At 44.7% G+C, this 249,481-nt stretch overlaps 8 protein-coding genes and 2 long non-coding RNA genes across 20 annotated transcripts in view; 5 read left to right on the forward strand and 5 right to left on the reverse strand.

Annotated features, from left to right (window-relative positions):
* The window catches only part of ACTL6A (actin like 6A), a 19,620-nt gene extending 8,283 nt beyond the window's left edge, over window positions 1-11,337 (reverse strand). The window contains exons 1-8 of one of the 2 annotated variants that reach the window (XM_083442337.1): window positions 11,179-11,337; window positions 9,428-9,504; window positions 7,468-7,642; window positions 6,311-6,411; window positions 5,275-5,372; window positions 3,866-3,960; window positions 2,977-3,083; window positions 1,609-1,698 (exon numbers count right to left, since the gene is read on the reverse strand). In XM_083442337.1, the coding sequence (XP_083298463.1) occupies window positions 1,609-1,698; window positions 2,977-3,083; window positions 3,866-3,960; window positions 5,275-5,372; window positions 6,311-6,411; window positions 7,468-7,642; window positions 9,428-9,504; window positions 11,179-11,203 (768 nt within the window). In that variant the 5' untranslated portion in view covers window positions 11,204-11,337. Of the gene's footprint in view, window positions 1-1,608; window positions 1,699-2,976; window positions 3,084-3,865; window positions 3,961-5,274; window positions 5,373-6,310; window positions 6,412-7,467; window positions 7,643-9,427; window positions 9,505-10,786; window positions 11,010-11,178 lie in introns of those variants that run through there. The other variant, XM_083442338.1, reaches the window with a different exon arrangement.
* Window positions 11,338-13,402: 2,065 nt separating this feature from the next.
* On the forward strand, window positions 13,403-19,161 carry NIFK (nucleolar protein interacting with the FHA domain of MKI67). Its single transcript, XM_083442424.1, has 6 exons — window positions 13,403-13,608; window positions 14,513-14,641; window positions 15,258-15,366; window positions 16,783-16,994; window positions 17,806-17,883; window positions 18,574-19,161. The coding sequence occupies exons 1-6, from the start codon at window positions 13,468-13,470 to the stop codon at window positions 18,754-18,756; spliced, it is 852 nt and encodes a 283-aa protein (XP_083298550.1). The 5' UTR covers window positions 13,403-13,467; the 3' UTR covers window positions 18,757-19,161.
* Window positions 19,162-49,429: 30,268 nt separating this feature from the next.
* On the forward strand, window positions 49,430-90,647 carry GNB4 (G protein subunit beta 4). 4 transcript variants are annotated; one of them, XR_014511759.1, is made up of 11 exons: window positions 49,430-49,771; window positions 73,131-73,238; window positions 73,968-74,006; window positions 75,156-75,262; window positions 76,543-76,606; window positions 79,008-79,170; window positions 80,950-81,016; window positions 81,112-81,313; window positions 83,500-83,716; window positions 84,772-89,040; window positions 89,104-90,647. XR_014511759.1 is itself a non-coding variant. In XM_083442393.1 (10 exons), the coding sequence occupies exons 2-10, from the start codon at window positions 73,182-73,184 to the stop codon at window positions 84,876-84,878; spliced, it is 1,023 nt and encodes a 340-aa protein (XP_083298519.1). In that variant the 5' UTR covers window positions 49,430-49,771; window positions 73,131-73,181; the 3' UTR covers window positions 84,879-90,647. The 4 variants fall into 4 exon arrangements, 2 of the variants coding, with proteins under 2 accessions (XP_083298519.1, XP_083298520.1); XR_014511760.1 differs by lacking the exon at window positions 49,430-49,771 and adding an exon at window positions 56,452-56,573; XM_083442393.1 differs by having other exon boundaries at window positions 84,772-90,647.
* Window positions 75,550-76,536, reverse strand: LOC310678526. The gene is made up of 2 exons (XR_014511815.1): window positions 76,124-76,536; window positions 75,550-75,870 (listed from the first exon to the last, which is right to left on the reverse strand). It is a non-coding gene; the product is annotated as an uncharacterized lncRNA (long non-coding RNA).
* Window positions 90,648-91,986: 1,339 nt separating the features above from the next.
* On the reverse strand, window positions 91,987-127,675 carry MFN1 (mitofusin 1). The gene is made up of 18 exons (XM_083442087.1): window positions 127,492-127,675; window positions 124,164-124,285; window positions 122,191-122,326; window positions 120,998-121,160; window positions 118,834-118,958; window positions 117,137-117,245; window positions 114,967-115,074; window positions 112,820-112,973; window positions 112,505-112,572; window positions 106,536-106,657; window positions 104,025-104,151; window positions 103,090-103,194; window positions 100,621-100,723; window positions 99,829-100,058; window positions 98,471-98,626; window positions 96,166-96,362; window positions 95,352-95,486; window positions 91,987-94,186 (listed from the first exon to the last, which is right to left on the reverse strand). Exons 1-18 carry the CDS (start codon window positions 127,620-127,622, stop codon window positions 94,117-94,119), a joined length of 2,361 nt encoding a protein of 786 aa, XP_083298213.1. The 5' UTR covers window positions 127,623-127,675; the 3' UTR covers window positions 91,987-94,116.
* A 6,711-nt stretch (window positions 127,676-134,386) lies between these two features.
* Window positions 134,387-145,000, reverse strand: ZNF639 (zinc finger protein 639). 5 transcript variants are annotated; one of them, XM_083442326.1, is made up of 5 exons: window positions 144,455-144,878; window positions 143,225-143,291; window positions 137,137-137,205; window positions 136,298-136,405; window positions 134,387-136,093 (listed from the first exon to the last, which is right to left on the reverse strand). In XM_083442326.1, the coding sequence occupies exons 3-5, from the start codon at window positions 137,192-137,194 to the stop codon at window positions 134,943-134,945; spliced, it is 1,317 nt and encodes a 438-aa protein (XP_083298452.1). In that variant the 5' UTR covers window positions 137,195-137,205; window positions 143,225-143,291; window positions 144,455-144,878; the 3' UTR covers window positions 134,387-134,942. The 5 variants fall into 5 exon arrangements, with proteins under 5 accessions (XP_083298452.1, XP_083298448.1, XP_083298450.1 ...); XM_083442322.1 differs by lacking the exon at window positions 143,225-143,291 and having other exon boundaries at window positions 144,869-145,000; XM_083442324.1 differs by lacking the exon at window positions 143,225-143,291 and having other exon boundaries at window positions 144,841-144,940.
* Window positions 145,001-146,916: 1,916 nt separating this feature from the next.
* LOC310678417 (uncharacterized protein) lies at window positions 146,917-151,295 on the forward strand. The gene is made up of 2 exons (XM_083442371.1): window positions 146,917-148,189; window positions 151,227-151,295. Exon 1 carries the CDS (start codon window positions 146,994-146,996, stop codon window positions 148,152-148,154), a length of 1,161 nt encoding a protein of 386 aa, XP_083298497.1. The 5' UTR covers window positions 146,917-146,993; the 3' UTR covers window positions 148,155-148,189; window positions 151,227-151,295.
* Window positions 151,296-153,751: 2,456 nt separating this feature from the next.
* On the reverse strand, window positions 153,752-196,698 carry PIK3CA (phosphatidylinositol-4,5-bisphosphate 3-kinase catalytic subunit alpha). Of its 2 annotated transcripts, none has more exons than XM_083441984.1 (22): window positions 196,297-196,698; window positions 181,519-181,813; window positions 177,097-177,512; window positions 174,610-174,819; window positions 173,835-174,085; window positions 171,546-171,791; window positions 170,361-170,446; window positions 169,442-169,547; window positions 169,040-169,192; window positions 168,135-168,269; window positions 167,705-167,829; window positions 167,334-167,415; window positions 166,686-166,850; window positions 165,285-165,388; window positions 164,291-164,462; window positions 164,004-164,110; window positions 163,035-163,156; window positions 161,798-161,876; window positions 161,022-161,192; window positions 159,202-159,319; window positions 158,578-158,729; window positions 153,752-156,325 (listed from the first exon to the last, which is right to left on the reverse strand). In XM_083441984.1, exons 3-22 carry the CDS (start codon window positions 177,446-177,448, stop codon window positions 156,055-156,057), a joined length of 3,207 nt encoding a protein of 1,068 aa, XP_083298110.1. In that variant the 5' UTR covers window positions 177,449-177,512; window positions 181,519-181,813; window positions 196,297-196,698; the 3' UTR covers window positions 153,752-156,054. The 2 variants fall into 2 exon arrangements, with proteins under 2 accessions (XP_083298110.1, XP_083298109.1); XM_083441983.1 differs by having other exon boundaries at window positions 196,102-196,608.
* A 5,423-nt stretch (window positions 196,699-202,121) lies between these two features.
* On the forward strand, window positions 202,122-221,106 carry ZMAT3 (zinc finger matrin-type 3). Of its 2 annotated transcripts, XM_083442411.1 has the most exons (7): window positions 202,122-203,238; window positions 204,086-204,156; window positions 206,646-206,974; window positions 209,483-209,602; window positions 214,420-214,586; window positions 214,760-214,863; window positions 220,419-221,106. In XM_083442411.1, exons 3-7 carry the CDS (start codon window positions 206,702-206,704, stop codon window positions 220,628-220,630), a joined length of 876 nt encoding a protein of 291 aa, XP_083298537.1. In that variant the 5' UTR covers window positions 202,122-203,238; window positions 204,086-204,156; window positions 206,646-206,701; the 3' UTR covers window positions 220,631-221,106. The 2 variants fall into 2 exon arrangements, with proteins under 2 accessions (XP_083298537.1, XP_083298536.1); XM_083442410.1 differs by lacking the exon at window positions 204,086-204,156 and having other exon boundaries at window positions 202,124-203,238.
* A 299-nt stretch (window positions 221,107-221,405) lies between these two features.
* LOC310678492 lies at window positions 221,406-241,194 on the forward strand. Its single transcript, XR_014511773.1, has 3 exons — window positions 221,406-225,434; window positions 225,608-229,541; window positions 240,383-241,194. It is a non-coding gene; the product is annotated as an uncharacterized lncRNA (long non-coding RNA).
* The last annotated feature ends 8,287 nt before the right edge of the window (window positions 241,195-249,481 follow it).

Genomic DNA, 249,481 nt, shown 5'->3' on the forward strand with positions numbered 1-249,481 from the left:
ACAAAAACATTGACATATATCTGTAATATCTCAGCGACTCAGAGTAGATGACCTATGGAGAGTCCCCAGAAGAATTTGTGAAATGGCAGACCTGGTTCAGAGTTACAGACCTGGTTCAGAGTTACAGACCTGGTTCAGAGTTACAGAAGGACAAATCTTAGAAGGGAAATGTCTGCATTAGCTACAAATAAAATGCCATAGAGGTTTCTCGTCCTGCCCCCACAACAGTACTTCCATCTTCAAAATTAAGGCTATTCTTAGCAGAACCTGTAAAGTATACTAAAGCAGACCTAAGAAATGAAGGCTACCCCCCCCCCCGGGATAAACCTTCACAGTAATCAAGCTGCAATATCCTGCAATTCTCAAGTTTCCACGTTGCTATACATGGGAACTCCAGGATGACATTTTTAATTTAGAACAATGATGACCTAAAACAAGAGATTCAATCACACCATCATACATAGGCTTTCATCTTTTCTCTCCCATTGACCCACATACTACATACAGTTCTAGTTGCCTGACCTCAAAAAATATATTGCTGGGTTGGAAAAGGTTCAGAAAAGGACAACCCAAATGATCAAGAGGGTGGAGCAACTCCTCAAAGAGGAAAGGTTACAACATTTCAGACTTTTTAGTTTAGAGAAAAGAGGAGTATCTACACAATAGAAGTTTATAAAATTATGGCATGGGGAAGTCCCTCTCTCGTAACACTAAAACCTGGGATCATCCAATGAAGACGAATTTTGGAAGATAAAATTCAGAACAGATAAAAGAAAGTACTTCTTCATGCAGAGCATTATTAGACTACGGAACTCACTCCCACAGGAGGCAGTGAAGACCACCAACATGGATTGCTTTAAAAAAGAAGAAGAGTTTGGATTTGATATCTCGCTTTATCACTACCCGAAGGAGTCTCAAAGCGGCTAACATTCTCCTTTCCCTTCCTCCCCCACAACAAACACTCTGTGAGGTGAGTGGGGCTGAGAGACTTCAAAGAAGTGTGACTAGCCCAAGGTCACCCAGCAGCTGCATGTGGAGGAGCGGAGACGCGAACCCAGTTCCCCAGGTTACGAGACTACCGCTCTTAACCACTACACCACACTGGCTCTCGACAAGTAGAAAAGTTTATGGAAAAGCAATCAATGGCTACTAGTCATGCTCTGTCTACATAGTATGCTTCTGAAAACCAACTGCTGGAACCCGCGAGAGAAGTGAGTGCTCTTGTGCTTGGGTTTCCCACAGGCATCTGGTCGGCCACTGCAAGAACAGGGTCTCGAGTTTTTCTGCCATTCCCCATATTTTTTTAAGCACTGTTCCTGATTATGCAAACCTAACACATTCACAAGTGCTAGTTATATCTGAGTTTATTTAGGGCAGTGTAGGGACCCTATGCTCCCCTACCCACCCGACCCCAATATGTTGTTTGACAATTCCCATCATCCCCAACCACTAGCCAGCTGGCTGCAGCTGATGAAAGGTAGAAGTCTTGAGAAGACCTAGAGGGCCACAGATCCCTCATCCCAAGTTACCTCTAGCAGAGGAATCCTATCTAGCGCAAGGCATACTTCCAAAATTATTTTCTTTGTAGACCTGGAAGAACATACTCACATTGCACATGTAATTGTGCCACGTTCTTGTGACTTGCGGCAGTTTCTCTTTTCTCTTCCAGTTTGCTGGAGAACCCTCACGAACGGCTTCCTGCAACAGCAAATCAGGGTCAAAGTGTCTACATTCCAATACATTATTTAACAAAGGCCAAGAATACAGGGCCTGTATTCCAACTTCTTTGTTATCTTTCCACAAATCCACAGGATGAGCCTTGGTTTCATGAGCTTTTTCAACCAGTCAATAAGGGAGCTGTCCCTCCAATTCTCACCTTCCCGTGTTGGCAAGCACTAATCAGCCCTGTCCTTAGGTGCTACATGACATTTACTTCCAACACCCTTCCGCCCTCCTGATTAGAGAAATTTCCCTTCTCCTGTCCATCTTTCCTTCCTTCCCTCTATGTTACTCTAGGGTATTAAAAGGGGGTACAATTTGTTGTGAAAGTTGTTTAAGCACAGTGTCTGGTTGAACCTTTGTTCTGTTGATTCTAAGTTGTCTCATCTTGAGTATCTAGAGAACCCTTGTTGATTTCATTTCCAATGGGACCCACAAGACTTTCTTCAATTTCACCATACAAGTTTCTAAATCGGATTCAGGCTTTTGGCTTCCTACTGATTACGCAAGGGATATTATTCTGTGTGCCAGATTGTTTGGTTTTATGCTACAGGCCTTGATCTGAGAAAGACAAGGGGGAACTGTCTGGAGCTCACTCAGCTGGCAGTACCTCTCCTTGCAACTTTTGGTGACAGTTGTAAAGCAGAAAGGAGTGCGGTTCAGCAGCCTGCCTTGCAGGTTTGTTGGGCGATTCCTTCACAGCTGCCTTACTAAAAGTCAAACCGATTGTTCACCTAGAACCATGAGAACCAAGTGGTGGACATTGTTGGCTATTTGCAGTTTAGAAGCGCTGCAGAGAGCTTGCTGGGGAGACCATGCATTAAAAAGGGACTCAAAAATAACTTAAACAAGGTTTTAATAACAAAAACTCCTTATACACTAAATACATCAATAACAAACCAGACCCAACCACCAACCCATCCCCCAGGGTAATGGGAGAGCTAGGTGCTGCTCTTTATATACAGTACCCAATTGCTCATTCCAGCCCTAAAATCTAAGGGGTGGCTCACATGCACTCGAGCATTCCTCACTGAACATTTCTCAGCCAAATGATCTGAAGGCCCTGTATAAATGAGAGATGAACACGCGTGCAAACTGTTTGTTTTTGGGGGCCCTACAAGGCAGAGGTTCAAGAGGTGCTCCCAAGTTCAAAACACTTGAGAAATACTGCCTGGACTGGAGGAGAGGCTCACAAAAGCAGCCAACATACACACAAAGCAAACAACCCCTTTCATTCTTTCCAGTATAATCTATTACCTTTGATGCGATCATATATGGAGGAATTATCTCCACGTTCATTTCCTGAAACAGTTCTCTGCACTGCATCGTAATGAAATCCCCAGCCAGAGGTGATTTCACAATGCCTGCAAATGCAGAACACAAGTGGGACACCTAGAAAAGGTTTCAATCTTCCAATATCACATTTTGCATGCAGGAAGTCACCCCCCCACCCCAAATAAACAGAGCTATTTCCTTAGTAACAGGCCAACTGGCTTCTGCATTCTCAGGGACCTCTGTTCTCCAGTCCAATGGCAGACTGGAAGAGCATTCTGCTACACAAACCGCCCCCTTCCCCTTCAAGAGCAACTAGGCTGCAGAATAAAGATGGTAAGTGACTTCACAGAGCAGATGCACTCAGACTCAGGCAAGGGGTAACATACAAAACGCAAACGAAAGATGTTACATTAAAGTGTAAGGTATCTGTTTTGTAAAGTTTGAATACATTGGTCTTACGACAATAACAGGGGGGAGGGTTTGGTGGTGGTGGTGTTTTTTTAAAAAAGAGTGGACTGAGGCCTCTAGTCCGGCACTCTTTCTTTAGCAGAGGCTTTTAGACGCCCCTGCACAAGCACACAAAGCATGAAAAAGATGACCCTTTTCTGGCCTTGTTCTTTAGCGTCTGGTACTCAAGAGTATACCTACAAAGGTTGAATTTTGGCTTATATTGATGCCTTAAAAATAAGCTCATGAAGGATCGATTGATCTAAGCCGGCAACCCATCACCACATCTCGGGGGGGGGGGGGGAATTCCTCAAATGATTTAATCCTGTGTTGGGCAAAGGAATCCTCTCATCTGTTTGTCCTGAACCTCACTTATTAACGGGGCAGCCAAGATTTCTACCAACTCCTCTGGAAGAATGCTTACCTTGCTGGAGCACGTATCCATCATGCACTGGGATGGCAGTGGTGTGGGTTGCTCCGCTATCCAGGATCAAGCCTGTGGATCTGCCATTAGCAAAGCTAGTTGGAAGGGTTAAGGAAGACAATGGGGTTTGGGCACAACAAAAACACAAATGGCACTGCAGTTCATTTTGCTCTTGGACCTGATACGCACATCCTTTCTTGTCAAAATTACATGCAGCTTTTGAGGAAGGCAGCTAAGAAAAATATATACTTACACTATGGTTACAATTCTATCCATACTTGCTGGGGTGTGAGATCTACCGAACTCAGTGGGGGGACCTGCTTCTAAATAAATATGCATAGGACTGAGCTGCATTATTGCTTGAAACTCAAACACCAATCTCCAGTTCCTGAAAGGATTATATCATTTAATTCTTACACCATCTGAATGGGCAATTTATTCCTCCTGTTGAGTTTTATTCATTCATACATACATACACACACATAATAATAATAATAATAATAATAATAATAATAATTTTTGTACCCCGCCCATCTGGCTGGGTTTCCCCAGACACTTTGGGCGGCTTCCACAGAGACCAAAAATACACCAAAATGTCACACATTAAAAACTTCCCTGAACAGGGCTGCCTTAAGATGTCTTCTGAATGTCAGGTAGTTGTTTATCGCTTTGTCATCTGATGCGATGATACCATAGTTTACACCCTACCATACCATACCCTGCCATTCAAGAAGGCTTTCTCCAGGCAGGAAAAAAGCTTTAAAAGCATGCTTATTATAGGAACCTTTTCACTGAGAAGCAGGGTAAAAACAATTTCAATAAGCAATACTAAGCAGCTTAGTATATACAAAGTTAATTCAGACCTTAGGGTCTTTTATTTCTGTCTGGAGAATGAATTTGGCAAGGCTGAAATCCAACGGGGTTGCTCAGCTGATTGTATGTCTTTCAACAGCAGAACAGAGAGGGAAGGGTCTTTTAATATCCCCCCTCCTCCCAATATACTCCAGAGGATTGAGGTAATCACTGGAAATCGCTTCCCTTCCAGCTGACAGAAGCCTTAATATCAGCTGAGAGATAACTTTGGCTACAACCCAATAAATATAACCAACCCATCTTTGAGACTAGCACAGTGACAACACCTTGGTTTAAATGTTAAAAACAGTACCATATTTTTCCGTCTATAAGACACCCCCATGTATAAGACGCCCCCTATTTTGGGGGAATCCAATTTAAGAAAATGGGGGAGGATGGCCCCTGTGTATAAGACGCCCCCAAATTTTGGACATTACTTTTTAGGGGGGGGGGACCTAGTCTTATACACAGAAAAATATGTTATGTTTGTTTTTTTCTATAAAAGTGCAAAAAGCTCTGTAATGATGTCCACTTATTCATTAACACGTTTGGGATACGCTGTGAGAACTGCAGTTTTGCACAAGAAGAAAGCAGGGATATTGTAATGTTCAAACATCAGCTCCGTCAATTTCTCACGCTTGGCTCTGGTGTTCCACTACAAGAGTGCAAAGATAAAAAAACAAATTCACCTATAACTTGAGCAGAAATATGTCACACTCAGAACAGGTTGTTTAAATATTCACAGTGCAATAATATGTCAGGTAGGAAAGTGAGATACTTCCCTATTTACAAATCAGTGGGCAGGTTCATGCAGAAGCATCACTTGAGCCTAATGCAGACAAAATATCAGCTTCCTGCAAACTATGGCTTGAAATTGGAACCTGATGCTATCTCTGCATTTTCTCTCAAGTGACTTCCTTCCCAGAGCAGACCACATCTCATATTATATGTGCATCAATATAGCATCTGAGCCATAAATCACAAGCTAAAACTATAGTTTACAGTGGCTTTTCAAACCATAGTTAAAAGGGAAGAAACAAGCTAAGAGTAGGAAGGCAACAGGAAGAAATCACTTGAGAGAGGAAGGGCTTGTCTACACTGAGTTTACTTTGTGCTCGCAGCTGTCAGTGTCCGCATTTAATTTGAATAATCCACATGACATAACCCTTAAATAACCCCTGTCTTGATATTTTCCCCCTGCACATTTAGGTTTACAGGGATAATCCAAAAAGTTGTGAGAAATCAGGCTCCAAACCTCTCCACTTGGGGATGCAGACTACTTGCTTTGGTGTTTGGGGTGGGTAGATAGATCATCCCTTTCTGCTACTCCCCTTTCCATGCCCACAACTTCCTCAGTGCTGACATTTCTTCTCTGGCAGTGCTCATAACCATTTCTACCATGTCCATACAGGCAATCTAGTCACAGATATTACAGTTCATCTTGATAGGTTCTTTTACCAAGTCCTGGTTTTTTAATTAACTGCTCTTCCCCCTTCCACCCCCAAGTTTGCAAGCTTCACAACAGTCAAACTGCCTTCTATGCTTCAAAATTTGATGGGCTATTTCAAGGAAAGAAACTGGGCTTTTACTCACTGGCGCTTCAGACATTAGAACGGGATGCAAAGCAGCTTCAGATTTAATGTGCATCTTGTAGGTGTGATCCAAAATGGCTTGGAAGCTGTCCCAGTCCTCAACTGTAACAACATAAAAATAAATTAAATCTGCTGCTTTTGCTGGAGGTGCTGCTCTAGCTTAGGCATGTATGCAACGTGAAGCACATTATCAGTGCAAGGCTGAGCATGTGGACAGTATAGGAGTCAGGAAGGAGGATGAGGGATCCTAGTCACGCTTCCATCCTTGCATCAGTGAAATCCTGTATCTAAAGAATCAAAGTACACAGCATTCAAGCCAATCTCACAGCCCAAAGAGATTAAAGGATTCTAACTATACTTCACTGTAAGCACTGGTGCAGGAATAACCCTATGAAGGCAACTGTACAATCAGATTATTTAAAAATGTACAAGACAATCTCCTTGCTAATTGACAACAGTTCACTTTCAAAGCAATACTGGTCCTCTGCAGACACAAGACTTAGTGATGGTTTGTATTCCTTACAGGGAACCATGGCTTGGTTTAGTGTTATGTGCAAACCAGACAGCTGGCTGGATGTGAAACTAATATGAAGAGGGTTTGCAAACAATGTTTGCATTATACATGATTAAGCAATACATCTGTATTTTTTAAAAAAATGCCATGAATCAAGGAAGGATCTCCAACTCTCCAGATGTTCTACCTTCAGTGTCCCATTGGTGCCTTTTTGAACATGGTTATTTGGAGAATGTCCTAATCAAGCACACTTGGCGACTGTCTTTCCAAATAAGTAGAATATTTGAAGAAAAGGGAGCATAGATAAACCTTGACAGGACAGGGGCATGTTTTTCAAAACACACTGCCATTTAAGCAGTTATATTCATCCCATAACCAGCTTTACAAACTAAACAAGAAAACCTATTTCAAAAGAGGTCAACATAAGTAAAAGGGAATATCCACAGCTTTTGAGTAGATCTAGAAAACTTTAAACACTTGGCCCAAAAACCACCAGAATAAACTTCTTTTCAACTCCAGATCAAACATTCTCACAAAGCAGGACAATGCCATTTTGTGGGTAAAAAGGTTAATGCTTTGTGATGTGTCTGAAATCAATACTCAAGATTTAAGAAAAAAGGAAAGGAAAATGCAAAGCACCATACTCATTCCATTTTTCAAAGGTAAAATGGCTTCCATGTTCTCCCTTGGAACTCGCAATGCATTAGTGTCTATGTAGTAAGTTGGGCCTCCTTGTTTGCTTTTGTCACCATCAATTTCCATCATGGAGCTCCCATCATCCCGGTCCAGCACCACGCCAATGGCAGTGGGAAAATCAACCTACAATGGGAGATTTGGAAACAAAATGCACCAAGGTACATAAAGATTGTCTGTTTGCATCAAGCCTAACTAATGGGGAAGAGAAAGAAAGTTATCACTACTGCCTCAAATTCCTACAGCATGTTAGGCATGCCATGCCTCTATTCTGTATGGGGCGTGAAAGGATTAGCTTTCACCAAGGCAAAAATGAAAATATAGCTACACTCTCTGATACATCAGGCTTTCCATAATCTGGCTCACTTATATAATGTGCACATTATTTAAACACTTTTCAAGAAAGATTTCACACTACACGTGGAGTGGGGGGAAATCTCTGGAACTGCATTTACAGTGGTGCCTCGCAAGACGAAAAGAATCCGTTCCGGGAGTCTTTTCGTCTTGCGGTTTTTTCGTCTTGCGAAGCAAGCCCATTGACGGAGTAGCGCTATTAGTGCTATTGACATTTTAAGGGCTAAAAACGGCTTTTTAAGGGGTGGGGGATTAGCGGTTTTGCTGCTAAAATGCTTTTAGCAGCTTAGCGCTTCAGGAAAAGGGGTTCTGGAGCAAAAAAAAATTTCAAAATTTTTCGTCATTTTTCGTCTTGCGAAGCAAGCCCATAGGGAAATTCGTCTTGCGAAGCGCCTCTGCAAACGGAAAACCCTTTCGTCTTGCGGGTTTTCCGTCTTGCGAGGCATTTGTCTTGCGGGGCACCACTGTATAGTTGAACTGCTTATAAGGCTCTGTCTTGCACTTGCCCAAATCCCAGAATATTTTACTACAAGAACTAGCAATTCTAGTTGAGAAGGTGACATGGCCAAATCACGTCACTGAGATTCACAGCCAAGCAGAGATTTAAACATGGGACTCCCACATTTATCCATCCCTCTGGCCCGGGCCATCTCACTATAACATTCCCCTCAAACCAGGACAACCTCTTATTTAAAAAAAACTCTGACCTTTGTCAATATATTCCCCTAAACATACAGCCAAAACATGAAGTAATCGGTGGAAGAATTTCTAGGGAGCCACGTCAAATGAAGACTACTTATTCAAAGGAGAGGAAAAGGCAAAAACTACTCAGGAGAAAATTGCAGGGCAGGTAAAAGAAAGATGATAGGTAGTAAGTGTGTTAAGGGAGAGAAATGTTGATATTTTCACCCCCTCCCATTGCAAAAATCTCCTGATATGATGTTTTCAGAAAGGAGGGGGCGGAAACTGCTCTTCGCTTCTTCCGCTCCTGCCTGACTCTGTGGAGAGTCTGTGTGTTATCTATGTAGAGATTAGATGGCTGAGTGAGAGCTGTAACATTCATGCAAGCCAGTAGCTCTTTGGTTTTTTAGTTTGCAGTAGCTATTAGAAATAAAAGAAGTTATACTTCACAGCTTTCTTCTATGTTGTTTATACTCTGCTGAGTCTGGTGCTCACAATGGACAGTTGTGGGTCCAGGGCACTTAGACCTGCTTTCCAGGAGTGGAAGGTCTTTGGAAGTGCTTCAGTTTGCCTAGCCCAGTTGGGGCAGAACCGGTTGTTGAGCCCAGTCGTTGGCATCGGCTCAAAGGCGTACTGACAAGAAATGGCTCAGTGTTTTGCAGAAACATTATACCAAGAAATTGCAAATGCTACTATTTAAAATGCCATATTTCATATACCATATTTTATTGGACTATCATTTATTGCTCAAGGGATTTCAAGTCCCTTGCTATAGCATACAGAGTTATCCCACAATATATACAAGTATTTCAGGAGTTCTTTGCATAGGAAACCCAAATTCTATTGATCAATCTAACGTCTCACTTCTGCTCTCACCTTTGGGCAGTCCTCCCCAGCATAGCCAGCTCTGACTGTATAGGAGCCGATGTCGAACACCAGAGCACCAACTTCATCTGCAAACACAAATTCACAATTTGTGTCGATTTGAAAACAAACCCTTATCAGACATGTGTTTATTGGTAAAAGGCTGTATCTCAAGACATCAAAAGGGAAGAACAACAGTGGGACAACTAGAAAAGGTTTCAATCTTCCAATATCACATTGGGACTGCAGGTTGCTTCCAAAAATCTACACACAGAATTAATCTGTAAAGTGTGCCACAGGCTATTGTAGATTAGGACCACCTTGAAGCTTTTAAAGGCACACAGTGCTCTTTCTACAGATCCCTTTGTGATAAATATATCCTTCTAACATGGCGACACCTATTACCTATGAGATGGCCTGCAACGATATGTGCCACTCGACTACTGTGGTCAGTAGAACTGGCACTTTTATAGGTGCCACATAGTATCCGCACGGCATCTGTAAGAACTTGGGTTGTTTAGTTTGGTGGCACAAACATTTTGCAACTCCCTGCTTATTGATATCAGGCAGACACCATCACTGCATTCTTCTCGGCATCTGCTGAAAACATTCTTATTTAGACGAGCCTACCCAGGTGTCCTCAAAGATTGTATGAGTTTTAATTCATTTCAGTCTATTCTATTGTGGCTTTTTACTTTCTGTTATACTAGATTCAAATAGGTAGCGTGTTGGTCTGCCGTAGTCAAAATAAATTAAAACAATTCTTTCGAAAAATAGTTAAAGACTCTTCTTAAAAACCTAAAAACACCCTTAAAAGAATCAAGTCTTCAAAAAAGTTATATGATCTAAGAAAGACTTTAAAAGAATCCTTCCAAACGAACTTAAAAATTATACGGTAGCACCTTAGAGACCAACTGAGTATTTTTAGGTATAAGCTTTCGTGTGCATGCACACTTCTTCAGATACACTGAAACAGGAGTCATGTTTTAATGGTTCTGGAAGGTTGTGGGTGAGCTGAGTTTGCTTGGACTCTGGCTGAGAGAACCTGGAAGCTGCAAAGGAGGGGTACGCCAGAAGGAAAATGAATTGACATTGATTTATATAGAACTTATATGCAACTCTGTATTTTTGTTTAAGCTGTCTGCTGTTGCCACAACTTACAATATAGTGAGTGGTAGAAAAATTAAATAATCAAGTGGTTTCTTGGTTAAGTGACCATTTTATTGTTTTTCTCTTGTTTGGTAAACCGCTTTGAGGGTGTGGGTTGTTGTTTTTTTTAACCAATTTCATGAACTGAATATTAACACAGGAATCCCTTTTTTAATATGAAGGCAGACCTGCCAAAAGCTTTTCTCCTTCAGGCAAACCTACCCAGATTCATAATGGCTATCTAAGCCCGTTTCTTTTTTAAAAAACCGTTCACATATTTCCTACATTCAGATTTAAAATATAATAATAATAACGTTCGGTTTCTTTAAAAGTTTTTAAACTTGGTAAAGTAAATAAATATAGAGGAAAGCTTTCCCCCTCGGCGCGTCAAGATGCGGGGAGAAGCTGCCCAGGACGAAATTCTCCCTCCCGTCGCCCCGCCTTAAAGGCACAGGCGCCTTTTCAGGCTCCGCCGGACGAGCGGCGGCGGCAGCCTCCCCCTCCCCGCGGGGAAGAGAGCGAGCCGGTGGAACGCGCAGCCCTAACGGTCCGGGGGGGGGAGGGGAAGAGAGAGAAAAAGAGGAGCAGCCCCTCCCACTCTGAGGAGAACTTACCCCCTCCGTACACGCCGCCGCTCATGTCCGCTCCGGACTTCACCGCTCGGCCGGCAGCGACACACAGAAAAATCACCTCAGGCCGCCCCCGACTCTCTCAAACACAAGCTCCGCCCGCTCGACCTACCTTGCTTACTGCCGCCCTTCTGCCATAGCCAGCCAATAGGCAGCGAGGTCCTTTCCTCAGCCGGCCTATCGCGGCGCAGAAGGCGCCGTCGAGCCAATCGCCGGCGTCCGCCTTCCTTGGGCGGGACCGCCGCTGCGTTTCTTCCCTCTCGGCTTTCGTCCAGGCGGTTGTAAGGTCGCGAGGGGAGTCTCGGAGTGTGGCTGCGGGGAAAGAAACCACGCTCGGTTGCAGATTTTCAAAGAGGGGCGGGGCGGAAGGCGGAGCAGGGAGGTGGGTTGGAGCTGGTCACGTGATTGGCGGCAGCCGGCTTCTTTGATTGGCAGCAGCCAGGTTGCTTTAGCCGGGAGCAAGTCCCAATATGTTCAGTGGGGCTTTACTCCCAAGTAACTACGTAGGATTACAGACTTTGCAGTGGAAGCCTGTGCAATTCGGAGGGTCTTTTTCGGGCCATTTGATGATTTTTCTGCCCGTTGCAGCAATTGCAAATGTGCTCCATGACTTGCTGGAAATTCTATCATGTATTATGGATTGTATTTTATTGTTATCTATTGATTTAATATCCATACCACCCTTCATCCGAGAACTACAGAGCTGTTTAGTTATAAAAACACAAAATAAGTAACATAATATCAGACAACACAATCACACTGCCACAAACAGACACACCACCCAATTTAAAAGGCCATGTTGTTGTTGTTGTTGTTGTTTAGTCGTTTAGTCGTGTCCGACTCTTCGTGACCAGAGCACGCCAGGCACTCCTGTCTTCCACTGCCTCCCACAATTTGGTCAAACCCATGCTGGTAGCTTCAAGAACACTGTCCAACCATCTTGTCCTCTGTCGTCCCCTTCTCCTTGTGCCCTCCATCTTTCCCAACATCAGGGTCTTTTCCAGGGAGTCTTCTCATGAGGTGGCCAAAGTATTGGAGCCTCAGCTTCAGGATCTGTCCTCCCAGTGAGCACTCAGGGCTGATTTCCTTCAGAATGGATAGGTTTGATCTTCTTGCAGTCCATGGGACTCTCAAGAGTCTTCCTCCAGCACCATAATTCAAAAGCATCAATTCTTTGGCAATCAGCCTTCTTTATGGTCCAGCTCTCACTTCCATACATCACTACTGGGAAAACCATAGCTTTTACTATACGGACCTTTGTTGGCAAGGTGATTGCTTTTTAAGATGCTGTCTAGGTGTGTCATTGCTTTTCTCCCAAGAAGCAGGCGTATTTTAATTTCATGGCTGCTGTCACCATCTGCAGTGATCATGGAGTCCAATAATTCCTCCTCACTTTCTGCCATCAAGGTGGTGTCATCTGCATATCTGAGGTAGTTGATATTTCTTCCGGCAATCTTAATTCTAGCTAGGGATTCATCCAGCCCAGCCTTTCGCATGATGAATTCTGCATATAAGTTAAATAAGCAGGGTCTTTTTCGGGCCACTTGATGATTTTTCTGCCTGTTGCAGCAATTGCAAATGTGCTCCATGACTTGCTGGAAATTCTATCATGTATTATAGATTGTATTTTATTGTTATCTATTGATTTAATATCCATGCCCTTCATCCGAGGACTACAGACCTGTTTAGTTATAAAATCACAAAATACGTAATAATATCAAACAACACAATCACACTGCCACCAACAGACACACCACCCAGTTTAAAAGGCCATAGATTGCTTAGTTAGCCAAAGGCTTGGAAGAAGAGGAATGTTTCCGTATTTATTTTTACAAGAAGGAATAAAGGAAGCAATTAAAAACCAATGTGAATATTTAATGCAGTGGATGTGCCCACCTTCCCAATTCCACAGCTGGTACTGCTTTTATTATTATTTATCACTGGCTTTATTAACGGCCTTCAAAATAACTGCCTCAAGGCGGCTTACACTAAAAAAAGTAAATGGAAAGCACCTTTAAAAAGCGCCTAAAAAAAGTCAAAGCGGCAGACTCCTGGTTAAAATAAAGCGGGGCGGCAGTTCCACTCTCCATCCAGCAGGGGCCGCTGCCGTTCCCTCCCTCGATCCATCTTCATATTACCTATCAACGTCACTTTCAAGAAAGGAAGAAAGGAACTCCCTCGTCAAGAGGAAATGACGTGAGGCTGCATCCGCTTCCTGGTTTGCACACGTGCGGGGTGGGAAAGTGGCGTTCTCTTCCGCACACAGTGGGCGCGATGGCGGCGGCGTCTTCTTCTTCTGTGGAGGCGACGAAACCAGCGGCCACCTTGGCGGCTCCCCCTCTCCTTTCCCTGGACCCGGAGAGGCAGAAGGAGTTCCAGGCCAAAGTGCACCGCGTACGCAAGGCGGCTGCCCAGGTGAGAGCGAAAAGAGGATGATAATAATAATAATAATAATTAATAATAATAATAATTTTTTTATTTATACCCCGCCCTCCCCAGCCAAGACTGGGTCAGAAGAAGCGGAGTTGGGGGGGGGGGAGATGTGGGATTTGGTGTCCAGGTGTATCAATGTTGGGCTACAACGACTTCCATCTGCCCCAGCCTGTGGCTCCCTTGTGGCCATGCTGAGACCCTAGATTTCTAGATTTCTCCACTTGTTTCCTAGGAGTAGCTGTCAAACGTGCGTGTGGTAGTTGGACAGAAGCTAGAGCAGCGGTTCTCAACCTGTGGGTCCCCAGATGTTGTTGGACTACAACTCCCATCATCCCTGAGCTCTGGCCTTGCTAGCTAGGGGTGATGGGAGTTGTTGTTCCACAACATCTGGGGACCCACAGGTTGAGAAAGTTTCTATGGCGCCCTTCATCCGAGGCACCCTAATGGTTTTGTGTGTGTTTCCTTGAGAGCAGGCAATAGAAACTGAAGTTGAAAGGCTTAAAATATCCATGCTTAACAGTGCCAATGTTCAGGATGCTGTGAGGAGGCAGCAGCATTTACCAACCCAGAGCATTTCAGGTTAAACCCCACTGTGCATCTGTAACTGTCATCATGCAGATTTGATGTTTTTTTCATTTATTACTTCTATATCATGTTTTTCTAGCATTTTGGAGTTCAAAACAGCAGGCTCAGATGGTCTCCTATTTGGGCACTGCTCCTGTCTGCTGCATTTTGTAGTTTCAGGCTGTGCCCCGGGGAATGTTTATGTCTCCCCACCACCATGTCTCTGCAACTGCTCTGCACAGGGAGATCATCAGAGATAATGAACCAATGCGCATGAGGTTGTATTTTGAAATGTTAATTAATTCCTTCATATATATTACAGAATCAGAAGCTGACACCTGGTGTCATTTACTTGGGCCATATCCCAAAGGGTCTTTCTGAACCACAACTTAAAGAATACTTTGATCAGTTTGGGACAGTTACAAGACTTCGACTTTCAAGGAGTAAAAAGGTAACATTGGGAGGGGAATTATATCTTGTTAGAACACTATAAACACCGTAAAACATCAACACCCAGCTCACAGCACCCTGAAGAACTAGGAGGGCACAAAAACTTAAATAGAAAAGTTTGAACTACCCTCCATGCAGTGAAGGATTTCTGGTGGGAGGGCTGCCACAGAAAAGACCCTCTGGTGTGTTGTTACTTTTCCATATATTCTTAAGGGTAACACTTCTTAAAATGCTTCAGTTAAGTTCTTTCCCCTCCAACCAGGCCCTATCACTCCTTACAACGGGCAGTTGTAGTTTCTGGAGTCATTTATGTTGGCCTTCAGAACAATATCAATGTTTGTTTGTTGAATTTATATACCACCCTATACCCAGAGGTCTTAGGGTGGTTCACAGAGTATGTAATTTAACATGTAGGCTCCCTGTGGTCATTAAATTAAACCAATGGGCATGTCTGTATATTTGTCTTACTTTAAGAAATATGTTTGCAGTAAAAGTAGTTCATCGGGCTCAGAAATCCTTTTTCTCCAAGATCCTTCAACCAAGAAAAAATAGTGTTCAGCACAGATTCATTTTAGCATGTAGATGTATTTCAAGGTTTATCTCCTTAACTTTAACAGACTGGGGGCAGCAAAGGTTATGCGTTTGTGGAATTTGAATATGATGAAGTTGCTAAGATTGTTGCAGATACCATGAACAACTATCTTTTCGGTGAACGACTTTTGAAATGTGAGTATGAATGAGTTTCTTGCCCAAAAGGAAAATTGAATGTGGCAGTTCTGAAGCAGTAACATCAATTGGTTTCCAAACCTTGCCACAGTCTGGTTTACAGAATATCATTTCTCTGAAAACTGTCCCCCAAACCTGCCTGTTACTTTGTCTTTTCTCCCAAAGTCCTTGAATCTCTTCCCCCACCCCATCTGTCTTCCCCCCCTTGGTACTTGGAGATACCCTTTCTCCCAATGAGAGCAATTGACACACAAGGCCCTGTGACCTCCTGGAATACCCTGTATTAAGATAAGGTGCAACCTGCAGTCACCTTTCTCAGGAAACTTCCTGTTAAACCACATTTGCAATGGCATGAAAAAGGCATTCCATACTGCTTAGTAGGAATTTCCTCCCTTCCCAGCGCTTGCCACAGTTGTGTGGTGTGTTTTTGAAGTGGCTCCCAAATGCATAGCTCTCTGTAGTACATTGGAATTGCTATTGTTCATGGTGACTCTTGGCTTGAAAACAGAAAAGGATTAGTGAGTTCTGTTCTCTCAAGCAAGTTTAACTGAGCTGGACCGATGGGAGAGTTGAACACCTGAGAAAACCTTGTTCATAATTCTCTTATTAAAGATTCAGACATAGCTTCAGGATGAATTTCTGTGAGGCAGCCTCCCCAGTACTATTAATGAAGCAGCCAAACAACGCTTTCCACTTAATTATAATTCAATTCCAACAGATGATAGAATTGTTCTGAGAGCTAGGTGGACACAAGTGACCAGTGGCATAGCGTGGGGGGTGCAGGGGGGGCCCGACCGCACCGGGCGCAACATCTGGGGAGGGCGCACTCGCAGCTCTGCCCCTACTTGGCTCACTCACTCTCTCACACTGCAGTGCTGGCTGTGCGAATCCGATCCGAGCCGCCGGGTCGCCGCCCACTGTGGAGGGGAGGGTGCCAGGCGTGCGGTGCGGTGCGGAGAGAGAGCGAGGGACTATCTGGGGGAGGGACAGTGCAGCGGGGTGGGGCGCAAATTACTTGCCTTGCCCCGGGTGCTGACAACCCACGCTATGCCACTGCAAGTGACAGTCTTTGAAGAAGCCAGCCCAAGTGCATATGTAAGAGAAGGTGGAAAGCTATTGGATATCAGCCGGATGCTGACAACTCTGTGCCAGAAATAGAGGACAGGGCAGGTGGATCAACGTGACTAGGTGCTTCTCCTTGTGTACTGAGAAGCCTAAAACACAGCAATATTTTATTCCTGCCTGGTGTAAAGGACGGTTTAGATATGGGAGCTGAGAGTAGTGCTTTTGTAGTGATCCAGAGCATATAATTGGGGAACACGCAACTTAACATTCAGATTTCCATGCTTTGGTAAATACTGCTCCATTTTTCAAGGCTTCCATGTTGATTTTTGGTGTAACGTGTTTGTGATGCAGGCCAGTTTATGCCTCCTGAAAGGGTGCGTGAAAACCTGTTCAAAGGTAGTGAGAAAATATTCAGCAAGCCGTCCTATCCAGCAGTGAAACGCTACAACCGGAGGCGAACAACCCAAGAGAAAGCAAAGATGGTGCAGCGGTTGCTGAAGAAGGAACGGCAGTTGCGGAAAAGGCTGGCTAAGAAGGGAATCGATTATGATTTTCCTGGCTTTGTAAGTGAATGCCCTGGCCGCTCCCCCAAAGGGATGGAGGTTGACATGCAAACCTGTTAAGTCAAGTGCTAATTGCAAAGTATGTGCCTTAAACAGGGATTATGAATGGAAATATTGCCATTGAGCAAGCGAAAGATCTGTGAATGTTTTACTCAGTAAAAGAATGGAGTCTCTGGGCCTTTTCACAAAGGACACAGAGGCAAACCCTGGCTTGTCACCCAGTATGCATCCAGCACAGATCTACAGCTTCCTGAAAGATGGTCACCTACCTATGTGATACATGTGTCTAGCCTTCACTCTTAACACATTTTGGTCTCCCAGTAAAAGAACTAAGGTCAGACATGTAAACAGCCACTTATCTAGTCTCTGATGGTCAGTAACCATTACTTCCAGGTGAGCAGGAAAGCTTTTGTAGAATAGATGAGTTTTTCCTATCAGGTTTCTGATGTGTCACAAGTAACTACAACTGGTATGTGTTTTGTTAAGCCCACAAGGTACTAGTCTGCCTATTAAAAACACCTGAAAATAAGCAATGTGTGAAGTGGCCCTAAGCAATCATAACAGATTTCAACTAAGCTAGAGTTGAAATTGGGTTTTGTAGCCCTTTATTGTTTATTAAGAAAAAGGCACAATTCTAGGACAATATTTTAATCTTGTTTTGATGGTAGGATACCATTTTGTGTGTTTGTGTGTGTTGTATAAATGGATGGTATTTTAACCATACTAAATGCAGTGGGGTCCACAAAGGACATTTTGGCTGTAAATGCAGGTTGCACAGGGATCATGTTGATGCTGAGCCTCTTTTCCATAGGCCGCTGAAATGCCTCGGATTAAGAAAAAGAAGCTTTCAAAACCAGACTCGAGCATGAATGTGTCTGTGAGCAGTGAGGTAAGTTAAAATGTTGATCTTCCCAAAGAGTACAGTCATACCTCAGGTTACAGACGCTTCAGGTTGCATTTTTACGGACCCACTGAAACCCAGAAATACTGGAACGGGTTACTTCCGGGTTTCGGCAGCCGTTCATGCACAGAAGCGCTAAATCGTGCTATGCACAGAAGTGCAGAATCGCAACCCGCACAAACTCACCACTGCGGGTTGCGAATGTATTCCCGCATGGATCGCGTTCGCAACCCGAGCGTCCACGGTACTAGTAAGAAAGGGTTTGGGTTTTTTAGTCAATTGAATTCCTGTCATGATCCTATCTCTGGGAGATATTTTGAGGTGTGTGGGTGGCCAAATAGGAACAAAATTATTGGACCTCTGCAGAGTGGAAGGTTGGTCTTCAGACAACCCCTCTAGAGAGACTGACACCTTTGTGTTCATTTTGTGCCTTCCCTTTGCTTCCACAAGTCAGGCCTCAATTTTGTCTCATTGCATCCCATCACCAGCTCTTTCCCCTTATGCAATCTCCTGGTAGGATGGGACCCTGGGGAGCAAATTGGTAGCCGCCAGGAGAGGGAAGCTAAGTTCTGTTTCATGAGCAGAGGTCTGCTCATGCAGTGCTGAGATAATGCCCTTCACCTTTATCATGGTGATGGTCCAACAGAATTTAGCAACATCCTTATCTCTCATATCCAGGATCCTACCCCAGTGTGTACCCCATCGTTTCTTGAACGGCGAAAATCTGAGCCAGAAGATAGTGATGACAAAGAAATAACTTTCAAACTACCACCTGCAAGTATAAAGACTGCTGCACAAAAAGCCAAAACAGCAAAGCTACAGAGAAAAACAGCTGGCACGAAAAGGAAATGCAAAACTTAAAATTATTTCTTCAGCCAAAGGACACATTCATTTCACAAGGAGTTTCCAAGCAGTCCTGATTTTAGAAAGTCTTGCGTAGTTACAATAGTTGATCCTCACATCAATCTCCAATCAAAACTCTATTTCCTAAGTATAACAAGCCAGTGTTCCAGGATCACAAGGAGAAATAGTTTTAGATTCTGCCGACTTGGACCCATTTCTGACCTACTGGGTGAGGGGGAGAGCTGAAATGTACTGTCTTAAGCATTTTAACTAAAATGTGTGGCTGGTATAAAAAATGTCACAGATGACCGAAGAGTAAACATGTATAAATTGTCAGCAGAAAGAGGTTATTGAGGAATATTTTGTTTTTCCCAACTATGATTCATTTGAAATTAAGTTCAAATAAAAAAATGTTGAAATTCACTGGAGTAGTGTGTTAAATTATTGAAAACAGTGGTTATCAGCCATGTAAATGGTTTCCAGTACAGTGGTACCTTGGTTCTCGAATGGCTTAGTTGCCTAACAAATCGGCTCCCGGATGCCGCAAACCCAGAAGTAAGTGTTCTGGTTTGCAAACATTTTTCAGAAGCCAAACATCCGGTGTGGCTTCCGCTTGAGTGCAGGAAGCTCCTACAGCCATTTGGAAGCCGCGCCTTGGTTTTCGAACGGTTTCGGGGACTCCCGGAACAGATTAAGTTCAAGAACCAAGGTACCACTGTATACAGAATTGAAGAAAGGTAGTGGCTCAGTGAGGGTGACGCTGTGGGTTAAACCACAGAGCCTAGGGCTTGCCAATCAGAAGGTCGGCGGTTCGAATCACCGCGACGGGGTGAGCTCCCATTGCTCGGTCCCTGCTCCTGCCAACCTAGCACGTCAAAGTGCAAGTAGATAAATAGGTACCGCCGGCTCCCTCGGCCAATAAAGCGAGATGAGCGCCGCAACCCCAGAGTTGGCCACGACTGGACCTAATGGTCAGGGGTCCCTTTACCTTTACCTTTAGTGGTTCAGTGACGGGGCACATACTTCAGATGCATAAAGTCCCAGGCTCAATCCTTGTCCTCTCCAGGTAAAGCTGAGAATGGCCCCTGCCTGCAACCCCTGGAGAGCTGCTTCCAGTCCATGTAGACTAGGTGTGGGGCCCTCCAGAACTTGCTGCAGTCTACAACTCCAGTCAGGCCCAGCAAGCATGGCCAGTGGCCACTATTCTGCCAGGCACCACTACTCTGCCAGGCACCATTTCTGCCATTTGTCTGGTAAGTTGTGGGGCAGACAGCAAAGTGGCGTCTCTTACACCTGTCACAGTGTGCCCAAAGGTGCACTGTCTACTACTTAGCACACCTCGCGCCACTGCTTAGTAACATATGGCTTGGCAATTGGGACAGTTTTAATGTTCATTATTCATCAAGGTGGGCAAGATGGTATGGGTGGTGGTTAGGGCGTTGGACGAGGGCCTGGGAGATCAGGGTTCAAATCACAACTCGGATGCAAAGCTCATTGAGTGACCTTGGGCCAGTCACTGCCTCTCAGCCTAACCCACAGGGTTGTTTGTGGGGAATTAAAGGAGGAGGAGGACCACATCTGTCACCTTGAGTTCGGAAAGAGAAAGTTGGGATACAAAGCCTGTAATTCTAAAGGAACATGCATTTGTTGTCACTTGCCTGCTGCCAAGCAGCTGCTGATAATTGTTGCATTCTGCTATAATGCTGCTTTTTATTCCATCACCGTGGGAATAACCTTCCTGGTAATATATTGGGATGGTGAAAGGTAAAGATACCCCTGACCATTAGCTCCAGTCGTGACCGACTCTGGGGTTGTGCGCTCATCTCACTCTATAGGCCGAGGGAGCCAGCGTTTGTACGCAGACAGCTTCCGGGTCGTGGTCAGCAGGACTAAGCCACTTCTGGCGAACCAGAGCAGCGCAGGGAAACGCTGTTTACCTTCCCATCAGAGTGGTATCTATTTATCTACTTGCACTTTGACGTTCTTTCAAACTGCTGGGTTGGCAGGAGCAGGGACTGAGCAACGGGAGCTCACCCCGTCGCAGGGATTCAAACCGCAGACCTTCTGATCAGCAAGTCCTAGGCTCTGTGGTTTAACCCACAGCACCACCCGCGTCCCTATTGGGATGGTAAATATATATAATTGCTGTGCCTTGATGTGCAAGAAAGTCATCTAAGGTATTTATTGTATCTGTTGCCTCTCAGGCAGCTGTTGTTTATACACAGGCTGAGGTTGCAAGGAACTAGCACCCAACATTGTGAAAAGGTGTTTGTGGGTGTACTTAATGCATAAATGTGCCATGCCTTGAAAGTTTTTACTCAAGGATTCAGCCTTCTGTCGCCATTGTCCCTACTCCAATTATGTGCTGAATTGGTAAATAATAATAATAAATGAAGTATTCCACCCTTTTTTCAAACACATTGCATTTAATCGTGATATGATAGCATTTTGAAATGAAGAGGCCACAAAATACACACATTTCCACAACAAAGTGAGGGTGTGAATAAGATTTATGGTAATCTAGTTGAAGGTTAACAAACTGCCTTTAGTTTTCCTTCTACAAAAAAGAAAAATACTGCTCATCACAAGGGGGCAGGATTTCTTGCGAGCTTAGAAAGCCAGGTTTCCCTCCTGCATTCATGAATGGTGCTTCTGGTCTTTGTAGCTCAGGGAGGTTTAAGCAATTCCTGATTCAAGAGCAGAAACTGGAAAAGGGGAATTGGCGTTCTGGGTGAGAGAGAGAGAAAGAGAAAATGAAAGCCCTTTCTGAAAGCAGAAGATGATTGTTTCAGTAGCAGGCGAAGCATAAAATCAAGGAGACCTACCTGAGAAAGCAAAGGTTGGTTGTTATATGCCTTGACCTACAAAGGTTCTTACATCTGTTATCTTCAACTTGTCTTACTACATAATGTTATTAGGCCAGACATTCTAAAGCAAAGTTGCTACCATGCAGAAAGATCAACCTCTAACAAATGCAAACATTTCTAGGGCACTGTTTAGAAATGCAGCTTGCAAAGATCAAAGCAGTCGAATAGGCATTGCATAGGAGCAACTCAAGCTGTGTCCATTATTGTATATATGATGCAGAGAAAAGATCAAATTTCTAGTATTTATCACTAATTTGATTAAAAGTACTGTGTCCACATTGCTACAGGTAGTACGGGCTCAAGTCTGCATAGTACTTAATGTAAGTCATACTAATTAAACCATACTTGTGTATACTTGAGCACGTTCCACGTGGATCAAAAACTAGGATCCATTTCTTGAGTAAATAAGTAGTGGCATATGTGTCACTGCAATAATCCAGTTTGCAGGATCAGGCTGTCACTGGCACCGTCAGGAAATCTGTCCCACAGAAAAATTGCATTTTCCACCCCCACCCCCCCAGCCCCTGTATTTTACAGTAAGCCCACAACTTATACACATTCAAACTTGTGCACATTCAGATTTACGTGCTTGGCACACACACAAAATATTAATAACAAAAGTGGTGAACATCCAGGGAAAAAGACTTCGGCAATCCCACCTGCCATTGCAGCCAATGTCTTTTGCCTATCTGCGATTTTGGCTTTAGGCGTGATGCCAGGACCTCCTGAGTGCTTGCTGTATTTAAAATGTTACCTCTAGGATTAAGGCTACCATAACTTTAATTGAAGAGAATTTTAGGAGACGACTTTGGCAGCTTAAGTAGCTCATGGGGTGGGGGTGTTGCACAGGAATTATTATTGAACACTGATGTCCACGGCTAACGTAAAGCACTTAATTTCTCAGTAAAGATTTAGTAGCAGAGGAAGTGATGTCACGAGACCTCGTTTCATGAAACTCAATTTATGTCTGAAAAATAGACTACCGGGCATCACTTAGTGCAATGTGGTTATCAATAATTAAAACAGGACATCCCTTCCTAAGTAGCACAGTTGGCCCACGTACAACTCAATGGCACATTTCCTCGCAGCAGCTTCCTTCCATGCATTTGTTGCTTTGCCAAAGCCAATAAAGTGCAATTCACAATAGGTTCCCACCCTCCACTGCCCATTTGAACTTAGAGACACATTATCATCATCATCATTTTTAATTTGTATACTGCCTTTCTATCTTACAATACTCAAGGCGGTTTACAAGCTGAAGAAACAAAAAATGCACATCTTATAACAATCTAACGCAATACAAAAATGTGATAAAACATAACTTTAAAATAGGCAACCTTCATCAAAAAAAGTAACATTCAACAATCAATTAGAATAGTATAAAATAATAATATCAACATATAAAAGTTAAACAGAAATCCACTCAACAGTTACAATAATATCTAAACTATAATCAATAAAACGACAAGCCACAGTACATAAAACAATACAATACACATTGAGAAGCAGAGGGGGTAGAGCAAGGCAGGTGGAAGGTGGCCTTGCCTGATGGAGTCTCACCCCTCACAGTTCTTCCTCCAGGAACAGCTCCCTTATGAGAGGCCTTTGGCCACCTCATGAGAAGAGAAGACTCCCTGGAAAAGACCCTGATGTTGGGAAAGATGGAGGGCACAAGGAGAAGGGGACGACAGAGGACGACATGGTTGGACAGTGTTTTCGAAGATACAAACATGAGTTTGACCAAACTGCAGGAGGCAGTGGAAGACAGGAGTTCCTGGCGTGCTCTGGTCCATGGGGTCACAAAGAGTCGGACACGACTAAACGACTAAACAACAACAAAGCCGGAGGGTGGGGCAAGGCAGGTGGAAGGAGGCCTAGCCTGATGGAGTCTCTCCCCTCACAGTCATTATTCTAGTCACCAACTGCAAGTTGAGACTGTGTAAAGGTGGAAATCCCACTGCCCACCATTAAAGAATGCTTCCTTCCATGCGTCTGAAAAGTAGGGATGTGGACATCTTTATTTTAAAAGTCATGGAAGTGACTGCCCACATGCAACTATGCTTTAAAGTAACCTTTCCCAACTTGGTGCCCTCTAGAAGGACAGTTGAACTACAGTTCCTGTCAGCAGCAGACAGTATAGCCCAACTGAGATGGAAAGTCTGATACTATCTGGCAATCACCAGACTGGGGAAGACTGCTTTAAAGTCAGCATTAAGGATAAATTCATTCTCTCTCATGCTATATTTATTTTGGTGTATGGCTATTATTGGGACACGGGTGGCGCTGTGGGTTAAACCACAGAGCCTAGGACTTGACGACCACAGAGCCTAGGACTTGCAGATCAGAAGGTCGGCAGTTCGAATCCCTGCGACGGGGTGAGCTGCCGTTGCTCAGTCCCTGCTCCTGCCAACCTAGCAGTTCGAAAGCACCTCAAAGTGCAAGTAGATAAATAGATACTGCTCCAGTGGGAAGGTAAATGGCGTTTCCATGCGCTGCTCCGGTTCGCCAGAAGCGGCTTAGTCATGCTGGCCACATGACCCAGAAGCTGTACATCGGCTCCCTCGGCCAATAAAGCGAGATCAGCGCCGCAACCCCAGAGTTGGCCACGACTGGACCTAATGGTCAGGGGTCCCTTTACCTTTACCTATGGCTATTATAGGTAGCATGAAGAGAAGCCTTCTAAGAGCTGGAGATAGCGGCAATGCTTGTATTTGAGCCACACTCATTGGACCCCTTGGAACAGGCTACTGTAACTTGCCCATTAGTTTTAACAGGTCTACTCTGAGTATGGCTCAGTTGGGTACAACTGTGGGTTGTATCCAAGAACTTCCACTTGCACAATGTCACGTCCCTCCCCGCCTCCCATGCACCCCTCTTTTCTGGGGGTTCTCCGAACCCTGTGGAGCAGATTCAGAGGGAGGGGGCGCAGGTATAGATAGGAAGCGGAGGAGAAATTACATTGCGTAAGTAGAATTCCTTGAATTAATGGAACGACTTGGTCTGATACAACCCCCTGTGTTTAACTATGATAATCTATGAACCCGTTGACCCTGATTAATCACTAAATATTCTTTAGGTGGCCGAGAGGTCAATTGTCCATTCCAAGGGTGGACGTACACATCTGAAAGAAGCGAGTGAATAAATCTCTCAACTTTATGTCCTCCTTTATGCCAGTTTGTGCTTGTTGTAGGTTTGCCTTGGGCTTGTGCAACTTACAATCCACCAAAGCAAGCACAGTTCGCTAACCCCATACTGTGGTTGGACAGGTATCCGTACAGGTGCCTTGTTTCAGTTTATTTTCCTCCCTACTTGCCCAAGTAGATTAGCACTGCTGTAAAGTGTGCATGCGCTTTATGGATAATATCCATAGCATAATAAAAAGGTTTAAAAGGGACAGAGGGAATGAACAAACAAACAAAAAAGCCAGCTCTCTCTCTCATAGACCTGAACAGGACTAAGCTACAGTAACAGTTTTACAGGAAGAGTTAAGCACTAAGAGATGGTGCCCACGTTAATAACTGAAATCAGGAGCGTCCATTCTGCTGCAATTAAACGCTTGATTATCTCTTCCCACCTTGCTTTTGGTACAATAACAAAACCATTAGGCTTTTATTAGGAGAGTTTATTATTTGCCTTTGCATATCTGCAGAAACCGAAGGCCTAATGGTACTAATACGAAGCCGTGTAAGAGTGCAGGTTCCTAGAATTATGTATAATACATGGTGCTTTTTCCTCCTTGAAAGTTTCCTGCTTTCTTGATGTCAATTGCTGCTTTGGCTGAGGATCATCTCAAGCAAGCAGCCATATTGCATGAAAGTGGCAGGGAGGTTATCCTGCCCCACAGCATGCAGGTAAGAGATGGGCAGCATTTAGCTGCAAGGCAACCATTTATCTGGGCTCTTCTTAGAATCCCAAATGTCTCCGAATTTTGCTAGTCCTTATGAGTAAACGCTTGCTCAAGGAAACCCTTCCCACCACAGCATATTCACACGTTCTTGCTTATATGTTGACTGTGAAGAAGCTGGGCTTTGTTATTGTGGGCTACTGGTATGGACTGTGATCTCTACATATTTCCTTGTTCCCATTAAGCCATGACTTGGCTTACACTTATGTACAAACCAGGTCACTGAGGTTCTTCCTAGCTCAGTGGCATAGCTATAGGAACACACCGGGGCGGGGCACACGCAGCCCCCAGAATGAGGCAGACCTCTCTGGGCGTCTTCCTGTGTGGTGCAGTGGTTAAGAGCGGTAGACTCATAATATGGTGAACTGGGTTCGCGTCTCCGCTCCTCCACATGCAGTTGCTGGGTGACCTTGGGCTAGTCACACTTCTCTGAAGTCTCTCAGCCTCACTCACCTCACAGAGTGTTTGTTGTCGGGGAGGAAGGGAAAGGAGAATGTTACCCGCTTTGAGACTCCTTTGGGTAGTGATAAAGCGGGATATCAAATCCAAACTCTGATGATGATGAAGCACAGCCTGGGACGTTCACAAATCAGTCCCAGTGCGCACCAGTGACACATATCTAAAGACATGTGCACACTCTATCAGCAGAGTATAGCAGAAACGATCACGGAGTGTGAGTGTAGCATTCTAAGTGATTTATTAAGCAATATATACAGGACAAGGGATGCGGGTGGCACTGTGGGTTAAACCACAGAGCCTAGGACTTGCCGATCAGAAGGTCGGCGGTTCAAATCCCCACGACGGGGTGAGCTCCCGTTGCTCGGTCCCTACTCCTGCCAACCTAGCAGTTTGAAAGCACGTCCAAGTGCAAGTAGATAAATAGGTACTGCTCCGGCAGGAAGGTAAACGGCGTTTCCGTGCACTGCTCTGGTTCGCCAGAAGCGACTTAGTCATGCTGGCCACATGACCCAGACGCTGTACGCCGGCTCCCTTGGCCAGTAAAGCAAGATGAGCACCGCAACCCCAGAGTCGGTCAGGACTGGACCTAATGGTCAGGGGTCCCTTTAACTTTACCTTATATACAGGACAAAGCAATCATGGCGTCCTCTCACATCTTCTCCAAGACAGAGAGAGAGAGAAAGAAAGGACAAAAGTACAGTACAGTGGAAGAGAGATAAGACTGACTTCCGTTCTCACACTTTTCAAGCCTAGAAAGTCAACACTGAAAGTAACAATCGCACATCAGCAACGGAGGAGTTAAGTGCTAACAATAGCATGAGGGGCCACAAGGGCGGTTGGTAGAGGGTGCAAATTGGTAGAGGGTGCAAAATTTCAACACCCAATGCTGCCTCAATACAACTGTGTACTTCCGTCACTGCGCTCTGTTGAAAATGGCTTCTCCATGCGAACCAGAAAGTGGCTTCTCCAGACAATGGAACAACTTTTCTTAACTGTAAACTCCTGGGTGATAGGATGCTGTTAGGCAGTTGAATGTGCATGTGTACTCTGCCTGTTTCCTTCCCACCCATCCCCTTCTGCATGGCCCTGGGTGCTGGCAAGCCACGCTACGCCACTGTCCTAGCTAACGTCTCAGCTCTTGTTGTTCATTTTTCATGTGGATTTCCATATTTGCATTGGGACATCTAGGTACAATGGTGCAAAGGCAGCTTTTGAAGGATATGTCAGCCCTTATTGGAAAATGCCCCATTTTAAAAAACGTGTTTCCTTCACAACAGAGCATCTCTCGTTTGTAATTTTGTGAATTCCCCATTTGTGCCCCAGGGCAGCATTTCATACTCTCCAACATTTCTCCAATGAAAATAGGGACGTCCCATTCCATAACAATAATTTTACTATTTATACCCCACACATCTTACTGGGTTGCCCGGCTTTCAACATATATAAAAACATTAAACATTAAAAAAAACAACTTCCCTATACAGGGTTGCCTTCAAACAGCTTGAGGGTCAGATAACGCCATACCCTCCAACATTTCTCCAATGAAAATAGTGATATCCTAAGGAAAAGTGGGGCATTCCGGGATCAAATCAGAAACCAGGAAGGCTTCTCTAAATCAGGGTTGGAAAATAGGGACACTTGGAGGGTCTGGCATTTTTCTGTTACACGTGCACACACTTGTTTTTGTGACTTTTGGATAATGTTGAAATGTTGATTATTGTAAAAGACCTCATAGGGCTGCAATACAAACCACCCTTTCTAGGCAGTAAGCCTCACTGAACATGGTGAGACTTACATCCGAGTAAACATCTGAAGGATTGTGCTCTAAATACATTTTCTGGATCATAATATCTCTGCTTGACAGAATTGACCTGGATATTACCAGCATTTCAACAGGTCTGTATAATTGTCCCTTTAAGAACAGTACCTGCTGTTTGATTAGCCAGTGATCGTGTGTAGTACCAGGCCATAAATTGCTTCTCCTGCTGGTTTCTGCATATCAAACTCGTGCTCAGAGGAAAGGAGCAGGCCAAGAACTATTTATGGGGTCTTTCTTCCTGTCCACTCGACAATCTTATCAATTATCCAAGAAGCAGTTAAGCTTTCCTTACGTGAAGCCAGTGTGATTTTTCTTGTGTATGGAATGGACTTGGTAACACCGAAGCCACATGGGTTATTTTGTGTTGTAATGAGGTTGCTGTGTGCTTCCCAGCAGCCATCCCACTTGCTTCCCCAGAAGCAGAAGTGGCAACAGAGCACTTAGCAATTCAAGCTACTTCCTGTTTCTGTGCTGCCATCTGGTCTAAGCTACATTTCTGCACAAGGATGACCCCAGGGGATTTCAGTGGCTCCAGGAGAAACCTCTTAGTGTGATGTGATTAGATAGATAGATAGATGATAGACAGATGGACACACAGGAGATGATAGATGATAGATACATAGATAGATAGATAGATGATAGATAGATAGATAGATAGATAGATAGATAGATAGATAGATAGATAGATGATAGATAGATAGATGATAGATAGATAGATAGATAGATAGATAGATGATAGATAGATAGATGATAGATAGATAGATAGATAGATAGATAGATAGATAGATAGATGATAGATAGATAGATGATAGAAAGATACATGATAGATAGATAGATAGATAGAGAGAGAGAGAGAGAGAGAGATGATAGATATAGATAGATAGATTAGATAGAGATATAGATAGATAGATTATAGATGATAGATAGATAGATAGATAGATAGATAGATAGATAGATAGATATAGATTAGATAGATAGATAGATGATAGATAGATGATAGATAGATAGATAGATAGATAGATAGATAGATAGATGATAGATAGATAGATTAGATAGATAGATAGATAGATAGATGATAGATAGATGATAGAAAGATACATGATAGATAGATAGAGAGAGAGAGAGATGATAGATATAGATAGATAGATTAGATAGAGATATAGATAGATAGATTATAGATGATAGATAGATAGATAGATAGAGATAGATTAGATAGATAGATAGATAGATAGATAGATAGATAGATAGATAGACAGACAGAGATAGATTAGATAGATGATAGATGATAGATAGATAGATCCTTCAATTCCAAGGCAATTTGGGCTCAGAGACAGTACACCATAAAGTGCCCTATTTTCTGAGTCTGATTTTTCCTTCCCACCCTCCACAGGGATACTACAAGCGGATGGTTCAGGAGCATAGCAGCATTAAGAGAGGGCTATTAGCTCAATGGCAGAGCAACTGCAATGCACACAGTCCCAGATTCAGCCCACAGCATCTCCAGGCGAGGCCAGGAATGCCAGCTGCCTGAAACCCTGGAAAGTCATTGCCACCAATCAGTGGATGATACCGAGCTTGGCAGACCAATGGTCTGACTTCCTGTGTTCCAGTGAAGCTTCCATTTCACCAGATCAGGCTGTCAGCCTATCTAGCTCCATACTGCATGCCATGGCAGCGGCTGAGGGTCTTTCCCCTCCATCACCTACTGCCTGTTTCACTTAGAGAAGCAAGGATTGAACTTGAGACCTTCTGTATGTAAATCGACACCTGCTTCTTGGGAGAAAAGCAATGACAAATCTTGAAAAGCAGAGACATCACCTTGCCAACAAAGGTCCGTATAGTTAAAGCTATGGTTTTCCCAGTAGTGATGTATGGAAGTGAGAGCTGGACCATAAAGAAGGCTGATCACCGAAGAATTGATGCTTTTGAATAATGGTGCTGGAGGAGACTCTTGAGAGTCCCCTGGACTGCAAGAAGATCAAACCTCTCCATTCTGAAGGAAATCAGCCCTGGGTGCTCACTGGAAGGACAGATCCTGAAGCCGAGGCTCCAATATTTTGGCCACCTCATGAGAAGATAAGATTCCCTGGAAAAGACCCTGATGTTGGGAAAGATTGAGGGCACAAGGAGAAGGGCACGACAGAGGAGGAGATGGTTGGACAGTGTTCTGGAAGCTACCAACATGAGTTTGACCAAACTGCGGGAGGCAGTGGAAGACAGGAGTGCTTGGCATGCTCTGGTCCATGGGGTCATGAAGAATCGGACACGACTAAACGACTATACAACAACATATGTAAATCACCAGCTCTATCACCAAGCTGTGGAACTTCTCCAAAAGCCAAGATCAACCTCCCTTAACCTTTGCAGCAGTTGTGGAAGATTTGTGGCTATTTTTGCTGCCAGTTAGCAGAACTCGGTGTGCTGAGTAGCAGGAGCCGTTTTGAGTGTCTCCCTCAAGTGTCTCCCTCCCAGAAGATCAGTCTAGATCCAGCCATTTGGGCAGGGAGCTGTTACACAGGGAAACCCAATTTAGACAGAATTCCCTTTGGTAAACCTCACAGAGAAATCCACCTTGCTTTTATCAAGCTATTTTAAAATGCCATCTGTATGGGCATCCACATCTGCAGCAGCAGCAGCAAAGCGCACAGAGATTGTTATCTGCTAGGAGGAGTAGAAATGGGCCATTGATATGCAAGTAGCGTTACATCTACAAGCCGAGAAGCTATTTTTAGCTTCAAATGTAGCTTAATATAGCAACAGCAGCTCAGTCCGTTTCTCATCTCACCCCCTGAAGCCTACAGATTTTCTTTTTCCTTTAAACCCTGTAATGATCGCAGATGGTGCCCAAAAGAAGGATAAAGCTAGATAAAGGTCACGACTGCCGAGTGTGAAAGTCTATTTCTTTGAAATTGTTGCAGTTTGCTCCTCACTGAATGTGGTGTGTGTGTGTGTTGTGCTGTGTTGGGAAGAATGCACAATTACATTTTCTTCAGAAGAATAGAAATGTTGAATTTCTGAATGCTGGTTGTTAAATAATGGCTCAAGCAGCTTCCTAACCCAACATTGCTACTTTGCGGGCAGAATTCAAACACATACCAGAAAATTCAGGCTGTGCAATTAAGGTGGTTTTAGAACACCTGAGCAGCAGAGTCATTTCCACCCCCAGGTTGGTCCTTTTTGCGGTAAGGAAACCGCATCAGTAAGTGTGGGACAACAACTTATTGGTGTGACATTGTATAACCTCCACACAAACAAACCAGGATGAATGCGCAATAAACAAGCCATCCAGAAGTGACCCAAAATGAATTGATGATGTGAAATATCTCTATTTCTGCATATATGAATCTACTATGCAGAGGGAAGGGTTAAAAACACCTCACCTTTCCTGCGGTTCCTCCACATCTGCCATATATATATATGATCATTCAAAAGCAAGCAGGTAAAGATAAAAAGGTAAAGGACCCCTGAACAGTAAAGTCCAGTCAAAGGTGACTCTGGGGTATTGCGCTCATCTTGCTTTCAGGCCAAGGGAGCTGGCGTTTGTCCACAGACAGCATTCTGGGTCATGTGGCCAGCATGACTAAACCGCTTCTGGTGCAATGGGACACCGTGACGGAAATCAGAGCGCACGGAAACACCGTTTGCCTTCCCGCCACAGCAGTCCCTATTTATCTACTTGCGCTGGTGTGCTTTCGAACTGCTAGGTTTGCAGGAGCTGGGACAGAGCAATGGGAGCTCACCCCGTTGCGGGGATTTGAACTGCCAACCTTCTGATCAGCAAGCCCAAGAGGCTCAGTGGTTTGGACCACAGCGCCACCTGCTCCCTACAAGCAGGACCTGACTGTTGACCATGGTGGTTTGAGCTAATGGGCTTTGAAGGCCAACAACATAGGGGAGCCAAAGGATCCCCATCCCTGCTATAGACACTAGTGAGCTTGATGGACCAATGGGCTGACTTGGGTTAAGGCTGCTTCCTACTATTGCACCACACTGCTCAGCTGCAATCCTTATATGGCAGATGTTCTTATGGAACATTATGGGACTGCTCTTCCAGGCTAAGTGTGTATCAACTTGCTTTGTAAATGGCAAGCATCTCCTCAAAAGGTCCATCCACAATCAGCTGCCAGCCTTCAACTCTCCTGGTCGAACAAAAGTGCCGGGCCCCCCCTCAGGCGTTCTGTTCATATTTTCCTTTTGCCCTTTCTGCCTGGTTTTGAAGTCCTTGTTGTCTTTGATGGCGAAGCAGCGCCATGACAGTTTCAAAACATGTTCTTCTTTCAAGCGGCCCCCCTCAGTGAGCAGCAGGTCTCCACCCTCAGAGCCGGCAGCCCTTTGCCATTCATTTTCACTGCCCCCCGATGTGGGTGCTCCCCACCCCAAATCAGGGCTTGCGGCTAGCCTTTTGGGCCTTCCAAACCACCCCTTTCAAACCATCCGTTTGACGTCAATGCACCTTTGGGGGAGCAGTTGCTATTTTCTCCATGACTGATAAAAGCAAGGCTTCCTGATATAGCTTATCAAAGGACAAGGGGGTTGGCGGCTCAGTGGGCTTCTCAAGAGGATGCCACCTTTGATGCTTGAAAGGGACCTTTTTGTCCACACGTTAATAGTTTCAAGAGGAGCCACAGCTGTGTCTTACATGCCTTGGCCTTCAGGAAGAGTAATTAGGGAAAGCCTGAGGCAGGAACAGGAGGGGTGAAGACAAACATGTCCTATTTGGTGAAGGGGCCTGGTTCAAGGCTATTGTGTTAATTTACAAGGTCCTTCAAAATTTGGACCTGCCATACCTCAAGGACTGTTTGAACCCCTATTTCCCTGTCTTATCACTGAGGTATTTCGCAGAGTGGCTTTTCTTGGTCTCCCATGGCTTGGGTTCATGGCTAGCTCAGTTGGTTAGAGCGTGGCGCTGATAATGCCAAGGTTGCAAGTTTGAGCCTCATATTATTCCTGTATATTCCTGCAATGCAGGGGGTTGGACCAGAAGATCCTCAGGGTCACTTCCAATTTTATGATTCCACTAGGAGCCATGTGTTCAATATGGTGGACCAGATTTTATGGAGCTCCCTTCTAGGTAAGGTAAAGGTTAAGGACCCTTGGACGATTAAGTCCAGTCAAAGGCAACTATGGGGTTGCGGTGCTCATCTTGTTTTCAGGCCGAGGGAGCTGGCGTTTGTCCACAGACAGATTTCTGGGTATGTGGCCAGCATGACTAAACTGCTTCTGGTGGAACAGAACACCATGATTAGTGCCAGAGCGCATGGAAATGCTGTTTACCTTCCCGCTGCAGCGGTACCTATTTACCTACTTGCACTGGCATGCTTTCAAACTGCTAGGTTGGCAGGAGCTGGGACAGAGCAAAGGGAGTTCACCCTGTCACACGGACTCAAACTGCCAACCTTGCAATTGGCAAGCCCAAGAGGTCCAGTGGTTTAGACCACAGTGTCACCTGCCTCACTTCTAAAGGTAAAGGTAAAGGGACCCCTGACCATTAGGTCCAGTCATGGACGACTCTGGGGTTGCGATGCTCATCTCGCTTTATTGGCCGAGGGAACCGGCGTACAGCTTCCGGGTCATGTGGCCAGCATGACCAAGCTGCTTCTGGAGAACCAGAGCAGCGCACAGAAACGCCGTTTACCTTACGATACAATACGATACGATATCTTTATTATCACTGTCCCTTGCGGAACAATGAAATTGAAAACTACATAAAATTACATTAAAACTACATAAAACTACCACAAAACTACATAAAAACTACATAAAACTACATAAAACATTCAAAAACCCCTAAAAACTCTAAAACCCCATTTTAAAATACACTATACTACCTTCCCACCGGAGTGGTACCTATTTATCTACTTGCACTTTGACGTGCTTTCAAACTGCTAGGTTGGCAGGAGCAGGGACCGAGCAACGGGAGCTCACCCCATTGCGGGGATTTGAACCGCCGACCTTCCGATCGGCAACTCCTAGGCTCTGTGGTTTAACCCACAGCACCACCCGCGACCCTTACATCTCTTCTAGTCAAGGTCAAATAGGCCCACACCCTACTGAACTTCCAGCCAGAGGCACAACTAGTCTCCCATGAGCAGGAATATTTGCATGATGCCACATGCATTTTATTTGGCGCCAGACGAGCACAGAGGGAGTAGCAAGCCAAGGGGCGATTGCAAAATGTGTGGGAGGGCAAGGGTGCACACCGGAGAGAGAGGAAATTGAACACATCTTGCCCAAGGGCCACCCAGCTTGTTCCAGGAGAGGAGAGGGTACATTCTGACTTATAGCATTTCTATCCCAGTTTTTTTCTCCAAGCTGTTCAAGGTGGCAGACATGGTTCTTCCCCCGCTCCTCATTTAACCGCCCCCCCCCAAAAAAAATAACCCTGCGAGGTATGTTAGGCTGAGAGGCAGTGACTGGCTCAAGGTCACCCACTGAGCTACTTTGCCAAGTAGGGATTTGATCCCTGGTGTAGTGGTTAAGAGCAGTAGTCTCGTAATCTGGGGAACCGGGTTCACGTCTCCGCTCCTCCACATGCAGCTGCTGGGTGACCTTGGGCTAGTCACACTTCTCTGAAGTCTCTCAGGCCCACTCACCTCACAGAGTGTTTGTTGTGGGGGAGGAAGAGAAAGGAGAATGTTAGCCGCTTTGAGACTCCTTAAAGGGAGTGAAAGGCGGGATATCAAATCCAAACTACTCCTCCTCCTCTTCTTCTTCTTCTTCTTCTTCTTCTTCTTCTTCTTCTTCTTCTTCTTCTTCTTCCCTAGTCTCACAGGCCCTAGTTGGCCACTCTGACCACCACAGCACAACACAATCTGCCTTTCTCTGCAGAGGTTGCTTTTTGTTCTTGTTTAGTCGTTTAGTCGTGTCCAACTCTTCGTGACCCCATGGACCAGAGCACGCCAGCACTTCTGTCTTCCACTGCCTCCCGCAGTTTGGCCAGACTCATGTTGGTAGCTTCCAGAACACTGTCCCACCATCTCGTCCTCTGTCGTCCCCTTCTCCTTGTGCCCTCCATCTTTCCCAACATCAGGGTCTTTTCCAGGGAGTCTTCTCTTCTCATGAGGTGGCCAAAGTATTGGAGCCTCAGCTTCAGGATCTGTCCTTCCAGTGAGCACTCAGGGCTGATTTCCTTCAGAATTGAGAGGTTTGATCTTCTTGCAGTCCAGGGGACTCTCAAGAGTCTCCTCCAGCACCATAATTCAAAAGCATCAATTATTCGGCGAGAGATTGCTTATGCCTTCCCCCAAAGACGATGGTGGATTCCAGCCCGGCTCCCCCGAAAGCAATATGGCTAGCCAACTCACGGGCATGGTTTTGCCATCTGGAGAGATACAGAAGTGTAAATAAACAGATAAATGAAATAACAAGTGTTTAAGTCCACGGGGAGGGGAGGCAAGGCTGCTCATAGATGACACCCCTAGCGGGAAACACAAGACACCATCGTCATTAACTGCATGGATATTTCACGTACAATCCTATACTTAAGTCTTAAAGCCAGCCACTCACTATGGCAACCACTGTAGTCTGCCTGAACGCCCCCCCGGCACACCCCCACACTTTGTACAGACACCCACCCACACCCACACTTTCCTGTTGCAGGAAAAGGGCTGCATTGCGAAATGTAAACTTCCAACGGCGAGAATAATTTGGGCATTTCCTAACCACTTCAGAGGTTGCGTCCAAGAGGTTAGTGGAGGGGCGAGAGAGGCCCCTCCGTGGAGGTGAGTGTGCAAAAGAAGAATAGGAATTCTGAAAAGCCATTAAATTTTATTCTGAAACAGCCTTTCATGGCCAATTTAATCTCCCCACCCCAAACACACACACACACACACACACACACACACACACACACACACACAACTTGGCCACATAAAATAAAAGGGGAGGGAAAGATAATAACATACTGAGTTACAAGAAGGTTGCCCCATGTTATCTCTCTCTGTGTGTCCATGTGTTCTCAGGTTTGCGACTGCTATTCCTTCCCACTTCTTTCCCCCATCTAATGCTACTGTTGTTGGACAGCAGCTCAGTGGTAGAGCATCTGGTTGGCATGCAGAAGATCTCAATGACCAGCATCTCCTGAGAATGACCCCTGCCTGAAACCCTGGAGAGCTGCTGCCATTCAATACCAAGCAAGATGGACCAGTGAGAGGACTCTGAGTCATGCGCCTTCCTGTGTTCCTTGATTCTTTCATCCTCTCCCTCCTCTCTTACCTGCTGTTCAGAGCAACCGAACCCTTTCCTAGCTTCAACTCATGAGTGGACTAAAGGGGAAGACAAGCAGAAGAAGTTCTTGCTTTTTCACTTCCAGATGCTAAGGTGCATTTAAAGGAAATGTTTGGGAAGTCATTCACAGCGCAGAAGAAAATAGCAGCTTTAGGGATGACTGCGACAGATCCCGCTGTAATGATATTGCTTTCACCTATTTCATAGAGTCATAGAGTTGGAAGGAATCCCGAGGCTCATCCAGTCCAACCCCTTGCAATGCAGGGTCTCAACTAAAGCCATCCAACCTCTGCTTAAAAACCTCCAATGAAGGAGAGAGCCCACCACCTTCTGAGGGAGTCCATTCCAGTGGCGTAGCGTGGGGGGTGCAGGGGGGTCCGGCCGCACCGGGCGCAACATCTGGGGGGGGGGCGCTCGCACTCGCAGCTCTCTCCCCCTACCTGGCTCACTCTCTCTCTCTCACTGCAGTGCTGGCTGTGCGAATCCGATCCGAGCCGCCGGGTTGCCACCCACTGTGGAGGGGAGGGTGCCAGGCGTGCGGTGCGGAGAGATAGCGAGGGACTATCTGGGGGAGGGACAGTGCAGTGGGGGGGGGCGCAAATTACTTGCCTTGCCCCGGGTGCTGACAACCCACGCTACGCCACTGGTCCATTCCAATGTTGAACAGCTCTTGCCATCAGAAAGGTTTTCCTGATGTTTAGTCGGAATCTCCTTTCTTGAATCCTACCTTCCAGAGCAGGAGAAATCAAGCTTGCTCCATCTTCCATGTGACAGCCCTTTCTTCAGCTATCCATTTTTCTTCTCTGTCTCCTCTTTTCCATACCCAGCTCCTTCAGACGTTCCTCATAAGGCTTGGTTTCCAGACCCTTGACCATTTTGGTTGCCTTCCTCAGTGCATATTCCAGCTTGTCAATCACCTTCTTAAATTGTATTCCCTGCAACTGGACATAGTATTCCAGATTAATTCTGCTGGAAGTGGCTAGAGAGCATGACACCTACAGTGCTTGCTAAAAAACCCAAGTGCTTCCACAGCCCTAAGAAGTTTGGCAACCCCTGTCCTTTTGGAATTGCAACTAACTTCACCACACTATTGGGAGAATTGTGCTTTTGCAGTACATATATCCTTCTATGTCCCATCCACACAAATGCTGTGGGCTCAGGATGGGAAGGTACAATTAACCTGAGCAGCCATTTTGTAATCATAATAACAACAATAAGCATTATAGCAGTTTTTAAATTAATACATCATTCCCATGGCCTATATGTGTGTGTGTGTGTGTGTGTGTGTGTGTGTGTGTGTGTATCTATATAGATCTAGATCTAGATGGGGGTTCTTGGTGTCTGTGACCAGAAAGGCAGTGGTGTGTTTTCTTTAAAAAAAAGTTCGTGTATTTAATTAGCAGTATAACACGATTTCATCTGAGTGCTATTGCACTAACCTTTTATATATCGTCAAGAAAGTGTTAAGTGCTAATTAAAAGATCGATTCAGATAAAACACACGGGTTGATAAAATAGCATCAGCTGGAAAGGCATGTGTTCCAAATGGTGAAACTGCGTCACTGCATGTCAGGGAACTGCAGGCAGCAAGGGAGGAGAGAATCAGGGGGTACAGAGAGAGGTCTCCATTAATCAGCAGCGAGTCCTCAGAGGACAGAGAAGAGAGCAGTGAGTCTGGGGAGGAAGGGGTGCTTCAGAGAGAGGGGGATCCACGTCACAGGGAAAGACGGAAGGGGCTGGGCCGTTGGCTCTGTTGGTCTCGCTGGAGAGGGAAAAGAGAAAGTAGTTAGAGCAACGCCTCGTGAGAGACGGGTCGCTTTGTTTATGCTGGATGTAATCTTGTCGGAAAGCAATAAAGAAAGGAATTTATGGCGACTGGCCTCGAGTGAGTCCCTGCTAATTGCAGCCACAGAGGGAGGAGGCACGCGTCACACTGCACATGGGTGAAGCTGTAAATATTGGTCAAGGTAGAGGATTATCTCAAAGTAATCCGCTGCAAGGGACGCGGGTGGCGCTGTGGGTTAAAGCCTCAGCGCCTAGGGCATGCTGATCGAAAGGTCAGCGGTTCGAATCCCCGCGGCGGGGTGCGCTCCCGTTGTTCAGTCCCAGCGCCTGCCAACCTAGCAGTTCGAAAGCACCCCCGGGTGCAAGTAGATAAATAGGGACCGCTTACTAGCGGGAAGGTAAACGGCGTTTCTGTGTGCGGCTCTGGCTCGCCAAAGCAGCGATGTCACACTGGCCACATGACCCGGAAGTGTCTGCGGACAGCGCTGGCTCCCGGCCTATAGAGTGAGATGAGCGCACAACCCTAGAGTCTGGCAAGACTGGCCCGTACGGGCAGGGGTACCTTTACCTTTACCTAATCTGCTGCAGAGTCAGGTTTCACCTGGTTTGAAAAAAGATGGGGAAAGGATGGAAGCATCCAATGGAAAGGAGAGAAAAGAAGAACAAATCTCAAGAAGGTGAAGAGTAATTCACTTTCTATTAATGCCTCTGTAACAGGAGGACTAAGAAGATGGCTACCTCTGTACCTCTCTACCTTGGGTTACAAACACCTTGGGTTACAAACACCTTGGGTTACAAACACTTTGGGTTACAGCCTCAGCTAACCTGGAAGTAGTACCTCGGGTTAAGAACTTTACCTCAGGATGAGAACAGAAATCACATGGCGGCGGCACAGCGGCAGCAGAAGGCCCCATTAGCTAAAGTGGTACCTCAGGTTAAGAACGGTTTCAGGTTAAGAACGGACCTCCGGAACAAATTAAGTTCATAACCAGAGGTACCACTGTACTTTAAATCAGAGGTTTTCAGCCTTTTTTAAGTCCATGGCTCGCTTGACCAACTACACTATTTCTGCGGCTCCCCAGTGGGAAAATAATAATAATAATAATAATAATAATAATAATAATAATAATAATAATTTATTTATTCATCCATACCCCACCCATCTGCCTGAGTTTCCCCAGCCACTCTGGGCGGCTCCCAATCGAGTCTCCTTCCTCTCACCTCACCTCTCCTTGGGAGTCCTCTGGGGAGCAGCAGCCACTGCCCTGGTCTCTGTGCTGCCCACCCCAAAGAGAGGTGCCTCCTTACACCGCCCCGCAGGGGCCTGGGAAGAGGGTGCCCCCAGCCTTAGCGGTCTGATAGAGACTGGTCGAAGGTGAACCAGACTCCAGCACCTTATTCCGAGGCCACTACAGCTCCTGGCAACCAGCACCCCCAGGCCAGCCCCAGAGGCACCATTCACCTGGGGAGCTTTTAGCTAGGGCTGCTGCAACAAACAGCCTCGCAAGCCTTTGGGAGGCAGAGACACGAGAGCAGAGGAGAGGAGAGAGGGAAGAAAAGAGGGACAGAGGCCAGTGTTGCCCATGGCACCCCTGACTATGGCACACTGGTTGAAAAACACCGCATTAAATCTATGGCATGTACACCAGTGGCGTAGCGTGGGTTGTCAGCACCCGGGGCAAGGCAAGTAATTTGCGCCCCCTAACCTGGGGCAAGGCAAGTAATTTGCACCCCCCCCCCTGCACTGTCCCTCCCCCAGATAGTCCCTCGCTCTCTCTCCGCACCGCACGCCTGGCACCCTCCCCACCACAGTGGGCGGCAACCTGGCGGCTCAGATCGGATTTGCACAGCCAGCACTGCAGTGAGAGAGAGTGAGTGAGCCAGGTAGGGGGCAGAGAGCTGCGAGTGCGAGCACGCGCCCCCCCCCAGATGTTGCGCCCGGTGCGGCTGGCCCCCCCTGCACCCCCCCACGCTACGCCACTGATGTACACACAGCCTTATCCCTATTGTTCCAAGAAGGCTACCATCCCCGTCTGCTGAGATGGTGAGAGCTCCTTTAGACCTGCCACTGAGTTAAGACTAATGCAAAAATAGAAAGAAATAAAAAAAATGTATTCCTTTTAAAATCACACCAAATGTCCTGAAATATGACGAAATTATGGGTAGCATTTTCTTCATGGGAAGTGTTTGCAAAGGCAACTATTTGGCCTCCCTTGCTAGTCACATGTCACTAAGTAACATCCTTCCATTGATTTAGAGTATTTGACCATGAAAGAAGATGAACAACACACACATTGTATCCTGCCTGGGGGACGTACACAAGCTAACACAAATTAGCTTGCATGGAGCTATAGAGAGCTGTGAGCAACCCATGCAGCCTTGCTGGGTTGTTTAGCAGGCATTTAGAATCCAATCAGTGCTACAAAGCACTGGCACTATACAACAAACTTCATTAAGACTAGTTATTTAAAAAAATAAAAATGCAAATCCTCTCCACTCTTGTCAGTGTGCTTTGGGGTACGTGAGCTGACCTCAGAACACCAGGGCAAACGTGGAGGCCTCTTAATGCATTGCCAAAAAAAGGAGAAAGCACATCTATTAAAAAACAAGAGGGTAAAAGAGGACACATATCTGCATGGAAGTTACATATTCTACATCTCTCCATAGTGGGGAAGACTGTGACTGTGAGCAGTTTGCTGTCCAGGAAACTCCCTCCTTATGGGCAACTTCAAGGTCAGCAATGAAACACCCGGTACCAATGAAGTTAACTCTTTATCCAAAGAAACCAAAATGGTGCGGGCCTAGTGATTGCAGCAATTCTTCCCAGTAGGTCTTGCCCCAATGAGGCAGTTGGCGACGACTGAAGGTCCCTGCCTTCCCACCGGTCTCTAAGGTGCCTCCCCTGGTTCCTAACCCAGCAGCCTGTAGTCTTGTCTCTCTTTGCTCTGCCCTCTTCATTCCTCTATGTCAGGCATCCCCAAACTCGGCCCTCCAGCTGTTTTGGGACTACAACTCCCATCATCCCTAGCTAACAGGACCAGTGGTCAGGGATGATGGGAATTGTAGTCCCAAAACATCTGGAGGGCCGAGTTTGGGGGTGCCTGCTCTAGGTGTTCTGGGAGACCAGGTGGGTGGGGAGCTGGTCGCAGCAGGAGGGGGAGATTCCCTGGCTTCTTCAGCAGCCTGCCTCCACTCTGCCTCTTGACTCTGCTGCTGCCTCCGATTCTGGACTGCTCTCTGTCACAGCCTCTTCCTGCTCACTAAACCCTGCTACCTCTTCAGCTTCCAATACCTTAACCTCCCAATGTGTTCCTCCTTCTCCCTCTGACCACTCATGTTTGTCCCACCACCTCTCCCCTGGCTCTGAGCCCTTTCCCCTTGGGGGTTCCCCAGCTGGTACCTCCCACCACTCCTCTACCTCCAACCAGTCCATGACACCTCTTGATTTATTCGCACCCTTCCCAGCCTCCACGGAGGCTGTCCCCTTTGCAAGAAGTTCCAAGAAGTTCCAGCATCCCCACTCCTGCTTCCAAGGTAAAGGTAAAGGTACCCCTGCCCGTACGGGCCAGTCTTGACAGACTCTAGGGTTGTGCGCCCATCTCACTCAAGAGGCCAGGGGCCAACGCTGTCCGGAGACACTTCCAGGTCACGTGGCCAGCGTGACATCGCTGCTCTGGCGAGCCAGAGCCGCACACGGAAACGCCGTTTACCTTCCCGCTAGTAAGCGGTCCCTATTTATCTACTTGCACCCGGGAGTGCTTTCGAACTGCTAGGTTGGCAGGCGCTGGGACTGAACAACGGGAGTGCACCCCGCCACGGGGATTCGAACCGCCGACCTTTCGACCGGCAAGCCCTAGGCGCTGAGGCTTTTACCCACAGCGCCACCCGCGCCCCATTCCTGCTTCCAAAGCACCCCTGAAATAGGGGTGGAAAGTGGAGAGCCCCCCTCCATGTTCTGGCAATTCAGCCCCCCGCGTTTCTTCTTCGTCTTCTTCCTCTTCCACCTCCTCCTGCATCAGTGCCTGTCAGTCTAAGCCCAATATTGGCAGCACTGTGGAGCTCATGAGGATACCTTCTAAGGTGGGCTATCTATGGCCGATCCACTGAGCTCTTCTCTTTTAACACGGTGGTGTTCAATCCGAGTTGACATTTTTTCCTGTGGATTTCAGAGGAATTAATGTATGTGCAGGCTTTGAGAATATCATTAAATGTGGCTAAAACTTAATATTCAGAATTCAGCTTCTACAGCTCAACTCAAAAGATTAGCAGTTATATCCTCCGGTGTTTCATATGATAATCAAGTTGTCAGGGAACAGGGTTTTTTGTTAATGTAACTGTCAAGATGACAGGATGGAGTGCGGGGAGGGAAAGAGTTACTCAGTATTTAAGAAGTTGGGTTTTTAGCAGCAGAAGAAAAAAAGCAAGCTATTCCCTTGCTTGCATCAAACCATTTAATCCTTCAGTTTTCACCTGCTGAAGTTGAACTAACGGGATCCATCAGTTGTGTCTTTATTTAGATCTACCTGTCAACCCCAACCATCATCGGACCTGAAAGTCACTCACTCCCATTTTGGGTCGGTTTTGTGCATAACCTCATGTGCATTACCACAACAGTTTTTGCTCCATAACGCTACCCATGTGTGAAACTGCTGTCCTCAGTAATTACATAACCAGTTCATTGGCTTTCATCACTTTCCCTCACCTTCTCTCTGCAAGTTGCTTCCAGATGGGGACTGAGGCTGCAATCACACAAATAAAATGTTTTAAGTGTGTTGCAAAGTGCATTATACAAATGTGACACTAGATGGAGATGGTGAGCTATGGCAAAATTGCTGTATTTTTCAAAACTTTTTTTTTTTTAAAAAAGCATTTTCACAACGCTTTTTATGTGTCTAGATTCCACCTATACCTTTAAAGCACACTTGAAGCACATTCCTGACCCCAAAAAATTATGGGTACTGTAGATTGTTAAGGATTGCTGTGAATTGTAAGTCTGTGAGGGGTGAACTACAGTGCCCAGAATTATTTGAGAGGAAGAATGTGATTCAAATGTGCTTTAAAGGAATAGTGCATACGCAGCAAAACTACACATTCACATATCTCAAACTGCTGATTGGTGACTTTTTTGTTTACTTCCTTAAGCACACCAGAGAGGGTAAATTCAAATTAAATGAGTTGTGTGAGGGGTTAGATTGGCATTTTGATGCTGATGGCGTTGTGGGGATGCTGTGAAAAAATTGCATGCTATGAAAAACTTTAGGCATGAGTAGCACTGATCCCACAATAAAAATAACCCTTCTTGAAGTGTCCCTTTAAAGACAGCAGTCCCAATCCAAAGAAAGCTTCAAGTTGACTTTATGAGTGCTTACCCAGATAATAGTCCCGTTGTGATCAGTTACAGTTCCCATGATTCTTCTGCTATAATTGTGATGTTTCTCTTATTTTTTAGTTACTGCTTTGCTAATAGTGTTTTACAGATTATAATTGTTTTACCGAGCAATCCGGTTCCGAGCAGCCACAGACATCAAGGGAGTGGAAATAAAAGGCAGAACCTACAAATTAGGGCTCTTTGCAGACAACCTAATGGTCACAACACCAGACTCCATAAACACAGCAACCTCCCTAATCAGAGAAGACATTTGCAATAGTGTCAAGCCTACAGGTAATTTTTGCAAAGTTAGAAGCTATGTGCTTCAACACTCCCCCTCACACCCGAAAAAATTCGCCAACATCACCAAGATAAAACTTTGGCGCACTGTTATGTACTGAGTTGAATAGGATCCAAAAGGCAGCTGTCTGATTGGTCATAGAATAATAGGATTCAGAATGCAGCAGTCTGAATGGTCCTAGAACAATAGGATTCAGAATGCAGCAGTCTGATTGGTCCACAGGAGCCACCCAATCCAGCTCCAGGTGGAAGTGAATACTCAACCTGATTGGCCTACAGGTGAATCCCGGAATTATCCAATCATGTGGGGCCCATTGTGTAAAGAATGTATATAAAGCAGACATTCTGGGGGAACTTTGCAATTAGCTTTGCAATTAGCTCTAGCTAGCTAGCTGTCATGGCACTCGGAGTCTATACAGGCGGTGGCCATTTTGCACGTGTCCAGTTGATGTGTGAACACCGATGTGTGGGTCCTTCTGGACCTGGAAGAGGGCAGAACAGGGATGGAAGAGGACACAACAGGACATAACCATGGATCCACAATAATTTGTGAAAAGCATTGAAAGTACTTAATTAATTTAGTTTCTGGCCCCCCACCCCAGAAGAAACCTGTAATGTCCTCTTCTGGAGGGCTTCTGCGCACTCTGTTGGCGCATGGAGGGGGGGAGGGGGAGGAATGGAATCCTTGCACAAAACGGGCCACAAGAGTACTTTGACATGGAACCTGTGGGCCTCACACTGCCTTGCCGTGTGCAGTGGGGGGGACACCCAAAATTTAATGCCCCCCTCACACTACCTTCCCAAAGCTGGTAAGCAAGGCGCTGGGCTTTGGGAAGGAGATGTGAGGCTCTGGCAGGGTCCTAGAGCCCTCTCAGCTTTCCCCCCAAAGCTGGAAAAGCGCTAAGTAGTCTTTGGGAATAATAATAATAATAATAATTTATTATTTGTACCCCGCCCATCTGGCTGGGTTTCCCCAGCCACTCTGGGAAGGAGGGAGGAAGACTACAGGACCCAGTCAGAGCTCTCACACATCCTTCCCAAAGCCCAGCTCCTCACTTTCTTGGCTTTGGGAAAGCTGTGGCAGGAGGGACATCAAATATTGCTGAGAGACACCAAAAAAGGTATTGGGGGCCGCCTGTGGCCTTCAGGCTGTGTGTTGGACTGCCCTGGTCTATATTCTGTGAACATGTATGTGTTATCTCCTGGGAGCATATGAAGGAACAGTGTGCATCTACCCTGAATCCTAACAAATAATAAGCTATAACTGAAATAGACCATAAAATGTATACTCCCCTTTAGATGCCTGTGAATCAGGACTGTAATTAGAGGGGTCCTAATACAGAGAGCTGTAAAAAGTTCAGGCAAGGGAAGGGAGAAGTTTTATTTGGCAATAGTCTGAGGGATATTCCAAAGGCAATTGCGAGTAGGAAATGAGAATACTTTTCCTGTGACAATCCTACCGGAAGCAGAGGGTTTCTGGGAATTGAAAATGGTTTGAGAGAGGCTTACGTAGCCAACCTGTGTATTCGCTGACTGAAACCTTCTACCATGTGTGTGAATTCTTTTTGCTGGCCTCAGTTCAGACCCCCATGAAAACAACGTGCATCCCTCATATTAAAGCAAAGACTGCTGCAATTTGCCCCTTCTTACCTATCCCACATCAAAATGGGGTTGAATTAGCTACAGAGAGCAATAGTAATAAGGGTATGCCTTCAGGGATAGAGGGTTTCATTACTGACTGGGATCTGTAGTGGAGACAATCTTTATTCCTACTGGGTCCCTGCAGAGTTGGTTTATACTGAGAAGTTACATTACAGTGGTACCTCAGGTTACATACGCTTCAGGTTACATACGCTTCAGGTTACAGACTCCGCTAACACAGAAATGGTGCTTCAGGTTAAGAACTTTGCTTCAGGTTGAGAACAGAAATCGCACGGTGGTGGCACGGCAGCAGTGGGAGGCCCCATTAGCTAAAGTGGTGCTTCAGGTTAAGAACAGTTTCAGGTTAAGAACGGACCTCTGGAACAAATTAAGTACTTAACAAGAGGTACCACTGTATTTTTATTCTGCACTCCCACCATGGAACTCACGGCAACATGCAGAAGTAACTCTTGAAGGGAAATTAAACTGGACAATTCCTTTCAACAAATCGAAAGCCATCGGCCATGCTAGCTGTGGCTTTTGGAAACAGATTTGCGGAAGGAGTATGCATTAATTGTGCTGGAATAACACTGATCTCAGCCTCGATCTCAGTTCTATCCCTCTCCAGGCTGCTATAACTTGGTGATAAGATCACATTGCTTATCTATTTTCTTCCACTCTAATAATAACCAGAGTCTGTCAAGTTCTGCTTTTTTTCTTTTTTAAAAAATAAAAAATTATAATTAGGGAAAATAAATGGAGCGTCATTTGTTTAACGTATCTGTTCTCGTCACGGAATGCTGTGAAGAAAACTGTTGCTGTTTTTTTTTAAAAGACGTTGCTCCTTATTCCTTAAAACAGGTATTAATTGCTAATGGGCCAGACAGCAGATGAAACAGAATAAACAGCAGCTGCAACAAATAACAAATGACCTCTTTGAATCAGAGACGTTCTGGTGACAATCACGCTTCTTGTTTTGGGTGTCAGTGCCTGTGTTCATTCAGCCTGGGGAAGCAAGAGGGCTAGGCGGACAAGAGAGGAATAAGGAGCCAGAAATAGTTGCCTGCTGACGAGATAAGGAAAGATAAAGACATTGATCTTCTGCGGTGCCTTTGGTACAGCACCCTTGATTCCACCATCGTCCTAACTAAGCCTAAGGAAATGTAATAATCAATTATTCACCTGTTCTACCTGCAGCCTCCATCCCTGCTTTCCTCTGTCATTTCTCTTATGTCTATTTTCTAGGTCAGCAGTGGGGGATCGTTGGCCCCTGGGTCTAATTAGACCCGGCAGGGGTCCTAATTTGGCCCATGAAATGGTTTCTTCAAAGCTACACCCACCTGCCTCACACCTGATGTTGGGTGAGTAAATTATGCGGCTGCCAAGGAACAATTGGGAAGCTTAAAGTGCACTTCTGATTGTTCCTTGTTCAAGTGGGGTTTGTATTCAGTGGCATTTCGATTGCGGTGCCAAATCCCAACTTGGGAACGCCCCAGCAGAGCAGCTGATCCTTGCCCAAAGTGAGATTTGCGGGCGCCGCCAGTCACCAGCGTTTCCAAAATCCTACATCTGTGCCTAGGGGGTTTGATTTCGAACCCCACAGGCAAAGGAAAACACTTCACCTGATTCTTTTCTTCTTATTTGGTGAATACTCGTGGCCAACTAAGATTGTCTTCCATGAAAACGGTCTTAACTGTGTGTCCGTAGGTGACTGTGGAGGCCAATTCTGGATCCGCATGTCCTTCCACAGTGGGGACACAGGTTTCCAGGCAGGAGTTGATTGCCAAAAAGCCTTCCTCTTAGGACATTTCTCCCTTTCGTTCTGAGTTCAAGAGTCTTCAGAGACCATCACACCTTGGGTAAAGACTGTTCTCCAATAGAAATGCTTGCAGGCCAGTGTTTCCCAATTGTCGGTGTTTATACTACATTTTTTAAGATTTGCCATTAAGATTTGCCTTGAGAAACCTCTTTTGTTGACCACTAGCATTAAGCTTTCCATTTTGAAGTTCGGAATAGAGTAGTTGCTTTGGAGGACGATAATCAGGCATCCGTACAACATGACCGGTCCAACGAAGTTGATGTTCAAGAATCATTGCTTTGACACTGGTGATCTTTGGTGATGTGTAAAAAATTTCTGAGACACCGTTGATGGAATCTTTTGAGGAGTTGGAGATGGCGTTTATAAGTGGTCCATGTTTCACAAGCGTACGGTAAGGTTGGTGGTACTGTTGCTCTATGTGCATCGGTACAATAGCTTTGTAAAAAAGAATGTTGGTTTCCCTGCAAATGTCCCAGTCCTCAAACGCACTGCACTTCAATCAGGAGAAATCTGCATTTGCAGAGTTATGGCGATGCTGGATTTCGGCATCAGTGTTGGCCCTTGTGGAAAGATAACTGTCCTGGTAGGAAGGTGATATCAGGAATTGGGCAAATGGGTGGCTGCACCTAGCTGTCAAAATACAGCGGTGCCTCGCAAGACGAAATTAATTCGTTCCGCGAGTTTTTTCATTGTACGAGTTTTTTTGTCTTGCGAAGCACCACTGCATTTAAACACTGACAACGGCAGGGAGGGGCGGGGAGAAGCAAGACAGCTGCTGCAGCCGGTACCTCAGACTCACCCGCGCGTTGTGGCCACCGTGCGACGCGGCTGCTGGAGGGCGGCGGGGCTCAGGAGCAAGACTCCAGGGAGAGAGAGGCGCTGGTGGCAACGGCTCTCTGAGGGGAGCGCGCGAGGGGGGTGGGCAGCGGCGTGAGGCACCAACCGTCAGCAGGAAGGTGGGAGGGAGCCGGAGGAGCGGGGAAGCGAGCGTGCGTGCGTGCAGTGCGCGTCGCCATGACACGAGAGGCAGGGCCGTTTCGTCTAGCGAAGCAAGCCCTTAGGAAAATCCGTCTTGCGAAGCACCTCAGAAAACAAAAAACCCTTTCGTCTAGCGAGTTTTTCGTCTTCCGAGGCATTCGTCTTGCGGGGTATCACTGTAGCATGTCAGGTTTAAGGGAGGTCAGGATCCAGACAGCTGGCTGGATTCTGTTCCTCACCCCCCCTCCCCATTTTTACCGTGTTAGCCCTCTGGGTCAGAGGCCTGTCCTATGGGTCAACATTTTGCATCAACTTGGATTTCTGTTTGCCAAGTATTTTATAATTGTTCTTATTTCTATACTGCACTGTGATCTTCGGGCAATTTGATATACAGTGTTTAGTTTCCATATCCTGAAAACTGAATTCACTCAGTTAGTGATAAAGCTACTTAAAAAACAACAACAACTATTCAGACATCAATCAACCGACAGTAAATTACATGGGGATCAATTAATTCACTTTGTTTGTTTGTTTGTTTTGCTGCTATGGCAATGAAAAAGGCCAGGGCAATAAAAAAAACCATACCGCTGGCAATGTCACTCAGTATGTAATTATATACAGAAAATTAAATAATAAGATAACACTAAGATAGAATGCAGGTGGCGCTCTGGTCTAAACCACAGAGCCTAGGGCTTGCCTGCCGATCAGAAGGTCGGCAGTTCGAATCCCCACGACGGGATGAGCTCCCGTTGCTTGGTCCCTGCTCCTGCCAACCTAGCAGTTCAAAAGCACACCAAAGTGCAAGTAGATAAATAGGTACCGCTCTGGTGGGGAGGTAAACGGCGTTTCCGTGTGCTGCTCTGATTCGCCAGAAGTGACTTAGTCATGCTGGCCACATGACCCGGAAGCTGTACGCCGGCTCCCTCGGCCAGTAAAGCAAGATGAGCGCCGCAACCCCAGAGTTGTCCGCGACTGGACCTAACGGTCAGGGGTCCCTTTACCTTTAAGATAGAACCACTTCTGAACACAATACTATGTATATTGAAAAACAAACTTTATTGCATTAAGTACATGTTAATATTTGTGCGTCCAAGGCATTTTCCTTGTCTGAGACAAAGGAGATGATTATTATTTTCCCCCTCTCTCCCTGCCTCCAACAACCTTTCCACACTCAGAAGCTGACCAGACTGGCTGTTGACTCTTAAGTTCACTATGGGGGTGGAGACGCTGCCCCCCCCGACCCCCCCCCCGAGGGTGGTGGGCTGCCTTATGGGACACAGGGCTGGCTGACATCACCCACCACTTTGCTGCCTGCCCCCCAGCACCTTGCCGCCTGAACCGGCTGCCTCAGTCTGCCTAATAGTAGTGCCAGCCCAGTATGCAAGCATCCCTGGCAAGGCTTAATAATTCTAATATCTCTGCAGTAATTACTGAGTGATAGCTGCCTCAGTGGGAAGAAATGGGAGGTGCCTGGACTACGCCCTGCCAGGCTCGACTGCACAAGAAATCTTCTTTCTGTCTGTCTCTTTTTTTTTGTGCTCCTTGGTGGGAGTTATCCCAGGCAGCAAAGGAAAGCTCTTTCTCTTTAATGTCGTTGACGTCAGAGATGCGAAACCATAGCAACTGTCCATCACGTTGGATGAGCACACGAGGAAAGGGGGAAGTGGGAGAGGAACCGCTCCAGTTCAAGCGAGGCTTCGGGGTGGTTGCAATGCACAATGGACGCATTTATTTTGTGACATTCAGAGTGGAGCCTTAAACGGAAAGAAAAGGGAAAGCGGGAAAACAAAAGAAGCAGAAAAGGAGAAGGAAAAAACGCAGCAGAGGCGCAGACGGCGACGCACAGGGAGGGAAATTCGCCAAGTCTTGTGAGTAGATCCCCTTGTCGATAATTGGATTGATTGATTGATTGGTGCTGGAACCGCGCTCGATCGCAGAAGCTGTCTGGCTGCAAAAAGCAGCTGCTCAGGGTCGCCCGAAAGAATCGCGTGCATTGCATCGGGAGTCGGGGGCTGGGGAACCGAAGTCCGGGTTCACTCCGGATTAAGGGGGCAAGCGGCTATTCGCATCCGTTTCCTAGCTAACAAAAGGCTCAGGCTGCTGCAAAAAAAGTGTGGCGACGCCCATTTGTAAAGAAAGACAATTCCGTGTGTGTCGTGTTTCCCCCCTCCCCACGGGGAACCCCCTGCATTAATAATGCGAATATCGATCCAGCCCGCGTTTTGCTTTTTGTTAGCGTGCGTGCATGAGATGCGCGGCTTCTTTGACTGCAAATGCGCAAAAAAAGGCGCCTTCCTTACTCAAGGAGGTGGTGGCGGCGGCGGCTTTTTAAAGGCACACCCAGATAGCCATGATTTCCCTCCCACCCCGGGACTTTCTCTGCAACCTCCCGGGTTTCGCGGAAATCCCAGGGGCGGATCAGAAGACAAATGTGGGCGTGACAGTGGCACACTGCCGCAATGAATGGTTGTGGCCAGACTGTATGTTGTTGGTGTCTTCTCACTCCCCCCCCCCCCATATTATTTCCTGGTTAAAAATGGGGAGGGGGCTTTAGATTCACAGCCAAATTTGCATGTCTCATTGTAACAACAACAACAACAACAATAATACCGTAGGCTGCTCATTCATTCACACGAGCTTATTGCCTCCCTTTTGCCACTGTGTGTGCTGGTGCGTCCTGCTACAACAAGTGGTTAGAATCCATGCCCTGATTCTCCAGGAAATTGTTAGGTTTAGCTTTTTAGCTGGCAAAAGGCATTCAAGTAATAATAATGACCATTAATGCCACTGTTCTTATTGACCCTTTGACGTATTCTCTGCTGTGTCTTGCTAATGTTGCGCTGATAAGCACGCTACTTTTTCCAGTCCGTTTTATGCCTCTGGTGAACTAGGCTGTTGTGCGGCAATGCCCATATCTCAAACCCCGTTACGCTTGTATCTTTAAACGTTGAAGAACTCAAACCCCTGCAAAAGGCAATCTTTGCAGGTTTCTTCAAGGCAACTGGCTGCCTTTGCTGGATGTGGTCTTTATGCGCCAACGGGTGCCGCACGTAAGAGCTGTTGCAAACGAGTATCTTGGCTGGGTCAGGTCTGTGAGTGGGTGGCCACCCTGTTATGTGGATCCTCTTTCCTCCTCCTCTCTCTGATAGGCACCACCAGAGCCAGCAGTCCGTTTGATAGGTGCAGTGGATGTGGCTGTGCTAGAATGCAGTGCAAGGCTGTGGATTGTGACCACTGTGTGGGAAGCGAGTAGTTACGTGGGAAAGGGGCTTAGTTCAAAGTGATGCTTTAGAATTGGGGCATTTGTCTCAGGTAAGCTGATGTTGCATCTCTTCAATTTATTGGCAAGGATGGGGTTGAGAACCCTGTTCTAGTTTGTAGTGAAAATTATACCTGGAAATCCTCTTTTGCTGTAGATTTCCCCCATTCCCTGCTGCAAGAGTTTAAAAAACCCAGCACAGGTACGAAAATGTTCTTGGTGTGTTTTAATTTAAATGTCAGTGCGTAGCCTTCAAAGATGAGGGATGAAGTTTGCACACTGCGTCTGGTAAGAAGAACGGGACTTGTTGCCTGTAGATGCTGGAGACCTAAATAAATAAATAAATAAATAAATAAATTCAGAGATATGCGTAGACAATATGGTGCCGTTCTCCAAACTACAACCAAACTAGGTACATTGCAGCAGAGGTGCCCTGCTGTATGAGTACCTCATGTGTCTCCTAGCATGATAAAGACAGTTTCCACCATATTGGTTCCTGTGAGTACAGACTGCAAGCGAGGTGGAATTATTAAATTCTCTATTGGAAAATTTCCTGTAAAAAAAAAAAATGTTGCGCGGTCTTTTGCACTGTACAGGCATAGGAAAGGCGAGGGGACATCTTCTGCCGGATTTGTTGCTGTGCCATATGTAGCGTATGTGCATAGCGTTGAACATGCGTGGGCTTCTTTGAACACGGGATCAAGGCCTTAGGAGGCAATTCTTGTGGTGTTAGGCAGTTGTTGTGGGACATCAAAACACATTTCGCATAGGGGGTTAACCTGCTTGTCTCAGGAGATAATAATGCCTCCTTTTTTTTTTTTCTAGCAAGGAAAAATTTATTCGCTCTGTTATTTCGTTAGAAGCTGAGTAATTCCCTGCTGCAAATCTGAATGGTGGGAGCACTCCTGAAGCCCTTTAAAAACATTTTGTAAATCTTCATCCTCGTCTTTTCTTTCTCTTACAAAGTTCCCATAGAAAAGGCAACCCTGTGCTTTGGATGAACATTCTCCATGTTCACATATTGCATGCATTGGGACTAAACTGCATGTGATGTTAAAATGCGGCACTTGCAGCTGCTTTCATCTTTACAAATGTGTAAATAGTGGCTTTTTGCGGGGGGGGGGGGGAATCAGGAGTGGGATTGCAGTTTGCAGTTTATGTGCTATAGTCCTGATAAAAATCCTCCTCCTAGCTGTGATTTACCCGAAACATTTTTTTTAACACTACTTTGAAGTTCTGGTGATTTAACCTTCTCTTAGCTATTCTATTATTTCCATTACATAATAATTATATATTACATTCATTCTGCTCTTCCTTTAAGGAGCTTAGGGCAAGGCATTTGATCCACGAACCCTCTCTTTATGCTCACAACAACCCTTTGGAGGAGGATAAATAAAGCTTTGGTGTGGATTTGAAGCTGGGTTTCTCAAGTCTTTTCCGACACAAGCCATTATTTGGAAAACACACACACACACAACTTAGCTATATGTGTGCTTTCTGGGACTGCATTCCCTTGAATAGAGTGGAACTTTTCCCCATGCAAACATGTGCTGGGTTACACTGTAAATGATTTTTGATTAAAGAATTGTTTTCTCTGTAGTTGATTGGAACTGACTTTCTGCCTGGCCAGTGAGGGCTCTGCATAACTCAACATCAGCATGCTCTTACAACCCTGTTAATGTGTAGCTCCAGGCTTAGGGCATATGCTTACTGCTGCTGTTACTGGCTCCATCCTCCATGTTGGACATTGCGTCATCCCTAGTCTCTGCCTCTACGCACTGAGTGCAGATCTCTGCAAAGTAGGGTACCCATTGGTACACCTCTGTGCATATTGTGCGGAAACTAGAATCATAGAGATGGAAGAGACCACAAGGGCCATCGAGTCCAACCCCCTGCCAAGCAGGAAACACCATCAGAGCACTCCTGACATATGGTTGTCAAGCCTCTGCTTAAAGACCTCCAAAGAAGGGGACTCCACCACACTCCTTGGCAGCAAATTCCACTGTCAAACAGCTCTTACTGTCAGGAAGTTCTTCCTAATGTTTAGGTGGAATCTTCTTTCTTGTAGTTTGGATCCATTGCTCCGTGTCCGCTTCTCTGGAGCAGCAGAAAACAATCTTTCTCCCTCCTCTATATGACATCCTTTTATATATTTGAACAAGGCTATCATATCACCCCTTAACCTCCTCTTCTCCAGGCTAAACATACCCAGCTCCCTTAGCCGTTCCTCATAAGGCATCGTTTCCAGGCCTTTGACCATTTTGGTTGCCCTCCTCTGGACATGTTCCAGTTTGTCAGTGTCCTCCTTGAACTGTGGTGCCCAGAACTGGACACAATGTGCACAGTGTTGTACATGTGTAGGCTTCTTTGAACACGTCTGCACTCAGAGATCCACAATGCAAAGACCACATTTTACATGCGGCTCAAATGCCGTACAGAACCCAATCCTAGTTTTGCTTACTTAGAAGTAAGACCCATTTCATTTCAGGAAGGCTTATTTCAAGTATATGGGAGTCTAGTGCTATGTATGTTTGCTTACAAGAAAAAATATTTTTAGATGTTTCGTATATGGTGGTTTTATGGTTTGTAACTTGCATTTTGAATAATTGAATAATTTTGAATAATTTTTTTATATGTTGCGTACTAGGGAGGGTTAATCTCTGTAAAGCAGCTTCATAGGTACTGAAATAAATATCAGTACTTGTACCTACTCATAAGTAGTAAAACCTATTAAATTTAATGTGGCTTATTCCCAAATAAGAGTTTACAACCTTACTCCTGGGTACGGGCGAACATAGAGAAATAAATCTCAGTTAATTATGTAAGTTTTAGTTGACAAAATGTATGAAACAAAGTATCTTTGCATATTTAAAAGGTTCTAAAGGAAAAGAAGCACACTGAGTGACCAATACAGACGGGGCCTTTTCTGTAGTGGCACCTGGACAATGGAATAGTCTCCCCAGAGAGGCTTGCCTGGTGCTTTCTTTACAGTCTTTTTGGTGCCAGATGAAGATATTTTTATTCACTCGGGCTTTTTTAATTGCCCTTTAAGTCTGGGCTGTATATTGTTTTATGCTGACTCTGTTGTAATGAAGTTTTTTTTTGCTCTTTCTTATTGTTGGTTTTAATTAGTATGCTGTCTTTTAAATATTTTTTTCTGTAAGGTATCCAGGAAATATTTATTGAGAGATAAATGGACCTTGGCAGACATCATCTTAACAGATGCTTTCCTATTTCTCTCCCACATGGGGAGGGAATGCCTTTTCTCTTATAGCAATTATTTTAATACCTATATTTAAAACTATATATGCATTTGCTGCCAGATAAATGGGGGGCGGGAGGCATGGGTGTAGTCAGGGGGGGCAGGGAGGGGCAGCTGCCCCTCCAGATCAAGTCAAACAATAGGAATACTTAACTGAGCAATCATGTTGGTTCTGCCCCCCTAACAAAAGTCTTGGCTACGCCCATGGGGGGAGGTCAAGAGCACATCAATCGAAGTGTTTTATCTACCAAGGCTGCAAACCTGTGCATTGGGAGGAATCCCCATTGAACATATAGGGTTGTGTTGCAAATGATGTAGCTGTTCTCAGAAGTAAGACCCAGTGACTTAAGTGACACTTACTCTCCCGTAAGGAAGGAGGCATAGAATCAAATTCTGAAGCTGCGTAGCTCTGTATACCAATTGTGGGAAGGAGGGAAGCAGTCACAGGAGAGGGCTATTTCCATCCTGTGGGGCTAGCCCAAGATATTTTAGCCTCTGAGGCGAACCACAAAATGTCGCTCATCCCCTGCAAAGGAAGAAGGGATGAATGAAGATTTACATTGGGAACCAGGGGAGAAATTATTATTATTATTATTATTATTATTATTATTATTATTATTTTATACTCCGCCACTCTGGGCGGCTTCCAACAAAATATTAAAATACAATAGTCTATTAAACATTAAAAGCTTCCCTAAACAGGGCTGCCTTCAGATGTCTTCTAAAAGTCTGGTAGTTGTTTTTCTCTTTGACATCTGGTGGGAGGGCGGGTGCCACTACCAAGAAGGCCCTCTGCCTGGTTCCCTGTAACTTGGCTTCTTGCAGTGGGGGGACCGCCAGAAGGCCCTCGGAGCTGGACCTCAGTGTCCGGGCAGAACGATGGGGGTGGAGATGCTCCTTCAGGTATACTGGGCAGAGGCTGTTTAGGGCTTTAAAGGTCAGCACCAACACTTTGAATTGTGCTCGGAAATGTAAAGATCTACACTGGGATCTGCTGCCCCTGTAGATCCTGCTGCCCGAGGCGGTAACCTCAATATGCCTAATGGCTGGGCTGGCCCTGCCATCCTGCCCAGCTTGTGGCCATCTAGTCAGCCCATAGCTGTCAACTTTCAGATTTGAAAATAAGGGATCAGCAGCCTCGAAAATAAGGGATCAGCAGCCTTACCTGTCCCGGGGACAGTCTATGGGTTATCTAACAAGCCAGGATAGCAGCGGGAAACAGCGCTAGAATAAGGGAATTTCCTGCAAAAAAAGGGAAGGTTGAGTCAGCCACAATGGGGGAACAAAGACCTTTGCCTCGGTCTGATCCAGCCAGGCTTTTCTTATTCACCCTTCTTGCAAACCGTTCATATGTTGTGCTTTTAGGTTGGGCTGGAAAACAGATGGTGTACTGGTTAGTGTTGGGACTAGGATTTGGGGAGACCGGAGTTCATATCCCCACTTGGCCATTAAAATGCTGGGCGGGGGGGGGGAGACTTTGGGGGGGCAGTCATTGCCCCTCACCTAACCTTTGTCGTTGTTGTTACTGTAGCACGCCTTTCCCATTGCTGGGGGCTCGAGGCGGCTTACAGCTAAACGTGACCCTACCTCACAGAGTTGTTGGAGGAAATACATTAAAAAAAACACACGCTTCAACTGTTGCGTGTTTACTCAGAAGCAAGCCCCGGGAAGGTGAATGAGGCTGACTACTCTCTAGTTAACAAAACACCTCCACAGTCGAGTGTGAGGGTGTGAGTTTGCTGGGCTCGTAGCAGGGAGAGAGGGCCCCGCTCAAGCCAGCGTGTGGGCTGGTCCATTTAGAACTGTGGCGGGGGTGGTGTTGGTGGAAGGGAAGCCCTCCCGATAACGGAACAAGGAAACTTGGGCGGTTACCACAGGGGCATCGCCGTGACGAGACACTGGGGAAGGAAAAAAGCGGGCGAGGGGAGGGAGGAAACGGGGCGTGGCCTCCTGGAAAACTTATAGCCGCGGGCGGCGCCCTGATTGGCTGCTCCGCCGTCCGAAGGGGCCGGGGAAGAGCGAGCGGCTGACGGGAGCGCGTTGGCCACGCCCCTTCTCTCGCCCTCGGTCCCGCTCAAGCTTTCGGCGTTCGGCCCGGCTCTCTTGTCCCTTCGCCGTCTCCTTCCGCCCGCTCGGGGGAAAGTAAAAGGTGGGTGTGCGGCGGCCGTCTGCCTCCGCGGCTTCGGGGTTTTCTCTGTGAGGGCGAGACGCCCCCCCTCCCGCGCGCGCCTCTTTCCCGCCCTTTTCAGTGATTGGCGTCTGGGGCTGGAGGTGGGTAGGGGGAGAAGGAAGGAGGACCCCCCCCCACCGCTGTGGGAGAAGCTGTGGGGAGAGGGAGCCCCCTGGATACTTGAGGGCTGGTGGGGGGTGGGCATTGGGAAACCTGTGTTACCTGCCCTCCAGGTACTGCTGGACTACAACTCCTATCAGCCCCTGGGGCCGCCCAGCAATGCCTGGAGGGCCACATGGGCTCATAGACTTGTGAGGGTCATCTAGTCCAGGCTTCCTCAACCTCGGCCCTCCAGATGTTTTGAGACTACAACTCCCATCATCCCTGACCACTCGTCCTGCTCGCTAAGGATCATGGGAGTTGTAGGCCAAAAACATCTGGAGGGCTGAGGTTGAGGAAGTCTGACCTAGTCCAACCCCCTGCGAGGCAGGAATCTTCTGCCCATCTTAGGGCTCGAACCCACAACCCTGAGATCTCATGCTCTACCAGCTGAGCTGTTCCATTTTTATTTTTTTTTTACAGCTTCCCAGTCCTTTCCCTCTAGCTTGCACACATGACATGCCTTACAGCCCCGCCCTGTGCATGTTTGCTCAGAAGTCGAATCCATTCAGTCCTCTGGAACCTGGGCTCTGCAGCACTGAAGTGCCCGTGTGGAAATATTAGTGGCTAGTTTGCCTTGGAGCGGTTCAGGTTGTTATTCAGTGGCGAAACTGGCTTGTCACTCTTGCTTTAACCTTACCTTACGGAGTGGTTGTGAGGTGTAAAGGGTGGGTTGTAAATGCTTCATAAGCCTCATTGAATGCAGTTGGGTTTACATCTGAGTAAAACATACGTTAAGGTTAGGATGTTGGTGCCAAGCAAGAGCCTATTCTGCGTTCCAAATGGTCTGGATTCACTCTTATGGTTATCTTTGTATGATGTAGTTGGTCTGAGAGCAACTCTCTTGTCCCGATGGTCCTGGAAGAGTTGTTGGTCAGCCTTACGGCGTTGGTTTCTATAAGATAACTTCTACTAAAATACCACGTCATTGATACAGAACAGGTTAATAGTCTCTCCCCCCCCCCCCCCAGCTTTGAGACATTGTGTTCTTTGAGAGCATTTTGTTTTTATTCCTTTGTTGGATGCCTTATCAACTTTTGTGAGCAGAGTGAGCAATTTATTATTTATTTAAAGAATGGGTTAGAACCTTCATTTTATTCATAATCATGTGTGGGTGTATATGGAAAGGATGAGTTAAAAAATAAAATAAAACAACCTGCTTTGCTATTCTTTAACCACTTTCATGCCTCATCTATGGGATTGTGCTCAGATTCTATCTGGGGTAACTGCTGTCTTTTGATTCCCATGTTCTCTTCCAGTGTTTATAGACTTGTTACCTGTGGATAGAGTGGGTTTCAGAAGATAGCTAAAGGATTTTAAGCATGCATCCTTGGATGATAGATGGGGAAGAAGAGAGTGGAAGAGTCGATGTTAAAAAGGCTAATGGGATTATCTTGGTCAAAACTTCTGGTTTTCTCATATCACTGCAAAAAGCAGGGAAGCCCATTCCATGACACTTGTGTATTAAAAGTACATCATATGTTAGTGGGAGGCAGAAAAGCAATTTTCACCTTTTTTTTTTTAATAGAGTAAAAGTATCATAGAATTGTAGAGTTGGAGGGGACCACAAGGGAAATCTAGTTCAACCCCCTGCAATACAGGAATCTTTTGCCTGACGTGGGGCTCAAACCCACGGCCCTGAGATTAGCAGGTGTAGCCAAAAGAGAGAGGGATAATACACATCTCTCACAAGACTTGCTTTATATGTTGATGGTGGTGTGTAAAGTTTTGCAAAAAGGACATCTGATTACTAGGCAGAAAAGATGTTGAAAGTCAGGTCATGTGAACCAACCCGGACCCTGTGCTCTTCATCAGAGGCCCTTCTCCCTGTGTCCTCTCTGACTGAGGTAGAAGGGTGGCAACACAAGAACAGGCCTTCACAGTGGTGGCTCCCCATTTATAGAATGTTGTCCCCAGGGGGGCGTGTCTGGCACCCTCACTATCTGTGATGCAAAGGTTAAATTGGATCATTTTTTATATACAGTGGTACCTTGGTACTCTTAATGGCTTGGCTCCTGAACAAACTGTCTTCTGAACGCCGCAAACCCAGAAGTGAGTGTTCCAGTTTACGAACGTTTTTCCGAAGCCGAACGTCCGACGTGGCTCTCAGTTGAGTGCAGGAAGCTCCTGCAGCTAATTGGAAGCCACGTCTTAATTTTCAAACGGTTTTGGGAATCGAATGGACTCTCGGAACAGATTAAGTTCTAGAACAAAGGTACCACTGTATATGTTACATCTGTATTTTAGCTTGTTTAAAACTTGTTTTTACTATTAATTTTTATATGCTACTTTGGGATTCATTTTTGGGGTGTGTGTGTGTGTGGAAAAGAGACTAATAAATACAAAAATAATAAAAAGGTGTAATTGCTGGTAATTGCAAGCTGCCTTTTACTTGTGGTAAAACTGGCTGATGGCATAGAGGATGTTACTCAGCATGAGGAATAGATAGGCATGGGGTGTTGACATATCAAATCCTGGATATGGTATCTCACAAAATCCTGTGATCTCTGGTGGGTTAAGAGGAAAATTAGTATACACATTTAGTAATGGCTTGGTATTGCGCTAAATAGATTTAAGAGTATATACAGGGTAGCAAGTGATGAGTTACGACTAACACATGGTTTTATAAATCATCCAGAGCCATCATATGGGGCAATAGTACAAATTGTACAACGTTTCTAGTGTTTACATCGGTTTTGAAATTTCAGTGTTGTAGTAGCTAATTTCTTTGGGAAGCCAGTACTTTCCTTAAGTGTGCCTGGTTCATAATATTAGATAGTCCATGCATGAATGAAACTACATATGATTCCTTTCCTTACTCCCACCTCCATTACTCCAGTACTGAATGGGTGTGTTTTCCCTTTGCTTAGGGTAGTTTATTTCCTTTAGTCTAGTGAGCAGGCAGTTCAGGAGAAGCAAGCAGGAATCCATTATAGTGCAGTACAGCCCGCAGTCTCTTGATGCTTTCCTGGACTGCCACAAAACCTTACTGCTTAGATCACTTTTGGCATCAGTTTAGCCATCCATGCTGCATCATTAGTGTCACAGTTTGAAAAGGGTTAACTGTTGGGAAATGGTTAACCATTCCTGCCATAGGAAAAGTCGCTCACATTTGAGTGCATGAACTTGGTGTAAATTAAATCGTCTCTTTACATGCATGCATGCTGATAGCAATGGATCCAAACTACAAGAAAGAAGATTCCACCTAAACATTAGGAAGAACTTCCTGACAGTAAGAGCTGTTCGACAGTGGAATTTGCTGCCAAGGAGTGTGGTGGAGTCTCCTTCTTTGGAGGTCTTTAAGCAGAGGCTTGACAACCATATGTCAGGAGTGCTCTGATGGTGTTTCCTGCTTGGCAGGGGTTGGACTCGATGGCCCTTGTGGTCTCTTCCAACTCTATGATTCTATGATTCTAACCTGATGAAGGGCGGTATAGAAATTTAATAAAGAAATAATAATAATAATAATCTGATAATACTAGTTGTGAGTGATATATATTGCACTGATCAGCTGGGCAGAACATAAAGGACCAGTTTTGCCCAGATTTGGTGACTCTTATGTAAAACCTGATAGTGAAGAACATGAGGATAAAACTTTAAGTACAGAACCATCCTACTTGTAGTTCAGAATATACTGAGGAGGAGAAAAGGCCAACTAACAGCCTGGATCCACTTCCCTTTTTCTAAACAAATTTATCTGACCTCTGATGGCCGTAGCATTTTTTTTTATTATGTTGTAAAAATCTCTTCGTTAGTTTTGCCTGTAAGAGTAGTCTACAGTGGCTACCTGTCAACCATTCGAAGAGAGGAAGCTGTTCTGCACCAGGTTCTGAGAGCAACGATAGTCAGGGCTTGAAAATGTTGGCCTTGCATACGTATATCTGGATTTCTTCACATGTTCCGTTGGACTTAAGAAATGGGAAACTGCAGCTTGCTGGTAATTATGCAAAGCACTGGATTTAGTGTAGCCACCAGATTGGCAGTAAGAATCCTTCTCTAACACTGACCTAGCCAAGGGGAGCAGAACTAGAATAAATCTAGCGCTACACCTGTTGGGTATTTGTTAGAGGTTTATCTTTATTCCCCATTGTGGAATCAAAGCCCCATTAATTTCACTTTGCTGTAAGAGATGCTTATCCTAGGGTGTGTTTGTGTGTCTGCGTGCATTCCTGTATGTGATATACAGTGGTACCTCGGGTTACATATGCCTCAGGTTACAGACGCTTCAGGTTACAGACCCTGGTAAGCCAGAAATAGTGCCTCGGGTTAAGTACTTTGCTTCAGGATGAGAACAGAATGTGGCTGACAAAATGTTGAACCTATTGAATAGAAACCCCTGACATCACTGATGATGAGCAATGCTGTCCGCATATCGCATTGGAACCTTAATGTGAATCTTGGCTTGAAATGATGTGCGCATGTGTGAGATCAGTAGGTGCTCAGAAACTGAAAGTCTTGAAACTGCAAGTAGCCACTTGTCAATTTTACACCCAGCAGTGCGTCTTCATATGGATCCCAAACACACATATTTTCCCTGTTCATGGGAATTATCTCAGTGCAGCATGTGTGAAGTTGACCTTAGTGACCTGGAGCACTTTGAGAATTGAGATTATGTGGGGAGTTGCCAATAGTATAGATTTTAGTCTAAAGGAAGCATTTAGCAAAATTATAATTGTTAGTAGCTATACCTGTTGAGCCATGCAAAGTAGATTACCCACCGTGCCTGTCCCTTTTCTGAAATTTTGATCATGTGGCTAAAGCCTTTGAAGAAGTTTCCATTTATTTCCATCTATTTGTATGTAAAAAGTAAAGGTAATAAGATATCTTGATTTGGAGCAAAGTTCTACTTCGTATATTTAGTTGTTTTCTAAGCTAATATTTTAAGATATGTGGGATTTGTGACATGAGTAACATTTTAAAGACATTGCACTTTTACCTTGTGGTAAGGCAAGGGCAATCGGTTCCATGATTTCCCAGTGATTTACTCATGGTTTTAGCATCCTTTATGTTTGATGCTTAGTGCTGTCATGACTTAATGAAAATTTTTTGTTTGGGGGTTAGAAATGACAAAGTGGTTAAATATGCAGACACAGGTTTGCGTTTTAAAGCTTGGACTGAATATATATTTGTAATGCTGCACTGATGGTACATGCAGAGAACAACAATCCCAGACGTGCTAACATGTGTCGCGTCCATGGTGAGTCACAGCAGAGCAATGTTTCCGTGAAGGCTTTCTGAAGCTACAGATTGTTGTTTATCAGTAAATGTTTGGTACAAAATATTTACTAATATTGCCCTTCCTTAAGGAAACTTGGCTCAGCTTATTTGCCCCAGGGTCGGTCTCTCTCTCCCTCTCTCCCTCTGTCTTATGTAGGTATTAATCAGGACACATGTCTGCTTGACTTCAACTTTTTTTAAGTTAAAATGTGGATCTATTAGTTCTATGAAGGTAGCTAACAGAACATTTTAAATTCATCCTGCAAATTAAAGCAGGAATAAAAAAGGACAGCTGAGTGTTACAAACAAGAAAAGACACACAAAAAAGGCAGAAACCTCAACATTATAGACATGCAGCCATGCACTGCAGCAGCCACCATCACCTGGTGTTCCAGGTAACCAACTGTTATATTCAGAATTTTGCGAGAACCCACCAGCAGGCCTTAAATACAAGTAATTTAATCTAAGGCACTGTTCTTCAACTGGTGGGTTGGAACCCGCTAATGGGTCATGGTCTGATCGCAAGTGGCTCCAACAGAAGCACAACCACTATGCAAATATGTTGTAAAAGATTAAGAAATGGGTCCCCAAATTCATTTTTTAGTTAAAAGTGTGTCCTGGATCTGAAAAGGCTTAAGATACTTTTATCTAAGTGAAAGGAGTCCTTCTTGATACAGTGAGTGATCTGGGAGTACCATATACTGTACAAATAAGGACTCATTTCTCTTAGATGAAACTACCGTATTTTTCGCCCTATAAGACGCACTTTTTCCCCTCCAAAAATGAAGGGGAAATCTGGGTGCGTCCTATGGGGCGAATGCAGGCATCGCGGACCTCTCCGCCAGCAGCGGGAGCGCTCCCGCTGCTGGCGGAGGGGTGCCTGCATGCTGAAGCCTGCGCGCGCTGAGCTCAGCGCGTCCAGGCTTCGCGGACCTCTCCGCCAGCAGCGGGAGCGCTCCCGCTGCTGGCGGAGGGGTGCCTGCATGCTGGAGCCTGCGCGCGCTGAGCTCAGCGCGTCCAGGCTTCGCGGACCTCTCCGCCAGCAGCGGGAGCGCTCCCGCTGCTGGCGGAGGGGTGCCTGCATGCTGAAGCCTGCGCGCGCTGAGCTCAGCGCGTCCAGGCTTTGCGGACCTCTCCGCTAGCAGCGGGAGCCAGCACTGGGCTCCCACGGCTTGCAGAGAGCTGCCTGTTTGGGGGCTGGGGTCGGGGGAAGCTCGGGCTTCCCCAACCCCGCGCCTGGGGGGGAAATAATTTTTTTCCTTTATTTCCCCCCAAAAGAACTAGGTGCGCCTTATGGGACGGTGCGTCCTATAGGGCGAAAAATACGGTACCTATATTTTATCTTTTCTGCTTATGTCTTAGTGGGAATCCCCCCTGTTTAGGGATAAACCTCTTTCTCTTTATAGGACCAGGACCTTAGTGGAAAACATGCTTTGCAACTGAGGGGTGTATTGATGAGTCCTGGGACGACAGCCAGAAGAAAAGGACAAGGACATAGTCATGGAAAACTAGGAGGAGGAAAGAGTAAAACAGTCATAGTGGGTTGAGACGACTCAAGGGAGATCTAAAGATAGGGTTGAGTGAAGCTGAGGATATAGCTGCCTATCCAAGGAATACAGGAGCAGGAACTGGGAAGTGAAGAACGGTCCAGAACGGGGGATAGGTAGGGGAATGGGAACTATATTGACTCAGAACAGAATAGCACATGTTTTAAGGAGAGTGGTGGATGCGAGTTATCTGATTTTAAGCTAACACGTCTTGTCAGTGAGAACAGGTTGGATGAGCCTTGCTTACGCAGAGGATTTGTAGTTATCTAGACACTCAGTGGGATGATGGTGGTGCATGGTATCTGGTGCTTTCTTCCTAATCCCAAATTCATGGATTTGGGACTCTTTGTCCATGATATGCTATTGTTGATAGCTTTAAGGAAGTGTGCAGTTTGTGGACTGAGACTTCTTTCCCCCATCAGATTATTGAGGAGGGGTTAAAGGTAAAGGACCCCTGGACGATTAAGTCCAGCCAAAGGTGACTATGGGGTATGGCGCTCATCTTGCTTTCCAGGCCAAGGGAGCCGGTGTTGGTCCACAGACAGCTTACAGACAGCTTTCTGGGTCATGTGGCCAGCATGACTAAATTGCTACTGGTGCATGGAGAGCCGTGATGAGTTCCAGAGTTCAGCGATACCTATTTATCTACTTGCACTGTTATGCTTTCGAACTGCTAGGTTGGCAGAAGATGAAACGGAGCAACAGGAGCTCACCCCGTCGCACAGATTTGAACTGCTGGCCTTCTGATTGGCAAGCCGAAGAGGCTCAGTGGTTTAGACCACAGCGCCACCCGCGTCCCCTTATGGAGGAGAAAGGTGCCACTGTCTAAATTCTAAAACATAGTAACTTACCAGCTGCAGGTTGTGAGATTTCCTTTTTTTATTGTTATTGAAATATGGAGATGTAGTCCTTGGAAACATTATTTTGCATTGTTTGTGAGAATGATAGGGTTTCCTTCTTTTCCTATGACCTCTGTATACTACTGATTGGCTTGTTTTAGTTTGACTTTTTTGTTGCATGATTAGTAACTATTTTTTAAAATCTTTTTGTGGGCATACCTTAACATTTCTAGACTACACAACAAGTTGAATAGTTGTTGCTCGTTTATTGTACAAGATCCAGACATCTTTCAGATAAGCACTTTAGTTTCAGGGTTATCCCACTGTTTTTCCAGAACTATAATATTGTTGCTAGCAAAATGCACTTTTAGTGCTATAACAAGGCTGCACAATTGTCAGAGGCGTCTACTGAATAGTTACTGCCTGTAATAAGCAACACAGCTCTGTCCTCTTTCCTCTCCCTGCCCTCCACGCTTACGGTGTCCTGACTTAGTGCTCAACTTTCAAAGAGGACAATTAGCGAAGAGGTAGACTAATCTCAATGCAAAGTCTGGAGGAGTCTGTTGTTGGTTTCTTTAGCAGGGCTTGCTGCTGAAATCAACAAGGGGCTCCTCTGCCCTTTGCCTTGAAATTAGACAATTTCAGCTCCTGTGCCAGTCCCCTCCTTGTAGGCTCTTCTTATGCCATTGCTTGCTATAAGGTTCTACATAAAAAATAATAACCATGCCTTAAGAAGCCATATGTTCTGGTGTTTTCTGTTGGAACGTTGTAGGAATCACATGATCACTGAGAGTTGCCTTAATATGGTTGCTTTGAAATGGGGTTTAATGAATGAAACGGGAATTGGCCGTAGTCCTAATTATGCTTGTCTAAACTTCCACTCTTTTAAACTGATTCAGCTTAAATCAGTTGAGTTGGGAAAGATTTTCTGCGGTGAAGGTACATATTTTTTCATTACGGGTTGTTTTTAATTGCATGTGATTTCCCCCTTCCTCTTCCCAGATCTATCTCACGCTTCATAAGCCCATGTTACATATTTGGCTTCAGCTGGTTGAGTCTTTTGCTGCCTGGTGTTGCCACACTCAACCTCTTGCCAGACCTGCTGTGTCCAGACAAGCTCCTGCAGGGTCCCTCTAGTTTCAAAAGAGGCATAACAAAAGGAACATCTGCTCGTCACAGCGCTCCATTAGATATTGTGGAATGGTGCAAAAATCTCTTAGTGTTTGCTGCAATCATGGTTCATTGGGAAGATTTATGTACAGTAGCTCTGCCGTGGCTACCTGCCAATCAGTTTATGGTACAGCAGGGCTCAATTTATCAGTGGGAATGGACTGAAAATGAGAGAAGAAAAGAGATAAACGAATATTCAAATACTGGAACCGGTCTCCAGTAAGGGATGTTATGAAACAATGTATGGGTTACTTAAATTAGTATGGTACTGTATAATGTAATTGGCAGAGCTGGGGGAAAAGCTTACGTGTTGTTGCCAATTCATTTTAAAGGAGTTGAAATTGTTTCTGAATGGCATCTAAAGTGACATATGGTCTCGTGTTTTTATTACGAAGGTGCCAAGTATTAAGTATGTTTGTAAAAATGTATGCTTGTGAAAATGCATGGTTATCATATGCCAATATGATTTTCAGTGTAACTTTGTGGCTCAAGAGACAGCTGTGTATTAGAAAACGTCTGGTTCACAGCATGTCCTTGTTATGAACTTGGCTAAAAAAAAAGAAGCAATCCATATATCTTTCCTCCTCAACAACAGTAATATGAGGGTTAATTATAATGGCCTGTTTACGGGGTTAGAAAATAAGAATATAAGAAAAGCGCTAGTCTACTTAGATTAATTTTAGTTGGAATTGTGCCAGTTAAATTGAAAGGAAGTTTGATGGTGGCAGTGCTTGTTGATGTACTCGTGCGAGTATACACATTTGAACATCTTGATCTTAGGTGCTTTTCCATGGAATAGAATCTTGCTTTGTTTGGAGTTTCTGCTGTTGGAGTGTTCTGAGGGCAGGACAGCAGTGTAGTTTTACCTCTCTGGAGCTTTTTATTTTTTCAGTTGTTTGGACTTCATACACTTTAAGACTAATCTGAGCCTTGAAAAATGAGCATTGCTGTTTGAAGAAGCCATAATAGAAGAAGTGTTGTTAGTCAAAATGTACTGCATGTTTGCGCTTTACAGTGGCGCCTCTAGTTACGAACGCTTCATGTTATGAACTCCGCTAACCTGGAAGCAGCTGCTCCTGGTTGCAAACTTTGCTCCAGGATGCGAACGGAAATCGTGCAGCCCCCTTAGCAAAAGCACTCCTCAGGATAAGAACGGTTTCAGCTTAAGAGTGGACCTCTGGAACAAATTAAGTTCGTAACCAGAGGTACCGCTGTATTGCAAATTAACATTGTACTGTATTTATCTACGTATTGTATATTTCACCTACAGCACCTGCAAGACATCCAATCAGATGATTGCTTGAGTATCTGGGGGATGATCGGTTTGGCAGTCCGTGGAAGCGAAGTGCCTTTTTCATTCTCCCATGTCTAAAATTCACTTCAAGACTCTTTATTCGTATACTACTTTGAACGATCATGTGGTCTTGCTTAGAGGTGGCCCTTGTAGAACCAGAACAAAAAGCAACCTGCAGAGTATTGTCGAAAGGAAGCAGATTGCTTTCCCCTCCTAAAGAATGAAGCCTTTGAAGTAGACAAATAAGTTTTGATGCAGTTCTGTCCCATTTAAAGGAATGGAAGTTTTGCTGTGTGACTTCAGTGGCAAGTGTGCTGTGCGAAATAAATAATCATGTTGAATTACTCCGTGGTAGTCTTGGTAGTTCTGTTGGTAGTTCTGTTTTTGCTAGGAGTCATGTCTAGGGTTTGCAGCCATAATCCACAATGTACATGTGACTGTTGGGCATGGAGGCCAAATCCATGGTTCACTTTTAACAGTCATGAGACTTAAATTGGCTAAGGCAGGCTTCCTCAACCTCGGCCCTCCAGATGTTTTTGGCCTACAACTCACATGCTCCCTAGCTAGCAGGATCAGTGGTCAGGGATGATGGGAATTGTAGTCTCAAAACATCTGGAGGGCCGAGGTTGAGGAAGCCTGGGCCAAGGTGTCAGCCTTAGGCGTGCTGCTATCTCAGCCTCCAGCTGTAATATGGCGACAATGCTGACCTATCATAAGACTGTTTTAGGGTTTACTAATATAAAGTCTGGGATTCTGCTTTAGGTGTGTGTAAAGGCTTCAGCATGTCAAGTAGACATATTTTTTTTTACTTTGTTCCTTTCAATATTGGACTTCCATGCCATAACACAAACAACTTTTGAATCTCCTCTTGATTTCTGGACAGGTTTGCTATATGAAATGCCGTTAAAAGGAACAAACTTCTGAAGCTCTGCAGCCACTTTATGCAAAGTGCTGCGTCTGAACATTTATACATCCTCAGTGTCGTGGTACCATTTGATATCATGCGCCTTTCCCATCCCATAACATTGTGGTTAAGATTCAGCACTGTGAAGGTTTATCAGACTGGGTGTCTGCCCTCAGCCCATAGATAGAATATGTGTTTGTGACAAAATCTGTTGGGTTCAAACTCTTGACTGGATAGTTTATTGTTATCTTCAGCTGCCTTGGGAGAACTTTGAGTCATGTTGCTGTTTATACCAGTAAGATTTTTTCCTTGTCATGTTTTAACTGTGATTCATTTGAAGATGACTTACAGACCTGGAAATAGAAAGATACATAGCATCCACTTGTCTTCGATGATGATGATGATGAAGATTTGTATACTGCCCTTCACCCAAAGATCACAGGGTGGTTCACAACATAAAAGCACAAAAAGAGAACACAAAATACATAATACAGGCAACTCCTCACTTAGGCAGGGGTTACATTTTGCCCCCCCTAATGAAATGCACCTAAGTTTTTTTTGTGGGGCTATTTCCTGGCGCCTCAAGTATACGCAGTCGCCCATATGTCAATCTCAGATAAGGGGGACGGGATGCTTGTAATTTCATTGAATTCTACAATATGCTTTGGGTTGTTGGTGGAAGGGTAGAACCTCTGGTTGGGGGCATTTCATGTTCCTTCTGGGCTAGTTTGTCCACCTTTGGTCCCCACTCTGCACTCAGCTCTCACCTGTGGCTCCTGGATGCTGTCAGCATGTGACAGCGACCACACCCCAGGAAACGCCTTTGACTGGGCAGCTAACTCAGGTGAGGGTAGATGATGGGTCTCTGAAACCCTCAATGAGTTAGGGTCTTCCCCTACATGCGAAGGCACGCTCCGGTGCATTGAGCAGATGAGACCAATAGTGAGTCCAGTGGTCAAGAAGGTGGTTGCTTCATGTGCTGTAGAGGGAAATGAGGGGCAGATGGGGCTCAACTTCAGGAGTAAATCCCGAGGAAAAATCAGTATCAGTAAATTGTTTTAACTCCTTTTAATATTCTATATTCAAATTGTTGTAATCTGCCATGGGAGCATATGTTGGAAGGGTGGGTACGGAATCTAATGATAAAGATAATGATGTACAGTCATTATAAAGTTGTATCTTCTAACTGAAAGGGTTTTTTAATAAAAAACAATCAGTCCAGTTTGAAGTCAACCATGGTTGCGTTTTGGGAAGATGTATCAAATTAAGTGTTAGCACCGAGAGCAATGACTGTTAATTATTTTTGGGTGATCAGTGGTGTATAAAAAGGCAATGGTTCTATATCCCTCTTTGTGCTCTCTGAGATGTTACAGCTGTGCACTAAATGTCACAGCTGCGTGATGATGCAAGCTGTCTTAATGTGTTCTTTAGGTGCCAGAGCTGTGCTGGCCGAGGAAAGCTTTGAGGGGCATCAGCAATGAAGCTGATACTTTTTACAAAATGCCTATAGCACCCATAGTGCACACTTGTCCCTTTCAGCTGTGAGCCTCATACTGTTGAATAAATTCCTGCCAATCAAGTTGCCCCAGAATGTTGCTTTGAATCATAGAATCATAGAGTTGGAAGAGACCACAAGGGCCATCGAGTCCAACCCCCTGCCAAGCAGGAAACACCATCAGAGCACTCCTGACATATGGTTGTCAAGCCTCTGCTTAAAGACCTCCAAAGAAGGAGACTCCACCACACTCCTTGGCAGCAAATTCCACTGTCGAACAGCTCTTACTGTCAGGAAGTTCTTCCTAATGTTTAGGTGGAATCTTCTTTCTTGTAGTTTGGATCCATTGCTCCGTGTCCGCTTCTCTGGAGCAGCAGAAAACAACCTTTCTCCCTCCTCTATGTGACATCCTTTTATATATTTGAACATGGCTATCACCCCTTAACCTCCTCTTCTCCAGGCTAAACATTTGCCCAAGTCACACGGAAGATAAGCATGATAGGCTCTCTTATCAAACACTTAAGAGATTGGGGAACACCGAGTCCAGATTTCAAGTCAAAATGGCAGAGTGTTTGTGTGGGTACCCAACAGCAGGAATCTACAACTGATGATCTTGTAGTTACTGCAAGGCATGTTTTAGGTCCTTGAGCATTCTGATTTCTACTTTCTCAACCTCTTGGATCATGGCTGTATCGTATGTGAGCAGAAAGCAAGCTTCTGCTGTGGCTCTTTCCCCTGGCATCCTCTTCAGAGGGTTGTGTGGGCCTTTCAAGCATCATGGGCTGTGTTGTCCCAGGATGCAGTGGGTGGGATGTGGAATAGGGTGAAAGAATCTAGTCCTCCACTGATGCTTGGATGTTACAATATGAGTTAAAGCCTTCTGTGCTTTTGTAGTAGATCTGGTACACGTTGCCGCAGAACCCTTTTGAAAATGTGCACAGTGTTTTCAACCTTAGAAGATCAAGGACACACCTAGGCCTGTTTCCTGTGCTTATTTTTTGAAGAAACAAAAGGACTTGTGAAACAATAAAAGATTTCTTTTAACACTTCGGCTGTGTAGGAATGCTTGTTTAGAGTTCTGATACTGATAGGAAACCGCAGCAGCAATCACAACTTGTCGTAAACAACCTCTGTAAGTGAAGTATCTGTACCTTGTATTAATTGCAAATTAGTCTATTTAACATTAGGATCATACTGAAAATGAGGTGTGTGGTACTTCAGCAGCTATATACGTTTCTTTTTACTTGTTCATGCTGCTGGTGCTGGTTTGCATCATGTGTGACTGTTGAGGGAATGGCTTAGTTGTCGAACAAATCTGTTCCCTAACTCCGCAAACCCAGAAGTGAGTGTTCCAGTTTGCAAACGTTTTTCGGAAGCTGAACGCCCGACGCGGCTTCCATGGCTTCTAATTGAGTGCAGGAAGCTCCTGCAGCCAATTGGAAGCTGTGCCTTGGTTTTTGAACGGTTTTGGGAGTCGAAAGGACTCCCAGAATGGATTAAGTTCGAGAACCAAGGTAACACTGTAATTTGCTTTGAATACCCCATGCCATTTTAGGGTAAGTATTGTGTGTTTGTGTGTGTGTAAATGAAAGCTGATTTAAGCCTGATTCTTGCCTGTACTTTAATATGCCTACCTTTTGGTGAAACATTCAAGCACTTTCTTTGGACAGTTTCGTCATTTTGAGTTGGGGGAGGATAAAAACACATCTTTAAGAATATTTTTTAAATGTGACCTAAGTTGCTTCCCCCTGCCCCATTTTAATTTGTAATTAGAGTAATAGTGTCTTTGCTGAAACTAAGCAGATTTTTAAAAAAGCAGGGTTATGTGTAAAAGATAGGGCAATTAAGAGAGGACTTGTTAGGGTTCCTAAAATGGTACACTGGTATGGAGAAACTGGATACAGACAAATGTTTTCTTCCATTCTCATATACACTAAGGGCAGGCAAACTATAATAATATGCAATACATAATTGCATATGTAGCTTGGTTGTTGCAAGGTGTGGTGATGCCTTTTAAAAAGGGATTGACACATTCATGAAGGATGGGTCTGTCATTGTCAATAAGGATGACCTAAAGGAACCCCCATGTTCTCATGCCCCTTAACTAATATTCATAAGCGCCCTATGACTGCAGGAAAAAGCTCTTGCCTTCATCCCTGCTCATGGTCTTCTCAGAAGCACCTGACTAGCCACCACTGTAGTGAGATAATGGTATGAAAATTTGAATTTTTATTACCGATAGAGTTAAAGTTTTGTAAACGGATGTTTCTCATTCATATTTGTATTTTATGTGCTATACAGTGGTACCTCGGGTTACATACGCTTCAGGTTACAGACTCCGCTAACGCAGAAATAGTGCTTCAGGTTAAGAACTTTGCTTCAGGATGAGAACAGAAATCGTGCTCCGGCAGTACGGCAGCAGCAGGAGGTCCCATTAGCTAAAGTGGTGCTTCAGGTTAAGAACAGTTTCAGGTTAAGTACGGACCTCCGGAACAAATTAAGTACTTAACCCGAGGTACCGCTGTACATGTAAACCACCATTGACAGGGCGATCGCTATTAAACACAGGATGTATATATTCTACATCTCCACATGATGGCAGAAAATACAGGATGATCTTGGTTTCCTCCATTTCACACTATGCACATTAAAATTTTGCTTCCTCTCTTTCCTGGGCACACGTCTGAAACTCAAGGAAGTCATTAGAAGAGCAAAGAGCTACTTTCAATAGGTTGGGGTAGATAATAGTATGAATTGAGTTCTACCACACTCATCATTGCTGAGGATGACATAGACTGAAAGCTTGGAGTTGTGTTCACTTTGTTCAAACCTTTTAATGGGAACTTTTTCCATTATGCTGCAAAGTGTGGCCTTGCATCCCTTAAACAAGAATTGGGTGTGGAAGTATTTTATATTTTGTGCTTTTCAGGAAGCACAAGATATGTTATTTTTCAGTGTGTGTCATGTGGATATGTTTGCGAATCTGACTTCATCCCTTTGCTCCCTCCCTTCCTGGGAAAGATCTCTCCACGTTCAAGGAGCTAATGCATTCACTGCAATATGGCATTGTTAAGTGAATAAAGAGCTGCTTTTAAGGTAATTAAATTTTCACCTCAGTGCCTAATGAGGCTGAAGCATCTTTTGAAAGCTTTGAGCCGCATCAATTTACTGTTTCCAGAGATATCCGTGATACATATAAATAATATAAAGAGAATGAAATAAAAGTTATGTTGTGCTGCTTGTTAAGAACACAAAATGTGAAATGCCAGCAAAAGCCCTCTTTGGGGGCAACGAGTTACTTGTATTTTAAGCCTGCTAAGAAAGGACTCATTGGGCAAAAATACTGTTCCTGTGGCCAAAATGCTATCCTTGGGCTTCCAGTATCTTTGCTTGTTTCCTGTTCAGAATGCATGGCTGCCTTATTTGACTGTGTTGCAGCTGCCCTGTGTCTTGTGCATTAGAACCGAGGAAGGAGAAATGCTGGTATCTTTCCCATCATCTTTCCCTTTCCCTTACTGAGGTTTATGAGCAAGGGATTCCCTAGCTGAAATGGCATCTTGGCCCTGAACTTGCAGGGTGGCCTTGGGCAGACCAATATTCTCTTCTTCCACTTCCCCAGCCCACCCAACCTTCCCTTCTCCAACAGGAGGGCAATCCAGATTTCCTTGTTCGGGGCTGCTGTAAGGATTACCGAGACAATGTGTGCAAAACACGACGCACCTGAAATGTATTTGATGAATGCCAAATGTTGTGGTGGTATTGTAACGTATTCCGAGTAGAGGTGATCAAAGGGATGGAGGGCACTAATAAAAAACTTCAGTCAATTCAGTAAGTTGTATTTTTGTCTCTTGTGATGTGTCGGGAGGTGAAGAAGGTATTATTTTCTTTATTTCCTCCCTCTTTGTTGGCAGACATCTTCTTCAAAAGTACAGTGAAGGTGGGAAAGAGAGTCATTCGGGAGAATGAGTGAACTGGAGCAGTTGCGGCAGGAGGCGGAACAACTCCGGAATCAAATCAGAGTAAGGAGTGTCTTTTTTGTTGCTGTTGGTGCTAAATAAGTTGGGATCCGTGAACATCTTGAGGAGGAAAAAATGGAGTTTGCCTCCTTTCCCTTCCCAACACCTTTCCCTCCGTGAGTTCTTCACTTGGTGGGCAAAGCGCCATTGGGGTCTGGTGCTGTATTTTAAAAGCTCTTGGGATACAGTGCTGGGCCTCCTTAGGGTCTCCTCACTGCATGTGTGAATGAAATCAGCATTCATTCCTGAGAGGTTTCCAGAGCTGTCTTGCTCAGCTCCTGTGACGGATTCAGAGTCAACGGGTGCATGTGTGAGCTTTCCCCCCTGTGGCTGTGATGCTCTAGCACAGGCTAAGAACAAACAGCCAGTGTTTATACCCTGATTCCGAGTTCCATTATCGCCCATGATGGGTTCAGGATTGAAGGCTGAGATTAAGGGGTCAGGCTGAGCAAGCCAATGTGTGGTAGTATAATCTCTTTTCACACTTGTCATCAACTGAGAAAGAAAGCGTGCTGTCGTGCAGGATTTTGACTGCACTACAGGACTGAGCTACTTTAAGCTTCAGGTAGTGTTTGACATGTTTGAACACACATTTCAAGGCTAAAACTCACTGCGTATAGAAAGCTAACTGTGCCAAGAAGGAGGAAGCTAGAATCAAGCTCCATGATAACACTGTTCTTCAAATTCCAATTTCTTCTGCGTAGATTGATATTTGTTTGTTTTATTTTAAAGGATGCTAGAAAAGCGTGTAGTGACACAACTCTTGCTCAGGTATGTATGCGTGTTTTAAACAAATATTCTACCTTGCCGACTGAAGCCCCCTAGTCAGCTAACTGCGATAAAATAAACAGTTAGGGTGAAATAAAATCAGAATCAGAAACATAAAACAACCAGATAAACTAAAAGACAAAGACGTTCATTCTTGCCCACGGGGAAATTTCTGTGGGGCATTTCAAGGGAGGGGATATTGCTGTAGCTAAAAGGTTTAGGACACAAAGTCAAGTAGTAGTTCATTTTTATTCACATGGACGAATAATAACTATGCACCTTGTATAGTTCATGCAATCCATGGGGAACTTGAAATATCACCTTACCCAGTACATACTCATTAAACTCCAAGGGCATCGTGCAGCTACCATCGTTTCAGAAGATCCAATTGTACGATGTCAAAATTGGGCCTTTCCTGTGGAAGCACCTGCCCTTTGAAGCTCCCCACAATATATATCAGACTGGCAGCTTATCTGTTGCATTTTCAGTGTCTGCTAAAGATATTCCACTTTCAACAAATGGAGATATTTATCCCAGCTGATATCTGTAGTGGATTGGAATTGGTTTTATGTATCTGCTGCTGCTGTTTTTAAACTGGTGTGTGTGTGTGTAATTTTTATATATGAAACTGTTCTATATAAGTTTTAAATTGCTTTGAGATGCCTCAATTCATAAACGAAATGGATGAAGCTTCGGCTGCTAATAAAGTAATAACTTCCGTGTAAAACCCATTCACTTGATTTCAACCAGGCTTGATTAAAGTGAGTTACTGTGGAATGTGCCTATTACTTAATTGCATAATGCTCGTTAAATGGTTACTTCATTATCAGAAGCCCTGGTACCTCCTGGTAATAGACTTGGGCTCCTTCACACATGAGATATTTACTCTGGGATCTATCTGCTGCAGTGCCTCCTAAAACATGCACCAGAAATCTTCTACAACATGCTGAGTTTCCATGTAGAGATTCAGTCTGGAAGCTGGAGCCTGATAACGTTGATGCCAGATCTCAGTTGGTCTGTCCCTTTCCGAATAAGGAAATGCTGCTGTAAGATTCACCTGTGAAAGTGTCCTGGGTATTTAGATGTTCTGTGGTCTTACTCTGCCCAGGAGAAGGCTTGGAGTAATGCATGTTCTTCTCCTTTCCTGCCTAGATCACCACAAGCCTTGACTCGGTGGGCCGAATCCAGATGCGCACAAGACGTACCTTGAGAGGCCATCTAGCTAAAATATATGCCATGCATTGGGGATCCGATTCAAGGTTTGTACAGAGAGCTGATGTGCGTGTCGGAGGATTCTTGCCATTGTTGGGGGAAAGCCGTGTGCACTCTACAGCCCCACATGAGCACCTGCATGCTATAAATATATTCATAAATTAAGCACAGCAAACATTTACATGCTTAAGGAGCCCTTGATCCCCCTTAAAGGCCCAGTCATTTGGTAGGGAGGCTTAGCTATGCTATGGACAAGCTTCATAAAATACTAGATTTGAATATATAGAAGTACCAGAAGAAAATACTACTGAAAAAAAAAGTTTTTTTAAAAAAAATACTTAAAAACAGATGCAAGCATTTAACCTGTTCGTCCTCAGTAAGCCATACAATCTTGGAAACTCCTTTAGCGGTTAAACAACATATATTTTGGTTCCAGAGTTCTTTCTGTCTCTTGCATCGAGAAAAGGGATGGAAGAGTTACACAGGTAGAAGTGGTTTTAATTGTTTCTATGGAAGCCCACATGCCAAAATTAATAAGGCTGCAGCAATCAGCAAGACTGTTCGGGGTATGCAAAACCTTCACCTTTAATTCCTCCATGACCAAGAAACTGCCATCATCATAGGGAGGGTAGGCTAAGTTTTCCCTACCTGAAAGCTGTCTGGAGAAGAAGAAGAAGAGTTTAGATTTGATATCCCGCCTTTCACTCCCTTTAAGGAGTCTCAAAGCGGCTAACATTCTCCTTTCCCTTCCTCCTCCACAACAAACACTCTGTGAAGTGAGTGGGGCTGAGAGACTTCAGAGAAGTGTGACTGGCCCAAGGTCACCCAGCAGCTGCATGTGGAGGAGCGGGGAATCGAACCCGGTTCCCCAGATTACGAGGCTACCGCTCTTAGCCACTACACCACACTGGCTCACAGAACACATATTTCCTTTCCCTCTACGTAAATGAACAGCTGGCATTACTCCTATGAGAGCATTGCACTTGGGGAACCTGCCATACCTGACCCTGGGTCCTCAGGCCTGCTCTTAAGGGGAAGATAACAGTATACAGGAACCCTTTCTGCCCATCTCTCCACCCCTGCTAGAATGTCGGGCATTTGTTTAGAGTTCAGTAAAAGTAAAGCACGATTGACTTTGCAACATGTTGCCTAGACGTCCTCTGCTGATGCGTCAAAGCCATGCGTCTTGCAAGAGGAAAAGGCAAAATCAGGGTCTTGGTGAACGGCTGGGTGCATGTACCAAATTTGAAACCTAGCAAAGGAGGCACAAAGTTAACTTGATAATGTCTTTTTTGTGTGTGTATGTGTGTTTTGTGGTTATCTTTAGGCTACTAGTGAGCGCTTCCCAAGATGGAAAATTAATTATTTGGGATAGTTACACAACAAACAAGGTAGAGTTTTTGTTTTTTAAAAAAGTAATCCGTTTTGGCATTTTTTTTAATGTGCCTATTGCTGGTGGGCTTGCTTTTTTGTTTCCACTGCTATTTTTATTTTCTTTTTTGTTCTCTACCTGAAGTACTACTTTTTCTGTTTCCCCCCCTCTATTGACTCTTGCTTTTTATTTTCTCCACCCTCCAAGAATTCTAACTCTGCTTTCGTTTATTGTTATTTTTTAAACTTACTTACTCAAGCCTCTCATTGACTCTTCCATCTCATTGCTCTTAACAACAGCGGCTCACTTGCTTGGGGAAAACACTGTTGGGTCTCTTGTCTATTTCTGAGGGGGGGGGCGTCATCTATTGATGTGGGGTTACAGGTGTCTTTTCGGAATGGCAGGTTTCTTTGATATAAAGCAGCTGCATTGCAATCTGAAAAGGTGGTGCTTTTTGAAATATGCCCAGTTCTTAAATTTACCCTATGAGAAAGCAGAAGCTTTATCTTGTCTAGTCTGGTTGAATATCTGTGCATCTGTTTAGTGGCCGGCAAAATCATCTGCCTCTGATTCCCAGTGAGGTCTCTGTTTGCTTCTGGACTTGCTTGGGACCATCAAAAATCCCAGGTTTGAAAAACTTGGACTCGTTCAGTGTGCTATGGCCAGAGTGAAGCCAGAAAGCCGTGCTCTGGTGAGCAATATGAGCCTGGAGTTACAGACAGAGGCACCTCTTCCTCCCCAGTGCTGAGCTGGAAATGTGGCAGAAGTGTTTGGACTTGCCACTCTGCTTGAGGGTTATTTGTAGCCCCCATGGAGTGCAGAAGCAGACCTCTCTTCCCCATGGCATACATTGAGTTATTGGGGGGCAGGCCCATTTTCTGCCCACCCCCAATCTTCAGCTCCAAGCTTAGAGCTGGAAAGAGGGCAGGCACTTCTCTCCCCCACCCCAAACCTCACGCTGCACTTCGGAGGTGTAGCACAAGGTCAAGGGCACCATCCTGCTCTTTGCGAAAGGGGAAGCCTGGGAACCACACTCTTCTAGGTTGGGCAGTAGGGGTAGCTGCAATTTGGCAAGCAGAACTTGGCAGATCTATCCACTTTTCTCCATGCTTGCTTGGAGGACTAGGGAAAGTGCTTAGTTAATGATAATAATAATAATAATAATAATAATAATAATAATAATAATAATAATACAATATGTTATGCCACAGGGACGCGGGTGGCGCTGTGGGTTAAACCACAGAGCCTAGGACTTGCCAATTAGAAGGTCGGCGGTTCGAATCCCTGTGACGGGGTGAGCTCCCGTTGCTCGGTCCCTGCTCCTGCCAACCTAGCAGTTCGAAAGCACGTCAAAGTGCAAGTAGATAAATAGGTACCGCTCCAGCAGGAAGGTAAACGGCGTTTCCTTGTACTGCTCTGATTCGCCAGAAGCGGCTTAGTCATGCTGGCCACATGACCTGGAAGCTGTACGCCGGCTCCCTTGGCCAATAAGGCGAGATAAGCGCCGCAACCCAGAGTCGTCCGCAGTTGGACCTAATGGCCAGGGGTCCCTTTACCTTTACCTTTATGTTATGCCACAGGGCAGGTTACTGAAGGCTATCAGTAAATTGAGGAAAACATAGGAGACATTGGAAAATAATCTAAAGCAGAGTCAAATGCTTTCAGTGTTTGGGCAAAGTGTATTGACTCCTGTTTTAAAACTCGCTTACAATGTCTGAAAGCACTCCTCCGCTTGTATTTTAAATTTTATCAATTTCGTAAAATTTATATGCCGCCTGACTGTAAAAACCAAACAAACACCCCAGCAACAATCCAGCCTCAAAAGAGGTTTACACAAAGCAGTTTGTCTTTTAGACTGTTCTGTGCCATGTGTTTTAATTGTGATGCTATACTCTGTCAATGTGTCACAGGAATATGTAACTCCAGTTAGTAAATAAAATATTAATAATGACTCAGAGAAATAAAAATACTGACTGACTTCTTTTTGATGACCCAGTGATTGAGCAGCCTGCTGAGATGCTTGCTTCTTGTTGAGGGGAACATCAGAACACCTGTTTAAAATGTTCTGACCTTACGAAAATCCAAGTAAAATTGGGGAAGTTGCAATTTGAGAACATAAATATATATATTCCCTCACTTCGTAATGTTGTTCTCTCAGTATTCGCCATGAAAACTTGGTTCTTCATCTGGAGAACAGGCTCTGTGAATGAACAGCCTCTCTCAGTGTGGCAGTGGTAGAATCATAGAGTTGGAAGAGACCACAAGGGCCATCCCTACCAAGCAGGAAACACCATCAGAGCACTGATGGGTTCAGGCAACCCTTGCGAAGCCTGTGTATGTTTCTGGAAGACGTTTATTCATGCTCAGGGGGCAACTTTCCCCTTCTAACTGTGTTTTTTCCCCTCCCTTCCGCCCTGAAGATGCATGCCATTCCTTTAAGATCTTCCTGGGTCATGACCTGTGCATACGCCCCATCTGGCAATTACGTCGCCTGTGGTGGATTGGACAACATCTGCTCCATATACAACCTGAAGACACGAGAGGGCAATGTACGAGTGAGCAGAGAACTACCCGGACATACTGGTCAGCAGGCTTCTGTTTCTATTTGTTTCGATGAAATGGTGACTTTATTTGAACTTCTGCAATTCCCTAAATGGTGACTTTATTTGAACTTCTGTAATTCCCTAAAAGCAGAGGAGTCGAAAGTGAAACATGTAACTAGATATATTTGTTGTGGCAGAAACTGTTCTGCTACAACCGGTCATCTTCCATCCTGTCTACTTTCAATGCCAACCCCCCCTCCCCCCAGAAAAAAAAATACATTTCCCAGTTGCTGAGCTAATGGGTCTTATCAGCCAGTGTCATGACTTCATTCACACACAACCCTTTTGCTGCAGCTTCGCTTCTCCCTTTGCACCAGTGACACAACCAACCAGGAAGCCACAGTTCATTGCAGCTTCCCATTAAATGCAAACTGGGGAGCTATGACGAATAGCTTCCCAACAAGCCAGGCTTTAAACCAGAATTTGATTGCGCAAGTTGTGGCCTAAGGTTCTTCTGTCCAAACCCAATGCTGTATTCCGTGGGCATATGGAAGGGTGATCAACTGGTGAGTTTCTCAGTAAGGTCTGTGTACTACTTTGTTGTGGTACTGAAAATAAAGGCACCCTATTTTTCAAAGGCACCCTATTTTTCAAGTCCAAGTTTATGTCCATCCTGGCTCCAAGTTTCTGAATCTGAGGGTTGTTGGTTTTTTAAAAAAAGTAGCTCCTGCAAGCCTGCGGGTTGGTCCAACCTGGTCTGTCCTCGGTGCTCTACTATAGTGGCCATAAAAGAGTTTGGAGGGTGGGAGGAGAGAGACTTGAAATTTCTGCTAATGGCTTGCAAATGAGCAGCCATTGTTCTTAGTCCAAATTCTGTGTGAAGGTGTCAAAAGGTAAGAGTCAAGAAGGGGTGAATCTGCAGCCTGAGTGCATTTAAGCAAACATGTCAACATGTGCACATAGTTTGAGATGTATGATTTTACTATTCCAAGTGAAGTGTGTTGAGAGTTACACAGTCTGGCCTTGGGAATTCCTGCTCAGCTGAGATGTGATTGCACTGGGCAGTGGACAGCTGAAAGTGGAAGGCCCTATGGCTTTGTTGGGCACCCTGACAGTTAAACATCTGTTGGTTGAGCATTATATATATAAAACAACAACAACAGCATGCTTCCCAAATATTTTCTGTGAGACATTTGACTGGCTGTTTTAAGTTGGGTGGGGAACCTCTTTTATATTTAGGGCTGTATTCCTTTGGGGATAACCCCTTTGGGGAGCCACACTATTTAAATTTTTTTATTTCTATCTTGCAATATTTCCATGCTCTGTCCCTGCTCCAGCGGCCTGCCTACAGCTGGACTGAGGAGAGGCTGCAGCCAAATCTGGAGTGGCAGAGAGCAGTGTTCTCTCCCACTGTGCTGACTCCTTGTGAATTAAGGCATGGTTGCTGACAGAGAGACGTTTTATGCCTGAAGCTGAATAGGAGATTTAAGGTTGGCACCTGGAAGCGTATTCCAGTGTATGACTCAATATGGCCTAGGTGCTGCTGCGCTGTTGTTATTAGAATTAGAATTTATACACCACCCTTCATTTGGAGAAGAATTACTCATCTACTTATCTGTGCAGCTTCTTCCCAGCTCCTGAGATGCCCACCTAACACCAAACCTTTGCAGCCTTGAGGGTTGAAAATAATTTAAATGAATAAAAGCTGAAACTTTCAGGGCACTGGATTTCAGTTACATAATGCACACAATCTGCATTTTGGATCTCTTCTTAAGTGATAGATTTTGCCTCTGACATGTTTCCTGTTTTGCATTTCTAGGGTATTTGTCTTGTTGTCGCTTTCTAGATGACAACCAAATAGTCACAAGCTCAGGAGATACCACCTGGTGAGTTTCTTGGGTTTTCTTTCGTGACATGCCTTGAACTGTTGGGACTGCGTGTTTTAACCTTCTGTGTTCAAATGTTTTTCTTTTGCTCCTAGTGCTCTTTGGGACATTGAGACTGGCCAGCAGACTACTGCTTTTACGGGGCATACCGGCGATGTAATGAGTCTCTCTCTAAGCCCAGACATGAGCACCTTTGTTTCGGGTGCCTGTGACGCGTCATCCAAGCTCTGGGATATTCGAGATGGAATGTGCAGGCAGTCTTTCACAGGGCACGTGTCTGACATCAATGCCGTTTGTGTAAGTGGCTAGCTATGCTCAAATGCACCAAGAGGGAAATCATGAATTTAAACGGTGCTGTCATGCGTGTGCAGTGTTGAGGGAGCTGCCACAAGTGTGGTCAAACGTGGATGAGTGGGTCATGGAATATTGGCAGGTTGGCTGCTGTGAGGAAAGCGCACACAAAAAAAGTCAGTTTGACACAGGAGAAGAAAAGTCTCTTATCAACGACGGGGTGCTTGTGGTGAAGAGGCACTGGCAAATCGGGAGAACATGAAATCCCTGTTAATGCCAGTCTTTCTGATCCAGCAGTTCTGATCCCTGAGATTCTCACATGATCAAATTACCGTATTTTTTGCTCTATAAGACTCACTTTTTCCCTCCTAAAAAGTAAGGGGAAATGTGTGTGCGTCTTATGGAGTGAATGCAGGCTGCGCAGCTATCCCAGAAGCCAGAACAGCAAGAGGGGTTGCTGCTTACACTGCGTAGCAATCCCTCTTGCTGTTCTGGCTTCTGAGATTCAGAATATTTTTTCCCCTGTTTTCCTCCTCCAAAAACTAGGTGCGTCTTGTGGTCTGGTGCGTCTTATAGAGCGAAAAATACAGTAACTTTTCTTTTTAAACTGCTGTAAAACGTCTGTAAAACTGCTGTTAAACTGCTGTAAAATGTTGGGACGCGGGTGGCGCTGTGGGTAAAACCTCAGCGCCTAGGACTTGCCGATCGCATGGTCGGCGATTCAAATCCCTGCGGCCGGGTGCGCTCCCGTCGTTCGGTCCCAGCGCCTGCCAACCTAGCAGTTCGAAAGCACCCTCGGGTGCAAGTAGATAAATAGGGACCGCTTACCAGCGGGAAGGTAAACGGCGTTCCGTGTGCTGCGCTGGCTCGCCAGATGCAGCTTGTCACGCTGGCCACGTGACCCGGAAGTGTCTGCGGACAGCGCTGGCCCCCGGCCTCTTGAGTGAGATGAGCGCACAACCCTAGAGTCTGGCAAGACTGGCCCGTACGGGCAGGGGTACCTTTACCTAAAACGTCAAGAGTTAAATGATGGGAAGAGAAACCAGGGGTTCATTTTTCTTTTTTCCCATTTTTAAAAAAGTGTCTGCTAAAGTCAGGTTTCAAGCCAGCGTGCTGTATAACGGGAGCAATGAACCTTCTACCTAAGGGCCACATTCCACGTGGGGAATCTTCCAGGGGCCGCATGCCAGTGTTAGGTGGCTCCACAGACCAAAAAAGGGCAGAGAAATGGATGGGACTCTTTAGACAGAAAATTGCATCCCAGCCAAGCCATGATGCATCCAGCCAGGCAAGAAACATACAAGGAGAGCCATTGAGGGGAATGACCTGGGGAGAGTTGTAAGGGCCAGACCGAGGACTGGAGGGGCTGCTTTCAGCTCCTGGGCTTGAGGTTCCCCATCTCCGCTGTTGTAAATTGAAAGCTCAAGTCCTTAAATTACATTTGTCCACTCTGAAATGTCCTTTGGGAGGAGCGCAGAGAGAAGAAAAGCCACGGTGCTAAGATAATGAATGTTTGATGACATCTGATTGAATGTAAAAGGTTATTAGTAAAAAGTTTAAAGATTAAAAAAGACCCAATATTTTAAGATATAAGAAAATTAAGTTATATTAAGACATTAAAATCAAGACAAAATTAATTAAGACAGAGGGAAGGAATTTGCTGACTGAATATATGATTTGGAGTACAGAGAAGGGAGGTCTGGGGAGGTCGGAGAAATAAGTTAATGCAAGGAATATAATGAGGATAAAATTGTTTTTATTTGTTGTTTTTCTTTTTTGATATTTTTTGCTGTTTTGTGTTTGTGCTTTATTGTATTTTTCTACTTTTGTTGTGTTGTTGTTTATTTTCTGTTGCTTTATCTTTCATGTAAAACCTAATAAAATATTTATTAAAAAAAAAGAGAGAAGAAAAGCCACGGTGCATCTGCATCAACACAAATGGATGCCTTCATGTGCCCCAGCTGCAACGAAGCTTGTCTCTCCTGCCTCTTCCTCTATGGCCACAGCAGGCTCTGCAACCTTCCTACAGCCCTCAAAGGGGCACTCCTCCATTGTGTTCCGAGACAGACAGACATGCCAACAACTCTGGAAATAAGCTAGTTTAGTAAAGGCACCTGGTCCCTTTGGAAAACAATTCCTGATGTTGCCCATTTGTTTCTCTTCACCACGACCCTTCTTGTTTCCCTTCCCAGTTCTTCCCTAATGGCCACGCCTTTGCCACTGGCTCTGATGATGCCACCTGCCGGTTGTTTGACCTGCGAGCTGACCAGGAGCTCATGATGTACTCTCACGACAACATCATCTGTGGGATCACATCCGTCGCTTTCTCGAAGAGCGGCCGCCTCTTGTTGGCGGGCTACGACGACTTCAACTGCAACGTTTGGGACTCCCTGAAGGGAGAGCGTGCAGGTGAGTTGACGTGCTTACAGAAAGGAACGGCTTTTTCAGGGTTCCCCTGCATGTTCAAAAGCTCATACTGGCAGCCAAGGAAGCTGCTCAGCTTGAGGGAACAGCTCCAAGAGCTGTGTGGGAGGACCTGGCTAGTCCATCGATTTTATAAGAATAGACATCAGGATGGTTCCACTAACACCAACAGTTCCTGCCAGATATGAGGTTTAAGTACAATACCGGGAGAGGTGGAAAACGTAGTCTCAAATTGGGAGCTCCACCTGAATCTTCTTCCATGAATACAGCAGTCTCACCCCCATTTTATTGGTGAAACTCTTCACCCAGAGAACCCAAGTGATGGGGTGACACCGTATCCCGATCAGTCATAAACTCACGGCTTTCTGGATTCTTTGAGACCTTTAATATTCTGTCCAGATTAAAGAAATGGAGGGATATTTTTGTGGCCCTGTGTGCAATTTCTTCTCTTGCACAACCTCAGCTTGAAAGGAATGAAAGCTGTGCTGGTTACCTTACACAAACATGAGAGTTCGTCTAGATCATCAGAACGACCAATGCTACTTGATGGTAAGTTGGTTTCAAGACTAATTTAGAGTCCCGTTGGGAACATTTTACAGCTGTACTATCCAGTCGCTTAATTCCTGGAAAGACCACAGACAGAATGTGATGGCACCTTTAGACAAGGACAGCAGGTTGTTTAAGGCTTCCTGGCGACATATATGTGGTCAAGCTTGGGATTTGATCCTTGATCTTTCACACCAATGTCTAATTTGTCCATTCGTTATATTAATTCCGGGAGAGCCTAAAGTGACATGATGGGACGGAGTGTTGGACTTGAGCTCAGGAGATGTGGGTTTTAATTCCTGCCCAGCTGTGAAGCGTATTGAACGACGTCAGGCCATTGTTCCTGTCTTTGCCATCCTACTGTCGAAGCTGTTGAAATGGTTACGTATGCTGCTGTGATGGTATTGGAAGGATGGCAAGATAACAAATGTGGTAAATAATAAGACTCCTTTTGGGGCCACCCATCCTAATGTTATTTTTGTTTTCTCCCCCAGGCGTCCTTGCTGGCCACGACAACAGAGTCAGCTGCTTAGGAGTTACTGATGATGGCATGGCTGTAGCTACAGGATCTTGGGACAGTTTTCTCAGAATCTGGAATTAATCTGGCAGTCCACACACACACAGACACACACGCACACCTTCTCCACCGAGATCTGGAGAGATCAATGCTGCAGCCTATTGCTGTGAAATAACATTTCTACCTTGTATTTACAGGTGAAATTTTTCTACTCACTGATTTATTGCATAAATAGGCTTTCTGTAAATGAAATATATAAATATATACATATATAAAATCAAGCGAAGTCGTGGGTAGGAGAAATTGGTGACTTTGATGCATTGGGGTGGGGAACAGGACATAACGTTTATGGTGGACAGAAGCTAAAAGAGCCATCCCATCTTGTGTTTGGCTTGGCTATATTTCCTGGAGGGATTTCTGTTTGTGCCTATCCCGGCTAATTCTGTACTTTTTGTTTGTTTGTTTGTACATAACTGAATATACACATAGCAGCCAATCATGTAACATTTTGTCTGTAAGTAAAGAAATAATGTTCGCCATTTTTTTTAAAGAAACTGCATTTATATAGCTCTGCATTTAATCTGAGATGTCTCTTTCCTCCTGAGTTCTGCGGCGGATCAACTTAGATTGCTGTTTTGATATGTTTTTATTTCCCCACCCCCAGGTGAATTTACTGTAGATAAAGTGTGAAGTTATTGAGCTGTTTGTGGATTTTATAACAGGAAGTGTTTGAATTACTGCTTGATCTGTCTTTGTTTCTATCCGTTTTAAAGAACAACAACAGGAGAGAAGGCCCTGACGACTTCTTGTGACACCTAGCGCCTTACTTGCTTGTTGACCAGTTGGTTTAAATAGGCGGTTTGATCCTATTTGCCTGTGGACCCTGGCTAGTCCATTGGCAGTCAGAGGGGTTCTAAACACCAGGGGGTAAAATAGGTCATCAGACAGACATTTCACAAACAAGAACTGAAATATTTTGGTCTGCAGACTATATGAGCTTCCTTCCAGCAGCCTCTAAAATTTGGATCAGCATGTAAGTTGAGGGACTGAGGCTGAAAAACTGCTGAGCTAATCATTTGCTTTTATTGGAGCAGTGGGAAGTTTTGACCTACTATAAAATCATCAGCCTGTACAGCCTGGTATAAGGTTGAGCCACTTTCTAGCAAAGATGCTGTTTCTCATGGGATCGTACCACTCCAAGTCCATGTGGGGGCATAACGCTGTTTTGAAGGCAGCTCCTCTCACATTCAATCTCGTTCTCCTGTACAATTCACAGGTTGATCTGTTTGTCAGCTTGAAAACACCCACCTGATGTTTTGCACAGGCTGAAAGCTCATTCTAATACTGCCAAGTTACCCAGACATTCCACAGCAGAACAGAGTTGCCTTTTATGTGTGCCTGTCCCAGAAACGGCATGACATTAAATGCTCTTAGGGCGGGTGCTCTTGATGGGAGTTGGAGTCCAGGAATATCTGGAGGTCGTGCAGGTTCCCTGAACTTGGGCATTTATTTCCCTTTGTCTTCATCTCTCTCTCTAGAACATTTCATCCCAGTTAATCCTGATCCATTAATTGCTACAGTTTCAGCCTTTAATTGGGAGCCAGGTGTTACGGAAGATCATTCTAACAAACTGGCCACACTGCCTCTTAAAAAAGTTAAATGTGTGTGAGATGAAGTTCACCCAGTCACAGCTCATAAGAACTGTTATACAGCAAAGGGTTAGAGATAGCTTTTAAAAATAAATCATTGGAATCAATTTATGGTGCTGGTAAAAAAATGTGCCTGTGCTTATAATCAATTAAGTGAATCACACTCTTCTGGAAATATTAAAAGAGTGGACACGGAAGGTGGATCCTTGATTGTCTTCTCATTGCGCACACAGTATCAGAAGGTGCAATTTTACATTGCTGTTACGCGCCCATTTCTCAAAGTGTGGGGTAAGAGGAGATTTTAAAACAATCCCAATTCTGTTGGCAAATATCAGGCGCTGCCGACATTAAAACAGTCTCGCAGCTGAGCCATCTGTTTTGGCAAGTTTCAGCTGAATTTTTAATCACTCATTCCAGCCTTTCGAGTTGCCCTGGTTTACAACAGTAAAAGTGCCAATTCATGTGCCAAGCATAGTGGATTTAGTAGTGGTAAAAAAGACACTACTGCATTGTGATTTTTCAGGAATTTGCTCCTCTGCACACTAACAAACCTATTGTCTGTATAGGACCAAATTCACAAGCGCACTCGTATTTTCATGTGGATCAGAGAGCATAGGGGTCAAGTAATGTTTCAGGATTTATTGATGATATTTTTCTTTCCATGCTCAGGCAGTCACTCAGAACTGTGTACAAACCTCCCTTATTACAACAAACACAAGCCACCTTTTGAATTGACCTTAAGACTGACTTTCGCTTGTAAAACTAATGCAGTCCTTGAATTGAAAAGTGAAATACAGGAGCTCCAGAAAAGCTTTGGAATTGAGAATGGATGGGCCAGTGAGCCAAGCAAGCTGGCAGATGTTGTTACATAGCCGCTTCTGCTTTGTGCCAGTTAAGGGGTGCGACGGCTTATACCCATGTATTAGAATGCATGTATTAGTGACCCTGGGCATGGATACCCATGGAAATGTCTTGTTTATAGATGAGGCTGTATGCCTGGAGTCCCCAACATGGTGCTCATGGGCATCATGGTACGCTAACCCTTTGTATCTGCCAAGGATCCTTACCCTTCCAAAAAATAATATTTTTTAAATGGTTTTTCTTCCCTTGCCTACTTTTTTGTGTCATTGGGCAGGGCAGGGTGGTTCTGAGCATCCTTGGTTTCTCTTCTGTGAAATGAGTATTTTGTGATGCCCATGATTTCCCAAGTACAATTTGTGAGAGTTACAGATCAATGGAGTATTTTGCAGGTTTGCATGTGGTTTTTAGAGGCTTCCACTCCCATCTGCCTGGAACTGATAGGAATTTATATTCCAAAACACCTGGATGGCACCAGATTGCTCAAGGCTGCCCCACAGATATAAATGGTTTCATCTTAAGTTGAAACTGAGCTGCCTTATGTACCCTTGACTTGTAACAAAAGCATTGCACTGCTGTTCTTCAGTGTTGCTGATACCAAGGACACCCTTTTCTTTTTGCATGTGTGTATATTGTGCATGGCTGAAGGCAACTGCACAACTGTGGAGTTTTGATGGGAAATTTCCTTATTTGTAGTGTTTTGGACTTTGTCGCACAGAGTGCTCACACCCGCTTTACAGAATGAACGTGGCGTTTGTTGGTATAGACCACCCCTGTTGATTTAGCTAGATGTCCCAAGTCGCTATTGTCCTAGCACCATTCAGGTTGGACACAGCTTGAAATGAACAGAATATAGGCAAGAGGCAGAGCTGTTTCCTAACGTTCCCTCTGTTTGTTTTAGTGGGGCTTGTTCAGAGAAAGGGGCAGTAGTGCCGTGGGTTTGCTAGCTGTGGCCTATGTTAAGCTGTCAAAAGGCTATTGCTAGGCCAATTACAGGATTACTCTGGTTTCCAGCAACACAAGGAATGTAGTATATTTGAAATATTTGCATTCCTATTTGGGTTCAAGTTCATGATTTGAGTACTGCCAGCTGAACTTGGCATCTGAACACTGGAAGTCCATCCTTACCTGCAAGGGGTCCGTCATTTTTGCCTCTTTATTCTTGGCTGTTCTGTGGCTTGCTTTAGCAGGAGGATCAGCATCCCTAGGGCAGGTTTTTCAACCCCTTGTTCCTTACTGCAATTTCTTGCACAGATTTACCTGCCAGCTACATCCATGGTGGCCTCCACTTGCATGTATTGCACTAAATGATGTGGAGCGGAGCAGCGATTTGCCACGTGGATATGCCAACTGCTGGAATGAGTTTATATTTCAAAAGCGAAATCGCTTTCCACCTGTTGAGCCAAGCCTCGGGGTGAGCCACAATTTGTGTGAATCAGCCAGCCTCCGTCTTCTTAGAGAACCAAGGGGGTCTAGCTCATATGAGCATCCCAGGTTGAGTCAAGGGTTTGAGCGGTTTTTTCTCCAAAGAGACAGGTTGCCCGTGAATTGGCAATGTTACCTTTCCTGATATGAAACATCTGCTGCACTGTATGAAATGAAAATCACTCCTGGTCTTGCCCCACTGCAAAGTTCCATATTAATTCAGAGCACAGCCAAAGCATTCTGAGAGTGTTTCCTCTGCCCTTTCTCCCCATCTCCCACTAGACCAGCCTTTCTCAACCTGCGGGTCCCCAGATGTTGTTGAACTACAACTCCCATCACCCCTAGCTAGCAAGGCCAGAGCTCAGGGATGATGGGAGTTGTAGTCCAACATCTGGGGACCCACAGGTTGAGAACCGCTGCACTAGACTTTATGTGCTGTTGTTGTTCAGATGTCAGCATGATTAGGTTATTTTCGGTTGTTGCTTTCAAGGAGTTTGTGCATCAGAGTGACTGCCAGTAGCATTTCATAGAATCATAAAACCTTAAAGAGTTGGAAGGGATCCAGGGGTCATCTAGTCCAACCCCTTCAATGAAGGATCTCAGCTAAAGCATCCATGACAGATCGCCCGTAGAAATAACACAGCTGGGATCAAGGGTGCCAACAAATGAAAACTGGCCACCATTTTACAACAGTTCAAAGACATCCCATCCTGTCCGGCGGCCCCAGTTGCCCGGAAAGCATCCGTAGGCTTCGGTCATGGGGCAAGCCAAGCCAGGGCCCAGAGTGCCTCCCAGTTCTCTGTGGCTGCAATAGGGCTTGCCATGTGAACAAGGTCTACAGCCAGCCAAATCCTCTGTCTGTGGGTGGGACCCAAAGTCGTGCATTTGCTTCTTAAATGTTCTCCCTCCCTACTGAGCAGATAGCCCTGAATGTTGGGTTGGGTTGGGAGAAGGCTCTTAAACGCCATTGGCTGCAGCTGGGAGGGAAAATCCTCTTTGGGATCCCAGTCCTTAGGTAAAATGTCCAATGGCTGTCTCTGACCTTGAAAGTTCAGGGTCTCTGTGTTACGCCTCCTATCTTGGTCTGGCATGCATGCTGCCCAAACAACTTCTTCCATGTTTGGGGCACTTGCACGCCATGTTCTTTTTCTTTCTCGAGTCAGTTACTGATTGTAAAATACACGCAAGACTGTTAAAAATGCTCAATGATGTTACGGTGAGTACGTGAACAGTATTACTAATGACTTATAAATGATGATTATTTTTTTATATGTGCCTGACCTTTCTCGTGCCACACGACGTTCGGTTTTGACTAAATGTGGGCATCTTAAAGAGACAGTTCGAGCCTTTGCTTTTACAACACAATGGTGCTCTTTCTTTCCTCTTCACGGCAACGCATCTCGCCATGTGTATATTCCCATAGCCATCCAAAGGAACTGCATCCGTTTTCAGAAATGAATGGGGTTTCCCCGCTCTTAACGACTTGCTTCAACCTTTTCACATCCAGGGTGTGTGTGCGCACAGTGGTTTGGTGTATGTGTGTGGTTCTCTCTTTTTACCTTGCTGCCAGCTTCTTTTGAGGAAAAAAAAAAAAAACCCTTCCAAAACATTTCCAGGTGCCAAGTGATTCTGCACCGCCTTTTGGATTGTGTATTCAGAAAGTCTTAAAAATTATTTTATTTAACCTAATTAAAAAAGAAGAGTGCAGGGACTTGTGCCATTTGTTCTTCTAACAGTGCTGTTGTATAAAGACTTCCCTGTGGATTAAAAAATAAAAAAATCACTTGCTATGAATTGTTTATATTCCTGCCTCCCCCCCCCCCTCACTATAACAAACCTTTCCTTTGTATTTGTACAGTGGTTCTGTGAACAATGTTACCCTGACTTGATATTGTAACCAATAAACCGCTTTTAACTAGGATTTCTTTGCCTGCAATGGTTCATTTTCCTTCCTCCTCCTTTGGAAATATGATTTCATATGGGACATGGCTGTATAATACTTACACCTCTTTCCTTATGTTCAGAACCATTTTTTTATATGCCTAAGCATCTGATCTATTACATAACTACCATATATACTGGGGTAGCTGCAAAGAAGCGTGAGTAAACTTTGCTCAGACAGTGGAGCGTGTCTGCTTCCATAAAGGCCATTGCCAGGGGACCCACTGAAACAGTATGGGACACTGGAAAGAGGGGAGATACTGCCAGAATTGAGGGAGGCTGCCTTTCATATATGATTCCCCCTCCCTCCAATCTTGCCTGTATAGCTGATTAAATGCAATGAGCAAAACTGTTTGCTTGATTTATTAGCTGCCTAGTATAAAAACCACTTCAAGGCAGCAAAAGGTGGAAAGGAAATTTTGGTATCACAAAATATTAGATATCTAAATTGTCCTGAGATAGTGGTTTAGAAGGTAATAAATTGACTGTAATAATAGACATGGGAAGAATGAATGTGTGTGCGTATATATCTATCTCCACATAAATTATGCACATGTGTATACTACATTTTGAAACGAGCATTCTAGAAATGGTCAAATTCCATTTTAAAACAAGTTAGTCCCAGCTTAAACTAAATAATCACTGTAAGGTCTTAAAAGTGTGTTCTAGACTGTCTTCTATAGAAACCTTAGCCATTTCCTGCCACATGCCTTCTCAATCTTGGCTGTGATCAAATTCTCTAATTTTTTGCCTGTGGCTCCAGCATAAATCCTTTTGTGATACATGACCACTGGAATTAAACAGGGCAGTAATGTAAAGTGAAATCCCAATCTGTCACCAGCGCTCCTGAATTCCCATCACAAACTAACTTGAAAGTGTGGAAGATGCAGAATGTTAAACATCACATTTTATTTAGGACAACCGATATGACCACTCTGTTTTACTTAGAATTAAATATAGTTTCCCTTAAAGAAGTAGAAATTACAGATTAAAGCTTATTAACAAGAACAGTCTCTCTGGATCAACCAATATTCTTTTTGGTTAGACCCTGAATTAGATGAGCTTTAGTTTAGCAGCTAAATTTTAGCTATGGCAACAATTAAGCTTGGGCCTAGACTACATATTGTGAAATACTAGAATCAGTTTGGTGGTTCCTGCACAGATACCTAGATCTGCAGTAGCTGAAACCTTGCTGGAAGAGGCACCTCATTCAAGTGGAGAAATCCTATTAAGAAAATCGTTGAGCTTCTGCAGCTGAAGCAGAGGGCGAGAGCTATCACTTGACTGCAGCAGGCTAAAATCATTTCAGGACACTTCGCTACCAAAGAAGTCTAGAAGTTTATTTAGTTAGGACTTCCAACAATAAAGTGATAATCTTGGGAGGAAAATACCAATTGCAGTGAGATTTTTAATTTTCCCCTTCGAGCCTTCGCAGTTTAGAGAGCAGAACTCTCCCAACGCATCATATCTTCGTACATACAAGAAACAAGGAACGACATGTATGACAACAGTGAATGAAGAAAGCAGTTACTGAGTGAGTAGCTTTCAAATTCGTTGTGTTCCTTGGCCAATATAAATACCTACAAAAATGTGCCATAACAAAAGATGTGTATAAGTCTATCGGTTGTTTTTAGAGAATCGTAGACCTTAAATCTGTACAGTTCATGGTGTCGTTTTAGTTTCACATTCATCAAATGTTAAAAATCCTACTGGCTGCATTCAGAATGAAACACACCCACCCACCACCCACTTCAAGCAGGAGAATCGTGTCAAACATTTCAGTGCACCAGAGTAAAAATACAAGAGTGAACCTCAATTTTTTTTTGCTAAACAAAAGTCTCTACCAACCCAGCAGTTTTATTAGCCCTTCCTGAGCAGTGGATTTCCGTGTTCTAGCAACACTACAAAAACACGGGCTCTTTTACAACTAAGTTCTCATTTTGGTTTAAAAAAAAAACATGCATATTTTGTAACTGTACCTAAAAGAAAGAAAAAAACTTCCGCGCCACCTTCACTCATAGTAATTAAACAATTCATCAGTTTCAAACGCATTACTCAAAGATCACTTGTAGGAGCAACTGAAACTTCTTTTTTGTAAAATGCACTAACCGAAAATTGTCATGGGAAGACGGGTATCGAAAAGCAGGAAAGCCCCTTGATTATGCAGATGAGACATCCCTAACCTGGTGCCCCCCCTCTCTAGATGCTTTGGGTAAGCAACTCGCATCACTCAGTGCAACCATGGTAGATTGAAGCAGCTGGAGCAGGCATAGGCAAACTCGGCCCTCTAGATGTTTTGGGACTACAATTCCCATCATCCCTGACCACTGGTCCTGTTAGCTAGGGATCATGGGAGTTGTAGGCCAAAAACATCTGGAGGGCCGAGGTTGAGGAAGCCTGAGCTGGAGGCAACATCAGGTTGTAGGTCCTGGTGCAGACCATCATTGAGGTCCTAACTGAACTACCATCAGCAAAAGAGTCCATGTGCAATAAAGACTGCTGCTTATGCAGTTTCCTCCTTAACAGAATAGTCTTGATGCATTTCAGGGTCTTAAAAGAGCATTAATTGTGGGCATGCTGCCTGAAATTAAATGCTTGGCCTGGGCCAGGCAAATAAAATGAATTTTGGACTTCCAGACACCTCAAAACTAGACACCCTTCTTCTAGCTTCATACACATAGCATCACTTTGGTTTTCAAGAACTACCATTGGGTCAAAAGGACGTATGCTATCACTGAAAAGGGTGTTTCTCCAGAACAGTTCTCTGAGCTAAGCCATGTTCTTCTCTACAAACAAGGTTGCTAGCTAATCTTGACTGAGAAGGTCTAATTACCAGGGCATTAAAGCTTTAAGAGCATGACAAATAAAATTTGACAGTCTTAGTCCCTTTCAACAGAATGGGAAATCCAGAGTTATGCCTAATGCTCAGCCATAGTGATTGTCTCTGCACTCAAACTTCGTAAATCCCTTTGGAAATCTGTCACCACAATACTTCAGCTCTGTAACAAGAGTCCTGGAAAAAGCCAGCAGCACACATTCCCACAGAGAATTCCAGCTAATACAAGACTTTGACACAGGATTAGGGGTGAATTTGCTCTATTCTCTTCCTGGATGCCAGAAAGAGGGGGGCTGTCTTTTAGGCAAACACTAATACAAAATACTAGATAGGTCTGCTAGTTTTATTATTTTTACACTGCCAAATAATTTTCTGTACGCACCAGTAAATATAAATTATTTCTCTTTCTAAGAAAAGATGCAAAAGGATTCAATCAGTGGTAATACTGCTTCGCTCCTCTAGCTCTCAGGCACAGTTCATTTTCTAAGCGTCAAAAGAGCCAGGCAAGTAGAATACACGGGGCTTGAAAAATTCATGTGACTTTGCAGGGATGGGAAATAGTGTCATCTTGTAAATTCCACCTGGAGCAGCCAAAAAGCACGAGGCCTTCTCTTCATTTCTTTTTATGGAGAAAATCCCTTGTAAAACAGTCAAACTCATCTTCAAGGCGGACAGCTTTTTTCCTATGAAAAAAAAGAGGGAAAATATGTGTGGTAGCACATTACTTTTCAAAAATCATTTCTGAGGATATTTACTCCGTTCCATTGAAAAAGTATTCACAGTAGCTTACTAAAAACACATATGGCGGGCACAACAAAATGTAAAAACTTAAAATCAAGAACCGTATGCCCAAGTCGTGCTTCCCATATGCATCTGTTTGGCCACTGTGAGTATAGGGTGGAATCTGCACACATATTAAAAAAAACACTGTGAAAAAGCTTTTTTAAAAAAACATTTTGAAAAATACATTGAATTTAGCATAGCTCACTGTCACCATCTAGTGTCACATTTGTATATTGCACTTCACATTAAAAATGTTTTATCTGCAGCTGTGTAGATGAGTCCACAGGTGCTGGACTAGATGGGCCACTGGCCTGACCCAAATAGAATAGTATCATAGAGTTGGAAGAGACCCTAAGGATCTAGTCCAACCCTCTGCAGTGCAAGAATATGGGAATCAAATGTGCAACCCTTCACTGCACAACTAGGGTGGTATTCAACTAAGCTTTACTCACGAGTTTTTCAAAACGTAAAAAAGACCCTCCTGGTGTCCCCCCCCCCAAAAAAAATCTCAACAGTTATGTGCAATGACAATGGGTAGATCAGGGATCAGCAAACCTTTTCAGCAGGGGGCTGGTCCACTGTCCCTCAGACCTTGTGGGGGGCCGGACTATATTTTTTGGGGGGAAATGAACGAATTCCTGTGCCCCACAGATAACCCAGAGATGCATTTTAAATAAAGGCACACATTCCACTCATGTAAAAACACCAGGCAGGTCCCACAAATAACCCAGAGATGCATTTTAAATAAAAGGACACATTCTACTCATGTAAAAACACACTGATTCCCGGACCGTCCATGGGCTGGATTTAGAAGGCGATTGGGCCGGATCCGGCCCCTGGGCCTTAGTTTGTCTACCCATGGGGTAGCTCATTCCCAGTTTTATAATACTGGGAGTAGATCGCAGTCTCTATGGAGTTGTATGTGCCTGCTCTAGATCTATCGCCAATATTGCTTCAAGGCACAGCCATGAGATTATGACGCCCCTCAGGGCCAAAGTGAAGCAGTTATTTCATCTCACAGCTGCTCATTTCGATAGCTGCAGAAGCAGCCTAAAGGCCATTTACCGTAGATGCTTCGAGTGGTTCTGGATTTTCTCCAGCTGAGCAATCTCTTTGGACAACCTTGCAATCTCTTCTTCCAGGTTCCTCTCCGTGATGTCAACTTGCTGGCACAGGCGAGCAAAAGTCATGGCCATTTCCCTGAAAGAGAAATCCGGAAACAGGGAAACCCTGAAATACAGCTCCCATTTTAGTCCTGCCAACGTGCCACTTTCAACCAGTAGTTCCCAAAGTGAGAAGTACTGCCCCCTGGGGTTCTGGAGGTGGAATGACCTAGAGGGACGCTAAGGGGCAAGGTGGGAGGCGAGCAGGGGGTTCTGGAGGTGTAAATTACTATCAGATTTTGAAAAGCTGGTACCACTGGATCACTTTAATCCCATGCTGAAAGGTCTCTTTACCAAGGGATAACTGTGGAGAGGATGAGAAATGAGTTGGGATGAGCCACGGAGAAGGAAGTAGCTTCATCCTGGAACTTACAGGATAGGGAAGGTGGGAATTATTAATAATAATAATTAATAATTATACCCCACCCATCTGGCTGGGTTTCCCCAGCCACTCTGGGCAGCTTCCAACAAAATATTAAAAATACAATAAAACATCAGACGTTAAAAACTTCCCTAAGCCAAGCTGAGAGTCACAGGCTCTTTCAAGGACCTAACAGCAGTTACTCTGTTGAAACCACTCAGTCCTTTGCATTGCAACCCCCAGCCTCCCTTCCAGTCGCCTTGCAGAGATCCCCTTTGAGGAAATGGCTGAGACGGCCCTACAACTTCGCTCCTCTGGATCAGAGGCCCAAGTTACGGAAACAGGCAAGACGTACTGTTGCACCTGATGGCTGCAGTTTGCGCTGGTGAAGCTGACGATCATCTGAAGCTTCTCCGTGGCGTAGTTGACAAACTGCTGCTTGAAGGCTCGCTCTTTGGCTTTGGTCGTCCAAGTGAGCCTCTCGTAGAGATACAGCAGCCCATACAAACTCAGGGAGAGGGAGATGACCTTCCAGCCAACCGTTCTCCAAACCTGGAAGAGGAACACCAGGGCCAGAATTTGAGCAGGATCTATCTAATACAGTGGTACCTCGGGTTAAGTACTTAATTCGTTCCGGAGGTCTGTTCTTAACCTGAAACTGTTCTTAACCTGAAGCACCACTTTAGCTAATGGGGCCTCCCGCTGCTGCCGCGCCACCGGAGCCTGATTTCTGTTCTTATCCTGAAGCAAAGTTCTTAACCTGAAACACTATTTCTGGGTTAGCGTAGTAACCAGAAGTGTATGTAACCCGAGGTACCACTGTAATGCAGTGTTTCCTCAAACGTGGGTCCCCAGCTGATGTTGGGCTACAACTCCCATCATCCCTGATGGCTGGTCCTGCTAGCTAGGGATGATGGGTGTTGTAGTCCAACAGCAGCTGAAGACCCATGTTTGAGAAACACTGATCTAACACATCCAGACTAGACTACTGCAATGTGCTCTACAAGAGGGGCTGCCCCTGAAGACTGTTCGGAAGCTACAGACAGGATAAACCAGGCTTTGCCTTGCTTTGTCTGTGGCATGGCAGAAGAAGAGACTTTTCATTCACAGTATTATAAATTTATCCATAACATTTATATCCTGCCCTTGCTACTCACAGGTGCCCAGGAAGACATGTGCATCAGCGATAAAATACAGTTAAAAACCAAGGCTAGGAGTCACCTATGAGACCCATCATCAAAAGCCCTGCACAAGGACTTTCACTTGTGCAATGGGGTTTCCCCACCTTCCCCCCGATGTGCCCTCCAAAATTGGCTTGGGGGCTGTAGGGAGAACCCACTGAATGGCACAGAGAGTGAGGATCGTTCCACCTGGCAAGCTAAGATGCTTGTGGAGATGGTACGTTTGTAAGAGCCCGACACAGAATTCCACCCAAAATAAACCCAAGGATCTAAACCTTGTTGTTTAGTCGTTTAGTCGTGTCCGACTCTTCGTGACCCCATGGACCAGAGCACGCCAGGCACTCCTGTCTTCCACTGCCTCCCGTAGTTTGGTCAAACTCATGTTTGTATCTTCGAAAACACTGTCCAACCATCTCGTCCTCTCTCATCCCCTTCTCCTTGTGCCCTCCATCTTTCCCAACATCAGGGTCTTTTCCAGGGAGTCTTCTCTTTTCATGAGGTGGAGCCTCAGCTTCACAATCTGACCTTCCAGTGAGCACTCAGGGCTGATTTCCTTCAGAATGGATAGGTTTGATCTTCTTGCAGTCCATGGGACTCTCAAGAGTCTCCTCCAGCACCATAATTCAAAAGCATCAATTCTTTGGCGATCAGCCTTCTTTATGCTCCAGCTCTCACTTCCATACATCACTACTGGGAAAACCATGGCTTTAACTATACGGACCTTTGTTGGCAAGGTGAAACCATAGTTTGCTTTAAACCAGGGTTTCCCAAACTTGGGTTTCCCAAGCTGTTTTTAGACTGCAATTCCTCATCATCCCTACTCACTGGCCCTGCTAGCTAGGGATGATGGGAGCTGTAGCTCAAAAACAGCTGGAGAGACAGGTTTGGCTTTAAAGAATAGTTCAGTGCAGCATGTGAGCTGGGCCACTGTGCGGTGCTGCACACCTTAGCACTGCTCCCCTGGTTAACAGCCCCCCATGGCACAAAGGGTGCCTTAGACAGAGCGCTGCATATACAGTGGTGCCCCGCAAGACGAATGCCTCGCAAGACGGAAAACCCGCTAGACGAAAGGGTTTTCCATTTTGGAGGTGCTTCGCAAAACGAATTTCCTATGGGCTTGCTTCGCAAGACGAAAATGTCTTGCGAGTTCCTGCGGGGTTTCCCCCCCCCCTTTTCCCCAAGCCGCCAAGCCGCTTAACAGCTGATCCGCTAAGCCGCTTAACAGCTGATCCGCTAAGCTGCTTATCAGCTGATCCGCTAAGCCCGCTAAGCCGCTAATGGACTTGCTTCGCAAGATGAAAAAAACCGCAAGATGAAGAGACTCGCGGAACGGATTCTTTTCGTCTTGCGAGGCACCACTGTACATAATATGGGGAAGTAAGTGGGCAGGCAATTAATCCATTGCCACCTGCTGCCCATCCCTAGGTCTGATGCTTTCCCGGGATTTCTCCCTACGGCAGAGTTGCGCAGGGTACTCACAAGTCCTCCGACAATGATGACGGTCATGGAGGTCCGGGAGGTCAGCGACGCCAAGTTGGTGACCAATGAGACCATGAGCTCCTCCTGTGATGCATTCTCTGGGGTCAGAGCAGGAGCAGCGGGGGCACAAGGGGTGGAGGCAAGAGAACGAGGGATCTAGGGGCGAAGAACAGAAACTGAGATCCATCTTCCCAGGAGACCAGATCGGGGAGAGCTCAGCTTTAAATAAACAGCTCACAATGAGTGTGTTCGCGAGCTACGGTGGGAAACTATTCAATAGTGGAGCATCAGCCTTAAAAAGGGGTTTCGAATAGCTTCAGCAAAGGGCTGTGCTAAAGTGCAAGCATATTCTGCAGCCAGGCAGTCCAAATTCTGCACCAAGAAAGCAGAATTCTGCAACCTACCTACGTTATTTTGTACACTTTGCTCTGCTGCTTACATAACTGGACACAGCCAATCCCGATGGCACTGGTCAAGTACCAATGTATCTCAGAAGCCAGTTTTAACTTATGATAAATAAATCTTGCACTATTTCCAGAAGGAGTGCAAGCTGAGGCCTCAGAAATTCTGCAGGTTATGGGGCAGAACTAGGGGCTCTGCAGTGTACTGAAGCCCCAGTTTATCTGGCAAGCCGCTCAATGCAGAGGTTGCAGCAAGTGCTTCCCACCCAATTTCAAGCACACCTTTGCTGTCATGAGGACTACAAGCTTTCTTTGCAAACTGAAATGCAATAGAGAGACTTGGGAAAAAGTTGGATTCTGTGTCGAGAACCACATTCCCTGTTTTTCCTGCCCTCTTGGAAAAACAGGCCCATTTGACTTGCATGGATCATAACTTCGCACACAAGGGCTGGGCTAGGGGAGAAGGCCAAGACCTGCCCTGGAATATAAGAACAGAGGAACTTGGCTCATTCCGAGTCAGACCATTGATCCATCGAGATCAGCATTTTCTCCACTGAAACGGCAACAGCTCTCCAGGGTTTCAGACCAGGTGACAATCCCAACCTTGCCTGAAAAATGCTAGGGATTGACCGTGGGACCTTCTACATTCAGAGAAGATGATCTATCACTGAGCTCCCCAAAGGTCTGGCAGGAATCACCTGTCAAACGGTATAACTCCACTCTAAAGGCCTGGAAGGGAGTTGCACACTGGCACTTAGGAGCAGGAAAAGGTCCCACTGTTGCTGTTTGATGCTGTTTTGGAACACACACAGGCAGGCAGCTGCCCCACTAATTCAGAGAACGGAGACAGAAGCCATAGGCTTCCATAGTCACACTGGAGATGCTACTTGCACCCGGTGGATCGGGATCCTTCTGCACAAGCTGAAGCCCCCTAGAAAAACCCTGCGAAGCACTCACTGCAAGAACCGGCTCCGCCACGCCGAGCAGCACCCGGTGAGCATTTTTGGGGCCCAGGTAGCGGCTGACGAGGGCCGTCCAGCCCAGCGAGAACCGGAAAGTGATGTCCTCTTGGAAGTCAGAGCACAGGCTGTTGCAATTCAGGTCGTAGCTGAGGTCAAACTTCCTGCACGGAATCAGCAAGTGGAGCTTGCTCTGGACGTCGGAAGGCAGCAGGGCCTGCAGGCTTTCTGGGAGAGAAAGGAGAGGGGTGAAAGCAGAGCTCAAAGCAGACTGCCCCCACCTGGTGCCCTCCAGTTGCTTTTGACTACAACTCCTATCTATCTGTCCCATTTATATGCCACCTTTTAACTTCCAAGGATCTCAAGGTGGTGTACATGCTTCTCCTCCCCCCATTTCATCCTCAAAACAATCCTGTGAGGTAGCTTAAGGCTGAGAGATAGTGACTGGTCCAAGCTTCATGGCTGACTGAGGATCTGAACCCTGCTCACCCAGGTCAGAGTCCAGTACTCTAACCATTACACCACACTGTCTCATGAGCCCCCCATCAGCAAACAGCGGACACCCAAGTGACAAAGATAAATAGCTGCTTATCAGGAAGGGGACTGGCAAAAGGAAGGAAGGAAGGGAAAAAAGGAAGGAAGGATAAACTAATGGAGCAACCCTGCTGGTGCACAAACTTTAGATATGAAAGACTAGTCCGTAAATCTCTGTTCAAATAGATATACAAGAGTTTCGTAGGGGAGGGAGGTGAAAAAGCAGAATTTACGCATTCCTCTGCATAAATCTTACCTATCATTTCCTGCTGCGACTGACACATGGACTTGTTGACTTCGCTGGAGCAACGGTCAGCCAGGTTCCTTCCCAAGCCCTCTTCCAGGTGCTTGTTGAGCTCCTGACATTTCACAGAGAAAGCAAAGAGTCAGCAGGTGACCTGGCTAAGCTGTAGGCTCTGAAAAGCCACAATGAGGCAGCAGAGGGCAAGCAAATGATGTGCTTGAGGGCATTCTTATTGCTCCTTCTGAGCCACCACCTTTGCAAACGCCTCTCAAAACATGAATAGCTATGCAACGCAGTTAACTTTTAGTATCCTAGCTGCCTCTGAAGAAACTGCTCACCTCCTGAGCTTCTTCATCTGCATGGGCAGGAGAGAGAAATCAGAAAGCTGCGGGGGGGGGGCACCTGCTACCTTGGGGACAGCCTCCCAAAGGCCCCACCTACCTTCCAGGACATGTCAGTCAAAGGCTCCCCCAGTACAGACTTAGGAGCAACCAGCAGACCAATCAGAGGCCTCTGCCCTCTCCCCTCTTTGCATACTTGAGACTTCGAGTCTCTACATGGCTCACTGGGCAATGTTTTGAATGTTAACACTCTTCACAATTTAATGGGCAGCTTGCTAGCAGCTTGTTGTTAAACTATCTACAGTTTCCCTAACAATGCTTTTAAAACACACACACAGAGACAGCACTATTAAAAATATGCCACTGTGTTACATTGCAAGTGCTATCCTGATGTAATGAGTTGCATCCCCATATTTTCAGAATGTTTGGACTGGCTGCAAAACTTACAGGCTCGATTTTTTGCGGGTAAACACTATTGCCCTCTAACTGATTTCACTAGCACCATGCAAGTTAAGGCAACTGAATTTCAAACTCTCTCTCTCTGAAATTCAACGCTTTCCAAGGAGTACACACATACACAGAGATGTAGGGGAAATAATAATAATAATAATTTTTTATTTATACCCCACCCTCCCCAGCCAAGGCCGGGCTCAGAGCGGCAATAACAAAAACAAGATGAATGATTACAACTTAAAAACAAAAATAAAATACAACATTAAAATAATGGAACATTAAAATATTAAAATGTAACCTCATTGCAGGAGGAGAAGGAAAAGAAAAAAGAAAGAGAGGGAGGGAGGGAATCAAATTGGCTCCAAGCCAAAGGCCAGGCGGAACAAGTCTGTCTTACAGGCCCTGCGGAAAGAAATCAGATCCTGCAGGGCCCTGGTCTCATGAGGCAGAGCGTTCCACCAGGCCGGAGCCACAGTTGAAAAGGCCCTGGCTCTGGTTGAAGCCAATCTAACTTCCTTAGGGCCTGGGACCACTAGGGTGTTGTTATTTATGGACCTTGAGGCTCTCCGTGGGGCATACCAGGAGAGGCGGTCCTGTAGGTACGAGGCTTCTAGGCCGTGAAGGGCTTTAAAGGTCAAAAGCAGCACCTTAAATCTGACCCTGTACTCCACCGGGAGCCAGTGCAGCTGGAAAAGCACTGGGTGAATATGCTCCCATGGCAGAGATCCCGTGAGGAGCCTCGCTGCAGCATTCTGTAGCCGCTGGAGTTTCTGGGACAGCTTCAAGGGCAGCCCCGCGTAGAGCGAATTACAGTTGTCAAGCCTGGAGGTGACCGTCGCATGGATCACTGTGGCCAGGTTGGGGCAGGAAAGGTAAGGGACCAACTGCTTGATGCGGCGAAGGTGGAAAAATGTCGCCTTGGCTGTTGCTGTAACTTGCGCTTCCATGGAAAGGGAGGTGTCAAGGATTACACCCAAGCTCTTAACGGAAGGCAATGGCACTAATTGGGCTCCTGCAAGAGAAGGGAGTTGGTCCCTCATCCCCATGCCATCCCGACCTAGCCATAGGACCTCTGTCTTCGAAGGATTTAGTTTCAATCGGCTCCCACAAAACCATCCAGCCACACCTTCCAAGCTGTGGAAATGGAAGGAATATTTTAATTTTATCCCACCCACCCCAAAAAGAGATCATTCATTCATTAAAAACGAACTTTCTAACTACAGTTGGCATGACTTTCTCTTCAATTGTAGAGTTTCTCAAACACATTAGCTTCACCAAGATCCTGAGGGATGGTGGCAACATTTTGCCAAATAAGTTTTTTTTTTTTAAAGGTGTGTGATCTTTTTGATCCTTGAGAGGGGTCAGGATCAGTGCTATTTTTCTAGAAAAAGAGGTGCCAGAGCTCACCACGAATGCCATTCTTGAATAATGGCAATGGCACTCATTTGAGAAGTGTCGGGACTGAGTTCCTGCTGTAAAAATGCCCCAGGAAGGAGAGTCCTTTTAATTCATCCCTCCTTCTGCCATTTTTGATCAGATATGAACACTTCACATTAAACTGAGAGAAACTGATGTATTTGAGACGTTCTACATGTTGGTCATGTAAGCACAAAAAGACCCATCGCAGAACCCCAACAAAGCAAAACTGGACAAAACCTAAACCACTTCTGCCTAGGGCAGAACTTACACTCTTATATAGTTTCAAAACTTGTGGGGATGGGTGGAAATCGGAGGAAAACTCATCTACCAAAACAGAAAGCCGACAAATTTCATCAGTCATGGCTGAAGATACCTGGAAAAGACGGGACACACAAAGGACAAGAACAGCATGAGGAGCCTTTTTACGAAATGCAAGCGGGGTGGTTATTCTAAATTCTTTGCAGATTGCAGACCTCCTTCTTTGGAGGTCTTTAAGCAGAGGCTTGACAACCATGTCAGGAGTGCTCTGATGGTGTTTCCTGCTTGGCAGGGGGTTGGACTCGATGGCCCTTGTGGTCTCTTCCAACTCTATGATTCTATGATGCTCAGGGCAGCTTTAACTTCCAGTACAACCTTGGGATTAAAACTAACGCAAGCATTCAAAGCCCATCACGTGCCCTTATCATCACAATGACCCTGAAGATATGAAGCTTCCTTATTCCATGTCAGGCCACTGATCCATCAACTAGCCCAGGAGCAAGCGGACTTCAGGCTATTTATCATGTTCTTCCGCAAGTTGCTGCTCTCTAGCCTCACAATCAGGATCCGTTCCCAGCCGCGCTGTGCCAGACTGAACGGAGTATGTCAGGAAGGGATCCTAGGCGCTTCCGCCTGCAAACCAACCCCCTTAGCTATGGCCTCCCACTTACCTTACAACCCTGCAAGGCAAGCCAGTGATAGTTTCCTTATCACAGATGGAAGGAGAGACTCAGCTGGAGAGATCGGGAAAGGCCTGGCTAAGGCCACTCAGTGAATTCCACCTCCCAGCTGATGTTCTTATGAACCCCTTTTGATATCCATGAAGTTGCTGGACACTTACTGTCTTCGCTAGCCATTGTTCCAGCACCAGAAGCCCTTTAAAGCCCCCCAAAGGTCTGTGAACAGCCACGATCGGCATGCTCCGGGCTGGTTACCGCAACGTACCTTGTTGGCTACCTCCTCCGTGACTCCTTTGATCTTCTTCTTGATGTCGTCTGTCAAAAGGTTGAGCTGGTTGCGGACAAATTCCAGCCTGTCCTTCTGATCTTCTCGCTCTTCCATTGAATGGACTCTAAGGTAAGTAGCGGAAATGCAGCCATCAACCCCAACAGTACGCACAATGCCCCGGAGGGGGGAGAAAAACCGAGCACCAAAGTGCTGCTGCCTCTCCCTGTCTAGGTAGGCTTGACGCAAAACTACACCCAAGGACACGGGCGAGAATGGCAGCTTGCCAGTTAAAGAAAGGCCCCAACCCCTTGGGAGAAGGGCCTTCCCAGTGGTGGCTCCCAAACGCTGGAACTCGCTCCCTAGCCACATTGGCCTGGTGCCCTCAATGTTTAGACACCCGGCAAAGTCTGTCTTGCTCTCACATGCTCAGGAGAACTTCTGAACTCTATCGGAGCCTTAGCCAATTGTCTTTTACCTACCATTGGGTTTCAACACCTTATGCTTAACATTTTTACCCTCTGCTTTTCATCTGCTGTTTTTACCGTTTGTCATTACACTTTATTATACACTCACGCTGTGTGACCATATGCTGCCTAGGGATTATTTTGCAATATTCTTACAATAACTCCGTTAAGGCAAGCCAGTATTATCATTCTACTGCAGATGGGCTGGGGGTGCGGGGAGGAAAGGGAGCCAGCGAGTGAGACTCACTAAGGCAATCTAGCACATTCATTGCAGAGGAACGATTTTTAATCAGATACGTCTCCAGTTCCCAGCGATTACATTACTCTAGTTCCCAAGGTACATGGAGAAATACCGTATTTTTCTGTGTATAAGATGACTAATTTTTTAAAAGCAAAAACAATTGTCTTATACACGGAAAAATACGGTATGTTCCTCTTTAACGCAGAGCAGATCTATTTTTTCATCTATTTTTTCCAAGTGCTAGTGCTTGGATTTTTGGCAGGCAGGCAATGAATAGCCCTGCTCTAGAGGCAATTTGGGCACTTGTCATTTTCCCTAAACATGGACTTGGGATTCCAGAATTTCAGAAAGGGCAAAAACCAGTGTCATTGGGGGGAAAGCCCAAAACCTTCATTCATTCATTCGATTTATTACTCGACCATATTAGATTTATTAGGGTCAGTCCTAAATCAAGGGTACAAAGATGTATCTTTGTCATATGATGAAAGCTATACAATCAAGGTGCCAGCTTTGGGTCTGCCACAGAAAATGCCCTCTCCTGCCCAAATTTCTCAGGGCAGAGGAACTACTAAGGCAGCCTGGGTGGGGGTTGGGCTTTGCTGATCTTAACACCCAAGAGAGTCTGCAGGGAAGGAGGCCATCTTTCAGATATTTGGGGCCTAAGTCCTTAACGGCAGGGAGCCCTTTCCAGCCAGGGGTCACAGAATTATAGACTTGAAGGCCTGGAAGGGACCCCGGCGACCATCTAGTCCAACCCCCTGCAATGCAGCGATCTCAACTAAAGAAACCATGAGAGAAGGGTAGGTTTTACCCTTATACAGAAGACTAGTTTCAACACCCACACTCCTCCAGGAGAACGAGGCATTATCAGGGTTCAAAGACAGGTATTTAAAAAAACAAAACAAAAAACCTCTCAAGGTGGGGATGAACTGGGACCAGTAGGGTGTGTGGTTAAGGAGAGTCCAGAGGACCAGATAAAGTGGCTCCCAAGCCTGAGGTTTAGGGCTTTAAACACTAATGTGAGCACTTTGAATTGGGCCCCCAAAACCAACTGGCAACCAAAGCAACTGCTTTGAAACAGGGACTAGGTAAAGGTAAAGGGACCCCTGACCATTAGGTCCAGTCGTGACCGACTCTGGGGTTGCGGCGCTCATCTCGCTTTATTGGCCGAGGGAGCCAGCATACAGCTTCTGGGTCATGTGGCCTGCATGACTAAGCCGCTTCTGGCGAACCAAAGCAGCGCACGGAAACGCCGTTTACCTTCCTGCCGGAGAGGTACCTATTTATCTACTTGCACTTCGACGTGCTTTCGAACTGCTAGGTTGGCAGGAGCAGGGACAGGGCAATGGGAGCTCACCCCGTCGTGGGGATTCGAACCGCCGACCTTCTGATCGGCAAGTCCTAGGCTCTGTGGTTTAACCCACAGCACCACCCGTGTCCCTTTTGAAACAGGGACTATATTATATCTAAATAGGACGCCAGCCAATAGTCTGGGCTTCTGTAATTTGGATACACTGGATGCACGGAGACCTGAGTTGTCTTCAAGGGCAGCCCCATGCAGAAAGTGTTGCAGTAGTCCAATCTGAAAGTATGCAGTACGGTAGCCAGACCATCTTTCATGCATTTGAAGGGACAACCCAACGAATGTGGAGGCCAAGTGACCAGAGAAATCCTGTACTCACCTCTTGCCAGCAGTGGCCTAAGGGCTGCGCTATCTCCTGATAAGGGGAAGAAAGGTCAGCGCCACCCGGTGGCTCTTTCCCTGCTTAGCTGAGCAAGGTGAATATGATAGGAGAGGCCTACCTTTGATTGGCTGCTGCCACGTTTATGGAGTCCATAATGTTTTTCACTGTGTCTAGGATCTGTTTAGCTCTGATAGTGTGCTGCTCAAACTTGGTTTTCACAGCTGACTGCGAGATACACTCCTGCGAGGGGCCCAAGCCACAACACATTACTGCAATTCCATCACCAACACACGCTGGAATTTCACAAAGGCATTGTGCTGCTATGTATTAAAACTTAAACCCTAAAGCAAATTATATCTTTAAAAATACACACATTTAAAGTAAAAAAAACATACAACAGAAGCAAAAAAGGAACAAAGGAAGACTGAAAACAAAACCACAAGTCAATAGCAGGAAGTTAGTGCTGTCATTGATGGTGCAGCTGCAGCAAAAATTGGGACCCTAGTTCCCTCCAGATGTTCTTGGGACTCCCACCATCCCCAACAAACATGGGCCATGGGGTCAGGGATGATGGGAGATGCGAGTTAAACAATCTCTGGAGAGGCAAGGTATCCCCACCCTGAGCCACAGTAATGTGCAATGGTCAAATGAAAAGCAAAAGAGGAACAACGATGAATGTCAAGACATTTGGCATTGGCCGTTCATTCAGAAGGAAGGAGCTGCTGTTGTTGGTACTTCTTGCTAAGAGTCACCGTGCACACGACAGGTTATAGGTGTATCGCTAAAAACTGAACATGTGAATGTAGTGAACACACCTATTCTACAGGTATGCCGGTTACTGAGCTGCGATCAGCTGCAGTTCCATTTTGAATGTAGGCTCCACGGCGAATGCAGGCTTGCTTCTGGCTAATATGGGGCATGACCCTAGCGCTCTTCAAGAATCTACAGTGGTGCCTCGCAAGACGAAAAGAATCCGTTCCGTGAGTCTCTTCATCTAGCGGTTTTTTCGTCTTGCGAAGCAACCCCATTAGCGGATTAGCGCTATTAGCGGTTTAGCGGCTATTAGCGGCTATTAAAGGCTTAAGGGATTAGCGGATTAGCTGCTAAAAGGCTATTAGCAGCTTAGTGCCTTAGAAAAAGGGGGTGGGGAGCGGAAAAAAATTGCAGGAACTCGCAAGACATTTTCGTCTTGTGAAGCAAGCCCATAGGAAATTCGTTCTCCGAAGCACCTCCAAAACGGAAAACCCTTTTGTCTAGCGGGTTTTCCGTCTTGCGAGGCATTCGTCTTGCGGGGTACCACTGTAGTGGCTTTGGATGCCAACTGATATAGAGCTGCCTTATCACTCCCCAGATTTGTCCTTCAAGCCCAGAATTGCCTGCTTTGACTGGTAACAGCTTTCTTGAGCCCTGGAAGAGGTCTCTCGCATCAGCTAGGGTTCTCTTGATTGGGACTTTCCGCAGGCACCTGCTCCATCACTCCCCAAATATGCACAAATACGAGACATGCAAATGAGTCGGGCTTTCTGTATTCACACATAGCCCACAATCCTGAAGGAGGACCTTGCACATCTTTGAGATGCCCAGTGGTAATGCAGGCCTCTCTGAAGGCAGGCTGATGCAGCCGTCGCACAGAACTTAAGCTGGCCCAAGTGTATCTTTAGGCGCCAGGCAAAAACATTCCTCTTCTTCTAGGCCTTTGGCTAATTAAACACTCTATAGCCTTTTAACACCGAAGAATTGATGCTTTTGAATTATGGTGCTGGAGGAGACTCTTGAGAGTCCCATGGACTGCAAGAAGATCAAATCTCTCCATTCTTAAGGAAATCAGCCCTGAGTGCTCACTGGAAGGACAGATCCTGAAGCTGAGGCTCCAAGACAGAAATCCTATGTATGTGCCAAATGCCATATAAGTGTAAGAAACAAACAGAATTCTCTCGAAGCTCAAGTCATTCGTGTGAAGAATCTGTTGTTCAGTTCACCTATCGTGATAAACCATGGTTTGCCGCAAACAGGCTTGAATGGGCTGTTTTGATCATTGTTGCATGCAGTGGAAGGAAATAAACCATGTTCACAAGAGAAAAGCCAATGACTGTGGTCTGAATGCTCCCAGTGCGAGCAGCAAAGCAAGCCATGGTTTATGGCTTATTGCAACCCACAGTTTATGTCTCACAAGACATATGAATGCAGCCTGTGCAATTACAAACATGTGGCGAACAATGGGGCTTGTCCTCTGGGAGCAGTGGGAAATTAAATTTTCTTGTATCTAGGTTTACTTGCACTCAGGACATTTTAGATCACAGCAGGTGACAGAACAATAATTTTTTAAAAATGGAAAGAGAAAGAAAAAGGGAAAAGAATACATAAGGAGAGTTCCTTGATCCTCGATGAAGCAGATCTAGAAATCAGCAATGAAAATGCAAGAGGCTGGCATGTAACAGCACATTGTTAGAGCTAGACAAGACGTGTAGGAGAGTCAGATTCCAGACAGGCAAATAGGAGGAAGGCGAAAGGCTTATAATCCCATCCTGTGCACTACACAACCAGAAAATCCACAGCAGAATACTATAAGAAGTACAAAAGTTAGTAATACCTCAGCAAAAAAATCAACAAACAACATTAGAAATGATAAAGGAGTACACAATTCAAACAAGTTCACACATCAACATTATTGGAGCAACCTGAGTTACCGTCTTGAAACCTGGTCTCCTCCCAACAATAACTCAGTGGTAGAGTACAGTGGTGCCTCGCAAGACGAAAAGAATCCGTTCCGCGAGTCTCTTCGTCTTGAGGATTTTTTCGTCTTGCGAAGCAAGCCCATTAGCGGCTTAGCGCTATTAGCGGCTTAGCAGATCAGTTGATAAGCGGCTTAGCGGATCAGCTGATAAGCGGCTTAGCGGATCAGCTGATAAGCGGCTTAGCGGATCAGCTGATAAGCGGCTTAGCGGATCAGCTGTTAAGCGGCTTAGCGGTTTAGCGGATCAGCTGATAAGCGGCTTAGTGGCTTGGGAAAAAGGGGGGGGGGACCCGCAGGAACTGGCAAGACATTTTCGTCTTGTGAAGCAAGCCCATAGGAAATTCGTTTTGCGAAGCACCTCCAAAACGGAAAACCCCTTCGTCTAGCGGGTTTTCCGTCTTGCGAGGCATTCGTCTCGCGGGGCACCACTGTACATGCTTTGCAATAACAATAATAACAACAATAACAATAATTGCTTTTGACAACAGAAGATGAGTTTTAAAACAATACAAAATAGACAAGTTTTGAATGCAAAACATCCCGGGTTCAATTTCAGGCACCTGAAGTTAAAAGGATCTGGGGCAGGAGAGAGACTGGGGGAAATCCTATGTGAGGCTATGGATCAGAGTAGCTGGGGCAACCCAGTCAGACGGGTGTTTGTGTGTGGTACAAATAACAATATAATTAGTATTATGGATACCAACCAAGCCAGATGGCAGGCAATGAGAACCTAGGACATTCCACATGTAATGCATGCGCTCAGCCACTGAGCTGATGGCTGCGGGGAGGGGGCATGGCTCAATCCAGTCATTTTATAAATAGCTGCCTTGCAGTTCAAGCACGATGGCAAGTTTGTTGGAAAGGCATTCCTCAGCCTGGTGCTCTTCTGGGCTATGAGGTGCACCAGCATGGCCAGTGATCAGGGATGAGGGGAGCTGCAGTCCAAGAATGCTTAGAGGTAAACATTAGGTTGGGGAAGACGGCATTATAGTGGTGCCCCACAAGACGAATGCCTCGCAAGACGGAAAACCCGCTAGACGAAAGGGTTTTCCGTTTTGGAGGTGCTTTGCAAAACGAATTTGCTATGGGCTTGCTTTGCAAGACGAAAATGTCTTCCGAGTTCCTGCGGGGTTTTTTCCCCCCCCCCCCTTTTCTCAAGCCGCTAAGCCGCTTATCAGCTGATCCGCTAAGCCGCTTATCAGCTGATCCGCTAAGCCGCTTATCAGCTGATCCGCTAAGCCGCTTATCAGCTGATCCGCTAAGCCGCTTATCAGCTGATCCGCTAAGCCCGCTAAGCCGCTAATAGAGCTAATCCGCTAAGCCGCTAATGGGCTAGCTTCGCAAGACGAAAAAAACTGCAAGACGAAGAGACTCGCGGAACGGATTCTTTTCGTCTTGCGAGGCACCACTGTATACAATGCTGGGGTGGTTGCAAGTGAAATTCCTTGCCACGACTATTGTTTTGCCATCCAGAACTCAGGACACTTGTGAAGTAGAGTTCAGCACATGTTAATTCCATCACTGAAACCGCCATCCTATTCAGGAGAGCGTATTTTAAATGTGTGTCTCCCTTTTCTCTCCCCCCATCCCATTTTGTGACAGTTGCAAAGCTTCTTGCCTGACCCCTGATTTGTCCTGCCAACACATGTTGCCTTCTAAGAGATGCAGTAAAAGGTAAAGGGACCCCTGACCATTAAGTCCAGTCGCGGATGACTCTGGGGTTGCGGCGCTCATCTTGCTTTACTGGCTGAGGGAGCTGGTGTTTGTCCGCAGACAGCTTCCGGGTCATGTGGCCGGCATGACTAAGCCGCTTCTGGCGGACCAGAGCAGCGCACGGAAATGCCGTTTACCTTCCCGCCGGAGCAGTACCTATTTGTCAAAGCACTTTGACGTGCTTTCGAACTGCATTCTAACAAAGGCAATCAAATGAACCCAGGCAATGAGAGGCTTAACATCAAATCATTTTGTTACAGCAGCTGTTATATAGCAACTACACATACTTCTTGCCAAAATTTCACATTCTGAATGCCTTTAACAAAGAAAAGTCGATCAATACATTGGGGGTGGGGGTGAGAACAGATGTGCGTTACTTATTGACTTATATAAAGAGAATTTGAAAAGAATTTGAGTTATTCTAACTCGGTATAGCGTACGCTGATTGGCAGCAAACCAGACGGCATTCCCAGCCCTACCTTGGGAATGAACCTAGGACCTTCTGCAGTCAAAGCAGATGCTCAACAGCCGAGCTATGGCCCTTCCCCAAACATTTGACAGGAATTACCTGTCGATGAGTGGGACGCGGGTGGCGCTGTGGGTTAAACCACAGAGCCTAGGGCTTGCCGATCAGAAGGTCGGTGGTTTGAATCCCCGCGACGGGGTGAGCTCTCGTTCCTTGGTCCCTGCTCCTGCCAACCTAGCAGTTCAAAAGCATGTCAAAGTGCAAGTAGATAAATAGGTACCGCTCCGGCGGGAAGGTAAATGGCATTTCCGTGTGCTGCTCTGGTTCGCTAGAAGCGGCTTAGTCATGCTGGCCACATGAGCCAGAAGCTGTACACCCTCAGCCAATAAAGCAAGATGAGCGCTGCAACCCCAGAATCGGTCACGACTGGACCTAATGGTCAGGGGTCCCTTTACCTTACCTATCAAAGAGTATGCTTCCGATCTAAAGGCCTAGAAGAGAGCTGGGCATTTGTGCATTGGCACTCATGAGGAGGAGGAGATAAGGAAGGTGAGGGTGATCCCCCTTTCTGCTTCCCTCTTTGAGGTGAGAATGGGAGTTGCAGTCCAAAATATATGGAGGGCATCAGGTTTGCGAAGGCCGCCTTGCAGCCTCCGGGTGGATGCCACCAAAAAGCCCACCCTGTTGCATGTGGCAGGAGTAACATTGCCAAATGGCTGGTTGCAGATGAATCACAGAATTGCAGAGTTGGAAGGGGCTCACACCAACGACCCTGAGATGAAGTGTCTCACGCTCTACCAATTGAGCTATCCAGATAAAAGCTGCAACATTTCAAACTAGCCTTCCTAGAAAGGCTGCGTAAGTATACACAGTGGTACCTTGGTTTATGAACTTAATCCATTCCGGAAGTCCGTTCTTAAACCAAAGCGTTTTTAAACCAGGGCGTGCTTTCCCATAGCAGCGGGGGACTCAATTTACAAATGGAACACACTCAACAGCAAGTGGAATATGTTCTTATTCCAAGGCAAAGTTCACAAACCAAAACACCTACTTCCGGGTTTGCAGCGTTCTTAATCCAAGTTGTTCATAAACTAAGCCGTTCTTAAACCAAGGTACCACTGTACAGTATATTAAAAACCCAAGCACAACTGTTTTAGACTCTCAGGAAGTTTACCTCAAACATTTTCTCAAATTGCTGAAATTCTTGGAAGCGTGTCTGAAATCCGTCGGCCAGTGCCCCACCTGGAAAAGCACAAAGCAGCTGATGAGGTTTGATGTGGGAGGTTTATAAACAGGGATGGCCTCCTACCAGCAATGATGTAGCAGCTGATTTCCTGAATTGGCTTGGGAGTTGGACTAGGTTACTTGGAAGTCCCCGATTCAATTATCCAAGTTTTCCAAGCAAAAGCCTCATTTTTAATAAGGCTTCTTTGAAAAGCTGTGCTTTCAAAGGAACATTACATTGCAGGACCCCACGTCCAATACACACCTGCCTCAGGCATGCCCTGGGCTCTCTGTTTCCTGGCGCTGAGGACTTCCTTGGCCGAAACGAAGAAGATTCGGTTCTGGGCTTCGGAGGGATCCACGACCTTGAGCTCATCTACCAAGAATGTCAGGCACCGCTCCATGTGCTGCTTGCGCACCTAAAGAAAGAGAGCAGCAGCACATCCGGGCACTCTTCAATCAGCTGAGAGTTACACAAACAGCCTCTCTGGGTGGGACCGCATCTGCATTGTCCCATTGACTACCAAGCCAGGTTCAAGGTTCTTTGTATTAACTTGCAAAGCCCTGAACAACAAAGATTTAGGATACTTCATGGAAGCCCGAACCCTTATATCCCAGTTCATTTGCTGAGATCATCTGTAGGAGCATTGCTGATCATTCCCAGAGTTGGCGAGGCTCATTTGACAACAAGAAATAAGAGCCTTTAGCATTATCCGTCCAGTCCTGTGCAATTGTTTTACTGATGTTTTACTGATATTCTGTAAACCACTTTAAGATTTTTCTTAAAAATATAAAGCAGTATATACTGTATTTTTCGCTCTATAAGACGCACCAGACCATAAGACGCACCTAGTTTTTGGAAGAGGAAAACAATCCCAGAATCCCAGAAGCCAGGACAGCCAGGGGCAGCCTCTCCCAGCCGGGGAGGCTGCACACGGCTAAGCAAGAAGCCAGGACAGCCCGCGGGATTGCAGCGCAGTGATTCTGCTGGCTGTCCTGGCTTCTTGCTTGGCCGCGCGAAGCCTCTCCCAGGCAAGGGGAGCCTTCATCCCCTGCCCGGGAGAGGCTGCGTGCGGCTAAGGCTCCCCCAAGAGCCGCGCTCCCTTTAAAGAGCGCGCGGAGTGGGTGTGCGCCTCTTGGGGGCTTTTCCCCGAGGAAAAGAGAGCGTTGAGCAGAGCCTCCCCCCTGCATTCGCTCCATAAGACACATACACATTTCCTCTTACTTTTTAGGAGGGGGAAAGTGCGTCTTATAGAGCGAAAAATACGGTAAATGACATAATAATTCTCTGCCAACAGACAATCAGCCATCGCCTTCCGTTCCAACTTCTAAACACCTGTTGAAAACCTTCCTGTTCTGCCTTTTCTGCAGTGGCTCCATGTCTGTGGAATGCTCTCCCAGTGAAGCTTGCCTGGCACCTTCATTATACAGTGGTGCCCCGCAAGACGAATGCCTCGCAAGACGGAAAACCCGCTAGACGAAAGGGTTTTCCGTTTTTCAATGCGCTTTGCAGGATGAATTTCCCTATGGGCTTGCTTCGCAAGACGAAAATGTCTTGCGAGTTTTGAGATTTTCTTCCGCTTCCCACCCCCTTTTTCTAAGCCGCTAAACCGCTAATAGCCTTTTAGCAGCTAATCCGCTAATCCCTTAAGCCTTTAATAGCCGCTAATAGCCGCTAAACTGCTAATAGCGCTAATCCGCTAAGAGGGTTGCTTCGCAAGACGAAAAAACCGCTAGACGAAGAGACTCGCGGAACGAATTAATTTCATCTTGCAGGGCACCACTGTACATCTTTAGGCGCCAGGCAAAATTGTCCCTCTTCAACCAGATCTTTGGCAGACTAACATTCTATATGCTTTTAAATGTGTTTTCACAGTCCTCCCGCCCCCCGATCTGTCCATTTAGGTAAGCAAGAGGCTGCACCAGCACATGAACTAAACAAAAAAACCAACAACAGAAAAGGGAGAGCTTTTATTTATTTATTTCCTACAACCCTGTCACAAAAATGGCCTTAATGTGTTCCCAGAGTCAAAAGTACTAATCAGGGAAAGGATTACTGTCCTTTGAGGTTAGTAGTGCAAAACATCCACACACACACCCCTCAGTGCAAAACAATTCATTTGCACCTCAAATGTCACTTTTAGTTGGAGGGAATAAAAACTCTTGGAAATTCTTGTTGGTTCCCACTAGTTCTTTCTTTTTAGTTAACAAACTTTAAACTACGCACTACAGAGGTCTTGGATGATGCTTTGCTTTATTTTTGGTGTGATCTAAGCCACCCTGTTGGTTGCATATCCTGGGACGATGATCCCTGAACTCACTTCAACCTCTTGACAGCTTAAATACACAGTTTTTCTTAAATACCAATCTAACACACCCACAGAGCCCCTTCAAAACAATTGAAGAACTCACATCCTCCATGTATTCCGGCTCTGATGCAGAAGCGTCCCATCGATTATTCAGGATGAAGATGTTTGGTTTAGAAAGTTTTTCATTTACTTTATGGAAAAAATGCTTTTCCTATTAAAAAAAGGGGGGTGGAGAGGAAAATTTAAGCCTTTAAACTCTGAAACATGGAGCGCGAACACATGTTAATTGTGAGGTCTTCATGCAGCACGTTAAGAGCAAATGTAAAAATAAGTAAATCTGCAAAATGTCTATGGTGAGTTAAAGTGTTTCATGGCCAGGGATGATGGGAGCTGCAGTTCAGCAACATCTGGAGATTCCCCACACCTGCTTGCAGGCTTTCCCAACATAGCATCCTCCAGATGTTTCGAACTGCACCTGCTATCAGCTCCAGACAACTTTAAGGCAAGTGACCATTGTTGGCCCCATGTTGCTAGTGGGGGGCTGAGGCTAAGAGAGAGCAGCTCGATGAAGGCGAGTTCACAAGAGAGGTGAGAACTGAACCCGTAATTTTTTTCATTTGCAGGCCTGTTGTACAGTCATTATACCACATCAGCTCTCAGTTCAGATAAAATGCTGATTTTTATGTTTATTAGATACCCAGCTTTAGGAAATATTTATTTATTTATTTATCTTCATCTTCACCAACTGCCTCCAAAAATAGCACCTGCGCCAAAACCTGGCTTTCAGTCTAGACCCCTCGTTTCGATTTTGGTTCTGCCACATGGCAATTTCCTTCACATCCCACCTTTCTACATGTGATTCCCAGGCAGTCTCCCATCCAGGTACTGATCTGATTCACACATGTTTATAGTGCTGGTAAATTTGCAATATTACAGACAGCGCCCTGGGATGCCCATACAGTGTGGACCACATAGCAGAGGGCACTTAAAATCCCATTTGGAGCTTTAAGTCGCTTTCTTAGGAGGTATTGGTAACTGTCCACTATTAACCTGGTGCAGGGAAGCTGGGGAACCTCTGGCAGCACTGCAACACCCATAAGTCCCAGCTGCTGGTTTTACTGGTTAGGGCTGATGGGAGTTGGGGGGCGCACATAGAATCATAGAGTTGGAAGAGACCACAAGGGCCATCGAGTCCAACCCCCTGCCAAGCAGGAAACACCATCAGAGCACTCCTGACATATGGTTGTCAAGCCTCTGCTTAAGGACCTCCAAAGAAGGAGACTCCACCACACTCCTTGGCAGCAAATTCCACTGTCAAACAGCTCTTACTGTCAGGAAGTTCTTCCTAATGTTTAGGTGGAATCTTCTTTCTTGTAGTTTGGATCCATTGCTCCGTGTCCGCTTCTCTGGAGCAGCAGAAAACAACCTTTCTCCCTCCTCTATATGACATCCTTTTATATATTTGAACATGGCTATCATATCACCCCTTAACCTCCTCTTCTCCAGGCTAAACATGCCCAGCTCCCTTAGCCGTTCCTCATAAGGCTAATGTTTTCCCTGTCCTGTGATACAGAAGATCTATTGCAAACATCAGCTTCACCAAAGGAATGCCACCTGAACAGTATCTCTGGGGTTTGGTCATCTGCCTGCCATAATATTTAATTACTACAGGAAACAGTCTCATGCTCCAGGAGGGTGACTGGAAGGAAGGCTGATCTAAGAGCCTTAAAATAGATTTTTTTTTTTTTTTTGGGGGGGGAGGGTTTATCCATAGGGTTTGGCTGTGTCCCAGTGTCTTGTGAGAAGGCAACATGCTCACCAGCATGAAGTCTGCACAGTCATTAAAACATTTTTTTACCCAAATAAAAGAATGCCGAGCCACCTTTGGCCTTTTAAATTGTAACTTCAATACAAAAGCAAAGACTGCTGTTTGTTTGTTTTTTAATTGACACATACAGCCTCGCAAACCCAAGCAGTTATAGATTTTGGGCCAAGATCCAAAATTCAGAAGAAGCTGCAAGCAGGCATGTAATTTCACTAATGATTCTTGGCTTTGTAGCAAGCAGACCTTTGAATGAAGATGCAGTCAAACTCAACTTCCCATCTTCCCCTTGCTTGTTTGTCCAATAAAGAAAATGCTCTGCAACAGACTTAATTTTAAACACTCAGATGTTGCTATTCCACTAAGAGTCTGCACAATATCTCAAGCCCTTGTATGCTGACCCAAGGAAAGGTGTGTTGCAAATGAAGTAGCAGGTTTAAACAAGCCTTACTGTGTTCATGAGGGTCGACTCTGAATTCGCAACTAAAACAAAGACATCGGCATCCAAACAGAATTTGTCAATCCAGGTGTCTAGCTCTGTGGTGACATCGGTGCCAGGGCTGTGGAATGAAGTCAGAGAGTTACTCAGCAACCTGAAGAAGTTATTCCAATTCAGAAATAAGAACACAGAAGAGGGAAAGTCCAATCACATTTTGCCTTAATGATCCAAGATATGAACTAGCCTTTTGGCAACTCCCCCACAGGTGCTTCCTTCCTTCCTCAATGCAAGTCAGCAAACCAGGAAAATTTCCATTAACTGTTGCTTCTTAGCCTGCCTAACCCAAGGAGCTATGGTGAACAGCTGCGGAAGAAGTGAAGATATTCTAATCAATTCAAAACCAGGGTTTAATATCCTGGCTTGTTCCCAAACTGCCTTGTTCCGAGGTTGCTAAACCATAGTTTCCTGGTTTGGATGAAACAGGAAACTGTGGCAAATAGAAGATTTCCTCGTTTGACTGGCAAGTTGTATGGAGGGAGAAATGAAGGGGTGTTGAAATGAACAGAGGTGAGAAATGCTTGCATGGGGTAGTGGTGAATGAATATAAATGTTTCAACAGGGGATAATTATGGAAGACGTTCCTACATGAACCCACTTTAGACAACAGGGACAAAGCAGTATTAGCTCTCCCCGCCCCCAATTACACAGCTCTGATAAAATCCCACCACAACCACCTGAGCTGAGCTCCTATTAGTCCCAGAAAGGAAGTTTCCATTGGAAGCATCACTTTCAGAGCAAATAGCTTGGAGGGTAGGACAGAGAGGGTGTCAGTTTTCACTGGGGCTGTGGCATGCAGGGGGCAGGAAAGGGGTAAAACTACTCTCCCTGGAGTCCTGGTCTTGATGCAGCCCTCATACAGTGGTCCGCTGCAGGTTCCACCACACTGTATCATTTGTGAATATTATGTTTGAAGCAGGAAGCACATCCCTGTTCTGACGGCATCTTGAAATTTGCCTGCGCTGTCCAGTGACATGCAACTTTTCATTCACACCCCTTGACCTTTGGATCCATTGTAAAATTTCAGGTCTTCTCTGCATCTGTACTCATCTATACATAGCTACCTATTCTCCTAATCGGTCGTTGTAAGCAGCATACTTATGATTATGCGTTCGCATGACTTCCAGTGAAATACCAAAGAGGAGCCATAATACAAATTACTAGGAAAATGTTCTATTAAGTAAGCAACACAAGCCTAGATTAAGATCAAACCAACAGCAATGACCTCTAAATTCACACAATAAATTTGCTGGACTTGCAAACTACAGCAAACCAGCACAGCTGCCCTTCTGAAAAGCATCACTTTCCCCAGTTTTTTGTTTGTTTGTTAAACCTCTCTCAGGAAGTCCAACTTCCAGGTCCTCTGCATTTCAAAAGAAAAAAATGGATAACCTGAAAGTGAAAGGGAACACTTCTGCACCCGTGCTTGGCTTAGTTTTGCAAGCACACTTAAAATTCAGCCAAGTGCTAGATTCCCTTTTTAAGCTCCAGTCATGGGACTTCCTCTGGTTTTCAGCTGTAACCAAGCCAATCTGGGCACAGAGGCTTAGCAAAGAAGGAAGTGCAGCCAAGGGAGAGCCTGGGGCATTCCAAAAGAACGGTGCATTTTCTCACGGCACCTTTATATGCCCAACAAAATTCAAGAGCTGTACCTGTCCACTAACACCAAGTCATCTCTCAAGAGGGCACACTTAGCCTTTGGCCAAAAGACGTGGACCAAGCAGCCAGCCTCTAGGTCTTTATCCATATGAAGGGCATGCGCAAGCTGATTAACAGTCTGTAAAAGAAATCAAAAGGTTAGGAAGGTCTTAAGCTGGCATGGTAATTGAAGGACCAGCATTCCTAAATAAGCAGTTGGGAGTTTACACCGGTCCTGAAAGACCTACATTGGCTCCCAGTACGTTTCCGAGCACCCTTCGAAGTATTGGTGCTGACCTTTAAAGCCCTAAACAGCCTCAGCCCGGTATACCTGAAGGAGCGTCTCCACCCCCATCGTTTAGCCCAGACACTGAGGTCCAGCTCCGAGGGCCTTCTGGTGGTTCCCTTGCTGCGAGAAGTGAAGTAACAGGGAACCAGGCAGAGGGCCTTCTCAGTAGTGGCGCCCACCCTCCCATCAGATGTCAAGGAAATAAATAACTATCTGACTTTCAGAAGACATCTGAAGGCAGCCTTGTATCAGGAATTTTTAAATGTCTGATGTTTTGCATTTTTTAATGGGCTGTAAGCCACCAAGAGTGGCTGGGGAAGCCCAGCCAGATGGGCGGGGTATAATTATTATTATTATTATTATTATTATTACTTCTTTTCATATATAAGTGCAGAACTCTTGCATATAATACAGGTTTGGCTTCTCCTCAGCTACGTTTCTCTGTGTGTATTCAATGATTCACCATCCCATATCCCCTTACTTTGAAAATTCAAATTGTCCTCATTTGCTCCACACGTTCTTACCTTCCTTCCAAAGCAGGCGTGGGAGATGATTGGCGCTCCAGATGTTGCTGAACCACAACTCCCATCAGCCCCAGCAAGCGTGACCAATAGCTAGGGGATGATGACAGTTGTAGTTCACCAGCATCTGGAGGGACACACCTTTCCCACGCTGGTCCTAAGGCCCTTCCCCCAAAATCCAGAAACACATACTGGATAATAGGCAAGTGAGGTGTCCACCATGTAGCATCTGTTAGAATTCCTGCTCCATGACTGCAGTCATGGGATTGTTGTCATTCACATGACAGTGTATGTTTTGACTCCACAGAGTGGGAAGTGACGGAGACAGGATGTTTGTGTTACTGTGTTCTGTGAAGTGGGACTATTGTCCTTTGTTCTTTCTCTCTGCTGTCTAATTCTAGAGAGAGAGAGAGCCATGTTGCAGAGCTCCGTGTGTGTTTATATGTAAATAAATGTAGATTAGCCAAAATGCTGAGTTGCTGAGGTCTGTTACGCAAGCTGCAAAGACTCTGCGGATCCCTAAGTGTGCCGGTGTCTGTTGGCATTGGTCGCTGTGATGTTTGGGCTGAAGAAAGCTTTTGAAGCTCCCAAACGATCGACCAGGAGGGAGAGAACATGTCTCTGCCAGGGTCCTACTCGAGAGTAGGATGAGCTCCTGGCAGCTTCCAGTAGTCCAGTTGGACCCCTCTTCCTCCCCTGACTGCCACTCACAAGGCTCCTCAAGAACCATCTTGCTCCGAGGAGAGAACTCTTATTTTTAAAAAGATTCTCGCCCCCACTATAACTTGTCTTTGCTGTTTTATTATACAGTTTTAATTGATGCTTATGGTTTTAGTATTCTAATGCAAACAGCTATGTGAAGTTTGCATGAAAAGCAGGACACAAATATCTTGAAATAAATGAAAGCAAAAGAAATTAACGAGTATGTAGGGACATTTGTGTTTGTCTTCTGTAACAGAAATTGGACTTTCCAAATCTCTGCGTTAACTCCTGTCCTCCCAAATGCCTCATTTTTAGCGTCTTCTGCATCAGCCTTTGCCAAACTGGTGCCCTCTAGATGTTTTGGACTACAACTCCCATCTGGAGCAGCCAGCACATGCAGCTGATGGGAGTTGTAGTCCGAGGACACAAACCTGGCTGTTTTAGATTTTTTTTTTTTAAAAAAGATTTTTGCCCTTATTGTTCTGTGCAGTAGAGAATAAAATTCTGAAAAAACTGGCATAGGACAACTACTTCTTAAAACTTGGAACATATTCTTCTGAGTGGCAGAGGGAAAAATAAAGGATGACAGGTAAGAAACGAGTGTACATGTGTAGTCCTTTTAATAAGGTTTCTGGACACCAGTTTATAAGCCACGAGAATCGGTACCTTCACACTTTTCTTTTCATCCGAGCCCTCAGTCATGAGGTAAGCCTTATCGCCATCTGTCCCTTCCACGCTGAGGAAACAGTTGGTTGTGTGCCCGATGCCACTGGGGAGCACTCTGTCCCACAGCATGGCATTGATGACAGAACTCTTTCCGCTGCTGGTTCTGCAAAGGAGGGCAAGCACAGTGTTAAACTGCCAGGTTTCAAACCGAGTGAGAACACTCCATGCTAAATTAAAAATCTAGCCCAAGAAATCAAAACGTCACTTTTTTAAAAAAATTAAAGCTTAATTATGTCATGCAAAGGTTAAGCCAACTGAGTTCGTTGGTACGATTCATACCCCACCCCATAAATTTTGTGTTATTCCACAGAATTCATTCTGAGAGGGGCGCTGAACAAGGCAGAGCAATGAAGCCATAAAACTTTGGACATTTATTCGACTCTTCAGAGATCTAGCCAAGCAACATCTACAGGCTTTAAAAGTCTCGTTTTGCAAACATTGCAGACAGAAAGATGATTTTATGAAATGAAAACAGAGCCTCTCTGGAAGCTGAATTATAGACGTACTAGCACACTGTGTTTTCTTCTATACTCTGGTGGAATCATTAGACAAAGGGTCTTTCTTTGGGGCCACTGTTCAAATATCCTTCTCGTTCTCCAGCTTTGGGAAACTTCCCAAGGCTGCTTTACTTTGCTTTTGTTCTCCCATGTTGTTCAAGACACAACTTACAGGAAGTCAGATTATGAATCTTAATTCTCATTCAAAGCCAGAGCAGCTCTTGGGGAGAGGGGACAGATAGTGTTAGCAGCCTGATTGCCTCCCCAGTGAAACTTTCCCAAACAACGAGAAAGGGGAGAGGAGGAGGAGAAGACCTAAAAACAAAGACCTCCCATAAACAGCATTAAAATAAAGGTGAACTGTGAACCAGGAGGTCTGCAGCTAAACTGTCATCTCCGCTGAGCTCAGTAGTTGGGAAACTCACAATCTCTCAGCCTTACTCAACCTATCTGCAATATGGGTATGAATGATTCTGAACGGCCTTGCAAGGTTGCTTTAGGGACTGATGAGACAGTGGAACGCTTCAGTGCTTCTTGCACCACTCATTTCTATGAGACTTGTTCAGAAGAGGCTCCTGGCAGATTGCAACCGTAATTTTACACGCTGATCCCAAATAAGAGTCATTTAACACTTACCTGCCAAAAAAAGCTACTTTCATGTGTCTTCGTGCCAGTACCCCACCAATGACTGCCAGCTTCTTCTTGTACTCCTCTATTTTTGCCAGTTCATCCTTGGTGGCGATATCTTCAAGTTGCGGGTTTTTGTAAGTTTCTGCCATTAAATGGGACAATGTCACAATGACACAACTGGCTGCTATGCACAGCAGTGCTTCCTTAATCCAATGGGACAAATTAGTGCAATGAGGGATCAAGACCCAGTACTTGATCTCCTGTGCCGACCCTTGTGTCTCCCTAGACTCATTGCTAGCAACCTGGTTACCTGGTCCAAATATTTCAGAGATTAGCAGATTAGTCTTGACCCATTAAATCACAGACCTACTTGTGGTCATATGTAACTCTACAATTCTATGATTCTAAGTACTTCCAACTCCATATCCAACGTCTGCGACTGCTTATTTTCTCTCTCCTTAACTCCACTGCCCAGCACAGTACAGAAGTGGTAGGGCCACTTTTCTTCTTCGTTCTTCCTCATCTCAGTACTCCCAGAAACATTATTTTCCGGTACCCATGAACGAAGGAAGGCATTTCTACTCTAATCATTTCTAACTAGATGGCCAAAAATCAAGGCATGTCAAGAAGTTCCTTCTTGGTTACTGGATTTGATTCTAGATTTCTGTTCTCCAAATAGGAAAACATTTAAGGATTTCTGTTTCCTTTTCGTATCTTTACCGAAGATACTCTTCCCCTATTAATCAAATAAGCAGCATAGGTCTTCCTCCTGCATGCCCTTGGAAGGCTCCAAATAATCAGCCAGTTTACACCAATGTTCGAAAGCGCACTGAGCATAGGTAGCACTCAGGGAAGTTTTCATTTACCAGATGCTGTTCAGGGTTCTCAGAATCTGAATGGGTTGCCAAAGAAATCCTTGGCACTCAACTGCATGCCCCAAGGAAGCCCAAGCTCTTCTGTGGTATCAAAGTAGCTAACAGCTGTCAGAAGGGCTGCAAACTGCTGCTTGCCCAGGCCCATCAGAGCAGCTGAGCCAATTGAATCAAGCGAGGCAAAGCAGGTAGGGAAGTCATGAGCCCTATGGGACCAAACCAAAAAAGGTAAAGCGGGTGGCGCTGTGGGTTAAACCACAGAGCCTACGACTTGCCGATCAGAAGGTCGGCGGTTTGAATCCCTGTGACAGGGTGAGCTCCCATTGCTCGGTCCCTGCTCCTGCCAACCTAGCAGTTCAAAAGCACGCCAGTGCAAGTAGATAAATAGGTACCGCTCTGGCGGGAAGGTAAACGGCGTTTCCGTGCGCAGCTCTGGTTCGCCAGAAGCAGCTTAGTCATGCTGGCCACATGGCCTGGAAGCTGTACGCCGGCTCCCTCGGCCAATAAAGCGAGATGAGCGCCGCAACCCCAGAGTCGTCCACGACTGGACCTAATGGTCAGGGGTCCCTTTACCTTTATGTAAAGCCCACAAGCAAGACCCACATGCAGCAATGCCCTCTCCACTGGTGATTTCCAGCAACTGGTATTCAGAAGCACGCTGCCTTTTCCAGTGGAGGTAGAACATAGCCAAAGTGTCTAGTAGCCACTGAAAGCCTTATCCTCAGTGAACCTGTCTAATCCTCTTTTAAAGCCACCCAGGTTGATAGTCATCATTGCACCTTGTGGGACCAAATTCCATAGTTAAGTGGCAGAACAAACTGCTAAGCCCTTTTCTAGTTTTACAATGTGCGTTGAGCCCCTAATCATCATTTTTGCCAACTTCTTCACTCCCAAGTTTACCATGCTAACAGTACCTCGATTGTATTTCAAGCCAGGCAGAATCAAAACAGACGACGGACTCTCTAACCAAACCTGCCATCAACAGATTATGGTGAAGCATTCTTAGATACTGCCTACACATGCTGTGCGAGAGAAGGAATGGTTCTCAGTGTTTTCCTGCTGCTGCAAAAACATATATTCCCTGCCCCTCTCCAACTAAAAACTAACCTTCAACAAAATGCGTTCCTTCCGTAACATAATCCAGGAGCTCTTCAAAAATGGCAGTAATCGTCTTCTTAGCCAGCACAAAGTGTTTCAGGGGGGAGGGATTAGTGTCTGCCATTATGCAACTGAAAGAGTAAATGGTACAGAAGTTAAGAGAAAGTGAAATTTAACTCCCAATCCAAGCAAGTCCAAATACATTCAGCAACCAAGGCAATACATCAATGGTGTCATCTGCAAGGAGAGTTTTATTCCCCTCTCCATCTCTCCACCACAAATGGAAATGAACGTTCCTGGGCATAGGCCCCTCCACAGAGAGAAGGGATTCCAGATGTTCCCACAATGCTTTGCATTCCACACAAGAGCATCCAAGGTACCTTCTCTTGGCAGTCAATGGAGGCGCTGACAGCTGGAGATATGACAGCTGAGAAAGATACTCGTCTGCTGCCTTTCCCAGTGGTATTGTACTGTGGGAAATGAATTTCCATATGCTTGTTCAAAAGTACTGCAAGAATTTCAAAGTACTAGGTATGGATCCAATAGCAGGTTTATTTACTGTAGGTATCTGCTAATTATTTCTACTACTACCACTGCTACTAAGTGTACCTTTACAGAAGGCTGGACTTCCAACACCAAGCACATTTCTGAGCCTAATTCAATGTGATGACTTTGGTCTACAAAGCTTTATATGGCTTTACGGACCAATATTTTTGAGGTTCTGTATCTCTTCCGATATGAAACTACTCAAACTCTTCAATCTTCATCTTAGCCCCTCCTTCAGGTACTGCCTCTGAGGAAGGTTTAAAGTGTCTCAACAAGGAATAGGGCCTTTTCAGTTGTGGCTCCTTACTTGTGGAATGCTGTCCCCAGTGAGGTCTAGATGGTGACATCTTTAACATCCTTTTGGTGACAGGTAAAAACTTATTTCTTTCCCCAGAGATGTGATGGATTAAGATGTTTTTGCTGTTTGTTGGTTATAAGTTTTTGCTGTTTTATTAAGTCTATTTTGTACAAATTTTATTGTAAGGCATTGTTTCTTATTTGGTGTATTTGGTGTATTCTTTATACACTTTATAATTTTATACTTAACACACTTAAAATTTTGTAAGAGGCAACTAATAAATTAAATATTAATATTTTATTGTTATTCACACGACTTATTAGTCTCTTTTTCACAACGTGTAAACTCAAAGTGACTTACAATATAATGTAATAAATAACCACCATTATCAAGCTTTGCTTCCTTGTTGTAGAGAAACCCAATCATCAAAAAATCATGTCATTCACAATTAACATGTGTATATTTAAGCCTTTTGAACTTTTGCGCCTTTTGTATCCATGTTCAAAAAGTGTAATTCAATTCTGCCATACAATATTTCAATCATACTCCAGGATAAAGTGATTTTATGACTAGCTGTTATAATCCCAGAGACAGGAAAAAACCATCTCCCATACAATTCACCATTGCTAAAATAAAGAAGATAAGAAATAATATGTATTATTATGAAATTAGACTGTTAAATTTAATCAAATGAAGGGACAAAACAGCAAATTAGATTAGTAAAGCAGGAATCCTGTTTTCACAGTGGCCAATCAGATGTTGCATTAAATTTTATGCATTCCCTTTATCCCCCTGTCCAAATGTTAATTTCTCCGGATTAGAAAAATCAGTACCATTTTCCTTCAGTGCAGATCCTTATAGGCAATATTCATAAAACAAATGATCTCTTGAAAGTCTTATAAAGTGTCTGCAGCCTTCAAGTGCTTTGTAGTGAAGGCTCACATTTTACCCTGCGACCTGCAAGTTAGCGTGACAAACTCAAGTGAAATTGACTAGTAACCGGATTGTGACTAGCTTCTCCAGAGAGGAGGAAACCATAACAGTCCCACCCCAAATGTGCCATACTGACCTAGAAAAACACTGGGTGTGTATCCCTGAGCTGCTGGAACTGTCAGCTCCATGCAATATATGGAGCATGCACTTTGCCAGAAATGCAGCGTGATGAAAGACTTTCTATTCTGCATAATGAATATACCTCAAATAACAGAGAGCTCCGTGGAATCTTCAACAACAACACGTTTATTGGAAACACAAGCCTTTATGGGCCAGGGACCATACCCTCCGATGCAATACTGGCAACAGATCTAGAGGATCTTTTTCACTTTTTGAAAACCTTTTTTATTTGGGTCTACTCTGAGTAAAGCTTAGTTGAATACCACCCTAGTTCTGCAGTGAAGGGTTGCACGTTTGATCCCCGTATGGGACAGCTGCCTTGGGGTCCCTTCCAACTCTATGATTCTATGAAGCCCTAACCTCAGTTGGCAAGTGTGCATTTGTCCGAAGCGTGGCCAGAAACCCTCTCCCCCGCAATGCAAGATACACCACATTCCTCTTCAGAGTGTGACTTAAAATGAGATCCAGACAAACTATAAAATATCCAACCAGAGGAGACACGAAACACTCCCACCGGGAAGGAACTGACAAAAAAAGAAAGATAACTCAAAGAGGGAGCTAGCCAATCCCCAATCGCCTTGTGTACAGTAATACAGAAACGTGGTAGGTTATACAATTTAAAAGTGAAATGAAGCCCGAGTTTGGAAGTGTCAAATTTCCCTATTAATTCTAAGTTGGCAGCTTCAGGTTGGACTCTAGCATCGAAACCTCTTCGCTGATTTCAGTCTGAGAGTCTTTATAGGTGCTTTTGCTAAAACCAGCTCCCTGAAAGACTCAAAAGTGTTGGTGGGGCCCAACCTGATCCTGTCTGAGCTGGATTCTTCCGAGCCAGGATTCCAAGCACAACAACAATGTTCGCAACTGACCTTTCCTAAAAAAGGATTCCCAAGGAGAGATCAGGAAAAAAGGAAGAGGAAAGAGAGGGGCTTGGCAGCTGCGTCCAACGTACTTTGGGTTTGCTCCAAGTGGACTACAGCACAAGCCCCTTTTAATTTGTCTGTTGCACCCAATTCTGTTGGGTTTTTATTTTGGTAGGGCACCCCAGGAGCAAGTGTCTTGACTGAGGGCGAGCGACCTGCCTGTCCCACAGCTAGAAGATTTACAACAGCTACTTTTTTTTTAAAAAAAGGAAGAAATAACTCGATGCAATAAATAAATGTGAAGAAACGTGTCAGAGGAGGTCAGCCACGAGGTAGCCCAATGCCTGGGACCAAGTTCAGTTTGGCATTACATAAGTCCCCTCGAAGCCCCCTCCAGCCTGAAGCAAAACCTCACAGAACAAGCCCCGCAACTCAAATGGGGGAACGAAAGGTCAAAATCCCACCCCCCCAAAAAACCAATGGTCACTCCCCCCCCCCCGACCCCGCGCGCTCCTTTTACCTGGCAACGGGAGCAAGGCTCGCCCCCCTCCCGCGCTCAGCCTCGCCGGCGTCTTCCGCCCCTCGCTCTCGCCCAACCAAGAGGAGGCAGGGATCACTTCCGCCGCCTCTCGAGCGCCTTCCTCCCACCATCCACGCGCTCCGCCATCGCTGGTCAGGGCAACGGGGCCAGCCGGCGTCAGAGACTCCCCCTGCGCGTGCGCCGCGGTTAACTCCGCCTTTAGCCCCTCCCACCACCATCACGCCGTCTCTTCCCTACGGACGTTGGAAAGCCTTTCGGTTCAGCCCGGGCTCGTTGCATAGAGATAGGAAAGAGCGGGAGTGGTTGAGGGACAGAGGTGCACGTCGACCGCTAGGGGCAGGCTTCGTTGTTTAATTTATATGCTGAGCTTCCTGACTGAGTGTGGGGATTTGAACCCTGGTTTCCCAGGTTCTAGTCCAGCAATCTAACCCCTGTACCACACTGGTTTAGTAAGGCATCTTAAAAAGCAGAGACATCACTTTGCCAACAAAGGTCCGTATAGTTAAAGCTATGATTTTCCCAGTAGCGATGTATGGAAGTGAGAGCTGGACCATAAAGAAGGCTGATCGCCAAAGAATTGATACTTTTGAATTACAGTGGTACCTCGCAAGACGAAAAACTCGCTAGACGAAAGGGTTTTCCGTTTTCTGAGGTGCTTCGCAAGACGAATTTCCCTATGGGCTTGCTTCGCAAGACGAAAACGTCTTGCAAGTTTGTTTCCTGTTTCTTAATACCCAGGGTGCATTGCTTCAAGAGGTGCAGTTGCGACTTGACTTCGAGGAGTAACTCATAGCACGTGGTGTGGTAGCGTTTTTTGCGATTTCTGCGATTTTTGAAGACTTCGGTGATTTTTGAAGCTTTTCCAGAACTTCTTTTGCATCCATTTGGTAAGTTAAACTTTTAAAACTTTTTTTTTGGGGGGGGTTGGATTTTGGGTTGGGGTGTTTGGAATTCAAGGACTTGATGTTGGGGAAGGGTCTGCAAGAATCTGGAAGCTTGTGGGGTTTTTTTCTGATTTTTTCTGATTTATTGGGACCATTGGGGCAAACTGCCTTTTTTTAAAAAAAAAAAATTGTCTGGCTTTGGATTTCTGAGTGGAGGGTGGCTGGGGGGTTCAGGGAATTGTTGAGAAGGGGTTTGCAAGAATCTGGAAGTTTGTGGGGGCGTTTTCTGATTTTTTATGATTTTTTGGGACCACTGGGACCATTGGGGCAAACTGCCTTTTAATTTTTTTTTTTTCTGGCTTTGGATTTCTGTGTGGTGGGTGGCTGGGGGTGGGTTCAGGGAATTGTTGATAAGGGGTTTGCAGGAATCTGGAAGTTTGTGGGGGGGTTTCTGATTTTTTATGATTTTTTGGGACCATTGGGGCAAACTGCCTTAAAAAAAAAAATTCTGGCTTTGGATTTCTGTGTGGTGGGTGGCTGGGGGTGGGTTCAGGGAATTGTTGATAAGGGGTTTGCAGGAATCTGGAAGTTTGTGGGGGGGGGTTCTGTTTTTTTCTGACTTTTTGGGACCATTGGGGCAAACTGCCATTTTTTTTAAAAAAAAAAATCTGGGTTTTGATTTCTGTGTGGTGGGTGGCTGGGGGGTGGTTCAGGGAATTGTTGAGAAGGGGTTTGCAGGAATCCGGAAGCTTCTGCGGGTTTTTCTGCATTTTTCTGATTTGCTGTGACCATTGGGGCAAACTGCCATTTTTTTTAAAAAAAAAATTGTCTGGCTTTTGATTTCTGTGTGGTGGGTGGCTGGAGGGTGGTTCAGGGAATTGTTGAGAAGGGGTTTGCAGGAATCTGGAAGCTTTTGCGGGGTTTTCTGCATTTTTCTGATTTGCTGTGACCATTGGGGAAAACTGCCTTTTTAAAAAAAAAAAAAATTCTGGGTTTTGATTTCTGAGTGGAGGGTGGCTGGGGGGGCGGGTCAGGGAATTGTTTTCTGGGAGGTTTGGTGCTTTTGAATTTTTTGGATGTGAAGCACTGATTTTCTCTTTTTTGGGTTTGCGAAAGTAGGAGCTGTGCTGCCATGGGGCCCAAGAAGGCTGCACAGGAGCAGGCCTCGCTGGAAGAGGAGGAAGCAACTGAGGAATGGCTGTCCTGCAAAGAACTGAGGGACATTTGTCACAAGTGGAAAGATGTGCAGGCTTTTGCAGAGTGGCACCACCATGACAAGGACCTGACCCGTGACCTTGCGAACAGTTTTGACACGAGGGTCATGTCATCTTTCAGGCAGGTCCTGAAAAGGCGGATGAAACAGCAGACCATGGACAGGTTCTTCACCAAGAAGCAAAGAGTAGAAGAGGAACCTTCTTCAAGTTGTCCCCCCGAGTCTTAGAAAATGCTTTTCTGCCATGTTTACAAAGTTAAGTTATTGTTCCTTCAATTTTTGAAATGCTCTTTACAGTATGTGTGACTTTAAAGAGCACTTAATAAACTGTTCTTGTACCAAATTTGGCTTTGTTTGGACTTTTTTTGACCATAAAGGTAAAGGTAAAGGTACCCCTGCCCGTACGGGCCAGTCTTGACAGACTCTAGGGTTGTGCGCCCATCTCACTCAAAGAGGCCGAGGGCCAGTGCTGTCCGAAGACACTTCCGGGTCACGTGGCCAGCATGACATCGCTGCTCTGGTGAGCCAGAGCCGCACACGGAAACACAGTTTACCTTCCCGCTAGTAAGCGGTCCCTATTTATCTACTTGCACCCAAGAGTGCTTTCGAACTGCTAGGTTGGCAGGCGCTAGGACCGAACAACGGGAGCGCACCCTGCCGCGGGGATTCGAACCGCCGACCTTTCGATCGGCAAGCCCTAGGCGCTGAGGCTATAGCCCACAGCGCCACCCGCGTCCCATTTTTTGACCATAGGAACGCATTAATTGATTTTCAATGCATTCCTATGGGAAACCGTGCTTTGCAAGATGAAAAATTCGCTAGACAAAAAAACTCGCAGAACGAAATAATTTCGTCTTGCGGGGCACCACTGTATGGTGCTGGAGGAGACTCTTGAGAGTCCCACGGACTGCAAGAACAACAAACCTATCCATTCTGAAGGAAATCAGCCCTGAGCGCTCACTGGAAGGACAGACCCTGAAGCTGAGACTCCAATACTTTGGCCACCACATGAGAAGAGAAGACTCCCTTGGAAAGACCCTGATGTTGGGAAAGATGGAGGGCACAAGGAGAAGGGGACGACAGAGGACAAGATGGTTGGACAGTGTTCTCGAAGCTACTGAAGGAAGGTGAGGACAGGTGACCTCACCTAGGCCCGAAGTCACCCCCCACCAAAGCAGGCTCAAAGCTTCTCAAAACTTTTCAAAATCATTTTCTCAGCAGCTAAGCATCAGAAACATTCCGCTTTGCTGTAACAAAGGTAGAGAACAGTCCATTGTTTCTCAGGCCTTTCTCATGCCTTCTGGCCTTGCTAAAGAACCACATTGCAACTTGCTTTCTGTCCAGGAGCCATGCCAGAACAAGAGATTGAAACATATCTGAACACTCTGAAACCCCTTTCCTGGGAAGGGTGCCAAGAGTTCCAATAGTCCCAAGACAGCTTTCTGTTCATGCTCAGAGGACTCCTGGGGGAGGAGAAAGGAGGAGGGAACTGGAAAGGGGTATATATGCTTGTGCACATGACTGTGAACTTCGTGCATACGTTTTGTGACTTATCACACTTGCTCCTTCTACCAGTTCATGGATGGTAGAAATAAAAGCCTTTTCTCCGAAACTATTCCTTGAGTGTCTGTTGACTCCCACCTCCCTTTCCCAGGCGCAATATTTTTCCCACCCGAGGGCAAAGCCTCATAAGGCTACACTACCAGCATGAGTTTGACCAAACTGCGGGAGGCAGTGGAAGATAGAAGTGCCTGGCGTGCTCTGGTCCATGGGGTCATGAAGAGTCGGACACGGCTAAACGACTGAACAGAGATTCCCCTCCAAAACACACTCATGCAATCATAGAATTGTAGAGTTGGAAGAGACCATGAGGGTCATCTGGTCCAACCCCCTGCAATGCAGGAATCTTTTGCCCAATGCGGTGCTTGAACCCATTACCCTGAGATTAAAAGGGTATAGGCTTGTGCCTGTGAATAGACTTGTGCCTGTTTGCTCAGCAGTAAAACAACAAGAGTCTTCAGGAGCCTTAATGACTTAGTAAATTTATTATGCCACATGCTGGTGGAACTTATAGTCCAAATAATTTGGAGGGCACCATGCTGGCGACAGCTGCCCTAAGGCTGCAGTCCTCTATGCACACTTAACCTGAGAGTAAGTCCCTTGAACTCAACAGGACTTCCTTCTGAGCAGACTAAGATGGCAGTTAGCCACTACTCTACACTAGATTAGGTGCTTAACAGTGCAATGCCAGAAGTTAAGTCCTTCAGAGTTTGATGGGACTTACTCCCAGGTTAATGGTGTATAGGGTTGCAGCCTAGCAATCTGCGTTCTTCAAGGGCCTCTCCATTGCTTAGCCTTTAAAAAAATGTTGCAGCAAAGACCCAATAAATGTGAAATGTGAACTATTTGGAGCATTTGTACCCTGCTCTTCAGCTTCCTGAGTGGTTCACATACGATCAAAAGAAGACAGTCCCCGCCTGCAGGGTTATGATATAAGAAAAACATGGCACGTGAAGGAAAAAGGATACAAAGGGAAGAATCAAACCCAGGCACTAAGTTGCTCTTATTAAGGACCAGCTGGCTCAATTCCTGGGGCACAAAGTGCCTGATCAAGCTGATCTTTCAGCTAATGCGAGTGAGCTGTGTTTTCCATCTTCCCCACTGAACTTCCCTGTTCAGGGAAGTTTTTAATGTGTGATTTTAGTATTTTTGGTTTCTATGGAAGCCGCCCAGAGTGGCTGGGAAAACCCAGCCAGATGGGCGGGGTACAAATAACAAATTATTATTATGATATAAGCAGTCTGATGGAATGGCTGCTCCCAGGTCAGGAAAGGAAGAAGAGGGCTGACAGGCATTATAACCTAAACACTACTGTAAACATTGACTCCCAAGTAAGTCCCATTGTGCTCAATGGAATTTCCTTCTGCATAGGCATGCATAGCTTTGCACTACTAGAATACCAAGCAGCAGAGCAGAATAGTTTCTGCCCAGTGGCAAACTGTGCCACATGGAAGCTTGCTAGACTACCAGAGCTGTTGGTACAATAGCGTAGTGGATATAATTTTATAGATTATAGCTTGGGTATATAAAACATTTATAGGTCACATAATAAACCTGAATAATTTAAGAAGATAGAAATTAACAGCAACTCCCATGGTGATACATGCTGTTAGAAACTGAAATCTGAAAGCTAGAAGCTAAATGGACCTTAAACCTAGGTTATGGATGCAACAATGGAATGTCATGGAAGAATACAAAGCTGGAAATGAATGAACTGCAGCTGATATATGTTTGTTTTTCACATGGTATAGTCCTTCTACCTACGCCCTAATATTCTCAAGAGGGTCTCTTCTCCAGTCTTCAGAGTACCTGGAAGTGGGGAGGCAGAAAAAGGTCCTTTCATTCCACTCTGCAGTTTTAATCTGAAATCTTAGGTGCAGTACTGCGTCCAGAGAACAGAAACTGCTCGCGCTAATGAAATTCCCTGTCACAAAACGCACCTAGAACAACGGGAGTTTCGAACACTGGATACATGGTGCTTTCATCAGTCTTATCACAGTAGGTCCAGAATTCAAAGAGCTACATTGCACTTTAATAGTCCATGGTCCCAGAGCACTTCCTCAAGCAGCAGGAAACACTTTTTCTGCTTCTAGAAAGCAATTCTATTGAGAATTTAATTTTTTTCAACCCTCTTAACTAACCCCCCCATGTGCATATATATCTACTTTTCATATACACAGCACCCTTTTTGAAGCATGCATAATTTCACTTCCCCAAGATCAGTGTGGAAGACCCCCTACATCAGGGTTTCTCAAAGGATATGGCAGGAGAGGATGGCAAGTGTGGTGGGAAGATTCAGGGACAATCGAAGAAACAATCAAATCATTAACACAATTAAATTGTTATTTTTTTGCTATCTACTTTTACACTTGCATTATTTGCTGGTTTCATTTGCTACTGGGATGGCTTTTAAGATGGTTGTTTTAGGTTGCATCCAACATTAGTCAAACTCAGTACACTCGTTGAAGGTCTTCACTAATGTCCATTAATTTTAATGGGTCTACTCAGAGCAGAATTCATTTTTACAGTCCCTTTTACCATGTTATTTATAGAGGCTTTCGGACAGCCTGTAGTTGTCTATTGGGTCGTATTTAAATTAGTGCTAAGGAGATTGTTCCATCAGTGCAAATCTTTCTACCTGCCCCACAGAACAACTTCCCCTCCACCACACTGTACTGGGGCTTACATAATATTTATCTGCAAGTGGCATGGATCAGGTTTTCCACAGAAAAATAAAGCACTGGAAAATCTGCTATCCCACACCACTGGTACGAGACACACTCAGCCATATGTGTATGACTCTCACTTGGGAGTGATGGTAGCAGAACAAGGAGATGAAACATGAAAGTGGCAAATGGAGGACTTGCGTAGAAGCTGTTTTTCCAACTTACTGACATCGACATAGTTTCCAAAACAAGAGCAAACTTTCAAGTCAGCTCTCAACTTCAGTACTTCTACATTTTCTCCTGATCTCAATGTGAGACCACTTTGGTTCAAACACAGATATTGCCACTTAATGCCTATACTGTTATGAGCAGATCCCCCTCTAGATATAGGTATATATTCATGCTATCACCTTAAATCTTCCCCTTGCCAGATTTTAAGTGACAGTTTTTCAATCATATAAATATTCTCTGCTCACAAAGCGGAACTTTTCGTGGCGTCCTGCACGAATCTACCTGCCACTTGATGATAATAGTACGGAACACAAATGACATACACATATCTGAGTATTTATTTTTGTCCCCCCCCCCCATAGGTACAAAACAACTTTATACTATGTTATCTTCATACACCAACTGCACATGCTATTATGCATTAACAGGTTCACTGACACACACAACTTCCCCCTCCCACCCCAACTCAACAGCTGTTTTCACTGATGTGCTTATTTTCTACCTGCAGAAATCTTGGTCAGGAAACCCAAAAACAGAGACGAAGTCATTGATTGCACTGCTTGAAACTTCACCAAACATTTCTTGAACAATCTGCATAGTGTGTGTAAAGAAAGCTGGTGGGTTGGGTCTGCAGCCAGCTCACCCTACAGGGCTGCGAGTTCAAAGCCCTGCTTTCCATTAGAGCCAGGATTTATTATTGAACACAAGTAGGGCTACATCACAAGTAGGCCTCTGCCTATAGTGATTCTTTCCTAGTGACATAAGGAGTAGATTCATTTGAAGTTCATTCAAGGATAGCATATGTGGAAAACATGTTTAAATTCTAATATTCTGAGCTAGATTCTGACACAGGGACACACACAACAACAACAACAATCAAGCAATTTCATGAACTTGAAGATGGCTTAAAAGGTCTTTTTCATTTCCAAATCTCATCAAGCAATCAGTGCACTTGTGAGGCAATTCAGCCGAATGCCTGAAGTCCAAGTGAATTTTGAGGTCTCCAATCTGCCCTGTCGAATATTCACAATATTGACACAAATAAATCCCTTCCGACATGTGAGTGTTCAAATGTTTGCAATATTCTAGCATGCCTGAAAAGCCCTTCCCGCAGTCATCACAAACATGGGGGAATATTTTGGTGTGCTCAATTGCCACATGCCGGTTGACATTGGTATGAAGCCTGCTGCGGAAGCCACATACTTGGCACACAAAGAAGTTCTTGCATTTGTCAAAGCTGATTTTGTTGACCAGGCTGTACTGGCCTTGCTGCTGCCTGCTGTGGTAGCTGTCGCTCAGCTCAATCAGCCGGCCTGCATGCTCATTCACCACATGGCTGTGCAAGTCCTCGGGGTCACTCGTCTCATGCTCACAAAACTGGCACAGGTACTGTTCATCACAGCTGTGCTCCTGGAAATGGAGGTACAGCTCACTGCTGGAGGAGAACTGGACGTCGCACTGCTCACACCAGTAAAGGTGGTCGCTGAAGTGTGTGTCTGCTATATGCTGGCTCAAGTTTTCAAACATTACTGTTTTGTAGTCACAGTATTTGCAAATGTAGGGATCTTCCTCGTGGATTTTTAAGTGTTCAATAAGCACTTTTTTAGAGGAGAACGTTTCTTTACATACCCGGCAGATGTTGCCCTCAGGACATGCCTTGTGCTTCAGGACAAGATGCTGCTTCAAATCTGAAAAATACTTGCTGTTAAATGCGCAGCGCTCACATTTGTATAAGCCACTGCTGTTGGCCCGTAAGAGAGGCCATTTTGGCTGAATGGTGACATTCAAGGGAGGGTTTTTCTCAAGCACTTTGCAGCTTTCAACTGGGATTTCCTCCGTTTCCTCCGCTTCAAGCTTCTCCGGGGAAATAGTTTGAGTTTCTATGTCATGAACTTCAACAGCCTGGACTTCAGTAGTAGAAATTTCTACAGTCTGAATATCCAGTGGTTTCTCCTCTTCAGTTAAGCTGTCATTGAAGATAGGAGACTCACATGTGTCTTTAAAAATCCCATTATTGGCAGGTTTATCTGCAAAAAGGGAATAAAAGATATGCAAGATGAAAATCAGACGCGCAGGTTTTTTCTTTTGCCATTTTAATGTGACCTGACAAAAATGTATCATAGTGCAATGGACAGAAATATTAACTTTGTACTAGACCAATCCAAGTTCTACTGAGTTATGGACAAGGAGAGCACATATGTGAATTAAAAAAGCAAGATGCTAAACCTTACCTCGATTATCAGAAACCTTCAAGTCTAGCTGTTTCATAGAACACACACTGTAGCAGTGGTCAGAAAATATGCCACTATTGTCTATGTATTTTGGGACGCCTGAAGAATCTAGACAGTTAGAAAGAAAGGCAAGCATTAGCTCGACACGCTTTTTTTTTGCTGCTTTCTGATGCAATGTACAGAAACTACAACTTATATCCTTTGCACCGATGACCAATGCTGAAAAATTCCCTGCAGTAAATAAATTAACAAAGTTAACAAAGGAATCCAGAAATACTGTAAATTGATGGTATTTCAGTGGCAGTTATGGCTTTATAGGACGGAGGGCTCTGACTCCCCCTCAATCCCATCACCTTGCCTTTTCTCAGAATAGCCTAGATAATAAATTATTATTTAGCATATTTCTCTTAGAAGCAACAATGCTAACAGAGCATACATAAATCCTTTTGCTCCTTGTTTGATACTACGGTGACAGCAGTGATGCTACTTCAGACACCAATGAGAATTACTGTGTGATGTACACAACACTATAGTTCCTGGACAAACTTCTATTTCAGTCATACTGTAATCGAGAACCATAAAGGTTTGCCGCTTTTATACTGAACGTACATTATAACTACATATATTATATGCAAAAGACATGTTTTGCAGATTCAATAAACTGGTACATTTTAAACAGGAATAGGGAAAGATATATGTCCTAGTTGATGCTTAGTTTTGAAAAATAAACTACTGTTTACCCACCCATTTCAAAATGTATCTTGTGACTGTTTACCAGCTTTGTTCACAAGATAACTAATAGCTTTCTGTAAATGAAATAGGTAAACTTATTGATCTACCTGAATAGCGTGAGGGGTGTAGAGTCTTCCTTTTCCTCTTCTTTGGATGTTCATTCATTTTGCTTCAGTCTAAACAAAGTGAAAGAAAAAAGAAAAGAAAGAAAAATGATAAACTTGTTGAAGCTCCTTTACACTGTTAGATGGGAAGATATATATGCAGACCACAAGTCAATAATTTAACCACCCTTGCTGTGCATCAACGTGATCAGCAAGATGATTTTTGCCGAGTCTTAAGGCTCTAAGTAACAAATCATTCCACAAACTAGAGATTGTGTGTCACTGGAAGACTTCTGACTCCTGTCAGTCACAACAGGATTTTTCAGGGTAAAAGGCCCATCTATTTAGATTAGCTTGTGCTGGTTTGTGTTAGATTGCTGCAATTAATTCTTTAATGTAATTTATCTGCACTGTTGGGTATTCCTTGTTGCATGCCTTTATTATATGTAGGTGCCCAAATTGGGCATTAGTATAGTTTTATCCACAAGTTGCACAAGCAAGGCAACTTGAATAACTAATCTTTCTCTTCTCTTCCTCCCTTGAAAAAACACTCTTCATAGGGTTGGGTCCCGCTCCTGAACCGTGTGGGCTGTGCTGCACACAACTGCAGTGTGAGGGGGGAAATTGCCTGAAACCAGACTGAGAGATCTTGGGCCAGCAGCACTTGTGCTATTTGAAAACACTGGGGAGGATACTATCTATGGATCAAAGTCAGAAGAACAACAGGGGAACATAAATATGAATCCACTGTGGCTGCTTTGCTGTTGAAGGATTTCCTTTCTCAGGAACCAACACATTTTGCCTAGTTTTGTAGCTAGTCAAAATGCATGTTTGTCATTGCATGTTCCTGAAGGAAAAGAAATGAAACTTTCATTGCAACGTCAAACAATTTTAATCTCACCTTTGGAATCGAAAGTGATATGATTGGACAGAAAAAGATGAGGCAGTTCTCTCACCATTTCAGCCTTTGATAAACTGCTGAATGACATTTTACAACCAAGGGTCTATTCTTGTGTTATTTTCAAACTGGACTTAATTAGATATTAAATATGTTCCTCTCTGGGTTTACATAATAAAATGTGAGGAAAAGAACTGGGTCTTCCAAATTACTAGACGGACTCTTCATTAGAAGCTGAAGAACTGTCAACTACACAACTTCTTACAACAGAGGAAACATCTGAAGGAAGAAATAAATCAAGCATCAAAAGAAACCTAATCAGATTAGAGTAACTATGCAAAGCACAAACTATTCTTATGATCTGTTTGTAAATTACCTTGAGACACATGTGGGAGGAGACGAATGAATTAATTAACAACAATTTGAGGACTAGGATCTCCTTGCTTTGAAATATTAATCAGTCACATAGGCAGAGATTTAAAGAAGTGGTGCTCTCTTGTATAATACACACCAGGAGTGGGTAACCTCTGGCCTTTCAGATACACTTATACCTCACGTTGCATCTGCTTCGTGTTGCGTCTTTTCGCGTTACGTCCCACGGCAACCAAGAAGTACCGGAACAGGTTACTTCCGGGTTTTGCTGCTCACGCCTGCGCAGAAGTGCTAAATTGCGGCATAAGCGCCAAATTACGCTGCACGCCTGCGCAGACACAGCACTTCGAGTTGCAGGCATATCACGTTATGGATGGGTCTCTAGAACGGATCCCGTCCGTAACACGAGGTATCATTGTATTGCACTCGAAATTCTCATCAGCCCCAACCAGCACAGTTGATTGTCCAGGGTTATGGGAGTTGTAACAAAGATATGTAACAAAGGCGCCTGGAGAGCCTCCCTGGAGAAAGCATTCCACACGCGCAGGGGGGGGGGGGCGCCACAGAAAAGGGCTGTTCTCATGGTGCCATCCTCTGTGGAGGAAGCACATGAAGAAGGGCCTCAGATTGTGACTGCAGGGTTTGGGGCAGAGGAGAAGTGGTCCTTGAATTATTATGGCCCAGAGCTGTTTAACGCTATAGAAATTATAAGTCAAAGTCAGCACTTTGAATTGGGCCTGAAAAATAACCAGCAGCCACTGATTATTAACCAGCAGCCACTTCTGCACCAGCTGAAGTTTCTGAACTGTCTTCAGAAGCACCTCATGTATAACATGTTGCAGTAATCTAGCCTAGTGGTTACCAGAGCATAAATGACAGAAGTTAGGCTATCCCAGACCAGATAGGGGCACAGCTGGGCCACAGAGGCTACCTGAGCCTCAAGCAACAGCAACGGATCCAGAAGCACCCCTAAGCTGTGGACTTGCTCCTTCAGAGGAAGCGAACCACATCAATAGCAAGCCATTTCCCATCCATCTGATCCAGAGAACACCCTAACAGTGCCTCAGTCTTATCTGGATTGAGCTTCCGTTTATTGGCTCTCATCCAGTCCATTACTACTACTACTAATAATAATAATAATTTATTATTTATACCCCGCCCATCTGGCTGGGTTTCCCCAGCCACTCTGGGCGGCTTCCAAAAGAATATTAAAATACTGTAATACATCAAACATTAAAAGCTTCCCTAAACAGGGCTGCCTTCAGATGTCTTCTAAAAGTCTGGTAGTTGTTGTTCTCTTTGACATCTGGTGGGAGGGCGTTCCACAGGGAGGGCGCCACTACCGAGAAGGCCCTTACGGAGGCAAGACATCAGTTCAGTACATTCACTGCCACACCTGCAGATGTAAAGGAGAATCAGAGCTGTGTCTCAGCAGCATATTGCTGACAATATGCTCCAAAACTCTAGATGATCTCACTTAGTGATTTCATGCAGATGTTAAACAGCATGGGAAATAAAATCAAACCCTGAGAAACCCCACAATGAAGGCATCATGGGGCAGAAGAGCACTCCTGCAGCATCACCCTCTGGGAACGACCATCCAAGTAGGACAGGAACCACTGCAAAGCGGTGCCACCCACCCCTAACTTGGACAACTACTCCAGAAAGATACCATGGTCAATGGTATCAAAAGCCACTGAGAAGCAGGGGAGAATTAACAAGGGCACACTTCCCCTGTTTTTCCTGACATAGGTCAGTTTTAAATCAGTTTCCTAGAAACTGAGTTTCTCTGAAGCTGATCATCCTTACAGCAGAAAAAAATGCATTTCACATTCCCAATTCACAAATGAGAAATGTTACCAGGGCACTTTGTGAATGGGTGTAAGTTCGCTGGAGAACAACTTCAACAGCAGCTGAGCACAACATAGTTCACAAAAAGAGCCAAGAGTCAAATTAGGATATTCTCGAAAATGGAAGTATTTTCAACAGGGAATTTCTGTTCAATCACAGAGATTATCTCTTATGTGACATGCAAGCTGGTATTGTATAGTAACTAGGAGATCAAGTGATTCACAAAGTGCCTGTTTTAAATATCACCCCTGCCAATATGTCACTAGGTGGTCTGAGGGAAGTCAGTAGTAGTAGGATTTTCCAATTACTAATCCTGCTCTTGACTTTACCATGCCTGAAGTCCTAAATAACCAAGTGTGCACTATTCAACATTTTTAAAAATTGAAAACAGAAAGCGTATCTTGATGTGTCTAACTGCAGTAACTCTTAAGCCAATGTAGTCAATAATATGTATGTTATGAAATGTGGGATTGCTGCCACCCAAAGTATTGTTCCCTGAACTACTGCTATAATCATATTCACATTAGTCATTAGCATAAGGCATTAATCTAGGGGAGAACTAGAACTAGACAAAATTAATTTGGGGATTAAGTTTGAAAACTCGTGTTGCTGTAGAGATATGCAATATTTACACCTGCACTGGCTCCTCACCAATTGACAATGCTGACACAGTGCAGCACTGGATCAGCAAAAGGGGTGGGTGGGTTGTAGCATGTACATCTGGATTGCAATGCTCACTAGGGGCTGTCCCTGGAGAAAAACAACCTACATATTCCTGGATCTTTCCCAATATACTCAATGTACTCTGAAACTGCTTATAAACACAGGCTTCCTGATCAAGTACTAGTTGACCCATATGGCCTCATGCACCATTCCAGCTCAAATGTCTGACCTTTGGCTGACTGGAATAATTTCCGTGAGACAATAGAGTTGCGAGAGTGTTGCCTCTGGCGAACCCAGAAATAACCAGTCAGCTGGAGATTATTCACTTGAAAGCAAGGGATGCATTCTGGAGCACAGCATCTCTGCAAGAGCTCTCTGTCCTGTTGCCTAGAGAGACATGAAGGAGAGTGTTCTTCAAAAGGGTCCTAGGTCACCAAGTTCAGGGATCTGAGCCTACCGCAAGAGTTAGGCCAAGACTCCTTTATCCCACAATCTGAATTTCAGAAAAGTCAGTTTTATCTTTAAAAGCACAAGTTTTCATCACAGAGCAACAGTCATTGTTGAGAAGATAAATTTGAAACTATGTAAGCAGTATGTGAAAATGGGCAAATCTTTGTACTCTGGCTGTCTTTCCATTCCTTCCAGCTTGTACCTCTCCTACGACTTCAATAGCACTCAATTAAAATACCGATTTAAGAATAATGTGTGCCAACCAAATAGGTCTATGCAAAAGATTTTTCATCTGCTTAATGGCTGACTGAACTTGGATTTCATGCCCCACTCCTTGAACAGTAGGTTGTAAGGACATGTTGATCACATGAAATACATACTCATAAATGCCACTACCGAATTATTTAAATTAGAGCAAGCCACCATTTTAATATCTTGTGAACTTTTTTTTTTAGAAATCTGTTGAAAATTTAATGGCAAGACGCACACACACACACACCAGACAAGTAGTGAATCAGTCAAGTGAAAAAATATTTTGCTTTTCCTGATCTTTCTTTTGCATTTGTTGTTAAGAATATTATGTTTAAATCCAAAAAGGAGTTTAATTCATATAACTGTAGTGTTGGCAGGGACCCCAAGGATCATCTAGTCCAAACTATGGTTTAGCTCAGTGCAGCAGTGAAACAACTGGGGAGGAGTGGCTCTTCTCTCTGGGAGCTCATGCATTCATATTAAGCCATGGCTTGACTTAGTCTGATGTGTGAACCAGACCTAAAAATGACAGAGCACCAGTATTTAAAAAGAATGGGAATGAGATTGATTGTATGAGAAATATAAACAATTAAGAAAACAGAAAATAAGAACAGCACTTGCTCCTGAGGATTGGAATTTTAGTTTCTTTCCCAAAACAGATATATTTCTATATGCTATACAGTGGTATGTCGGGTTAAGAACTTAATTCGTTCTGGAGCTCTGTTCTTAACCTGAAACTGTTCTTAACCTGAGATACCACTTTAGCTAATGGGGCCTCCTGCCACCGCTGTGCGATTTCTGTTCTCATCCTGAAGCAAAGTTCTTAACTCAAGGTACTATTTCTGGGTTAGCGGAGTCTGTAACCTGAAGCGTCTGTAACCTGAAGCGTCTGTAACCAGAGGTACCACTGTATTTCAATGGAACTTGTAAAAGTGACTGACAGTTTTCCCTCCCATTTGCCAAAAGCTCCCTCTCAGTGGAAGGGAGCAGTTTTGGAGGATATGTGACTATTGCCCTCCCTATCAATCAGCGTTAGAAACTGAGATACGAAAACTAGGCGCTAAATGGCACCTTAAACCCAGGTTATGGGAGCAACAACAGAATGTCTAGGCACACTTTTTAGTAACAAGAATACAAAGCTGAAAATGAATGAACTTCAGCTAAAATATTTTGTTTGATTTCACATGGTCTAGACCTTCCCCTGCCCACCCCCCTAATATTCTCCTCCAGTCTTCAGAGAGTAGCTGGAAGTGGGGAGGCAGAAAAAGGTCATCCTTTCCTTCCACTCTACAGTTTTATTCTGAAATCCTAGGCACAGTACAGTGCCCAGAGTTCAGAAACTGCTCGTGCTAATGAAATTGCATCGCAAAATGTGCTAAAACAATGGGAGTTTCGAAAACTGCTATCGATACCTGCACATCTGGACAACACATTAAGCAGAATGAGGTTGTTAGAATCCCAGGAAATGGAATGGAGCATTCCATCTCAAATACCAGAGGGGAACTACTATTTTTAAAAAATGTTTCTCAAAATAAAAGTCTCCTGTCAAGTAAAATTTAAATCAAGGATAAGTGTTTTAGCACAGTGAACTAAATATCTACTTACAGGTAGCATTTTTTAGAAGATATAACTTTTTTTTTTTTTAAAGTGTCCATCAATCATGACTTAATATCTGAAAAGATACAGTTTTCTCCATGTCAGTACCACCTAATATGCTTTGAAGATATATATGCTGCACAAGAATCCTCCTGCAAGTTTTTCAAGGAAGCAAAAGATTCTAGAATGGGTGCGCTTTCATTATTCCAAATAAACCTATCCCAAATCCCAGAGAAGAGGTTTTCTCACATGGGATATTTCTGCCAGGAATGGGTAGAGCCCAACTGAATGCTATAGAAACCCAGCCTCGTTGAATCACCACCCCTAAAAGCAGCAAACCCCGTCCCCGCTGCTTTCAAACTACATTGTCCCTCCAGGCGCCCCATCCTACGTGTGTGTTTTTTACACGGTCGCGAGCTGCACCCGCCTCCTCACAACCCGCCTAATCGGATGCGGAAGCTCCGCTGGGGCGGTTTTCTAAGTCCGCTCTCGGGCACATAAAGTGCACAGGCATGAATTAGGATGCCTTGCGCACTGCTGCCATTTACCATTCATCGATTAACTGGGTTCCTATGCGGTTTCAAGGGGCGCGGGTGGCGCTGTGGATTAAACCACAGAGCCTAGGACTTGCCGATCAGAAGGTCGGCAGTTCGAATCCCCGCGACAGGGTGAGCTCCCGTTGCTCGGTCCCTGCTCCTGCCAACCTAGCAGTTCGAAAGCACGTCAAAGTGCAAGTAGATAAATAGGTACCACTCTGGCGGGGAGCTAAACGGCGGTTCCCTGCGCTGCTCTGGTTCGCCAGAAGCGGCTTAGTCATGCTGGCAACATGACCCGGAAGCTGTACCAATAAAGCGAGATGAGTACCACAACCCCAGAGTCTGTCATGACTGAACCTAGTGGTCAGGTGTCCCTTTACCCTTTACAGTGGTACCTCAGGTTAAGTACTTAATTCGTTCCGGAGGTCCGTTCTTAACCTGAAACTGTTCTTAACCTGAAGCACCACTTTAGCTAATGGGGCCTCCTGCTGCTGCTGTGCCGCCGGAGCCTGATTTCTGTTCTTATCCTTAAGTAAAGTTCTTAACCTGAAGCACTATTTCTGGGTTAGCAGAGTGTGTCACCTGAAGCGTATGTAACCTGAAGCGTATGTAACCCGAGGTACCACTGTATGCCGGTTTTACATAAAGACATACGTTGCTCCCTCCCTCTCTCTCCGCCCGCCCCCCATAACTGGCTACCCACCTCAGAAGGTGAGAGGCGCATTCGTAACGGGATGGAGCCTCTGACAAGAGATAATAAACGGGTCTGAACGTAACCAAGCCTGGGTCCATCCTGCAGATGATGATGATGATGATGATTATGGTGTGTGAGGAGCTAGCGAGCCTCCTATAACCCCACAAAGCTGAAGAGAATTAAGGCGCCCGAGTTGCCTCAGAGTCTGCGGCCGGGGGGGGGGGGGCGGCGCCATGGATGAGGATGATAATAATAATAATAATAATAATAATAATAATAATAATAATAATAATAGTAAATAGCGGGATTTCCTTCTTCCCTTCTCCCCCTTCCACTGGCAGGACGACGTTTGGGAAAAAAAGGAGGCCGAACCTTCCTTCCCTCCCCACACCTACCTCACGCCTTCCCCGCCACAGGACTCACCTTGAGCAGCAGGCCGCAAGCGGCGCCTCACACACGCGACGCCGCCGCCGCAACGGAAGATGGGGAGGGGAGGGAGGAGAGGAGCGCGCGCACGCCGTGTTGCCCCGCCCCCGACGCAGCTGGGCGCATGCGGGCGTCGACGCCGCGCCTCCCCGAACCCTGAGGGCCTCGCGGTAAGACCGGCCGATCTAACACACCCAGGAAGGGAGGTGTGTCCTAGGATGCCGGGGGTTAGTGGGGCTCCGCCTCTGTGTCGACAGCAACTCTTTGCAGGTGAAAAGAGGCGCGCTTGCATCAAGAGGCGGGAGGGTTTTTGCGTTTCTCTTAAATTCAGATTTTTTTTTTTTAAAAAAAAAAATTCCTCACCCCAGCTGCGGTCCGAAGTGGTACAGTCCATTCTAGGCACCTGCCGGGACTCTCGCCGCCTCATTCTGATAAATGTGGGAAAGCGAGGGTGACGTCTCTTGCCCCCATCTTCACACCTTTATGCGAACTCGCCTATACGCTTTCATTTTCAGCACGCGGGGTTAACTGTGATATTTAATCGCATTCGTTTTAAGCATTTAACTGTTTTGTTCCTGTTTTGCCCACGTGCGGAAAATGAAAAGGTATGAGCGAGTTCTGTATAGCTATATTGAAATACTTTATTGTCACTTGTACAACTTGTATACAGTGAGATTACAGGAGCACCCTCCACTCTATAAATAAACTACATAGTTTTAATTTTATTAATGTTTACTTATTTAAATGATGCTTATTTTAAGGTTTTTTTAATCTGATGAGAAGTGCAAATATGTTCCAGTATTGCTGTTTTATCCAATCAGTGTATTTATATATTTTTAAAAAAGTGACTGACAACATGCCTGAGCACCTGTATGTTTGCATTTTCCTGTACTATGTTGCACCAACGTGTTTTGAACATATTCCACTTTTCCATAAATCAACTACTGTAATACATTACCGCTCTTCTCATACTCTGATGAGGTTCCTGTAATTTTATCATACAGGCAACGACCGTCTTGCGCTTGTCCAATATGTGTTCGACTGCACATGCGCACATCACAGCAACTTGGAAAAAGGGGCAGGGTGGAGCAGACTTATGCATGCTCTGCAAACCCGTGGGGGTAGGCGTGGTCAGGAACATAAACCCCACGCAAAATGGTTGTTGCCTATATTTAAAATTCCAGCAGTGGGAAAGCTGAAAAGCAGAGCTCACTCCATCAGCTGTGCGGTGACAGACTTCCCTCAAGCCTTCTCTCCCCTCAACTGTTACCTGGGGGCAGCCGTTCCATCGGATTAAATGAGAGAGATAATAAGCCGGCCTCATTTCACCAGCTTTGTTGGAGATCCAGCTCCATCATGCACCTCCTGTCTTAGAACTGTGTCAGCTGGTCAATATAGGAACAACAGTATTGAAATTGGTGTCCAACTCTAGATTTTCCTCTTTCCACTTTGGCCATGTTGGACTGTAAGTCACTCTGGGAGCCTTTTTGGGCAAATGCAACCAACAAAATTTGCTATTTCCCAGGTTTGGATCATCCAGTCTTACATTGTTGGGGACCTTATCTTTCCCCCCAATTATGACAGGTTGTAATATGGGCAGCTGTCAATACATTAATGGCCATTTCTTTATCCTCTACTAGGACATCATATTTTACAGAGACGGTTTTAGGGTAGTTCGGCTGCCTGAGTGCCGTACTGCAGGGGGCACCACAACAGTGCTGTAGAATGTAGCGCAAGAGGCTGGCGATGCGAAATTTTTGTGTCCCACAGAGCACTGCTGAAATTTGAGAGCCCCAAGTCCCCCACTGTCTTTTACACAACCAACTAGAACAACCAATGGGAGTAAACACCCTGTGATTATTTTGATTTCTCCAATTATGCTGGGTCATAATTTCTTTCTTTTCAGACAGGTCCAGAAAATGCGCTGTCTGAAAACATATTTTTGAAACTATCATGCAGTTGTCTTCAAGAGATAGCAATGCGGGTGACACATGTTAATGCGCGTTGAATGAGTCAGGTCAATGTGTATTATGACACAAGGTTGCCTGAGGACTAGGCAACAAGAAAGCAGAGTTGGGAGGATCTGGGGAAATGAACAGGGGGAGGAAGGAAGCTAAGGGGAATGGAGCAGGAGGAAGGAATACAAGAGGAGGTAACAGAGCAAGAGTGGGATGCTGAGGAGAACATCAGGCAGCTGGATGGAACACTTCAGGAGCAATTCACAGAGCTGGAGGAAAGTGAACAGGAGAATATTCTAGAACAGGAAGGAGGACCACAGGAAGAGAGCACTGAGCTGGATGGAGCTATGCCGCAAGAAATCCCAGAAGAGATTGGCAGGGATCATGAGGGTGTCACAGGTATGGCTGGAGGAGCCAGGCCAAAGATCAAGGAGCAGGTTCAAGGTGGGCAGGAAGATTATATAGAGCAGCCTACAGAAGCCCCCAAAAGGAATACTGAGCAAATTAGAGCAAGCCAAGATGTATTCAGAGGGTGGACCACAGGAACCCATAGGAAGATCTTGAGGCAGGCTGGGAGATCCTGGGAAGAGATCACAGACCAAGCGGGAAGAGGGCAAGGGAAGATGGCAGAACAGGACAACCAAGGTCAAGAAGCAGGTCTAAAACTAGTCAGGGACCTCTTGGCTGTTGTTGCCAGATCTGACCTTCCCCACGAGGAAAAGCTGGAGCTGGAATTTGTGACTCTCCAGTTTATGATGGGAGGCAACGTGCACTTGCTTGGGGAGCTACAAAGCCAGGCAGTGGTGGAGACCTTCCGCCAGGAGGTGTTTGCAAAGTTCCCAATCCCAGCTTTCCATGTGACGAGCTCGGTGATCTGCTGCGACCAAGCAGCCAGCCAAAGGCCCGAGAGACCCCAGGTCCTGACTGAAAATGGCTGCTCCAGGCAACAAGAAAGGATCTACTCCCAGCTCATCTTCTTCCTGTGCAGAGCCCCTTTCTTAAAGTCGTGGGACCAACTGGATCGACTGGCCGAAATGCTGCACAAGCTGAAGAACTGCATCTACTATAACCCGGTGGCTCTGGTTGGGGTCATTGTGCAGGTGGATCCTGACCCGGGTTTGGATGCGGAACAAGAGGCCCGGGCACGGCGCTGGCTGAGGTGCTTGTTAGATGGGTTCTTCTGCTGCGACTTACTGTTAGATCAGGACGGGACAGAGCCAGAAGTTCAAGTTCAGGTGGCTGTCTATCAGTCAGGCCAGCCCGAGAGGGCTTTAGAGGTGAAGAGAGCAGCATGCCAGGCAATACGAGCAGCTCTAAAGTTCTGAATTGGCACCACAGATGAACACTCCGCTCACATCAGGTAAGGTTAAAGGAACAGAGCAACACTGACTACTAAAATGAGTTGGAATCTAGATGCAAGGGGACAGCAGAAGCAGATTCCCCATCCGCCCTCACTGGTCCAGGGCCTAGGAGATGAAGCAATTACGTGAATAGTTGCAGAGCATGTTGGAATTAATTAATTCACCAATGAGCGCAAGGCAATTGGATGGTTGCCTGACCATTACCTAGATTTCACATCCCTGAATGTTGGTTGAAGTGTATGGAACATTAGGGGAGGGGCAGCACATCTGGTGGTGAACACATCATGCTCCTTCTGGGGTAGTTTGTCCACCTTTGGCCCCCACCCTCCACTCAGCTCTCACCTGTGGTTTCTAGAAGCTGCCAGCATGCAACAGCAGCCACACCCCAGGAATGGCTTCAGCTGACCCGCTAAACCAAGTGAGGGTATCTAATGGGTCTCAACCCCTAAGTGAGTTAGGGACTTCCCCTGCATGTGAAGACAGGCTCCGGCAGATTGGCTGGATGAGATCAATAGTTGGTCCAATGGTCAAGAAGGCGGTTTCTGCTTGTGCTGTAGAGGGAAATGAGGGGCAGATGGGACTAGTCAACCTGGGAAGGGTGCCCATCTAGGAGAATCAAAACTCTTGTTCCTAAACCTCCATTGCCTTGCAGGATATCTTCAGAAGAAAAGGCTAAGGAGTAAACCCTACACAAATCCTGAGCTGAGTTCCTAAGTTAGATGGCATCTTGTACACCTCCGACAACTAAGCTGGTGCCAGACATATTGCTCTGCTTTCCTTTGGACCTCATCAGCGAGGCCAAGATGGGAGTGTTGTCATCTGGGCAGCCCAGGAGCTTCATACATGCTGCCCAGGCTTGTGTCCCAGGGAAGTCACTTCAGTGCTGCTAACACAGTGGTTTGACTTCACCCCCGGAGGCACACTCCATTGTCTCTCGAGACAGACAGGTGTCAACAATGGCAGGAGGTGTGTGTTGAAGTCAGATCGGTGTCCAGCTTTGGCAGCTAGACTTGAAGCTGCAAGGCCACTAAGAGCATCTCATAGTTGTTAAAGCTGTTCCGTGTAGCAGGCAAATATTCTGCACACATTCTTATATTGCACTTGTATCTACATACCTAGACTTGTAATACCTAGATCATAGGTGCTAGAACAATGCAAGGCCAAAGGGCTTTTTAAAACAACATGCCTCATATCGCATCACAGCAATGGCAGGAGAATCTTGCTTCTGCAGTGCCCCTTTCTATGCTGCAGTCTCATTTCGCTTTAATCCAAGGCAGTGTGTTGTGATCACCGTTTCCTGGTTTTATAAACGGGTTAATATAAGTCACAAAGTTGGCCACTTACGCATCTTCCAAGAGAGAAAACCTCACCCTACAAAAAAGAAAGAGGACATAAATCTCCATAGGCTAATTCATATTCATAGACACAAATTTAGAAACATTTATTAAAATTCAAATAGAAATACAACGCATCTCACTATAGTGACAAAGATGGTGATCAGGTGAGCTGTGGGTCTGCTCAATCTGTTGTTCAGGTGGCTGCTGTTACATGCTGACAGCTTCTAGAAGCCACAGGTGATAGGAGAGTGCAGGCTGCGGGCCAAAGGTGGGTAAACTACCCCAGAGGTAGCACAATGTGTCCTCCACCAGATGTACTACCCCTCCTTTAACCCCCTATATGTAACCATGCACATACACTGTTATTATTATTAAAATCTTAACCACCCTTCATCAAGATTCCAGGGCAGTGGTTTGAGTTTGGCCAAAAAGCAGCACAGCCATTTATTTCTCTCTTCGCTTATGCTATTTCCCCCCCTTTCAGATCATTCATATTATTCTGTAATTCCCTTTTAACTCTTCCATGGCCACACCTCTAAACCTATTCTGTTGTTCTGGCTAGCTTCCTCTGCTTCTTTCAAGTCCCACCACAAGACCGTCCTTCCAAAAAAAAGAAAGAAAAAGATCTGTAATTAAATCACTCTGGTCCATCTTTTATCTTCTATTGCCTTTTTTGTGTCCCTCAAAGTCAGGGATTGACAATGCAGCACCCACAGACATCAGGGTGCCCACCAGAACCTCCTACTGTGCGTGCAAAAGGTCTCAGTAAATATCCCCTAAAAACCCACAATGCAGGAGATAGCTTGCTCTTCTGACTCAGTTCTTGTGTGCACTGGCTCAGCCGCTTCTACACACCCCACAACAGCCATTTTGTGACTGGCACCCATGGACCTTTCTCAATATTCCAGATATACCCACTGGCCCCCAACGGTTGGAACCCCCAGTTACTATAGTTGTTAAATGGCACTGCCCTCTTTTTCAAACCCGTCTCATCCACATGTCATGCTTGCAGGGCTCTTGATATAGTACCTAACAAACAGAAGACACTAAATAGATGTTGAGTCTGATTGTCATGGTGGCTAGTCCTATTGGGACTTGGCTGGAGCCAGAGGCAATGACAAGCAGAGGCAACTAATTCTAGTTTCACCCCACATCTTCCTCCCTGCTAAGGTCTACAATGGTAGGACCGAGGTTAAGGAGAAGGAAGCTGACAAGTCAGTGGTACCTCCTGGACTGGATGTAAGGAAGGCAGGCTTCAGGACTATAGTTGCCCACATGCCCCAATGGACCAGTCTCCACAGCTGCTAAATGTCAATTAACACTGGCGTAGGTGGAAATTGGAACCAAAAATGCAGCAACTCTATGCATTACAGTGGTACCTTGGGTTACAGACGCTTCAGGTTACAGATTCCGCTAACCCAGAAATAATACCTGAGATTAAGAACTTTGCTTCAGGATGAGAACAGAAATTGTGCGGTGGCAGCGCGGCAGCAGCCTGAGGCCCCATTAGCTAAAGTGGTGCTTCAGGTTAAGAACAGTTTCAGGTTAATAACGGACCTCCAGAATGAATTAAGTTCTTAACCCGAGGTACCACTGTACTATGTGACATGTAGAAATGTTTCACAATAAGCTTGTTACTTTCAGATTAATTAGCAGTCACCTACTTTAAATATTCATATTATGTTGTTTTTATTTACAGCTCTCCAGTAATACTCAGGATCTCATTCATCACTGGAACATCGTTTAAAATTCAGATTATTCCCTCCAATCTCTCGCTCTCTCTGTATTTTAATTTTGGAATTATTTACATCCAGCATTTAAATGCCTAGTAAGTTGGTTACTCTCAAGCGGTGGGGAAGCGTAATCTCTGCAACCAGCCTACCTGATATGTTACAGCCAGTTACACAAGCAAAGAGAGAAAGGAGTATCACATTTATTGCAAAGGAAGTTTTGGAAAATGTAACATATGACTCCAAATCAGAAAATAGGCAGTTTAGGGCCAGTGGCGTTGCGTGGGTTGTCAGCACCCGGGGCAAGGCAAGTAATTTGCGCCCCCCGCTGCACTGTCCCTCCCCCAGATAGTCCCTCGCTCTCTCTCCGCACCGCACCGCACGCCTGGCACCCTCCCCTCCACAGTGGGCGGCGACCCGGCGGCTCGGATCGGATTTGCACAGCCAGCACTGCAGTGAGAGAGAGTGAGTGAGCCAGGTAGGGGCAGAGAGCTGCGAGTGCGCCCCCCCAGATGTTGCGCCCGGCCCCCCCTGCACCCCCCACGCTATGCCACTGTTTAGGGCCAGACTGGATGAGGCAATGAAGCGTCGTGATTAGACCTTCCATCTCTTACTTTTTAAAAAGCAAAAGTAGCTGGGTGGGGGAGAATTCAGAGTGGGACCATGGTTCTTCCTTTCCCTCTATATAAACGGGTCCAGCCATGGTCTGCAACCTGTGCAGACACTAAAACTGGAGAAAAATACAAAGATCAAACACTGAGCGTGCAGATTATAAGGAAGAGAGAATGCCAGCAGACACTCCTAAGTGTTTACATGGTTCTCTATTAAAAAACAAGAGCAAATACTAAGAGAAGGACAATCCCATCTCAAGTGAACTACTTGCAACTGATTTTCATTCATGTCCATAAAATACATGGGCTTGTCTTTCCCATGTAATGACAAATCACTTGATTTGGACGTAGCAAAACATGTTTATAAAACTTCATTTTCATCACATATTCTGGCTACTCTTTATCTAAAGACGTGGAAGGCCGTAGGAATAAAACAGTTCTCCTTTTAAAAATGATCTAATATGTCATTACCGACTACTAGTCAGGACAAAAACTGGAAACCCCTGGGCCAGGGGCCAGCCCTTTGCAGCTATCAGTTGGTTGTCCACTTGCCAAGCCAGAGAAGAAGTGCAACAGGTGGCATTCATGGCAACAGAATTGGTCCCCAAGCAATTTTAGTGGGTGAACTGAAGCTGTGGTAGGAGCATCTTCAGAAAAAGGGAAGCAAAAGACAGGGAAATAACATCATTCGTTGGGCAACAGCCCCTCACTTCTCAAAGTATCACTCCCAGAAAGCCAGTTTCTTTCAAGGTGTTTAAAGAGCAAAAGTTGTTTGAATTTGTACTTACTAAACCCAATCTTTAGACCATTATACCAGTATTCAAGGCCCAAACCCAACCACAGAAGTATCAATGGAACAGCAGATTTTAACAGCTTCCTAACTAACTACTTCTGCTTGCTGGCACCATACAGCCAGGAATTAGATGGTCAGCACTTGAAGCCTTGAAATGGTTTAAGTCTTCAGCAGACATTATGCATTCTTCCCTCCCCGCAAAAACCCCCAACCTTAATCTTCATAGTCTTGAAAGGTAGAATCTGCAACCACCCACCTGAACACAACGAAAGCTTGCCAGAAATGATGTCACATGCTTCTGTAACCAGACAAGATTTCTCATTGACCTTTTTAAGTGTGGAGAACTAGAGCACAACTAAAGATGATGATATTCTGTATGGTAAAATATATTACAATTGCTAAAGGAGTAGGATATGGATTAAGAAAGGGTCACTGCTCAGTGGTAGAACACATGCTTTGTCTGCAGAAGTTTGCAGGTTCAACCCCTGGTGTTTCAAAAAGGACATTAAAAAAAAATGGACAGGGCTGCCTATTCACATAAAAATTAATGAATTAGGTGGATCCATTGACTGACTTGTTATAAGACAGGGTCTATGTTCTTATAAAAATATCACAGCATTAGGTTTATCATTATTCCCAAGTGAGCAGAACCCAAAAAGCTGCAAAACTCTTGACTACAGCCTAAGAGTCATTCATTCATATCTATCTATCCATCTATGACAATCATATACAAGGCAACATAGAGAAGAAAACAAGCACATTGGCTGGGAACCAGTGAGACTTTTGGCTAACAGTCTTCCCTCCACCTCAACTCAGACAATTCATATGTCCCTATTTCCACCAGTCTAGCCTTGGCTTTCATTCTACAAACCCACTTGGCATGATTTGTATCGATATTAGTTTTCAAGAAGAGTGTATTTGTAATTTTTACCAGGGCTGCCTGGTAACAGTTATGTTACCTCTGCAGCTGCAAATCTGTATCCACAAAAATAAGAACACTCAGCATGGTGGGTGGTTTTTTCCCTTTCAAGTTCAACAACAACAAGCAGCCTACTTAATATTTATCTTGCTGAAGAAACATAGCGTCTTGTCCATTAAGTCTATACAAATTTATTTATAATGACCTAACGTCAGCAAATTATGTTCAAACTGGTATTGCACTCCAAGTAATACCTAGATTTGAAGGACAGAAGAAAAGGCAAGTGAACTCAAATATCCAAATTTCTGAAACATTTTCAGATGCTGTGAGACAATAACATTAATATGGAAGAAATGGCACCTTACATATCCCGGGCTCAAAATACCTGGCCTTATTAAAAAAAGTCATTTTGGAATACGTTGTACCAATGGTTCTGCTAGTTGTATCAGTTTTGTTGTTTTAAAGACAGATATATACAGATATATATATGTATATATATATGTATGTACACACACACACACACACACACACGTATAAAATATTGGTTGCTAGCTCTGCATGCTATGGACTGTTGTCTCTTTTGCAGTACAAAGGACCATTTAATGATCGGATTGAAAATAGTGATTTTCTAGTATGTTAGTTACTGCAATTAAGCAGCTTCTGTTTAACAGTCCAAGAAAGAGGGCTAAGACAGAGATGGACTCCAAAGTCCATGATTAACAAAATGCCCAGCATATCATTTGAAGAGTATTGCCTGAGATAGTATTTGAAGGAAGACATGTGGGGCCTCATTCCACCCTAAAATACCAGAGCTGACATTGGCACTGGAAGCATTGTTACAAGTTATCGTTCTGTTTATACTTCCACTGGAAGTAAAAGCTTTCTGCTTATACTTCCGTTGGAAGTAAAAACAGTTACTAGTGGAAGCAAAAGCTTTTCCAATAACTGATCTTAATCTGTGTGTGCCAGCACTGGGTGAAAAAGCAGAGGGTGAAGGGTACTCATCTTCCCCTCCCCTCATTTCCCAATCCATGCAAGTCTCTCTTCTGATTATGCTGAACAAGAGTACTGAAAGCCAATCAAAGAGGTTTTGCAAGAGAATGTTGCTCCTTGGGAGCACTTAGACAAAGTCTTTGCATTCCCACTGATCTACCTGGTCCCACGCCAAGGATTACCATTGATCTGCCAAGTCAAATTTGAATTTCAGCAAGGGTTTGTTGCTTGACTTAAACTCACTATCAAAATTTGAGAAAGCTATAGACAATGGAGTTGGACATTCTAGTCTTTAAAGTGTGTTTACTTGGAAAAGGATCCCACAGATTTCAACAGAAAAACGCTTCCAAGCAAACAAATTAGCCTTGTCATAGAGGGTCAACCACAGGAATATAAGTTTGTGCTGGTGCAACTAAACAGCGTACTAAATAGTGGGGTGCACCTATGCTGCTCTACCAAGCTTCCTGTTGGAAAGTTCCTAATCCCTTCCTGCCAGAGGTGAACTTGGTGTAGGGCTTTAGAGTCATGTCTAAGAACACATGGACAACTCATGTCCCAGACCAGCACAAGGATCTTTAAATATGATCCTACAAACCACAACATCAGCCTAGCGGCTTATACAAGTAGGCTCTTAGAAAGAGAAATGATCTACAGAATTAAAAGGACAAAACTGGACAAATCAATGTAAGGAAGTATTATATATTAATAGCTTCTGTTATATAAATAACCTTTATAAAAATAATCTTTAATTCTAATAACTCACCTCTTTTTAGGTTCTGAAAAACATGCATGAAAAAATGTACTGAGGTTTAGGTTAGAAAAAAAAAAAATCAAATCTGAAAGTGTTGCACTAAACCCAATCCTCCCCACTAGCCAGACTTTTGAGGTGGTGGGAGAGGTCATCATTGAAACCCTGCTAATACTGTCCAGCAGAATCTTAAGATCTACACCTAATAACTTGTTTGAAATAGTCAAATAAAAACTGAGAAAATTGCTACTCTAAAATCCACCAATTATATCTGACATTATGAAGGCACGATCTTCTCTAATTTACTGACTGGAGTTCATGGGAGAGGAAAACTCTCAGGAGCAATTAATATCGCTAAGCTTTCCTTCTTTTGCAAACCTACATGGGCCCAATTTTCACCAGACCAACTGGAACATGTGAACAACTGGTTTTAATGCTCGGCACAGATTCCCCAATCAATTAAACAAATCTCTGAAGTATACCTTCCCGGACTTAAGGCATAACATGACTGGACATATAGGAAAAGTTGTATTTGTAATACACAGTCTGTAGTGTTCCAAAACCCTGTTTAACGTATTTAAATAGCTTTGAGGTTGTTGTTTTTTAATCTTGCTGCAAGTTCAAATGCTGTTCATGGTTTGTGCAATTAAGATGCAACCAAACTTTACTGCCAACAGTGCAGTGAAACAGCCACAAAATGGGTTATCAGTTTTTCAGCACATTCATTTTTGTTTCAGTTCAAGGCATGCTGCTTGATTGTATGAAAGATCCAGTCCATTTTTGTTGTCCAGCCACCATGATGAGCATCATTCATCTGTTTCATGAAATACTCCAGTGCTTCCTGCTCTGTTTTGTCCAATGCAAGAGTCTTGCGAATATATGCAATGTCATCAAAAGACTGTAGTTCTGGCATCCCAGAGCCAAGCATCATGGAGAAGAGGTTTATGAAAAGATTGGCATGCTGCCGGATTGCTAGATAAGCTTTATAACACATTTCTTGGAACCTTGGAGAGAAAAAGAAAAAAAAAATATCAATCAGACCTATGCCACAGTTTTTGAGGATCATGAAACAAAAGGAGTACGGTACATAAAAACAGCTGCTAGTTGACCTTTACAGTTGAAAAGGCCATGATACCATCAGCAGAAAAGGCCATGAGGCTATCAACATTTCTTTATTATGTGGCATTAAAGAAAACTATTTTCCCACTGAGGAAAAAATTTGCGCAATGATTTTCATCATAAAACCATACCACTCACTGTATGTAGCTTTCTCAAAAGAGATGTTTTGGAAATACAGTGGTGCCCCGCAAGACGAATGCCTCGCAGGATGGAAAACCCGCTAGACGAAAGGGTTTTCCATTTTTCAATGCGCTTTGCAGGACGAATTTCTCTATGGGCTTGCTTCGCAAAACGAAAATGTCTTGCGATTCTTGCGATTTTTTTTCGCTCCCCCCCCCTTTTTCTAAGGCACTAAGCTGCTAATAGCCTTTTAGCAGCTAATCCGCTAATCCCTTAAGCCTTTAATAGCCGCTAATAGCCGCTAAACCGCTAATAGTGCTAATCCGCTAATAGGGTTGCTTCGCAAGACAAAAAAACCGCTAGACGAAGAGACTCGCGGAATGGATTCTTTTTGTCTTGCGAGGCACCACTGTATAGGCATTTTAAAAGGAGAGTATCTGGAGATGAAGGACACAAAGCCTTTTAAACTACTAAATTCAGAATCTAATAATTTGTGCAAATTGGTCATGCATTTCCTGTTCTGCTTGGCCCCAGTTATTACAGGTTACAGGCTACATGTTCTGAGATATACATGAGGAGGAACATGCCAATTTCCCATTCTAGGAGTATTGATTATTAAATTTGTATACCACCCTGCATCCGTAGATCTCAGGGAGGTTCACAACATAAAAACACATGATAAAAACTAAAAATACCTAATAAAAATAAGAGCAACTCCCACTACACAAACCAATAACCCCACACACATGGCTTGTGATTTATTCCGTGGTGTTTAGGGAAAACCCCTTTGGAGAAAATGTGTTTGGAGTGTGTGTGCTGCTTTCAAAACCTCTTTAGATGTGGACCATGTTTTCCGGGAGCCCCCTGTTTACTTTTTACATTTATATACCACCTTTTTTCTTCCAGGGAGCTGAAGTTGGTGTACACGGGTTCTCTTCCTCTCCATTTCATCCTCACAACAACCCTGTGAGGTAGGTTAAGCCAGGCTTCCTTAACCTCGGCCTTCCAGATGTTCTGAGACTACAATTCCCATCATCCCTGACCACTGGTCCTGTTAGCTAGGGATCATGGGAGTTGTAGGCCAACATCCGGAGGGCCGAGGTTGAGGAAGCCTGGGTTAGGCTAAGAGATGTTGACTGAACCAAGGTCACCCAGTGGTCTCCCAGGTCCTAGTCCAACACTGTAACCACTACAGAACACTGTAAAAACAAGTGTATACCTTCTCAGTCACCCCAGGATTACATTGTCTTTGCTTTATTACACCAGTTGTATTTCAAAACCCTTACAATTATTATTTTTATAAAATAACATATGAAAGAAAGTTGTGAGCCACATTGGCCACATTGTGCACATAAAATTAAGGTAACAGTGACAAAATTTTGTATTCTGTGAACTGCCCTGATATTCTGTGAACCAGCCTGAGACCTGCGGGTACAGAGCGGTATATAAATTCAATAAAAAAGAAAAAAGTTAGTTCACTCAAAATATCATCCCCACCCCATCCCCTGGCAGAAACATCACCCATCACCCTTTCCTTCAGTATTTCAAGATAATATCTACCGTATTTTTTGCCCCATAGGACGCACTGGCCCATAGGACGCACCTATTTTTTTGGGGGGGGGGGAATAAAGGGAAAAAAATTATTCCCCCCCCCCCCAGCCACGGATATCTGCCTGAAGCGCGGGGCACTCTGCTTCAGCGCGCCCCGTGCTCTGGGCAATCAGGCTGCTATCCGCAGCCTAGGGAGCCCTGCGGGAACTCCTGCGGGCTCCCCAGGCTTGCTGATAGCTTCCTGAAGCCTGGAGAGCGAGAGGGGTCGGTGCGCACCGACCCCTCTCGCTCTCCAAGCTTCAGCAAAAGCCTGCATTTGCCCCATAGGACACACACAGATTTCCCCTTCATTTTTGGAGGGGAAAAAGTGAATCCTAAAGGGCGAAAAATACGGTAATTAATTATATAGTAAGATTTGCTTTAACAATTAAACTTCAATTAAATCTTAAACTATAAAATGTTGTACCTTTCAAATTCCCTTGTTTTGGTACATTCTTGGGCTCCTTTACTAATCACTATCAAGAAATCTTGCGTTAAGACAAACGGCACACGCTCTCGTTTATAGCCAAACTTCTTCTTTTTGTGATCCAAGAAGTGTCCGAAATCAATGTGAAACAGCTTTAAAGAAAATGCATTTTTAGGTTATTAGTCATCTGGGAAAGCCAAGAGAATAGAATATTCCCACCTGCATATTGATCTGATATTTCATTCCAAGAGTCAATATGCAAAACAGCCCTGAACCGGCAGCTTTCATACTGTTCCAAGGAAACCTGGGATTTCTCAGAAGTGCAATGAACAGTTCAGTATTGCGAACAGACTTTCCAAAGGCACCACCATAAAATTGCTACTGAAATTCACAGCTGCACACGGGTACTGGGTGTGTTTTAGGCCAATGTTTATTGTGAATATGTACCTTAGCCTAATGCCTCTGCAACCCACAGAATTGTTAGGGCAGATGCTTAAAAAGTTCATCAGAAGCCAATTTGAGGCAGAACGTGTTTCCTGATGTTAAGAAGCGTGACGGTAGGAAGCTACTGCATTGCCCAAATACCAGCACGTAGAAAGGCATAATCATTGTAAACATTTTTACCTGCCCATCATCTTTCACCATGATATTGCTATTGTGACGATCTCCAATTCCCAGTATGAATGTAGCCACACAATAGCCAGCACAAGAGCGTGTAAACAAATCAATAGCTGCATCATACCTATTAAGAACAAAGAACACATGAAATATTGCAGGTGCCATTGTTTAGGACTTCTAAAAGAAAGCGATTCAGGCACGCAATGTAGATGAGTATTCCTGGAAGCCACCTCTTTGGATGGGGGAGAATTCAACATGTATATTTATTTAAAACATTTTATGTCACTTTTCAAAATAGTTTTACAACTAAAAATCGACAATATACCTTATCTAAATCCGAAACCAAATCTATGCCACAAATAAAACAGTGGATTCTATAAAATTAACTATCAAAAAGAAGAAAAGAAACAAATGAAAAGTTTTGACTTGTCTTTCGAAGAAAACTAAAGATGGAGCCATGTGAATCTCTTGAGGGTTGGCATTCCAAAGATCTGGGGCTATGACAGAGGAGGCTCTTTTTCTTTTGAGTCCAATCTAGACTCAACAGATGATCAAATCTTTAGCAGGAACTCAGTGGTAGACCTTAATTGTTGATAGGGCTCATACAGGAGGAGGCATTCCCTCAGATAATCAAGATCCAGGCTGGTTAAGACTTTGAATGTTAAAATCAGCACCTTGAATTTGGCCCAGAAACAGATCAGCACTCAAGTGCAGTTTGTTTTACAATAGGTTACAATATGAGAAAATCCGTTCAAATCCATCAGCAATTGTTTTGCACCAGGTAATATTTCCACCAGTGATGCTTTCCAGGCATGGTTTTGGGAAGAAATCCGGGGACCCGCTCAGTAGAATGAGCAGGAGCGCCACTGAACACAGCAGGGCTGGCTTACCTAATCTTGAAGTAAGTGAAGTAATACACATCACTCCACAGACGGCCCACTGTAAGACCATTAAGATGAGGGACCAAGATTTCCTAGATGCACCACCAGTTTCCACCTTTTCTATAGGTGATGTGTTAGTTAACAGGCAAATATGCTTCCTTCATGGGCACTGAGGCTAGAAAATACTTGCCTAAATAAGGAATGATACATTTTGATGTTTGGTGCGTAACAGCTATCACACACATTCAACCTACGGTACTTCTGATTGGTGGCTGATGTAGTCTTGTAGCTGGAGGGCAAGAAGGGATGGAGCTCCAACAGGATCATTTTGGAATGGTATCTTGGTGCTACTTTAAAGATTATTTTATGTCTGCTCCCCCAGGCCACTAGAGGTCCTGAGCACCTGCTTCTCACAATGCAAGCATAGCAGCTGCGCTTAGAACTTCCTATCACTTGGGGAAGTGAAAAACCATGGGAAAATACAGTGGCCGGATTCTGCCATCAGAAAACTGGAGAAGACCAGTTAGGAATGTAGCTTCATTAATGTCTGCAGTTATAAGGTGGTGTGAACTAACCACTTCATACGCCTAAAAACCATAACTAAACATTGCAGCCACAATCCAGAAAACCACGTGAGCCACTCATCCATTGGGGATTTCACTTATTCAAGCAACGTGAGTGTCCTCCTGCATCACACAGCAAATTGTTTCAGAGACCTGGAAGAGTTAAAAGCAGCCTGTGATATAGTATAGGAGCTTGCTGTCTCAAGAAAACATTAACATGCCCTGCAAGAAATGAACAAGGTCTTGCCTGAATCCAATCTCTGGATGTGTCCATACTTCAGTTACAAAATACTGTGGCTTAAAACAGAAGGGGACCAAAATATTCTTAGGCTTCCATCAAAGAAAGAATAAAAGAGGGGGTGGGAATTAAAAGTCAACTCACATTTCCCCTTTGTTCTTGTCTTTGAGCCACTGATGTAACGTATGGCTGTTGAATTGCAGTGCTCCTTTAAGGCCACCTTTGCACTGGATCTGCATGATTGTGTGTGAATTTCTCACAACCTCAATGAGCCCCACACAGTCGCCAATAGATAAACAACCATAAGGCAGCATCCTAGAAGAGCAATGCGAGTTTTTTTATAAAAAAAACAGACATCGTAATGGCCACCAACCAAAACACACAGGCACTGAAATCTCTATGTAATTATCAAACATTTAAGTCATTTGGATAGACGACCAGCAGGGCCATGATTTATAGAACTACTACACAATTAATTCCAGCCCCCCAGGGCAACATTGGACTTGCACTTCTAGAACAGCAGCTCAAGGCTACATGACAAGTTTTTTTAAAATAGAAAGGAGTTTAGAAAGCAGTTTGTGGTGTGGAATGGGCCTGCTCTCTCATGCAAAATATCCCACTGTTTATGTACAAAGTCGCTTTTTAACCCAAGAAAATGGTGGACACATGCAAGAACATTAAATCATGATGATACTTGATTTTGCAGCCATTTACATATTCACTGCATACTGATGACAACATTAAGCAGTAATCTGACTGATTAGATAGGGAAGAACATTTAAAACATTTGTAGAATGGGTAGTTATTGATTACAATAAACTAAAATTTTCTGCAAACTCTTGAACCAAATATGTTCTTCTTCAGGCAGAATGATAAACAAAACACAGACTGCAACATTAGCAATATTTGTGAATACTTGCCTAAGATCAAGCCCTTGGTTTTGCCAGATGTTTTCCATGATTCTTATGATTTGAAGTGTCAGCATATCCTGACGTAGATCTAAAAACATGTAAGTGAACACAGGTTTTGGGAACTTTTGGAAGGCATAAAACAGCTTCAACAACTTTGTTTTGCACGATAAGCTTACTCTGTTCTGTTATCGATGACTTTTTTGATTGAAAAAAATGACTCTGTGTTTAAAAAATCAAAACACAACCTGTGACAAAAATGTGAAATCAAACTAATTCTAAGAGATTGGGGGCAAGTTATTATAGTCCACTACTTCAAGTCTATGGAGGTGAATATCTTCTTGTTCCAACAGGCTTTTGAGAATTAAAGAGCTGCTGTGCTGCTGTTTTTACTGTAATTACTCGTATATTGTAATTATTGGTATGTTTAAAACAGATTTTATATAGTTTAAGTTCTATTAATATTGAATTTTATTTTAATGATTAATTTTTCTATGTTTTTAGTGGTTCTTGCTTTTATCCGTAAGCTGCTTTAAGTCCCATCATGGAAAAAGGCAGGGTATAAAGGTATAGGGTAGTATACAAATTTAATAAATAAATAATAATTAAAAAAACAACAACTTTATATTGGGCAACAGCAGAAAAGCTTACAAAGTGCTCTAGTCCCCCACTGCCAGCCACAACCTACATAGGAAAGCTCTTTGGACAGGAACAGAGCGCACCTCAAATAGCCATGTTGGTTCCCTCAGCTGGGCAAACAGAGCAAGCGGCTCCTGCTAATCTGTGTGCATGTGCCCTCCCATGCTAAAGGAGAACAACTGCCTATGTGCAACTGCCACAGCACTCTGCTCTGTCTCCCCTGGTGCAAAATCACCATACAGCAAGATAGTGACTGCCATTCCCTGAATGAGAATGTCATGGCCAGATAGGCCAGCACTAGCGCTGGGCGCTATCTGGTTTTCAGCATTGTGATGTATCACCAGCTAACATCATGATATATTCCTATGGTAGACATAGTGATGGCGCATTTGCATTATTGCTCACTAATACTGTGTAGTGGAAGGGGTTTGTGTGTGTTTTTGGTGAAAATGAATGCAGTGGATGTTAATATAAAATTCACAAGGATTAGGAAGAAATCTTTTACTTTGATGTTATAACTTATAAGTTGGTATAAATTGAATAGAGGTGTTTAAGATAGTTAGGGTGATGAAGAAACACATACAGGATACAATGAAATATACTTCCTTACCATCTCCATTTTTAAAGATGATTTCATTATTCTGAAACAGCAGCTCAGACATGATATCTGGGTTTTCCCAATTAAGCCAAAGTGGCCTTTTAGCAGATGACATAATCCTGCACTCCTCAAGCCTATGAAAGGATAAAATAGCTGCTTAAATGAGTGCACCTTCAAACTGACATAAATGATTATATTTCTATAGACCTATTATTATTATTTCACCTGAAGATCTCAGGGTGGTTCACAACATAAAAATACAATAAAAAAGCGGAAAATACATAATAAAAACAAGAACAAAAAACCAAAATCAAATAATAATCCCTACTCCCCTACCCCCACTTTTAACTCAGGTGTGGGGAACATTTTTGGCTCCCTGAGGCTGATCCTGATAAGCCTCATTGCAGACCAAATAGGACGGGTGGTCAGCAACACGCACCTGTCAATCACATGACCTCATTAGGACATAACAGGATTGAGAGACAAGTTGTTCTATCCACCAGAATGGAAATTATCCCCATTCTGTGAGCAAGGTGCACTCCTACCACCCACCAGCTGATGGGCAGTTGGGACTTTAAGGTCCTGATTGTTCCTTTGAAGCTCAGCCCTTACTCACTACACACCTGAAGCCATGTATGGTGTCAGGTGTAGGGCTGGGGGGTGGGTGGGCATGGCTTCCACCAAATGTGTATTTCATGGGCCAAATGGAGGGGACTGGTAGGCCAAGTCTGGCATCTGGGTTGGTGGTTCCCCTCTACTGCCTTAAACCAAAATGCAGTATTACTTTTCACGTCTAAAGGGCAATCTCCAAGCATGATGCAGCTACAAATAAAAAGATGGATCTAAAAAGATGTGACCTAGTTTTAGCTAGAGGACAGGATTTTAGAAAAAAGGTGACTGAGGAGGCTCTTCATGCAATTGTCCATTTTAAATGTTCCAGATACATTCATGCCTATTTATGAAATCTGAGAAAGATGATACCTAAGATTTCCAAGCTGATGAGCAGGATTGAGAGGAGATATAAAGCCTTGCAGTGCATCCATGAAGTCTGGCCGCCTCATTTGCTCCACAAGGAATTTCATCTGTACCTGATGGATAACAGCATCCAAATATTGACGAGCTCATCAGTCAAATACGAACGAAGGCAGTATTTGTGACCAATTTCAATTTTTAGCATGAAGAGTCATGTTTTCTTAAAAAGCTTTTAAATGAAATATGTCAACTCTAAGTGCTGAAGAATGCATCCAGTGCTAAATTTATCAATTTACCTTTTGGGTTTCATCCTTTTTCTCCTGTTTAAGGATGTCTGTGAGGTTAATAAGTTTTTCCATAGCTTCTACCTGCCTGCTTAGGTGTTTAAGGTACATCCCACATGCTCGGCAATATGACTCCAAAAGCAGACCAAACCTCTGGCTCACATTTTTGTTGTGCATTTCAGACCTAAAAGAAGGCATAACTTATGGTTAATTTTTAATAAAGCATTTGCTAAAAAAAACCCCTAACTATTCAGGATGACTCACCAGTTAAAAGAGTATCCACTAAGCAAGGATGGGAAAGAACCCTGCCCCAAACTTTAAGAGAGTCAACCCAACTCCATATTTAGATCAGAGGTTGTCAACCTGGTCCCTACTGCCCAATAGTGGGCATTTCAGGATTCTAGTGGGCGGTAGGGGGTTCTATGGCAGAAGCTGAATGCTCCTTCCATCGAGCACTGGTGGGCGGTAAGGAACTTTTCCCATCAAGAAAGATGCATTAGTGGGCGGTAGGTATAAAAAGGTTGACTACCCCTGATTTAGATAGTCAGATAACTGGTCTTAGTGTGTGTGTGTGTACACACTAAGACCAGTTATCTGACTATCTAAATCAGGGGTAGTACACACACACACACACACACACACACACACACACACACACCATTTACTCAAGATTGCATTCTTCATCTCAGCATGAAAATCAATATATAGTTTTCTAAAGCTTTTTATTTTTATTATCCTGATGCCATATTGTTGCTGATTTAAACAGAAATCAACTTTCTGAACCAAATCTCTTGCATTCATCACTGAGGCACTGCAAAGACCCAAAGCCCAAGAAACAGTTGCAGTATCTTTCTGAACATCAAGCCATTTCTTTTTTTTAAAATAGTAATAATAGTGCTTTCAAGTGCTTTATACATAAAAAAATAAATAAAAGCACAGGATGGTCAAGATCAAAATTTCATCTCTTTATAACAGGAGTCCATTTAAAGTAGAAATCCAAACTTACTTTAGATGCCAAAAGAAGAAGTGTCCTATTCTTTGATTGGTTAGTGCCTTCTTCAGTAAAAATCTCACGAGCAGATTGTCCAAGTACTGCTCGTATTTCAGAACCTAAGCACAAGAGGATTGAAGTGTAATTGGCATTTAGCTATATTCTGTGGAAGACTTCAAGGTTTTGCCACTCTGCATGATATATTGCAACCCCATAGTCGCCTTTGACTGGACTTAACTGTCCGGGGTCCTTTACCTTTTACCTATATCCCAAGCTTGCAGATTATAACTTACCTACTCACTTTGGGTGAATATAAATTGCCCTCCCTCTCTAGTGACCAGGGCTGATCCAGAGCCTCTAAATTACAGCTTGCCTTCAGCACTATCTAGCCCTTTATAAAGAAATCTGAGGAAGTTCTCAGTCTGGATATGTGAATGAGCCCAAAGTACTACTGTGCCTCAAGCTGCCTGCTTTATTTTACAAACAGTGCAGTTGCCCTTGTATTATGATTTGTGTCTAATTCTGTTGTCCCCTGCAGTTTTCTGAGATAGCTTGATTATACCTACAATATAAACCATGTTGTAGGTTTACATTTGCGTTTATTTGCTGCTACTTGCCCTAAGGCAGAGTCATTTGGAATGGGGAGGAGGAGAAGAGAAATAATTTATTCTTTAAAGATCCCCGAAAGTTGAAATGCTAAATATTTTTCTCCCTTTTAGTTCTCTCTTCTTTCCTTTGTCTTCTTGGCCAAGAACCACTACCGTATTTTTCGCTCTACAAGACGCACCAGACCATAAGACGCACCTAGTTTTTGGAGGAGGAAAACAAGAAGAAAAAAAAATCTGAATCCCAGAAGCCAGAACAGCAAGAGGGATCGCTGCGCAGCGAATGCAGAGATCCCTCTTGCTGTTCTGGCTCCTGGGATAGCTGCGCAGCCTGCATTCGCTCCATAAAACGCACACACATTTCCCCTTACTTTTTAGGAGGTAAAAAGTGACTCTTATAGAGCAAAAAATACGGTATTTTATATCACTGCTTGTAAGGGTATGCAATGAAAAGATATAAATATTGTTTCTTGAAGTCCATAGATATAGCTAACCATAGGCTGGTAACTTGGTGGAATTATTTACAATGCTGCCCGAGCCTTTGCTCATTTCTGTCTCGTAATATTACTCTTTTGGGGAGGGGGGCTATCAACCTTTGAAGTGCTACAGCAATATATTATCCAGCTATCAGCAATGGTCAGCAGAAGGATCTTTAATATGCAAGCCAAGCACTGTGGTAACTTTGGTAAGCTTTAACCTTTCAGAGATATTCTGATTCTCATCATCCAGAAAAGTTATATAAAGTCTTAGCATAAATTTCAGGCACAATGGCATACATTAAGAGGCAGTTGACAAAAATAGATTACAGTACCTGTACCAGCTGAATCAAATACTGAGAAAGTTTGTCGTCTGTCAGATATTTTTCTAGACATCGAATTGCAAACGCTCGCACCATCGGATCTGGGTAATTGCAGTCCAAAAGCTCCATTGCCTGTTCAGGCTTGATGGGAGGCCAGTCTTTTATCAAGCAGTACATCTGCACAGTAGAGAACAATGAATTTGTATCAGTCATGAGAACACAAGAATGGTCTTGCTGGATCAGATGAAATTCCAACTAACCCAATATTCTACTTCCAACAGCAGAAAGGCAAACAAACATCTCTAGACGTGCATAAACAGGATATGAAGATGACGGGCTCATCCTTTTAGCTTTCAGCAACTGGTGTTCAGAGGTATGCTGCCATGAAAGCTCCAACTGCCATGGCTTGGGGTAACGAATTTCAAATATTAATTATGGGCCATAATTATATCAAGAGGAAATTGTGCTAATACTACTGAAGAGAGCTTATGGGATCCTGTTACAACAAAATTGTTTTATTCACTAAGAGGTAAGAGAACAAAACTAAAGTCATATTCCCCCCCATCAACATGGAAGCTATTATAATGAAAGTCTTTGACCAAGGCTACTGCTAACAACTGTAGCCAGTTTAAAAGTGTGTATAAGTAACGGAGATACTACCTGGGCTACTTCATCTCTAGAGTTCCATTTGACAGACAAAAGCAATTTAGGTAGGATATCTGGCGTATTTACGCAGTAATGCCTGCAAAAAAACCAACAACAAGAGAAGGGATTTTGAAATAAAAATTTAAAGTATTGTTGTCATTACTACATGGAACTATTTAGTATGCTGGTTATAGATTAAAAAAAAAAATCTTCAGGAGACTTCACAAAAAGCCAAAGTTTTGTGGGTTAAGCTTAGGGGCAGATGACAAGCCTCGTGTCCTCACCCCAGTTTCTTTCCTTTCCCACTTAAAATGCAATCCAGGGAGCGTCATGCCTATGATTGCCCACCTACTTTTCATAGTCCTACTTATGACCCAATGTCATACCTGTGGCTCCAAAGGAAATCCTTTTCTTGTTCAGTTATTTCAGATAGTGGGTCTCGAGTGCAGATTGAACGCAGCTGCTCTTTGTCACAATCTCTTAATTCATTATCGCGTGCTAGTCTATTACTCTGTAAAAAAAGAGAGCAATGACTTGTTCATACTACAATTAATGCAATATATATATATATATATATATATATATATATATATATCCTTTTGAATACTTAAAGCATCTCACATACTTCATCTCAGTAGCCCGAACAACCACTCTGTATTATTAAACCCTGTTCAATACTTAACGCTGTAGTTAATGGGTTGGGGAGACAGTCGCTTGCCTAAAGCAATCTGATAAAACTTCATGAGTGAGGTGAGAACTAGCTTGTAGTGCACGTTCTTAGCCACAATGCAACCTGGAAAGTAAAATGCTCCTTACCAGTCCTGCATGACTGTAGTTAAACCCTAGTTCTCGAGATATAGTCCAATTGGCATGGTCTTCAATTACAGACATGTCGGGAAACTTTACAGGACTGCTAAACCAATCAAATTCCAGCTCTAAACAAGGAGTTTCCTAAGAAGAAAAGAAGTTTGTCCTTGTATGATTTAAAATATTGTTTTTTAGTATATATATATATAAAGCACACTATTCCACAAGTACAAGCTATGCAAATACAAGGTATTTAAAATAATAAAAGCACAGGATCAGACAAATTAGTCTTAAGTCTCAGGAGAAACACCAGATGCCTTCAGAAGACCAAGTTTTATTGCTGCTAGTCAAAGAAAAGACCCGGACAGTAGCTTGCTAAAGTTGCGTTCTTCAAAGCTGCATCCATAGTAAACTCAATTTGGATTTTGGTAGAGACATTAGTCCCATTGTAACCTTTGTGGATGGAACAATTCAGGCTACCTAAAGTTCTGTATCACTAGACAAAATCCTCACAAATTGCACAGCATTTTATTTTGACAACCTTGGGAACAGCACTCCAGATTGCAACTAATGGCTCAGATAACTGCATGCTCCTCTGTGAAAGCAAATTTTTCCTACATAGAAAGCTGATATATCAGATACAAGGGTTCTAGCAGGCTCCTCTCCCCGACATGCCAGTTTTCTACATGCACAGATTTATTATTTTTTGTGCACAGAAGCATAAATTATGTGACCCCCCATCTATAGCCCGAAATACTGCAGTTTATACAGGTTTACCATTGTTACATTTTGGAAACAGTGACAATATTTTATTAAAATACAGAGGACCATTAGAATTCACTTGGACAGTCCTTGATTTAACACAACGAACTGTTAGTAAATAAGCCAGAAATTGGCATGAAATGTCCATTTACCTTATTGGGATTTGATCCAGTGACTCCAATGGGATTTAGCAGGTCTTCCAACCCATGGGGTACAGGCCACAGATTCAGAGCCATTTTGCCAGAAACAAGAGTGTCTGTGTAATCAAACATGTTAATATTCCCCCACGCCAATGGACAGTGCTCCTTAAAAAGAGCAAATAATCACTGTTTAGTCTCGTCTATTAGCAACACATTTCAAACTCAGATATAGAGGAATTAAAAGGGCAGGGGCAGACTTTTTTTTTTTTGAAAACTCAAATATACAATGACAAAGTAAATCATAACTGTTACCATTAGTTTAGAGATCAACACAGTATAAGTCAGAAGAATAATTTCAAATGAGATATTCTCCCTATTTGAGAAGTATTCACTATCCAACGACAAGACTCTTACCTCCTTTGCACCCTTCCTCCCTTTAACGGAGCAGATAGAAAGGCAAAGCCGAGCCGCACGTGGAAGATCAAGAACGTGCATCTCATACTGCAGCCACTCATTCCACCTGAAAGGAAGATAAAAGGGATTTGACCCAAGATTTTAACCAAAAGTGCTATGCAAAGATGCTTTAAAAATGATATGGCAAATTTAAAAATACTAAAGCAATTCTGTGTAAACCAAGCCAAGTTTGAGTTGAATTTTCCAGTGTGGCATTCCACTTTTGTAGAACCATTGGAAGCTAATTTGACAGCTATCTACCCCAATGCCCTACTCTATGCAGGAAACTAAGAGTGAGAGTATCCCTGCCAGGTGGTTGTCCAGCTTCTGTCTGAAAATCTCCTGTGACAGAGAGCGCACCATCCCTCTAGGTAACAGGTTCCATTGTTCTAACCTTCACAAAGTTTCTCCAAATGTTCAGCAAATATCTACTCTCCTGTAACTTAAGGCCGTTAGATCAAGTCCAACCCTTCAAGGCAGCAGAAAACAAGTCTTTGCTTCCTTCTATGCAATAACTTGTTCAGGTATTTGAAGAGTGCTGTTGAGGGTATTTAGGAAGGTTTTTTTGTGGGGGGAGGTAAAGCATGAGACTCTTAATCCCAAGGTCATGGGTTTGAGCCCCGTTCTTGGCAAAAGATTCCTGCGTTGGACTACATGACACTCATGGTACCTGCCAGCTCTACAATCCTATGATTCTATATATTCCTTGAACATTAAGGTACAGTATCAGATCCGAACAAAAACTAAACTTCCAAACTCACTTTTAGATGGAGGAAAGAAAGACACAACATATACTGTAAAGCAATTATCTGAATTGTTAATAAGTTTCTACAAACTTGAACATCAGGTTTCTTTTCATTGTTTTAGTGATATTCTTTACCTGGGATTGGAGCAAGGTACTCTCTGAGTATTCACATTATCACATAATGGCTCTCCTCCATGATAGATGCCAGTTCGGACATAAATCTGAAAAAAATACGCTTATGAACATGACTATACTACAAGGGGACGCGGGTGGCGCTGTGGGTAAAACCGCAATGCCTAGGACTTGCCGATCGTATGGTCGGTGGTTCGAATCCCTGTGGCGGGGTGAGCTCCCGTCTTTCGGTCCCAGCTCCTGCCCACCTAGCAGTTCGAAAGCACTCCTAAGTGCAAGTAGATAAATAGGTACCACTTTATAGCGGGAAGGTAAACGGCGTTTCCGTGTGCTGCGCTGGTGCTGGCTCGCCAGAGCAGCTTCGTCACGCTGGCCACGTGACCCGGAAATGTCTCCGGACAGCACTGGCCCCCGGCCTCTTAAGTGAGATGGGCGCACAACCCTAGAGTCGGATACGACTGGCCCATACGGGCAGGGGTACCTTTACCCTTACCTTATACAAGTAACCACGAAGCAGGAGTTATAAATATCAAGCAAGAGTAACTCATCTAACCCCCGCTCTAAAATAGTTGCATTGTCAGTTTATTTCCAGGCTCAATTAAAGGTGCTCACATTGGTGTTTAGGGCTTTAATCAACTCAGGCCACAAACATCTGAAAGACCAACTTATTCCCTACAGACCACCTCAGGTGTTAAGATCAGTAGAGGAGCCCTCTTGGTAGTTCAACCGCTCTTTGACAGCTTCTAGGCTGTGGAATTCCCTCCCCAAAGAGGTACATCTGGCACTTTTAATATATTGTTTCTGCCATATGCTGAAAATGCACCTCTGATCCACCCTATTCTTGTGTCAGTAATTTTAGTTGTTTTTAATACTGATGTTTAAATTGCTGTAGTCATCCCTGGGACCTGAGGCTGAAGGGTGAGTAATAAACTGATAATGATGGTGATTAATAATAATAATAATAATAATAATAATAATGATGCAGAATGCACCTTAGGTTTTGCCCAATATATGTAAATACCTCAAAAAGGCAAGTTATTTATTTGTTTCACACCCAGACAAAAAGTTTAAGGTTTGGTGGGCCTGGAGAGTAACGTAGAAACAAAAAAACCTAAGGATTTAAGAGTCATTCATCAGAAATATGCATGTGCTTTCAAGTCATATTGAAACCAAGTTGTCGTTTTTTACCTTGTCAATATCTCGAATATTTACATTTACATAGGTAGCGCAGAGAATCTTTATTCTGAGATTACTGTTAATAGCCCAGAGGGATTTGGCTGAAGCTTCTCCATTCATGTATGGTGTAGCTGTAGAAATACGCCTAGAATAAGATGGCATTGTAAAGGTATCCAATGGCAGCTGGGTGTAAAGACTTTCCTTAGCCATCAGCATCAAATTGGGCATTCGACCAAGCATGATACAACTCCGGATGTACTGAAATAGGCAGAGAAAACACAATTATTGCACTGGATGCTGCTCTTTGCAGCATCATTGCTTAATTGCAAAGATTACAATGCCGGCATTGTGAATGGTTTGCAACTCAAGGCGAAGCAGGAACCACAGTATAAGCGGTTTAATGAAGCTAGCGTGCAATATTTGTAGGGCTGGCAGGTCATTCTAAGTAGCAGATAATCACAAAGCATGCCAAACAAGGGACAAACTTGTCTTTTTATACTGGCACTTGGAGAAAAAGAAATATCCACATATAGACTGTTGCCTCACTAATGGCACATTCCTTGTATTTTCTATCAGAAGAAAAGAGAATTATAAAAAAGGGAAGGCTGAGGAAAGAGAACTTACAATTTTTGGTAATGCAGGTTTTTTGTTATTTCTGAATTATGGTTTTATTTAGTAGTGTAAATGTATTCACCCATAATGAACCTATTTTAGAAAGCACTAAGGGTGACACCCACTGTTATATAAGCAAACATCCTCTTGTAAAAAAGGACCTTACTTTCCTCTCCTCTGCAGCAATTTGTGCCCCTCCCCACTGCCTTTCCCCCCAAAAAACATCGCCTGCAGCAAGTTTTTAGGGGTGCAAGGGGTGGGGCACAGAAAATCCACTCTGCCAACAGTGTTTGTTCCATTAGTAAACAGGCACTACTGGATTTCACTTCATGAGAATATACATACGTGCAATCCTATATCACATGATTTGCACCACCTCATTAAGTAAGATGTACACATAAAAACCTCTTCATGACTCTCTGTCTCTACAAGTTTAAATATCCTTCTCCTTGAACTGAATACCCATTAGTTCTCCCCTCGTTTGGTGCGGCTTCTGATTGGCTGCAGGTGGATGTGGGTGGCGCTGTGGGTTAAACCACGGAGCCTAGGATTTGCCGATCAGAAGGTTGGCGGTTTGAATCTCCGTGACAGGGTGAGCTCCCATTGCTCGGTCCCTGCTCCTGCCAACCTAGCAGTTCAAAAGCACGCCAGTGCAAGTAGATAAATAGGTACCGCTCCGGCGGGAAGGTAAACGGCGTTTCGGTGCGCTGCTCTGGTTCACCAGAAGCGGCTTAGTCATGCTGGCCACATGACCCGGAAGATGTACGCCAGCTCCCTCGGCCAGTAAAGCGAGATGAGCGCCGCAACCCCAGAGTCGGTCACGACTGGACCTAATGGTCAGGGGTCCCTTTACCTTTTTACCTAATTGGCTGCAGGACGCTTCTGCAGCCAATCAGAAGCCGCGCCTTGGTTTTTGAACAGTTTCAGGAGTCAAGCGGACTCCCGGAACGCATTCTGTTTGAGAACCAAGGTACAACTGTATTCTAAAATGTTTAAATGTTTCTTTAATTGCCCTTGAATCTTATCACCACACTTGCCACCCTCTCCTGCCATATCAGTGTGGTGTGCCACACGCTTTGAGCATCACTAAATTATGTGTTTTTGACCGCAGACTTTAGTTCTCAACATTCTAACAAATCATGTGTAAGTTCTGTCCACGTCCATGAAAAAGACACTAAGATCCTGGGCTTGTGCAGCGCTGCAGGTGGATTGGATCACAGGGATGCAGCCCGACAGTCTCAGCACTGGCAAAAGTGGTTCTCACACCCACACCCACTCCATAAAAACCTCTGGTCTAGCCCTGAAATATGGCCCTAATTCATACTCTTCCCTGCTTATTTCAAGACACCACAAAAGCAGCTGTTTGCGAGCATCTGATTGCATCTCCCAAGCTACAGGAAGGGATTGATTGGTCTAAAAATGAAAAGCAATCTATTTCAATGTACACCCTGCCAAGTAACAGTAGGTGAACCACACTGAAAGGAAAATATCATAAACTTTTAACATCCCCAGTGAATCCGCCAAATCACACCCAATAAAAGCACATAAAAAAATGGAAACCTGGCTTCAGTACTTCATCTTTTGCACATTTTCATATGCAAATCCCTCTCTTCCGACCCCTGAACTGCACACAAGATCTAACTCTGACAACAAGCATTAAATTTCAAAATGAACCAGATGTTTACTCACCTTGTATTGACTCAGGGGATGTTTTTCTAGTAAATATTCATCACAACCACATACTTTTAAAATATACTTCCCCTGGTACTCTAACACACAGAGCTTTAGCTGTTCAGATGACAGCAACATACTTCGTGTTTTTTTCCTGATTGCTTCAGCGATGACTTGTTCTGGCACATAATCGTGATTGATTTTTAAAGTGTACTTCTGCTTGTCATTGTTGGGGGAGACTATTACCCATATCACCACTATTATTTGTCCTGGAACAGAAGGAAACTATGTCAGGTTACATCAGGGATCATGCCCACATAACTAATTACAGAAAAATGAAAATACAGGAGCAAAAAAGACCTAAAACACAATTCAGCACTCTCTATCCAGAATATGCAATCTTTGGGGCTGCAGCAACAAGCTATGGGTTCCTCTTAGCTCTCCACTTAAGCAACTTTTAAAATGGAAAGGAGAAAGGCTGGGAGGGGACAGAACAATGGTGTGACCCTTCAGGTTTCTTGAATAAGACTGTTTTGTTGGAACTTTACTATGCAGCCCCTAACAATAACAGGGGGGAAAAATCTGAATAATGCTGCTAAAGTAGAAGAAAATGAGTGCACTGAGCGCGCTACGACATGTCTGAAAATGTAACTATTTTCACTGAGCTGATTACTCACGCTGAAATGAAATGGGCATATGGGGGAAATGGATTGAATTTCACTGTTCAAGCAGCTTCACATTAATCTGGTACCAATCTGGCAAATGCAATGAATTGTGTTTTCTTTTCTTTTACCTTTATCAAGTTTATTGTATATATGCTTGGGCAGCTCGGGCGAAGATTCTATGTTTGGGGGACAGACATACAATGCTCTGCTATGGGGTGCGTTAGCATCTCGCAGATCTACTGCTTCTTTACAAACATTAAGAATGTTTCTTCTGAAGTCCTGAACTTCTGGATCCTTAACCAAGTCAAATTCACAGATTGGCATGCCAATAGCAAAACCTAAAAAAGAAGAAGGAGAGAGCAATTCTCTTTGATACATTTTCAGAAACAGTGAGTCCTCAGAGTATAGTTTCCTGTCACTCTGTCCTCTACCCCTTCCCACAAGAGCTCAGCTCTGTCTTGCTTGAACGGCTGGGCTGCTACAGCAATTGTCTCCATAGCTCAAGGGGCTGCAGCAGCGAAGCATATTCTGTACCCACTGCAACTATTCTGCTTAAGTAAGATTAGACATGTTCTGGAACTTTTCCCCAGGTCAAGCAAAAGGGTTCCAAAGGCTGCACCAAAGTTTACTTCTACCCCATCTTTATATAAAGAAATGCCCATGATCGCGAACAATTATTAAATTTATAATAAAAAAAAGTTGACCCACTGTCAAGTATGCACCATCACAATGAAAGCAAGTACAAGTCAACAAAGAGTGGCACTCAGGTAAAACGTAATTAACTGAGAAAACAGCTTGAAAGACAACTCAGCATAGCACAGTTGGCCTAGTGCAGCTGTGAAGTGTTGAAGGGAGGGGAAATCTCCTCTTTGCCCTTCAACACTGTGATTCCACCCTCACCTGACAGCATCCAGTTGTTTGGTTACTGTAGCAGCACCCCAGACTCTGCAAAACCAGCAAATGTGACAAGATTTTCTTATTCTAGTGAAAAGGGTATTGCTGACTCAACTGCTTTTAATAAACTAATGTTCATTTCCACATCAGATATGTGCATGAATAGCTTGAATACTCAATACATGCTGTGCGTATTTGCATTTCATATACCACTGTTAGTTCAAGATTATAAATGCAGAGGTCCCTCAACCGTTTTATCGCTGGAGTACTGCACTCTAAAAATATGTGCAAAGTTTGTCTGCCTCATACAGATTGCCAACAATGACAATATCCTACATTATATGCATGCTTTAATGGACTGAGGAACCTTTGGCCTTCAGTCCAAACATGGTCCGCATAAGGTCCAATTCACCCACAAGGTCATTTCCCCAAACCCACAATATTATCAGCTGCTATCACTGAGTGATGTCAGCTGATGGCGGGACAGGGTTCAATTTTGCTTTGGTTGTTGTCACTAGTCCCCCCGCCCCACGGGAAACTGGCTCGTCAGATGATAAGCAGGGATGTTAAATCCTGCATGGTGTTGCTTTGGCAGTTTGATTCTTGCAAGGAACATAGTGGTAAAGCAGACACTGGCAGACAGCAGATAGAAGTTTCTGCTCATTAGCTGATGAAGAGTTCAATCCTTCCAGCTGCTGCTTTGCCAGCACATTTCCAGCAGGCTCCTCCCCCCACCAGTAAAGTGACAGGTTGGCAGGTTCACACATCTATCAGTCACCTATTATCAGATGATTGACAGGTGAGTGGTCTCACCTATCAGAGTTGAACCACAGGGTGCGAGGAAATAAATATCAGGCCAAACAGCGCACAGAAGGTTCCCCATTCCTGCTTTAATTAATAGCAAGATCCCAAATAATCACGTTAAGAGCTCAGCGGTCTTTGAAATCATGTTTTAATGAACAATTTGCAGTTTCTGACATGATGTACAGTGGTGCCCCGCAAGACGAATGCCTCGCAAGACGGAAAACCCGCAAGACGAAAGGGTTTTCCGTTTGCAGAGGTGCTTCGCAGGACGGATTTCCCTATGGGCTTGCTTCGCAAGACGAAAAATGACGAAAAAATTTGAATTTTTTTTTTGCTCCAAAACCCCTTATTTTGAATCGCTAAGCTGCTAAAAGCATTTTAGCAGCAAAACCGCTAATCCCCCACCCCTTAAAAAGCCGTTTTTAGCCCTTAAATCGCCAATAGCGCTAATCCGTCAATGGGCTTGCTTCGCAAGACGAAAAAACCGCAAGACGAAAAGACCCGCGGAACGGATTCTTTTCGTCTTGCGAGGCACCACTGTACTCAGTTTGTTACACAACCAAAAAGACCATTTACTCATAATTCCATCACAGTGGCTTTATCACATGACAGTTCACTATATTTGACAGTGGAACTAAGAAGGTTGTGGACTCTCCTTCATTAGAGGTTTTTAAGCAGAAATTGGATGGCCACCTGTTATGGATGCTTTAGCTGAGATTCCTGCATTGCAGGAGGTTGGACTAGATAATCCTCAGGGCCCCTTCCAACTCTACAATTCCAAGATTCCATACTCTCATGAAAGGCCCATAGGCTTTAGGGGAATCAAATTGTGGCCACTTTCCTTTACATATTTTAAAAATTGTACTGCAGACTGTCATGTGGCATATAAATATTTGTAACAAATGAATAAGCCTCACCAATTTCCCGATTCAGAATTTTCTCTTCTCTGTTGCCTACTGGCTCTATGACTTTTAGAAAAGGCTGGAAGAGTCGTAGATCACAAAGTCGCCGTGTTTCATCGAAAAATTCTTCCCTTTCTGCTTCTTGTGTAACACTTACGAAAATGTAAGAGGACTCATCTTGAAGGAGCTGATAGAGAGGGTATTTCCGAGCTTCTTTAAAAAGTTCGTGCTTAATATTTAACAAGGTGGCCTCACGGAGGCATTCTAAAGTCACTATCATGCCATTAGGTAGAAGACATTCTACTAGGATTCTTGGTGGCATCAAATGGATGCCCCACAGTTCACCGGATGATGGTCTTGGAGGCATTTTTATTAGGTACCTTCTCTTGAGGTTATCAAAAGACTATGTTAGTAGATTCTCGCAGGAAAACCTAAACAAAAACAATGTAATATTTAAGTAGCATGCACATGTCCATGTGATATTACATTTCCAGTACTTTACAGAAAATAAAAATACATGGGAAACAATCATTAATAATTTGCTTTTCCATCATCTGCCATAATCAAGTTATCATGCCAACTATTGCTCAACAGAAAGTGAGCAGCCATTCTTGCTTTGGGCCAGTGGCGTAGCGTGGGTTGTCAGCACCCGGGGCAAGGCAAGTAATTTGCGCCCCCTAACCCGTGGATTTTAGCACTCGAGTGCGAGCGCCCGCCCCCCCCCCGATGTTGCGCCCGGTGCGGCCGGCCCACGCTACGTCACTGCTTTGGGCGGAAGCACATTTATAGTGATCAACTCTTTACGTTTACCCAATAAAGGCCTAAAAAATAATAATGAACATGTCCTATACCCACCAAGCGTTGGAAGTCAGGTAAGAGGAAGAAGAGAAAATGGAAACAGCAGCAGCCATCAAACTTGGCGGCAAGTCACAGGCAGGGCTTACCAGAGCAAACAGGTATGGCTGCCAGGGACACAGGCTTATTGTGAGAGGCAAGAGCTAACACTGCTCTGGCATGCTACAAACATCCTGGTACAAAAGCTGGGCTACAGAAATATTGCCATGACACATTCATGGCTGTAGCTGTTATCTCCCCTCGCCAAACAATCTCTCTTGCAAAATACAAAAAGCCACCTGGTTGAGCAAAAAAAAGAGAAAGATGTTGTTTCTAACTGCTCTCTGGCCTCCTTTGTGAAGGTTTTATTAAAAACGCAAGAGACTTCACATCAGAATGAAGCAAATTTCCCACAAAACTACCCAGAGTTTTAACAGTACATGCCTTTCTTAAGAGTCGTCTCACCAATTTGCTTCTAGAAAATAAAACACTTTGGTTCCTGGACACTTGTATTTTCTGTCATTTCAGGAGATCTCTGGCTGTGGCATAGAGATAGCCTGCACACAGAAATCTTTCGAGCCCACTCTGAACTTTGCTCACAGGATTTTACTTTAATCCTCTTGTTCCTTAAGTCAGTCAACATAAAAACCTTACTCAGTGCAAAGGATTTTTGGTAAGAAATCTTAAGGCGCCTCTTTCGTCTGACACACAGTTCTCCCGCTACTGAAGTTTAGAGTAGCAGGAAGGCTATGGTATTTTGCTGTGCTGTTGCATGTCCAGAACCCTAGAGCTGTCAGCTAGCCACACTTCATATGCAAGCTTTGAAAAGTGACACCTGTCTTATGCAACAAGCAGCCCCCTAGGCACTTCCTGTACAACTCTTTATCTTCCCGAATATGCTATCTTGCTTTAAAATACCTAGCAGACACAACTGCAGAGATGTCTCAGACTGTCAGGGAAAAAACACTAATGGATCAAAATCAAGGATGTATGGGAAAAGGTCAGGTCTATTATGTTTTTCAGTTCCCATTATTCTGAAGTATGTGAAATTGTGTACACCACTTTTTTTAAAAAAAAGGCGTATCAGCCTGGGGACAAACGGTGTACAATGTGAGAAGTCTATAATCCCCTTCCCAACTAAATGAAAATGTAGGTGGGAGCTGTGAATTACATTTACAGCAGTAATGTTTCCCTAGTTTTTTCAATTTGCAATAAAGATCAACTTCTCTTCATAGCAGCCTTCCCATCTGCAAGGAGTGGGAGAAGGTGATGTGTGGCGTGGTACCCAGTATTTTTTCCTCCAAGGATGGCAAAGCAGCCAGAGGAGTGAGATTTTTAAAAGAGATGTTATTTAACTGTAGAGTATGAAACCAAGGAACATAACATACAAATCCTCTTGGGCGATACTTTGTAAAATGAATATTGCATAAGGAGACTAGCATAAAAGTCCAAATTTCATGCATTGGAAAAGTCAATCAATTATAGAGATCATTTGTAGTGGTCTAACTAATGACATCCCACTATACGGCATAAAAATATTCTGTGTTTTCTGACCCATCAGAGACTTTCAAATTATGCCTTTCCCCCGCTAAGATCCCCAAATTCCAAACATTTTTATACCACAACAGTAGCTGCAAACCTTGCAGTGCATTCTATTTTTTGTGTTAGAAATTATAGCAGTTACCAAGAGACACGTTACAAATTCTTTTGAGGGTAAGTTTTGCTTTTGATTGTCCCATTCATTTAAAAGTGAGAGCTGTAGATACATCTGCATAGGAATCTTCAGAATGTTAGAAATATATTGATATACTACAGACCAAGAAATGCGTATAACTGGGGACTCCAACCACAAATAGAAGCATGCTTCCCTAGCCCCACAATCATGCCAACTGTCAAACACCACCTGTGAGGTCATATGGGACACCTGTAGAGGGTTGAGATTTTGACCTCATCAGTGATGCTCAGGTAAGAAGGCGCTTAACCCCTTCCTCCTGGGCCACTTTTTGCAATCAGATTTACAGGTTTCTAAGTCTGCATTGCTCTTTTGAAAGGGAAAGTGGTGGTGTGGTGTAGTGGTTAGTATCAGTCTGTGAATGGAGAATCCCAGGTTGAAATCCCCCCTCAGCTATGAAGCTTTCTGTGTAACCTTGGGCCAGTTATGCTTTATGGAATTGTTGTGAGGATAAAATCTATGTGCATGATGGAAGAAGCTTGTACGCTACTGTAAGCAACTTGGAGGAAAGACAGGGAAATGATCCTCAAACAAGTACAAGAAAAAATGCTTATTAAATTGTTTGACATAGTCAGGGAAATCTTTTTCACTTTTGCGTTTTGTGTGTGTGTGTGTGTGTGTGTGTGTGTGTGTGTGATGCTCTGTGTTTGGTCTTGTGCCACACCCCTAAAAAACAAACTAACAACCATCTCCTGGAATAACATACAGTTTGGCCCAGAGAAAGAACAGTAGAGATGCCTTTTTAAAACTCAGCTCTAAAGGAAGAAATTTTGTCTGGCAGTTTAAAGTTAAGTTCTATAGTTAAAACTGGAAAGCACACTAATTTTCTTTTTATTTGAGGAAGCAGGCAATTGAAGTTTCCCATTATAGAGCGGTTGGATCAAAACAGCAGTTGGCATTTGCGTTTCTTCTTTTTCAGGAAATGGCAAGAGATTGTCTGTACTTAGAATGTGTATACATTTATTTTGCTGACACATGGAATTACGCCTCCAGAATGTAGATTTTTGGAAAGAAGGAATATCAAAGACACAGCTCTTTTAAAATACAACTAGCAGCTATAAGTATTAAACAGAAGGGATTATAGATTTGGTAAAGCTTAGAGTCTATAAAGACAATCTTCTTTAGTGAACAGTGGAGAAAAAGAAAATGAGTTAGATCCAAAAAAGCTAGTTAAACTTAGGTCCCACTTAAATCAACTGGACAAGTTAGTCATGACTAAATGAAACCCTTTTGAATTCAATAGAACATACTACTTTAGTTTGGCTCCAATCCTTCTATCAATACTTTTGTTATCAAAAGGTTAGATACCGTTTAATGCTATTCTAGCTTTATGTCTCTATAATCTCAATATCTCTCATAGTTCCTCAGCTTATATTTATTACTTCTGCAATTACAGATGTAAAATTTGTGAACAAAATAGTTATACATTTTAATCGAAAAGGAAAGCAGATCTGAAATGTATTTTGGATGCTGCCCAAAGTACTATATTCAAACTAAGACTTTGCTCTCATTGAGCCACATACGAGCTCTAATTTTACTCTTGTTGACAGTCTTTGTTAATGGCTAATGTAAGCAAGTTGTCATGGCATCAAGATTTGAAAGGATTCCTTGGAAACAGCTCTCAAAACCTTGAAGCCTATTTCCAGTGCTTAAAGTTAGGACAAAGCATCTTTTCGAATCTTTAGAAATATTTCCTACTCAGTATATTGTATCATGTTTATGAAATGTTTTCCACTTTGCACCTAGCAGAAACACAATTGAAATATTTTGATTTAACCTTTCATCTCCAAGGTAAATAATCTTCTGCAGGGTATTTTGCCAATCTATGGATCAGAATGAGAAAAACTGAGGATAAAACAACTTCTACATACCTGCAACCTCTTATTCTCTTGGATCAGCAGATCCTACACAGGCTTCTGTTTCACATGATGATCACATTATTGGATGTTCTGTTATCTGTATGTTGTAAAGTACCAAGATGTGGATCTTTGATATAATCTAGAAACATTGCTACGGTCTTCTTTACACGAACTGTTTTTCAACTCTGGGAATTCATTCCGTATGAATCTTCACTGCAAGGATCTAAACTTATTATTATTTTGAACATATTTATTTCCAAGATTAGCAGAGTTGACTGAAGGTCAAGTGTCTAATCAAGGTACCAACCTGGAAAATAAAGGGGAGAAAGAAAATTCTCTCAACAGGCGTATTCCAGGAAAATAATTACTTTTGAGAGGAAGATCTGTATATTACAGGGACATTTTTGTGGTGGGGAGCAGGGAGTGGCGTGCTTTACATTTCCTCACAAGGGGTCATTACAGCTGTTTACCTTGTCTCATAGGGGTCCACCTGGAGGAAGTGAACTTTTGGAAGCAACACAAACCAAGAGAATAAACGAGAACTAAGCACCCCCAACTTCCCAACTCTCCCTACAGCACTACTGCTATTTCCATCCCTCCTTGCTTGTGATAGAGTGGGACACTAGAATGTGATAAAATAATAGAAATAGGTATATGTATTAATAGCACGTATCAAGGTAGTTTCTGTTCATAAAGAAGTCTTGATTACTGCTACAGTAAGAAAGTGTTGCCATCTTCTAAGGCCTCTTTTAAGTCTGGCAGTGGTAAGGGGCATGTTGACAGGCCAAAGCAAGAGGTCCTGGGTCATGTGGGGAGCACTACTTCACTACGCAAGCATCCTAACTCATGGAAACTGGGGCAATGATAGTATTGGAGGCTTCTTTCTCAAAATTCAATAGTAAGGGAAGTAGCCAGTTCTTTCTATGACACTAATGTAACCTGAGATGATCCAGCATAGGGAGATGGGCAACAAATGTACAGTCAAACCTCTTCTTACGTCCGCCTCCGCTTGTGTCCATTTAGCCCAACGTCCGCGGCAAACCCGGAAGTAACCGGCAGGTTTGCCGCCGTTTGCACCTGTGCAGGAGCGGCAATCGCCGTTCGCGCATGCGCAGAAGTGGGCAATCACCGCCTGTGCCTGCGCACAATGGCGCCTCTCCCAGCAACCCATTTCGACCTCCAGATGGACCTCCGGAATGGATTATGGTCGCAGGTAGAGGTTCCACTGTACAGTGGTTTTCATCCAGTGTGACGTGGCACCCTGGGGTGCCTTGAATGGTCAGGGGTGGCACAGGCAACACTGGCCTCTGTCCCTCTTCCCTTCCCTCCCTCCTTCCTTCCTCTGATGCCTTCTTGGGCCTCTGCCTCCCAAAGGCTTGCACAGTTGTTTCTTGCTGCAGCCTGGCTACAAGCTCCCCACGTGAATGGTGCTGCTGGGGCTGGCCAGGGGGTGCTTCCCAGGCCCCTGTGGGGCACTGTGAGGAGGCACCTCTCTTTGGGGTGGAGGGGGCAGCTCAGAGACTGGGGGGGCAGCTGTGGCTGCCCAGTGGACACCCACGGAGAGGGGAGCAGAGCGGAGGCTGAGTGAACACTCCACAAGGGAGGGTGTTCGAAAAAGGGTGAGGGGCTGCCAGCTCTGCCGGCAAGGGGTGACATAAATGGGCTCCTGAGACCCACAAGAGTGCCACAGAAAGCATGTAGTTGATCAAGGGAGCTGTGGACTCAGAAAGACTGAAAACATCTGCTGTAGTAGCAAAGGAAAGGCAAAGTAATTTGACTGCTGCAGCAGCAAAACAGAAGGTGTGCCACACAAATATTCATCCCACGATTTTTGAAAACAAAATAACTTCACAATAATTTGTTAGGTTTTGTCACAAATCCCTAATTATCCAGAGTCTAGCATATGCTAATTTACAAAAAAGAAAGGCTAAGTCAAAAATCCTCCTTTCAGCGTTAAGAGTGAAACAGCAGCAACTTAGCATTCCCTTCATCTTTTGAAATGCTATGCCACTGTATATACAGACAGTCAAACAGTACAACAGCAAACAAAGAATATATTTAACACAAAGATAGACTAGATTTGCAACAAAAAAGCAAACTTTTGTAATATGTGCAAATCAAAAGTTGTAAAGAAATTCATTTACTCCCATCAAATTCCATTTACTTCCTAGATTTATCAACTGAGTGAATATAGTGGTTTAGATGCTAATAGAATTTAAGTTAAAGAAGTACATAGAAGAAAGGTTCCCACCACAGCCCCACTCTGTGCCTTCCCAGCCCCCACAGTCAGACATGGGTGGTTGAAGGAGGAAGGGATTGGAAAAGTGCCTTCTGTAAACTTCCTTAAGTTAACTTCTCTTAGGATATATTCCAGTACACTTAACTCCAAATATTTGTTTAAAATTATGTTTGCTTTCTATTTCCAAGCTTGGCTAAGACTTCTGCCTCTATTGTGCCAAAGCAACTTCCTGTTGCAAAATAAACAAGGTTTATCAAGAATCTAATTTCATCATATATGCAGATTGTTCACTCTTCCCCCCCCAAAAAAACTGCCATGCTATTCCTTTCCCTCAAATAACCGACTTTGTTCAACATGCCACTTCCCTTATTCTTTAAGCTCCTCTTTGAAACCACTTCTGCAACAGTTATATTTTGAAAAAAACAACCCCACAACATGCTTCATCTGCCCCCTCTGTTCCACAGGATTCTTCTCTACATCACCTCTACTTCTGGTTACTTTCTTCTGCCGCCCCAATCTTGCCTAAGAGAGCACAAAGCCCTGGCAAAGCATCACTTTTTTTAGTCCATACAGCAGCTAAGATAACCATAGCACTACATTTTCAATAGCAATAGTAATGATAAGTTATCCTACTACTAGAATTTTCTTGTTAAACTCCGTGAGGGAACAACTATTCCTTAAATGCAACGTATTTCAGTTAAACTTGTCTAATGTTTGGAAACAGATCCCAACATATTTGCTTCCCACTTCTTCAATGGTAACCATTGTATTTTCAACATCAGCTTATAGGTTGGCTGATTCAAGAATCTTTCCCCAAAAGAAGAGTCCTGCAAAGAACATGAGTCACTTTCCCAGGGGCAACAATACTTGCCGATGTGAAACTCCTGTCCCCGAATGCCAAATTTTCAGCCTAGAAATCCCAAACCCCTAAAGTCTAAAGAACAAAATGTTTTCATTCTCTCTTCAGGCATGTCAGTCACTCCAGAATTCAGAGCAAGAACTGGCAGCGTTGCCAGCCTGCCTGCTTTTGTGGCTCTCCAAGTCTGTTGCATAGTGACAGTGGCATGGCTTGCCATCTTGATTGGGTGCGCTGCTGCTCTGCTCTTCTAGCCTGTAAAACTGGCAACATCTTAAAATACAGACAATTCAACAATCCAATGACATTATCGGTTCTAAAGGTTTTGGTTGTATTAAAGGCACTCAAGCTTTCTCTTTATACGTTTAGAGTTCACTATGTGCAGAGCAGTTAAGTCCCCCCCCCCCGCGCCCCAAATGGGCTGGTGAATTTAAGCTCCCTCAATACGCATCTGTAGTAGTAAAGGTAAGGAACCCCTGACCATTAGGTCCAGTCGCAAACGACTCTGGGGTTGCTACGCTCATCTTGCTTTACTGGCCAAGGGAGCTAGCGTACAGCTTCCGGGTCATGTGGCCAGCATGACTAAGCCGCTTCTGGCGAACCAGAGCAGCGCACAGAAACGCCGTTTACCTTCCTGCTGGAGCGGTACCTATTTATCTACTTGCACTTTGACATGCTTTCGAACTGCTAGGTTGGCAGGAGCAGGGACTGAGCAACGGGAGCTCACCCCGTCTTGGGGATTCGAACCGCCAACCTTCTGATCGGCAAGTCCTAAGCTCTGTGGTTTAGACCACAGCGCCACCGAAACACATAAAACACAGGTAGGAAGGTTCACTACCCTAGACACAATGTAGAATAGAAGCAGAAATGCATTAAGTTTTCATTATATCTTTTCACACCAACATCCTGATATTACTGGAACCTTCAAGATGGCTTATTAGGAAATAATATCATAGCCAAGGATGTAAAAAGGTTAAAGGACAACCCCAATATCTTGCTCCCAATGCACTTTCACTGAACAGTAATTTATAAGCAGGATTGAAGGTCTCTTTAGGGAACTCAAATTCACTAAATCAGTATGAATAACAACACCTTCAATGGCAGGAGAGTGTATCTTTAACATTTTAAACTGTGTACATGGATACAACAAAAATAATGCTGCTCAGAAGCAAAATATTTGTATTTTAGCTTACTTGTATTGCTCATTTTTGACAGTAGAGTGTATGTTTCCACTATTAAAGATAACTAAGTGTGTTCAGTGCGTTCATCAACGTCGTATCTGAGTAGTTTAGGGCCAAAAGTTTCATGCAGGGGACCAGAATCCTATCATCAGGTAGTTCACTGAGACTAGAAGCCTTTTAAGACTAACAAACATGGGTAAGAGTTAATGATCAGGCATATTGTGTGCCACTTATTGGGGGCAAAGAAACTTTCCCCCATTATCAGTGCATTTTCTCAGTGCCATCCAGAAGTTAATTTTCAATAGGTTAGAAGCCTCTTACAATCTGGCCCTGAGAGTGCTATGATGGAATCCTCTATTAACAAAGGTGCCTGTGCTCCATTTGGTCTTGTTTCATTGTAGGATTGTCTATTACTGAGATCCAAGGATGTGGACAAGGTTTTTGGTAAAGTCTAGGCCAGGGGTAGTCAACCTTTTTATACCTACCACCCACTAATGCATCTTTCTTGATGGTAAAATTTCCTTACCGCCCACCAATGCTCGATGGAAGGAGGATGCAACTTGTGCCTTAGAACCCCCTACCACCCACCGAGAATCCTGAAACGCCCACTAGTGGGCGGTAGGGAACAGGCTGACAACCCCTGGTCTAGGCAACCAACCCTTGCCTTTCATGGCTTATTACTTCTAGTAGGGAGAGGCTGTTTGGCTGAGTACAGGAGGCTGCAAATTTCTCCGAGTGATGGGCTATGTTATTTTTTAAAAAGTGGTTATTAGATGTGAACAATTACAGACTGGCTGCTGACTCCCCCACTTTTTGGATGAAGGAGTTCAGGCCAGGTCAACCCCAGCCACTCTTGGGTGAAACTGATTTTCTAGATCTGGGGTGGGAAATCTGTCACCCTCCGTAGAATCCAGCTTTTTCTTAGAGGTGTGCCTGGCAACCACATTATGGTCTTTTTTGGACATTTTAATATAGTTGCACAAAACCTCAGTTTTTGGATGGTACAGTACTATATTGTACAGGTGTTATGTTTCAGGAAAAGTGCAAAAATGTGTATACTCTAATCATCTTCTTGGAACTGCAGTTGTGTAACCATCCTTACCTTCTGGAACCATCTAGCGGACCTTACCCAAGCAAAGCAGAGAGCTTTTAAGCTCTTCATTTTACTTACTGGTCAAGTTCCGCTCGGTGTGCAGGGTCTGGGATGCTTTCACTAGATCTCATGGGGATCTTGCAAGAATATCCCATTTCCCATGTGTTGAGCAGAATTTGCCTAGTAAGCAAGGCAGAAAGTTTAAAAAGCTCTTCCAGTGCTGGGAAACCTGGTGTAAAAGGAGCTTTTAAGGTCTCCACTTTGGGTGCAATTAATTTGTGGGAAATCGACTGGCCGGCTTTCAACTGCACAATGTTAAAAATGTGTAAGTCTACTGCTTGCAAGATGCAATAGTACAGTATACAAATATTGTTAATAAATAAATAGGTGTACTAAATTTCCTGATTTCGAATAACACAGTGAACAGAATGTAATATTTGTAGCAGCTGGGGCTTAACCATTTTGAAAAAAACAACTTAATTAGACTCCAACTAGGAAACCATTAATACCTTTTGAAAAAGCGAAGAAAAAGACAGTGGCTGAATTTTATATCTATATCTATATCTAATCCATATCTATATATAGAGCTTCTGGACAGTTAGCAATGCAAGTCAGGCAAATTTAATTAATATGTTCCTGTTCTTGAATCTTTATGATAAAGTAAAATGTAAATCTTGGAGTAGAACATGATCAACATAAGTGAATACTGACCAATAAATAGCCAAGAGTAAAGTCATGGGAGTCATTCATCTTTCAAAATCCCTGCTACAAATTTATCACTCATTTGGGCCCACCACTACAATGGCTAGATATTTCCGCTCCTCCTTCAGGTTCAATACTTACATTGCGACTGTTAAAGCCACATTTTTATTGCCAATGAGTACTCTGCAATCTCATTTAGAAAAATCTGTCCTCTCCATCTGGATCTGGTCTGTTTTCTTGGACTGTATTTCTGTCTGTGCTAATAAAACATTAAACTGAAATAGCAAGAGCTGCAGCACTGTTGGAAAATGTTACTAACCGTGAAAACTAGCTAGAAATTTTAACTTTATATACAAACAAAAATATTACAAAACATAACCTTGCCAATAAGCCCTGCAAAATTACTAGACTGGTTTTTCAAACTCATCTGCTTTTTACTCTTCAACAAATCTTCGTATGAGAAAAAGAAAAGAAAAAAAGAACAGAGGCTAGTAAGTTTTTTAATAGGTAGACTACAAATAAAGAAGGCTGGTAAAGAAAGCAAGAGGCACTGCCGCCTCCTCTGGCAGTCCACCTGATATCTATACTGGATGTGAAGAAGGAGATTTTGCCTCATGAGCATCTGGCATAGAAGCACAGTGGGCACAGATTGTCCCATTTCTATTCTTAAATTCCAGATCAGGATTTCGTAAGTAAATTAAATGTACTAGTCAGTGGGTGAGCTATTACTTATACACACACACACACACACACACACACACGTTCTCATTTTGTATTTTTAAGTTGTGAGCCACCCTGTGATCTTTGGATGAAGGGTGGTATACAATTTATTATTACTGTATTATTATTATTATTATTAGCAACAACAACCTTTCTCTCATACATGTTGTAAACTGCTTTGATATTTTCTATAAAATTGTAACATATAAGTATTTTTCCAAATAAATTAACAGATAGTATCAACTTGGCCACTCACCTGCAAAATTAGGTTACACACATAGCAAATTGGCAATACAGTGGTGCCTCGCAAGACGAAAAGAATCCGTTCCGGGAGTCTTTTCGTCTTGCGGTTTTTTCATCTTGCGAAGCAAGCCCATTGACGGAGTAGCGCTATTAGCGCTATTGGTTAAAAAAGGGCTAAAACCGGCTTTTTTGGGGGGGGGATTAGCGGCTTTGCTGCTAAAATGCTTTTAGCAGCTTAGCGATTCAGAATAAGGGGTTTTGGAGCAAAAAAAAATTCGATTTTTTCCCCCATCATTTTTCGTCTTGCGAAGCAAGCCCATAGGGAAATTCGTCTTGCGAAGCGCCTCTGCAGACGGAAAACCCTTTCGTCTTGCGGGTTTTTCGTCTTGCGAGGCATTCGTCTTGCGGGGCACCACTGTATAAATAACAATCCTACCACTATTATGTGGAAATAATTACAGAGCTAATATAAAAGGCAGGAAAATATCAATATCCAAAATTTGGGGGGAGTTTTTCAAATTGTTCACGATAATCCACAATAAGTCAAACAGAGGGACTCTGAGATGCATTCCGTTAGGTGTATGATCAGTTTGTAAGCTAACAGTTCTGATGCAAAAGAATGTGGTTCCAACAGGATGACCTTTTCTAGCCTAGGTACAGTATTGGGGTGGGGGGTGGCAGGGAAGGAACTGTAGGTTTTGGTGAGGGAAAAATTATGTCAATGGAGGGAGTTTCTCCTATATATGCAGCATAGAAACACAGTGGGCTGACAGCAGTGATACTGAGAGATCCACTGCGGTCTGCAATCATTTCCAACCCACGTTGTTTTTTTACTACCCACCTTTTACTCATTAGATTAACTGGCAAGAGAGGAACATGATGTCCTGTCCATCCTTTGTGAGCACTTTTAAAACGTAAAAAGGAGATTCGTAAACATATTTGGAGGTGAATAACTTTCTTTGGGAAGTGGGGAGGAAGCATACAAGTCTGAGAGTTATGCAGTTAGAATTTCTTCTCATATTGCAGCTCCATATGCACATATTAGCAGGCTAAAGAAAGAAGTATATTAAAGCAATGGGTTGTCAGGGCTATCAAACTTTCCAGCTTGGCACACTTTGTCTAAGCCGCCTGACCTAGGAGTTGGAGTAATAGCAGCTAGGAACTTTGTTAGAGGAGAGTCTCCTGCTTTAATAAATACATTAAACCTAGATGTTGTTGCACTCCAACTCCCAACAGCTCTAGCCGGGATGGCCAGTGATAAGGGATGTTGCAAGTTGTAGTCTAACAACATCTTAATAGCCATGGGTTCCTCACCACTGCCTTAAATATTAGAGGGCATGAGGCTGAACTTTGCCAAGCCAGAACAACTTCTTAGACTACCATCTCAGTCTCACATGAACACCCTATTAAGCAGCATATAAGAGATTATTACAGTTTTAGTGTCTTCAAATTGAACTCTGGAAAGTGAGGGAACCAACACACACAAAAACCACCTTTTACATTTGCATGTGGCATTAGTCATTACTGACCTTTACGTTCCCAGAAGTAGTAGTAGCAATAATAATAATTCTGTACCCTCGTCTATAGTGATATTTAACACTAAAGCAGTTATAATTATTATTGAGTTATCTTTGTTTTTATTTTTATTACATGTTTTGTTTTTTATATATTGTAAACCACCCTGAGATCTACGGGTATAAGGCGGTATACAAATTTAATAAATAATAAAAATAAAGCAACATACTGTGAGTATCACCTAAAGCACACATGGTACAGGAAGCAGGGGTGAAAAGTTATACTTTTCATCCTCTTTTGAACACTGTTCCTCTTACAAACTCACCACTGTTTCATAACTCTGTGAATTTTATCAATAGTCTCCAAGTTGCATATGTCAATATAAAGTATTCTGAAGGGCAGGACTTCATTGCTATTGTCTCTAAACCAGTCTGCTCAAAATTCTCCTCCTCCTAAACTTGTATACTTAGCCAGAAGCTGACCCACTGGAGAGACCAGTCAGGAGTAAATAGAGACCAATGGTATCTAATTGTATGGGAAACGGCCTTACTAGAAAAGCTAACCAATAAACTGAAACTGACACAGGCACAAATAGAAGAGGATGCCTACACCCCAGTATGGCTCCCCTTTATCACATACACAGTCCAACAAGAATAACCCACTGACAGCATAGGAATCAATCTGGCTTACCTGACCCAATAAGCCACCCCCCCAATGCAAACAAACCCCATTGCAGCCAACCACAGACAACCAACCACACCCTACCCCCCAATACCTCTCACTACCAAGGGAATGTAATAAACAAATAGAAAGAGAACCTACCCAGTTGACGCTGACACAAAACCCCACACGTACACTTTACAAAAGAATATAAGCCTCACCACACCACACCACACCTCCTCTCCCCCAACCTTATACAGTAGTACCTCATGTTACGTACCATCCCCCTTACGAATGCTGCGGGTTACGCATTCCGCTAACCTGGAAGTAGAAGCCCCTTGTTGCGACCTTTGCGCCGGGATGTGAGTGGAAGTCGCGCTTCGACAGCGCGGCAGCAGCAGGAGGCGCCATTAGAGAAAGCGTGCCTCATGTTACGAGCGGTTTCCTGTTATGAATGGATCTCCGGAACGGATTAAGTATGTAACACGAAGTACCACTGTACTGTACTCAATACTAATGTCTCACAACAAATGTAACTGATTTGTTAAGAAAGACTGTACAAGCTGAAAAAAAGAGACAAGGCATGTACTTTTGTAAACTAAGAAAATCTTTAATAAAAATAGATTTAAAAAGAAACTGACCCACTACAAAACCAAAGCAAGCTAGAAACAGAAAATCTTCCAAAATGGAGGGAGTTTCAGATTGTATTTGGTATCCAAAATAAATTCCATGTATAACTGAGGACAAAGAAAGCAAAGCTTCAGATTTTCTCAACACTTCCATCTACTCTTCAGTTCTGCTTATAGATTGTAGATGAATAAACTAGATTTAATAACTGAATGTACTTGTCACTCAGGATACAAAAGCTACATTCATAAATTTGCCCTGGATCATATGCTCATGCCTCCAATACAACTGAATATTTCAGGGTGTTGACATACCAGAATGAAAGTAAGATGGGAATTTTGACAAGGGAATTTCACTCTTCATGGAATGCATAGTCAAGAAAATGCTTCTTGCATTATACTAGAGTATTTACAAACTCATAAGAGAGAATATATTGTTATCAGCTAATGGCAAGAGTAAAAAAAGTATATTGCTATTGCTGCTCCATGCAATCCAAACTGATGTCCAGAATTAGAGGAGACTTAGCATGAGGTAGAACCCACAACTGTACTTAGCCAATCAACTCACGGATGTGACCTTTCTCCTCTAGAGTAAACCCACAGCTGTTCCATCATATTGTTCCTTCTCCTCTGCAGTTTAGTGAATAAATATATCTGGGATTCAAGGGGTATGTTGCCATTTTTTCTTCCCACCCCAAATTAATTGATAGCTGCTGGGGCAATACATCATTTGGACCGTTCAAGCAATGGAACACCATGTCAATTTTTCATTGACTGTACTGGTTGGGTTTAGTGGAAGAGGGGGAATAGCTACTGCCATCGCTGATAACCATGCCACTGCTCAGACATACAGACCTGGGAGGCCCCTAAGTCCATTGAAACATATGTACATACAGTAGCCAAATGAGATTTAAGGCAACTATAGGTTTTTCTTTCCTGTTACAACCTTGGCCTGGGTGGCGGAGGCAGCCTCCTTGCCACGGCTTCCTCCCGCCCGGCCACTTCCTCTCACTTGGCTGCCTCTGGGCACCGCCCCCTCCTTCCCGCTGAGGCGGCTGAGTGGGAGGAAGCAGCTGAGCAGGAAGAGCTGAGTGGGAGGAAGCGACGATGGTGCGGAGGCTGCGCCAGCATCGCCGCCCGCCCAGAGGCGTCCGTGGTTTCTGACTGGCTGCAGGAGCTTCCTGCAGCCAATCAGAAGCAGCATCGCATCGCGGAAGTCAGTCCCCGTGCGGCAAAGCCTCCACGCCGCGCTGGTTTAGCGTAGGGACTGACTGAGCGTGTGGCAGGGTCCGCAAGGTTCGCGGGCCGGATTAACGAGCCCAGCAGGCTGCATCTGGCCCGCAGGCCTTAGTTTGCCAACCCCTGTGCTAAACCATTGTTTAATAAAACAAGTTTAATAAACCAAGTTAAGTCTTATGAGAGAACCAGGCTAATATAAGGTTGAATTCAGTATAAGGCAAATTGCTATATTCACCTGCAATTAAGTCCACAAGAATTACTAACCCACACATGTCGGAACTTCATTGCAGTGAAACTAGACATGATGAGGGAAACCCAAGGGTCCCAATCTCATGTTTCCATTGTAAAGCTTAAAGTAGAGCAGTTAACAATTACCTTGCCCCCTGATTCTTCTTTTAAAATTCAAGCTACCTGGCAGTTTTTAATTCCCCTACTCCCAGCCAGGCTCTGACTGAAACAGGTAGTAAGGGGGGTGGACAGCTTTGGGGTGCATCTGCAGAAGAGAATCAGCAGGCAACTGAAGAATTAACAGCCCTCTCCACTGCTAGCCCTCCCTTGTGAAAGCCCCCTGTCCCTAACACGCTCATTATCTAGGCAAGTCACACATTTGCTGATAAAAAATTGTTCCTCCCAGAAATACTACAATGTTTTCTAATGCAGAAGGCCACACCCAAGACAAAACTAATGTTATGTCTTTCTGCTGCAAAAATGGCAACTGGCTACCAATAATGAGCATTTTAAAATTACATCTATTCACAGAAACAAACATCAGCTTGCATAACAAAAGCAAACATTAGTATTAATCACAAAAGTAGCCTGTTAAAGTTCATCTTTCATTGCATGCTTGTTCAGATGCAGAGTGCAAGCCATTCTGTTTTACAAATAAATACAGGCTGCAATCCTGTGCACACTTACCTGCAAGTAAGTTCTAACGAACAAAGTGGATCTTACTTCTGAGTAAACAAGCATAGAATTGTGCTATATGGCTGCAAAGCCACAAACACTTAGCTGCGAGTAAATGTCACTGAACACAGTGTGACTTCCTTCCAAGTAAAGATGAATATGATTGCATTGCACAGAGATGATCCAGTCCAAAGCTTATTTATTTCCTCCCCTACTTTCCTCCCTCCTGCACATACAGTGCTATGCATTTCTTCATAGAATATGGACCAGATTCTTCCTTAATTAAAGAAAGTACAAACAGGTCAACCAAGCAGGGACAGGACTTTAGTCCAGCTTGGACAAAGTCAGTTTCCAATGGGGAACAGCTGCTTGGAGACAAAAGAAAAGGAACACATTGAACAGAAACAAAAATGCACACAAGTATATTTCTTACTTGGCAAAGCATACACATTCAACATTTTTCCAAAGGTTGCCTATTGAAGTTTATTAACCTAATTCGCATTATTTAAGGCACTACCATTGTTTATACTTAGTTTTCATTGTCTTGGATTATTTCACACACCAGTGTTCTTATGTTAGATATTACCACAATATTACCAAAGTCACTAAATATTTGTGTGTGTACACTGCCATCTTTAGTATTAAGTCACTCTTCAAAGTCTTTGTTAATTTAAAAAAGGGCTTTTTCATGACCTACAAATACATGCACTGAAGTGCCAAGAAATACAGCAAGTTAAACAAGGCAATCTTCACATTATTAGCCTCCTCTCTTCTTCACAAAAACAGCGGTATTTAACTAGGCAGATTTCTGAATATAACTGTTCTACTTGGGAGCTATAATAAGTCTGTTTCAAACAAATATTCTTATAAAGCATACTTTGTAAAATATAAAACATGCTTATGAAAAAGCATTAAAGAGATTTGCCCCTCCTTTTTACAGCAGCTCTACTCGTTCTTGAGCTTCGTAGCGATGTCCACAAAGAATAACCACAGAAATTATGCAATTTGTTTTTCAGGTCTCATGATTACTCAGGGATATAATTTTGAACCAGGAAGCTGTGCGGCTTTTGAATTATGTACAAACACATTCATTGACAAAACAAATCTGCCTTAGGTCAGTGTATCATGAGGATGGTGTCCCCTTTCTAAAGCTCAATACACTGGCCTCATATGTTCACAAGTGACAGATTCCCATCACAACAATGAGCACCAGACTATCACAACAATAAATGCAAGAAGGCGGCAAACGACACTTCTTCCCTGCTAGCCTGATTGAAACGGCTTGAGTTGCTTGCGTAGGCGTGTGTGCATACACACTCCAAACAGCAAGGAAGGGGTGGTGGCTGCAAACAGCTTTGCTAGTAAACCACCGAAACCCTAATTTCTAGCGTTTCTTCCAACCTCATTGTGCAGGGACCGGGGAGAGGCCGAGAGGGACAGGTAAACATCACAAAGTAGCATGGGAATAGAGGGAGTGGCAGGGTCTGGGTCTCTCTCATTCATCCCAAGCAGCTCTTCCCAAAAGGAAGCACTGAGAGGGAATGCGGAAGGGGCAGAGGAATGGGGATCCAGGAAGAATGGAGGCACAAAAACAGGATGCGAGGAGGGAGAGAACCCACAGGTTGAGAGGATCCAGTGAACAGGAAAACAGGGAGGCCCTCAGACGATAGACAAGGGGGCTATGAAACAGGGTGCGTAAAGAGGAAGCTAAAAAGGTTCTTCATACAGGATGCCATTGGGCTGGGGTATGAGAAGGGTTGAGTAAAAGAGAAAGGAGGATAGGAAACTGGTAAAGGGATACAGGTGGTGGAAACAGAGTGTTTGGATCTGATGTCCTACATAGTCTACATCAAAAAAGACTAAGCCTGCAGTCATGACCCCACTGAATTCAACAGGACTTATTTCTGAATATACATAGTCAGGATTGTGCTATAAGGCTACAATCCTGTGGCACCTACCCAGGAGTAAGTCCTGCGGAACACAGCGGGATTTTCTTCCAAGTCAATGAATTTAGGATTTGGGCGCAACCCAGAGAAGAAACATCTTCTGTTAGACTCTCCCCACAGTAAGTTTGTCTTCCAAGGTGCCCGCAAATCTAGCCTTTTCTCTCTCTCTCTCTCTGCAACAAAACTCCTCTGGAAATACCTTGCAAGGAAGAAGACTCCTGAAGAGAAAGTAAGCGTGGACGTGTATGTGTGCGATACACGAGAGTGAAGGCGCTCCCAGAGAGAAGAGGAAACTCTCAACTTCACAGGGTGGCTGTGTATTCAAAGGAAGGGGAGACTATACCCGGCGGCAGCCCCCAGTAATGTTTAAGATTCAGAAACTGGGGTGGGAAAGAGGGGCTGAAGGGAAGGTGCGCCCTGAGCAGGGGAGACGGGCAGGGAGAGCCCCTCAGAAAAAAAGCACATGGTGTATGAAAAAAGGTAGGCGCAGGTGGGTGGGAGTGTGGGGCGGGGGTCGGCCTTTCAGGATGCGGGAGCCTGAAGCGCGCAAAGGAGCCAAACAAACACACACATGAGGGGCGCTTCCCTGACCCCATCCTTCCCCCGCAGCCCCGAAACCCCAGGCGAGTCCGTCCGTCCCGTCCTCCCTTTCCCCACCTCCGGGTCACTCACCTCCGTCTTTCCTCGCGTGGACCGGAGCCTGAGGCGAAGGGGCGAACCGGGCGAGGGGCGCCGAGGCCAACGGAAACCGAAGCCCAAGACAGGCCCCGCCGCCGCCGGCAGTTTGGGTCGCCCGTCGCCCCCCTCCCTCCCTCCCTCTTTGAAAATTCCAGCGGCGCGTGCCCGCTCGCGTTCGCGCTCCCTCACCCGCTCAGCGTTCCTCTGACAGAAAAGGAGGCGCGAGCTTTCTCAGTTTCTCTCTGCGCCTCCTTCAGCTGACGGAGCCACGGCGACGCGCGCGCGCTCGCGACCAGGCGGCGGTTGGGTCCCTCATTCGGGTCCTTCCTTCCGTCTCTGTCTGTCTGTCTTGTCTCTAAGGCTCTTTCCTCTCCCCTCCCCACCCCGAAAAAAACAAACAACAAACAAACAAGCCGCAGCAGGAAGCGAAAGCCGCGTGACCCCGGATGTGGTCGAGGAGGAGGAGATGTGTGTATGTATGTGAGTGAGAGAGAGAACGGGGAAAGCCCACATATACAAACACACACGGGAGCGCGCGCCCATGCACAAACAAGACCGGGCTTTCAGTGCGCACGCGCCATTTTCGGCACTGGGGCGGGTAGGGGCGGGGCTTGGCATGGCGCAGGCGCTCTGGGCGCTACCTAGGTCTGACCCGGGGTTGAAAAGGGAGAGTGAGTGTGAGAGAGAAACTGCGAGCCTTTTTTATTGTTAATTATCCGTACGTTTTTAATAAAGTGCGTGTGTTAATTCTATCAGTGTTCACTTGTTTTTAATGATGTTTTTCAGGCTGCTCTTATTTTTATCTGTAAGCCATGCTGAGTCCATGTCATAGAAAAACATGTTAATAATCATCATAATAGATAATAATAAATATTAGCAGCTGCAGAGTGCTTTTTAAAAGTATTAAACTTTTATACCGCCCTTCGTCCGCAGATCTCAGGGCGGTTCATAACACAAAAATTTTATGGTCTGATTTCATTGCCAGGATGATAGTAAACTGCATAACCACGCAGAGAAAGCAAGTGGCACAAGAGTAGGGTGTTCACTTAATAATACTACTATGTATAAAATCCTGGCAGCATTTCTGCACAGGTAAAGGACCACTGTCAGGAGGAAATCCAACAGGCTTGCATCTGCCCCTTTGCTCTTATTTCTGGCTCTGCAGAGCTGCACCTGTTGATCTTGTGCTTGTCCCTCAAAGTTGTTACTAGGAGAGAGAAAAACAGTTGCCATCACCCAGAATGCTTAGTGATGCCTCCGCTGTAATGGTGGGCAAAGGCACTCCCAGTGATAAAATTATGAAACGGATATAACTGACCCATCCTGTGATGAGTCATAGCAGTTCACTGTCAGTTTGTCCCTGAAACAATTCCTTTTGTCAGGTGGGGCCAAACTCTTGAGGTGAATTGGGGCAATTATTTCCGATTACTCATCATCTGACGTTGCAGATAGTGCATGGTTACTCACCTGTACCAAATGTGTACTTAATCCTGCAAAATTACAGAAGAGCAATGGGTCAGTTTGTGTGGCTGTTAACCAGAAGGTTAGTGGTTCGAGCCCACCCAAGGATGGCTGAGGGCAGGATTCCTGCATTGCAGGCGGTTGGATTAGATGACCCTCGGGGTCTCTTCCAACTCTACAATTCTATGCTAGTACTAGCTATAAAGACTGGTATTATTGGGTTGTTTCTCTTCCTAGAACCTTCAGAAACAGAAATCATATTTGGGGCAGCCGTTAAAATAAGGGGTGTGCTGAAGGATGGCAAGTGATCGCTGCTTCTTTGGGCATGATTTGGGTAGACTGCAGCCATTATAATTTTTATCTGCGGTTCAAAAATCAATCAAGTCTGCACATTTAGCTCAGTTGGTTAGAGCATGGTGCCGATAACGCCAAGGTTGTGGGTTCCATCTCCCTATCGGACAGCTACATATTTCTGCATTGCAGGGGGTTGGACTAGATGATCCGCAGGGTCCTTTCCAAATCTATGATTCCATGTTCTGGACTGTCCCTATTCAGAGACAGTATGCCCTGGAATAGCAGATGCTAGATGAACAACCATCCGCTTCTCATGGAGGCATCTGACTAACCAATGTTGAAAACTGGATGCTGAACTCAATTATCCTTTGGTCTGATCCAAAGGGGCTCTTAATAGGTTCATATTTATTTAGAAATATATTTAGCTCACTGTTCACCTTAATGATGTCATGGTAAGGACTACAGTGGTACCTCTGGAAGTCCGGAGGTCCGTTCTTAACCTGAAACTGTTCTTAACCTGAAGCACCACTTTAGCTAATGGGGCCTCCTGCTCCTGCCGTGCCGTCTCTGTGCAATTTCTGTTCTCATCCTGAAGCAAAGTTCTTAACCCGAGGTACTATTTCTGGATTAGCAGAGTCTGTAACCTGAAGTGTATGTAACCTGAAGTGTATGTAACCCAAGGTACCACAGTATTATGAACTATTAGTCAAATAAATAAGAACTAGCCAGTCAAGATACCTTTGGGGAGTCTCATGAAAGTTGTCACTTTTGTCCTCCTCTGTGTATGATATTCAGAGGCCTATAATAATGGCAGTTCCATTTACAGTCATACCTCGGGTTAAATGTGCTTCAGGTCGAGTGTTTTCAGGTTATGCTCTGTGGCGACCCAGAAGTAACATCGCTTTAGGATGTGAACGGGGCTCCGGAATGGATCCTGTTCGCATCCAGAGGTACCACTGTAAGTTATTATTGATCTGAGGTGGGGAACCTCAGGTCTGGTATTGAAACTGGCCTCAGGTCCTAGATCTGCCCAGAATCCAGATCATACCTTTCACCAGTCCTGTTCCACTGCCTCCTCGCATGTTTTTGTCAGGCTAGAATGTCCTGAACTAGTTAAAATGAAAAGAAAGATGTTAATTGGCCAAGTAAATTTTATTTGGAAAACTGCTACAATGACTTATATGGAAACTTAGACAGGGGAACTTGACGAAGGCACCCAACAATGTTAACAAAAGTGAAATTATTACAGCTAGGATACATGTTTGTTTTTTTTTTTTGATGTTTTCTTTCTATGTTTGTGGACATGTTTGTTATAAATATGGAAAACTAATAATATTTTTTTTTGAAAAAAATAAATAAATAGAATGTCCTGAACTGTAATGTATCTTGTCTACCTGGATGAAGATGTGGGGCTAAATGGAAACATGTGGCTCCTGTATGGCTGGAATGTAGTCTACTGTAAAAGGTAAAAGTCACGGCTATTCTTCTGCCCATTTTGCCTCTAGCCTCGCCCTCCACTGGAATGCAGCCGCCCACCTGGTTGCTCATGAGGAAAGGTGGTTTCCTGGCTATAAAAGGTTTCCGATCCCTGTCCTAGATATGTACACTATGATGCAGGCAGTTATTTAACCCTTTAAAAAATGTACCATTGAAACAAGTGATCATAGCCATCTCTTTTGGTACTGAATTCCATAGAGTTAACTCTGATTGGAGGCTTCTTAAGCATTGATTACCACAAGATAAAACTGCAGGTGTGAGGGAATTGTTGGTAGACTTGGGGGCTTTATGTAATTTGGACTGAAATCCTATATGCATAACACTAGGGGAGCTTGTGGGCCAGAGAGGTCCTTATTTTGTTATTTTAAAAAATACAGTATCCTTTTAGGTTGCTAGAATGGTCACTCTTATTTACTGGTACTGGACCTACCAACCGGTATTCCAGCATATGCATATGTTGTGCTGCACTAAAAGCCAGAGTTTTGTACTGAAAATAGGAATATTTGTTTACAAAAATAATAATTGCGTATGTGTGTATGCAGAGTCCAGAATTAAGAGTTGGAAGGTGTTCTAATGAGGACCATTAGGAACCTCGTTTCCAAGCTTACAACAAAACTTACATTTAGCCTGGTTTTTAAAGGTCTGCTGCTTGGAAGAATTGTCATATTTTAATGTCACTATATATTAATAGCTTATTAATTGATACTCTGAACTAATATTTCTAATAGAAAATAATTATACACTAATTGTTACAGAATATTTGAAGATGATGATGATATTCCTTCTGGGTTCGCCTTCTTGAAGACTCTAGATACCACTTGCCACATGATCAGAAGCATTCGCCACGTATTTCCTGTTAATTTCAACAGCTTGTCTGTGGGCAATCAGATTTGGTCACTTCATTCACAAACCCTCACTAGTAAGAAACTAGGGAGTTATTCATACATAACTCAAGAATAGTGTGATCTTCACTGCTTGCATTTGCCTCCCTCTAGAAATAAATCTTGCCTCTGCTACTGGGAAAGGCTTCCTGCCTTTCCAGTTCTAATTGATTGCTGCCATCTAGTGATGTACTGTTAGGACTCTTTATTTCTGTTATGATGATCTTTCAGAGTTATGTTAAGTTGCTGAATTGCAGAGCAAGGACATCAGGAAGGACAAGAATGGCTGCGTAAATATACTTAGCATTTAGTAAATGGGTTTCAAGTGCCTAGAGCACTTTATTTTTTCAGTAATCCTTGGAACAGTCTATGATTTTATTATTCTAGCCCTTAGAGGAGACTGACAATATGTGTGTTTGAGAGGACTTACATAGTCTTTCAAAGCATAAAATAGGCAGTGTGCGGTCTGTAATCTTTATTGTGTACTCTTTTGCGCATAGGTATGCATTCAAACAAGGGAGTTTATCTCCATCTGTTCTCTTTACATCATTCTTCTAAAATCTCTTTATTATGTTTTCTCATGTTGTAACCAAAAAAAGTCCTGTGTGCTTTAGCCTTTCCTCCTTGGAGAACCCGTTCTTTTCAGATGGGCTAACCACCTTAGTTGAATAAGGCTTGGCTCAACCCAATTGGCTGTACAGGAAGCTGACTACAGTAGTACAATTCTAGAGGTTCCAGGCTAGTTGGGAAGCCTCAAAGGGGACCCTGACTCTTGGTACAACAGGTTGTCAGCTGTATGGTAAATCGTGTCCCCAGTTTTTACAACCGCGCCACCTTTCCCCTTGCTCTGCATAAGTAGGACAGCAGTGACCATCCACTATTACGGAACAGCAAAAACAGCCCGCTATTGGAAAAATACTTGTGCAAATACCCTGTTACCCTAATTTTACGTCCTTGTACGTCCATACGTCCTGTACAACATACAGTTGTATGGAAAAGGGACTATAACTGCACCATGTGCAGTTTGGGGAGAGGGCATTGCTCTAATTGGGGGGGGGGGGAAAGAAGATTAGGGGTTCCTTAATGACCTCCCCCCAAATTTAGCCAAATCATTACCTGTTGCCTTCTAAAAACTAAGGGAGCCATAACCACAAAAGGACCCCACACTTTCAGTTTGAATACTGGAGAAGGGACAACAAAGATTTATTAATCTTCACTTGGGGGAGCAAAGTAGCTCAAGTCAGCCCTATGTTGTTGTTGTTGTTTAGTCGTTTAGTCGTGTCCGACTCTTCGTGACCCCATGGACCAGAGCATGCCAGGAACTCCTGTCTTCCACTGCCTCCCGCAGTTTGGTCAAACTCATGTTGGTAGCTTCGAGAACACCGTCCAGCCATCTTGTGCTCTGTCGTCCCCTTCTCCTTGTGCCCTCCATCTTTCCCAACATCAGGGTGTTTTCCAGGGAGTCTTCTCTTCTCATGAGGTGGCCAAAGTACTGGAGCCTCAGCTTCAGGATCTGTCCTTCCAGTGAGCACTCAGGGCTGATTTCCTTCAGAATGGATAGGTCTGATCTTCTTGCAGTCCATAGGACTCTCAAGAGTCTCCTCCAGCACCATAATCCAAAAGCATCAATTCTTCGGCGATCAGCCTTCTTGATGGTCCAGCACTCATTTCCATATATCACTACTGGGAAAACCATAGCTTTAACTATGTGGACCTTTGTTGGCAAGGTGATGTCTCTGCTTTTTGAGATGCTGTCTAGGTTTGCCATCGCCTTTCTCCCAAGGAGCAGGTGTCTTTTAATTTCGTGACTGCTGTCACCATCTGCAGTGATCATGGAGCCCAAAAAAGTAAAATCTCTCGCTGCCTCCATTTCCTCCCCGTCTATTTGCCAGGAGGTGATGGGACCAGTGGCCATGATCTTGTATTTTTGATGTTGAGCTTCAGACCATATTTTGCGCTCTCCTCTTTCACCCTCATTAAAAGGTTCTTTAATTCTTCCTCACTTTCTGCCATCAAGGGTGTGTCATCTGCATATCTGAGGTTGTTGAGTTATTATAAACACAATCCTGCACGCCTATTCAGTTACCCCACTGAATTCAATGGGGCTTACACAAAGGGAAGCAGTGAGGCTTACAGCCTTAGCAGCAACTCAACGCCACTACTCTTACTGAGAAACGAGCGAGCCCCACCGAACTCCTGCGTAAAAACGCACAGCATTACCCGGCGCAGCTGCACAGTCCTGCGCGCCCATAATTTTGGGGGAGCAAATTCCCAACGGGTTTGCTCCCGAGTAAATATGCACAGGATTGGGTCATCATCCTATGCCTCGGAAGTCAGCGGGGCTCCCTTCTCAGGAGATACCTCTAGGACCGCGCAGATGCGACGCGGCCAACCCTCGGGGATCTGCCGCCCCGCCGCCGCGGAAGCCTCCTTAGCTTTCGCTCCCCAGTAAGCGGGAGAAGCGCCGGCAGCAGGTCCCCGGGAGCGGCCCGCAGCCCAGCTATTAAGACGCCGCCGGGAAGTTTGCACGCTCCGCCCGGGCTTTGCTTAGCGGCTGGTGGTTCGCAAGGTCCAAACGGGAGAGAAACCGGCGGCACAGACGCAACCGAGGAGCAGAGCGCATCCTCTCAGCTGCTCTCCTGCGCATGGAGAGACTCATGATCCCAGAGAGAGACGTGACAGGGCAGTTTCCCCAAGTCTCCTCCCCTCCCAGCTTTGCTCTGCAGTCACTTCCTGCAGCTGTTTCCATCTGTGTCCGGTTATGCTGCTCTCTCCCCCCCCCACTCCACCGGCTTTCTCGCCCCTCCACCGGTTCTCTTCGTAGCCCCTTTAGACCTGGCTTTTTTTAAGTTATAAAAGAGGCGCCACGAAAGCTCTCCACGATCCCATGCTCGGGGATGCGGCGCGCGCCTGGCCGGCTCCATCTCCGGGAAAATCCTTGCAGGAGCCTCCTGTGAATCGCTCTCTTTTCCTTCCACCACCAGCCTTCGCGAAGCCGGTAGGTCCATCGTCATGTCCTCGTCTCGATGTGCCTGGAATAGAATAGCCAGGGAACCGGCGTCTAAGAGCAGCTGCGACCCTACGTGCCCCATTGGACAAACTGGGGTTGACTTGCGTGTGGACAGGGCTGTGCGTGGCTTCATTCAGCTTCATTGCACACTACTTTAGGGGCATTTTGCAAAGGGGGGTGGGTTTGTTTTCTTTGCGATGCATCGGATACTGTATGTGCCTGGTGTTGGGTGTGTGATCTATAGCACCACTAATATGCCTTCAGATAGCTAGATACTGCACTTGCAAGCTGAGTATGATGATGGCAGTTAGAAGCATGCACTATCTCTGTCACAGCCAGCAACAGGCAAAGTCTTATCCTCCAGGAATTTGCCTTTAAAAACGCCCCCCCTAAGCGAATGACTTATCACCTCAAGTGCAAATCCCACGTTTTAATAAGGGTAATAAATGCACGTAACATTTTAGTTATATGACCTCCCGGTGTTGCATCCTTTGCATTTTACACAAGGGGGAACTGAGGATAAAGGACCTGTTCAACGAATCTGTGGGCCAAACCAACCCTTGAATGCTAGAGTTAAGCACAGCAATGAGTCACGTTTGCATCTCTGGATAATCTCCACTGCTTCCATCATTTGCCCATGTTCCCTCATGCATTTCCTCGATTTATTAGCCACCAGAAGCATGTTGGGGGAAGGTCTACAAGACAGGATTCTCCTTGTGCCCACCTATATCTTTGTTTTGGTTTGCATTTTTTAATACTGCAGGTTTTAATCAGCAGTGTAGTAGTGGGGGGATGCAGGGGATCAAAGCCTTAAGACTTTTTTTTTCCAGAGCAGGAGTGATGATGTCACCGGCCAGAGCTCCTGGATAATTTGAGGTGCCCTCTTTGCTCCGGCAGTTGAACGAGGTAATAGTTAGGTTTTCAAGTTTGTTTCTGGCTGCTTTAGCATAGAGGTGAGGAAAATATTAAAAAGCAGGTAGATATTGATGTGCCTTTGCAGGATAGTTTGTATTTCTAGTTAAAAGCTAAAGGTTGCATTTCACTGGCCAAATAGCTTTTATATAGAAAGCTGCCTAATATTGAGTCACATCATTGGCCCATCTAGCTCAAGGTTGACAACACTGACTGGCAGCAGCTCTCCAGGGTTTCAGACAGGGCATCCCTGCCAGGCCTACCTGGAGACATTTGGGATTGAACCTGGGGCCTTTTGCATGCAGAGCTTGTGCTGTGCCTGGCACATAGGTTCACAAAACTTGCAGAACCTCCCAGTGTTTCTATTTTCAAGGGACAGTCCCGGATAAACAGAAGCCATCCTGGTTTCTCATTTGATCTTGGAATGTCCTGCTTTCCCTGAGCACGTCCCTATTTTCATCAGAGAAATGTTGGAGGGTGTGGAGTTGTTCGACCCCCGGGCCAAGAAGATAAGAAACTATATAGCCTTTAGAAGACATCTGAAGGCAGCCCTGTATCGGGAAGTTTTTAAATGTTTAATGTTTTATTACGTTTATATATATGTTGGAAGCCACCCAAAGTAGCTGTGGCAACCCAGTCTGATGGCCGGGGTATAAATATTATTATTATTATTATTATTATTATTATTATTATTGTTGTTGAATAGGAAATCCCTGTTTTCATTGGAGAAATGTTGGAGGGTACGAGCTTCACCCAGCATATAGTTAAACTTTGGAACCAGCTCCCACAAAAGGCAGGGCTCTAGAGGAAGATTAGATGAATTCATTGACGATCAGGGCATCATTGGCTCTCAGAACAATTCAAAGGTTGGTGCTGAGCTTTAAAGCCCCATATGGCCTCGGCCCTGTACATCTTCACCCCCATCGTTCAGCCCAGGCACAGAGGTCCAGCTCCAAGGGCCTTCTGGCGGTTCCCTCGCTGTGAGAAGTGAAGTTGCAGGGAACCAGGTAGAGGGCCTTCTTCATAGTGGCTCCCATTCTATGGAACACCCTCCCTTCAGATGTCTATGAGATAAATAAGATGAGCGCTTGAAGGAGCTGGGTATGTTTAACCTGGAAAAGAGGAGGCTGAGAGGAGATAGGATAGCCAGCTTCAGATATCTTTAAGTTCTGTCACATGGAGGAGGGATCATGCTTATTTTCTCCTGCTCTGGAGGGTAGGAGTCGAACCAATGGCTTCAAGTTGCAAGAAAGGAGATTCCGACTAAACATTAAGAAAAAAACTTTCTGACAATAAGAGCTGTTTGACAGTGGAACGGTTTCCCTTGGGAGGTTGTGGACTCTCCTTCCTTGGAGGTTTTTAAGCAGAGGTTGGGTGGCCATCTGCCATGGATGCTTTAGCTCAGATTCCTTCATTGTAGGGGGTTGGACTAGATGACCCTTGAGGTCCCTTCCAACTCTATGATTCTATGATTTAATGATATTGATAATAATTTGTTATTATTTATACCCTGCCCATCTGACTGGGTTTCCCCAGCTACTCTGGGCAGCTCCTAACAGAATATTAACAACACGATAAACATTAAAAACCTCCCCAAACAAGGCTGCTTTCAGATGTCTTATAAAAGTCAGATAGTTGTTTATTTCCTTGACATCTGATGGGAGGGCTTTCCACAGGGCGGGTGCCACTACCGAAAAGGCCCTCTGCCAGGTTCTCTGTAACCTCACATCTCTCAGTGAGGGAACCGCCAGAAGGCCCTCGGAGCTGGACCTCAGTATCCAGGTTGAACGATGGGGGTGGAGACGCTCCTTCAGGTATTGATTCCCAAGTTAGTTATTATTATTATGCATTACCTGACATTTTCAGAAACTGAAGTTGAAATTTTTTGGTTTTCCGAAAGCAGTTTATGTGATTCTTCATCAAACGTAGTCTTTCCAAGCTAAATGTTGTCCAATCATAAAGATAATAGCAGATTTAAATTCTTCACGCCCAAAACCATATCTTTATGACACCTCACGAAAGAAAATACAGTGGTGCCTCGCAAGACAAAATTAATTCGTTCTGCGAGTCTCTTCGTCTAGCGGTTTTTTCGTCTTGCGAAGCAACCCTATTAGCGGTTTAGTGGATTAGCGCTATTAGCGGTTTAGTGGCTATTAGCGGCTATTAAAGGTTTAAGGGATTAGCGGATTAGCTGCTAAAAGACTATTAGCGGTTTAGTGGCTTAGAAAAAGGGGGTGGGGAGCGAAAAAAATTCTCAAGACTCGCAAGACATTTTCGTCTTGCGAAGCAAGCCCATAGGGAAATTCATCCTGCGAAGCGCATCGAAAAACGGAAAACCCTTTCGTCTAGCGGGTTTTCCATCTTGCGAGGCATTCGTCTTGTGGGGCACCACTGTGGCAGGAAATTAAATTTCACCCCCTTAAATTACACCCTACTGTTGGATCCTCCTGTCTTAGTGGAACTTCTCTGTGTTTCTGATCCAGAGTCGACGTTGGTCTCCTGTCATCAAAGGAAGCAATGCCAGAAGTTCTCTCCACAAATGATCCTCTTGCAGCAAGCTGGATTTCCTCCTACTCCTCCTGAGAAGGTCCCATCGCTTCCTATGTCAGTGGGCGCCAGGCCTGCAGCCAACTCGCGACTATCCCCACAGAAACCTCTCGGACTGGGGCCGTCCTTGCCGCTCGCACAAGATGACGAACTTGCTACAGGGGTGGAGCTGGACCCTGTGTTGGAGGAACTTTGTAAGCCTTTGTGCTGCAGGCTTTGTAACGTCACGCTGAATTCTGCGCAGCAAGCCCAGGCTCATTACCAGGTGAGGAGGAAGCTGTGAACATCAGCACTGCACATTACTACTACTACTACTACTACTACTACAGTGGTGCCTCGCAAGACGAAAAGAATCCGTTCCGTGAGTCTCTTCGTCTAGCGGTTTTTTCGTCTTGCGAAGCAAGCCCATTAGCGGATTAGCGCTATTAGCGGTTTAGCGGCTATTAGCGGCTATTAAAGGCTTAAGGGATTAGCGGATTAGCTGCTAAAAGGCTATTAGCAGCTTAGTGCCTTAGAAAAAGGGGGTGGGGAGTGAAAAAAAACCCCCAGGAATCACAAGACATTTTCGTCTTGCGAAGCAAGCCCATAGCAAATTCGTTTTGCGAAGCACCTCCAAAACGGAAAACCCTTTCGTCTAGCGGGTTTTCTGTCTTGCGAGGCATTCGTCTTGCGGGGCACCACTATACTACTACTACTACTAATAATAATATTTGTATCCCACACATCTGACTGGGTTGCCCCAGCCACTATGGGCAGCTTCCAACAAATATAAAGGCATAATAAAACATCAAACATCAAAAATTTCCCTATACAGGGCTGCCTTCAGATGTCTTCTAAAAGACCTATATTAGTTTATCTGTTTAACATCTGCTGGGAGGGCGTTCCACAGGGCGGGCGCCACTACCGAGAAGGCCCTCTGCCTGGTTCCCTGTAACTTGGCTTCTTGCAGTGAGGGAACCGCCAGAAGGCCCTCGGAGCTGGACCTCAGTGTCCAGGCTGAATGATGGAGGTGAAGACACAGCACTTTGGAAGGGTGGGAAAGTTCACCTGGTGACACTGTGATGTCAGGTGATGGCCAGGTGGGTTGCTCCGCCCTCCTGTCTAACTTAGCTCAGTTTCAGGTTAAGGACAGACCTCCAGAACGAATTAAGTACTTAACCCAAGGTACCACTGTACTGCTGACCTCCGCAGTCAGTTGCACAGCATAAAAGGAAACATCCTAAAAGAGGTTGTGTGTACAAGATGCATTATTGCACAATGCGAGGCATCTTGACAGAAACATGTTGGGTATATCTTGAGTGTTAAAATGTGCAAAATGAGATGAGATTTTTGTGTGACTGAAAACTACAATTGCAGTGTGTTTGACGTTTTACATGACCAGTGGCAGGCTGTTTGTTCAACCAGTTTCTCTCTCTCTCTCTCTCTCTCTCTCTCTCTCTCTCACACACACACACACACACACACGTGTGTGTGTGCATTCTGTCCCTAGTAAATTAAGTGTGGTATAGTAGTTAGAGGCGGGTGGCGCTGTGGGTTAAACCACAGAGCCTAGGACTTGCCGATCAGACGGTCGGCGGTTTGAATCCCCACGACGGGGTGAGCTCCCATTGCTCGGTCCCTGTTCCTGCCAACCTAGCAGTTCGAAAGCATGTCAAAGTGCAAGTAGATAAATAGGTACCGCTCCGGCGGGAAGGTAAACGGCGTTTCCGTGCGCTGCTCTGGTTCACCAGAAGCGGCTTAGTCATGCTGCCCACATGACCCAGAAGCTGTACACCGGCTCCCTCGGCCAATAAAGCGAGATGAGCGCCACAACCCCAGAGTCGGCCACAACTGGACCTAATGGTCAGGGGTCCCTTTACCTTTAGTAGTTAGAGGGTTGGTTGAAACGTGCTTGGTGACCTTGGGCCAGTCACTGTCTCTCAGACTAACCTACCTGCAGGGTTGTTGTGAGGATAAAACATGGAGGAAGAAAACCATGTTATTATTTATTAGTTATTAAATATGTATATTACCCTTCATAGATCTCAGGGCAGTAGGGCTGGGCAATACCTGGTTTTCAAATTTGTGATATATCACCAGCTAAACATCACAATATATTGATAGATCACGATGTCTGAAATAAGGATGGAGCTATGTAGAGTCATTGGCTGGCTTCACGGTTTCCCCTTTGTTGTGATTTTTGTATAGCACACCCACCCACCCACATCATGATTCGCGATATATTGCCAGTTTTGGACCATATAGCGATATATTTCCCAGCCCTACAGGGCAGTTCACAGCACCTAGAGCTCCTTGGAGGAAAGGTGGACTATAATAAACAAACAAAATACAGTGGTACCTCGGGTTACAGATGCTTCAGGTTACATACGCTTCTGGTTGCTAACCCAGAAATAGTGCTTCAGGTTAAGAACTTTGCTTCAGGATAAGAACAGAAATCGGGCTCCGGCAGTGCGGCAGCAGCAGGAGGCCCCATTAGCTAAAGTGGTGCTTCAGGTTAAGAACAGTTTCAGGTTAAGTACAGACCTCCGGAACGCATTAAGTACTTAACCCGAGGTACCACTGTAGGATTGCCTATTAAGTGAAAAGAGTCCTACAACTGATGACAGCCACATTGCGCAGATGAAGATAAAGAACCTTTCCTCTCTCTTTTGATTAATATTGACAGTTGAGGATTGCATCGACCTTCACAGTAAACCCCACCTGCAGCCGCATTTTCTTGTTGCACAGCTATATGGCTGCCATTGAAAGCTGTTAACGCAGGCTCTCTTTCCAGGGTAAAAACCATAGTAAGAAACTTCGGAATTACTATGCTGCCAACAGCTGTCCAGCTCCTGCCAAGATGAGCAGTTCCCTTGAGCCAGCCTCTCAACCGGTGGTTTCCCTTCCGCTCCAGGTGAGTTAGTTGTATGGAGGTTTTGCTTTGCAGTGTGCGTTCCACAGCATGTTGACACATAATAATAGTAATAATAATAATTTTTTATTTGTATCCCACCTTCCCCAGCCAGAACCGGGCTCAGAGTGGCTAACATCATATAAATAATACCATATGCATAAAAACAAGCAATCAATCGATTAAAATGCATCCCAAAATTAATTCAAATAAATTAAAACTGGACAAATGATAATCCTCAGGTTAAAATTGAAAGCGGTTAATACTCGCCAGGACCAACTGTTTCCACTTATATTATAAGGACCTGCGAGCAGGCTAGGAAACATCCTTCGTGCTTGTTCTTATACAAAGAGAAAATGTGTCAGACTGAACCCTGGCCAAAGGCCTGGTGGAACAGCTTCATCTTGCAGGCCCTGCGGAAGGATGTCAAATCTTGCAGGGCCCTGGTCTCTTGTGAGAGAGCCTTCCACCAGGCCGGCGCCATGCCCAAAAAGGCCCTGGCTCTGGTTGAGGCCACTCTAATCTCCCTGGGGCCCGGAATCTTCAGCGTGTTGTTATTTGCAGACCATAAGGTCCTGGGACATACCAGGAGAGGCGGTCCTGTAGGTACGAAGGTCCTAGGCTGTGTAGGGCTTTAAAGGTTAAAACCAGCATCTGAAACCTGATCCTGTACTCCACCGGGAGCCAGTGCAGCTGGTATAGCACCGGATGAATGTGATCCTGCGGCGAGGACCCCATAAGGAGTCTCGCCGCGGCATTCTGCACCCGCTGGAGTTTCTGGGTCAGTTTCAAGGGCAGCCCCACGTAGAGTGAGTTGCAATAATCAAGCCTAGAGGTGACCGCCGCGTGGATCACAGTGGCTAGGTCAGGGCGAGAGAGGTAAGGAGCCAACTGCTTAGCTTGGCGGAGATGAAAAAATGCCGCCTTTGTTATAGCTGCAATCTGCGCCTCCATAGAAAGGGAGGCATCGAAGTATGTTCCACTGAGTTTGACGGGGATGTACACTTGCCATGTGCTTTTGTGCATGCATGTGTCTCATTCCACACAGCCAAAAGCAGCCATGCTTCTGAATACCGCTTGCTGGAAGCCACAGGAAGGAAGCATGCTGTTGCCCTCAGGTCCTGCTTGCGGTTTCCCCCGGGGGTATCACATTGCCCACTGTGAAAACAGAATGTTGAACCAGATGGGCTCTTCTTGTGTCCTTATGATGTATTTTTAAAAAGGTACTTATTGCTCTGCTCTGCTGAAAGCTGCTTTGGTTCTCCTACAAAAAAGCAGGGTGGAATTACATGGGTGTAATCTGGGGGGCGGGCAGGGGTGGAGAGCAAAATCTGCCAGTGCGGGGAGCAAAATCAAACTCTGAAAAGGGAGGGTAGAGGCTAATTTCACATGCAAAAATGTGAATGGTGTCTGCACATTTCGTTTCACATCCCAGGGTTCTTCAAATGCTAGCAAGTTACTCTTCCAAAGAAAACCCTGGGAACAGGGTGATTATGGGGGAAACTCTCTCCTTGCTGTGTCCCACGGACTCCCATGCATATTGACAGCTAGATAATATATTAAATGTGTGCCATTCAGCTAGCAGGAGCCACCACCAAGGACTCCTGCTATCAAAAGGAGGCTTCCTTTTCTCCTTCCCCCACATGTCTCCTGCACAAATCCTCTCTGAAGATTCGGGGGAACCCCCAGAACAGCACACGATGGGAGGAGAAGGGGGATTACAGGCAAGCAGAAAGGCTTACACTGATGAACACCCTCCTTGATGCGACTTCCACACACTGCATTTTTATTATGTAAGTTGCATCCTGGAGGTCCATCGGGCATGGGGTGGGGAGCTACCTCTTTCATCTGGACCACAGCTGCTATGCCGTGCTGGTATAATAATAATAATAATAATAATAATAATAATAATAATAATTTATTATTTATACCCCACCCATCTGGCTGGGTTTCCCCAGCCACTCTGGGCTGCTCCCAATAGAATATTAAAAACATGGTAAATACATTAAAAACTTCCCTAAACAGGGTTGCCTTCAGATGTCTTCTAAAAGTCTGGTTGTTGTTTTTCTCTTTGACATCTGGTGGGAGGGCATTCCGCAGGGCAGGCACCACTACCAAGAAGGCCCTCTGCCTGGTTCCCTGTAACTTGGCTTCTCGCAGCTTCTGAGCTGGACCTCAGTGTCTGGGCAGAACGATGGGGGTGGAGATGCTCCTTCAGGTATACAGTCGTACCTCGGGTTGAAGTTGCTTCAAGTTAAGTATTTTTGGGTTGCTCTCAGCGCAACCCAGAAGTAACAGAGCGCGCTACTTCCGGGTTTCACCACTCGCGCATGCGCAGACACTCAAAATGACGTCACGCACATGCGTGGAAGCGGCGAAACGCGACCCACGCATGCACAGATGTGTCTTAGGTTTACTTCAGGTTGCGAACGGGGCTCCAGAACGGATCCCGTTCGTATCTAGAGGTACCACTGTACTGGACTGAGGCCGTAGAGAAGATTCCACTGGCATCCGTGGAAGGTGCCCTCCCAGGACAATGTAATTTAAATGGAGGAGTTCATGAGGACCATGGTGCGAGGAGGAGAGGTTTTGCACTCGTTGGGGCTGCCCTTGAGACTGACCCAGAAACTCCAGCGGGTGCAGAATGCTGCAGCGAGACTCCTTACGGGGTCTTTGCTGCGAGATCACATTCACCCGGTGCTATACCAGCTGCACTGGCTCCCGGTGGAGTACAGGATCAGGTTTAAGGTGCTGGTTTTAACCTTTAAAGCCCTATACGGCCTAGGACCCTTGTACCTATGGGACCGCCTCTCCTGGTATGTCCCACAGAGAAACTTACGGTCTTCAAATAAAAACATCTTGAAGGTCCCAGGCCACAGAGAAGTTAGGCTGGCCTCAACTAGAGCCAGGGCTTTTTCGGCCATGGCTCCGATCTGGTGGAACGCTCTGTCACAAGAGACCAGGGCCCTGCGGGACTTGACATCTTTCCGCAAGGCCTGCAAGACAGAACAGTTCCACCAGGCCTTTGGCCAGGGCACAGCCTGACTCCCTCCCTCGGCAATCTTTGCGGAGCTCTGGCCCAATGGTTGCCAGTGGCTTGAATTAATTAATTTTATAATGAATGATTTTAGAGTGTTGTTTGTGCTGTACTTTTGTACTGTTTTATTGTTGTTAGCCGCCCTGAGCCCGGCTTCAGCTGGGGAGGGCGGGATATAAATTATTATTATTATTATTATTATTATTATTATTATTATTATTATCCCCTTGTTCTAAACCATGATCCCTGGCTCTAATGGAATGAAAAGCCAGTATTCTTTCAAGGTGAAATTCTGGTAATTTTTCCAGCCAGAGACATGGGTGCCTGAAACTCATCCAGATTCACCTATGTAGTGCTAAACTATGGTTTGGTGTCGCGTGCAAACATGGCAGCTACGTGCGATATGGGAGGCTGCAAAAAATGACATCCCGCTATCAAGTTTCCCCCCTCGCCTCCAGAACGTGTAGAATCACTCACCAAGTGTTGTGACGCTGCCACAGCCTGCATTCCCCCAGTCCTAGCTGACCATAGCCAGTGCTCCAAAGGAGCTAAAGAAAACCAGTTTTGGTGGGAGTGAAGATTACAGTAGCTGATGAGGTCAGCCACTGGAGGGAGACAATTTCTTATGTAAAATTTTTTATTAGATCCTGTTGTAAAGCCGTTGATCACTCCGATTGCAACTGTTTTCCCCTATCACACAGAAGTAAATGGGAGCCATTCATGCTTATGGGCACCATTTACGCTTATGGGTGAATGCAGAAAAGTGTAGGGCAAAAGAAATTGCCAACCAGAGTTGTTCACCAATGATCAACCAACACACAAGCAGTAAAAAACAATATTATAACCACTTAAATGTACATTTCCTTCTAAACACTGTTAGAAGCCAGTATAGACTATACAATGACTGCAACCTAGCATAACTGTAATATTTAAAAATTGACAACAGTACCGTTTCTGTAGCCCGGGTCTTAATTGGCCATTAAATGCCAAAGCAAATGGTTGTTGAGGTTCATTGAAAAGTACTGAGGGATGGGGCTTGTGCTAAGGGGCAGGTTGTTAAGGCCTGTTTAAATAGACTTGGGAATGGGGCTTGGCCGACATTGCATGGAATCGATTTCCACAGTTGTGGAGCCACCACTGAAAAGGCCCTGTCAGGCCTGGAGTCAGACACAGGTCAGTACGATGGACACAGGGCTCTGTTATCAGTGAAGTTAACTCTTTATCTGACAAAACAGCATATAGCTCAGCAACACTTCCCAGTAGGTCTTTATGGAGCAATTGTCAGGAATGAAGGTATTTATGGCTCCTCCTCTCCCAGATGTTTCCTAAGCAGTCTCAAACTACGTCTGCGCACCTCTGGCCTCTGTTCAGCTCTCATTATTCTGTGTGTTTTGGGAGACTGACGGGAGGGGAGCTTGTTGCAGCAGGAGAGGGAGACTCCCTGGATTCTTCAGCAGTCTGTTAACCCTCCTCATCTGCTTCAGCCTCGGAGTCTGAACTGCTCTGTGTCGCCTTCTCTTTCTGCCGACTTAACTCTGTTGCTCCTTCAGTGTCCAGCACCTCCTCCCTCCTCCAATCTTCTCCTCTCCTAAGTGTCCCACCACCAATCCCCTGACTCTGAGCCTTCCTCCTCTGGGGGTTCCCCGGCTGGTGCCACCACTCCTCTTCATGCAGCCAGTCCCTGAGAATGCCCACCAACCGAATGAATAAGTACAAGAACATCCGTTTTGAAGAACGAGCCACGTTGGTGTGCCTTAATGCCTTTCCCCCCCTTTCTGACCAGGGCGCTTCCTCAAAACCGGGAGGGCGGGTGATCCTGGCCACAGAAAATGACTACTGCAAATTGTGTGACGCTTCGTTCAGTTCGCCGGCTGTGGCCCAGGCTCACTACCAAGGGAAGAATCACGCGAAGAGGCTGCGCCTGGCTGAAGCCCAAAACAATGCATTCTCGTAGGTATTACTGAACTTCTTTGAGAGTGAGGGGTTGTGATTGGAATGGCTTTTGCTAACCTTGTCTGGTGACACCTGTAAAATATATCTCCTCGTTGTCTTCCCACACCCCTGCTCCTTTCTCCTCCTCCTCCTCCTCCTCCTCCTCCTTCTTCACGTCTTCACAACACCAGGGAGTCATCAGAACTGGCGGGCAAAAGGAAGATGCGGAAAGTAGGGAACGAATACAAGATGATGCAGAGCAGACGAAACGTCTATGCCGTCCAGAGTAACACAGGTACTTCCCATATTTGCTGTTGTGGCTAAAAATTAGCCGCTGTTTCTTTAATACAAAAAGAAACTGAGTCAGCATGACTCATGAAACCTTTCACCTACATAAGATAAGACCATCCTGCCTCACTTGGAACTGACAAGGCCATCCATTAAGCCTTCATGGGTTGATAAAGGAGAAGGCTCTGTTTATGCAGCTGGGTTTGTGTTGTACAGCTCAAGCTAATGGATTTTAGCTAATGACCCTGAAGAAAGAATTTGGGAATTTTGGGGCCCTGGTTCGGGTGACTGCACAGTCAGATTTTAGTAACCTGTTCCTTCATATATGCTTGTATATAGGGTGGTCATTGATGGTCTGTTTGTGGCGTGGGTTGGGTTGGTCAGAAGGCTGAAAGCCGGTTGCCTTAATATGTATAAAGCTGTCGGTCGTGGTGGGATAAGAAGACTTTTAAGAATAAAAGCAGCAATACTCTGCAAAGATACTCTTTCTCAAGGACTCTTTTGTGCCAACTAAGGTCTGAGGACCAGGCGAAGGAGTCAAAGGAGGTCAGAACCTTTTCTTTTTCAAACACTGACAATTTGCACCCTATTCAGTGTGTGTTATTTCTAGCTGAAGCTAGAGAACTCCTTTTACGCGATAGCAGAGCTGGGTTAGGGATGAGAGGCCTTGTGATTCCAGAATCATTGCAACCAATTACCAGTTCTACATCCATAGCTGAAGCTGTAGCCTGGGACATAGCAAGTGGGAGGTTTACTAATATAATAGGGCTGGGCAGGGACTGTTAGTTTCTGTTTGCCACTATGCAGTGCTTTTGGAGTCACAAGACTCTGTTTACATTCCAGAGACAGTCCAGGCTATTGGAAGTCTCACGGAAGACAGGAGACGGATGTGACGTACTTGTTTCCTGTTCCTTTGTTGTCCAGTTGTTCTTTGCTTTCATAGAGAGAGGATGTTTCTTTTCTGTCTGCGTAGCGAGAAATAAAACTCTTTAGCCATGTAGCCATAAATTTCATCACTTCCGCATGCTGCTGGATTCTCTGCTGGATGGGAAGGTGCCTGAGGCTTCATCAAAGGCTCTGGTCGTTAATCACGTCGGGAGGCGATTCCGAAGGTTCAGCCGGAGGAGGATGAGCTTTATCGGCTTGGCTTAGTGGAGATCCCGACAGGGACCCCCCACCTGCCCTGTGGCTCTCAGATCACCGCAATTTATCCCGTGCTGCACCACAGATCTATCCCCAAAACAATTCAGGGAGGAGTCAGGCTAAGTTGTTGTTGTTGTGATGACACTTTAAAGGCTGACATTCATTACAACATAAACTTTGGTGGGTTACAGTCTAATAATAAGAATAAGAATTGTACTCCGCCCATCTGACTGGGTCGCTCCAGCCACTCTGGGCAGCTTCCAGCATATACAGAAACATCATCAAACACCAAACATTTAAAAATTCCCGATACAGAGCTGCCTTCAGATGTCTTCTAGAAGTCGTGTAGTTCTTTATCTCCTTGACATCGGTTGGAAGAGTGTTCCACAGGGAGGTTGCTGCTGCTGAGAAGGCCCTCTGCCTGGTTCCCTAGATTCATGAACGGTTAAAGTTTATGCCACAATCAAGTTTATTTGTTTACTTTCTTAATTTCTAGTCCATCTTTCCCTCCAAGGAGCTAGAGGTGGTGTTTCTGGTTCCTCCTCCCCATTTAATCCTAACAATAACCCTGTGAGGTAGGTTAAGCTGAGCCAGTGACAGATTTGAAGGTCAACCAGAGGAATTTGTGGCCAAGTGGGGATTTGAACCCTGGTCTCCCAGGTCCTAGTCCACCCTGACTCAGTTGTATATTGTTTTGGCTGCAGCGAAGAGATGACTCGCTCAGCTTTGTTGTTTAGTCGTTTAGTCGTGTCCGACTCTTCGTGACCCCCTGGACCAGATCATGCTAGGCACTCCTGTCTTCCACTGCCTCCCGCAGTTTGGTCAAACTCATGCTGGTAGCTTCGAGAACACTGTCCAACCATCTTGCCCTCTGTCGTTCCCTTCTCCTTGTGCCCTCAATTTCCCCAACATCAGGGTCTTTTCCAGGGAGTCTTCTCTTCTCATGAGGTGGCCAAAGTATTAGAGCCTCAGCTTCAAGATCTGTCCTTCCAGTGAGCACTCAGGGCTGATTTCCTTCAGAATGGATAGGTCTGATCTTTTTGCAGTCCATAGGACTCTCAAGAGTCTCTTCCAGCAGCATAATCCAAAAGCATCAATTCTTCGGCGATCAGCCTTCTTTATGGTCCAGCTCTCACTTCCATACATCACTACTGGGAAAACCATAGCTTTTATTATACGGACCTTTGTTGGCAAGGTGATGTCTCTGCTTTTTAAGATGCTGTCTAGGTTTGTCATTGCTTTTCTCCCAAGAAGCAGGCGTCTTTTAATTTCGTGACTGCTGTCACCATCTGCAGTGATCATGGAGCCCAAGAAAGTAAAATCTCTCGCTGCCTCCATTTCTTCCCCTTCTCTTTGCCAGGAGGTGATGGGCCCAGTGGCCATGATCTTGGTTCATGATCTCGCTCACCTACCCCTCTGAAAATAAAAGCAAGCGGTAAACCGACAGCCAACATGACATGGGGCTAATGCAGCTTGCTTCATTTCCAATGGGTGCTGGTTGTGGGCTAAGTTATTATTTGAAGGGTTTTCAGATCCTTACAAACGATGGTGTGTGCAGGTTTTCAGACATATGCATGCACACACAGGAGGATTCTGTCTTACACGGTGCTGATTGTTGCTCCTTCACAAGCGACTTGCACCCTGCAGAGGTGTAGTCCAATACTATCCCTGATCCCAAGGTTGATGAATGCTGCCCAGGCATTGTGAGGTAGATTGGAAGAGGGAGGGGAGGAGAGTTGGCTTGGTGGTGGGGAGCCAAAGAGAAATTGGGGTCGGAATGCATGAGAAACACTAAAGAGAACAAATGTTCTTCTGGAGGAAAGGTAGCAGAGGCCGGAGTCTTGTATTTCTTTTCGTAATTTCTTTAAAAGAAAAAAAATTCTTGTGCCTTTTGGCTTTGTGAAGGCTTTGTCCTGAGGTTTCCAAAGCTTAAGAACCTGGGCAGTCGGTGCTGCAGAAAATGAGCATTAAAGACTTATTTGTCTGATTTTCTCTCCCCATGACTCCTGTCTGCCTTCCTGTCTTTGCCCTCACAGCATCCAAAGTTTGCTTGGGTATGTCTGCCTATTAGTGAGCCTTGGTTTCTCACTCCAGAACTTAATTTGCCATCTGCCCTTCTCGGATGCTGCTCTGAGCGGGGGCAATTTTCTGCTCAGTTTCCTTGGCGCCAGGCCAGGTCATTTGACTCCTAGATCCTCTTCGTTCTGCCGTCGTCCAGAAAGACAGAGCTGGTTAGCCACCCTCCAAGGCCATCTGCTGTGGGAATCCTTTTCACCTCCAGCATTTCCGGAGCGGAATTTTTAATAAACAATCCAGGAGACAGACAGTTTGTTTACTTGTTTTGAGTGGGTCAAGAGGTGCTCTAGCTTGATCAAGACGTAACTGAAATATGTTTAGAAAGCTTTAGGCTCACTGGAGTGATCTTGGTTTAATTGCATGTATTTAGTTATTATACCTTTTAGGACCATCCCTGTGATGTCCCTAAGAATAGAGCCCCTGAAATGAATGGACCTAAGTTATACATATCCTTTATTTTCAATGGGTCTGCTTTGAGTAGGACTAACAGAAAAGGTTGGATGGCTGTCTGTCATGGATGCTTTAGTTGAGATTCCTTCTGTCTCTACAGTTCTGTGATTCTATTAGATGATGATGATGATAATAATAATAATAATAAGTTTATACCCTTCCCATCTGGCTGGGTTTCCCCAGCCACTCTGGGCAGCTTTCAACAGAATATTAAAAACACGATCAAACATTAAAAACCTCCGTAAACAGGGCTGCCTTCAGATGTCTTCTAAAAGTCAGATAGTTGTTTATTTCCTTGACATCTGATGGAAGGGTGTTCCACAGGGTGAGCGCCACTACCGAGAGGGCCCTCTGCCTGGTTCCCTGTAACTTCATTTCTTTCAGTGAGGGAACCACCAGAAGGCCCTCGGCGCTGGACCTCAGTGTCCAGGTAGAACGATGGGGGTGGAGACGCTCCTTCAGGTATACTGGACCGAGGCCGTTTAGGGCTTTCAAGGTCAGCACCAACAGTTTGAATTGTGCTTGGAAACGTATTGGGAGCCAATGTAGGTCTTTCAGGACCGGTGTTATATTGTCTCGTCGGCCACTCCCAGTCACCTGTCTAGCTGCCGCATAAACTGCAAAAGGCCATAATGTATCACAAAAGATGTTTTCTACCTGCACAGAGGCTTCTGGCAGTGCAAGGAGGCTGAAACAGTGTCTTCTTGCTCACGGGACATGCCTGATTTATGTCCATGCCTACTAGTTGTCCACAGACAGATGTGAAACATGCATAAAACCCACGATGCGTAAGACAAACGGCAAAATGAATAGACCAAGCCCAATGTAAGAATTGGTCTGCATGACCCTTGGGGTCCCTTCCAACTCTATGATTTTGTGTTTCTTGTACTGTACTTTTCTGTTGTGAATTGCCTTGAGGTCAACTGAGGAAGGGCAGTATACAAGGTTAATAAATCAGCATCAACAACGTTGGTGAGGACAGGGTGCTGCACCATGCAGATGGGCCTTTGACCTGATCCAGTGCCTGGACTTTTTCTAAGAGCCAGTGTGGTGTAGTGGTTAAGAGCGGTAGACTTGTAATCTGGTGAACCGGGTTTGCGTCTCTGCTCCTCCACATGCAGCTGCTGGGTGACCTTGGGCCAGTCACACTTCTCTGAAGTCTCTCAGTCTCACTCACCTCACAGAGTGTTTGTTGTGGGGGAGGAAGGGAAAGGAGATTGTTAGCCGCTTTGAGACTCCTTCGGGTAGTGATAAAGCGGGATATCAAATCCAAACTATTCTTCTTCTTCTTCTAAGGTTTTTGGCAAGGGTGAACTGGGCCCTAAGACCTCTCTCTGACCCAGGGAGAAGAGTCGATGGAAGAAGATTGGAAAAAATTTAAAGTATATTTACAGAAATACTGCAAAATTAATGAATGTTAGAAGAATACTGGAATGAAGATATATGGTTTTAGCAGAAATGTTATAAAGAATTAAGCAAAAACTGATTGTTAATGGGCTAAAGTGGAAAATTTAAAGTTAGATTGTGTTAAGATAAATTATAGAACAAAAAATTGAGAAAGAGGGAAAGGATTTGCTGAATTAGCTAATTTGAACTAGAATACAAAAAAGGGAGGTGTGAGGAAGTCGAGGAAACAAGTAAATGAAAGATAAAGATATGGAAATTGGATGTGTTTTCAAATGTTTTTGTTTTTGTTCTTTCTTGTTGTTTTGATGTATTCTTTTTTTCTATTTTCGATGCATTGTTTGTTAATTTTTTATTGCTTTTTTTCTCTCATACTTTTCCCCCGTAACTATAAAACTTCTAATAAATATTATTATATATAAAAAAAAGACCTCTCTCTGGCAGGACATGAATGACCTTTCCCTTCCGCTCCCTCCCCTCTTCCTGCAGGCCCTTATTTCAACCCTCGCTCCCGCCAGCGGATCCCGCGCGACCTTGCCATGTGCGTCACCCCCAGCGGCCAGTTCTACTGCTCCATGTGCAACGCCGGCGCCAGCGAGGAGGCCGAGTTCCGGCAGCACCTGGAGAGCAAGCAGCACAAGAGCAAAGTGTCGGAGCAGCGCTACAAGAACGAGATGGAGAACCTGGGCTACGTACAATGAGACGGCGATTCCCGCTGGCTCCTTCCTCCCTCCCTCCCTTCCCTCCCGCCAGCCCTGACGGAGGGAGCAACTTCTCTCGCCTGCTGCTTGCCGTTCGCCCTGCTTTTTCTGCTCCGTGCCTTAGGAGTTCTGCTCTCCAGCGCTCTCTCTCTTCCTTTCTCTCTCTGTGTTTTCAAGCACCTACAAGGCCAGCGGCGAAATAGGTGAAGCAAAAGGGTTTTTTTCAAATTTCGCTGCCACTTGGCACATGAGTATGCGCTGCAGGGTGCCAGGTTCTCTGTGTTGTGTTTGCTCATTTGCTAAGGCTCAACCTTGCCTTCTTCCCCCTACCTGTATCCTCCCCTTTGCATGAGTCTTGGCCGGAGCCACAAACAGGCAGGGCGCAAGTTTCGCCCTTTTCTTTCTCTCTTCTTCTTTGTTTTCGCCCTGCATTCCACTGCAGCTTCAGAAGGTGCGGTTTGGATGAGAGAAAAGCAGCCACAAAATGTCACATATTAAAAACTTCCCTGAACAGGGCTGCTTTCAGATGTCTTCCGAATGTCAGATAGTTGTTTATCGCTTTGACATCTGATGGGAGGGCGTTCCACAGGGTGGGTGCCACTACCGAGAAGGCCCTCTGCCTGGTTCTCTGTAACTTGGCCTCTCGCAGTGAGGGAACCGCCAGAAGGCCCTCGGAGCTGGACCTCAGTGTCCGGGCAGAACGATGGGGTGGAGACGCTCCTTCAGATATACTGGACCGAGGCCGTTTAGGGCTTTAAAGGTAAAAGCCCAGTGGATTGGGCTGACCTCCCTAGCTTACATGTGACAAGAAGGCCCTAGTCATTTCAATACATTGAACACTGAAAGCCGTTTTAAAGGTTCAGCCTACTTTGAGAACACCTGGTGTCTTTTACTTTCCTTCATTTTCATAGCTGTGGATGAGTTTTATTTCACACATTTCATTTGTAATAATAATGATAATAATAATAATAATAGGAAAAATCAAAATGATTTCCTCCGGATCGGAGGGTACTATCTCTTTTTAATTTATAAATTTCAAACATTTACAAATTTAATACAAAATACATACTTTCCCATTAATATGCATTTACCACTTGACTTCCCCTCCACCCCTCCATGGTTTCCCCATAATTTCTCATGTTGCTGCAGATTTTGATTATTCTGTGTCCTATCCTTTCCGTATATTCCCTAGAACATAGTATTTACTGCTGTTTTTCATTCAAATCCTACTTGCCTTTTTACGTGTTTGCAACAACTCTTCAAATATTCTACGAAAGGTTTCCAGACTCCCTTATAGACGGCCTCTTCTTGATCCCTGATTTTCATAGTTACATTTGCCGGTTCGGCGTATTCACTCAATTTTTACAGAGGGTACTATTTCAATAGAGGTGGAGGGTAGCCCTGAACAAGTCCATAATCTCACAGTGTGTGAGGCTGATGGCGTCAGAGATTGGAAGCATGGCGTCTGTGAGGTTTACGCATTGCCAGCCATAGCCAATTGCTCAACTGGAAGCATCTGATCCTGGCTGCTAGAATAGCGACAGATAGCTGGGCAGTGCCTCTTGTCTCAGGCAGGCTTGCAACCATCCTCTTCCTTCAGAAATCTCATTGTTTAGGGGAGCTGGCATTCGCTTTTCTGACATACTGCCAGCTGTGATTGCATGCCTATTCAGCCGCTGAAGCACAGGAGTATCCAGACCCGTCCTGTGACCTTCATGAATGGGTGAAACCACTCCTCAATTTTGTTGCTTAGCAGATTCATTTAACTGAGAAATCGGACAAGTGGGGTTGGGTGGGCAGGTCCGGTGGCAGAACATCTGCTTTGCATGCAAAAGGTCTCAGGTTTGACCTGCTGAAATCTCCCAGGTAGGACTGAGGAAAGAGTGCCTAAACCCCTTGCGAGCCACTGGAAACTTTGGTTTCCAGTTGTTTTTGGACTATGATTCCCATCATTTCTGACCACTGGTCCTGCTAGCTGGGGATGATGGGGGTTGTAGTCTAAAAACAGCTGGAGACCCAAGTTTGGGAAACCCAGATGTAGACAATACATGACCAATGGTCTGACCCTGTATAAGGCAGCTTCATGCATTAATATGAATTGCCATGCTTTTGTTTCTTGAGTTCCCATGCATTGCTTTGGTGGTGCTGTTGTTATTTAGTCGTTTAGTCGTGTCCGACTCTTCGTGACCCCATGGACCAGAGCACGCCAGGCACTCCTGTCTTCCACTGCCTCCCGCAGTTTGGTCAAACTCATGCTGGTAGCTTCGAGAACACTATCCAACCATCTCATCCTCTGTCGTCCCCTTCTCCTTGTGCCCTCCATCTTTCCCAACATCAGGGTCTTTTCCAGGGAGTCTTCTCTTCTCATGAGGTGGCCAAAGTATTGGAGTCTCAGCTTCAGGATCTGTCCTTCCAGTGAGCACTCAGGGCTGATTTCCTTCAGAATGGATAGGTTTGATCTTCTTGCAGTCCATGGGACTCTCAAGAGTCTCCTCCAGCACCATAATCCAAAAGCATCAATTCTTCGGCGATGAGCCTTCTTTATGGTATTGCTTTGGTACTTCCCTTTAAATATTCTCTCTCTCTCAAACGCCGCAAAAAAGTACATCTCAAGAGCCCAGGTGCTGGTCTGCACAAAACAAAAGGGACGGACTGGAATGTTAGAGCCGTGGACTTTACCACTTCAGTCTGCAGGTGGGGGAATTGCATTCTCGAATACTCTCTGCCTCTAACCCCAGACTCCTTGCAGGCAGTAGACTTATAGGACAAGGAGAAAGGCTCAGGGCAACACTCTCTCTGATGTGCTGCTGATTTAGTGCATGCAGAGAACTTTTCAAGTGTAAACAAGCAAACCTTCCCCTGCTGTGAAGTGGCACAGGCTCTGAATTCCACCGCTTCGATTTTTAAAATAATGTAAATTTAAAAAAACCTATTGTGGCACAAAGCTCTGTCCATGCTCTTCTTTTGTATAGCTTTTTGACCTTCATGGAAAGAAAAATGCATTTTTGCCCACCCTCTTTTATTTATTTATTTTGAGTTTTCGCCCTCTAGTTTTATGGATCCGGGCAGGCGTCAGGGTTTCCCCTTCCCAGTCCCCTGTTTCCATCATTCCTGTATGAGCACTGTGAGGTAGGCCCTCGACTTCACAGCAGGAGAGTTGATGGCACAATGAGAGAGCTGCCACTTCTGCGATCCTCTTGATTTCAGAGGGGAAGTGTTATGTAATGTACCGATTGCTAATTTGGCCAAGGCCAGATCCTATGCATGTTGGTTCAGAAGCAAGTGCCAATGGGTTTGATGGGGCTTAAACTCTCAGATAAATGTGGAGAGGATTGCAACTTTAGAGTGTTCATGGCTGGCTGGGATGGGAAGGTTATTTGGTTTGCCCATCCATCCATCCATCTATCCATCCATCCATCCATCCATCCATCCATCCTCGGCTGATGCTGCTGTTGGTTTTAATCCCTTTTTAATTTCAACTGTTAAGAACAACCATGGCTTTCATAGCCTCAGAATTTGGGAGAAAGGGCCTTCGTGCCGTCTTGTTCTTTGCCCCAGTTTGTCTTCTGGTGTTCAGCTTTCCAAGAGGTCATGAGTGGTCTGTTACAATTGATCCCTGGTGGGGAGGAAGAGAATTTATATTTCATGAGATCCATACTACAGTGGATTCCATTCAGGAAAAGAGAGAGGAGACTGCATGAAACCAAACCTGAGAGCCCACTTGAATGGTAGAGATGAGCCAGAGACTGGTTTGTTTTTGTCTTGAAACTCTGTATTTTCAATTTGGAACAGCACATCTCTGTTCTGAAATATATGGTTTGTGAAGGGCACTGTTCTGAGAATAGCAGATCTTTTGCACAGGCCCACCTGATGCTCTGAGCATCTTCTGTCTGGATGAATAAGGGTGGTGGTGGGAGAGGGAAGGGGAAAATAAGTGGTTTTCTTAATGGCCAGTAAATTGATTGATATTTGCTGCTACTAATCTGTGGATTTTTCTATTTATTTGGTCATGCTGACCACTAAGGAGCTAAAAGATATTTAAGCCTTTATCCTGTATGTTTCATTTAATGTTTGTGTCATTAACCTTGAAGGCATCCATATCATTCCTTTTTTTAAAAAAAAAAAGTTCTCATCTTACTAAAGTATTTATTTTGTTGACATGTGCTTTTCCTCCCTGCTCTCCTCCCCCAATATGCGTGTTAGATCCAAAAACGAACTTTTCACACAGTAGAACCTCAGACGATACGAACCTCCAGAAATTGGAAAGGAATTGTCAAGTAAACATTCCCTGCTAATAGCAATCAGTCATTCAGGGTAGGAGTGATGTGGTTGCCCATGACTGAGGACCACTCATGATATCAGAACTTGTGATTTCATCCTCATGGGAAATGGCGGGGCAGAGATTGCTGGTTTCCCCATGTGCATATGCATATATCTGCCCATTCTCTCTTACAGCTCTTGACCATCTCACGTTGATCTCTTATTCAATATTACTTTTGCAGGCTTCCTTCATCTTGCCTCTGCAAAATAGGAAATAGTGTGGATTGGTATTCACATAGATCTTCCGTTTCATTGCTAGGGTGGGCAAGTGCTGTTGTGATGTTGGCTTTCTGATATCTGCAGTTAACAAACTGGGGGCCAGTTGCAAGAATGCATGAGTCCTCCTTGTATCTCCTCCGACTCTCCTCCAGTTAAGTGACAACGAACTGCTTAACTGCTGTGAAGAGAGGTGGGGAATTTGCTGGAACTCTTGAGAAACGAGTGCATTCTCCCAAGGCTTGGACCCGGTCTCTTTAAATGTGGAGTGTGGTGGAGTCTCCTTCTTTGGAGGTCTTTAAGCAGAGGCTTGACAACCATATGTCAGGAGTGCTCTGATGGTGTTTCCTGCTTGGCAGGGGGTTGGACTCGATGACCCTTGTGGTCTCTTCCAACTCTATGATTCTATGATTCTATGATTCTATGATTCTATGAATGCAGTTAACAAGGTAAACGTTGCGTCTACAGTGGACCACAGATGCATCCTTGGAATCAATCTCAGGACCTGTCTCCATAACTGACCATACCTTGCAAGGATGCTTTATCAAATATATGAATGAATTGGGGGTGGGGCAAGGAGGAAGGAAATCTCTATGCCTTGTGCTTCGTGGGAAATAGTCCTGGTTGAGGTAAAACGCTATTCCATTTGGTCAGTTTGGGCAATTAATTGGAGGACCTCCTCATAAGGAAGGAGCGTGTGAATTGTGGGGTGTCTCCAATGGGGACAAGGTTGAGAAGTATTAGCATCTGTGGTTGCTGCCAGCCTTTGTTTGTATCATTGAGGGTCTGCTGCATTTGCCCTGTGGGTTTCTATGTCCGATTAATGGCTTCCGAGTCTTCAAATTGTGGTTCTGTGATGCACTGTACAACGTGAGCACAACAAAGCCATGTTATGCCACTTACAAGGCCATTATGCAGTGTCTGTAGAATTTGCACAGCGTTATAATAAAAGGTGTACCATTTTGGATTGTAAGGGACGTTAATTGCCATGTTGTGTTGAAACCTGCCAAAAGTCACACAAATGGGCTTGCATCTCATCCTTGCTGCACGGTTCTATTACTCATCAGAAGAGCCTCATGTTCCTTTTACTGCTTAGGGGGCTTGTTCACACATGCTTGCATCTTGCTGGTTCTCAGCTGCATGTGTGGACTGTGTCCACTGAAAAGTATCGTGTTCAAGTTGGCATCCGGGTTATGGAAGTTCGACATGCCAGTATTATTCTCTGGTGCCTCAGTCACGCTGCTGAAATCAACAAACAGAGCTTGTGCCCTCTGAAGTTCCTCCAAATTCCCTGATGTGTTTGCCTAACAAAAACTCCTCTGGAGAGAAATGTGGGTCGTTCGGGGTTGTGAGATTTTGACTGTGATGCTTTGCTTACCTTAATGTAAACAAGGCACAGTCCATTTAAGCAAAACTGTAAAAGTTGTGCTATCCATACTAAGCTGGTTTTTTGGGAAATTTTAACAAATTTTCTTCCTCAGAAAATTAAAAAACTTGTTACCTCTTCTGTTATGGCTTCGGGTACATGCAGAAAACAGTTCTGCCACATATCTGGCACCTGGTCCATAGCATTAATCTCCTTATCATATGAGAGGAAGACAAGGTAGATATAGAAGTCTGTTCACACATTATTCTAAACCAGAAAGGCAACACAACATTCTCCTTCTTGCCCTGTTTCCTCCTTCATGACAGGGAAGAGGAGTTTGGAAGCTTTTGCTTTTGGTTAACCATGGTTGGTTATGCCATCTGGAGCAACAAACCTTGGCTAATACTGCTCAATTTGTTGTTGTGTTATGCATTTAGTACTTTTATACTGTGAAGCATCCTGTGATCTTTGGATGAAGGGTGGTACATCAATGTAATAACTCATAACGATCATTTCAAAAGAGCCAATGTCAAACTGGTTTATGAAGCTGGCTTAGTGAAACTAAACCATAGGTAGTGTCAGCCACATAGTAGAGTCCAGAAGATGCCCCAAACTAAAAGTGATAGCAAAAGCTTCTGGCTGCTCAGGAGAGGGAGATTGTGTGAAGTCAAGGCTTGTTGTAGTTTATGTATGTCACCCTAAACCATGGTTTAGCATGACATGCAAATGGGCCACTGTGTCTGTGTGTGTGTGTGTGCACAACCACTTTGTAAACCATGGTTGTTAACACTCTTGATCTTGCTGTGCCTATTTGTTGTCTTCATCAGCAGCTGATTTTTGGGAGTGGCCCATTACCATGTGTTTGGTTTATGCTTCCCATTTCTCCGAAGGCTATATCTCTTTTTCTCACCTCCCCATCATTACTGACTCTTAATGACCTTGTGAACAGGGTAATTAAAATACAGTGCCCCACCACCACCATTTCCCCCTTTCACCATGGTGGAGAGAATTGATTCAAAAACAGATTCCTGTTATGGTATAAATACACTGTGAGAATAAAAACAATTTAAGTGCTGCTTAGCAATAAATGTAGGACATGTCTTATGATGGTTTTGCCCAGGCAAAGCAGATTGCTTGTCATACATGTTGGAACTACTGTATATGTTATTTTGCTGCTGCTTCTTTTTTAATTAAAACAAAAAAACTTCTTTGTCTTGCTGTTTAGAATATTGTTGTCATGGCCTTGTTAAAATGCCTTTTCTTTTTGCATCCATGTTGACATGTCCGTCTTCTTGCACAAGGACACTTTGGAAGGGAAGGGAAGTTTTCTAGTCACTGAGATGGAAAAAAAACACACCTTCCACCTGCAAAAATTAGTCCAATCCCCTGCAATGCAGGAATCTTTTGCCCAAAGTGGGGCTTGAACCCACGACACTCTGAGATTAAAAGTTTCATGCTGTACCGGCTGAGCTATCCCACAGTGTATTCCAAGAGTGAAAGCCGGGCTCATGAGAGCCCTGCTCTTGCTCATTGTTGAAAATCTGCAGCAAGGGGGAAACTGCGATACTTTAAGAAGTGTCATAATACAGAGGGCCTTCCTAAGTTAGGAAACTAGTATTTGAGTGGTCTCCTAGTCAGTGGTGGATGGTCCCCATGGGGAATGGTGGGGCAGAAAGCAACAGTAGACTGCCTGAACAAATGACAGAGATCCACAGGCAGTGACCGGCCAAGCCAAATAATCAAGCTTTTATCCCCATGCTTCACCCTGTTCAGTCCTAGAAGGGCAAAACAGAGACTAAGGAGGAGGCATCTAGGGTCACCTCCTGGACTGGTAGTAAGAAATAAGGCAGGCAGTGGGGGCAGACTGAGTCTGGTGGGGCAGTGCCCCATTTGCCTAATAGATCAGCCTCCACTGCTCTTATAAATCAAGACTCAATGAAAGACACTCTGATTCTCACTCGCATCCTGTGGAAGTCAAATCTAAATAAAATATCTAGGACTACAGTTCCCATCATTCCTGACCACTAGTCTGCTAGCTGGGAGTGATGGGAGTTGTAGTCCAAAAATAATAATAAATGGATTAAGACCCAAGTTTGGGAAACCCTGATGTAGGACTTGGGTCTTGTAACAAACAGCAGATAAAGCAACTAATTTGTGTCTGGGGTGTGCCACTTCAGATTGCAGAATGGTGATCACATGACTAATTATTCCTCCAGATTCCTTTTGCAGTCATACTTTGGTTTACGAACACTGCGGGTTGCGGACCGCGCCAAACTTGTAAGTACCAGAACAGGTTACTTCCAGGTTTCGGCGCTCGCGCATGCACAAAAACACCACATCGCATCACGCGCGTGCGCAGACGTGGTTCTTCAGGCTGCAAACACTGTGGGTTGCGAATGTGCCTCCCGCACAGATCACGTTCGCAACCCGAGGTATGACTGTACATAGAAAACTGGATTTGGGAAAGCAGTCGTTCTTTCTTTCTGAGATACTAGTTTCCTGTGTGCATTTTTTAACAAATCCTGCACACTGCAGTGGTATTGCCTAGAGGTGTGGGGAACCTTTGGCCCTGTAGATCAGTGTTCCCCAAACTTGGGTCTCCAGCTGCGTTTGGACTACAATTCCCACCATTCCTGACCACTGGTCCTGCTAGCTAGGGATCATGGGAGTTGTAGTCCAAAAACAGCTAGAGACCCAAGTTTGGGAAACATTGCTCTAGAATGCTGCTGAACTGCATCTCCCATCAGCCCCAGCAAAGCACAACCAATAGCCAGGGATGATGGGAATTGTAGTTCAGCAACATCTGAAGGGCCAAAAGTTCCCCACACCTGGTCTGGAGCCAGGTGGATTACTAGATATCCTTTTTGTGAGAAGAAAGATTTCAGAAGCCATAATCCCCTCAGAAATGTTAAAACTCTGTCTAGTGTTCTCTTTTGTGGCCTCCAGAGCCTTGGAGCAGATTAATCTTTCAGGAGATACCACTTCTCCTAATTGAGAGCATCTGGTTAAGTCATTGTCAGAACAGGATACTGGCCTAGAAGGGCCTTTGGCCTGATCCAGCAGGACTCTCCTTACGTTTATCAGGAATAGGCCTGGTTGATTGCAATGTGCGAATGGGGCCGGCTCTACCATTAGGCAGTGTGAGGCAACAAATGCTGGGAGACAGGGAACCACAGGGAGGTGTTGAAGGACAGAGTGCTGTGTGCCCTTCAATCTGCCCTGTGCCCTCAAGAGTTAGCCTGCTTCCCTCAGGTGGGGTGGAGGATAGTGCCTCAGCACAAGTGTTAAATTGAAGATTCGATTGCCAGCCTGGTCAGCTTTTGTATATGGAAAAGGAGGAAGGACCATATTGTCTTTTGCCTCAGGCAGCAAAATGTCTTGGGCCGGCCACTGGGTAGAATTTGTTTTACTTTGAACAACCACAGAAATGGCTTTGGGTTTTTTTTTTGTATTCCTGAATGGAATTGTATTGTGTGCAACTGTATTGTGTGCAAATCCTGAGGGAAATGTCTTTCAGCTGGAGACAACTTGTCTAGTCAGTCTTGGAATCTGGAAACTTTCTCCTTTCCTTCGTTTTAAAAAAAATTGCACTGATTTCTGCAGTCGGATAACTTTCTGTGTTATAAAATAAACCATCTTCTGCTCGCTGTTTCATGGCTTTGTTTTGCTGTCTCTGGTAATCCTTCATGCTGCTTTGCTATTTCAGTGGGTTTGCAGTCTTATTATTTATTTTCCTATTTATTTATTTATTTATTTAAAAGGCACCTGTAGCACTTTCCAGAGAAGACCGCCTCTCAAAGAAAGCAGCTTACAATCAAGTAAAATATTTAACAATAAAACATTTAAAACACTTCAAATATCTAAGTACATCTAAAAAAACCCCAAACCGGCATCTTAATTAACCTGCTAAGTCATTGCAAAGAAGTTAGTATTTAAAGCCTATTTAAGAGAGACCTCCTTATCACTTGGAATTGCATTCCATAATGGGGTGTACCTGCCAGCCTAATAATTTTTCCTACTAAGAGGGAAACATTTTCAGAGAATTGTAATTGGTAGGGACTCCCAAGGGAAAGCAGGTAAAAGATAAAGGTAAAGGGACCCCTGACCATTAGGTCCAGTCGCAGACGACTCTGGGGTTGTGGCGCTCATCTCGCTTTATTGGCTGAGGAAGCCGGCGTACAGCTTCCAGGTCATGTGGCCAGCATGACTAAGCCGCTTCTGGCGAACCAGGGCAGTGCACGGAAATGCCGTTTACCTTCCCGCTGGAGCGGTACCTATTTATCTACTTGCACTTTGACATGCTTTCGAACTGCTAGGTTGGCAGGAGCAGGGACCGAGCAACGGGAGCTCACCCGGATATGGGGATTCGAACTGCCGACCTTCTGATCGGTAAGTCCTAGGCTCTGTAGTTAAATAATCCCTGACAGATGGCCATCCAAACTCTGTTTAAGAACCCCAATGAAGGCAAGTCCACCACCTTCTGAGGCAATCCATTCCACTGTCAAACAGCTCTTGCCGTCAGAAAATGCTTCCTAATGTTTATAGTCAGTATCTCCTTTCTTGTAATTTGAATCCATTGGTTTGGGTCCAACCCTCTGGAGCAGCAGAAAACAAGCTCACGCCATCTTACACGTGACAAGCCTTTTCCATATTCACTTGTGCATTGAAGAAAATGTTCATGTCTGCTAAGGGCTGGTAATACTTTGCAGGGAGTGGGTGGCGCTGTGGACTAAACCACTGAGCCTCTTGGGCTTGCTGATCGGAAGGTCGCAGGTTCGAATCCGTGCGATGGGGTGAGCTCCCATTGCTCTGTATCAACTTCTGCCAACCTAGCAGTTCGCAAGAATGCCGGTGCAAGTAGATAAATAGGGACCACTGCAGTGGGAAGGTAAACAGTGTTTCCGTGTTCTCTGGCTTTCATCACGGTGTCCCGTTGTGCCAGAAGTGGTTTAGTCATGCTGGCCACATGACTCGGAAAGCTGTCTGTGGACAAACGCCAGCTCCCTCGGCCTGAAGCGAGATGAGCATCTCTGGTTTTTCCCATTCTGTTGTTTTCCTCTATTTCTTTGCATTGCTCATTTAAGAAGGCCCTCTTGTCTCACCTTGCTGTTTTTTGGAAATCTGCATTCAGTTTCCTGTATCTTTCACTATCTCCCTCGCATTTTGCTTGCCTTCTCTCCCCCGCTATTTGTAAGGCCTCGTTGAACAGCCACTTTGCTTTCTTGCATTTCCTTTTCATTGGGATAGTTTTAGTTGCTGCCTCTTGTATAATGTTACAAGCCTCCAGCCATAGTTCTTCAGGCACTCTGTCCACCAAATCTAATTCCTTAAACCTGTTCCTCACTTCCACTGTGTATTCATAAGGGATTTGATTTAGATTGTGTCTTGCTGGCCCAGTGGTTTTTCTTCAGTATAATCTGGAATTTTGCTATAAGAAGCTGATGATCTCAGCCACAGTCAGCTCCAGGTCTTGTTTTTACTGACTGTATAGAGCTTCACAAGTCTACACATCCTTTATATACAATGCTACTCCTCCTCCCTTTCTGTTTGGTCTATTCCTTTTGAACAGGTTATATCCCTCAATTCCTATATTCCAGTCACAAGTCTCATCCCTACCGGGTCATATGTGCCATCCTGTATTAAAAACTTCAGTTCATCTTGTTTATTTCTCCATAGACAGCCAGAGATTATACTGGGCTTGCTGGACAAATATCGTCTCACTAAGGGACTCCTGCTAAGCTGCTGAGGAACCTCAGAATTCTGCTTGAAAACCACGTTGCCATGTCAACACCTGCTTATTTAAAGCCTTTGTATGCTGCCTCTCTACCACTGGGGATTTCCTCCAGAGGAAGCTAACAACCATCTTAAATGCAGAAGGTCAAGTATTTAAGAAGCTGCAGGGAAAAAAAGAAATCAATTTATGAGGCGCTTAATTAAAGAAACTTCTCTAGGGGCTAGAAGATAGATGCTGCATCACAAGAAACACTAATTTCCCCATGTATTTTTACCCAACATTCATTACTGAGACAACTGCATTTTTGTTAATTGGGGTGACAGATGGACAAGTAGTGCTGGAGCCAAGCAGGCTCCCCTCAGAAAGAAGTACAAAGGTGAAGGCACCACAACCAAGAAGGCCCTGCTGTGTATGAACATCTGCTGCACTTTGGATAGCATATTGCCGGGAAAAAGTGGCAGGACTAGAGGGATATATTTGGGGAAGGAGAAGTTCTGCCTACAGGAGCAAATTCTGTTTTGCATGCATGAGCTGTTGGGGAATGGTGATCTGATCCCATTATTGCCAGAAAAAGAGGACAGATTTGCATGACATTTGGCTATGCTAATTTATATGCATAGATGCAAATTCAGAAATAATTACTATAGCTGAGATAAAGGTAAAGGTACCCCTGACTGTTAGGTCCAGTCACAGACGACTCTGGGGTTGCGGCGCTCATCTCGCTCTATAGGCCGAGGGAGCTGGTGTTTGTCTGTAGACAGCTTCCGGGTCATGTGGCCAGCATGACTAAGCCGCTTCTGGTGAACCAGAGCAGCACACGGAAACGCTGTTTACTTTCCCGCCAGTGCGGTACCTATTTATCTACTTGCACTTTCTACTTTCACAACTGCTAGGTGGGCAGGAGCTGGGACCAAACAACGGAAGCTCACCCTGTTGCGGGGATTCGAACCGCCGACCTTCTGATCGACAAGCCCTAGGCTCTGTGGTTTAGACCAGAGCGCCACCTGCATCCCTATAGCTGAGATAGGGATACAATAGATCTCACTGTAGCTGTGGGAGGACTGTGACCAGGGGATCTCGTTGCTTTCCCAGTCTGCTAGTTGCAAACAGGCGACTTCATGGCCAGTGTTCTCCTTGCTTAGGGGTGTTCACACATTACACCCAATAAGTATACCACCTGGGTAGCTGTGTACACAAATAGTTGAGTGGTATATTCATAAAGTTATTCACATTTAGCATTCCCTAACTGTACAGCCTATGTACCTGGGTGTGCAATAGTTGAATTGTACAAATCAACAAGTGTACACTCTTCCCCACAAACACTTGTACATGTGTAGTGACAGCTTGTACCTGTGTTCAGGCTAATGTGTGAACATGCCTATTTTTATTTTATGTTATTTTAATTTCCTTACCTCCCTTCATCCGTGGCAGTTTACAATACAAAAACACATAACATAGTAACAAACCAAAACAATAAATCTCTCTCCCCCCCCCCGTATTTATTCATTATCTTGTTATCTTTAAAACAGATTTGGAAAGGACAGTCCTTTAATCTGAGGACTCTCTCAGACAGAAGACTATCCTATGTAATATAGGCCACACAGTGACTAGTAAAGGTAAAGGGACCCCTGACCATTAGGTCCAGTTGTGGCCGACTCTGGGGTTGTGGCATACATCTCGCTTTATTGGCCGAGGGAGCCGGCGTACAGCTTCCGGGTCATGTGGCCAGCATGACTAAGCCACTTCTGGCGAACCAGAGCAGTGCATGGAAACGCCATTTACCTTCCTGCTGGAGCGGTACCTATTTATCTACTTGCACTTTGACATGCTTTCAAACTGCTAGGTTGGCAGGAGCAGGGACTGAGCAACGGGAGCTCACCCCGTCGCGGGGATTCAAACCACCGACCTTCTGATTGGCAAGTCCTAGGCTCTGTGGTTTAGCCCACAGCTGTGGTGCCTTAACTACATACGCTTCAGGTTACAGACTCCGCTAACCCAGAAATAGTACCTCAGGTTAAGAACTTTGCTTCAGGATGAAAACAGAAATTCTCTGCTGCAGCACGGCAGTAGGAGGAGGCCCCCATTAGCTAAAGTGGTGCTTCAGGTTAAGAACAGTTTCAGGTTAAGAACGGACCTCCGGAATGAATTAAGTACTTAACCCAAGGTACCACTGTATATTTCTTTAGAGACGGGGTGGGGGACAAAACAAATTCTCAGAAGCCTTTGGTGGGCTTTATTGTTTAGGTGACTTTTCGGATCCCTCTCCTCCTTGGTCACAAAGCAGCCTAGAGAAGAGTTTCTCTCACTCTCTTATAACACCATACCCTCCAACATCCCTCTGGTGAAAATTGGGACATTTTGATCTGGGGAATGCAAGGTGTTCCTGGCTGGGGGGAAAGCATGTGTTTGTGTGTGGGGCGGGAGGAAATACACATGTGTGCACTCTGTACATACTCAGAGATGCTACTGTCTCTTCATTACTTCACATGTTACCAGATGAGACCCTGGCACTGGGCTCCAGTCCTCTGAAGGAGCGTATCCACCCCCATTGTTCTGACCAGACACTGAGGTCCAGCTCCGAGGGCCTTCTGGCAGTTCCCTCACTGCGAAAAGCCAAGTTACAGGGAACTAGGCAGAGGGCCTTCTCAGTAGTGGCGCCCACCCTGTGGAACGCCCTCCCACCAGATGTCAAAGAGAAGAACAACTACCAGACTTTTAGAAGACATCTGAAGGCAGCCCTGTTTAGGAAAGCTTTTAATGTTTGATGGATTACTGTATTTTAATATTTTGTTGGAAGCCGCCCAGAGTGGCTGGGGAATCCCAGCCAGATGGGCGGTTTTTTTTTTTTGTTTTTTTTTATTATTATTATTATTATTATTATTATTATTATTATTATTATTATTATTTCCCTTCCCCCCCAATGCTCTTCCCAATACTGTTATCTGCTCAAGACTCACCCACTGCTGCTTCTGGCTCCAATCTGAACTGCGGCTCTTTTATATCCATGTCCCCTGCCTCTGCGTGTCTGGTTCCAGCTCCCATTGGTGCCCTGGCAAATGACATCATCATGCTGAGCCACCTAGCTCAGAGCCGGCCACCATGTTGTGAGGGGCAGAAAGGCAGGATCCATGAGGATCGGAACCGAAGTACCCACCTTGGAGAGTCCAGCCCACCGTGCGGATGGCAGATGAGCCTCAGGGCCTGTGTGGCCTCTACAATCTGATGCCTGCTCTGTCAGTTGCTGGGGTTGTGAAGGGGGAACAAAGCCTTGAAATTGGGGTTCCCTGGTTTCAAGTCAGGAGCCATGGTTATCAGGAGTTCAGCCTACACTTGAGTAGGACCCTGGTAGAGACACATGCCCGACTGGCATGTTCCCTCTCTCCTGGTCAATCAGGAGCTTCATAAGCTTTCTTCAGCTCAAACATCACTGCGACCGATGCCAACAGACACCGGCACACTTAGGGATCCGCATAGTTTGCGCATCATGCGCATGGACAGACCTCAGCAACTCAGCATTTTGGCTAATCAACTTTATTTACATATAAACACACACGGAGCACTGCAACATGGCTCCCTCTCTCTCTAGCATCAGACAGCAAAGAGAAAAAGACAAAGCACAATAGTCCCACTTCACAGAACACAGTACAGTGGTACCTCAGGTTAAGAACTTAATTTGTTCCGGAGGTCTGTTCTTAACCTGAAACTGTTCTTAACCTGAAGCACCACTTTAGCTAATGGGGCCTCCTGCTGCCGCCGCACGATTTCTGTTCTCATCCTGAAGCAAAGTTCTTAACCCGAGGTAATATTTCTGGGTTAGCAGAGTCTGTAACCTGAAGCGTATGTAACCCGAGGGACCACTGTAACACAAACATCCTGTCTTCATCACTTTCCGCTCTGTGGAGTCAAAACATACCACGTCATGTGAAGACAACAATCCCATGACTGCAGTCACGGAGCAGGAATTCTAACAGTGATAGCTTTACCAATTTTGGGATCGTCCTGGCAAAACCATGGCAGTTGAAGGGTATGCAACAGTACAACTCGTGAAGCTGGATGTTGGCAGATTCAGGACAGATAAATTACTTCATGGTAATCTATGGAACTCTCTTCAGCAGGAAGCAATGATAGCCGCCAATTTGGATGGCTTTGAAAGGGAGCTGGAAAATTCATGGAGGATAATGCTACTAGCCATAATGTTTGTCTGTCATGATCAGAGGCAGTGATGTTTCTAAATAGCAGTAGCTGGTTATTCTCTGAATTGTATTTTCGCAGTGTATTTGGTTTAATTTTACATTGATGTTAGCTACATTCGCCATTGATCTGATGCAAAAGCAGAATACAGTTCTTTGAAAGGAAACTAGGGAAATGCAACACCAAACATTCCCCCGCAACCCAATTACTCAGTCTCTCGCATACATACAATACTGTGTCCTGTCAGTTCTCACAAATAAACAGTGCTTTTCCCAAGAGTGGTGTTGCAATGTTACATTTTCATTGTAGATTTAGTGGGTTTTAACTGCAATTCCCAATGTACTGGTTAAATTAGCAAGGTGAAACTCCTTTAATTTAGCTTGTTATGCTTCCAATGTGCAGGCTATGAGCCTTCGTTTATTTTTCCTCCCCTCCAATTTAACCTCTATTGATTCTCCTCACAGTTTTTAGGTAATTAGAAAAGGTCTTATTCCCCCTCCCCCACACGAAATCTAATTATAGCATGTTGTTTTTGCTAAGTAAACAGGCTCTAAATCAATCTAATAAGATATTAGGCAAACATAATAAAAGCCCTTTTGCTAATTAGGCTTATTAGTGTCAGCATTAAAAAAAAAGCCTTTCTTGTCCTAATGCAAACAAGATAAAAGAGATAATCCTTCCAATCAAATTAGGAAAGGGAAAGCTTCAAAGTACATGACTTCATTAACACCCCCCCAAAAAAAATCCCAACAACAACTACCCCAAAAACAAATATTCGTCAAAGGACAGGGTGTCTTTGGTGTTCAATTGTTGGCACTTTTGTGTGTTCTAGTCATCGGATTGTAAAGTAACGATGGGGATGATTCAGATCCCCCCCCAATCTTTAGCATGAATAGTGGAGTTTAGGCTGTAGGGCAGAAATGGGCTTGCTGCTTGGATTTCCTGTAGCTCTCGGCCTAATTTCAGGCAGGTGAGGAAAAGGAGGAGGCAGTGGTGGACCCTGAGGTCTCAAATGTCAGTGGTGCCCTGTGCAATGCCAAAATTCAGTGCCCCTCAACCCTCATGCTCCATTCTAGATAAAAATTGTGCTGCCCCAATCTTCTTCTTTGGCGATCACTCGTAGCCGAGTAAGATTGTCTTCCACAAACACGGTTTTAACAGTGAGTCCGTAAGTGACTGTGGAGGCTAATTCTGAATCCACACGTCCTTCCACAGTGAGGACATTGGTTTCCGGGCGGGAACTGATTATGGTGAGGGTTTGCCAAGCATGCCTTCTTCTTAGCACGTTTCTCCCTTTCGTCCTGAGTTTGAATGTCTTCAAAGCCCATGACACTTTTGGTAAAGGCTGTTCTCCAATTGGAGCACTCGCAGGCCAGTGTTTCCCAGTTATCAGTCTTTATACAACTTTTTTAAAAAAAATTGCCTTGAGAGAGTCTTTAAACCTCTTTTGTTGACCACCAGCATCACACTTTCCATTTTAAAGTTTGGAATAGAGTAGTTGCTTTGGAAGACGATCATCAGGCATCCACACAACATGACCAGTCCAACGAAGTTGATGTTGAAGAATCATTGCTTCAACACTGGTGATCGTGGCTTCTTCCAGTTTGCTGGTATTAGTTTGCCTGTCTTCCCACCGTTGATGGAATCTTTCGAGGAGTTGGCAATGGCGTTTATAAGTGGTGGCGTTTATAGCACCCCCGAGGCTCTGCACTCGGTGCGACCAAACCAGTCATGCTCCCCTAAATCTGCCTCTGGAAGAAGAATGGGGTGGCGCGCGCGCACACACACACACACACACACACGAGAGCACTCAGTTGCAGAGCATGCAGAAGATCTCAGATTGAATCCCTGGCATCTCCAGGTAGGGACCCAGGAGAGTCAAAGACTAGACAATCCTGATCTAGGAGGTCCAACGACCTGACTTCCTATGTTCCTATGGATGCTCCTGACCACCACCTGTGGGAATGCAGCTCTCAACAGAAAAAAGATCCCCCAATTTTGCAGTAGAGCTGCGGGAGGGGGGGTCACAACCTTTTTTTAGCTCATAAACAGATGTGTAAACTGGTGCATGTGTTACACATAAACAGATGTGTAAACTGTAGTTTGTTAAGGGTGCTGGGAATTGTAGCTCTCTGATGGGCAGTCCACAGAATGCAATGTATGACGAGCTTGCAGCCAGTATGAAGTCAGAAAACTGCATCCTGTGACCAGAAGTCAGGGTACCTCTCTTAGAGACTCGCGGCGAGACTCCTTATGGGGTCTTCGCTGCGAGATCACATTCATCCGGTACTATACCAGCTGCACTGGCTCCCGGTGGAGTACAGGATCAGGTTTAAGGTGCTGGTTTTAACCTTTAAAGCCCTATACGGCCTAGGACCCTCGTACCTACGGGACCGCCTCTCCTAGTATGCCCCACAGAGGAACCTACGGTCTGCAAATAAAAACATCCTGAAGGTCCCAAGCCTCAGAGAGGTTAGGCTGGCCTCAACTAGAACCAGGGCTTTCTTGGCTGTGGCTCCAATCTGGTGGAACGCTCTGTCACAAGAGACTAGGGCCCTGCGGGACCTGACATCTTTCCGCAGAGCCTGCAAGACAGAGTTGTTCCACCAGGCCTTTGGTCAGGGCCCAGCCTGACTCCCTCCTCTGGCAACCTGCACAGAATTTTGCTTAACGGTTGCCATTAATTTGATTTTAATTAATTTTTATAATGAAATGTTTTTAGAATGTTGGATTATTTGATTGTTTGGTTATTTGATTGTTGTTAGCCGCCCTGAGCCCGGCTTCAGCTGGGGAGGGCGGGATATAAATAAAATTTATTATTATTATTACTATTATTTTTATTAGAGAGCCTCAAGCCCTTTTTATTCATTGAAGTCTGCTCCTTTTTATTTCATATCTTCCTGGCAACTTTTAAACTTTTGGCAGTCTCACCTCCAGTCACCCGGTGGCAGAAGAATTTAATTTCAGTCAAAAAATGAATGTGACTCGTATAAGAAGCCGTATCCTTTCAGCGAATTTAATTTGATAATATAACTCGCCTGGCCGTTCTTGCCACCGAAGCATTGTGCATCAACTGGCAATCTAGGCAGATAATAAAAACGGGGTCCAAGAGCGAAGGAAATGAAACTGAACACAATGCTGTTACATCGGTAGCTTCGGGGTAGCGGAAACAGGGTCAGAGCTGGGCTCCTGCATTTTGCACTCTGAATAGGACATTCCTGCGTACCTATAAATGGTGTTTTTTATCTTCTGCAAATGCACCGTTTGCTGAGTCATGTTCAGCCGTGTTGTGGGGCAAAGGCTCCTGATCTTAGTAGCTGGTTTCACTGGGGACGGCCCTACCATTGGACAAGGTGAGGTGGCAGCGGAGCACAGTAGCAAATTCAAAAGCACAGAGGCACTTCTTGATTGTCACCGTCACACCCCCTCTGAGCTGTGCCCCCCTTTAAGGTTATACAAACTTCTGGTTAGGGATGCGCTGCAATGCAGATCGCTACGTGCTGTATTTAAGTCGGATCTGCTATTTTCTGTACACGTGCATGGGCAAATGATTCGCACTGCTCTAATATCCTTTTTCAGAGTGACTTAGGTTTTTTAGCTAATGGAAACAGCTGCAGGGAATTGGTTAAAATGAAGCTTTGTTGTACAGCAGGCACCCCCAACCTGCGGCCCTCCAGATGTTTTGGCCTACAACTCCCATGATCCCTAGCTAACAGGACCAGTGGTCAGGGATGATGGGAATTGTAGTCAAAAACATCTGGAGGGCCGAAGGTTGGGGATGCCTGTTGTAGAGGTTTGAGTTTTGAAGTATGGGTCACATTTCCATGTCACAAGTCAGGGTTTCATGGCAGGCACGATGGCTATGTTCTGCCTCCACTTGTGGAATCATGAGTGGGGAGAGTGTCTCAGATAGGCATCTGGTTAGCCATTGTCAGAACAGGATGCTCGCCTAGAAGGGCCTCTGGCCTGATCCAGCCGGACTCTTCTTATGTTTATCAGGAATAGGCCTGATTGATTGCAGTGTGCGAATGGGGCCGGCTCTACCATTAGGCAGTGTGAGGCAACAAATGCTGGGAGACAGGGAACCACAGGGAGATGTTGAAGGACAGAGTGCTGTGTGCCCTTCAGTCTGCCCTGTGCCCTCAAGAGTTAGCCTGCTTCCCTCAGGTGGGGTGCAGGATATTGCCTTACCACAAGTGTTAAATTGAAGGTTCGATTGCCAGCCTGGTCAGCTTTTGTATATGGAAAGGGAGGAAGGACCATCTTGTCTTTTGCCTCAGGCAGCAAAATGTCTTGGGCTGGCCTGGTCAGCTTTTGTATATGGAAACTGTATATGGAAACTGTGCTTTCCTTGAACTTCCATTGTACGTTGCAGAATTTGCACAGCATTCTCTTGAAAGTGGAAGCACCTTGTTGCTTTCGTTGTTCCTTAGCTTTGGAGCACACAAGATAATTCTTTGGCGTTCTTCTTGCATGCCTTCTCCAGAGTGATCCTAGGAGCCCATCCTCAGTGGCTCACTCACTTCCTTTCACTTCGATTGGCTCCCATCAGTACAATGGGTGAAAAGATTTCTCTGTGGCTAAAATGCTCCTTTCATGCTGATTTGGTGGCTATAGGATGCTGGAGACAGGGACCCAGATGCAGAGAATAGCAATGGGTCTTTGACCCCCATCAACCTCGGACCATTACACCTCTGTGTGGCAGGTCAATAAAGAACAGTCAATGGTCAGTTTTTTCAAATTATTACTAGTTTTTACGATGAAGGTAAGAATTTGGATTTCCTAGTTCAGAGAACAAAATGTCTTGGGCTGCTTTGATTAATATGCATTCTTCTTTTTTTAAAAATAATATGTTTTATTATTGAAGTACAAGTTTGTATATTGCGGCACGACAAAACAAATAACAAAGCCAAATGTTGATAAGAAAGCATATTTAGTTTGAACCTCGGGGCTGAAAGTAGGCAAGATTTTTTTTTACAAAAAAAGGTAATTGTATTTCTGTCTTTTTGAATTATGTTTTTAAAAAGCACCAGTGGAGGGAGATAGGATTGGATTGGGAACATGTTGTGTGAATGTGTAGCCAATTTTCCTGATGAAAATTGCCCGTTGTAAATGTTCTTTGCTCCAGAGGAAAAACATATGGGTTCAAAGGAGCACCTTTGAGAGTGTATGTGTAATTTTCAGCAGGAAAAGAGAAGGATTAAGCCCCCGTATCCTGAATCCTAGTCCCCTCACAGATGCCATTAAGAAAAGGGAAGTGCAAAATGACAGAGGAAATCATTAGTTGACATTGTCATAGAATCATAGAATTGGAAGGGACCCTGAGGATCATCTAGTCCAACCCCCTGCAATGCAGGAATATGCAGCTGTCCCATACAGGGATCGAACCTGGAACCTTGGCATTATCAGCACCACACTCTAACCAACTGAGCCATCTTGTCAGGGGGAGCCATCTTGTCAGGGGCTGTACTGGGCCTGTACTGCTCACCTGACCTCCCTATAGTTGAGTTGCTCCTGCATATTGGGATAGACGGGTGGGGTGGGGTGTGCAAGGTGGTGGTGAGGTCAACCTGGGAGTAAATGCTACTGGATGCAATCACACAGTTCATATACAGTCATACCTTGGGTTACAGAAGCTTCAGGTTGCGTTACAGACCGCCAAAACCCAGAAGTACCCGAACAAGTTATTTCTGGGTTTTGGTGGTCGCGCATGCGCTAAATCGCACTTTGCACATGCACAGATGCGCCACTGCTGGTTTTAGACGCTGCGGGTTGTGAAGGTGCATCTCACATGGGTCACGTTCAGAACCCTGCCACTGGGAATGGCCACCGAGACCACATAATACCGGTCCTGAAAGACCTACATTGACTCCCAGTATGTTTCCAAGCACAATTCAAAGTGTTGGTTCTGACCTTTAAAGCCCTAAACAGCCTTGGCCCAGTATACCTGAAGGAGTGTCTCCACCCCCATCATTCAGCCCGGACACTGAGGTCCAGCGCCGAGGGCCTTCTGGCGGTTCCCTTACTGTGAGATGTGAGTTACAGGAAACCAGGCACAGGGCCTTCTTGGTAGTGGCACCCACCCTGTGGAACGTCTTCCCATCAGATGTCAAGGAAATAAACAACTACCAAACTTTTAGAAGGCATCTGAAGGCAGCCCTGTTGAGGGAAGTTTTTAATGTTTAATGTTTTATTGTATTTTTTATACTTTGTTGGAAGTCGCCCAGAGTAGCTGGGGAAACCCAGCCAAATGGGCAGGGTATAAATAATAAATTATTATGACTATTATACAGTATTATTATTCTGACCTATTCAGGAGTACATTCATTTGTTCTTGCTTCCTGAGTTCCAGGGTCAAATTTGGACACTGAAAACAGATGCTGGTCTAAGACTTGGGACTCAGATGCATTAGTTAAAAAACAGTGATTTGAAGGCATTATAAACACACAACACCAGGTGGCGCCAGAGAGCACAAAACCTTTCTATGGCATTTTTACATAGGGTCTTCCCCCCTTTTGTTATAACAATTTAATTTCTGACTTATTTATAGCATCTCCCCTCCCCCCCTGGTGTGTAGATCCACCCTTGGTTACACCCTGGTTTCTTATGTTATTCGCACCCACCCTTTCCTCCTGGGAAATCAGCTTCTAATAGAAATCCTTTTAGAGGCCTGGATCCCTCAGTTTCAGGCACTTTCCCCTACACTTGGGTCCCCAGCATAGCTGTCAATGTTTCCTTTTTTAAAGAGAAATTCTCTTATTCCGAATAGGATTCCTCACAAGAAAAGGGAAAAGTTGACAGCTATGATCCCCGCTGTTGTTGGACTACAAAGCCACTTCCGACATCAGGAGGAAGTGGTGTTGCGGGTTTCACACCCCCAACACGTGCGCGGAAGCTGGCTTCCAGCCTCCGTGCGATCAGGGGAATCCTCGGGCCGCGTCATCCCCTGAGCCAGCCAATCGGCTGACTCGGGGGTGTGGCTTGCCCCATTTAAGGCAAGCGCGGCCCCAGGAGCCAGGGTGGTGTAGTGGTTAAGAGCGGTAGTCTCGTAATCTGGTGAACCAGGTTCGAGTCTCCGCTCCTCCACATGCAGCTGCTGGGTGACCTTGGGCTAGTCACACTTCTCTGAAGTCTCTCAGCCCCACTCACCTCACAGAGTGTTTGTTGTGGGGAGGGAGGGAAAGGAGAATGTTAGCCGCTTTGAGACTCTTTAAAGGGAGTGAAAGGCGGGATATCAAATCCAAACTCCTCTTCTTCTTCTTCTTCTTCTTCTTCTTCTTCTTCTTCTTCTTCTTCTTCTTCCAGGATCTCCCTCTTTGGTCCGCTCAGCTGCTGAGGTTTCCCACCCACCCACCCTTTAAGGTTCCCCTTCTGACCATGCTATGGACCTCAGTTGGTTGCCGTTAATGGACCTGGTAGGATTTTTTTCCACTTGGCAAATTGGCCATTTGGTTTTTCACCAACCTCGTAGCAAATCGTCACAACTTCCTTGGTTTTGGCAGTTAGGCATTGGTAGGGGTATAGTTATGTAGATGTGTTGGGGGAGGAGTGCTATCACCTCCCCCAAATATTGAAGGGTAGTCCTGTAAAGGATTCCGGGGGGCGTGGCCTCGTCCGAAGCCTATGGAGGCCAGGGCCTAAAGCACGCCCCCAAGCGGTGACCCCAGGGGAATCCCTAGTTGATGTGCATCAGCAGGGCTCCCCCTGCTGGTGTTAACCCTTCCCGGTCTTCAAGCAAACAGGCTGAAGCCGGATAGTTGGATAGGACCAATGCCTAAGCCAATACCGCTCTTTACCTGTAACCAATAAAGCTGTGGCCAATTTCAGCCCATTAACCTAAAACAATGGTGTCATGTGTCGTTATTTCTACTGGTGGGAGGCGGGAACTTGCCACGCAACTCCCATCATGCCTGACCATTGATCCTGTTAGACCCAAGTTTGAGAAACACAGGATCTGTAACGCATCTGGGCATTTGTACAGAGCAGGATCTAAATCACCACGAAGATGTAAGAATTCATTTTCCAGCAGCAAAGCCACTGCTTTGCATTTGCCCATTTCCCTATCGTCTCGGTTGGTGTTTCTGATAGAATGTTTCTAACCTAGGACTCTACCATTAGGCGGAGTGAAGCAGCCATCTCAGACAGCTGATTTGGGGTGTCATGAAATGGCAGCGAAGGGCTTGTTATTTATTGTTGTTACATTTTGTTGCCAGCAAGGGGGAGAGAGGATTGAGTGATTTTTCTCCATCAGATGCCGAAATAATATGACAGACTGCAGGTGCACGGAGGTGCTATTTGCTTCTTTGCCTCAGGCAGCAAAATTTATTGGGCTAGACCTGGCTGTTCTGAATTTATAAAGGCCATTTGGCTTTATTGTCCTCTAGCCTCTTGTGCAGTGGAGTCATCCTGATATAGATAAACAGAGAAGTGTAGATGAACAGCCAATTTAAAAACAAATATTTAAGACGCCACATATCTGGCCATTTCAACAACTGGAAGCATCTGGAAGAAAGCATTGTCTTTTAGACGTTTCTGACAGAACAGCGAAGCTCAGAAGTGATATATATATATATATATATATATATATATATATATATGAATAAAAATAGCATTCCAAGAGCAATCTCTGTTTAATTAGCATCTTAAATAATTCTAGTTAGATCGTGGCCCCCTCCAGTGAGGCTCTGTGGTTTTAGTTGGCTGTGGATTATCTTTCCAAAATGAGATTCTTCCCGTTTTAATTAAAAAATGCAATCATGGGAAATGAAGGCCTGATCCCGTGAGATACCAGGATGGTGGCTGGTGTTTCCGTAGAGGACTGGATCATTAGTACTAACAACAGCTGCCAAGTCTTATGCCCCGAAAAACTTTCTCAAAGCCTGCTGCCTGACAGCCTAAGCTTGGGGCAGGTATGAGGTGGGATAATGATGTAAAATAGAGGTGGACTAGATCTCTACCAATGGGACGTGGGTGGCGCTGTGGGTTAAAGCCTAAGCACCTAGGACTTGCCGATCGCATGGTCGGCGGTTCGAATCCCCGCGGTGGGGTGCGCTCCCGTTGTTCGGTCCCAGCGCCTGCCAACCTAGCAGTTCGAAAGCACCCTCGGGTGCAAGTAGATAAATAGGGACCGCTTACTGGCGGGAAGGTAAACGGCGTTTCCGTGTGCTGCGCTGGCTCGCCAGATGCAGCTTTGTCACGCTGGCCACGTGACCCGGAAGTGTCTCCGGACAGCGCTGGCCCTCGGCCTCTTAAGTGACATGGGCGCACAACCCTAGAGTCTGTCAAGACTGGCCCGTATGGGCAGGGGTACCTTTACCTAGATCTCTACCTTTGGCCTTAGATACACTTCAGCTGAAAAGGGATGTGGGTGGCACTGTGGGTTAAACCACAGAGCCTAGGGCTTGCCGATCAGAAGATCAGCGGTTCAGATCCCTGCAACGGGGTGAGCTCCCGTTGCTCGGTTCCTGCTCCTGCCAACCTAGCAGTTCGAAAGCATATCAAAGTGCAAGTAGATAGGGACTTCCGGAGCAGTGCACTCAGAGGACGGGTGAAGGATTGCGCTCTTGGCAACTCGAGGCAGTCCAGACGCCAGAGAAAACCGAGGGAGAACAGGAGGCGTGAGCTCAGGTGGGGATCCTGTGTACAGAGCCCAGGGCAGCGCATTTATGGGGTTTTCCCCAAACCAAACCATTTAAAAACATCTGGCCGAAGAGCTAACATGGGGAGAACCTCAGCGCTAAGGGGCAGAGCCATTCTCTGGCGTTAACGTCTCCAAACCCGGCGAGGAAGCGCTGAACTCGCCATTAACTCTGAGAGTGCAGTCGGCGTATTGTTGGTGCAGCCGGTTTTATTTCATTTTGCCGCTACTAGATTATCACTGCAACGTGAGGCATATTTACTCGGAAGTAAACCCCACTGATATCCATGGACCTTACTCCTGCTCCCAGGTAAGGATGCGCAGGACTGGGCTGACGCCGTTTTGGCTTTCAGAAATGCGGACAATTCCCCCCGATCCCCGGAGCGTACCTTTATTTATTTATTTCTTACAAAATCCAATTCCTCCGTTGAGTCTATCAGCCATAGATCACAATTTGTGAATGCTCCGGAGGATTAGAGATGATTCATGCCACCCTTTGAGCATGTCAGTGTGTGGGCGGATTCAATCCACATTGCAGCTGTGCCCACGCTGAAGCTGTTGTCGCCTGAAACTTTTCAACTATATTTACATTATCCTCATATACATCCAGGTGGGTTTTTTTTTTTGGAGGGGGGGAGAGGGTTAGATTGAATTTGCACCGAATGCTAGAGCTTACATGCCAACCGTGCACAATATTCATTATCTCGTGCCCCCCCATCCGCTGGTAAGATTTATCGTTTTGCCAAAACAGGCCATTACAATTAATGGTCTCACTTAGGAACTCGAATTTCCCAGCTGTGCTAATAGGTGTGAAAAGACAGGAGTGAGATGTTCTGTGACAATTAGAACGAGTCGGATTGATGGCACTGGCACACAGCAACTTGGGTTCCAAATGGCACGAAAGCGAACATTTGCAACCGAATATTTCAAACAGTGTTTGCCAAGACTTTCTACCTGACCCCAAGCCAACCTGCATTTCATCTGTGGTGTACCTAATCCTGGCTAAGCTAGGACCCAGGGGAACCTTCACTCCTTGCTGATGATGTCACTGAGGCACTGCATATAAATACAGTTTGTAGAGCTGCCCAAGGTATAGATCGGGGTCTAGCCTCTAGCTTTTCAGACTCGGACTGGCCTATATTTTTTAAAAAGATGAGGCACCACTTCTCACTGAGCTGAGGTCTGGACCTGATGAAACTGGTGAAAGCCTAGAAATAATAATAATCATCATCATCATCTATTATTTATACCCCGCCCATCTGGCTGGGCTTCCCCAGCCACTCTGGGCGGCTTCCAAAAAAATATTAAAATACTGTGATACATCAAACATTAAAAGCTTCCCTAAACAGGGCACCCTTCAGATGTCTTCTAAAAGTCTGGTAGTTGTTGTTCTCTTTGACACCTGGTGGGAGGGCGTTCCACAGGGAGGGCGCCACTACCGAGAAGGCCCTCTGCCTGGTTCCCTGTAACTTGGCTTCTCGCAGTGAGGAAACCGCCAGAAAGCCCTCGGTGCTGGACCTCAGTGTCTGGATAGAACGATGGGGGTGGAGACGCTCCTTCAGATATACTGGACCGAGGCCGTTTAGGGCTTTAAAGGTCAGCACCAACACTTTGAATTGTGCTCGGAAATGTACTGGGAGCCAATATAGGTCTTTCAAGACCGGTGTTATATGGTCTTGGCGGCCGCTCCCAGTCACCAGCCTGGCTGCCGTGTTCTGGATTAGTTGTAGTTTCTGGGTCACCTTCAGAGGTAACCCCACGTAGAGCGCATTGCTGTAGTCCAAGCGGGAGATAACCAGAGCATGCATCACTCTGGCGAGGCAGTCCGCAGGCAGATAGGGTCTCAGCCTGCGTACCAGATGGAGCTGGTAAACAGCTGCCCTGGATACAGATTTGTCCTGTGCCTCCATGGTCAGCTGTGAGTCCAAAATGACTCCCAGGCTGCGCACCTGGTCCTTCAGGGGCACAGTTACCCCATTAAGGACCAGGGAATCCCCCACACCTGCCCGCCTCCTGTCCCCCCAAAATAGAAACTTACAAGAATATGAAAGGGAAGCTTTTGAAGACCCCTCTACCTGTAGAAGTTGGTGTGCTTACTTGTTACCCTATCTCCCAGCCTCATTCCTCAGCTGTTGTGACTGTACAGTGGTACCCCGGGTTAAGAACTTAATTCGTTCCAGAGGTCCGTTCTCAACCTGAAACTGTTCTTTTTTAAAAATAATTTTTATTAACAGGCCAATCACATCACATTGTCCAAATCACATTAGTTCCAAATTATACAGCCAAATTTTAAATTTTGTTGGGGGTACCCGTACATCAAGCTCCTCACGAGTCCAAAACTCCGAATGAGTCCAAACATCACTTATATTACTGCTTTAATTAGACAGTTCTATCCAGTTCAATCCAGATTATTACTTTCTTTCTCTTCTTGTTGTTATCGTATATTCCTTTCTTTGCGATCTCTGATAATTTTCACAAGCAGATTGAAAACAGGCACTCTCCAAAGATCATATCACTCAGGGACAGCCTCTGTTCAACGCTTCCATAAAATAAAATAAAATTAATCTTCGGTCTGTCCTTTACTTTTCTCAGGCTTGCCAAATAAATCAAATGAATCAGGAGGCTCTGTCAGGTCAAGCTTGTGTTCCAACATTCCTTCTCTTTTGAATGATCCTGATTCTCCTCCCCCTGTCCTTCTTTCTCCGGCAAGCCTGTCTTGGCGAGACGCCATTTTTTAACTGCGTCATAAAATTTTTCCTCTTTCTCATCGTTCACCAATCCTCTCGCCTGTTATAATCCATCCCACACAGTTCTTGAATTCCTGCTTGTGATTAGTAAAAACGCAACGATATTATTTCTATCTGGGGTGAAGGGTTATTAATATCACATCGTGCAAAGAAAAAAAAGTTTTTTTCCTCCAGCCCCCCTTCATTCCAAACATACAGTCTCCTAGTGGTGATTCATCAGAAGATTTACTTATCCATCCGTCACTCCCGGTCACAGAGATCCATTAATCAGCAGTCTTATCTCTCGAGCATTACTTGATGTATGTGCTTCAGCTTCATTCCGATCGTATGTTTCCAATTATAATTCCGAGCTGAAGCTAACCAGCACGCGCTAATTGGAATCGGCGTCAGGAAGATCTGACTTCACTGAGGGCTCGTGCCAAGTGTTTGGCACCCCCATCTCTCAGATCAGGGGGTGCATTGTGAACACCGCTGGCAAGACAGTGCCCCCCCCACTGTTCTGGGGGGGGGGCGGAAGGCTGCATACTTCCCATAGCAGCCCCTTAATTACCTCGTATGGGTCAGAGAGATGTTATTGTCAGCCATCTTCCAACGCGCCACCTGGTGGCCCCCCCAACCTGAAACTGTTCTTAACCTGAGG

The sequence above is a fragment of the Podarcis tiliguerta genome, assembly GCF_965153285.1.
Source record: "Podarcis tiliguerta genome assembly, chromosome: 5".
NCBI lineage: Eukaryota > Metazoa > Chordata > Lepidosauria > Squamata > Lacertidae > Podarcis > Podarcis tiliguerta.

What these genes read in the sequence shown, in the direction of transcription:
- ZNF639 (XM_083442322.1), bottom strand. Translation starts at nt 137,194, where the DNA reads ATGAATGAACATCCAAAGAAGAGGAAAAGGAAGACTCTACACCCCTCA. An exon ending in ACACCCCTCACGCTATTCAG is followed by an intron (nt 136,406 to 137,136) that starts GTAGATCAATAA and finishes CTAACTGTCTAG; the next exon opens with ATTCTTCAGGCGTCCCAAAA. An exon ending in GAAGGTTTCTGATAATCGAG is followed by an intron (nt 136,094 to 136,297) that starts GTAAGGTTTAGC and finishes CCCTTTTTGCAG; the next exon opens with ATAAACCTGCCAATAATGGG.
- PIK3CA (XM_083441984.1), bottom strand. Translation starts at nt 177,448, where the DNA reads ATGCCTCCAAGACCATCATCCGGTGAACTGTGGGGCATCCATTTGATG. An exon ending in ATCCCCTGAGTCAATACAAG is followed by an intron (nt 171,792 to 173,834) that starts GTGAGTAAACAT and finishes TGCCTATTTCAG; the next exon opens with TACATCCGGAGTTGTATCAT. An exon ending in AAAACAAGGGAATTTGAAAG is followed by an intron (nt 156,326 to 158,577) that starts GTACAACATTTT and finishes TTTCTCTCCAAG; the next exon opens with GTTCCAAGAAATGTGTTATA.
- GNB4 (XM_083442393.1), top strand. Translation starts at nt 73,182, where the DNA reads ATGAGTGAACTGGAGCAGTTGCGGCAGGAGGCGGAACAACTCCGGAAT. An exon ending in GTGACACAACTCTTGCTCAG is followed by an intron (nt 74,007 to 75,155) that starts GTATGTATGCGT and finishes TTTCCTGCCTAG; the next exon opens with ATCACCACAAGCCTTGACTC. An exon ending in CTGACATCAATGCCGTTTGT is followed by an intron (nt 81,314 to 83,499) that starts GTAAGTGGCTAG and finishes TTCCCTTCCCAG; the next exon opens with TTCTTCCCTAATGGCCACGC.
- LOC310678417 (XM_083442371.1), top strand. Translation starts at nt 146,994, where the DNA reads ATGGAGCAGGAGGAAGGAATACAAGAGGAGGTAACAGAGCAAGAGTGG.
- ZMAT3 (XM_083442411.1), top strand. Translation starts at nt 206,702, where the DNA reads ATGATCCTCTTGCAGCAAGCTGGATTTCCTCCTACTCCTCCTGAGAAG. An exon ending in GCCCAAAACAATGCATTCTC is followed by an intron (nt 214,587 to 214,759) that starts GTAGGTATTACT and finishes TCACAACACCAG; the next exon opens with GGAGTCATCAGAACTGGCGG. An exon ending in TGCCGTCCAGAGTAACACAG is followed by an intron (nt 214,864 to 220,418) that starts GTACTTCCCATA and finishes CTCTTCCTGCAG; the next exon opens with GCCCTTATTTCAACCCTCGC.
- MFN1 (XM_083442087.1), bottom strand. Translation starts at nt 127,622, where the DNA reads ATGGTGGGAGGAAGGCGCTCGAGAGGCGGCGGAAGTGATCCCTGCCTC. An exon ending in AGCCTTGCTCCCGTTGCCAG is followed by an intron (nt 124,286 to 127,491) that starts GTAAAAGGAGCG and finishes TTACTCTTTCAG; the next exon opens with TTGCATAATGGCAGACACTA. An exon ending in AAAGTAGCTTTTTTTGGCAG is followed by an intron (nt 121,161 to 122,190) that starts GTAAGTGTTAAA and finishes CCTCCTTTGCAG; the next exon opens with AACCAGCAGCGGAAAGAGTT.
- NIFK (XM_083442424.1), top strand. Translation starts at nt 13,468, where the DNA reads ATGGCGGCGGCGTCTTCTTCTTCTGTGGAGGCGACGAAACCAGCGGCC. An exon ending in GACTTTCAAGGAGTAAAAAG is followed by an intron (nt 14,642 to 15,257) that starts GTAACATTGGGA and finishes TAACTTTAACAG; the next exon opens with ACTGGGGGCAGCAAAGGTTA. An exon ending in CGGTGAACGACTTTTGAAAT is followed by an intron (nt 15,367 to 16,782) that starts GTGAGTATGAAT and finishes TTTGTGATGCAG; the next exon opens with GCCAGTTTATGCCTCCTGAA.